Consider the following 224,089-nt stretch of genomic DNA (forward strand, 5'->3'; position numbering starts at 1 on the left):
GTAACCTATTATAAAAAATGTCTAAGTCATGGTTCATTATTAAAATCAAAATCATAGTTTATTATTATAAATCTTTATTAACAATGTCGGTGTAACAAACGTTTGCTTATCTAATAATAGGTATAAGGTACTAATGGGTAATAATAGGTAATACGTAGGTACTTAATATGTAATAAAAATTAAATTAAATGTCTAATAAATAATAATAGGTATCTACGTAAATACAACTTTGATAACAAATAAAACCAAACATTAAAATAAAGCAACAATAACATGCAAAATCACAGATACGAAATTAAAAATTACAGTTTAAAATTAGGATTATTTTTATAGAATACTTATTTAGTAAGTTTGTCTACGTAGGTATTTGGTTCCGAAACACTTTTTTCATCGTCTGTATCTAGTAAAAAATATTTTTATTTCGGCGAAATCAACTATAATAACTTAATTTAAAATCGGGGGCTTCCACCACGGGGGCAAAACACACCGGGGGCGTAACCCACGGACCCTCGTAGGTATTCCAAACTAATTTGATTTGTGCAGTGCTTAATGAGTAGATAGTCAGTAGTCACTATTGGAATAAATAATAATGATTTTTAATAGGTAGTTGTTCCCATACATAATGTGCATGCATTAGAGGTAGGTATGCATTACTAATGTCCAATTTTGGACATTACATCCGTTTATCTTTTTTTTTAATAATAAATGTATACCTACTAACGAATTAGTCGGAGAATAATATTTCGCCAACAGATTCAGCTATTAGTATTCCAGATAATATTTGATTCAGTAGTATTCCAGGGAATACCAGATACCTCTTATCTGATATCCCCTTGCCTTCTCAAATGATACGCGAAACCAAGACAGACAAAACCAATATATATTAAATACAACGACAAACCATACCAAAAACGATTTCTAAGCGAGAGGCCAAAGTGCCAAACTATGTTATAACACACCGAATACCTTCTTTTCTTTCAGTTAAATTGCGTAATAATACATCTTTTTGCGTAAATTAGGGACAGACAGAAAGGGACATTGAAAAGCTAAGGTTTATTTTTTATGAAGAGACTATAAACGACAATTATTATTCATTGAATCTTATCATAAAATAATTATTTTTGAAGTAACGAAAATTTGAAACAAATGAATTGGCGACGTCTCTGGTAGAAGCTAATGCCACAGGAACAGACAGTACAGTTAAATTAATAAATAATTAACGGAGCAATCGAGATTTCAGTCTCTGCACCGGAATAAAATCTAAGATCTAAATTAAGTATCAGGATTTAATACGGTTGTTGAGTTCCAAGAATTTCAAAGTTAAATTAGGTACCTTACATTAATCAAAGATCAAACCCACCACTTCCAATCTTCAAAACGACGGAGGAAATTCTAAATACCTCTAGAAATCGTAATAACATTTTTTTTACAAGTTATTATTTTTGTTAATTAACGACACAAACGCTGAAATACTAATATTAACATTTCAGTATAATGAGTACTCGAAGTTTTGAAGAAACTAAAAGCGTTTAAAATGGTAATGAATACAATTATTTCAGCTACGTACCCTATTAATTTCTTCCTCAGAAATCATATTGGAGCTATGAGCGTCTCTATTATCCATCGCTAATTTTCAGTACCCGCCGTCACGAAAACTTAATGTGCCTTAATTAAGTTACATGACAAGATTGTTCACAAAACCAATTATATTAAGTGATCGAACGAAAGCGAAAAATAAGTCAGCCGATGTTATGCGGTGGTAAAAAACAACTGGTACACATTACGTGAACTTTTCAAAGGTTTATTAAAAAGAAAGTAAAGGCAAATTAGAGTAATATGGTTTATTAATGTTAAAAGTAATTTTGTTAGGATGCTCCGTCTCCTGGCGTGCGGGCACGCTCGCGGCCTGGCACGGCCCGGTACAGCCCCCGAGATATTATGCAAACTTATTTTAAATACCACCCTGTCCCCACATTTACTGCCCTATTTTACAGCAAATTGTGCTTGTGAACTTGAGTTTTACCTAACAACGATTTTAGTAGTCAAGTAAACACAGATTCATTCGTTTTGATTACGAAAGGGGAGTATACTTTAAATAAAACACATTCATTTCAATTATATTTTATTGACTATAGACAAAAACACATGAGTATAATATTTCATACTTACATTTATGCTATTAGATGCTGAGATAAAATACTATTTTATGTATATTAAATTCAACGGAATGATAAAATATGTAAAACATAAATTGGTACATAAGATAACTATTTAAATATTTCATAAAATAAAAAAGTAAAAAGGATCAGAAATACTTAATTTGCGGGTATAAAAAAAACTACACTAAATATATGGGAACCCAGAACGCGAATCGGCTTAAAATACATCACATTCGAATCTTTTGACAAAATAATACTACACAATATATTGACAATAAAAAATACATAATAGTTATATTGGTAAGTATACTTTACATTGGTACTTACATACATTTTTTTTTCAGAAAATTTTATAATATTTACACTAGTCGTAATAATAATATGAATTGACTCTAGAAATTGTACGAAGTCTTTTTTTAAATTGACCGGATAGTTAAATCTTAAGTCATTATCTTATATAGGTACTTTATATAATATGATAGCAAACTTTCCGAATAATAATTCGGAAAGTTTGCTATATACTTATTACCTAAAAGTTCACTAATACCTGCGAATATGTATTTTTAATATTATAATTAACTTCCCTAAAGGACATTTAGTTATCATTACAGTACCTATTTCTATGTTTATTATTCATACGATATTTTCTATGGTTCATACATAAACATATTATTATAAATTGACATTATTTAATTCCTGCAAGTTTTTATTTTAAACTTATCGTTATACGTGCTCAAATTTTGAACTTCGGAGGTCTGACAAAACGGAGTTAAAAATATCAAAATTCAGAAACATAATAATATTTCACATTAATTACAATAGCAGAAAAATAATCTTTAAATACACATTTTACCTGCAATAAGTGTTCAAAGTATGTATTCTATAATTAGGTAAATTTTATGCAAAAAAAACTTATTTTTTACGGAACCTACTACGTATTGTTTTATTTTTCTTATTTTTCTTTTTATTTTGAGTATGGTGAAGTAAATATAATCATGGTTTCTTGACCTCAATTACCTATAGGTTAATTAAGATCACAATGATAATAATTTTGGTGGTTGTGTTAATTTTTCTTTGGTTTATATATATTTTAATTAAACAATTTTAAACTATTTAGTCAACTTTTTAATAAAAATAAATATGCGTTTATATTGCTCCGTTATCTCTTTCTTAATAATGACTATAGAGATAAATTGGAGAGATTTTAGCGGTTTGAGTGGTATTAGTTGTTTCACTAAAATGTCAATGTTATGTTCGCAGTAACCAAACTTTTTTTTATTGTATTTGCGAATTGCGAAGGTGACTAGCCTTTAATTTATTAGAAACCATGATCACATATTACTTCATGTATCTCAATTTTTATAAATTTATATTTCTAATCTTACCGAGCCTACCATACACCTTACATACCTTACAGTATACGAATTATTAATATTACGAATTTTGTGTCATAAAAATAAACAGCGGATTGATTTTGATTTGACAAATAAAAATGATTTGATAATTGCGATCTACAGAAATTCATTTTGGCAAAAAAATGTCGGTAGTACTCAGAAAAAAATATATAAAATGTTCAACGTTAAAGTCCATTTGTGATCATATTGTGTATAGAACGGTTAATATTATTTACTGTTACTAATCTATACATACATATCATAATAATTATTAATTCTATTACATATTTTAAAGGTATTTTATTATCTAACGTACATTAAATTGACATAATGTTCTGGGAGTAGAAGACAGCGCATGACTGGTTATTATACTATTTTAATTTAACGAGAACACAGACAATAAAAAGAACCAAGTGTAATTTAAACTTAATGAAATTTTAATAAAATGTGTACTGACTCGATTTTCAGTATATTCAAATGATTTTTATAGAATTAAAAAAATAGGACTTATTACAACTGAAACGCTAAAATGTATATAATCATATACAGACTTCGTTTAGAAATGAAAATTCGTCAAAATAGTGAAAAATAATAACCTCAACAATCAGTAAATTCCGCCGTAGTGAGATAAAATCCATATTATTATTCAATATTTAGAAGTTAAATTTTTATTGAATTAAAAACAACAACAAAAATGTTAATGTTGGAAAGAATAACAGGGTTTTTACAGTCATGGCTGTCTATAAATTGTTGTCTTATTTAAAAGGCACGCTTGTGAGTGACCCTTAGATAAGTAACTATCATGTACTCTTAGTATACTACAATCTAATTTAATGTAATTAAATATAATTGTGCACCAAAAATGTAAAAAAAATCATAAACATTATACAGGGTGTCCCACTACCGGTATACTAAGCGCGAAGCGACTTGAAGTTTTGCATACACTGATCACGTAAAAAATACTTAAACAAAAAAATTAGATTAAAAATTTTTTGCTAAATTTTTCCTTAAAATCTGTTTCTTCTAAAATCGGTTTCTTCTTAAACTTCGCGCAGCCGGCATATACCGCTTCGCTAATGTGAGCATTTTGTCTATGAAAACATAATCTATAAAGAAAGCTCACGTGCGGGTGGCAAAGTTGGGCGGGATACTTGTTATGGTTGTACACATAGAGTTTTAAGAATTCATCTATTTGAAAAAAGAAATGCGTCTGGAATTTTATAAGTATTTTTTACGTACTCAGCGTATGCAAAACTATAACCATGCCTTCTTTGAGCTTAGTATACCAACGGTGGGACACCCGCTATAATATGAAAAATAATAGGGAACAAATAATAAAAATGTAAACTTTCTCTGTGGATAATAATTAGTTTTTAGTACTGATATTATTGAAATTGATAAAATAATACATATATAATATATAATATAACCTTGTGTACAGTTATAACTCTTAAATAAATTATAATAAACAGGCATATATTATTACGTTATATTTATACATGACATATAATTACACAGCAAATAAATAAAAAAACTATTCAATATATAGAATATACAAATCTACAGAATAATACATACTAAACCTACTGTTTAACTATGGTAATAAACTTCTCACATATCAACTTTTCAAAAGTAACAAATCATATAAAATATTATATATTTCATTTAGTATGCAACATAAATAAAAAAAAATGTGCTTGGCTTCAAAGATAATTAATATTTTATTTGGAGATACGATCACAGGAATGTTAGATTTGTGCTATGTTGAACCATCACAGATTTGGTTTTAATTTTTATATATTTATATTTTATATGAAAAACAAATATTACTCTCGGTAAAACAATATTTCATTCATAAATTCAGCTGTTTAATCTTGCTATAAGTAAATTACAAAGCAAAATGATCCCTTTCATATTTTACAAATAAGTACCTAACATAAGAACACAATATTTGTGATATGAAGTGATCTTTATAATCATTTAAAGAAGGTGCAAAGGAATACTAAAAAATACTTAAACTGATTAGGAAATCATGAAAACATATACCTATGTATAGTTACTTATATGTCTAAACAATATATGTATAATAATATTGTTATTAGTCTTACCTCAGTTATTTGTATTAAGAATAGTATTTTATGAGAAATTGCCTGTAAATATTTTTAACCGATTCCTCCAGATTTTTCCGTATTACGATAGATATAGTAGAACCGTAAAAACTTTTAATTCGAACCTTAATACAAAGAGAAAATAGAAATTCTTTTTTGATTGTTAAAAAAGAGTATGACGATTCCGATACGCAAAGAACATAAAGGAAAAGTCCAGCACAATGACTTATACTTTATAGATACACATATTATATTATATAGTGGTGTACAATTAATTGTTAATTATCATAATATAATTATCTAAACAAGTGTCATACAAGCCACATCACATCGAGTCGAAACAGAGTGCAGTTCGCTCCTTAAGTATCACCCACAAGAATCACTTTTATTTTAAACTAACAAAAATAATTTCGAGACTTCACAAATAAAATGGCAAGTTTTTAGCGCAAGTAGGATTAAGGACAAAGAATTGCAATTTTCTCAACTACATTTTTTTTTATACAAGTACATATTTCAACTACAATTTTCTACAAGTATTACAGAACAAATTCGATATTTTTGAATAATTTATATTATAGTACCTTTTAAGGTTATGTGATAACAAGCCTAGGTGTGGGCAGAATGCTAGAATGTTCCCCGAACATTAGGGCGGCCATCCATTTCAGTTGATCTTCATTGACCGCCCCTGCGATAGTACATCCAAACCATGGACGATCTTTACTTCTGTAAATATATAATTATTAAAAAAAACCTTCAATTTAGACCAAATTATAGTCGAATCAGGAAGCCTGTTAATTAAAAAAAGGATTATCTAAATATGTTCACTCAGTCAAAAGTTCTGCATTAAAACCAACCCAAAGAAACAGACAAATTAACAACCTACTCCTTTTGAATAACTCAGCCCCCGGAATCACAGACACAATAGAAAATCTATTCGATCGGGCCGCTCGGGGCTCAATGGGTTAAAGTCGGTAAACAAATTTTCAATTACAAAATTGATAAGTCCTGTTTTTTGAATTGATAGAATCTTTTTTGACAATATACTTGTGAAATATATTTTATAGACAACCTGATTCAAATATCATGTGTGTAGGTGCATGAGAACACACTTTACTATAATTTTAACGTCATTATAATTATTATAATTTTTTTTGGCTTTTAGCATAGCCTATCATTAAACATGTTTTGAATTTGTTATACTAGCTTTCCACCCGCGGCATCGCCCGCGCAGAAGATAGAAAAACCCGCATAGTTCCCGTTCCCGTAGGATTTCTGGGATAAAACCTATCCTATGTCCCGGAGTAAAAAGTAGCCTATGTCATTTCTCGGGTATCAAAATATGTATCTCTATACCAAATTTCATGCAAATTGGTGCAGTAGTTAAGGCGTGATTGAGTAACAGACAGACAGACAGAGTAACTTTCGCATTTATAATATTAGTATGGATTTAAATAGTACATATTGATATATTTCTGTTTTTATATAAGTTTATTGGTAATCCCACCTCTTTTGTTTATTGTTCTTTGGTATGAATGTGATCGCCCATCGCGACTGCGGGTTCCGTTTCAGCTCGTGCCCGTTGTACCACAGAATGTCCTTTATATTCCATTCTTCTAGCTTATGTGATCCCTGTATTATGGGTAAAATTAGTACATACTTTTCATTTAATATTGTTTAAAAAAATTGAATATATATTATTTTATAGCAAAAAGTTTTTGGTGAAGTGTAATGGACATGTGAAAACATTGGGATTTAGTAATGATATTGTAAATTAAACAAATAATGAGAACAATAACATTGATCATTATTATTATTATGCAAGAAAACACCTAAAAATGAAACCAAATTTCATGAAATAATATGGTTCGTGATACTTGATATTTATGTCTATATAATTAGACATAAATATCATCAATTACTCACTTGTTTATCCTTAAAATAGCACAACTTAGATTTACCGCACTCGAACATGTGCGTCTTGAAGGTTTTCGTCGTTTCGTTAGCGACTCGCAGTTCGCCGCACACCGACGCCGAAGAATTTTTTAGATTCTCTATATCGTGCAGAGTTTTATTATCTTTAATTATTAGATAATTATCCTTCCTGTCCTCTTCGTCCCAGTATCCCCAGCGAAGCACAACGTCTAGCACTATTTCGTCCTTGTGAACGATTCGACGCATAGACTCGTTGCAAATGACTTCTTCTATCATCATCAAATGCGACTCCATTTTGGCTTTCTCGGCGAGTTCTATGCATATATCGGCGCTTGTTTTGCTTGGTGTCAACTGTAAGGAGATATAAGAGATATAGAGATAAGACAAAAAATAAAAAGCAGGTTTTCATTGCTTTTAAATGAAAAGGACACTGGGCGCATAGCATTAAGGCGGAAAGAGAGGGTATTGTCCTGACCTGTGCGTTTACACAACTTGCTATGATTAAAGGTGCGCTCCGCTCGCTTACATCACGTCACGTTGAGGAACGTGGACAATCATCCGTACGGAGCTATCTGCATTACTCTAAAACGCTCCTCAGGGCCGGCGCTTATGCGTGCATGCGTGCGTGCACGCCACTTAGGGGAATATAACTCTTTATAGTTTAGCTTACCGCAACGTACCGGATGGTGGAACGGGGATATAATCCATCATCCCGCGGCGTGAGAAGTGTTCCACTCACGCCGCCCCCAAGGAAGGTAAACCTGGCGGCCTCCCGCCTAATTCGCGTTGGGCCTGGAGATAGGCTGCCGCTGACGGGTCTGCGGACGCGGTTCTAGCGAATACCCGCGGCCCCGTCAATAAAACGGCACGGCTGAACACAGTGGAGTTTAGTCGGTAGGTCCCTGCACTCAGCAGGGTGAGTCCGACATAACCCAGGGCTCTTTTCCCGAGTGCCTTGGGTATGCCTAAATGCATTCTCCACTATAAAAAAAAAACGACGTGTGGCACTCGGGGACTGCCGCGGTAAAGCTATATTGCATGCTATGCCTTCAAGCCACATCTCCGCCCGTCGGGGTGTGGAGCGTAAGGTTTTTTCGATATGGAATTTCTCGATTCGGTTCCCGCGCGGCCTTGATCGCGGGGACCTATGCAATAGCTTAAAAAAATGCTATGCAATAGGTTAAAAAAATGCTATGCAATAGCTTAAAAAAAAGCTTACCGCGACGTGGTGGCAGTCGGAGCGGTCGCGCACGTAGAGCCAGGCGCGCAGGTCGCCGGCGGCGCGCGGCGCGGGCGGCGCAGCGCGGCCCAGCACGGCCGCCAGCACGCGCCGCACGGCCGCCTCGCGCCGCACCTCCGCCTCCGTCGGCTGCCACACCGCCGTGTACCGCGCTATCAGGTCGCGCACCACTTGCTGCTCCTTCGCCGACCACGCGGTTTGCAGCGTGTGGCTCGTCTGTTGAAATGACTTTAGTTAACCCACGGTGAGGACAAAATCTACTATTCACTATATTCCCTTATATTTTGTTCCCAATTCAGGCCTCTCATAGGAAGCCGAGTTCCCACAGTTCAGACCAAATTACACCACGCTAGCCGAGTGCAGGTTATATTTCGATAATTTGTAATACTTACATAATATGATGTTTGACCCAAGAAGTTCTGAGTTATACAGTAGTGACCATCTCACACATATCTGTCTTTTTAAAAGAGTTAAGAACTGCTTAATTATGGCTATTGACCATAAAATTATCAAAGCCAACACAATTTTTGACAAAAAATCCTCACCAAAGCCGTGGGCATGACAGTGGGAGCCCACACGGAGGCCAAGTTCTCCGCGTTCATCTTGTTCGCGTGCGCCATCGTGTGCAAAAAGTGCAGGTGCGCGAACAGCTTGCGCGCCGTGTTACGTGCGACCAGCGGCAGCGACAGCATCACCTCCTTGTACGCTGCGTTGCGTTGCTGGTCGTCTTTTATGTCTAATAAATATAATAAGTAATTATATTTAATTTAATATTATAAATTATAAAAATAAATATAAATTTATATATAAATATAATATAAATTATATAAATATAATTATAAAAAATTTAATATTATAATCTAAATATAATTAGTAATTATAAGTTTTTTTTTTAATAATCTTAAATTATAGGTTCCTAATTTAAATTACTTCATTAAAGTAAAGTACCTCCCATATGCAAAGAAACATAAGAAAAATACATCCCAATTATCTTTGAAACTACTCATCCTATTTAACTTATAATATGGTGTCTTTTTTTTAACATACATTTTTAACGGTATAAAAAAAACACGGCGAAACATATAAGACGAAACTATTGAAATAATAAATACATATAAATGTCTATAAATTAGACAGGAAATGTATTAATAGAACGATTCAAGAGCAAACGTAAGAAAATTGGCACTGGAGATTAGAAGACGATGTCTATTATTGAATTAAGAGAAACCATTCTTAAATAACGAGTAAATAAATTGCCTTCGTTGAATACTTTACAATGCGATATTGTACCACTCTGTTATATGTACTTATATGTAGGTATTCAATAAGAAGCCGCTAGTTATGTTATCAATATCAATACCGATGTATTGTTTTGTTTTTACGAGTAGAAGTAAATTTATTACAGGAGTTCATATATTTTGTAAATTGTTACTTCAAGATATCCCCCAGATTAGGTATTATTTATATACTATCGAAGACATATTTCAATTCGTTTTTAATTGCCTGTTATATAACAAAAAAAAACGGCAATTAAAAAGTAATTTTAACACTTTGCCTTCAGTTGCCCTCTTTGTTAATTAACTCTGCTATACAAACCGAGTCTTGGCTTCCGACACGATTTTAGGTGATGAATGGATTTTATGTAGGTATAATATGATTAAAACTTTATATTATGTACTCGTCCCAAAATTTATCTCATGATTCAACGACAATTACAGTTTCATATAATACCAGCATTTTAGTAAGAAACGAGACGTCATTTCAGCAATTCGCGTACTTCAAAGGCACTTTTTTTGTTAAATGTTATTCATGTTTTCAGGTGTTTTATTGATTTTACTTACAATTACAGTTTCATATAATACCAGCATTTTAGTAAGAAACGAGACGTCATTTCAGCAATTCGCGTACTTCAAAGGCACTTTTTTTGTTAAATGTTATTCATGTTTTCAGGTGTTTTATTGATTTTACTTCATTTTACTCAGTTTATCTATATAAATGTCTCCATTTTACATACCCAAAGCGGCAGTCAGCGCCTGATGTTTGTCCTGCGGTACCAGGGCCTCAGGAAGGTCGCGGAAGAATCTCTTCAGCACTCCAGCCACATCGTGCTCCGAGTGCTGCGCGGGACTGAGCACCACTGACCACGCATCTCGTCTGAACCGGCCCAGTAGTTCAGACAGTACTAGACTACTGCCCGCTCTACGGTATATACCCTCGGAGAGGCTGCCTGAAATATCATTATTAAGTATTGTACCATTTTATGGGAATAAGTGTCTTTCTATTCTGTTCTAGATTTCTGTAGTATAGAAGTACAACCAGAAAGTATAATTTTACGATTTTCGATAGACTAATTCTCTTTTTGCCGCCCGAGTAGACAAATAAAACCATATGCCATTCAAAAATAAAGTAGTGTAGGTGTGAGGCTAAAGTGGTGAAATAAATTTGAAATGACAAGCAAATTTGCAAACAATACAATACAAGAGATGAAATGAGTTTACATTTTCTCCCAAGGTTATCCTATCTATACAATATTACAATTGAATGCAGTCAATGGTAAAAAATATCTAACAATACAACAATAAATGAGGGGTACAGAATCAAAGGCAGCTATATCCACCTAGGCATTTTTTTCATAAAGCAGAAAAAACGTCTTATTTTATTTTTACTGTAGAAATACGTGTAAAAAAAGCCTTAAAAAAAGTATTAGGAATGTTGGTACCACTGAACAACACACACCCATAAACCAATCCAAATTAAAACTTTTACGCGATAATTTTAAAATCACTTAGCTGTATTTGATACCAACAAAAGGATTTAGCTGTCTTTGAATCTGATTGTAATGGATATAGCTGTTTTTGATACCAATTCTTTGGTGATGACGTCACAGGAATAGTGATGTGCAGTTAAACTTTATCTAAGGATTTTCTATCCAAAATGAAATGAAAATATGCATTCGTTATTATCACGTCGATTGCTTAAAAATTGATACCGAATTATAATCCTACTAATATTATAAAGGCAAAAGTTTGTGGATGGATGGATGTTTGTTACTCTTTCACGCGAAAACTACTGAACAGATTACGATGAAATTTGGTATGTAGGTAGCTGAAGACCCAGAATAATACATAGGGGGTAAGGTAGGTGTAGGGCAGGTATAGGGCAGGTATAGGGTAGGTGTAGCGTAGGTGTTGGATTGATTACTGGACAAGACGACGTCTGCCGGGTCAGCTAGTTGAGTAAATAAAAGAACATTTTTATAAAATCATTTTTATTATGAATTAAATTTTATATACTTAAATTCTCTCCTTCTTCTTGAACTTCACATAGATCTTCTACAGTATCGTTCTCTTCAACTCCCCTTTCTTCTAATAGCCGCAGCTCATCTTCGTCTAAATGATTCAATACGGCGTGAAAATATCTTAAATGTGCCAGGTTTTTCCAAGAGTCACCGTAGTGTTTTTGAAGCAAGTTTCTGACATCTCGCAACTTTAATGGATTCACTTGTATGCCGCTAGGAATTATTGTTGGTCGTATATCCTCAGCTTTTTTGCCTGGTTTACACAAACTTTTGGGGTTTCCCGTGTCAGAATTGTAATATAATTCACCACGTACCAACACACTTCCTTGTTTTTTGGATCTTCGAAGAATAAATCTTTTGCACTGAGAAATCTTGAAGTGAATTTGAGCCGGTGTTTTAACAATACTATTTATTGAACTTTTCCAGTCAAGCACGGGTATATCACGTAGTTGCGTGACTGTAGAGTGTTCACTGATTACAGCGATGTACTCTTCTGGCGATGTGATTACCTCAAGTTTTCGGATTTGTTTTTCAATATTCCCGAAAACTCTATCAGGAGGCATGAAAGAATGGCCTGTGATGGGAAACACTAGTTCCATTTTTTTTACATGACGGTTTTCTAAAAGATATCGCATGCACATGGAAATCATTATATAATTTTTATTTTGGCCAGCACATCCATCTGCCACTAAACGGACGTGGGTTACATCAGTTAGGTCAGTTTTGTTGAGCCTATCATATACAGCAGAAGCAATTTGGTTTGAACCTTTAGCATATTCATTTTCTGTCCAGATGTATGCATATGTAGTGTTTTTATTTAAAGGATCTTTCGATGATCCTTGGACTATTGTAAAATTATACAAATACAGCTGCCTGCTGTAATAACAGCTCTGGTCGGGCACTTTCGGAAGTACTAAATTCTTTTGGCAATCGAATGAGAATGTAATCATTTGCCCTTCTTTTTCCCTTAGTAGTTTAAAAAATGCTTGTGCTCTTAATTTGTGTATCCTTTTCTCTATCATCAGTAGGTTTTTCTTTGATGTATCATTTTCGTTTTTCAATTTTTCTTGAAGTTCAAGGCATTTCGAGCACACATCCGTCCTTGGACTCCCAAAACCAAGATTAAAATCCTGATTAAAGATAGATCTAAAGTAAGATGATTTGACTGGGCTGTTTGGATGTGCTTGTTTAAAAAGTTTATATATTTTTTTAATATTGAGCTCACTAGGTAGGTATTTACGTTGCTGCGATGATCCTCTGCAATAATGTGCTTCAACGCAATTCAAAGACTTTAAAAAACTATGAACTGATTGTCTTTGTGCTGCAAACTTTTGTGTCTTACGGTCACCGCCTCTTTTCTCTGTAGGAACCCGACCAGATTCAAAGAAGTTTTGCATGACGAACTGAACACGATACTTCGTTATCCCAAGTGTATTTAGAAATACTTTCTGGCAAACTGGAATGGCTTTCTTAAGTGATTTTGCGTAAATTGCATATTTTATCGAAAAAGCTCTGCTTTTTCTTACGTTTTTTACAGGCCGTTTTCTGGCTGTTTTTTTTTACCGAACAGCACTTCAATATTAACGCATCTTGATGTTGTTTGTTGGGTTTTGAGTAAAACGATCTGTGAAAATGCACTAGATCTAGTATTTTCAATTGTTTACACGCAAATGATTTTGTGTTATGATTGCAGGTTATGTTTTCAGGCAAAGATGGCGACGAGTACCTGTGAAACAAAACAAACGTAACCATTACTGTTTTAGCCTATTCAATTTTCATTAAGATGAAATACTTGCAAAACAAATAGCGACGCCTATATCTCTTACGGTGTGGGCAGAGCGTCACCGATCTCATAGATAGTTTATACGACGTCTGACAAAGTTTTGAAGGTAGGAAGGTGGAAGTTTATTGCTTAAAGTATATTCGTTCAGAACGTGTCGCGGCGACGGCTTCCTTTGACAAGCGCCGGCACGCGCCTAGGCAGCAGGTACAAAGAGCGATCGCTTCAGGCTGAACGTACTTTAATTATAGGTTGTCAGCTTATCGCCTAAATTCCAATACACTATAATCCCCGGGACCCTTAATGGAATGGACCCATCTATTGATAGAAATCGAACTGAACAACATTAAACTTATAGGTAATGTTAAACCTAGAATATATACCTCTTCCATCTATTCTTTAAAAAATTGTATCTTTTGTTAAAAATTCTATCGAACTCCATCGGATTAAGTACATCACTAGACTAGGCTTACCTGTCAATTTTCGCTTTGTTCGCCTTCCATTTCTCCGGCTGTCTTTTGCGCTTTCTTCCTTTCCCTGGCAATGCTTCTATTACAGGCACTTCCATTACACGTTTAACTAGTCGTATAACACGTTTTTAGTAAGAAAACTATGCAAAATCCTATTTAATTTCGATAAAAATCACACCCACGCAAACACGGTTCAGTATGAAATCCGCCATCTTGTCATTACGAAAATGGATGCCTGTGATTGGCCGAGCTCAATTCTAGCTGTGTTCGTTTCCAAACCCTGTGGATTTAGCTGACTTTGATTCTAAACCGATTCTTTAAACGGGAATTTGGCTGGGATTTAGCTGTTTTAGGTACCAAACAATTTTGTGAACTTATGTGGAATAGTATGAAGAATAAGATGGCATTCACAGTTTAAAAAATGACTTGTTGTGGATATAGCTGCCTTTGATTCTATACCCCTCAAATCTTCTTTGATACTTATATTTTAAAAACTAAATTTTAGTGAGAATAAAATATTACCTTCCTTTTTATTTTCCCTTATTTTTAACGCTAAAGGAATTTTAAAAGATAAATTTTAAATTGTCGTGAAATATTCTCGCAAAAATTGAAAAAAATACTGATATACAAATCTACATAACTTTTCCAGAATTTCATCGAGTAAAGTAGAACTCGATACAATACTGGAATTAATGTATATTAAAAAAAAAACTCAATACATACCATGCGCATAAATAAAACTAATACATTTGTCGACGATGGCGGGAACATCGTCTTTAGTTAGCTGCTGGTGGTGCAAATATGCCCCATTGTTATGTGCTGCTAATTTTAGCATATACTTCCAGCCCTAAAACAGAAGCAGAAAGTTACTTTGCAAATTTTACAAATTTAAATTAATTCAAATAAATATCAAAAACAATTGAATAGATAACAACACAAGAAACCAAGAACACCTTTTGATGTTAGTCATATTTGACAAACAAAAAAAACATTTTTTATTACCTTGAGTTCCTTTTCATGTTGAAAGTGTAAATATAGAGTGGCGTGTGGACAGTCGAGTAGCAAGTTCGGGCTGCCGTCAGAAGGGCATTTCTGTTTCGTCTCTTCATCCGCATCTTGAGTGACTGAAAAATAGATTTTTTATCACCAAAGTGCACTGGCTGAATCTGTCAAATCTTCATACAAACCACATTTGAACCTAACCTAAAGAACACCTTAGGTTTCAAGTTTTAAAAATGCAGTCTTCATTAACTCCTCTTTATAATATATTTATATTTTGGATTATATTAGTAGCATTGTTACTACGACTTCAAATTTTTTTTTGTACATTACATACAATGCTAACTTTTATCCTTTTCCATATCAAGTGAAATAAGTGTTCATTGATGATTTTTGTTTGTTTGAAATAATTAATTTTGGAATAACTAATTGAATAAACAATATGAAAGGTGAAATTTAGTGTCTACCGCCACCATTATCATCTGTTATAACATTTCTTATTATTTGATTACATTTGCAATTGCATCGTTCACAACGTTGCATTATAATCGTCACTGTACTCATTCTGTGTATGTGTATTTAGCAATAGCGATTGCCATTCACCTATAGTCTATACCGTTGTCCGTTATGGTTACACAGTAAACACAAGTCCCATTCTTGATAACAATGTTTCATTGTTGGACAAGAGCTGCTCTAAATAAATAAAATGCTGACAGGCGAATACGATACGCAGGATGAATCAACGGAGTACCGACATTTTCTGAGAAATCCTGCGTGACACAGCTTCCTATGTTTGTTTCCTATTAAGTCGCTAGTAATGTAAGCACGTATCGCATTGTTCCGTAGTCGACAATCATGTAACTCGATTCTTTGTTCTTAAAAATTATAATTATGCTCATTACTTCAATTTGCTTATAAACAACACTTATTCATCGTTATTTCAACTCAACGATTATTTAAATTATCAATTTAAATTAAAAATTATCCGAGATTTTTTAATGATTTATCAAAATCTCTTATCATTGAAATCATACAAAAATTATTATTATTTAGATTATATGTGATGATTGTAAAATAAGCCCTTAAAGCATCAATATAAAAGTAAATTCGAGAAAAATTTTCGAATTTATCAAAATTAGCATGCCCCGCACCCACGATATTATGCGTTTCCGTGTAATAAAATTATCATTTCAATGCAAGGTCACGCATGGACAAAAATTTACCGTGATCGTATTTAACATGTAACAAAGGAATTTTGGTCGCTAATAAAATATACTTTGTAGTAAACGAAATATATATCTATTTAGCCTGATAATAATTATAGATGGGACTATTTATTAAGCACATCATGTACGCTGGTTTCATGATGGGCCATTCAAGGATCATACACTAAAGAATTTAGCTGAGCATATGTAATTTATGAATGATATCAACCAAAAAGATGAAAAAAAGGAATCATAATACATATTTCCTTATTATATTCTTATCTTAATAAGGATTTTCTATACACTATAATAGTGATATACATGCAAATTGCGATACCTGTTGTTATACTAAAATAAACACCACACTATTAAATTGTTCAATACATACCAACACATCTAGTCTTCCTCAGGTCTACGATACACAAGGTGTCAGGCGCCGTGCAATACACGAGGACTCGTCTCACCAACATCAACCAAGCGCTACGCCACTCGCCTGTCACACCTTCCTATTGGCCAATGATTTACAATTACATTGATTGTAACAAGATAATTCAAAAATTCGGACTTATTTGTACCTAATTCTAAAATTCTCGGGTTGTTTTACAAAGGTAATATAGAAAGATAATGTTACATAGGTCGAAACTTTCGAAAAGTATACAGAACAAAGCTACATAATATATAATTTTGCAGTATTTTCAAGAAAATATGTCATTAATGTATTTTAAAATAGAAAAATATGAAAAACTTTTACCATATAAGAGGTACAGGTAGCACAACCACAAGCACAACATTAATATTATTATGTATTCAAACGCCGGAAAGAGTAATTGCGCTAGTTTAGTGCTATAATGTCAGGTGATGCATGACAGTTTGCATCATCATCATGAAGTCAATATAAACTGATTTTCAAATCATTAATTTTTGTATAAAAGTTAATAAACTCATATTTTTATTAAAAACATTTTTCGGAATTAAAGATATTTAGATTATATTTCATTCGCATTTCTTTATTATATATTCGCAAACGCAAAGTGTTTATTGCACTGACAAGTATTTTATAAGTCTAAGCATTATTTCTCCCAATAAATTCAAACAAAATCTTTAAATTGTTTAGGTAAATCTGATAGAGGTTCCTTCCTGAATAAAATATCAAAATTAACTTCAAATATCTGTCATCACTCAATCAGCTGTAGATCAAACAGACAATTAATCATCACTTCTTTGTACATATATAAATAGGAACATAATAACAAATATTTCATTCATTCGCATCAGCAAATAATAATATGATAAGTATGAATAAAATATGTACATATTTTACAAAGACTAGCTTGTCAGCAAGTTCAACATTAGATCTTGTATAGAATCTAAGTTGTATAGTTAGTGAAGTATTATTCTGTTAGAATGCTGTGCTAATTGAGAAGAATTTACAGTTATTGACACAGATTTTAATTCGCATTTTAAATAATAAAAGAAAACAGTTGCATGGCAATACATAGATTATAAGATTAGCCATAAATATTAAGGGCAGCATTTATGGTTTCATTTTCAAAAATTCAATGTTATGTATGTATTCAAATTAAATGACTGATTGTAATAAATTTCTATATTGTAAAATGTTATAAGAACATTTTTGACATTTATATTGGCCCTTTCCTTCCTTTCTAATTACATATTAATTGAATAATTGCAAAGTTAAAACTAATAACCAGTAAATGATAAAGCACATAATTTTATTACAATAAAAATAAATGATAAGTGAAACAGTAAAGTAAAATCAATACTATAATATCAGATACAAGATAAGACCTTATACAAATAAATGATAAAGATAGCATTATAACTGCTTATAAGATATTTCACTGTGTTATTAGAACAAATCTAATTAAATGTTTTAAATAACAGTAAAATAATAATTACCTTCATGTAACACCAGCCACATCTAGTAAACTCAGACATGTATTTGGTTGGGAATCCATTTGTCAAATGTTCAACAATCTTTTGTCCCCAATTTCTCCTTTCTGAAGCACTACCGCAACCAAATAATACCTTTCTTGGAGTACTTTTTATTCCCATTGATATTGAGAGTTCAAAACAGTAATTATTATTTGTAGAGCTGAAAAACATTATTGAATATTAAGCCTGTATATTTTTATTATAAACTCATTTATGTAATCATGTATGCAATGCTAAATAAATAAAATGAAAATAAAATATAATCATACTAACCTAGATGAGAGAGGTAAAACTATTTGTACAGAGTTAATACTATCCAAAGTATATAATTCTTTTACAATAGAGTTGGTTGGGTCCGTGTAGCACATTAGTTTCTGATCGGACAAAACACAGTATCGTGACTGTGAATTTTTAAAGAAATCCTCAACCCCTCCTAACACTTCTTTATTTAATGTTCCACTGAAATAAGACACTGGTAATTTATTGATTGGGGGTCTCTCTACTGTTTCAACCTTAGTAACAGTTTGTTTCGATGATTTATTAAGAACATTGTCCAGTTTCAACATATGTGAAAACCGTTGCATAACGGAATTGTTTGTTTTGACTTCATCTACAGTTTCAACAACAGAAGTGCTGTCAACTCCAACATACCAGTTTGAATTATTATCTTTGTCATTGTTTGGGGCAGGTTGCTTAACTGAAGTTTCACCAGTAACCAGGCTATCAAAACGTTCAGGGGGTGTTGGTGGGTTAAAATAATCACTTTCCACAAAATCAAATGTTTCATCGTTGGCAATATCATTAGATACAATTGTTCCATAAGTATCTCCTATAAGAAATGATTCAAGCAATAACAACTCATTACTAACTCCGTCATACTTCATTGTGGTTGGAGTTGCAGAAAAATTTAAGGGATCAAATTCATATATTGTACTTTTGCTGGGTCGTTCAATTGGTTCTGGACTTGCAGGTACAGGTTTAGAGGGTGGATGAGGCAGAGTCCAGTTTTCATAAAGTGAGTTTTGTCTCATAAATTCAGCCTGACTAGCACGTTTTTTTCTTCTACCTGGTACTTCTGGAGCTGACCGTACACTTATAAAACTGTTTGCTCGTGATGGTTTTGGTGTATCATATGTTTCCAAATCAAAGTTGGAAATTGACTCATTTTGATCAAACTCTGTACCATCCTGAGAGATGTTACTTACACTATCATCTATAGAATCTGAATTGTTTGAGAGTAATGATTGGTTATCTAAAGGATTATGCTGGGATGTTGGATTGTCCTTTGTAGATGGCCCTTCATCAGCTTGTAGTCTCTTCTGTTCCAAAAGGGGAGAATGAAATTGAATATTATCAAACAAACTTACGTCAACCGCCGGCATAGAGACACATCTTTGCGGATCTTCGTCTTGAGCATTGTCAAATTTTTTCGAACGTCTAATTTTTAAGCCAGCTGTCTTGGTGCCTTCAATAACTGATTTGGTAACTGATGCTCTAACAGCTTTCGATGTATTTATCGTTTTCTCTAAAGTATCCTTGGCGAACTTCGATCCATCCATTATAGATTTTTCGATCTTTTCATTCGCTGTTTTAGCAGAACTGGTGACTTTATGTGCAACATCTTCGGTAATCTGTTTTGAAACGGAACCAATAGACTTTAATAGTTCAGAAGCTGTAACTCTTTCATTATTTGGCACCTTTGTTCGCGGCAACGGTATCGGTCGCTTCAATGGGTCAGTTTGGGGATATGCTGTAGAACGTGGTTTTGGGACTGGTGGTGAATCCATAACTCCTAGACGAAATAATTGTATTATTTTACATGAAACCAACACATTGTTATGGCCCAAACACAAAATAAAAATAAACAAAACACTACCAACAGGGCAGTACGTGAGTCACACCATACATTTACAATTATTATTTGTTCTACTTAATCTAACATTAAAATATGATAGTGTTAAGTAATCATAATCAATTATTAAATAAATAAACAAAAGAAAATCATAGGGAAACTAAAAAAAACTAAAAAAAAACGAAGATCGAAGAACACAGTAAAACACAAACTAATCAAACCATAGAGCAAAGCAAATTGCAAAGCCAAAACCAACACACTACTAAAGTAGCCTACTCACGATTCAATTTCAGTAAAGGCCCTACTCACGGTTCAACACAACCCACAATCTGCTGACACAATTTGTTGAAGTCGCGATTGAGCGTTCTCTACTCACGATTCATCCAACCCTCAATCTGCTGATACAATTTCATTCCGCGATTGCTTGCCACAACGTGTGCACGTCACGTTGATGCCTGGCCTGATGCTAAACCTCAACGCAATAATACGCATTATTAATGGATATACTAATTTATGAAATATAAGATAATTATCTTTGTAAAGCTTGTATTTTTTCCAATTTTATTGATAGATTTCAAGGGCTATAAAGTATAAACGGCTATAAAATATAAACATCTTCCTCAAATATGTAAAAATGTCTTTCCCGCGTTTATCTCAAAACCGCCATTTTGCGATTAACGCGGCAGCGCGATTGAGCCGAGATTGGAGCAATCACAATACTCACGTTTCAACACGCACACAATCTGCTGAGACAATTTGTCGGGTTGCTTCCGCGCCGATCCAATTCGCAACATGTTGGGTTACGCCCCCAACGTGCCCTCAACTATACTATTCACGACACAATCTGTCAGCTCACTGCAGATTGTGTCAACAGATTGTTACTGAAATTGAATCGTGAGTAGGCTACTTAACAATCTGTTGACACAATCTGCAGTGAGCTGACAGATTGTGTCGTGAATAGTATAGTTGAGGGCACGTTGGGGGCGTAACCCAACATGTTGCGAATTGGATCGGCGCGGAAGCAACCCGACAAATTGTCTCAGCAGATTGTGAGTATAGATAGTATATCCATTAAGTAGCCTACTCACGATTCAATTTCAGTAACAATCTGCTGACACAATCTGCAGTGAGCTGACAGATTGTGTCGTGAATAGTATAGTTGAGGGCACGTTGGGGGCGTAACCCAACATGTTGTGTATTGGATCGGCGCGGAAGCAACCCGACAAATTGTCTCAGCAGATTGTATGCGTGTTGAAACGTGAGTATTGTGATTGCTCCAATCTCGGCTCAATCGCGCTGCGCAGTAATCGCAAAATGGCGGTTTTGAGATAAACGCGGGAAAGACATTTTTACATATTTGAGGAAGATGTTTATATTTTATAGCCGTTTATACTTTATAGCCCTTGAAATCTATCAATAAAATTGGAAAAAATACAAGCTTTACAAAGATAATTATCTTATATTTCATAAATTAGTATATCCATTAATAATGCGTATTATTGCGTTGAGGTTTAGCATCAGGCCAGGCATCAACGTGACGTGCACACGTTGTGGCAAGCAATCGCGGAATGAAATTGTATCATCAGATTGAGGGTTGGATGAATCGTGAGTAGAGAACGCTCAATCGCGACTGCAACAAATTGTATCAGCAGATTGTTGGTTGTGTTGAACCGTGAGTAGGGCCTTAAAGGCCCTACTCACGGTTAATGGTTATTAATGGTTAAACTAATTTATGAAATATAAGATAATTATCTTTGTAAAGCTTGTATTTTTTCCAATTTTATTGATAGATTTCAAGGGCTATAAAGTATAAACGGCTATAAAATATAAACATCTTCCTCAAATATGTAAAAATGTCTTTCCCGCGTTTATCTCAAAACCGCCATTTTGCGATTAACGCGGCAGCGCGATTGAGCCGAGATTGGAGCAATCACAATACTCACGTTTCAACACGCACACAATCTGCTGAGACAATTTGTCGGGTTGCTTCCGCGCCGATCCAATTCGCAACATGTTGGGTTACGCCCCCAACGTGCCCTCAACTATACTATTCACGACACAATCTGTCAGCTCACTGCAGATTGTGTCAACAGATTGTTACTGAAATTGAATCGTGAGTAGGCTACTGCAATATGGCGCCGGCCACACTTTTTTTGTAGGTAGGTATGTCACTTCCATGTGATTCCTTTTATTAAAGGCCCTACTTAAGTAGCCTACTCACGATTCAATTTCAGTAACAATCTGTTGACACAATCTGCAGTGAGCTGACAGATTGTGTCGTGAATAGTATAGTTGAGGGCACGTTGGGGGCGTAACCCAACATGTTGCGAATTGGATCGGCGCGGAAGCAACCCGACAAATTGTCTCAGCAGATTGTGTGCGTGTTGAAACGTGAGTATTGTGATTGCTCCAATCTCGGCTCAATCGCGCTGCGCAGTAATCGCAAAATGGCGGTTTTGAGATAAACGCGGGAAAGACATTTTTACATATTTGAGGAAGATGTTTATATTTTATAGCCGTTTATACTTTATAGCCCTTGAAATCTATCAATAAAATTGGAAAAAATACAAGCTTACAAAGATAATTATCTTATATATTTTCATAAATTAGTATATCCATTAATAATGCGTATTATTGCGTTGAGGTTTAGCATCAGGCCAGGCATCAACGTGACGTGCACACGTTGTGGCAAGCAATCGCGGAATGAAATTGTATCAGCAGATTGAGGGTTGGATGAATCGTGAGTAGAGAACGCTCAATCGCGACTGCAACAAATTGTTTCAGCAGATTGTTGGTTGTGTTGAACCGTGAGTAGGGCCTTTTAGTCATTGAACGAAAGCGAAAATAGATATTTGGGCGATGACAGATAAATAATTATCAATTAATTATTATTGTTCGGTGATTGTTCGATACTGTAGTATTGCCACTGTTATTACGAAGTTTTCCCAAGGCTACTATGTTGGCCAATTTAAGTCGCAAATGAATACTTTAAATATTCACATTCACAAAATGACGCAAAATTTCTTTGTAAATCCATCACTCGAAATGGATAATGAAAATGACTATTAAAAAGTCGAACAATTATTGAATTCTAGTGAGGAGGATTTTCAGGAAAATGCCACAATAGATAACCCGAGGTGATAAATTTAAACTAAGTATTGCAATAGCATACTTAAATTACCGCACATTGAAATACCGGAATTGATTTCACGCTTTCTTATAGATACTGGTAGCAATAGGTCGTTTATTATCCTGGAAAAGGCTAAACAATACTAAAACTAGAATAAAAATTCTCAGCACAAGTTTTATGAACCTTTTACGGTCATAAGTACGCACGCGCAAAGTGTACATTACGAAGTAATAAAAATAAATTTACCTGAATCATTTAAAAGTGCATGTTCACATAAATTTTACATTATATGTACATTGTTATAGTTTTCCCACCAAAAAACATAAATGTAAAAATTGGAGCCGAGTTCAATCGTTGACTTAATTTGCCAAAAAAAGAAATGAGATCTAAATGTGTGCCAAGTCCTGTGCAGACAGTCCAGAAATTTATTTACAAAGATATGTATTAATCTTAGGTTGACTGAAAACTCAATTTTTTCTTAGAGAACAATGTTTATTCCAAAGTTTTTTTTAACTTTATTGGATATTGTTTAGTTATACCTTTAGTTTAATGTTAGTTTAACGTAACCAATGTTAGAAAAAAGATTACAATGCATACATAATGAAGTTATTTATAAATTAAAAAAACACTTTTTTGCACCAGTGTTGGACAGTTAAAATCTAATGATGGACACCCAGTTTTGGACAACATCCAGTTATGAACACCCATTTATGGACTGTACCTAATGTTGTTTCTCCAGTTATTTACACTTGGAGAAGACTTATAGTTATCAATAGAATCTTGAAAATGATGATTGGAATACAATAAATCTGGGATGTATTTATAAAAAATTATATTTATTAATTATTTTGCATACTTAGAATATTTTAATTTCCATTTTCTAGCAAAAATTGAATAAATGCATCGTTAAATACGAGTTGTGACCGTTAAGAAAAAACAATAGTGGTTATTTTCGTCATGGCTGAGAAATATAAGTAAAAAAAGTACTGCCACACATAATGCCACCATTTTGGGACCTCTCCTTCTTCGTCGTATTACTCTAGACAGAGCAAACGTGGTCAACATGAGGTTTGGGGGGTAGATGTTACCCGCTTCACGATGTTCCGCCATATCTCTCTGTTTCCTGGCATTCTGCTACATTCGTGAAGTGAATTGCCTATCTGAATCTGCCAGCAGCCTTAATCTGATCGGTCCATCGATATGGATAAATGGATTCTGAATCTCCCAGCAGCCTTAATCTGATCGGTCCATCGATATGGATAAATTGATTCCAAATTGTAGCACAAGGCAAAAAGCTTCTTATAAACTGTTGTCAAGATGGTGTGGATGAAATTTAAGCGTGTGTGCTGTATGGTGGTGGAATTTAGCAGCAGACAGCGATCCAAACAGTTCATCAGAGAACTCTCTATGATAGATGCGTTTTATCACGCATAAATATGCGACTTCTCTACGCAGAGATAGAGAATGAAGCCGAGAACGAGTCGCACAGCACATAATGACCCATTGTTCTAAAATATATTTGTGGAGAAGGGAAGGTGGAATTCCTCCATCGAAAAAGAGAGGATTCTCGACCAGTCTACTGGACTGGCCGGCCGTTAAGACCCCTATGAATGATGTTAGAAAGTTGCATATATGCTCTGTAGCGAAAACATTTCGCTTGCGGGATTCAGAGCGAGGTGTCGCTACATATTCTTCATGTTTAGATCTAGATATTATGTTCTTGCCCCCATTGAGCAGACCTGAGGACTTTTAACTGATAGTTTATTGTGCAAAATTATTCTTGGCGCTTCACATCCTTCTGCGGCTTTTGTTACTTTATCCCCATTATTAAGGGAATTGATTGCAATATTGCATTACTAATTAGCCGGGGAGTGTAATTTTAACAAAAAATATCAATGTCCAGTCATGGACAATTGTTGTACAATATTGGAACCCTATGTTTGAAATGGTCGTCATAGGTATATTATTAATCAGAGAGAAAAGAAAATACAGAAAAGCGCATGTAATTAATATCTTTAAAAAATGTTTATTTTCGACATATGTCCATAAATGGATGGTATGTTGGTATGGTATGTTTAAAGAATTTTATTTAAACAACATAACCTATCTTGATACTAAATCATGTAATATTTCGTACACTTAACTACTATAAATAAAAGTAATTTCAAATTTTGCTAAGATTTATACAAAAATTCTTATAAACAAAATTGTGTCCTCACTTCCTTAAGGATTTCCTTAGTAAAAACGGATTTCTTAGAAACGAGTCGCAGCAACTAAACATAAAGTTATGCCATCTTCAAACATTTTGGCCGAATAAGATGAAGTTTCGTATTTTAATAGCTTATGAACCAAACTTTTATTCTAAGTATTGCCAATTTACATAACGTTAATTTTGGTCTTATTATTTAAATTTAATATTTATTTGGTCCATTACTGGATGCTTGTCCACCACTGGTGCCGTTACCTTAATGAAGTAATAATTTATAAATTAAAAAAAAAACTTTTTTCACCAGTGTTGGACAGTTAGGCTGCAGTTAGACGACACGCGCGGTGGCCGCATACTAACTGTTCAGTTATAGCAAATTTATGTTTTATTAACTACGACGTAAAGTTGAAATTAATTTTGAGTAACTAACTGCGCGGTGGCCGGGGTGGCGCGGCGGCCGCTACTCGATCGCGTGGCGGCCGCGCAGCCACCGTGCAGTTAGTTCTCAAAATTAATTTCAACTTTACGTTCAACTGGAAATGGTCCGGGTTCGCAGTGGCGTGAATGACCGCGCGGCGGCCGCGCGGCCGACTCGCTCTAACATTCCTTGTCATATAAACGCGCCCTTAAAATCTAATGATGGACACCCAGTTTTGGACAACATCCAGTTTTGAAAACCTATTTATGGACTGTACCTAATGTTGTTTCTCCAGTCATTTACATTTGGAGAAGACTTATAGTTATCAATATAATCTTGAAAGTGATGATTGGAAAACAATAAATCTGGGATGTAGGTATTTATAAAAAATAGTATTTATTAACACGTTCACTGCGGTACCTAAAATGCCAAACTTACCGTTGTTGCGGCATGTCTTCCATACTTCACATCGGCAAGTTCACCACTGTGCGTCATGAGCCATTTTTATCACATCGCACCTACTGACTTTGAAGGTTAATAATTTCATGAAATTTCAAGATATTTCAAATTTTTTTTTTTCGGATAATAGTATATATTATAGTCTTGTATATACCGCATAAATAGCTTTTAGTTTGACCCAATAGTTTAAAAGATATGAGGGAAAATGTAAACCCCTGATTTTGTGAAAAATTATTTGCCATCCCGCACTGCGTTGATACGGCATGCGTTTACAGTAATAGCGATGGGAAACACTGTAAAATAAAACATCGATATCGATATAAATCAATTTTGTATATTTCAGTCTGTTTGTTAACAGATAACGAGATCGTCGATACAAAAAAAAACACATATAAAACAAGGTACTTGATAGAGTACTATCAGGAAATTGATCAGTAACTTTTGTTTTAATTTGTTAAGTAACTTTTGTTTTAATGTTTTATATTATTTTCACAACTGTCATCACATTTTTGCATTTATGCTACGAAATAAAAGAAAGTAAAAAAACTAAAGCCTCTAAGGTATCATTGTCATTTAAAAATTTGATAACGACGCGTGCGGTCCTGGTATCGCGACTGTAAAGGCCCTACTCACGGTTCAACACAACCCACACTCTGCTGACACAATTTGTTGCAGTCGCGATTGAGCGTTCTCTACTAACGATTCATCCAACCCTCAATCTGATGACACAATTTCATTCCGCGATTGCTTGCCACAACGTGTGCACGTCACGTCACTTTTTTAATTCTCTGTAAAAAGAGGTTCTCTTATTGGATATAAGATTTTTGAGAACTTCAACTGTAGCATCCTTGTCGAGATCTTTGTATATTTCCAAAATAATTCTGAATGAGTCATTTCTCATCTCTTTGTTCATATAATTTTTGTTTTTTTTTTGTCCCATAAATGAGGCATGTCCTTATAGATTTCGAAAATCTGGGTCCACACAGTTTTTTCGACCCGGAGGCGCAAGAAACGTACAATCCGCCACAACGCTTGATCGCGATTGAGCCAAGATTGGAGCAATCACAATAGGTACTCACGTTTCAACACGCACACAATCTGCTGAGACAATTTGTCTGGTTGCTTCCGCGCCGATGCAATTCGCAACATGTTGGGTTACACCCCCAACGTGCCCTCAACTATACTATTGACGACACAATCTGTCAACTGCAGATTGTGTCAACAGATTGTTGCTGAAATTGAATCGTGAGTAGCTAGCTAAAAATTGTGTCAGCAGATTGTGGGTTGTGTTGAACCGTGAGTAGGGCCTTTAACATATAAAAAACCTCGCCGCACCACGGTGAAAACTGCGATTTTGGGCGCCGCACTGTGGTGTAGTCGCTGATGGCCCAATACTGGACATGCCGCAGTGAACGTGTTAATTACTAGCTGCTCCGCGCGGTTTCACCCCCGTGGCTCCACTCCTGTTGATCGTAGGGTGCGTGCTGTCGAACCTATAAGCCTTCCTCGATAAATGAGCTATCTAACACCGAAAGAATTTTTCAAATCGGACCAGTAGGTAGTTTCCGAGATTAGCGCGTTCAAACAAACAAACAAACAAACTCTTCAGCTTTATAATATTAGTATAGATTTCGCATACTTATAATATTTTAAACAGTCTTAATTTCCATTTTATAGGCAAAACTTGGACAAATGCATCGTTAAATACGAGTTGTGACCGTTAAGATAAAAAAAATATGGGATTTTTTATTTTTAATAAATCAGGGATGAAAAATATTACTCAAAAAAGGACTGCCACACATCCATCCATTTTGGGACCTCTTCTTCTTCGTCGTATTACCTACTCTAGTCAGAGGCACTCAGAGCGAACGTGGTCAACATGAGGTTTGGGGGGTAGATGTTACCCGCTTCACGATGTTCCGCCATTTCTCTGTTTCCTGGCATTCTGCTACACTCGTGAAGTGTCACAATCGCCTATCTGAATCTGCCAGCAGCCTTAATCTGATCTGTCCATCGATATGGATAAATGGATTCCAAATTGTAGCACGAGGCAAAAAGCTTCTTTTAAACTGTTGTCAAGATGGTGTGGATTAAATTTAAGCGTGTGTGCTGTACCTATGGTGGTGGAATTTAGCAGCGGACAGCGATCTAAACAGTTCATCAGAGAACTCTCTATGATAGATGCGTTACAACACGTATAAGTATGCGACTTCTCTACGCAGAGATAGAGAATGAAGCCGAGAACGAGTCGCACAGCACATAATGACCCATTGTTCTAAAATATATTCTTCATGTTTAGATCTAGATATTATGTTGTTGCACCCATTGAGCAGACCTGACGACTTTTAACTGATAGTTTATTGTGCAAAATTATTCTTGGCGCACCAAATCCTTCAGCGGCTTTTGTTACTTTATCGAATTGATTGCAATACTAATTTGCCGGGGAGTGTAATTCTAAGAAAAAAAATTCAATGTCCATTATAGGAACCAAAGAAAATCCAGTCATGGACAATTGTTGTACAATATTAGAACCCTATGTTAGAAATTGTGGTCATAGGTATATTATTAATCAGAAAGAAAAGAAAATACAGAAAAGCGCATGTAATTAATATCTTTAATATCCTTAATCATAGAATTAGATCCCGTAAAGGACACTGAAGAATTTTATTTAAACAACATATAACCTATCATGATACTAAAGCGTCTAATATTTCGTACATTAAACTAAGTAGGTAGATACTATAAATAAAAGTAATATCAAATGCTAAGATTTATACAAAATTTCTTATAAACAAAATTGTATCCTCACTTGTTAAGTATTATATTTCATTAAAAAAGTCTCTGGTTATCAGATGGGTGAAGATCGATCTTAATTCGGATCTCGTGTAACACCGCGATCCGGCTCATTCTAAGAGTGCTTTTCCACAAATAATGTGCGAGGATTGGAAGGAGTAGCGAGGAATACACCTATTAGTAAATATCTAATAGTATCGCTTCAAACGCTTTCAGGCTTCAAACTAAATTAAGCAATATTATTATATGTATAGTTCTTTAAGTAACACATTCCTCGTTACACATCTACAAGCCACTTAGGATCAGATGCTTCTTTATTCGGAAAGCCATTTTTTACTTACTCTTCATCTTTAAGGTAGTAAGTATTTCTACTATTATTTAGATTGAAAATGAATTAAAACAATTGTTAAAGAGCAAGTTTATTTATTCATGTTCCAGAAAATAATCACAATTGTAAAGCGGATACAAAGTCCTAACAGGCCATTTTGGCGACGTCGTACAAACTCTGATACATAAGTAATGTCAATTTTCTAAAATATTTTTATAACAAGTTATTGCCGAAAAGTTACAATTTTGTGCGCACATTATTTGTATCACTTAGATCACATATGACAATTATTATTTTAAAAATTTACAATACCATTATAAGTGATTGGTTGCGTTGATTAAACTTTGTTCTGACAAACACTTTACAATGACTATTATTATGACATATAGATTGGTTAAATTTCACTGCCGGACCTCGTACCTACAAATTATGCATAATAATAATAAGTTACGAAATAGGATTATGAATAAGACATTTGTTCATTAAACATTAATTTGAGTTATTATTATTAACTACTTGTATACTTACATTGTAAGATGACTATGTTTAAAATAATTATACGATAAAACATTCCTTTATAGTGATGAAATCAAGCGATTGTAAATAAAAGTTCTAAATCCTTTACATGTAATAAAATTCTAACACAACTCCGGTGACTCCTATCAAAACAACATATTATGCTAAACAGAACCATTCAACGTAAAAATAAATAACAAAATTATATGTACAATTTAGCAATAAATAATGACATTAAATAAAATATGATTATAAAGAAATATCGGTAAATAATTAATTAAATTTAATAATTCAATGATCTATAAAATGAATATTTAAGAATTATCTGCTATTCAAAACATACTGGAATGGAATACAGATAACAAATAAAAATTAAGCTATCCTTACACTACGCTACATTTATTCACGTACAATTGTGAAAATTGCGTATTTTCTACTTGCGAATCAATAATATTATGTTTATTGTTCGAAGTGATTCATAACAGCTAAGTAGAGTCATAGTGTGTTTTTATATTAGTATTTTTTTGTCTGAATATCACATATATTAAACGTGTAGAAAAAAATCTATATTGCAAGCAAGCTTATAAAATAAAAAGCTAAAAAAACGCTGCGTAAATTAACTTCAACACTAAGATTCCACTACAACCATTAGTACCTAAAAAATGGATGTATAAAATCCACATGAGCTATAATGGAAACTTGGCACAAGTTATGATTAAAAATAAATGTAAATGTATAAGTAAAAACTGCTAAAGCTTTATGTAGACTACGACAAAGTTACCTTAAATAGAACTTCAAGTTTACTGATATTTATTATTTACATTCACAGTGATGCACATTGCACAGGTAATTATTTTTGAGTAAGGTAGGATTTTCAACAGTCGATGCTTATTCCAATTCCTAGGTGGCAAGTCGTAGTCTACTGGGCTCCAAGTGTCGAACCATTGGTTTGAATTGAGCTCAGTTCTTTATTAAAGGCCATTGTACTTTTTGCGCGGACCGTGAACCCTATCAGTCAAGTTTATTGTCTAAGATACATAACGCAAACGTGAAATAAATCAAGACATTAAATGCAATATATTATGTTTACACAATACTCACTAACGCTATTATATTTATCGGTAGTAATACATTTATATACGAACTAACATTAAAAATTACTTGTTTCACAATAATCACAACAATATAATTGTGTACAATAGAACGATACAAGCTGTATGCATGCTCAAAGACAATTACGATAATAATTTATATACGTCCCTACTTAAAATGCTAATAGAAGATAATTCAACATCATTTTACATGAAGAGCGATAGACGCCACTAAATTGGGATTTATGTGCTAACAATTGTCTATTTTGTGTTAATTTACTTCTTATTCGACATTAGTGAAATCCGGCACACACCGTGACACAAGATATTTATTGAAGTGATCTTAAATTAATATTAAACAAAGTATTCAGACTTTAATCAGTCTTGTGTCGATATCAGACAAACCACCTACTCTTACAGCTCGAGTAGTTTCTTTAATGACACCTAGAAACATTACAAAAAAATGGATTCTGTTTCTAGACATGACTGATAATCGATATTTAAAAGTGATAATATTATGTTTCGCTTCAAAGAATAATGTGCAGTAATTTTAAATTACGTAATCCAACAACACTCATTACAGATACATTAGAAAAGTCTTAAGGGATAAGATAATAAAGCTAAACACTGATTTTATATCGGCGGTATATTTATGCTTGACACTAATAATAACCGATGGGACACCGTATGTAGGTACAGTGTTGATGTGATCGAATCTTTGATTAAAGTATGGCGTGGTGGCGCAAGGAGATACACAAACAGTGACACATTGCTCGGACAACCACAGACGATTGTGCGATCACTTTTTTGGTTTACGTTTGACTGTGTCGGACCGTTTGCGTATTCCGTGCTTGGGTGAATATTACATGTTGTATGCGATATAAATGGCGTCTATTTGGTCCGAAAGGAAGCCGTCTCGGAGGTGCATGCGTTGTTTCTCGCCGCGAGAGTTGATCGGCACGACTCCGGGGTCGACTACGACCACGACGCCGACTATGAGGTGATGTTCTTCGAGCACCGTGTTGGTGACTAACGGTACCAGATTGAGAGCTTCGCTATCGTTACCGTCTAGTTCTACCACGACTACTAGTAGATTGGTCCATGTGAAAACGGCACTGGAAATAAGATAATAAATCATTACTTTGAGTAACTACTAACTAAATAAATATGAAATGGTCTTTAATTGTTAAGTTGAGAAATAAAACTAAAATATATACCATTCAGCTATTTTCTTGTGGCATCGCATCACAGAATTCTCTATATCGATAGGATGGTAGCGCATCCCGCGCAGCATAATCGTTTCGTCGAGCGCTCCGACCACAAACACAGCATCGTGAGTGTCGTGCGTGTCGGACATCAAGCCTCCCATACTGCCACACGCGGAGGCCAGTGACTCAGTATCACTATCGCGTGATATGAGGGAAGTGTCATCGCCAGTTCCAGTGGTACTAATCTCAGTTCTCCTCAAAAAGCCCAAATAACCCGTTCTCGCGTACACCTCTCCCGTGTTGCCGGTCACCAGCTGCGCGCTGAAGTGGTCCGCGTAGTCGCTCTCGTCGCCGTAAATAGTGAAGTACCCGCTCGCGTTGTGTGGCGATTGCACCCAGATCTCGCCCAAATGGGAATCCCCGCATTGACCCTTAGTCTCGGGATTGGCTGTGATCACTTTTACACCGGGTAATAGTTTTCCAGATTCCATAAGACAGAGGGAATGTGGGCTACCGCGCTCGACCAACGAAACGCGATCGTTTCGCAAAGCTCGCAGGTCTACGTAGACAGTTGATGGCTCAGGACTAGAAGCGCCTTGTAGACATATAGCAATATTCACGCGGCATCCGAAAGACGTCGACACGGCTCTCGGACTCAAGCCGAGAGCTGAGAAGAGTTTCGAGAAGGAGTTCGTTAAGTTTATTCGAGGTCGTTCTTCAGCGACGACCACGCATGTTCTGACACAGGCTAGATTGATGCCTTTAGCTTTTAATTGATTCACTGAACTGCCCAGGCCTTTGGTGCACAATTCCATCACTCCATAAGAGCAGAAAGTGTCACGCACTTTGTATTGAGAGACAGCACTGAGCCATAATGCAGGGTTAATTTCGACCTCAGAGGGGGGTATGAGAATAGAATGATGACCAGAATAAATGCTACTGAGACACCAGAGAGCGAAGCCGAGGCCACAGTATGGATCGAGACAAAGCGCTATATGACGCGAAGGATAGAGCTCGCAAGCTATTTTCATTGAACGACATAGAGATGTGACTGCTGCGTGCGACATTTTGATACCAGCCAGCATTCCCGTGGTAGATACGCTAAAGTCCAGGTAAGCTAACATTTCAGCCGTTGGTGCTCTGTATAAGATAGGTAATTTCTTTTTAGGCATATCATCAGTGTCCAGGGTTATGGGCCACGCCTTGCTATCGATTACGTTACTGGCTTCTTTTGAGCGTAGTAACTTTATCACAGATTGATTAGAGAGGACTAGTGTGGCTTTGCTGACGTCCACGATCATTCGTACAGTTGGCAATGTCGTGTGGAGGTTTTGTGGGTGCGGCGGGCGAATTGTCACCGGAACTGCGCCGACGTAGAGACAGCCGTAGAATGCGCAAATGAGATCAAGTCCCGGGGGAAATATTAAAGCGACATGATCGCCAGTATTGACACGCCCCTTTTCTAACAAAAGATTCCCAATTCTCTCAGCCTTTTTGTGCAATTCAGCGCATGTGAGAACTTTAGTAGCTGCTCCTTTGGAATTCAGCAACGTGAATATAACGTGGTCCGATGTGCTCTGCGCGCGCCATCTTAGGATTTGAGATATGAATTGATACTGAAACAAATAGAATTAAAATTGTAAGAATTAAGCTCAAATTAATATTATTGAGTTTTATTAAAAAAAGAAATATACCTTGCGAGCTGCATCCGAATCATCAGAATATCCCATATCGCGGCCTTGCGCAGATGCAAGGCGGTTGCCTTGAACAAGGTTGCCAACAATGACGGATGCGGGACCGACATCTACAAAATGAATACCTTTTAAACACATCACATTTATCCAAGAGCAAATTAAAAAGAAACTATTTATTTCAACACGCACCAATAAAATTATAACCAAATAAATAACGAGTTAGTTGATTAATGGCATACCCGAGTGTATTTCCCTTGGTTTTGGAAGATTAGTGACGCACGTGTGTGGACACATCAACACATTGGCTGGGTGTAGAGTGCCCTCAAGGAACCTTCGCTTGCACTCGCTGAGATGTATACCACCGAGAGGTGTTTTGGGCAGATAGTTGGGCTGAACCAACGCCAGGCAATATATCCCCACTTGGTGAATCGAGTCCACCGCTTGCAAGACGCGTGACATCCATTGGAATGACTGAAAAAAAAAAACAAGTTATTATCTTGAGACTGGAATCCGTAACAAATAAATCGTTTTAAGCAGCTTCTGCTGAATTCAATTTATTTATTTAAATAAATTGAATTCAGTAATAGTTCAATTCAATTTATTTATTTAAATAAATTGAATTCAGTAGAAGCTGAATTCAATTACTGATACGCAAATTAAGAAAAACATTTTTCAATGTTGGTAACTACGTATAAATATAGGTACACAAAGAGAGTAATATAATTCTAGGTATTATGAGATTTTATGTAATTTTAGCACTCACTCCTCTACAGATAATACTCAAATCACACAACATTTTGATCAAAATCGTCCAACAATTACAAAAATCACCCGTCACAATCCATCTCACCTCCTCCTCCCCACAGTCCGGGCGCTGTTCAGCCACTATACAAATCCGTTCATCCCGCAGCACCCTCACAGAGAACACCGCTATACGCCCCCGGTATATGAACTTCATCGGCTCCACTGCCAGCACGGTCGCTATGATGTCGTCCATGTTGTGCTTGCGGCCGGTTACCGTCATCAGCCCGTCGCGGGAACCGCAAACGAACACGAGACCTGGTGAAATTGTTTTTTGTGGAATATTTATTTTAAAATTACGTTTAAAATTACAGAATTTGGATTATATCTCTGTAACAAAATTTCTATAATATTTTGTGATAAAATTTCTAAAATTTTTAAAACTATGCTTTTATATTTCTATAAACAATATAGAAATATAAAAGCATAGTCTAGTTTGCCTATGAAGACTTACGCCGTTAGTACACCGACGCATTCGCGTGCGGCAGCGAAACAACGAAAAATCTGTCAGTAGTATGGCAGGTTCTCGCATAAGATATGTCTCACTCTAGCACATAGATAGATGAAATAGTTGCGTCCTTGTCAGTTTTGTTTCGCAAGGAACTGCGAAATGGCCATTACACAGACGCATTGCGAAAAAGTTGCGAAAACATTGCTGTTTACTAACGTTCCGCAGATATTTCGCTACGCAGTAGTTTCGCAGAGATTCGCTGCCGCATACGAACGCGTAGGTGTACTAACGACGTTTGATTCAAAAAAAATTATTTGACGTTTTGCAACATGTCAATACGTACACATAAAATAATACAAGTTATTGAAAGAAACAATATTAACAATAGAACATAATATCATATTACTATTTTAAAGTATATTACAGTCTTAACGTCGGACATAATTGTCAATGCCTTTATAGGGTTATGGGTTATCGCTGTATTAACCTATTGATTGACTTCTTAGGCAAAGCTTTCACTCCATGAGAAATTTACTGTATGGCACAATGAGCGTTTAAAATAATTGTTTCTTAGAATTAGAATACACATAAGTGAAATTCTCCTATATGTTTAAACATTCTTCAACATTCATCTTTGTATCAGATAGAATTGATAAATAATACGTATTAGAAAGAACAAAGAGGGGAAAGCTATAAATATATTATATAATTGCCTGAAGCATCGATATTACAAAGGTTATCAATATTCATAAGGATTATGTTACGCATAAATGACGGAATAAGTGTCAAAATGTATACAGGTAATTTAAAATGTCGTCTGTTTCTCGGGTGGGAACGTCAACGACCTTTATGTAAAAATACTATTTATTTAGAACATCATTTTTTGAGATATAAATTATTGCAGCCTTGTGCTTCCGGACCCGGTTGCCCCTCACAACACGCAAATCTTATCCTCTTCATCCGTTCTGTAAAGATAAAAAATGTTTCTCACCTCCGGGCCCCAAGAATCCCAGCAGACCGCTCCTCACATAGTGCTCCTCGCCAATTGCTTCACCATCTGCATCCAGCGGTCGAACCCGGAACACAGTGTTGGTGAGCCCGGGCAGCCCCCAGTACCCGGACCCGGTTGCCCCGGACAACACGCAGATCTCGCCCACTTCGTCCGTCTTGCAGAGATATGCTGGACCCTCCATTTTTACCACAACGATAACGCCTGTTGAGGTTAACTCGAGTATATTTTTTGAAAATACTGTTTTATTTTTAAAATGTGAAATTAAATTGCTTTTTCTTTTATAAATTTAGTACTATGTAAAGTACGTTTCAATATCATAATGTGTTTTAATTAAGTGAAATAAATGCAATCTCCTGAAGGCATTGTTATCTGCATGAAAAAACCGTATTCCTATTTTAAGATTTCAATACACCCTAGTATCACTCGCACGAGCGTAATCACAAAACCTCTCGAGCTCAAATCCATTAAGCCATTTAGTCGATAGAGCGTGCTATTAAGTGACTCGAAGCTCTACAGCTTAAACGTCTAAACCTACGTAATACATAATACACATACACATTATAGCAATTATATACACATTTAAACAATGATTGTATAAAACGAGTTGTTTATAATTTTTCAATGAAAGCTATATCTATAAATCACTATGTTACTTTTATCCTTATAGACCTTTAAAACCCTCCTCACAATGGGCAGCTTTGGGCAAGTAGAGGCAATCACGATAGTGTAGAGGACCTAAATGTCTATGATCGGCCGTCATTGTGGATTTACATAATAATGCTTTAGTCGGCAAACACTAACCATCATTTGTTGGGTCAACGTTGCCCATTGTAAATCGAGTCTATACAAAACAATTAATTCAAAAAGGAACACAATTTACACCACTACAATCATTCAAGTATCATACTCACACGACGGCATAACCTGGCCGCAGTCCTGCAGCGTGAGCGACGTGAGCGAGTTCTCCGCGTCGACACGCACGACGCCGTACGACAGGCCCGACATGGACAGCACGCCGCGGCCCGCCGACGAGCCGCCGCGGCCCGCGCGCCGCACGCACACCGACATCGACTCGCTGCTGCACGCGCACGGGCATATCGCGTCGCCGCGCACACCTGATTTGTAAATCGTGTCAATGAAAAAGAGCGTGTGTTGAGCGCACGTGTCAGAAAAGAAACTTTTTTGGCAATATTCAAAGATACCAACATCGTGGCTAAATTACCAAAACAATATAATATATAGATATCTTCATGATTTGACTGTATTGTAGTGACGCGGCCTTGAAAGTTTACTCTCAACGCGCCTAAAGAAATTGCACTTCAATAGAACTTTGCTTTTTGCTCGTTTCATCATCATCATCAAACCATATATTATTTTCTCAATGCTGGGACATGAGCCTATAAGGGTTCAGGCCACAATCCACCACGCTAGCCAAGTGCGGGTTGGCGAATGTCACATGTCGTCTAACACCTGAACGCTTGGATTGTTTTCGATAATTCTTATTTTGATGTGTTCGTTATTTTCAGGAAAAGGAAAATTAAAGAAATAGCTAAATTAAATAAACGAGTTTGACAATTTGCACGAAGATAGGACGATGTTGATTGAGTCAGCTAGTTTATCATGGATGTATGAAAATAAATAAAATGTCCGGGGGTTAAAACATTGGACATATAACTGAGAATATTGCGGCGACGGAGGAAATTTCAAAAATATTTAGTTCCAAGAACGTTGTCTACATGTCATACGTACATGACAATCCCAATGCGCATTTGAATATACCTTGTTATATTTTATTCAGCATAAAATGTTTAAGTTTGCATTTGAGAACGTTGCACCTATGAATTTTTAAAAACGTTCCGTGCTAAGAGACTATATATAGAAGCTGCAAAAAATGGAAATATTTTATTTTATATAACAAATAAACTGCAAGGATCTTTGTTTCAGAGTGAAATCAAATATTTTTCAAAGTATTTTATAAAAAAAGTTGATCAAATAACTTAAAGTCGAAACAACTTGTTGTGAAAAATGAACTAAAAAATAAACTTTTCTATTTTATATTTTACAGTTATGCTACATTTTACTCAATTCTAGCTCGAAACCTAAAAATATAAAAATACATACGGGGTAAAATGTTTTCTGTTTCTATTTCAATAACAAAAATAGAAGTGTAACTCATCTAATTCCTAAAAGAATTCATATACTTATTTGTATATTTAACTACACGGCGTTGCTTTTTCGTTCCTGAATGATAAATAAGCAATGATTAATTTGCTACTAAATATACCTACATTAACCTTCATAGTAAGTATTCCAGAATTGAAATGTATTCTTATTTAAGGATCCGTATGTAAAAGCTTATGCGAATATAGTATTTCATGAGATCATAATAAAGGAGTAAAACAAATTTTCTTCATAAGGGAACAGTTTTAATTTCCATGAGAAGCCGACTGAAAATTCAATTTCACATATTATCGTCGTTTCTTTTTTATTTTTAATAAAAAATTAGAATCTCGACGCTCCTTCGCTAAATATTCGCATCTCACTAGCTGAGCGCTTCTCTGAAAATTTATTGGAAATTTAATCTCTAACATGCTGCATATTGAAGAAATCGCTGATATGGCTAGATTAAAAGGGGTTTTAGTTTATTTTTAGTATTTAGATTGCTTTTCAGAATATGCTCGATATTCATTTTAAACTCGATAAAGTAGGATTAATAAACAGTTTTATCATATTTTTGTGGTTGTTAAATGCAATAAAGACGTTAAAAAATTAGTCTTCATTCTATTGAAAGTAAAAAGTCGAAAATTCACAAGTCAATTCAAAAAAAAACTTAATATTCCTAACGGGGTTTTTCAAATAAACGTTATTTAAAGTTGATAGTATATTGTAGTTACCTGCATGTTTATTCATGAAGTTGATAGCAACAACGTTCATCACAATTAACGCCATGAACAGGCAATGAATAGATAATGACATCATTACATGCAAATTATTTTTTCGCTTCTATTCCGCTGTTAAGCGTTTACCATTAAAACTTTAATAAAATTTCAAAAAACAACGTAATAATTAAGTAGAACTAAAAATATATACAAATTATTCTAATTGCTCGAAAATTTTTGTTGAGTATTTAGTATTTCAATCCGTAATTGATGTCGTTATTAAAGAACATCTTGATAAAATTTTGTTTCGATTTTACTTAGATTTGCAAGACGGAGAACCTAAATAAGAATATTAAGATTTCACTTAAATGCTTGTACGTTAATTTTATTGAAGTTAAAAACCATTTAGAAAATTATTTTATAAATTGAAAGGTACATTATTCGCCCGACTTTTTCGTGTTCAAATGATAAGTTTGTAACAAGTACCTAAATCTATTCAAATCTTAAAAGTTAAAATTCTATTACTCCAGTCAGTCAAGACAATCAATTCACAATAATTCCAAAAGTTTTCAAATTTCGGTCAAGTGAAATAGTACATTGGGACGACAGTAAATCTCATTTTGCATTGCAATTAAATTATTTTTTGCTGTATGGCCGTGAAAAAAATTCCAAAAGTTCTGCAAACTTGGGGAAGTTTTCGATATAATATTTCATATCAAGTATTAAATTTGCAACCAATCTTACGTACGGAACATCTTTTGATATTGCAAAATGAGATTTATTGTCGTCCCAATGAACCATTCACTTGACCGAAGTTTGAAAACTTTTGGAAATATTGTTAAATTTGCGATTTCGAATGTCGATACTGACTGATGTAATGTTGCGGAAAACAAGATACATAATGATTATAACTGTATACAGGGTGTTACGGATTATGTACGGATGTACAGATTAGTGTATTGATCTTAGGATTACGTTTCATTACAAAACTTTTAAAATTGTCTGTAATAGCGGAGAGGTATATATGTCGATCGCGCGGATCTATTAATAGAAAAAGAGCGTTAGCACACGTGTCAGAAGTGAAATTTCTTTGGCAAGATTCAAGATACCAAAATCGTCCTTAGTCCATGACGTGACGGTATTGCCATGACGCTACCATAAAATTTTACTCTCGCCGCGCCTAATTAAGTTTAACTTCAAATTTACAATCATACACCAACCTTTGCTCTGGAACACGGAGAGGAACTGGTCGCACGATGACAGCGACCACGGGTTGGCGCCGTCCGCCACGAGCAGCATGCGCAGCGAGCTGAGCGATATCTCCTTGTGGTCGCGCGTCGCTAGCAGGCCCCAGTGCAGATCGCGCGACTTCACTATCGCCACCGATGCCCTAACAACCATCGTGAAACAATTACGTAATGCTTTTACTCCAACCTGTATGTCATGGGCCCTCCACATAATCAATGAGCAGCATTGGGCAAGCAAGTAGAGGCAAAATTTTAATGACGGTATCATTAAAATTTTGCCTCTTCTTGATAAATTTTAATGATGCCGTCATTGTAGATGTTTATTCATAATAGCAGTATTGGCGGCAAACACCGACTATCATTGGTTAGGCCAACACTGCCCATTGTGTGGAGGGCCCATAACGTACTGTGCGTAAATAGTCCGTTCGAAGAAAAATTTCGCTTTTCTTTTAAGAAAATATGTCTTCTTAAGATATTTTTTTTTACAATATTTGAGTAGAACAGTGATCGAACCGAGATCTTCAAGTTTCACAGATCACGGCATATTAGCCTAGTTCTGTATATTGTAATTTGTAACTTATATGGAAAATTAAATTGCAAATTCTATACAACATTAAACCACTATCGAGACTAAATATTATAAAGTGTGATTAATTACAATTTGAAATGCTTTGCATACATTTCAAAGCCGCTAAATGTGGTTTGTCAATTGTCGGGCTTAGTATGAGATATTCTACAAATTTAAGCACTTCATAGTTCATACACTATCAAGATTCAAGTGCTTCCCGCAACATTCATTTATGTGAATTTCATCGAAATACATTCAATGGGTTGATATTTTAACCAAATCAATCATTTAGCGGCAATATTTCCTCGTGAAAATGTATCATCAATATTTGGTAAAACAAATAGCAATAATAATAGACATTTCAGATTTTGCCGCAACTGTCCTTTGTATTTTATACATAATAAATGAATTGCAATATTGACACATCAATCATGTTATTATTCGTTGATGGGATGATGGGAGCTCAACTATCAAATGTTCATAAAATTATTAGGGAAGTTTAATTGTTGAGAAAATAAAAATGCTCCTATTAAATAACAAATTGTTATAATTAATTATATTTTTCAATATGACTTCATCACCTCGAGACCTCGCGTGACGTCATCAAACTAGACTGCACTTCAACTTTTATTAACTGCGCTTAGTAATTGTTGTATAAAACATATTGCATGCAACCTTCGCAAAATATTTCCCGTAAAAACTTTTCATTAGTGTGCTTTCCAGTTAATAACGTAATAACATTCAATTAACACTTCGATTGTGTTTCAGCGGAAAAATACGAAACATTTTATCATTTTCTCTGTACTTTCAATTACGAATATTAATTTTGCATGTAAAATGTTCGTTATATTTAATTTTAATTATGCCATGATTGCACAATTTCCAACAATTATCTTCATACAATTTGAAAATGTTTTATAAAACGTTAATGGATGATTCGAGTTCCCGATACTTGTTTACAAAATTGTACGATAAACATCTGAATTTGTTTAATGTTATGCATTTTCAACGAGAAATGTTCAAATATTTGTAACAGTTTGCCTCCTCCATTGCACCTCACCCCACACATTTCACAAGCTTAGTAGCATGTGAATACTGAAATTCATACGTGGTAAATACCTTCCCCGGCGGCTGAAGCATGTTCCACGACTCTGCACAGATCTATCTATACAAGTATTTTTGGTTCGATGGATTCTTATCTTGCTTATTACTATAACCCATTGAGCCCCAAGCGGCCCGATCGGTCCACGACACAATAGATTTTCTATTGTGTCTGTGATTCCGGGGCCTGAGTTAATAAAAGCTGTAAATTATTTTTTACAAGTCGAACAGAACAGAAGTCGAAGAACGTACCTGTACTTGGTGATCATGTGCATCCAGGACGCGGGGCTGACCTTCATGAGCGCGTACGGTATGAATATCACGTGCATGCCGTTGAGCACGCTCGCCAGCACGGCGTGCCACAGCCCCGTCTCGCGCTTGAAGTCGAGCACGCACACCATGTGCTCGCCCTCCGTGTAGTTGCACGCCACGGACAGCATCCGACAGTGGGCCAGCATTGACGCCCTATAGTGGATATGTTCATGTACACCATTGTGTTGTAAAGGCAAGATAAAAATTTAAGAAGAAGAGTAAGAATATAAACAAACCAATGGGCCCTCTTTACAAAGGTAAAGGATTGTGTTAAGCGAGTAGACGCAATCACGATAGTGAAGAGAGCTTTAAAGTCTATGATCGACCGTAATAATGTAAATTAATGTCAATACGAAATGTCCCTAACATATTTACCTGTACCACAGTACGACAGGTCGACTCGTCGCGACGGGCGACTTTGACAGGAATATTGCATACAGAAAAAGCTGACAGAAAAATCAGTCACTTTAGCAGTGTTACTTGGTAATAGAAAGACATTTTTTTATCTCGTCTCGTTGGGTTCACGATAAACGAAATACGAAAATGTCTGCTCATTACCAAGTTTGATGAATATTACTTCTGAAAGTCACTTTAGGAGTACATGTAGTGATTCCCAAATGATCTTTCAATATGACGTCCAACATGATCTTTCGAATTACATGATTAATTAGAGAAATACTTCTGATAAATTCATGGATTTAATAAAATTAGAACATGAATTTCAAATTAATAACCTAAATAATAAAAATAACCACAAAGGGTTTTACGTTGAATAACTAATAACTGCAATTATAATTGTGCATATAATTTGGATTGCATAGCCTTCCGACATTTGATATACCTAATATGCTTTAAGTTCGCAATACGATTGATCTTATCTTGTATCTAGGAAGTGAATACTATATTAAATATTAATGTAACACACTATAATACATTATTAAATGTATTCACATTACAATTAAGAAATAATAAATGTTTAAATGTAATTAATATGATCACAATTAACTATTTTAATTACACAATAGTTTAAAAATAATCACAATAAAATAACAAAATAAAAATATTCTTTGAGTTATGCCTCTGGTCGTTAATTAACGAAGCTAATGCTTTAAATCTTTATGATAAAAATATCGTTGAAGATTTAAGTATAAAAAAAATATTAAATTCTAGTTGCCATAACTGGGTTAATTATACCCAAACATTTACATTACAATTTTATAAATAGAGTAACCTCGGGAGTTAATTGAAAGAAATAAAAATTTTAACGTTCTAAAGTCAATTGCAATGTTATATTCATTTCAATGGATATTTGCGATGAGTGCGAATCTATTAGTATAAAGTAAAGCGGCATCGATTGCGACAAATAGTCTTTTTAATGTCCAAACGACCCGGACAGTCCGCAATCTCCGCTATCCGACAATAAATTGCATGTTAATTTTTCACCCCCGTGACTGTACTCACATTTCCAATTAAAATGCAATTATGAAACGACCCTATTTTTCCAACGTTTGTTTTTAAAGCGAAACGGTTAAACTTCAAACATCTAGCAAGATTAAAATAGCAGCATAAAAATAATGTTATAAAAAGTTAAATTGAAAGTTTAAGTTGTCGCCATCGCAACGCTACCGCTTTATTAATTTACGACTTTCATAAAGGGTTCTAGATGCACTCGAAACGTTTTATTTTTTAGCATTTCATCTAATGAGTTATATCCGAACTCTTTTTTTAGAACTGTATTTCTGTAATGAAACTGCTATAGCTTCGGTAACAACAAAACGCTTACAATGCTCGTATTTGAGTTAAGTCTGCGACAATTGTACAACCGACTCCGGTATTATTAATCACAGGGCACAGACTCATTAACTGTTTAGAGCAATAATTACACCGAACGAGAAAGTATTTAAGACAATGTTTTCCTCTTAGAGTAAACGAATTAAAAGAAGTTTAGAGGGTAAAAAGTGTTTATAGTTCTCTGCTCTGGTTCACTTTGCAACTACCTATTTTTTTGAGTTCGGTTAAGCGAATAAGCACGTCATACATGATGGTAAATTATAATTTAATTAGTGATACATTGATGTATTTCTCAAAGTTAAATTAACATTATAAAAAACTCTTGCTTCCAATAACAGCAAAATTGATAGTTATTTTTAATACAGTAAATTATGGTATACAGATGACTGATGAGGACTAATTTTTAACCAGATCAGCGTGTGCTGCTTAGACTATTTATTCTATTTCTTGAATTCGTTAGCATAAAGCCTGTGCTTTTGTGCCCAACGCCACAAATTATTTGCGTAGCAATAACTAAAGTAGTTCAGTAAATTATTTTCGTCTCCATTTGTTTTATTTAAAGACATCAGTCTCATTTTATTGAAGCAACGTGACTTTACAGCGAGTTGGCTTCGTAATAAATGTTCAGGTCGGTTTCAGAATTTTACAATTGCATAGTTAACGACGAGTCAAACTTCATTAAATCAGCTTTAGCGCTTATTGTCCACTGCCAACTATGTTGTTGCAACACTTCATGTTATTGTTGGATGAATGCAACATTTAATAACGGAATATTATTTATACTCTCAAAAAGTGGTTGTTGGTATCAATATATACTAATATTATAAAGCTGAAGAGTTTGTTTGTTTGTTTGAACGCTTTAATCTCGGGAACTACGGGTTCGATTCTAAAAATTCTTTCGGTGTTAGATATCCCATTTATCGTGGAAGGTTATAGGCTATATATCATCACGCTACGACCAACAGGGGTTCAGCCACGGGGGTGAAACCGCGCGAAGCAGCTAGTCGTAAATGAAAATAGAAGTGTGGCGTTAAACATTTTGTGAAACTTCCAAATATGTTTTGCTGTCTGAATACTACATTTGATGCGCTCGAAAAAGATTTGCCATTATGAAATCCATTTCCAGTTTATACATTTTAAATAATATGGAACGTGATTAGAAAAGGTAAAAAAAAACTAATGTAGAACTTTAATTTGGTCCGGCGACGAATTTTATTCAATATTCTCTGGCATCAAATATTATTTCGAACCCACGTAACACAATCCACTTCCATTTTAAAACCATGCAGATTTTTTAGAATCCACTAAGGCTAAGCGCGCACCACGACTTTATGCAGCGTGATTATTTTATCGCAGAAATACAACGTATGAGTTACTATGAGAATGCGCGCACATACGTTTAAATAATCGCAGCGATTTTAAAATTGTGATTTGTCACATTTTGCTGCGACTGCTCGCGACGCGATTGTCGCCAAAATGAAATGCAGAATATGAAATTGTATGGTACCGCGCGCACTGCGATAATAAAATCGCACACTCGGGCCCGGCTGGCACTTCACTTGTGTTTCGTCTGTCCAACAGTAAACATCGTAGTGGTATAGGTAGGTACTGTTTGGTAAACATAAACTCAGTAATCATTTATTTATTTAACACTTTATTGTACAAGAAACAAAATATACATAAAGGTTACAATAATAAAAAAAATAAAAAAGCACAAAGGGCGGCCTTTTGGCGGAATTTTCATTCTATAATAGCCAAAGAATTTTTTGGGATACATCCGAAGTTCATTGTATTTCTGACCCGCGGCATCGCCCGCGCAGTCAAAGAAAAACCCGCATAGTTCCCGTTCCCGTGGGATTTCCGGGATAAAACCGATCCTATGTCCTTTCTCGGGTATCAAAATATCTCTATACCAAATTTACAGACAGACAGAGTTACTTTCGCATTTATAATATTAGTATGGATAAAAGAAACCTTTGACAATTCTATCTGCTGTAAAATAATGAGTCTAATATAGACGAATTTTCTTGTTTTTTTCTTCTTATCCTCCGAAGTAGTAAATAAAGACAAGCAACTTGTACGAAATCCACGATGAAAGTGAGTAAGGATCACTATTAAATTATCGCTGTGCGCGCACCGTACTCTCTGCGATTTTCTACAGCGCGTTTTTGAAATCGTGTCGCAAAAATTAAAATCGTGGTGCGCGCTTAGGCTTACGTGAGTCTATAACTATCAAGTTTCATTTACATTCCAATTTCAAAGATCTCCAATGTTTTTGCGAAATTCCATTTAATTTAAAATAGCACTCGTTAAAAAGGAAAACTAGACTAGCTAGACTAAAAACTCTAGAATATTTCATCCATGATACAAGAGGATGTATTCCAAACAGTTATCCAATGAAGAACTCCAATAAAGCCGCTTCAGAAAACAATGTTGCAAACAGTTTATGAATCGGCTTAATGAGCAATTGTTCCGTGAACTTTGGCAAAATAGTCCGCATCGTTCAAAAAAAGATCAAATATGGAGTTAACATCTATCGGTTTTGCTATTTCAGTACTTTTAGCTAGACGATTGGAAATGTAAATTACGATTTGCTCCTTGCTGCAAAAACTGTTTGTTAACATTGAATAATAATCGAACGATAAATCCGACTGCGCCTCGGACGTAAATATGTGTGAATAGGACATAAGAATCAGGCTTCACTGTATCGATATAGAATAGAAATGCACATTTTCGAGAATCCCACGCTTTATTGGAATAAAGATATTACATATATAGAATTATGACATCTCTCACGGTATGGTCGTAACTTAGAAAATTTATAGGTCCATCTACTTTATGCAACCAGGGTAATGACTTTTTTAAGCAAAATTAAATAGAAATATTTCACAGTTCAATTTTAAATCGATAGAAACGTAACATATTGTGTTGTTTATTATTTTATTCTAATTTTTGCAAAAATATGAACAAAACTTGACACGGGCATAATCTGTCCTCCGTTTGATTTGCATTTGCATTTCGTACTTTCTATTCAAAAAGATCACTTTTCATTTCAAAACCAGAAAAGGATGGAAATAAATACAATTTTTAATTTATATGGTCTCTCCAAGTATCAAGATCATAATTTCTTTTACAAAATTCACCTTTTTTTCTTTTTTTTAAGATTTTTTTTCTCCTACATCACTCACCTCGTAACAATAACGCCCATGGCCGACCCGTCCGCGGCGGACGTGTGCTCAATGTGCGCCGGCGTGTCCTCCGCGGGGCGCGGCGGCGGGATCCAGTCGCGCGGCGGCCGCGGCAACTTCTCAGTCGACACCCAGTGGAGGGACGGCCAGCCGCGGAACGAGACCACGTCACCGGAAGATGTTTTCGGCAGCCCTGTGCCGGTTACACACAAGAAATAAGAGGATGGTTTACGCTATCGTGTCCCGTTCGGGGCTTTTCAAGACGAACGTCAATCATTGGTACTGCCTGTAAATCAGCGCTGTTTTTTTTTTTCAGCATTTTGCTGAGGCTGTGTCTATTTGCCTCATTAAATTTTAAGATAAATTTTGTATATAGTGTGTTTTTGGCAAAAAAAAGTATTTTCTTTCCTTCTTTTTGAGTTGTCTCTCGGTGTTAGCCAGAAGGTCTAATACATCTCAACGCGGACGTGTAGGTGAACGGAAGGTTCGAGATGGTAGCGACATGCGCAAGGGCGTCCCCATGAAGGGGATCACGACCTCGGCATGAGCTGTCGCTTTCCGTCCGGGACGTGATCAAACATTATTATATATACTTTTTGTATGAAGTTATTCATGCCCGTCCCGATACAGTGTAGCGGGAATCATGCTAAAAGCAGTTAGAAAGGAAAGAATTCCTTATTTGTTTTAGAACGCAAGTCGCCCTACCTCTCAACATTTAATTCCACTAGAAGCAAGATAGCCAATGCGTACTCGCATCACCTATATGTAAGCTCTTGATACTAAAGCAAACGCTGTGCTGAAGGGCACTCACCCAAAAGTAATTTATTTTCAAATATGAACGCGCCCTCCCCTGCTCTAACCTAACCGCTTTTATCTGTTCTGTAAAACTGGTCCGTTAAAACTTGACAATTTGTAAATACCCTAACATAAACATGTTTTATTATCTCATATATTATATCTTATATAAAAAACGACGCGTGGCACTCGGGGACTGCCGCGGTAAAGCTATTGCAATTTGCATGCTATGCCTTCAAGCCACAACTCCGCCCGTCGGAGTGGGGAGCGTGAGGTTTTTTCGTTACGGAATTTCTCGATTCGGTCCCCGCGCTCAAGGCCCGCGATTGAAGCTATGCAATAGCTTAAAATATTATGATGATAGAAAGTTTCAGTAATAAAGCTCATACAAGTTTATTTCATTTTTACCAACCCTACTATTTAGTACTCACCTATTTAGGTGAGGTAAATTTTCGGTTTTTAAAAAAACCTTGGTAGTATTCTAACTTATGAATATTGAACTAATATTAAAGTACCGATGTGAATCAATCAGTAAATAATTATATTTAACGAGATCTCAGTCTTCTGCCCAGTAGACGACAGGATGTATAAGAAAAAACATCCGTTTCTATTAAAGCATCATTAAAATTATTTGATTTCTTAATAATTATTTATTATTTACTAATTAATTATTGTTTATTTCGGTCATGTAGTGGGTGGTGAGTTCCAATATCCTGCCACCCCCGACCGACTCAATGAATTCAGACGTATTGTACTTATTAATGTAGGACTGATTGTCACAGCGTGGAGCTAGTTATTTTTCTCCACAAGACACTTGTGAGAAACAAGAATCTTTATTGGTTGTAACTACTGGAATTCACCCCTGTTAAGTTTTTATTTCTAAAGATACGATACATATCGATAAAAAAATTGTACATTATTAATATAAAACTAGCAGCTTCTCATAAGTGCATATTATGATACCTAGTCGTAACGTACATGATATAACAAAACAATATTTAACAAGATTTATGTACTCTTCATTGGGTTCAATCTTCAACAAGAACGGTACAATTTCATTAGTACCGTAGACAAATATGTAATAGGTAATTAAATTTTTGAAAAATTTGGCGTCTGTAACGAGATTGTGCACAAGACATGTTACAGTACACTGCAAATACAAGTGTACTCCCTATTCAATCAATTTGATGGACGAATATGATTTAATACTGCTATTATATTTCCTTCGTCCAATCATTCAATTGGAAAATATATATTAATTTCATCGTTTGGGGAAACATAATCTTTTTCATAGGGCTTCCAAAACTAATTTCAATTTACCGCTATCAATGAAGCAATTAATTAAGATTCATTCGAAAACCAATCTGTGGAATACATAAAATAAAATATTAATATTCGACTCAATAAATATGAAAATGTTATCAATAATAACGTAAATAAAAATTTGGTTCGAAACATATACAAGTTTCAAACCGAATTATTAACACGCAAATTGAGTAAACCATTTCAATTTCAGAACGATTGGTTTAGGCGAACGGTGAAAATGTTACCTGACGCATATTGAAAACGCAATCCAATAACGGCAAACGACTGGTTTCAGTATCAACACGGTTTTACGTGAATTTCGCGGAATATGGCCAAAGCTTAAATGAAAATTCTGACAACATTTCACAGCAAAGACTGATTGCATTCACAAGAAATCCAGTTTCACAAACGATACTTCGGAGCTTCAAAACTTATTAAATTTTATTTCACTTCAATACGTAGCCGACATCCGCTTAGTTAGTGTAGATGAAAGAATTTTTTTATTTCTACAATAAGATCAAATGAAAACTTTATTGCATCGCTCTTTCAGTTGTTCCAATAAAAACAATTATGAAAATGTTTACAGTTGTTGTTATGACGAGTTTATAGCTATTTGTTTTTACCGAAGTAACAGTCACGCCTTCATGTACACAATTGATACAAGTTGACAAAAATTAAACTCTTTACCGATCACACACACAAACTGATTATATTTATATATAAAAAAAAAACTAAGAAACAAAAATCAAAACAATTATTACATTTTTTTGTCCAATTTTTTATTTTTTCTCGCTCTGATGAAATCTTAAATAACGAAATATCTGAAATACGCTCCAAACACCAACTCTCTCACAACTCAAAGCACCAACTATTTTCAATGTAAGAACTCACCTTTCAAACACGCATCCGAAGTCAACGCGTACTGGATCCCACAGGATCCGAGCAGGAATCCCACTTGCTGGAGCCCCGCATCCCGCCTGGTCAACGGCACCTCTATAGGCACCGGCACCACCCCTGCTTGAAGGCACCCATAGAACGCGCACATGAAGTTTATCGGGTCATTATTAGGGTACACTAGCGCCACTCTGTCCCCTGGCTTCAGGGTACTGTCCCCTGTTATGGGCCCCCCGCTGCTGGACTTCGATGTAAAAGCTTTGTTGAGCAACGCGTACGCGATCTTCAGTGAGCGGCTGAGTAGCTTTCCTGTTGGACGATATTATGTCAAGACTGTTTATAAATGACTGCCTTATTATAAGCCAAGTTCCTGTCAAAACTTTAGAACTACTAGTTTGAGAAACGTAAACTTCGACTAATTAAGAAACTTATTATCAAACAGTTTTCCTCTTTAAAATAATTAAGTAATAAGAGAGGTACAGCAAAAATGTAAACAACGTTATAGCAAACTATGAATATACACACTGATTTAGACTTAAGCTATTCCTTCTTACACGTTAAATAAGATACACAGAGAAATTCAAATTGTACGAATAATTGAAAGTGCGCTCACCATACGTCAAAGAGTTGCTGAGCTTCCCGTTCGGATCGAGTACGGTGGCGACATTCGCTTTAAATGAAGCCGTGCCGTATCTTTGTAGTGCTGCTTCTAAATTCCTCGGCAACCCGGCCGGTACCACCAGCTGTTCACCGACTGCTGGAGTCATAGTTCCTCCTTCTGGTTTAGGGGCGTTAGGATCTTTTGGATTTGCCGCGATTTCTAACTCAATATCGTCATCTTCATAAAATTCCGGCAGCGGCCTCCGTTTCGGCCGTTTGAGCGTATTTAGAAGTTGTTGTATCTTGGCTGACACCTATTAAAAAAGTGATGAATTTATTTAGTGTCGCTAATGATTGCACATTAGAATAGAAACACTAAAAAGCAATGATAAATACTGAAAACTTTTATACGCTATACTCAATATTAATTAAATTTTCAAAAGTCGCGTTCTGTGAAACGTTGTTTACTTCGTAACTGTTCTACGTTGCATCGATTTTATCTTGTTTCGTGTAAATAAAACTTTAATTTCCCATGCTGCGTACAACACGACATACTTTGTGCAGACACGAGGGATACCTACGTATAGGAATATTTTAAACCGATGCAGAGTCTTATGATATCCAGAAAAGGAAATTTATGTGAAATATGTTATTAGGTCCCCGAAGGCTTAAGTCATTTTGTAACCGTTTTGATTTCCCAGAGGTGAGCACACACTCATGATTATGCCAACGTCTACAGCTCGCCTCGAGGTATGATTGCCAGCAACAGTCATAAATCGAATTTATACTTGAGCATAGCTCGTCCCGTCGTATTGTAAAATCTGCAGCTTTTAAATGACCACAGAGTACGAAACAATATGTGACGAAAATATGTGGTTGTCATTGTCATTGTTGTCATTCGTCCGAATATTTAAGCCCAAATAGCAAATTATACAAGAATAAAATAATAAATTACAAACGTAATAATTAATTTTCTATTGAGCCCTTCTAAAATTTTAATTTGTAATCAAATCCATTTACTATCTAAATTTCCTCAAAGTTCTATAAAAAAAGTACCTCCAAATGAAAACTTCCGACCTTCCCCCAGTGCCCCACAATTAACAAATCAAACACGTATTATTACCTTCCACCTGCCGGTGCCAGTGCCGGTGTCCTCCGGCTGCGAGTAGCACTGCACCCGGTCAGCGACGAGCGCTCCCCCGCGACGGGCTCCCGCGGACGTGTGCGTCACATCAGGTTGGATATCTAGCAAATATTACCACTTTTACTGTAACATGTTTTTACAAAGACAACACGCTGAATGCCAATACGAAAGTCAGCTAATTGCCCAACTCATACAGGCGAATGAGCCAGATATAGGAATTTTGTTTTAAATATTTATTTTTAAAACACACTATAAACTTTTGACATCATTACGAGAAATTAAGGATATCGATTCGGCTGATTGATTCATTTCGATCATGTTGAATGGGGTTTAAACTATTTTTAATCGTCGATCCCAAATTACTTCCGTTTCAGGGACGTTAGGTCAAAAATAAAAAATAAAATTACTGTTCAATATAAAACACCGTGTCATCAACACGTATTATTTTATATTTTAAAGTGACAGGAAAGGGGTTTTGGTTACGACACTATTCCCTAAAAAGCTTCTTCTAAGTCTATTCAATCCCCCGATTACATAGCTATCTTAGTATTACAACTTCTGTTTCACACCCAACAATTTTCAGTTAGAAGCACTTTGTTGAATCAAGCTTTACATCACGTCCAGGCGAAGCTGCAATATATTATCGTGTATAAACAGCTCATGCAGAGAGATTAAGTTTTGAGAAATGGGTGTTAGCGTCAATCTAAAGTTCTCCGTTCAGCGAAGTTGGCCGTGCGGTCGACGAGCAGTTTTTCCATCGTTATCTGATTCAAACTTTCCCTGTACATTCGTTAAATGCGTGAAACCAGCGAGAACATTTTTATCACTACCCTTTCATGTTTCTTCGTCGCTTTACACTATTCTGTGGAAAATTCAATTTACAACTTTCCAGGTATCGGCGATTTATTTATCAACTTGCTGTTTGTCCTCTCTGTTTGCACGTGACGTTTGGCACGTTCATTATTGCTTCAAGTGCGTAGGAGGACTATTTAATTTGCAAGGACGGGAAGAGGAAATGATCGTTGCTAAATGAATATTTGATCTGTAAAACATTAAATTGCGTAGTTCGCTGGAGGAGAGTATTTCACACACAGGTCGTAGTTCAAGAGTTTCAGGATTCAATCAGCAACTACTAGGAATATCGAAACTTTCTGAGTGTAGTCTGCAGGGGAATGATATTGACATCTACAAGTGGATCATGGGACCACTACATTTATGCAATGTGAACCACATTCGATTATTCAAATCGTAGTTTTACTAAGAAAAACATTGAAAATAAGAAAATAAGACAGATATACTGAAAATAATGCAACAATAATATCTGAATGGTCTAACAGGTGTACGCTGAAAAAGCACCAACAATCACGACTCACAAGTGGGCAGGTGCGTGATGTCCGACAGGTCTATGTCCGTCTTCTCCCTGGGCGCGTGCTTCTTGTCGCGCGGGTGGTGCGCCTGCGGCAGCGGGTGCGGGTGCGCGCGGGGGTGCGGCGCGGCCGGCCGACGGGAGGGGGGCGAGCCCAGCTCCGGCGGCGGGGGCAGCTCCGAGTCACCCGCGCACGAGTCTTCGTCCGAGCTTGATGCTGGACAATTTTATAGCGCATCATGAAGATGTCAAGGAAATGTCCACTTTAACCGAGTTATAAGAAGATACGTAGGTATTTTTAACGTCCCACGTAATTAATAGGTTCGTTGTCGGCATGCAAGATTTAAAAAAATCATAATTAATTAATGAAGGGCCTGTAGAAGCTTAAAATACTTACCGTTTGTTTAAAATACAAAAATACCTGCTTAAATTAAAGTATCAGTCTTGCAGTTCTACATAAAATTCTCACATTGAAAAGTCTGCACTTTTCAAGTAAATAAAAGTCTTCAACATAACCGCAATAGTAAAAATAAATTTTAACTCACAGAGATCATGTCTTTCCCTATCAGGGCTCTTCGCCATCATGGAGGTGCGTTTGGATGGCATCGGCAGCGAGGGCTTCGGTCTGTTCTGCATCTCCGCGAGCGCCTGCTGCACCGCCTCCTGTCTTACCTCTGTAAAACCAATCTCAATTAAAACATCTTCCACCCAAAGCTACTCAAAACGCATGCAATTCACACAATACCATATTTTATAAAAATAACACTGCAATAGGCATGCGTATATACCGTTAAACAACTTTTAAACATAATAATATTATAAACATGCGCATAAAACTGGTAAGTTGATAAATAATTTAATTATGAGCAGTACTAACTATTATATGATAATTGGTTTAAAAAGCTTATTGAATATGTGGATACTCACAAACACCTACGCCATGATATGAGATGGAATTAACATATTGAATTTAAGTGTACTTAATAGAACGTATTGTTATCCGACAATTCATGAATATTGAATAGTTATGGTATATGAAATTGCGTATGTGTAACGCGAAGGAAACTTCTTGAACATATTATGCAAATGAAGCGAGTGTAAGTTTGAAGTTCATATAACATTCGTAGGGAACAATTTCCATTTACAACAGGTGTTTACTTGTTCAGTTCTTTGCGGTTGACGAGCATCTTGCGGTCTACAGGATAACAGATATTGTGATAGTATAAAATATAATACTCAACGTATATTATTATTAAGTATACATAAGTTTAACTTGTTTGCTGTGTGCATTAAATATAAAGCTTCCAGCCGCAATAAAGTTATAAAGACAATATCTATCTATACTTTATATTTATATAATGATTTATGTATCTACATATAAAATATTACATCAGTATTCAAATTTCAAAGGTTACATTAATTTATTAAACGTTTGTTTATTATTTCAAGCAGAAATTTCACGAACCGCAAATACCGCACTATCAAAGCGAATACAGGTTCGCAAACAATTCAAAATAAATATCCTGTGTATTGGTTATTTACTAAAAGGTCCGTTAATGCAACAATATTGAATATTGATCACTAATGACTATCCAGCTATACTGCTGTTGTTTGTTGAATACCAAATGGCCGCCCAATATTGTCGCGTAAAGTGCTCTATGTTAATTAAGCACTAGCATCAATTAACCATTCGCTTTTAACTAAAAATGCTACCGATAATGTAGTTAGTGTCCACCTTTGACGTCAAAAGCGACTAATTGAAAGCACAAAAGATAAAATACATCCATAGTCCATCGTTTTATTACCTATTACAGACTCAATTTTAAACTTCCCTTTTTGAATGTTTTGAAATTAAATTAAAATATACTTCATACAGGTAACGTTACCAGTGAGCCAGAAACACCCAAATAGGGTTATGTCTAATGTATTAGCTAATAAAAGAATATTAAAAAGCAACATAAAGCCCAATCGGACATCAACAGGTAATTACACAAAAGCTTGTTAAGAAAATATTATGTTAAATGTGTCGTCCCCTCAAATATTTAAACAGTTAAGGCCGTTTACGCGGTCCGTGCGTTGTTTGGCTCAAATATGTGATTTTTCAAACCAGATTGTCCATCAACCACTTATCTTACAAACATATGAATTACTAATAATTTTAGGAAATTTTATTGTCTATATAGTTAGTTAAGAGTTTTTTTCAATTAATACAGTATTTGTGAATACCATCAAGATAACTGAGCCGATGATTACTTGATTTAACTTTTAGTGTCAATTTCGAAGCTAAAAATATCTGAAATTGCTGACAGATCTAACACACAATTTTTTTTAACTAACTGCAAAAATCCTTATTAAAATAGTTAGTTAAAAGATTTTTTTATTTTGGACTCCTAACTTACGAAATTAAAATCCGAACAATGTGAATTTTTTTAGAAATTATAGTCGACAAAATGATTATTTTCACCAAGATATTTGACTTAGTTGAATATAATTTATACATATTGCAATAAAAGAACGTCTTACTTATAAGATAAAATTTAAAAAATCAACTAAGGTACCTCTATTATTTTTCTACAATTTTTTTTAAAGTACTATAAAACACTGCGCGCGACCCGATTAAAATCAGTCGGCAGCGAGCCTTTCCAGAGAGAGGACATGTTGCTCGGCGCTCTCCTGTGGACCTATGCTGTTCATAGTAAAAGGTTAGCGCAAGCCGCGATCTATCGTAATAGATCGCGGAGATTTTGACTTGCGTTAAATTGAATAAGCCCTCTTAAACACCCTATCAAATCTAAGAACCGGTTTGGTAACACCGCAGTAAGGTTCCCATCTGTTGTCACATTTCAATTTGAACAGCAAGAAATTTCATCAGTGGATTACTACATTCGTGTGTTCCTGCGAATCGGAATACGTACTGATAGTTTGATATGAGACGAGTACTAAAGCACTATACAGTGCCTGTTAAATCATGGCAATCCATATCCAGTGTAATTAAAATAGCTGTGCTAGAAATCTCCCACAGAGATCGAGGTTAAGCGCTAAATCCATGCAATATCAGCAATCAAAGCATACACAAATTTACTTTCGATAATAGTCCACATGGAGCTTACAAATTCATACTCATAAACAGTTATTATGTATTTATAAACAATGTTCAGTAAAATTTTATACGCGAATTGCCGCCCTCTTGAGTAATTAACATGAAGGATTCATATGGAAGCTGCGAAAATTTTATTATTATAGTGATTACGAAAATGCCTTAATCATAGTTTATAGGCCTATTATGCACAACCTAAAATTTTGGTCTCGTTAAGAAATTATGCAATGTTCAAACAAGTCAATAAATCTAATTTACTGTTTAAATTAACATTCCCTTTCAATGCACAACGAAATGCATAGATAAACTTCGAAAGTTGCCTTGCCTCGCCACAGTGTATGAACAATTTAATATTTATTATTACCTACAACTAAATAATTATGATATTACTCATAGAATATCTGTAATCATACTCATTAGTGGTTCGTTAACCAAAAATGACAACGTTGTTGAAGTGGACAATAATGAACGGGGTAAAACAGTTTTTGGCAAAACCGCTGCATGTTCAGGTGAGAGATTAAACGTCATAGTCAGGGCGGATAATAAATGGACTATTAACATTGTCGGAAGTGAAGGCGTCAATTTCGAACAGTTCCTATTGGAAACGTTTCACAAAATGTTCAAAGCTATTTCGTCCTGTGGTTGACGCGTCGATACCACGATAGATTAAAGCACTATGCTGATTACTATTTTCCTTTGTTGTTCGGGATTATAAAGCAGTAATTAGGATGTTAAGAGTTCTACAACTCATTGTTATTTTATTTTTATAATATGGACTTTATATAATGTAACGGGAACGTTTTAAAAAAGCTATAAAAATAAATTAATTCAACAAGGCAATCCTTTTCTCCTGTCTATTAAATTGTTTACTTATTCAGGTTAGCTATACGTACAGGTCCTGTTGCGACCGCATTACTTATGGACATTACTAGGGTATCTACTTAGATAATGAACTTAACGCCTAAACCTGAATCGTATATATCTAAATATAACATTTTATATCATTCATTTATTATAAATAAACCTATTAGCCGATAATAACCACTGATAAAAGATCTTATGACAAAAAATACATTAGCTAATAATAATTGTTATATTTGTTATAAAGGATAAAAAGTCAACAATAGCCTATTGTCACACCGGTATATAATATATATTATTATTATAGCCATATAGTATATTCATTGTTAGCCTTTGTGAGTTAACAATTAGTATTAAAATTCATTTATACGTAGGTAGCCATTAGGACTATCGCTTCAATATCCAATACTTAAAATTAGATTATTGTAACGTTGGTAAACGTTACAATAACAACGTTGGTAAAATAATAATAATCGCTTTAACTTGTATGAAAGTGTGTAAGCTGTTTTAAATATACTAAAACACAGGAAGGCCTAGTGTTAAAATATACTACTGAATCCGCCGGTCGGTATTTTGATATTCGTTATGTACTTACTTTTTATCAATTAAGTATGGGTAATATAAGATTTCCCTAATTAATTTCAAATTACATTGAAGGTGTACTAAATATTTCATAAGCGCGATATGAGCCAGAACTGATGACAAAAACTGTGTTGCAAATAAAAAGAAACGCAAAACTATGAAACGCGATGCGAATATGTGATTCCTGGAAGTTGATATAACGGATAATCCTGTGCTCGAAGCGACTTATTGTCTGCTTTTCGTCGTATTGGCATAAAGGAAGAATGCTGCGGGTTGCTAAATAGAAAACCTGAGCCCGCCACCTACACGATTCACCGACGAGAAAATGTATTTTCGTAAATGGTAAATAACTACAGATTCTTTCAGATCTCATTGGGTTTTGAATTGCATGAATGTTGTATTTTTATTAAACCGCAAACTTATTGGCAACTTATTGGTTACATTGCATAGCAATTTTAAACATTTCTAGGCTACATTTGAATACAGAAATCCTTTTATGATAAGAAATGTTAATATGATAACTAAATAAAGTTGGTAAAAGAACGAACATTTATCAGCACAAAACAATCCAACTTAAAAAAAAGAGTGTGTATACTTATGTACACGCGTTAGAAGTTTTAGGTGCTTCTTTGGCGTATAGAAAAAATACTAGAATATACAACTTGAACTTAGTTATCAATTTTCATACCACCTAGAACTAACTTCATGCTGTTAAATTTAGGTGTCGGTGTGCGCGCGCATCGTAAAAATTCACTCTCATCATTTTTCTCCATCGCGCTAAAAGAAGTATAACTTCAAAATTAAATCTCAATTTCTTCACAGGATAATTATCTTTAAAATTAAGCATCTTATCTTCTATATCTGTTCCGGGAAATCGCAACACCTACATTATTTTGACACAAATTAATTGTCGGTATAAATTTGGGATTGAGGTCGCGCCGATACAACTTGCAGAAAACAGGCTTTGCAATTCTACTGTCACGATATCCAATAGCATAGCACCATAATACAAACATCACATCACTTTTTTTTTATTCTGACCGCTTTCTTAAGTTTGTTGAACTGACTTATTGATTATTTCAACAAGTCATCTTTTATACTAATAGCCATGATTATAATTTTTTGATTTATTGAGTATATTATATACAATGTATTTAATAAATCTGCACCATGGATAAGAAACATAGCAGAGCATAAGTTTAAACAATAAATAATAACAATGTGGCATTCCGGCCAGTAATGGTTCTTGTACCCGCCTCAGTGTTCCGATAGCGAAATATTAACACGCACAAATTTATTCTAAATTAATTCCGCTCGTACTTCGTTCTGTAACGATAACTTGAGGCTGGTGTATAATACATTTGCAAGTTTCGTTTACGATACGGATTTGTGAGTCATTTTCTTGAAACTTGTCATGCCGGTTCTTATTTATTGTAGAGTATACGATAGGGCAGTGTTATATAACTTGTACGCCGTACAGCGGCCCCAATGTGTATAGCTTTATGAGCAGTAGAGGCAATCCTCTCATTAGGCAATTCTTAGCTTTTGCTTCAGTAAGAATACTCATATTTTGAATGGGGAGTCCAATCAGTGAATTAATACTGATGGTTCTACTTATTTCTCTTTCATAATACTCGAATATATTATATAGCGTACTGGTGTATAATTGGCAATATTTCTTAACAGTATTCTCCTTTATAAAGATGGCAATTACCAATATCAAAGTTCTTGCAAGCGTGTAACGCTTCCGTGTTCTTAGCAATGAGGTCGCTAACCTGCTACCGGAAAATAGTAGAATTACACATTCCACAGTAGTAAACATTTATGGTCCGAAAACAATTTTTGTTTTGTTTTAAGCAAGTTTTTTTTTCGGTTGTCCATAGTAAATCTTAATTAGTAAGTACAGAGTGATTTCCGCAGAAGTCAGCTTATAAAACGAATGATATGATAAATTACGTCGTATGTGTTAGCTAATAAATATTATAATATATTTTTTATAAAGATATAACCAACCTGAATGTTTTAAACCAGCTTTCATCGCTATTTTTATAAGAACGACACGAAATGTAATACTATTTTCTAAATTTCTATATAAGAATAAAACTCAGTTTTGTGATAGAAGGGTATATTAAATACCTTAATGAAAAGAAAAATATAATAATAAATACTAATCATAATATGAGTTGTTAGCTAAAGAAGACGGAAATTATGAAGAACGTAATTTATTATCAAAGCCTTTGAGGGCTCTTTGTGAGAGTTTTTCTATACTTATATGTAATTTTCCTAACAAGTAAAAATATGGTCTATTTTAATATTTCCGTAAAAGCTTAAAAAGAATAATCTTTTCGTTGAACAAACATGTTCACAAAAGCCTAACCAGACCATTACATAAAATGGAAGCACTTACGTTTATCGTTATTAATATCATGGTTTATGCATTAGATACATAGGTATATAATATATTTTGGCAGAGATTCAGTAAACCAAAAAGGAAGTATAGATCAAGATAGGCAAGTGTCATCTGCAGATTGACCCGACACAAAAAGGAACCCAAGAATGACATCACACGTACATAACCAATGTAATACGTCTATGGAGAGCGATAGTTTCTTTATAGTATGACTCACCAGAATGGTAGCGGCTCTCGTTCCGCGTAAGTCGCCTGTTGGTCCTTCCAGGCGGCGAGCGGAGTGCCGCGGCCGATCTCACTGCGTCGCCATAAACAAACCACCGTACATGTTTACACACACGCGCGTCATGCAGACACCACAAAAAAAGAAACGAATTTCGAATTTGGAATCGTGTCAACTGGCGCCAAAAATTATATATAATCTGTACAATGTACATCTCCTGCTTTCATGAATAATTTTGAAAATTTGTGTGATTCCCAATTTATTCACAAGTTTAATCACCCGATTTGAAGGCAAACATTATTAGCTTCAATAGTTTTGTTAAGGATTGATCGTGAAATAAACACATCGAGTGTTTAAACTTGTAATTTTTTATATTCGGCTCCCGAAGTATGAAGAAACACACAAAAATCGTCATGTTAAATATTCTTATGAAACGAGACATAATTAACCTACCTACAACCACACTCTATCAATATATGATATACCTAGCAAAAACAATATTTCGAAGGACCATTTAAATGGCCACAACTCTTGGATGACGTAATACTCAAAATACGATAAACAAACTGTTTATTTGTAATAAAAGTGTTTAATAAAATAGAATTGCAACGCGATAGGCTAAAAACGTATGCGGATAAAAATACGAAGAGCCGTGGTGTGCATATCAATATGTGAATCATTACAATAATAAATAATAGTTTGGAAAATCCAAAAGTGCACGCCTCATAATCTCATCCTTTACAATAAAATTGATTATTTATAAAGAGTACACTATAAATATAAAAAAGAAATGAAATAAAACAGTTGGAAAAGTAAAGAAAGCGGTACCGTAATAATTGAGCTATTTTTCTTGTGGCCCCACCTAGATGTGAAACTGCGCAGGTTTAAGGGACTGACTACCGACTTATTTTTTTAAACCTTGGCTTATAGTATAAAGAATCGAGTTTATAATGGTGAATTTTGAGTACACTATAAATATAAAAAAATAAAAATAAAATAAAGAATATACATATATAGATATACTAAAATTATGGAGAACAGTCGATATTTTTTTTTGTTTATTTAATAACAATTAAACCACATCGAATCAGACCCTGAAAAATGAAAGGGTTCTATCCCTGAGCATACTCAAGCGTAAGAGAAAAAAAAAGACTCGATTAGTAAAGTATTTCGGTCGCTATCGTGTTAACAAGAAAATCCTCCGCACATACAGACACACGGACGTCCAAGACAGAACTTTTTAAACTGTTTTTTAACTAGTTTAAATAACAAAAATGACATCAAAAATATCATGAATGTTAAAAATAGTGTTTTTTCTTAATATTTGTGTGTATGTATTATCTTACAAGTGCAATGTATGATACATAAAGACATTTTAAGTTTGAAAAATCAGATGTTTTGCGCGAAGTGACAGTAGTACCCACCTCAACGCTTCGCTTATGAGGCGTGCAAAAAGTAAATATTAAAAAATAAACTAAAATATCCCGTGCGCGTGAATTGTAAATGTTTTTTTTTAAATAAAGCCAAAAAAGATTCTGAAGAAAAAAAGTTTTAGAATTGGTTTGGCGCCAAAAAGAGCCATTTTTTTTTAATTTACATCTTATCGCTTTCACGACTAAGATAAATTTAACAAAACTGTTTATGCCGGTTTGCAACTTGCAATGGGCGTTTTTCCATTACCCGGCCCGGCTCCGGCACGGCAACGGCATGGTCGGGGACCGGTACCGGCACCGGATACATAGTTTGTAAAAAAATGTTATAAGGACCTTTTATTTTTTTTCTATGAAACTTTTTAGGTGGCCAACCTCTTTGTTTAACATCTTGACACATTCGAAAAAAAAAACGATATTTTTTTATTTGTCATTCCTAATACATTTTTGTGTTGGCATTATACAATTGCTATATTTTAAAGTTTCAATATGAGTACAGCCCTAAACGTGGCAAATATAGAAGTAGACGTAGAGCATTTGGATTCTGATATGATTGATGAACATCTTCGGGCATCGACAGCTGTATTGCACGACATGTTGTATGGTGATAACAGATGCTTAAACGAAGACGGTCACTCTTGTACTCAATGTGGTAAATCGTACAAAACAAAGAGCACTCTGCAAGCGCACTACTTGCTTAAACATCCTAAGGATCAAGTCGAGGTCTGGTGCACAACATGTGACAAGAAATACTCATCGTTGATGAGTTTACAGAAACACGTACGCTATATGCATCGCTATGATCATAGATGCAAAGCATGTTATCGAACGTTTGCAACAAAAGATATCCTAGATAGCCATGAAGTCGAATGCGTTAAAAGCGACGCATCTTGTATGGAATGTGGAAAAGTCTTTCCGACGCAAATAGCTCTCCGTAATCATTACAAATACAAGCATCCAGAGAGTACGAATTTCGTTTGTGAATTGTGTCACCGTACATTCAAAAGTAAGCGTAATCTTTCCAATCATATGAGCGCAATACATCCGCCAGGGGCAACAGTGTGCAACTGGTGTCAACGGTCATTCAATTCGCTGCCAGCTCTACAGAGCCACGTCTTGTATAAGCATACGGACAACGGGCTGCGTTGTTTGCAGTGCCATAAAATATTCACATCAAAAAAGAACCTGAGCCGTCATTTATTGAAAATTCATTTTTACAAAGGACCCAACTATAACTGCGGCGTGTGCAAGGCAGATTTCCACACTTCCAACGCTTTAGTTCGTCATGTCATGACATCGCATACCAGCAACTGATATGGACCTTTGTCTATATCTATACAATGAATATAATTTTAACTTTCTATGTCCTCTCACGAATAAAATAATAATAAATACCGTTAATCTCATTAATACAATGTGTTTTATTGAATAGTGCTTAGAACAAACGTAGTAAAATATATTTATGGAGTTATTGCACGTTCTAGGCGCGGTTGAAGCGAAGGCCATCTAACTAAAATATTAATATCTATTGCGGATGCGTTAGGCGATGCCGTTAGTTCTGCATCCAGTGGGCTAATGTGATCTTATCGCACTACAGATTATGTTGAGAGATATATTCATATAGTAAATACGAAAGTTGTACAATATAAAACGAACTTATGCTTAATATTTCAGTTTTATATGAACTCTAACCTTTCTTTCTGAAACTTTTAAAGGAAAGTAATATTTGCATTACCATACATTTGTGCATACATTATATTTACATACTATAATAACGTATGAAATATGAATATACAGAAATACTATTATGCTGTAATATATGAAAATCATTTATTTTTATTTTATAAGTATCTAATTTCTGTGTATTATGTATAATCATAATATCCCGTGTTTTCTGTTTAAAATAAGATGAAAAAAAAACTTATTATACGTTCAATAACGATATGTATGTATATCGTCGGACTAATTAAACAAATTTTCAATCAGAGTTCCAAAAAAAGGAAAGACGTTCTCAATTCAAACGTACGTATTAATTTTATGTACCAAAATGTTCCCTTTGATAACTGTATTTTGGTCACTGGTTACCAATACATGCATAATCTACAGCAGTGACAACCCTGTTTGAGCTAATAAGGCTTATCTGGAGTGGACTCACGACAGTAGTGTCGGCGCCAGATATTGAACTTGCGCATCCCAAATCCAGACTCATCTAAACCGGGGAATAATAACTCAGCCATCTGATTCTGATACCCAATAATACAGTTTCACGATTAATTTGATATACTATTTAGTAAATTTTAACAATTAACGTTGTTGCAAAAAGCGTTCCAGTATAATTTAAGTCAATAAAAGGGAGGCCATTAGTATATGAAGTATTATGAAAGTAGAGGCGAGGCCAACTCGTTACCTGCGACAACGGATGAGCGTTATCACATTACATCGCATGTTCCCTGGGGTCTGGGCAAATAACGTAAAAAAGTGTGGCCATCGCTGGAAATAGTGAGGATATTCATTTATATATGCTTCATCGCAAACGACTCGGTGATACGTGAGTTTTAAATGAGGGATTTCGATAAAACCTCACCAATATTCGGAAAAATATATTCACAAAACTGACTTGGTGTCAGGTTGTTCATTTTAAAATGTGTGTGCTTTTCTAACTTATATCTAGATGACCGAGTTTAGCTTGGTATTGAATATTGTGAAGTGAATCCTGGCTAGATCGATTTTATCTCCCGCGAAACACCTTGTATGCTATGTCATTAAAATCGTTCGAGTCATTTCTGGCATTAAATTATACATACCTTTAAAAATTAAAAGAATTGTCGATATTTAGATTTTCGAGAATGAATATTATAAAATATAGAGTTAATTAGATTGATAGATTAAAAAGTACTAAGGTAAATAGAGTAATTAAATTTTTCACAGCACTTGCGTCGGACAAATTCATAACCTAGCTTTATACATTATCATTACATTTTGTTCTTAGCATTTTGTAGTACATTTTACAGAAAACCTTAGTAGACTTTTCCTAAATGCAGTTTTATTTGTATCGATTGATTCTTCAACATTCTATATAAGCCGATTGTACAAGCTTAAATATTGCTGATGTAGGTACATTTAATTTAATATGCCTTTATATACAACGATAATTTGATAAATTGAGCACAATAAATTCAATGAGCATTATAAAAACATGATTTAGCTAAACTATAAGTATAGTTTAGCTACTATTACCTACTGACTAATGAAGAACTTTTAACATGCTATTACATTTATTTGAACCTGAAGTATGATAAAAGTACGGTGAATACGAATACGAACATCTTTCGGCTTGTTGTAAATATAAAACAATCGATATTGTATGAACTAACTTTAGTCTAGCACAAAGTTTATTCACCTAGAGCGTTAAATAAAACTTCGATTTATCAAATAGAAGAGTCACCATTCGATATAATTATAGAAATAATTAAGATGGGTTGATTATGCCTGCATTGCATTCGTTCTTTTTAAGCAGCGTTTCATATTAATTTTTTTTATTTAAATTTAGTAATGTATTAAAAATTGTACTTATTTAAAACACAATAATTATAAATGTTAACTTAAAAGCTTCTTTTATATTTACTTATGGATTAATTAATATAGAATATGTAGTAGGTAGTAGAATCTATTTTAATATATTAAAAAGAAAATGATACTTAAAGTTCAGTTTACTTATAAGATTTGGTGGATCGTTAAGCTAGATTTAACATTCGTGTTAACAGAAAACTTGTATTGATGAATCCACAATTATGATTAAAGAAAAACAAAACAATAAACGGAAACAATACACTAATAATAAAGGTAATAAATAGAACACTTGAACGATTCAAAGTTAAAAACGTGTCTATAAGGGCAAAGAGTAAAAGTCAATGACATTAGAGTTTCAGCTAAAGATGTTTTAGACGCCGGGTGTCTTACAGAGCGGGCATTGAACAGACAGTAGAACTATCATAAAATACCGACGTTTAATTTCTACATATATTCTGTTCGACTGGACTGAGTCTCGAAAAAGGGTTCTGTAACTTTTTGAGAAGGCGCTGTACCATTTATATGGGTTCCTTCAATCGGTTAAAGTATCTTTGTGGCGTGTCAATTTCTTTACAAGGCAATTTTGTGTCGACAAACAATACAATATACAATTTTGGGTAATAATAAAATTTTCTATATAGTTAAAGATGTAGAGAGAGTTATAGAGAATAGTAAACGCCATTATCCCTTAGGATTTCCTACTACTACATCGTTACGAGCCGCGTGCTTCAGTAAATCAAAGCATCAAGGTACAATGCCTAAAGTTTTAGTGAAAAATAATGACTTGTATGATCCATACAGGACGAAAACTTAACGCAAGAATAAACATGGCTGCGTTGTTAAAACCTATATATACATAACCTCACGTCGTCACCTGACATGCCACCAAATTATAACGCCAATGTAAAGATTTCAGTTGTAAAATCTATGGATATATTAATATTGGATACTGTGTACCGCTTTCAATGCTTTCTTGTATATATTATGTATAGTTATCCTATACTTTGAACTGTATCCTTGTTTAAATGAAATTTTTATAACTAATTTTAATTAATTAGTTAATTAATTCGCGGAAATTATTAATTCATCACTCAGATTTGCCTTCGTTTCTAATTATTATTAATAATATCCTTTTGGATATGGTAGACTAAATGCACAATGCATTTAATCGTTTCCTTTGTGAAAGAGTTCGTCCGTAATCACTTCGTAGAATTTTCATTGCTAGAATTTTATACAAAAGTGAGGTAGGTAAAATATTACTAAATTTATTAAAAGATATTTTTTTTTATGAAATTTATTTATTTTCCTGCAATCTACATTTTATGATAAACTAGCGGTCCGCCCCGGCTTCGCCCGTGGTACATATTTACGTTTTCTCTACATAAGAACCATCCTCGTACTTCAAGGAATATAATAAAAAAAGAATTATCGAAATCGGTTCAGCCGTTCTGGAGTTATGGAATTACAACGAAAAGTGGCATTGATTTTTATATATTAGATTATGTTTTAGTATTTTCTGAAAAATATTCATATTGACGAAGAACAACTCTCGGTGCTTTTAGTACCTATAATCGTATTCTAGGTAACTATTCGTCATTGCGCTGAATATTGTCGTCAGACGTCAGTCATCACTTTACCTAAATTAATACGAATAGGAGCCGTTGTCAGGATTGACGTTTGTTATTGATTGTAGGCACGACAACTAACATTACCACCAAACTGCATTTCCGTGAAACAATTGTAGTTAATTTGTTTTTACGGTTCTAATAGAATGCTAAATTATTTACTAGAATTAATTATGACTGATTCAATTATTTAAAAGATTTATTTTTTATGTAGAAGGTTCACTAAAACATACTTACTCTACGAATTTGCTTACTCTACTGCTTTATTGAAAAACTTTCAGTATCGGAAATTATATTACTTATTTATAGTTTATACATTTTTAATTAACTGAAAAGCCATTGGTCCTTGCATTGGTTCCAAATATGTATCTATTGCTCACGTGTTTAAATATAATAAGGCTACTTTAGACATAACAGTACCTAGTTCATTGTTTGCAGCAATTGCGACAATTATTGCGCTGACTCATACATGAGGGCTATTTAAAAGACTCCTTTATTAAGTCGAAGACAAATAAATCAATGTTATCTACACCGTACAGAGAAATGCTCGAATTATATTGCTATTCAGTTATAACCTTATTGAATAACGAATGGTACGCATTTTAGAAATATGGTATACTCGCTTCTTTATTCCTTTGTGATACAGCCCCACTAGTAAAGTTGCTATTCAAACACTCGCTCGGAGAGTTAGTTCTACGGTTATTTATTTTTAAATTTATAGACTAGCCTTGGAAATATTTGAACGTGTAAACCGTAAGCATGCTCAATACCCGGAATATGAATAAAAACATGAATGTTTTTCACTTATTGCAAGGAAACATGTTTTATTTACGTAACATGTGATTCACAAATAGGAAAATTTGGAAGTCACGATTCACTATTCATATGAAAAGAATAATATTAAACTTCGTTACTACCCGCGATACATTAGGCCATAATATGGTAACTGAATTATCTTTATATTTTACATCTTCGGATGTTGAATTTCAATTTTCATAAGAGCATATTTGATAAAATACAAACGAATTCCAGTAAGAGGATTACAATGTGGAACATAATGTGACATCTAAAATAGAATTCCCTAGAATCAAGGTATTACAGTTCGTATGAAATACTTTTGCATTGTTAAAAAAATATCTATACCTACTATAATATTACAAGCATCTTATAAAATAGCATTAAGCATTTAAAATACCATTAATGAATAAAATAGTAATCCATCTAAATACAAACCAAAGCGGTAGCGTAAAAGTCTAATCTATGGAATATTAAAAAATACTACAAGCGTGTGGTCTAATCTACATTAGCTACTAATAATTATAATTAATAACAAAAGCTTAATAAAAACTACGTCACTAGAAAGTAGCTCAAACAAATCATAATTGTTGGATCAGCAATAGATTTGCTGAATTGTTAACCCAGACTATCTGTTGTTATGTAATCTAAAACCATTGTTTATATTTGTCCAGAAAGAGCGCCATGTGCTTATTTAGCGTTAGCTATTATTTTACATCAACCATCATATTTTCAAAATACCATTCTTGTATCTCGAATATCGATATAAACGAATTAGAAGCGTTCAGGTACATCATATAACCTGATGTATCAATTGATTGATACTAATTCGCGTGGGTTAAACTCAAAACCAGTGCGAAATATTACCCAACATATGTTTGCGCCTTTACACGTAAAACGAAATTATCAATGAATCGTTTCTTCGCCCCTTCTGGACAAGGTCTGTAAGTGAAATCTCTACGTCGCCCTACACTCAAGAATAGTCATGCTAGAGCGATTAAATATAACAAAAGCAGAAAAAATTCAATGTCTGAAATGTTTTAAATGAAATAACAGCCCAGCACGACTACGTGATTGAATCGCATACAAGGTTGGAGAGAACCGTCGGATTGGAAGTAGCCACCACTTTTGTGTTTGCGAGTGTCGGAATAATTAATCGAGTGAATTTTTCTGTACTTTAAACTCTCCACCACGAAATCCCAACATTTTGATTCACCAATATAATCGAAAATAGTGGAATGAATGGTGGATTAATTAAAATATATGTTTAGCTCTTTCTATTAAAGTCGGGTGTAATAATATATAATATCTGTCCTACAAAGAACGTGGATTATGTTTACTATAGTGTAGACTGTAGACTGTAGTGAGTATTTGAAAAGAAATTTGACCTATGAGAGCATAATATTTTCAATTAGAATAATAATGATTTAAATGTGCGAGAAAATATTTTGTGTTAATTTTCTGTCTGTTCTTATTATGTATGTTTTTATTTAAACAGGTTTTTGTAGATATATTTGGGGTATTTTGTGCTTAATGTATACTTACTGTCATTTCAACACTTTCGATTCGATTTCGATTAAAGTTTAAAACAATTTTGGATAATTAAGGAAACGGTAAAAGTGTGTTTCAACTTCTTGTTTTAATATATGATTTGGGCTGTGTTTAATAATATTTGTTTCACTTAAAATATTTAAGGCACAGGTGTCCCGCGCACACGTCGCATTAGGCAACTTCCGCATTTTTATACGTAACTCCATAAAGGTGGCAGCCGGCTTTCGGCCCAGCGCCGTACAAATAGCGTCCGAGCAACTGTTGCATTTTTCAAACAGGAATCGTTATTTTTAGCCCACAATAATTTCGCGTGCTGCAATTCGCTCCATTTCTCACCATCACAATTCTAACATAAATATGTACATTGTACACTATCAATCTCACGTGCCTACCCCGATGTAAAATTACAGCGAACAACTACCGTAATGAGATTCGGCGTGATTCCGTGCAGGCACTCCAATAGACGCATGAAGATATTAATCAGTTGCAATTACCGGCCCATGCGTATGCACTCGTATTCATCGATGTACATACACCATGTTTACATCTATTTGCCCACATGATGTAATTACGCTTTGCATTATCATTAAACACGAGGTAATAGAGAATAATTTTCCCATTGTTATATCGATTTCGACAAATAATCTCCCCGGTTATAACCTTTTCTCATTTAATTTCAGTCTTAAATATCAATTAGTGTTCCAACAATAGATACTTGCGAAATGTTACAGGTCCGAGGATCCGAATAGCTTTAGCGGGAAGGGAAGGTCAAAAGGGAATGGCGGCTAAACGACCGGTTGAATTTTAAATGCAACGTTTAAAAGCAAATTGTTGTTAGTAAAGCCCGCATCGCTTTATCCGTGAAACCGCTGCCAATGTGCGTTGATGGAAAACCGTCGCTAACATTATAATAACCGCAGATAACTTGTACTTATGCTAATAACTTCATTTAAAATGGCCTACAATATTCGAATTTAATAATTATTGTTATTTTTCTAATAGTCCATTGAAAAGTTACATTTGGGGTTGCATTTCTTAGAGGACGCAATTTTATTTTTTGGATGTGTAGGGGGGTTCAATGTGAAGCTAAAGCCAAGTTTGTGGGGTCGCCACCCTTGTCCCACGGCCGCCATCTTGAAAATAGTGGTTGAAATGGTTTTTACGATATATCTCTTAAACTAATCTGATAAAAAAAAATTGTTAACATTATTTGTTTCAAATTAAATTCTCTACAATTTTGGTCCAGTTACTTTTTGTCGTAGAACTATACATATAAAAGTTATAAGCGAAAATGTTCAGATAATAGAGATATTTATATTTTTCAATAAAACTTTTTTTTAAGTATCATTTTACGAAGAAATGATATCAGAACATTTTTGTAGATTTTTTTTCGAGGAACAACTTTTACATACAACATTTTTTCATAAAGTCAATAGCTAAGGTTTTAAAGCGCTCCGAAATTAGTACTATTTTTCAATACTCAACAACAACAAATAATTATTAGTACACACATATATTATGTGTGTACTAATAATTATTTGTCATCAGTAATTGTTTTTTTTGTTATTATAATATTTTTATAATTAATTTTGCAATATTATTAATTATTGACTCTTTTCCCCACCACCCAGGAGGTAGAGTCTGGAAGCACTTTTTTTTTACGTCGAAAAGCAGGGCTGAAATGTTCTGTTCTTGCAGTGCTGCATGGGTAAAGAGCCAATAGCCAATATATGTATAGTTAAGAGTACTGAAAAATAATACTCACTTCAGAGCGCTGTAAAACGTTAGCTATTGAAGTAATGAAAAAATGTTGTATGTAAAAGTTGTTCCTCGAAAAACAATCTACAAAAATGGTCTGATATCATTTATTCCAAAAATGATAAAAAACAATATTATCGAAACATTTAAATAGCTCTAATTTCTGAACATTTTTGCTTATAAATTTTTTATTTATAGTTCTACAACAAAAAGTTACTGCACCAAAGTTGTAGAGAATTTAATTTGCAACAAATAATGTTAACAAATTTTTTTTATCAGATAAATAGTTTAAGAGATATATCGTAAAAACCATTTCAACCACTATTTTCAAGATGGCGGCTGTGGGACAAGGGTGGCGACCCCTCAAACTTGGTTTTAGCTTCACATTGAACCCCCCTACACATCCAAAAAATAAAATTGCGTCCTCTAAAAAACGCAAGGTTAGGCCAAAAAAATGTAACATTTCAATGAACTATAATCGAAATGGTTAAAAATATCTATTTTTGAAAATTATATAAGTAGGTTCTTTAATTCAGAAAAAATTTAGTTTTTATCAATGTATAAGGTAAATATAAAGAGAAATCCTTTAACCTTGTGTCAAGTGTAACTACAGCATCAATTGAAACCTTTACCCCGATTTCTTTAAAGTTGGGTAACACCCATCCGCACCAATTGTTGTGAAGTGTCTTGTGGGTATTGATTTACGAAACGTGCACACAACGAACAATCCCACTAGCGAGATTATAAATATTTTATGTAAATTACAAGCGAGCGAGACAACAAAGATAAACATTACTGCCGTTAATAAATTTTAATAACTTATCGAATAAAATGTAGTCCGTTAATTGTTGTTATATAGACACCATAAATCAAAATTTGTGCGACAAAAAATTTAACTAAATACGCTTGAGTTTTATTTCGTAACGTTTTTTTGGAGTACGTTATTTGCTCTTTTTATTGACCAGCCCAATAAAATGATTGTTAGGTAATCTCATAAAAAAGAGAAATTCAAGTGTGAAATTTTCAACGAAATGCCAGAATCCATTGTGACTTTGTTTTCCTTACGTTAAACTTTACGTCAGCAATTGTTGTCAGGTGTTTTGTACCACGGCCTACTGACATACATAAGTGGTGGACAAAAACTATAGGAGTGATGAGCTTGTAATATGAGTAGAAGCGGTCGACCCCGTCATTTATTTGTCTCGTCCATTAGCTACGATCAATTACAATATTATTGGAGAAATCGCGCACACTATATTTTCAGAACAACTAACAGCCGTTTGTTTCTTTCTTTATTAATAGATAAGAACTAGTATTTTTTACAACGTTATTGAATTATCTTTATATATGTACCTACATGTTTACTTATTATCGTAGCTAATATACCGTCATGGAATACGCACAAATTACATATAATTGAGCCAAGGGTAAAATGAAACGAAACTATTAAAACTCATACGTCATTGTATAATTAAGTAAAAAAAAGGTAAACAATGGCGCTCCAGTTCAGGTTCGTTGAGGAGTGCTATCTATTGCATTGTTCGCGGTATGCGATAAAACCAGCTCTAAGGTCTAGTTTCAATTTAACAAAGCATGTATGACTGCGTGAGGTCAACACACGCTACTGAATACTTCATTTGTGATTCTGCACTTACATATTTGTAGTAGGCGCGATTTTATGAGTCAATCTTTAATTCTATTGTATCAATTTTGAAGTTAAGATATTGTTCGTCGAAGATATGTTTATAATATGAAATGTGATACTAATAAAATCGATAATTTTAACGACTGGGTGTATACGCGACTCCCGAAATGGTATCTCAGAACGATCGCAATTGTTACGAAACAATGTCTACGAAGTACGAACACATTACGATGTACTCTTTTAGATCGACGCATGACCTATATTCGTTTAGCTGCAACAAGTTATCAAATACGACACACAATTTCAATTCATATTTAAATTTTACACATTTCACTTTACGCAGGAAAAAATAATGTTTGTAATTTGTATATTAGGTATCGTCTCTCTAAATATTGTACAAGTTGCACGGAATTTCTATGTGAAAGTAATTAATTTTTTATGGGCAGCAATTTAAAACATGGAGCACTAGCTTTTAATTCTTGTTTTGATGTAGTTATGTGTTTCTTTTTATAGAAGTGCTGACCGCTTGAGGCGAGCGCGTGGAGCAAATATTTTTAAACACACCGAGCTTTAATATCACACGATGAATTTGCCAGCCCTTATGCTTACTTTTTAGACACATGCGAATTTAACAATCGAAGACAATGTTGGAACTTAGGTTTGGAAAACACTAAATTGCTTTATGGTGCTAATTTTAGTAAAAACATGTAAACGGCAGGTACATTGTACATATTTTGCGTTTTAAATATTTAAACTACTCTCATGAATGTTTATAGCACATGAGTCTACTCATGTGGTTTATAGAGTTAGATAAATATTGACTGTTTATTAAATGCGATGTTTATTGAAGTGAAAACTTCTTTAGCGGCGTTGTTTGCTTAAACCCGAGTATATATGTGTGTGTTTATACAGGGTGTCCCAAAAAGTAGTGATGAACGGAAGCTGGGAGGTAGAGGACCTAGAGGGCTATCCAAATCACCCCCATGTATGTTATGCGATTTTTCGTATTTTCGGAGTTATTGACGTTTTTTTCTGTGATTTTATTTTTTTATGGGCCCTTGAAGTGGTGAACATACTGGATAATTTTATCTTTCTTGGCATTACATTATTTTTTTTCTTCGATTCGAAGATCTAACGATAGTGAATGTTACCATACTGAATTGGCCTATCTTTCAGCTTAGCACACAAAAAAATCAAGCATCTAGCGCAATAATTCACGTCACCATAAATAAAAATCTCATCCTACTCGGCGATAGATGAAAAATTGAAAAAAAATGTATAACTCCGAAAATACGAAAAATCGCATCGGATAGCCCACTAGGTCCTCTACCTCTCAGCTTCCGTACATCACTACTTTTTGGGACACCCTGTATATTATAATAGGTACATTCAAGTCGTCGTCAAGCGACTAGTTCTTTGCCACCCGTGTGGACCGACTAACATATTAACACAGTTGACAGATATATACTACTTACATACAGTTAGGAAACTAAGCCCCTGCGATGAAATTATGACGTATAGCTATAGGGCTGTTACCTTTTTGATATTTAACCGACTTCAAAAATGGAGGAGGTTATCAATTCGGCCTGTATATTTCTGTTTGCTTTTTTTCACAGTTGACTTTGTGGTAATTTTGAGATTAAAACCCGTTAAAATTAAAAAATGGTGTAGCCTAAATATGAATTTACAAGAAGAAACAATCTCAATAAAATATATATGTACCTTGTAAAAGTAAATAGGTACGTTTTTTCCAGTGCTATATTTCGAAATCTTGTCTTTTTTGGACGCCGAAGGCTATTTTAATGTAGGTACCTACCTAAATTATTTATAATGCTTGATATTTGTATGATACATATAAGTATTCAATAATTATTTTAAACCAGAATCAACAATACTTGTATGTAGGTATACCTACTAAATTATTTTTAAAACGATAAATTAAATTAAATTAAAAAACACAAAATATGCAAAAATAAATTAAAATTATTATTATACGAACATAGAACCTCCTTTTATATAACCTTTTTGTTTTAGGATGAAAAAGAAAATAGTTTGACAGGCTTAGTGCTTGACAAAGTGGTAAAGTCACGATCCGATAAAAATACAATAATTATTATAATATCTATCTTTTTCTTCCCTAATATATACGTAATTATGCACATAAATTTAAACAAGATTTTTTAAGGTTTCCATTTTTTTAGATTTTCGTGCTCTTCTAGATTGCGTAAAAAATAGATGCGGTCTTTAAACAGACTGGACTCCTAATAGGTACTATTTGTAGCTATCATTTTGGTAGAAAATATGTCAACATAATTTAAAACTCATACTGCCATATCCTTAGATTACAAAATAAAGTACAGATGGAGCATGACAACCGCCCGTCGCCCTTGTCAAAGAAAATACGAAATCAAAAACAAATACGTCGCTGCACCAGTGCTATAGCGCATATAGTGTCATGCAATACGTCAAAAAGGGTTTGCAATTTTAGTAAAAAAATGCCGTCTTGTGATAATAAAACGCTGTAAAATTTGTTCCCGAAAACAAAAAAAAAGATAAAACATCGTTTCACAGGTTTTCTGTAGATTATTTGGCTGATTTATTTCTTTAATACGAATAATAATTTTACAGATATGAAGGATTACAAAACTTCAACGTATGTTGCCAGTATTTTGAAAATGAATTTGCCATTTTTATTGGTAAAACGGTAAAATGGTTAAAAGATCTTCAGGGTAATGCTGTTGGATTTTTCGATCGTGAATGTGATTATTTGTATAGTGCACTAAAGGTTCATGATAATTATAAGATTATTTTAATAAGCATAATACATTATTTTGTTACTTTTATAAAAGCTTAAAAACGTCATAGTCGTTTTCGCTAGCGATTTAATTTATGTGAACTCCATGATGGATATGATGAAAATAAAATGTCCCGTATCCTCGACTAAAAACTACCGCTATTCGTATTCATATATTATGAAAAATAAAAAATAATATAATTATTATAGTTAATATTGAAACTTTTTTTATGTAATTTATTTAATAAAAAATTGAATACAATTATTTTGTCCATATATAACTTTAGTAGGCAGGTACTTTATGTAATAAAAGAATTTAAATAAAAATTAAAACTTGACTTCTCATTTATGTACGCCTACGTCACTACCGCCACTAACATAATAATTCAGATCATTGCAATGAAACCTCACAACTCAAAATCGGTCCAACGGTTTATACTGCAGGGCGTGTCAAAGAATTAATATTATACATACATCCATAAACTCGAAAAACATAACCCTCTTTTTTCCGTAGTCGGGGAAAAATTTGGGAAATTTTTCAATATCTGGCAACATTACACGCACACAGAAGCACCGTGTACGTACAGTTAAGCGGCGAAATGACAGCACACATAGCTTTATTGGAAATGACGATAAATTATTCGGTTTAGTTCGGCAACGCTCCATCTGTCTTTTATTTTGTAATCTAAGGCCATATCTATAGAAATTAAAAAATAGTCTCTTTTTAACTTGTAGTCAGATACGATACAGATATATATTTATTGAAAGGGCTACAAACTGAAACAATCGATATTTATTTAATGTGAAATGACATCACTTTAAACTTTTTTCCATACTATATTCAAAATCTGTGGATGTGTCACCCGCTACTATCGATCCCCCTCAATACCTTCGAAAACACGCTTTATGGGGGGGGAGCCATTTCGAACATTTTGTATGAAGTTTCCTTACTGTATGTATCTGTATATTGTGATATTAATTAAGGGGATCTAACAAATTGTTATCTATGTCAGGAAATAATAACTACGACGAGATTAAAATCGAACATGTTTAAAATTCAGTTAGCTTATATTTAATCCCCAATAATTACTGTTGTACATTGTTAAGCGACGTCATTGCTTTTTCATTAATAGTGAGTGTATTTAATTTCAACTATTGATTTGGAGTTAATAAAACCGTGCATATGTGCGTGTGTAGTGTGTAGCAGTGAGCGTTGCATGTATTGTGGTAGTGTGGTGGCTACTTCCTAGTGAACAGCTCCCGTGGATACCTGAATGGTATCTCTTCTCATTGTGCGTCACTCGGCGGTGAGTTCGGCGGTTCCTTGTGTGCTGCCGACTGCTGCCGCCGTCGCCTCTCGGCCCGCGAGGCGGATGCCCTCCTGCTGTGTAATATATGTAACACCTTATAAACCTAACTGCCGACCAATCATTGTTGCGCCTCCTTATTCGCTATTAGGAACTTTCCAAGGGTCAAATGTCGATATGTCGTTCAAATAATAGTGGCTTAAAATAATAAAGCAAAACATTAAAAACCAAACTGATTAGCCTTAGTTGGTACAGCGTAAAAAAAACATAGAAATAAAAAGAATTCATAGGCTGTAATGAAAATACAAGTTTCATTACCCCAATTGCACACCTCCAATTTAGTTAGAAGAGTTCGTTGAACTCGCGTCTGATAAGGGCCGAGGTGAGGACGGTTATCAGGTGACGCAATGCAGGCCCAAAAATATTCGGCAAAGCCCTACCGTTTTCGAGAGCTAAGCGATCAATACCAGCCGTGAATAGCATGCCGGTGTTTCCCTTATCCACAGAATATATATTGGAAAAAGGACCTTACACACCGCTGCACGTCTTTCTTTTAACTTAGGACCAATTATTATCTGATTGCTAATGAATAATGAGACTTTTAGTAGAAAATAATGTCTACATTATTTTTATCAATATTTTTTCAATTTCACGCCTTAAGTTTCTGAATATTGCTTTCAGAGTCATTTTAGAACATTATTCGTGTCTATAGGGACTGTATTGCTATTAAAACTTGGGGCTTCCTGTCTTTATATTTATTTCCTTTTTTATTTTTGATTTCATCCATTAATTTTCTGTCTTTGCTTTGCTTTTATCTTTCACTTCATACAGATATTTACGCTGCAATTATATTTGTGAATTTAATATTAATATAATTTTGAATGAAATATCATTCTCTTAAGAGTACTAACTTCATTGTTTGCGCTTTAAGATCTGTTCGTCTGCTCAGTGTACTGGAAGCAGCACTTCAAGGTTGCCGCATTCAAATAGATTTCATTGTAATTTGGATAGCTTATACATTTTAGATCATTATGTAGTTCTACAATGGGAAGTACAAAAACCCAGATAAGAGTCTCGATTGTTCAATTTTCAGAGTGTTTGAATTTAATTAATTAGTTTAACAAGCCTATGTATATATTGTATATGTATATTGTATAGACATAGCTAATAGACAAATAAATACACGGAGTTATAAATACTTTATACCCGTAACATCTCTACTCCTTCTTCGAATGTTAATAAATAATGTTCACGGCAATAGAACGAGCTCTATACGATAGCTGCGGGTATGTCGTATGAGGTCCAGACAAATTGGAAACTGGATTAAAATACATACATGTACCTACTCTACTATACGTATATTAGTCATTGAAATATCAATATGTTATGAAAATCTTATAGTATAATCAAGAATCTATTGTAGTGTAAAATTGTGTTGCATCATACATAATATCCGTCTTTTAATACGCTTTTTTGTGCTATCAATGCTATAACGATCAATTATTTTTTAAATAGTAAACAGTATTATGTTTAAATTGTTATAAACATCATGCAATGTTGCGATTGTACAGTGCGTAATGATAGACAATATTAAAAAATCTGACGAGCGTATCGTTCCGAAACGATGAGCAAGTGAGTGATCCAAAGGTACCTCACAGCTACTGGTAGCGGTAACAAACATAATATTTCATTGTTAACCGCAAGTTCGCTCCACGACTTGTTTAAATGTTTAATGAATCACAATAAAAATATTACGTTAATCACTTCACGCGAACAAATTAATTTTTTATTTTTTCAGGCTTTTAAATAACAATGATCGATTAGCTGCTTATAACGGTTGTGAAACAGTAAATAGTTATTGCTAATTAACTGTAGAAAATCCACCCAAGTTATCGCAACTTCCATCAAGAGTAAGCGATCTCAATCGAGAGTTTAAGCGGACCGGCATTCTTCATTTATTGTTCGTTACAGGATACGTCTAGCTATTTCTAATACCTATACTTTACGCTTAGAGGAGTATCGATTTCCTTTTTTATTTCTATTTCATCGCCTGGTTCATAGAGTAAATATAAGAGAATTCGTGACTTACCAGCTAACAGCAATCAAACATTGTAAGCGTTCGTATGTACAGTTTTAATATTAGTCACTTATTAAAACTGATCACGAACGAATATTTTACTTTTTACATTTGATGCTTGGAATTATTACCTTCCGTAACTCAATTATACTCTGAATAATAATTCAACATAATATAATTGACTTTGTTTTCTACTACTTTTTTAACATAATTTTGTTTTTATATAATAATGAATAAGCAATTACATGTTTCGTTTCAAAGATATTATGATTGTTGTAAAATATTTATACAGCCAAAACCATATTTGACTCGTGTTGTATGTCTGTGATTGATCGATATAATCATGCATTTAGAGCTAAATGGGGATGACTACATCAGGCGTTGGGCATGCCTATACGGTCGCTATAATCAACACCTTATCACGATTCATCTCGGGCCAAGGTTACTTTTTACATTAACTGTTTGTTTACAACGTTGCACCGCAAGCAAAAGCTGGTTTCGTTCGTGCCAAGTATTTAGTGTAGTTATTATTACGTGCTATTACGTCGTTATGATACCATGGTGATAAAGTGTGGTTGAGGTGCGTGTTGTGTCACCAGCTAACTAAACCATTACACATAACAAAAATAACTAAAAGGGTTGACAGGGGGGGGGACACGAAAAAACAATAAATAATAACATTCGATAGACGCTGGACAAGGTTATTATATTAAATTTGCCGGATTGTTTAGACCGCGCATGAACTGGAGGTCAATCTCATTAAAATAATTTTAGGTAACGGAGCGATTCAAATTCACTAACCATTACTTTAAAAGTATACGAAGTATTTCAAAAGTGATAAATTTAACGATAGTTCGATGTACTCGCGTTCTATATTCAAACAATCTAGAATCAGATTCACGATGGCCCCTCCGTTTGACCCTTGTTTGAAAATCGGGCCAAGCAAAGAGTGTGAGTGTCTCGATAGTTTCGCGAGTGTCCAGCATCCATCGACGTCGACCAATTGACACTTGACCCCAGCGACGTTTTCGTCGCAACCTTGGACTCGTAAGTACTGGGGACCTTACGCCTGACACCTGACGTCATTATGTTCCTATTCATCGAATTTGGAAGCGAAGCCAGTACTCGCGGGTCATTAAAGGTAAAATAGATTAGTTCAGGCAAAATGGTTAGCGGCGCATAAATTTGGCAATATTGTGAAGTGATTGTTTGCATTCCTTACCTTGAGACTGTTGTTGAGCAATGTAGGGTGCCAGAAGACGTGTTCGCTTCTTCTCATATCCCTTTTGTGTGATGTCCCCTGCGAACAAGGCGCACGTTACAAAAGGGAATTATTGATACATGCTATGGTTTATAACATGGATTCCGTATTTTGTATTCGTACAAAACTCATTAATATTTATAATTATGATTGTATTTCCTACTAACATAGTAACATACGAAAAAATTGTCAAAGATAAAATATTATATTCACTATATAACAATATGTTATATGAACCGAACACAAAATTATATATTTCAAATATTATAATCCAATAATCTTTATTTATACACTCACTTCCCACTATTCACACATTCCCGCGATCATAATATTAACATTGAATATAAACACTGATAATAATAAAACGAGTTTTAGCGACCTTGTTTTAATTACAGTAGCAAAAAGCCACGAAAATAAAAAGGATATATTGAAGAGTTTTGTACTGAATACGAATTGAATTGAATTTACGGAGAAATAATGTATCCAGACGTAAAGTAGGTTTTTGTAACGAACCGATACTAGTTCGCGCGACGTCCAATTAGTCATTAGAGGAAATCTATAAGGTGGCTAAACAGTTGGCCCGTATTGAGCACACGATATCGCTCTTATTATAGAAATAATAATTAATAGAGAGTATTGAAAAGCATGCATTTTGAATAACAATTTAAATTGATTTACTTACGGTATCAAATTTTTTACGTATCCTACTTACTTAAACAATGAAATTTATGTTATAAGAAAATATTATTTGTACATTTTATTTTCAAACTTTGATGACTTGTTTTAATGAGTATGGTGTATGCTAATATCTAAATACTTTCAACATCAGTTGCATTGGTGAATAAAACCATGAATGCCAAATCCATTGTAGGGTTTGAGTAATGACAATATAAATACTTAAATACTAATTTTTTCAGCTTCCTTTTTTTATTTTACTTTGTTATAGATATTTCCTTTATCCATTATCATAATAAAAGTTAAAATCGCCGAGTATTCGCATGCAGAAAACGTTACACACTTGAAATTAACATTATAAAGGTAGACGACAACACAAGCTTACAGAGAGCCCCGCAACGTCTTTGAAGATCGTTTATGACAGAATCCTAAGGTCGACGATCAAAATTCGCTGGTGTTCGAAACGCTGGTAAAGTACCAAGAATATTAAGTCTTTAATCGACATTTAAATTTCTTACGCAGTAAAATTAATAATTATAAAATATAGGTATAGTTATGAAGCCAAATTAAGGTCAAGATCAAAATTCCATAAAAAAATTGCTAACGTATAATATCAATTAAAACAAAATGTAATCATTATTTTTATAATAATTTACACTCTTGTTGACAGTAAATAAATAAATATCCACTTTTTAACCGACTTCAAAAAAAAGGAGGAGGTTATCAATTCGGCCGGTATATATATATATATATATTTTTTTATGTATGTACACCGATTACTCCGAGGTTTCTGAACCGATTTACGTGATTCTTTTTTTGTTCGATGCGGGATGGTGTCGAATTGGTCCCATAAAAATTTTATTCGGATAGGCCCAGTAGTTTTTATTTTATGAGCATTTTTGTCTGTAGGTATTTGTGAATTTTGCAAGTGCAAGTTTGAAGTCGGTTGTTTTTAACGCAGTTATCACTTGTATTAACTATGTTCAACAATTGTGATGATGATTATGTGATGATTATGCATTATTATAAATGACAACCTATTGTTGCATAGATTATACAGTGAACGTACTAGAGCAGTCGTGTCAATATGTGATGCACGGCACATCGAGCTAGTGTCAACAGCACTGTCTACCAAGAATACAAACATGCGTAATAATGGTGCATTCATGGGATAATAGTCTCTATGAACCTAAACTTTATGTCGCTTTTATAGAGACACAGAAAACGTTGATAACTACGTGCACAATTGTTTTGTTTTGATTGGCCTGAATTTTAAAACGACTGCCGAATTTGGAAGCTGATTAGTTTAATTTTGGTTTAATCATGAAATGTTACATCAGAGCTATACGATTATAAATAATTAACAATATTTCTAACAACGATAAGATGTAATCAACTTATACAATTTGTTAAAACAATACAGGACTTGTATTCAATCGAATAAAACTAAAACTTTGACATAGTTCGGATGAAATATTGCTTTTTCTGTCATAGGTCTGGTACGGACGTGCATGCAAGCGTGTAAAAACTAAAAGCAAAGTCTCTTAAAATAACAGTTCGTCGTATGGAACCTCCACTCTCCGGTGTCACCGAAGATAATTAAATTTTGGATCAACGCAACCTCGCTCAGAGAGGACTAGGCTTCTACCTGACATTTTACGGATAAACTAAATATCCAACCCAAACAGTGAATATATGTATAGGGATCGATAGTAGACAGACAGTTTAGGGATCGGCAAGTTAACGCGTGGCTTTAATTAAACAGGAATGTGAAAAGGAGTATAAGAGCATCTATAATACCTTAATGCCTGATATTATAAGAGAATTAGTTTTCCTAGTTAATGATGTGATTTAACTAATTGGTTGTATTATTGACCCCATTAAAATAGAAGTATGAAATAACATAAATATGTGTGAAATTAAATGACACAAAAATTTATTAAAGGAATCCGAATTGAAATGCAGACTACGTTTGATATGCTACCGAACTGAGCTTGACTATCGAAAAATAATTAATAATATTGCATCAGATAGGAATCGATCTAGAAATTAAAGACTTTTTAACGGATTTTAAACGCGATTTAATCATTATATTATTTTCCCGACGTTTCGAACACTTTACAGCGAGCGTGGTCACGGGGAGACGGTCTCCCAGGTCGGGAGACCGTCTCCCCGTGACCACGCTCGCTGTAAAGTGTTCGAAACGTCGTCGGGAAAATAATATAATGATTAAATCGCGTTTAAAATCCGTTAAAAAGTCTTTAATTTCTAAATGTATAATACTCGCGTAAAATCAAACCCTAGAAAATACTAGGAATCGATCTAGCAACGTGATTTTTTTATGAAATAACGTTTTTTACATTTCATTATTATTGAACGACTTTATTGATCCCGTCGACTCTTTCTATACCTTGTCAGTTATATTGAGCTTAAATTCCCTGTGTTGTGTTTATAATTCAACGCATACGTATTCATTCATGGCTTTAGCTAGAAATTGCAAATTTGGTTAACAATGCAACAATTTCCCCAGGTTTAGCTGCAGGTGTGTCGCACCGTCGCACCCTCCGTGTCCTCACAGAGAATTATATTATGCAGCTTCCGACACTGTTGCTCTATACATACAAGATACAATAGCGACTAAATTGTTTGTTTCATGTGTACACAAATTCATCTCAAACATTATTTTAGAAATTACCTCTTCTTGTATTTTATAATCCTAACTGATTCGTATAATGTATAAATAAGCATAACGAGTTAAAAAAATTAAACAATCGTTAGAATTCTTTATATCGTTGATAAGATGCAGATAATTGCGTATTGCTGATATAGATATGACATCATTTCTTTGCATATAGATATAGATATGTTTGGTGCAATGGAAAATATGAATTTATATTTTACGAAAGTCACACTGCACACATTAGAAAACATTATTGTTAAGTATATAAAATCTATATTTTAATTTAAAATTTACACGAACTTATTAAACTTGTATGAACTGCACTTGATCAGAAGCTCAAAAGAGAATGTTGTAAAACGATGATAAAAGAATATAGGATGCACTTAATTAACTGTCTCATATGTCTGGATTCTCACAAAGCTACTCCACACGTGTCAAAGACCGTTATATATATGATACGAATACGACAAGTAATAGTGGAACTAAATGGCTAACTGAGTATATATGAATTCAAACACATGTATATTATTCATAATTAAAAGTGTCCAAGTGTGTAAAATAAATGGTCACAAAATTTAATAAAACGTTTAATGCTAAAACTTCAACGACAAATCACAAAATATGTACGTGTTATAAGCATAACATTTTTATTTTAATCTTAACAGCCAAGTCTAGTGAAACAAAACAGCGATGCCTTCGCGGGCGGACCCGAAGACGGAAAGCAAGTTCGTTACAACGTTTATTATACTCAAATCGAAGTTGCGTTCGAAATCCATTTAGAACTATGATAAAGTAGGTTGATATACGTCACTTGACAGCAATCGTTTCACTGCTTTAACTTCGTCCTAGCTTTATAGAACAGTGAGCTATAAAAATCGTCTCGGCACGCAACAGTAGTGCACTTGTTGTCGATGTCGACCAACCTAATTGAACATTAACCCATTGACGTAATAGTAAAAGGGGTCCGCAGAGATCACGTAGGATGCATTTATCTTATATAGCGCTAAGTATATTAGATACTTTATATAATATCATCTAAGTGACATGGGAACATAAATAAAAACAGATTAATTTTTTACTAGTAACATCCGTGCATATTCAAAATTCAAACTAATATATATGAATATGCAGGTATATTTAAATTTAAGTCCAAGTGGAGTAGTAACGTTTCGATTTGAAAACTGTAAATCCATTTTCGCAAACATATGGGACGCTAATTGCTTTTCTTTGTAACGAACGAAAAACTCAAAGGTCACTGACATGCGCTAAAATTTCTTTTTCCCGAATACGACTCGGGCACGACATCTCATTTCGTCTCCGTACGCTTTATTTCGTCATTACAGAACAAAAGCCAGGCTTTTAAAGTTTGTATTGTCATATGTAATGAGTAAGTATATGTACAGTAATCCAAAATTAATAATGCACATGCAAATCTTCGCTAATTGTCGTATTTCCGAAGACACTCGAATCATTCAATCGTAAGAGCCCTAAACAACGAACTTGCATTTTACACCTTGTTCAAAAGAAATAGAAGTCAATTCACGGTCATACACAATCAAAAACAAATCGGGCGGTAGGTGACGGTAGCCTGTCAGTCAAAAAACTCAAAAATCCGTCAGTTGTCTTTAAATATTGGTGGTGACTGCACGTGTTCTCTCTGTGTGGAATTATATAGAGCTGCTATTACGTACCCTTCTTGGTATTGTTTTTAAAGGTGAATTGAATTAATCGATGAAATGATTTACACAGGTGATGGCAGTAGGGAAAGTGAAAATGAAGAAGAGTTCCGATGTATCTAAAATGTCAGAAATAAAGATAATCCCTGATTTTGATTCTTTTTATTTTTTTTGTAATTGTCATAATATTGAAGAATGATCAGTACTGTAAATACTTTTGAACTGAGATTTCAATGATAAGATTTACATATATGGTTTAAATATAAACCTGTGTTTGAAAACCATACTTTATACAATATAAATTTTGTGTTATTTTAACCTTCTTTTCTTCCATCATTACACCAGCTTCAGTAAGACACTTAAAAAGTAATATAAAATTTTCCAAGTAAATCAATCCAACAAAGATAATATATTCGCAATCGTGGGGTTATACTCGCTATTTACTTACAATACAAGGAATTATCGAAACAAAATCGTTACTTACCTACAAATACATATTAATCTCTTTTAGCACAAAACATATAATTTGACTAAATTATGCATGAAGAAAATGCATTTAACCGCTCTATATAGATATCATCTTCGGACGCTCCGAGAATATGACAGTTGCCGAACAGTGACGAAGATTTCTATGCGCATTATTACTTTTGGATTACTGTAAATGGTCTAGGTTTTCATCATCTAAAGTCAAAACCTATATAGAATTTTGTGTATCCTACTATAATACTTACCATAGATTACAAAATATACTTACCAAGTAATTTATTTGAATAAACTCCAAAGATATAATTTCTAAATGATGTCTATTTTAAATGTATTCTATACCGATGTTTATTTTTTTCATGACTATCGTATTTTTCTGTAAAGAGGACATTGTTTATTATTTACAAGTTAATTAGTAAGAAAAGCTTGTTTAAAAGGCAATTTTATTTTATCTTAAAAAGACATTTCCAAGCTCCAATTAATTATTTTCTGACAATATTATTTGAGAGAAAAATATGTAACTGACACCCACTTTGAAATTGTTCTTCACTCGGTTGCATCAATCGATTCTAATTAAATAATTAAAGTGATTACATTAATAAATTTATGGCTACAGCCATCTTAGGAGACGATATGCAGCCATCACTCATCATGAACCAAGAACGTATCGTAGCTATAACAATGCCGCACTTAATTTATGTTTTCAATGTAACGATTGCAGGATTAGATTTCAAACTATCTTGAGGACCATTCAACCACACGTTAATATTATTATCAACACACTCAAAACTTTAGACGAATTTAATATTTTAATCGAGTCAGAAAAAGAAGATTCTCAATGCGTTCGGTATTCTTTTTCAATATTATACACCGATTTCGCCGACGTTTCTGAATCGATTTACGTGATTGTATTTATGTTTTATGCGAACATATTTTATAAATAACAGCTCCAATCAATACGAAGTATAATGAAAAAATAATTACGAAAATTTATTCAACCGAATTCCCCGACAAAATGGTCATATGATTATGGCCAGTATGTATATGGACTTCTTAACTAAGTGCTTAGTGCTGACAACTAATACTAAACATTGGGACTGTGGAAACAGAGAGATATGTGCTTATTACTGTATTAGTGTTGAAGAAATATATAGAAATAAAAAGATCATTCTTTACTATTTTTTAATTTTTAGTGTTTGCAGTCGTTTTTTATTTATTTTAATTGATTTCTCAGTAAGTGGTAACGATTAAAGTTCAAATACAACGTAGTCTTTTCTTTTGTACAAACAAGTAAGTTAGAAATTTAGAAACAGTTTATAAAATCCCCAATGTTCATTAATATTTTGCGATACTATGTTTTCTACTGTTCATTATTATTCCTATTGGAGATTTTGCAAGTCATTTATATGGAGTAGCCGCGATAAAACATTTCAGTATAATTACTACACTGGCTCTAAGCACATAGCTGCGAGCCAATGATATCCCTTCACTCTGTATATATATAGAACATAGGTATTATCTCACAAGTCTTGTTCTAGGAAACCACTCCGAAGCTTAACAACCTCATCTCACTTGTTAATAATTGTCTGACATTTTTATTAACCTGTGACTCAGTCACAATCAATACTATTGTGGACACCTATGTTAGCAATTTCGTTGTATGTATTACTATTTTCAAAGTAAGAAAAATTGATTTAATTGAAATACAGTGTTTGTGATTTTTTTCCCACACGTCACATATTTAATGTTTGTCGACAACCAACACGCAAGGAAACTAAAAAAACACGTTTAAAAGCTAAGTAAGGATACAAAAGTTAAGGCCTCTATGTATCGCACATTATTTTATGGGCTCGTATTGTTTTGACGCGATATCTATAATTACGTCTTTATCAGAGCGATATACGCGGCCATGTAGGTGGTAAGTGCATAACATAAATATAATTGTGATGAATGTATGTGCTAAAATCAATATTATATTTTCAGCTTCGATGCTATAAGCTTTTAGATTGTAAAATAATCTCAATGCTTAATTATCTAAATAAATTGTACAAATTTCAATTTAAGCATAGGTTTCCCCATAATTGTTTCATATATGTATATTTTAGAATGGAGACAGCTTACGACTTTTAAAATTTTATAACACTTTGAAGGAATGTTATCAAAAAACGCGCAGTAATAAAAAGTTAAAAAATATTATAGTACCTATTGAAATAATAGATGATTGGGTTAAAGTTTTACCCGTTTCTGAGCTACATAACATAAGTAATTTAAAATGGCACAATATAATCTACGATATTTAAAGATCACAGATTTCAACCACGTTATAGTCTAGGTCAAGAGTAAATTCAACTCGGAACCTTATACTACTGAAACCTACTACATTACACTTCACCTTTGACATTAAAGATATTTCTTTTTATCTTAACATTTTTATCTGGAAATTGTGAAATAACTATATAATATGAATGAATTTGCATTTAACTCGTAATATTTTATTTTAAGCAATAGGTAATTTAACATGACAAAAGATAAGAGAAGACATAAAATGAGGGTGGTGGGTCTGGACATTAAATGTACCTATTAGGAATATAAAAAATGAAATTCGTGGAATTATATCTGGTCATCTATGACCTGATACCGTCCTAGGGATTTCATATTCATCCTAACGTCTCGACGTGTGGAAACAAAGAATAATATTCCTTTTTTTGCTGAATAAAAATTAATATTTTCACAATAAAAAATATTTAACAGTTGAAAATCACTAAGCGGTTGTAATATCATAGTCGGCGCAAGCGCACTTAACGTAAAATCTATTTATTCTCTTTTGGCTGGGGTTATATTTTTCGAGTGTGTTTTTGTTTTATAAGTATTTATGTGTGTTTGTGTGTGTTTATATATTTGGCAGTAATCGTATGATAGATTTTATCTTGAAAAATATGCAGCAGGTACATATATACCAAAATTTAATGTATCAATACAACGCACGCAATGGAAGCGCCGATCCTTCTGGACTTTCCTATATTTTCAATTCTTGCTTGGTTTAAATTTTTTAACAAATAACAAAGTGCAATAGCAACAATTACAAACGCTTCCAAAACAGCACAACGCTACATCTGCATCGCGAGCTTAGTCAGATCGTGTCACGATGCGAACGGGTTTGAGTCGGTGCGTCATGCTTTCCCGACAAAATGGCTCAAATGCACGGGCGATGGAGTAATAACGTATTCAGGCAACGAAGGCGAGGATCTAAAAGCGATGTGCACGGTTCATCGAACGTCCGTCAAGGCCTTCGCGGGCGTTTGTTCGCGTGCAACTTCCATGTATTAGAAACAAAGTGGCGTGGACTGCACGTCTACAACTCATCGTAAATATTCATTGCAGAACCGTCTCCTGCTCGTACAAAGTTAGTGCGGGCAGCTTTTGAAACACACTAATGAGTACAGGAGATTTCTATAACATCGTTTTGGTAAAGAGGATTTGGTTGGATTATTAATAGAAATATAAGAAGCTAAACATAAATGCAACATAAAACAAACAAACAATAAATAATGAATCACAATTGTTCTCATAAAATAATGACAATGGAAAGAAGTTTTTTTTATATCATTTGTTACAGTCAAGTTACAGTCAACCACACATTTTAATAAAGTTTTTATTAATTTTTCTTTTTTTGCTTATACTTCAAATTTTATTATTATAATGAATATCAAAGAAGAGCAAATTTCCACATAAACACTCCTTGTACATATTTAAACAAGTAAGCATTGAATATTATTAATCTTTTTCCATGACACTTGAACAAACAGATAAAATAGACACAAATACAGTATTGAGTATTTGTAGATAATTTGAAGGGTGATGTTGTAAATAAACTCATTTTATATTATTAAAGGTTTAATGTTTCGAATATTAGAACATACATAACAATATATGTATAACATTTCATGTTGCTTGGAAGAAATTGCTTGAAGCACTAAAGCCGCCCTTTGCATCAAATGTCCTGTCTGTGTTTGAAATTTGTATTTTATGTTTTGTATGCAATAAAGATTATAAATAAATAAATAAACATATTAATAAATGACAGACTATATTAAAAAAAAATGGCATTAGTAATTACTACTTTTATCACTAGTCCATTGAAAGTTACATTTGGGGTTGCATTTCTTAGAGGACGCAATTTTATTTTTTTGATGTGTAGAGGGGGTTAGTGTGAAGCTATCACCAGAAGAGCTAGAGTACTGAAAAATAGTACTCACTTCAGAGCGCTGTAAAACCTTACCTAGATGTAATGAAAAATGTTGTATGTAAAAGTTGTTCCTTGAAAAACAATCTACAAAAATGGTCTGATATCATTTCTTCGTAAAATGATAAAAAACAATTTTATCGAAACATTTAAATAGCTCTAATTTCTGAACATTTTCACTTATAAATTTTTTATTTATAGTTCTACGACAAAAAGTTACTGGACCAAAGTTGTAGAGAATTTAATTTGCAACAAATAATGTTAACAAATTTTTTTTATCAGATAAATAGTTTAAGAGATCTATCGTAAAAAGCATTTCAACCTCTATTTTCAAGATGGCGGCCGTGGGACAAGGGTGGCGACCCCACAAACTTGGTTTTAGCTTCACATTGAACCCCCCTAATGAAACAAAAAACACATCCAAAAAATAAAATTGCGTATTCTAAAAAACGCAAGGTTAGGCCAAAAAAATGTAACATTTCAATGGACTACACAGGCATTAATGAATTGACATATGATTGTATGAATCAATGAATAGATATGAATTAAATTTAATTAGATTACCAATTATTCAAATGTATTTACATCAAAATAAATTATTTACTGAGGATTTAATAGTTCAGGTTTTTTTTTTTTTTACTTTTTAATAAATTACGTGGTACTTTCTTTCCATTTGTCAATATTTTAGCAGAATCTTTGCAAGGAAACCTTACATTAAAAAAAAAACACTTTTGCAATGTCATAAAAATGGAATTCGCTTAGGCAATTCAATATACTTAATTTTAAAGAATTTTAATTACATATTGTATAAACTTCACTCTCAAACTCTCAACTTCATATTTCGCAATGCTTTATACACAGATTATGAGCTAAGCTTAAGTATTTAAAATATTTATTTTTAATTTTAGTAAAATTAGAATAATTTGAACATTATTAAATAAAACTTAGGTATATATACAATTTTATAGTATGCATCTAAAGCTGTATGAAGTATTATTTTCAAACCTCAATATTCAATACATTTGAAATATGAACTTATCTAATTTTTAGGTTGTAAGTTTTTGATTGTGTAATAGGTATATTGTTTTAGTTTTTAAGTTTGTTTTTTTTTTTCACCATGTTTTTGTTCTTACTTTTTTTTCTGTTTCTGTGCGGCTTGTATACTTTGTTGTCAATAAATGTTTCATTCATTCATTCATTCATTCATTCATTCAAATACTATAAGAGTATGTGTCCATTCTTATAATATGTATAAGTTTAAAGTTCATCAAAATCTGATCAGAGCCTTCTAAAAAGTTACATAAACAAAACATCAGAATAAGTTTAAGGTTCATTTAGTTATTTTAAATGGTAAAATCATTTTCGGATAATTTTCGCCAATAAGAAATTTATTGGATTTGTGTTTGATATGAGTTTCCTTAAATATGTAGGTATATAAATGATCACACAAAATTTACAAAAAAAATCCTACATGGTGCAAAGAATATGGATTCCTTGACTGATGATGTGTAACAAAGCATGTAACGAATCATGCATGATAATTTGATCAGATATCATATCAGAATAACATGAAATATTTCTCATCACTGCAACCAGTATTTACCGAAAACATCACATCAGCTGTCATTAGTCACGTCAGTAATTATTTATTATAGACCTGTATAAATCCTTATAATTTTTTTATATAAATTAAACAAATAAACTAAAGTTTACAATTGAAAGTATAGTCAGAAAAGTAATACTTCTTCGTTTGAAGTAATTATAATTTATCGATTTAGAATAAAGCGCAGAGCTAATGCACGCTTACCTTCAGATAATTCCAAGTCCAATTCTGCTAATTTGTCTCTGATATCATCCGGAAGGTTTGATATGTCAAGACTCTGGTATATTATGTCAGCCATTATGAAACACAATATATTTTTCACACAAAATAAATAAAGTTCAACGACAACACTCTAGGACACCATCATGACACCTGGCCATCTTGAATTTTGAATACTTTCTGTCTGAAGTCTGAACTTCGAGTCCAGTTTTTGCTAATGACGTATGAGGCAGACAGAGGTCGCTGCTACCTTATCTGACAAGTTAAGCGTCTTATTCACGGTCCATCTTGACGTACGTCCCGCCAAGGTCATACACGATGCACGACGCATATTCACGGTCCATCCCCGCTGTACGTCAGCTCAAGGCTGCCAGTGTTGCCACCGAAGTATCAAGCTACCCACCAGAAGAGACCTCTGAAACCACCAGAAATCCACTGTGCTGGATGTATAAAGAGTAAATAAATATTTTTAAAAATGTGTTTTTTTGTACTTTTTGCAGTACCTAAGAATTTTTCATTATTTTTAAATGAATTATATGAATCCAAACATTCCAAATCTAAATTTATTTCAAGAGCTCATTTTTAATTAATTTTTAATGAAGCTCGGTTTCTCTCTTCCCGCCACTTCACATTCATGACCGAAAAGACTCTTTCAGTAAATGCTGAAGTGGCGGGAACAGAGAGTATAATATAGCTAATCATTTTTTTTAAACAAACAAATTCGTTAGGACATTTTTTTAAAATAAATTGCCATTTTTCTGCAGTGGACTTTTGCATAAAATCTTTGTTATTCAACAATTCGCCTTGGAGTTCTTTTAAAATAATAACTTCTGAATATAAACTGTCCATGTGTACTAGGTTGATCCAAAAGTAATGATAATTGGGTATTTCCTGTGTACATAAAAATATAAAATAACTGTTTCTTGCTTGCTCATGTACTCACTACGTTATCACAAAACTAAACTAACTACTAAGTTATCACAAAAAAATCATATCAATAGGCCACGTTTCCAAGTATTTACATTAATTTCTGTTGGCAACACTGATCTGCTGTACAGCAAGCCTATTCACGATCAAGCATGCACGATGCACGATGCGCTTGCACGACGTTCGCGGTGGTGGGGATGCTCGCTGGACGAAAAATTCGTCGTGCACATCCAGCAACGTAATAATAATAATTATTGACGTACGTCAAGACTATTCACGGTCGTTTTGCGTCGTGCATCGTGTATGACCTTGGCGGGACGTACGTCAAGATGGACCGTGAATACGACGTTTTAGTTTTCTATGCCACTGAAATTAACTATTTAAGACTAGGGTACACTATAAAAAAACATGAACATGAAAATGAAATTAAATATAATAAATAAGTATGGTATAACATGGATATATTTTTTATTCAGTCATTTTGTAGTATTGAACGAATTGAGATATTTAAATATTAAATACCATTTAGCAATAAACTTGTCGTCTCAATGTTGCCAACAAATTTTATTTACATCTTAGATCATAATATTTACATGATCCTTGTACGGAACCATAATAGCAAACATCCAATCAAACTTTCGCATTTATAATATTAGTATAAATGCGATTATGCGAAAGTAACTTTGTCAGTCTGTCTGTTACTCAATCACGCTAAAAACTACTAAACCCATTTTCATGAAATTTGCTATGGAGATATTTTGATAATCGAGAAAGGACATAGGCTACTTTTTATCCCGGGAAAATGACGTAATCCCGGAAATCCCCCAGGAACGGGAATTACGCGTTTTAACGGGTTTTTCTTTGACTGCGCGGGCGAAGCCGCGGGCGGAAGCCTAGTTATATATAATTTATCAATTTGTAGATAAGTTTTTTTTTTCCTTTACATAATATTTGCATAATATTGTGAATTGATGAAACTTTTATTTTGTGTCCACAGATAGTAGAGAAGAGTATGTTTTCTATTGTTAATGTTACCAAAGGGATCCATAGAGAAAAAAAAATTGCAGAAATAATTGACCGATGGCAACATCTCTCGCTAAACGCTCGTCCACCAGGTGACGCTAGGCGCTTTCTTCTTACCGTCATTCTCAGCCTAGTTTTTCTTTTTATGTTCGTTTAGTGAGTAGTATAGTTGGCTGTTAAATTTATTCTTGTAATGGCTGCCACGCTAAAAGTGTAGTCTATTGGTTATGTCATGTTAAAACAGTCCGTACACAAGTGTGATAGACGAAAAAATCAACAAGTGTTCTGAACAATGATTGCTTGAAAGGTGTTTTACACTTACCTCCCTGGAACGTTTCTTCTTTCATGTTTCCTTTTTTAGGCATTTTAGTTATGGACTCCGAGTTTGTGTACTCTAAATAACTAAAACATAATCTATGCTTCGTCAAAAGTGTTTATTTGGACCATATTGAGTGAAAAGTGTACCGTCCAGAAACGAAATTATGGATCCGAGATCGTCATCTGCCCTGTTCAAAAGGGCCGAACAGTTGAAAAGATGGGAGGAATCTGACACCAACAAGCAGTCGGCAATCCCAAAACGCGCCTCAAGAATACAATTCTCCTCTGGTATCGTGTTTTTAGCAGCGTGCACGGCTGGTGATAAGGATGAAGTGCAGCGGTTATTGAAATTGGGCGCTGACATAAACACCGCCAATGTTGACGGCCTCACAGCACTTCATCAGGTTAGTGTGAAATTTGTTAGTTATTATTTACATTATTATCATTTATACATTATTGTTACTAGGGCTGCCAATTAACCTCGTTAATGAGCCATGGTAATATGCTAACTTCTAATTTCATAGAAACTAGAGAATGAAAAGCATAAGGAAAGTACCTATGCCCAATTTAACAGTAGTTTAGTTTAACTATTAATAGGTACCTATACTTACTTTTTTACTTATTTGAATTTCTCAATTCTATTGATATTTTTCATACCTACTTTATTCTATTTCCTGTTTGTACAGCAAAATCAAATTTTGTAAGTTATACCATAAGTATCATAGATATTCTAATTGTAACCTTTAAAGTGAATTAAATATATTATACTCTCAGCTTATTAGACACATGTTTACTTTGGCTAACCACAATGAATGTTTACCTACTCTTCAAGGTAAAACTATGGTTTGGCATTGTCACTGACAACTTACATTCAATGTGAATTGAGACGGTACAGTAAGTTATCCACAATAGAGATCAAATAAATAAATAAATATTTCGGGACAATTTTCACACACAGCACGATCTGATCCCATGCTAAGCTTCCGCTTGTGTTATGGAAACCAGATGGCTGATAATCATACATATATAATTTTAAATAAATACTTATATAGATTATTAACACCCAGACACAGAGCAAACATCTATGTTCATCACACAAATATTTGCCCCGGGTGGGAATTGAACCCACGATCAGTGGCCTGAAAGGCAGGGTCACTACCAACCAAGCCAACCGGTCAGTCAAATACTACTATTAATATAATTTGGTGGTAAATAGTTAATATATTTTACGATCACAAGTATTTTTCATTATTAGTAACCATAAAAATTCATGAATAAATTTTAATGTCTACAATTATATTTTTTAATGTTCACACAGAGCAAAAAGCATATAAATATAGATAAAAATAAACAATAAACATGGTTCAAGGTTAGAATCATCAATTGACTAAATTGTCTCACTTGCTCTTATTCATGGTATACATATATTTAATCCTGATTGGGTATCAGTATAATAAAACAAACTCGTGTACAAAATAAATGTACCAAGTTGGAATTAAATTGGCTGTTTTAAAGTGAGTAAAAATGTAATGTCAAAATCGATTGGAGTTGCTTATACACAAACATACAAACTTATAAATATATATAAGTAAAATAATAATTGTGTTCAAAATAACAACATATTTTCATGAGAAAAAATTTAGTAAAAGATGGCAAATTGATATTCCACCCTTGTGAGGTTACGTTCCTGGCCACTGCACCAATTGGTTTGTCAAACAGAGACAAATTAACATGAAATTATTACATGATACATGCCATGTACGGCATTAATGAGAATCCAACAATTTTGCTGAAATATTTTGTCACAGAAATCCAATTTTAAATTATATACAGAACGATAGATAGTGAAATTAGAATTTTACTAAAATACAATAATTTCTACAAAACAGATGAGTTACAGATGTTTTAGGATCTTACGGGAATAGAATGTCTGTGATCTATACTAATATTATAAAGCTGAAGAGTTTGTTTGTTTTTTTGATTGCACTAATCTCGGGAACTATTGTCCGATTTGAAAAAGTCTTTCGGTGTTAGATAGCCCATTTATCGAGGAAGGCTATATATCATCACGCTAAGACTAACAGGAGCCGAGCCACGCAGGTGAAACCACGGTGTGCAGCTAGTATAATATAAAATATTGCCTCAGTCAATTAAAGTACATAGCCACCTAGAGGCCTAACATATGAACTACGCTTTCATAGACATCAAATTAGCGATTAACTATTAGCCAGCTAGTTATACTTTTTCTCTAAACAGGTAATCCACATTCAACTGATGCTGTAAATGCAATTTTAAAACAGACCATTGATAAAATTAGAACATATTTCACCATTTCAACTACAGTTATTTTGTTCATATCTTAGGAGGCGTCTATTAATTATTTCGAATTTTTTTATATTTTTTCAATATTTTTTTTTTTAATTTCAACCCAAACCCGGGAAGGGTTTCATTGATCTATGTGCCTTGACTGCCTTATGTAAGTAATGGATACCCACTTTCTGTACACCTTGCAATTTTGTAGTACTCAATGAAGAGGGCGAGGAATAAATTGTATTTATATTTTCGATAGTACTATATTAATATTGCCATAAATAAATAATTTAAAGGAGAATGCCCATTTTTGGTACTGGTTTTTCTCATGCATCAAGACAACAATATATTAAAAAAAATCTCGGCAATTTAGAGGCCTTCTTACCATCGGAAAATATATTTTGAACAGGGAATGTTTTGTAAAATCTAATAAGACATGTAATTGTTTAGATCCGTTATTATAGATTTAGTGTCCATTACCGTTTACATTTTTGGTACAGGTTTTTTCTCATGCATCAAGATAAAAATACTATTTAAAAAAATCTCGGCAATTTAGAGGCCTTCTTACCATCGGAAAATATATTTTGACCAGGGAATGTTTTGTAAAATCTAATAAGACATGTAATTGTTTAGATCCGTTACCATAGATTTAGTATCCATTACTGGTTACCACGGTAACCAAGCGGTAACTATTATGACATTTACTATGGTAAATAGCTAATATTGTTTTCCTTGTTTTCATTGAATTACAAAAAAATCAATTAACATAAAATCACTCTGTAAGGTATTGTTTATACACTGTAGGTTGTTTTAACATATAATATAGTGAAGTAAAATAATATAAATACATATATATAAAAAATATTATTATGACATAGCTTGTAAGATAGCTTGGAAGGTAACCAGTTATTTCTTATTTGTTTCTTTCTTCGAATATGTAGTGAAAAAATGATCAAACAACAACAACAATAAGTATGTAAGCCGAATAAAAACTCTATTGGCATTTTTTAAATATATATTTAGGTTTTCTTGAAATCCGTCCCGGAAGATTTCTGGTGCCTACCTAGACTAGCCGATGAACAGATAGACTTTGTCTGAAAGCATAAGCTCTACGCATAGATTAAATATTATGTTAAACGAAAAATAGCCTTCTAACGTTAAAATACTACCTAAATCACACATAAACCTAACTAAATCGGGTTTATTTAAGTTTTGAGGTTAATTCACATTTTTCTCAATATCTTGAAAACCCCTGTTTTTATCACAAAAAAATGTATTGGTAAAAATCTTTTGAATATCGAAGAACCCTCCAAAACCACTCTGGCATCGACGCAACACTATACTGTGGTCCATACTTTCATGGGCATTCTCCTTTACTTCCGTGAATACATGTCTAGCATCGTTGAGAATGCGGCACTGCATGTCACGTGCGTTAGGTTTAGCACTCGGAATAACTTTCGATTGTTTCGGCCGACCACTAAACGCCACTGGTCCAGATTTAGAATCTGACAGCGTCCATACTACTGTCCGAATGTATGGAAAACATTAGGATGTAACGCGTTAGATTTAAACTGTATAAATTCAGTCAGAACGCACGTTGCCACAGTTCCGATGTTTTGTATTGAGCGTACCCACACAGTCGCAGTTAATTCCACGATATTATAATTCGAAATTAGCTACTTTAAAAAAATTATATGCTTTATTGGTGCGAAACATTTGCAAGTAAAATCCACATGTGATGTCGCTGTGCCAAATAACTGTCTTGAAAATATTTTAAGGCATTATTTACTGACTTTCTTTGAGTTATGTTTTATGTACGAAATTTGAAATGAATATTTCAATAGAATGTAAAAAAAACATCTTAAACTAATCGTAAAACTTATGGCTGCCTTGTTATCGGTCGATATTATTAATATTGTTAATTATTGCTCGTAGTTATACTTACTTACAGTTCTGCATTCGGTGATCGGTCTATTAAGTACTTTCATTTCACAAGTACCCGCGTTCAATCTTATTTAATATTTGCCATAATAAGAGCTGCATTTTTCTTCATCATAATCTATGTTTAACATACGTGAAATGTATTGCTTCCTTGCATTAGAAAAAATAAATTTATTGTAGTTTATATATAAAGGTTGCTCCTACTAGTTTACTTTATTAAACTTAAGCTCATTATAATTTTTGCATCTTTTGTTGTAAATTATATATAACTTCCATTGCTCACATCGTGTGACGCATTGCAATACGATAACTGAGTTGCATAACCAATACCATGCCGCAGCTCAGAAAGTTACACTTATCTCTCATATACATTAAGCTAGTAGGTATAATGCATTAGCTAAATATATTGTAAGATCTTCAACGTAAACTTTCCAACAATACCTAAACATATGAATGCGTCATTGAATTCGTAACGCCTTGCGTTGAAATATGTATTCAAAAATCCAGTTTCTTTCAATAATTATGAACAAAGATAAGAAACTGCCACACCTGTTATAATTAATTTGAAGTAACTACCGCCTTTTTATCCCACATAGATAGGGAGGCGAAGAGGGGAATTTTCTGCAATACTCGAGCGTGGCAGTTTAAGATATGAGAGATACCTTAGACCTAATAGAACAACCTTGTTAACTATTTAGCTCTTTAAGTAGTGACGCGCGCCCAGCATAGACGATCAGATTAGTAAAAAAAAATCGATAGTCTGAAATACTCGAGCGCGTCAGATTAAGATATTGGGGGTTGATTTTAGTGTTTTAAGACTAAATTTAACTAATCTGACGATAAGTCCTTGACGCCGCCAAGTTATAGGGTCGCGAACTTGTAAAAAAAAAACGTTAATCCGGCATTCTCGAGCGCGATTGTTTTTATTTTTATTTTGAAGAATATAATCTAAAACTTACTAAAAATACAAAATCTGCCGGTTTCCGCGTGACCGGAAGTCTGGAGGAGCCATTTCGTCTTCTGAAAAACGCGTTGCAGTATATAAGTCGCGAACGATACATTTTACAAAAAAAAAAGTTTGAATAAACAAAAAAGGTAATTTTATTTTACACAAAAAAGGTCTCTTTACATTTTTGTCCAAAGTTAAAACTTTTTGACTTGAAGCATCATAAAAACTCAAACTCCCGGTTTTTTGAGTATATCTCGAAAACTGAGGGTGTTAAGAAAAATTGATATGAAATAACGATGATTAAAAAAAAGAAACTCTCAAACCTTTTTCGGTCAGATTAAGAGAACCCACCAACATTTTTGTCAGATTAAGAAAATATGCTTTCAGGAGACCGAGATAAACCTCCCCTATGAAAATCTGACGCGCTCGAGTATTTCAAAAGGACTTTTTTTTTCTGCATTTTCAAAAATTCATCGTCACTTATCGTCACGCCGAAATCGTCAGTTTTTTTAAGGGGAGCTTCCTTGGGGCCTACTTAACACCCCTTCCGAAAATCTGACGCGCTCGAGTAAATTTTTTTTTTGTGCATTTTTGACGAATTAATATGCCTAGCCCCACCACGCAAACCGGCAGATTAGTATACCGTTGTTATCAGAGGCACTTGGGGCATACGTAGTATGAATATCTGACGCGCTCGAGAATGCCCAAGTAACTATTTTTTTTACATTTTTGAAAATCCGTACACGCCAAACCCACCGCTAAAATGGTTTTTACCATAGAAGCTTTTCTTTTCGAAATTATTTTATCTATCGATTTTGATAAGTCTCGACGGCGCCGTTTAATTACGCCATTTAGCTACCTCGCCTCCCTATCTAACAGCGAAAATTTTTTTGCGGCGAACAGTCATGTGGTGACACGAACTTTTTGTAGGTATTTACGTTTAATTATTTACGAATTAAATCCAGAAAGCCCGAGTTTCCAAATACCCTTTCTAAGATATATATTATGTATTTTAGTTACCTATGTAGATAATGAGTTTTAATTTTACGTCATAGTGTAGTCAAATTAGACCAAATAATATAAGTGAAGTTAATAAAAATAACTGCGTTAAAAACAACCGACTTCAAAAACGGAAAAGTATAAAATAAAAAAGATTTGATATTATTAATTACTTACTACTAGATGTGCTATTTACTAAATAGGTTTGAAGTCGGTGCCAAACACTAAGCACTTAGTATTAAGCCCGTGCATATCAAATCTTTTTTAACCGACTTCAAAAAAAAGGAGGAGGTTATCAATTCGGCCGGTATATTTTTTTTTTTTTTTTTTATGTATGTACACCGATTACTCCGAGGTTTCTGAACCGATTTACGTGATTCTTTTTTTGTTCGATGCGGGATGGTGTCGAATTGGTCCCATAAAAATTTTATTCGGCTAGGCCTAGTAGTTTTTATTTTATGAGCATTTTTGTCTGTACTCGATGACTTAATTTCAATGTAGCAAGTAACTTTGATTCACTTCCCGGTAACCGATTGAGCTGAAATTTTGTGTACGAATGTAAATTGGATAGCGATGAAACATTATCATGACATGGAGCTGATCTGATGATGGAATCGGAAGGTGGCCATAGGAACTCAGTAATATATTGACTCAACTTTATCGAGTTTGGGCTCGTTTGATTCGTGTTGAAAAATACACTAAAAAGTATTAAATAAAAATTACTGCGTTAAAAACAACCGACTTCGATAACGGAAAAGTAAGAAATAAAAAAAATTTGATATTATTAATTACTACATATTATTTTTATGTGCTATTTACTAAAAAGGTTTGAAGTCGGTGCCAAACACTAAGCACTTAGTATTAAGCCCATGCACCGACATCAAACCTTTTTAGTAAATAGCACATAAAAATAATATGTAGTAATTAATAATATCAAATCTTTTTTATTTCTTACTTTTCCGTTTTTGAAGTCGGTTGTTTTTAACGCAGTTATTTTTATTATTTTATACTTTTCCGTTATCGAAGTCGGTTGTTTTTAACGCAGTAATTTTTATTTAATACTTTTTAGTGTATTTTTCAACACGAATTAAACGAGTCCAAACTCGATAAAGTTGAGTCAATATAATTATTAGATACTGAGTTCCTATGGCCACCTTCCGATTCCATCACCAAATCAGCTTTAGTTATATCATTATAATGTTTCTGACTCTCAGTGGAGTTTCGTTTGCAAAAATAGCGGACCTAAATCTGACTTCTGATATATATTGTATAGATCCCAGACATCCTATAGACAGATGTTGCCAACCAGTTTTGTGGTCCCCCTCTCCCCACCCCGGGAATTAAATATGGCATAAGTACAAAGAAAAAAATAAAAATTTCCAAAACATGCCGTGTATCAAATGAAAGAGCTTATTGAGTAGATCACGAATATATAGCATACTATAACATTTCTTACACTTTCTCTAAGATTTTTTAGAAAATTTACGAAAATGCTCCATATTTGAGTTAACTTTAAACCACTAGTTATAGATTGAAAACTCATGAATATATTTTTTAAATTATTATTTTAAATAATTAACAATAGTCCATTGTTTACGATTCAATAGTTCGTACAGTGAAATAGTTGCATGGGGGAGTGGGGGGAGCATTCAAAGATGGCGAGTATATTTTCAAGTTTTTGCCAGAAATAAAGGCCTATTATAAAAATATCGGTGTCAGGGCTTAGAATAATTATTTCTGCACTGTCGTTGTGTTTGACAGAATGAAAAATATGTGTGATTAGATTTCAAATCGGTAACTTCAGTGAAAGTTGCGCCTTGCAATTTAAAACATTTTGTGGGGTCATCAAATCCACCACATACATATAGCTCACTTATATTATATTACGAATGCTGAATGGGATTTTTTTCTACTATTGAATGTCGAGATTAACTCGACTCGATATGTTAAACATATTGCAAACCGACTAGGTATTTGACTAACCTTTAAACATGGGTGAAAAGAAAAATTTGGATATATAAAGGAAAACTGTAACGACAAAATGCTCTTTAAATATTTATGATGGTTCTCACTCGTAAATCGGTAAGATTTGTAATACTTTTTGTCTGTAATGTTTTTGGCAATCATTCGGGCGCGGTCGACGATCACGACCATGGGCTTTATACCTACTACATTTAATAGTAGAGATGCACCGAATATTCGGTTCCTATCCGGTATCCGGCTTATCCGGCCCTTTTTTACTATCCGGCCGGATACCGGATGGTAATGTACCATCAGGCCGGATACCGGATAGTAAAATTGGTAGATTTTATAAATAGAATCGAAATAAAGACAGTTGTAATTGAAGCTTTTTATTATTTTTAACGAAATTTTTTTTCACTGACACGATAAAAGTGTCTCTACCAAGAACTGTGACCGCGCGAACGTTCACTACGAAGCAAGTCAAAACCTGCACTGCACAGGCGGCGTGCCGGTGCGCAACACGCACCTACGAATCTCAAAATGCCGTCGGCCGAATATTCGGCGGCCGGATACCGAACATTCGGCTGGTGGTCAGGCCGAACATCCGGTATCCGGTATCCGGCCAAACAACTATTCGTTGCATCTCTATTTAATAGTGTTCATTTTCAAGGTACAGTACCTACTGTAATTATATTTAAACGAAAAAAACATATGTTTATTATTCACGCTAAGATATACAGGGTGTAATCGTTAAGTGTGCACAGGCGATTATTCCGTAACTATTACAGATATCAAAAAACTTTAAACTGATATCGAAAGTATTTAACCTAATGAGTAAAATGGCCATGATAAATTTTTAAAAATAAAACGAGAAATATCTAAAAAATTAACTTGAAACCCTCCCATACATTTAGTATGAGATACGAATATCCCATGTACTGGGTTGATCCAAAAGTAATGATAATCAATATTAAACAAGGTCATTACAGTTATAATAATTATGTAGTTCTCTAGATAGTCTTTTAACTAGAAAATATAATCCATATATTTTTCTTTCCTAAACTTAAAAAAAAAATTGACTTCACCCACAAAAACCCCTCCACGCGGCCATCACTTCGCTGTCGTCTTAAAATAATTTATTGCTAAGAAAGTGTTTCTTGTGCCGAGGAAAGAGATAAAAGTAAATAGGAGCTAGATCTAAAAAATAGGGTAGGTGTTCAAGCATTTGGAATGCCGATTTTTGAATGGCAGCCATCGCAACTGACGCTTTGTGATCTCGTGCGTTGTTTTGGTGAAACAGCGTTCAGGTGCGCAGTTTGCCATGTCTCTTTTCCTTACTAACCTACCGCAATCTTTTAATTTGGTCTGTTTAGTAAGAGCCCAATAAAGTGGCTACCTTTTTAAAATATTCCAGCATAATTATTCCTTCAGCGTCCCAAAAAACTACCGCTTTAATCTAACCTACTGATTTTCACTTTGAATTTCTTCATCGTCACTTTGGAAGCTCGCGTCCAGGACATTGATTGTTTTTTGGTTTCAGTATAAACATGGTGAACTCGGGTAACGTCCATGATCACAAAACGTGAAAAAAAATTATCCTGATATCATGAAAAATTTAGAAATTTACCCTCTACATGTCGAATCGTTGTTTCTTCTTTTCGTCGGGAAACATTCTGGCACGCACGGTTCACATTCAAATTAATGTAAATAATTGGAAACGTGGCCTGTTGATATGATTTTTTTGTGATTACTTAGTGAATACATGAGCAAGCAAAAAACATTTATTTTATATTTTTATGTGCACAGGAAATACCCAATTATCATTACTTTTGGATCAACCTAGTACATTTAATATGAAAGATTTTAGCTTTTTCTTTCTTTTTTTGGTTTTCTGCTTTAATTACTTCGCAAATTTGAAGGGAAGTTCATTTAGAAACTGTAAATAGAGCTCCTCATTGTATTGCACAATGAGGACATCACTTCGAAAATCTGCTATGAATACAAAATGTATGGGAAATAAAATGTATGGGAGCGTTTAATGTAACATTTTTGGATATTTCTTGTTTTATTTTTAAAAATTTATTATGGACATTTTACTCATTAGGTTAAGTACTTTCGATATCAGTTTAAAGTTTTTTGGTATCTGCAATAGTTACGGAATAATCGCTTGTGAACACTTAACGATTACACCCTGTATAAGATTTTCACACGTGAAAACTAGAGGTCCCGGTGAACTTCGTCTCACTCTTTACATTATATGTTTTCCACCGTTAAAACTTTCCCTGGACTTCGTCAAAAATTTCAAAACCAAATTCAGCTAAATTAGCTTAGCCGTTCTTCGAGTTGCAGCAAAACTAACGAACGACAATTGATTTTATAAATATGTACAATAATGATTATTTATTGTCCGAATAATGAAGGGTCTTCGGACGTATTCATATTTCCATAAAGTTATTTTATTAGGTTTCTATCGAAGCACATTTAACATGCACGCACACATTAGGAGCTACATTGATAAACGTTTAAAAATATACTATTGTTATTCACATTCTATTTTTAATTTTTACACAGCTAAGAATAAAATATTTGGTCTATTACCACAGATAGGTACCTACTTTTATAATATTTACGATATCTGACGTTTACAGCATCTGGTTGTTGTCCTATATTCTAAAGCCATATATAATTTATTATTTTTATACCTTACATATTGAAATGTTTATATATTTTTTAACTACAGTACTTTATTGGAACGATGCGTTCTTTTCCTTACAGCAATTTTATTTAAATATTTCTAAATAGGTGAGAGGTATATCGACGTTAGTGTTACAGTGAGCATCAAATAATTGGTCCATGTAATGACGTTAACCCAAAACTTTAGTAGCACAGAGTAAAGCCGGTATAGTGTGTCAATTACCTATTGCGTCATCAGATTTAAAATTATGGTTGGATGCCGCTCGGGTTAACGCAGTCTGGCATGGAGGAACAAATGGCTAGAGGGCGTGTCTTAAGCCAATCTTCTGCTAAGAACTAAATAACACATAAAATAATGTCATAATATTCGTAATGTTAAAGTTGGGAAATTATTATTAATATTAAATATGACTTCTCTTTGTTATACTTTACAGATTTTTGCATTCTGGACGCTTGACCCAAATCTTACAATATTCACTGTTGGAACTGAATACTTTTGAGATAATATTTATTAAAAGATTTTTTAATATTTTAAAGAGTATGATGATGAGAATAGAGTATTCTATTTTTGTTCCAATTGCTGTGTAACTTGCATGATTTCATTACCATAAAATATTTATACTCACATTTGAAAAAGTTTTTATTTAATTAGCATTTGGTTGTTTTGTCCGTTTAAAATTATATAATTATTTATTATTATTGTAAACAGTTGGATATCTGTTTTTGCGATCACAATTTGAGTTATTATTTTGGCAGCGTTTGATCACGGATGCGTTTTGTGTTCGTTGTGCGGCGCGTGTTGTTTTATAATAGTATTTATAGTGTGCGATACTCATCTCATTAGATAGATACCGAAAATTAGGTCGATGACTCCGTGAACTTTTTATTTCATACATTGTTTCCAGTTTTCATAATATGTGATAATTTTCTTCAAATTACTGAGTAAATCGATGTGAGGTAACTAACAAATTTCTAATAACCGTCTCAGTCTCTTGTCTTTGATTCTGACTGCTCGTTTGTGTAACAAATTAGAATTCAGATTTTCTGTACAAAATTTAGTTTTTCTTGACGAACGTCTTGACGAGCTGACGACAGCAGCTAGCTAAATATGTGTACGCCCCAATTTTATTGACCTGATACCTAAATGCACTGACTCGTACCAAAAATTTGATGCTGTCGTTGACCGACCTAAATATTTTGTGAAAAAATGGTGTGTTGTTGAATGATATAGCGCCATACAAATTTAGAATAGTTAGGAGATTTTTTCGAGGTCACGCTTGAGACAGCGGAGAGAGATCCGTTGATATTAGTTACGTCATAGGCTGCACACGCGCCTTGAATGTTTTATTTTAGTGTTAATTGTAGACGTAGGCACGGAGCTGACTGACGATTCCGGCTGTTACTTGGCAAGGGACTGTGTGTCTAATGAACACATACATATATTTTAGAACGTTATTCGTCAATTCAATACGAAATTGAACCGATCCATCGATTTTATTCAATTCGTATGAGAATAGTAGGTAGTTACAGTATGTTTCTTTTATTATAGAATCAAATGAATAATTATTATTGAGATGGACTAGGTAATATAGAATGCTATTATCTGCGAAAACCCACACTAGTAATATATAATCATACCTTATATTCTTTTGTCAATGCTTTTATTTAGGTATTGAATTTATCGGTTTTATTTGCCTTTTAAAATACATAAATATAAAATATATAGTACTTAATACTTATGCTATGACTTATTGTTTGAACTAAAATAATGAATTATTTTTAAAATTTGTCTACTTCGGCTTTGTTAGTTGTAGGTAATTGGCAGTCCTTTATTGTTTATGATTAAGCCCTAATAACATAGGTGCACATATGAACCGCTTAAATAGCTTTGAAATCATATGTTGTCAATAAAGTAAAATTATATCGTCATAACTGTATTTTTTATTGGAGCAATCACAACATCCGGACTTTTGATAAATATCTCATAGTTAACTTGCAACATAATGAGTAATGCATTCAAATAACTATCCATTATAGTATTTACAAATGTTTGCTTCGCTGCTTTTTATCAAAAAATAAGCATTGATTATTATTATTGCACCTTTTCGATAATAATCTTTTATTTTCCTAGCTATGTTCAGTTAGGGTGAAACATAGGATCTTTAGATTCACTATAAGTTGACCACACACAGCGATATTTTTTTTGCAATGCGATTTTATTTAATTTTTATTATATATTATCTACTTTTAAATAAATTTATGTACACTCTATAGTTGTATTAATTTTATTGTATTTGTGGCTTTGTCAACGTTAAGACGAGCAGTAACTATTGACATCTCACTCTGGGTACTTGCCAATGCTTATGTGCCCTTGAAAACATTGGCTCTACTTCTGGAACACAGTTGTCTTGTTAGTTATTATTAATGTTGTCTAAATTATTAATATGTAATTAGGCTTATAAACTTAAGTAAGTTAGTCAAATCATCAATAAATTACATAATGGAAAATCATTTAAGATGTAACTTAACAACTCAGTATACCTACATGCAGACACGTGAACGAAGAAGTATGTCACTGATAAATCTATTCGCCAATCTCACACGGAAGAGCTTCTGTGATAGCAGTTCTGATAATAAATGAGAAATGTAATGATTGTTGAGGATGTGCGTTTATGTATATTTATGCAGTACAAACAATTTTACCGCAAACACCTCAGTTACATTGGCTAGAGCTCGCCTCTAGAGCCGCGACATGCGCCAGCGAACGTGGCACTGACCCTGCCAGGGTTCCGTACTGTTGCACAATACGTTCATGCACCATTGAAATGCATAAGTGCTATGCAAAGTTTTTACGATTATCTTGTGTCCAATAAGAAATAGAACACCGTATATGGTATGCACAGCTATAATCTATGCATCAATATCGATCCTGAGTATTTGAACTTTAAAATTGCTGCCAAATATGGAATAACCTTGCCAAAGCGAATTGATTTTTTATAAATTTGATTACATCAGCTTTCTCTTTACTTTTTTAGTTGTATTTTTTATTTTGTGACTGCTATCGCTACAGTGCCGCAGTGAGTAAGCGCCAAGAGAACACTATATTTAAAAAAAAATCAAGGCAGATTAGTTATTTGAATATATCTGCAATCTGCATTGATTTTTTCTATAACATTATTTCTCGAAAGGTCAGGAAATGTATGACGACCACCTAAAACAAATTATTGTGATCGCTGTTCGGGTATTTTTCATAAGCAAATGTTTGTATAGATACTTCCACGATTTGATGGCATCTAAACTATAAAATTGCTCTGCGCACTTGCAATCGTATTTTTCTGTATACCATGTGCTTAGTGAATTATTTTTCCAAATAACTAGTGCTTCAGCGATTGTGAAATATAAATGATATCTGTGCAGTGTGCTGTGTTGGATGGCAATTAAGTTCCGATATCGTATGTGTTGTGATCCTTATTCACTTAATTATTGCCGTCGACATTCTATTAATCGTTCATCCGAGACTTGCACGAGACTGTTGCATGAATTATCTTAATTGAAGATGATTTTCACTTCCGATTATTAGGTCTCTCTTGTAATAAGGTGCAGTCAACCGATAAAAATCTGAATTTTATTGAGAGATAATAGAGAGTCAAACCTGATTCCAATTAATATTAATGAATTCCTCGTCACCATTTTTGTGTTGTTATTAATATCTGATGTGCTCAGTGCAGTATTTTTAGAGAATTAGCATTTGTATTTTTATATATCTATGAAAATATTCTTCAAATATTAGTAGAGATATACTTTTTTATGTATATCGATTTCTCTTCGCGTTTCGTGTATCTTTTTACAATGCCACGATTTTTGTATATTTATAGATACATTAGGTCATGAGTGAAACACGCTTACGTAGGGCATATCGGCCCACTAGCGGTGCTGCTGTGAGATAAATCATCGAAATGACTTTTTGCAGTGATGCGAACCATTGAATATTTACCTACTAATTAATATATGTTGCAGGCTTGCATCGATGACAACTTTGATATGGTGCAGTTCTTGGTAGAAAACGGCGCAGATGTGAATCGCGGTGATAATGAAGGCTGGACCCCATTGCACGCTACTGCCTCCTGCGGCTTTCTAAGCATTGCTAGGTAACACTTTCTTTTTGTTATTGTTGCGTTTAAAATGTACATACTTATGTAAAAAGATTGTTAATATCTAGATTTAGTTAATTGTTTTTTTTATTTATTTTAAATACTTTTTACTTTAATGAGGTTAAGAAATGTGTAAAAGAAAACTTCCTTAAATTCCTTCCATTTATGTTTAAGTTCAATTAAGGAAGATATTCATGAATCAATAATGTATTGAAAGAAACAGAAGTTGCAAAATTCTATGAAACTAACATGACACGTGTTTGGATGTTGCTCAAGTTATTACTTCTAATATAATGGTATTCCAGTATGGGTAATTTGTCATAGTAAACAACGCTGACTCAGTTGACCCTTATTAATCCTAATCATGTCTTGGTTTATTAAATACCGCCGTATTAAGTTACTTTAAATACCACATTTTAGGCGTTTTACAGATTTCTTTAAACTTCAGCACGAGAATAACATTTTATAGTCTTGTTTTTGAAAGCATTCAGCCAAGTTTTTGTGTGTTTTTTTATATAAATAAACGAATTTATTTGGCTTCATACAATAACTCGTTGACGCGGGACTTGACCCGTAATCTTTTTGTAAATATATGGCAGTGAAAAGTTAATGAAAGAAGATTCGTGACATTTCAGAATTCAGAATATAAAGGGTTCCTTAACAACATCACATTAAACAGCAAAGAACGTCTACAATGCAAATCTTAAAAAAATATTGTATCTTTTGCTTAGCGATATTACAGTTTCATCATTTCCACGGGTCTCAACACAAGTACTTATTGATTTATTTTGTTATTTATTATGTCTATTCCAAATACATACTATTAATATCAATACGAAAATAAATCTTAATTAGAGAGAAATCTTCTTGTTTGTAGCTAGCTATCGGGCGATTATTTTTCTTCTCATAGCAACAAATAATTGTGTGTTGTCTAATGGTTTCTTGAAATATCTATATTTAGTTTGATGTTACACACATTTTTGTAGATGGAATGTTTAGATATCGTCAATTATATTTAAGTGTGTAATATAATTAACAATCAATATGGACAGAACAGCGAGGTGGAATTAAATTGAAGTCACTCATAAAACTAATAAATTATATTACAGTAAAGTATGTATTACAGTCTATAAAGAAAGTAGAAACGTTAAATTGCGAAATATTTTGATATACTAGTGCTACGTAATAATAGTAACATACACGCATACGCGTTTTGCGTATCTACGATAGGGTCGTGCGTTTACTTGAGCCCTCTTTTTCCTCAACGCGATATAAGTAGGATGACGTTAAGGATGTAGCGGAAGTTTTGAAGAGCAGTTGTCTCTAATGAGAGCGGATGTACTTTGTTAAAGACTCCAAGAACATTGTTTATAGTGTACTAAAAATCAGCTTTCAAAAGAGCTTATTCGCCAGCTTAGCTCTTTCTCAACACTTATCAGCCCTTAGTTTCAACCCACACAATTTGATCGATATAATCGAAGTCGACGTCTGGGTCGTCTAGGTAAGCTAGGTAATATAATACAAAATTAAAGGATACTTTATCTGTTTATGACTTTGTTAAATAACAAAAGTTTTATATACCAACAACATGATATATTATATTAATAATAATAAATCTTTATTTCAGACACCAATATCCATACGTATATTAATGTTTAAAATGTTGTATAGACTATAGATCAAACGTAGTCTTTTTGGATAGAATCGATCTATTGTTAGTTTCGAAAAGTTTTAATTTAATACTTTTTTAGTTTTTTATTTAAATATTATTATGATAATTTCAGATATCTCCTGGAAAACGGCGCGGATGTAGCAGCTGTGAACTATGACGGTGAGCTGGCTGTCGACATCGTGGATAGCGATGAAATGGAAGAACTTCTACAAAAGGCGATCGATGAGAAAGGTAAAGAAAGGTGTTTGCCTTAAAATATCTATCTGATGAACATATACAACTGAAAACTTTAGATGTCAAGTTAAACCTCGATAATAAACATGAGTGCATCTGTTGTGGAATTCACAAGGATTTAATAGAGATTTTCCTCTCGTATGTAAATGCGTGTAATAACTTGAGTATTATCATTGCTTTTAGGCATAGACTGTGAAAAGTCTCGCAGTGCTGAAGTAACGACCCTCAGGAATGATGCAAAGAACTGGGCAGCGAATGGATATGTTGAAGTTCGGGATCCCAAGACGGGCGGCACACCGCTGCACGTGGCGGCCGCTAAGGGTTATGTTGATGTAAGATTTTATATGTTTACAATAAACTATATCATATTATGTATGACCATTATCAAAAAATCCCGTCTAGTGATAACATTTTTTCACGTTTTTCTATTATTTATAATATTACAAATATTTGTAAGCATAATATGAAACTAAAGATAAAGTGATGTAGTGGTTAAATACTCCTTACACACTTCTATGCTTGAAACGTTTTAACTCAATTAGATATCTATATGTTCTATATAGAACTAAAGTAGAAAAGTGCATTTATATCATTATAAATGGAAGAACATTTCCTTACAAATTGAAAATCAATACGCAGACAAATTATCAAGAAATTGTAAAACATCCAATTCCTTGGCTAAATTGCTTGTTGCAATGAATTTTAAATTCAGTAACGAGTTTGAAGTTGTTTGTGGAAAAGTTTAAAAAGACCCAACAGTATCTAATGACTGTAATTTATTGGTTATTTATAAATGTAGATGGGGACAAACGTTTGTTTATAGACATTGTAATGGGGTGCATATTATAATATATCCATTTGTGTAGTTAGCAATTAGGATCGGTTAGACATGTACATTCTGTAACATGTTAAGTTTAGATCGTGTGTTAGCTTAAATAAATTAAAAAGGTATTATCGGAAATAACTTAATTATGAAGTTTATAAATAAATTTTACGCGGTCGGTCGCGTGAAAGCAAACTTTATTGGCGTTGTTTTATTACCAATTAAAGTTTTTGTTGATTTATTTTTAATCCACTTTTTATATTTTTAAACATGCAATGAAAGTACAAAAGTCTTATAAATAATCAAGCAATTTTTGTTTAAATACTTTTTTAACGATTTTTATACATTGATTGGTGTAAATGACCCATTAAAAGTAATAAAACGTGTACATGTGAAACTTACCATCTGTCTAATTAGGAACATTCGTAAATTATAAAACATGTCGTGGTTCATAAAATTTTATTATATTTGACATTTCATACATAACCGTATTATTTATTTGTTTTGTGGTAAAGGACATTCTACTAGGGAAGTGCGTACCGTCAGGCGAGAGACTGTGGTCAAGATGTATAGACAAAAAAAACTGAATTGTATAAGTATATCTTTTAAGGCTCTGTAGTAAAAGTTCCGTAGAAATTGCAAATTATTTTCATGTATTTTTGTATCAATTGTTGGCAGTTGGAAAATAGATTTTACTATTAATTTTCTCTGGGTTCATTTCTTAGAATATTTACAACCAATTTCATAAACAAATATTTTTTTTTTAATCAGTGTTACATTCTGTTGAATTAAGGTGGCAAAAACACTGCTAGAAGATTGTAATGCTGAACCGGATTCAGTCGATTACGAAGGCTGGACACCGTTACATGCAGCCGCGTTGTGGGGACAGAAAGAAGCCGCCGCGATACTGTTGAAGTTTGGCGCTGATCCTAATGTGAAGAACTATTCGGTAAGAGATTGAAAATATGGATTAAATATGTGCAATTTGTAAGCTATATGTGGAATGGGTCAGAGCTTGACATTGACATTTTTTAACTGTTGTTGTTGCTATTGCACACCATTTATTAAACATGAAAGATAATACAGATTATTAACGTCCAAATGCTAGTGATGTTGAAGATGTGTTATTAAATTGTGAGCTGAATGTTGTGTCAACACTCATTAGCCGCGCTATAGTCAGTATTACCAATTGTTATATTGTTTTTTAATTATGTATTACATTCATTGTTATCTAAACACGGCAAAGAAATTATAATCAAATACCTATTATTTTAGGGCCAAACTTGCATGGACCTCGTCGATCCCGGTATATCGGCGTGGCTCGCGGAAGCCTCGGTCAAGGCAGCCACGCGTCGCAACAACAACAACAATAACAACAACAACAAACGCAAACGAAGTCCGCCCAAGCACGACGTCAAGCGGGTCGAGCTGCAGATCACCGGCCAGCCGGACACCATCGTCAACGGTCAGTACCCATACATTTCGCACGTTGTCAATAACCAACCCCATCCACGCCCATCATAACCTCGCAATCGCCCAGTTCTACTAATCGACGCCGGTTCCGTAAAGTTACGGTGCGTAGTGAACGCAACGGCTATACGGCCGGTGGATATGTTGATATAATTAGTGAAATTGGGCTCGTTCATGACTCATGTGCCATCATATATCGTGGGAACGCAGAGAAGCCGCCGGCGCCGGAGATAATAACAAAGGTGTCGGAGGGCAAACCGCCGAAGGTGCGCGCGCCGTCGCCGGAGAGCGCGGCGGGCGACGCGGCCGCGGACGACGACGCGCCGTCCTGGCGCCGCTCCGCCTCCTTCCGCAACCGCCTGCAGGACAAAGCGCGTAAGTGAGCCCCCCACCCCCACCGTGTGTACCCGCTATACACGCTCCCTCACTGATACAGTACAAACTTAATGCCGGCTCGCAACATCGTACGATCCGATGCGCAACTATTTTAGATATCAGTGGGACTCGCAGTGCACTCGCAGCTAACTTCCGAACCGCCATTAAGTTTGATTCGAACTGTACACTGCTACAGTCGACATCCACCTAGATACTCTTCCCTCCCACTGATTTGGTACTGCGGTGGAAACGCTCACATTCCTTGTTGATCGAGAACTTATAGTAGACATCTTCCTGCCCCATTGAGGTAATATTACAGTAGACACAATCTTGTCTATATTCTTTGCTCCCAATGATGTAGTAGAGTGGTAACACTATTATTTACATTAAACTGCCCTGTAAATTTCTAGATATGATCACCCTGTTCCATCCATCTACAATTTAATAAGTTTTCACCCAACTGATAAAAATTTCGATAAACTGATACGGTGGAGACTTTTCCAGCTTTAATATCCCACCCTATTGAGTTATTATTACAATAGATACCAGTTTCATATATTGCTACATATACGCACGCGTATTTACTACATTAGCATAATGTTTTTTAAATGAATGTTTTACTCACTATCACAATCAGGATCAAAGAAGCCTACATCAACTTATTATGTTTGTGTTTTCATGAGCTGTATGTGTTGTTGTTGTGTAAACAACATCGGCTGACTTCTTTTGACCCACTCTATATTATAACATAATTTAAATCTTAGTTATTGAAATTGGGCTCGTTCATGACTCATGCACGACTCATTCATGACGACACACACCTTATATCTCACATTTTCCCCAACTATAATATATGACTTCTACACACAAATCCATAAACGTTTTGCTACATAGAAGATTGCTTATTTTTTTCATATCACTCGTAATTTAATCAAGTAGTTTAAGCTATATCTATTATACGATTATCTCTGTAGTAAGCTGGCTAGCATAATATCACATTGCAAAGTGTTTGGCTAGAAGTTAATATGGATGGTTTTCATATTATAATAATAAAATAATAATTCTTTCCAGGTGAAAATAAGCCGACGAACAATAACGTGGATAACGATACAATACTGCGAAGAACGCACAGCTTCGAAAATGATAAGACGTGAGTGGGATTCAGTGTTTACACGATTTTGGTATTTTTTATTTGCTAAATACGTGTATAGATAGCACATATTCTTTCGGCATGCATTTGTATCTTGATCGATGTTCAGAATCATTAAATTGTAAATATGGTGGTCTGTACTGATATTTTAGTAAACAAACTAATACAGATTGGCTTAATTTTAAAATCCTAATTATATAATTGCAATAACAATGATTAATAATAAAACAGCAAAATATCAGTACAGTTGATTATAATTCATATTAAATTTTTAACGAGCATTCATAATTAAGCTATAATTAATTACGTAATAATTAATTAATTTCTTTTTTAACTTTTTGAGAACGCATAGGATTTTTGGAAGCAATTGTTATTTTTTATATTATTGCCTTAAATTATTAGTAAAAAAGTATTTGTCGTCGAAGTATTGATATGAAATGCATATAAACCGATAGTTTAACAGTACACAAAAGTAAATGTACCTTTTATTGGACAGCTTGCATATCCTTTAGCAAAATATAGATACATAGAAAACATGAATAATATTTAAAGAGTAAAACTTATTTCTTGTACAGCATTTGTCAAAATATACAAGCTGTAAACAAGTAATACAGTCAAAAAAAGCCATCAATGCATTTTAAATAATTTTTACGATGGATACAAAAAAAATTGTTATTTTACACCACATGTTAAACAATCTTACTTAGTGTAAATACTTTCATACCGCCCATCGAATCGCCCCACATATAAAACTCGCATGGCGTGTCTGTGTGAACAGTTTCTACCAGCGGTACCGGGACGTGACGGCGCGTATAAAGGCCTCGTCGTGCCCGTCGATACCGCCGCTGCCTCAGACCACGCTCGCGGCGCTCGAACTGAGGAAAAAGGGCCAGGAGACTAACAATACGGCTGAGACTAACGACGACGTTCACACAAGGTGCCGCGGCTTCACAAATGCTTTTGACCGCTAATTTTGATGTGTTCTCTAGTCACCATGATGGCTTAAAGCAGTATTAAATACAGTGTGGGAAAGAGATGGCGCTAGATGATCTATCGGTTATCTCTATCTTGTTCCACACTGTAATTGATATTGTTTTAAGATAGAAAGCTCGGTAAGCCCGTAATATTGGTTAACGCGGTGTTCTATTTTTAGAATAGAGATCGCTTGCTTAAAATTTCGATTGGTTGATTCGGTGATCGGTTTTTAAGAGAACGAATGTAGAACGCATCTTTATTCGTTCGTTTGCTTGCAAAGCCGTTGTAATTTGGAAAAGTTCAAATATTTTAAAGGTACAATTATAATGTCAAAATTTGTGGTCAAAATTAAAAACAGGGTTCGCATATGGTAAACTTTACATAATAAGTAAAGTTTTGGAGGAAAGATTAAAATACATATACACAAACTTTTTGGTGAAATAGAATAAAGTTTACCATATGTACGGATCCTTAGATTTACATAACATTTAATTTTATTAACGTGCCGTATTCACTCTCTACTACGAATTCATATTCTAATGTCACATTTAATTTTGTTCTATTCAAGCTTTTTCTTGTTCTGTTTTGTGTTGTATTGATTGTGAATGTGTTTATAAGGAAAATTTAATATATTGATCAAGTAATTATATATTATTTATATATTTTGTGTGTATAGGGTAACTGCGAATGAAAGAAGGGAAAGGGAAGCAAACACATGGAGTGCGCCGGCAAGTACGAGCTCAAATGCGACTACTACCACTACAACCACGACCCAGACCACTGTTAGAAGGTATACACAATTCTCTACATACAATATTAATTATAGATACTATATTTGTAAATATATCTCATATATTTAGTGAACTAAGTATATGAGTAGTAGTGTAGGCGTACGGTGATAGTTACGTATGACTTATTATAAGTAGATTTGTATTGCCGTTATATTCAAACAATTAGGACAATATTTTACACTTTGAACAATTATTTTTTACTATTATGTACTTCACAGAAAAAATAATCTCATATCTAGTATCGCAGTATTGAAAATATTATTTGGATCAGAAATTATTTATTGATACAGTATTGTAAAAAGTATTTATCATGTTATTTAAAAAAATTGTATAAGTATCAAAATTCATATTATTTATGTAACAAAATCAATATGTTCAGTCTATAAAGTGTACAACATAAAGAAATAATTAAATATTGTTCTCGTTAATGTTATCTTTCTATCATCAATCAGAATAATATATAAGTATACAATAGATTTCTATACTATAATATAAAGATAAGTTTAATGGAGTATATTTATGTATATGGCAGCGGTTCGGAAAGCGTAGAGTCGAACAGTAGCAATTCAACACCAAGCTCGGCGACGCCCACCAAACTGTCGCCTGGGAACATTTTCAGGAATTTCTTCAAGTACTCAAGCCCTTGTAGTATTGTGGTTGCTTGAACACAAGATAGTTTCATGTTTGCACTCGTTGTTTATACTTACAATATATAGCTGTGTTTATATTATTATAGATTGTTTGGATGCTATGTGTATTAGACGGGTCTATTACGATGCTTCCATTATGCAAATGACCTTTCAGAGAATTTAATATGCTGTTGTTTTAGTATTATAAAACGTCTAATTTTTCTCTATAATATAATTTTCATATGGTACAGTAAAATAATCAGATAGTTCGGTTTAAATATGAATTATTCTTCGTGTGCATTTCAATTATTATTGATTTGATAACAATGTGGCAAATTCTTATCATATTTTGTGAATTTGACGTCTTTTGTTCAAGCAACACATAATTTTGTGTGAAGTTTATTTATTTCGAACTTATAGAGCTTCAACTGTTTTGTGCTCAGACATTTTTTTTTTTTGCTGCGTAGAAAATTATTATTGTTATTGTTTATTATAAGTTATATGATTAACAATATTTGCATGTTTAGAGTAGTCGTAGATCTAGTATAATTCATTCTGCATGTTTCCTAATTAGTTATAATTTTTTTATTTATAATATAGCTTATTATTTTATGTTTTCCTCGAGTTTTATGCGTCCACAATATTATAATGCAATATGCATGAATATGGTATTTTGTTTTTTATTATAAATAACTTAAGATGCTATTTTTATACTTTATTAGTATTATTTCAAATATACTAAAGATATATTCAGTAATGCAACATCTTATACTGTAATTTTTCAGCTAAAAATCTATTTGTTGTCTAAAAATTGCTATATCGTGATTGTAGTTGCCTAAGAATTGATGTTTAATTATTTTGCATTTCACTATACGTGTCACAGCCGGTAAATTATTGTAATGATACGAAATATTGTGAACATGTACTAATAAATATGCACAAATAGGTCGTTCGTGCCGCCCGTACGCGACGAAGAGAGCGAAACGCAAAGGAAAGCGCACGCAAAACGCGTGCGTGAGACCAGGAGGTCGACCCAGGGCGTCACACTCGATGAGATCAAATCCGCCGAACAGCTGGTCAAGAAGAAAACGAATAATGGAACGACGGAAACATCATCCGCCAGCCTGAAGAAAACCGACGATAGCCCAGTAGAAAATAGCACAGTGCGTATAGATTATTTTCTTAATTGTTGTACTGTAAATAAAGCGATCCCGACGCATCTAGCTTACATACTCCGCTTGATATATGATATAGGATTAGACTAGTATTATACCAATATTTTTATTATGTTCATTCAAGTAGTTTTCAACCGTTATGGGTTAGCAATATGTAGGAATTCTATTTGCGAAAATTATACGGTATATTGGTATGTAATATAGGAGCTGAGTATTTAAGTTTTTATCCACATATAATTAGTATTTGGTACTGCTGTGCTCTTAATACAGTTTTGATAAGATTTTTGTGTAAAAATAATTATTAGTCAAAGAGAGTAACATTAGTTTTCTCCTATTTACAGACCCCGTCGAACAACCACTTGTTTTTATTACCTATTTGTTTTCATATACTTACATGTACATAAATACAAGATGTTTGTAACAATTGTGGTAATATGTCGCATTACATAACAATTCATTTTTTTGTGTAAAATTATAGCAATTTTTTTCCAGACAGACCGATTGATTGGGCTAAGATATACATTGATAAAGGGACTGTTAATAAATATTAATTAGTTATAGATTTTCATTAATACTAGAACGCCAAAATATTGAAAAAAAAAAAAAAACGTCTTTGGGCAGTGGTGTGTAGAAGAATATTACGCGTTCCAATACCAATCCTTCATATAAAAAATCCAGATGCAGTGTAAGATGGCTTATACGATTTTATGTAAAAAGTATTTAAGAAAGAATGAAATATATTATCTAAAATTGTTTTGGACGTTACCCTTTCTCCTCTTATAAAAGAAAACAGTTGCCACAAACATGTCGTTTAAAACTTCATTGTGATTGTCAACTTTGGGGTTGGGTGTGTAACAGTGAAACAAATAAGAGCAAAGAGAAACATACGAGACTGGAAACTCACAACAATTGTCTAAAAGCACTTTGGGGTTGCATAGGCGCGCGCGTTATCGTCCGGCGGCGGTGAGGCGGCGGTCTCGCTGGCGCTGGCGTGCGTGACCGCGACCGCAACCGCGACGATCGCCGCGAACAGTGAGCGCCGCCCCTCGTGGCGGCTGCGGCTCGATCCCGCTAACAAGGTGGACACGCCGCTACTGGACGCGACCATTTATTGTGCTTTCTGCGTTCTGAATATCTGTGGACACGTGGGTGATTTGTTGTAAGCGATGTGGGTGCTGGGGGATGTGCTGTCGGTTTGTTGTGAGTTGTGGAGGTGATGTCGGTATGATACCTGTCGTGTGGGTGTTGTGGGTATGTTGTCTGTGGTGTGTGCGGGTAGATGTGATGTGGACATGTTGTAAAGGTAACGTGTTCTGGGTTTGTTGAAATTGATGTGGTGTTTGCGCGCCGTGCGGATGAGAAATGTTTTTTGGATATTTTGAAATGTGTGTGGGTATGTTGTCTGTGGTGTGGGTCGTGTGGATAGGAAATGTGTTGTGGGTTTGTTGAAAGTGATATTGGTGATGGTGGAAATGTGTTGTCGGTATGCTGTCTGTGATGTTTCTGCGCGCGCCGTGTGGGTAGAAATTTTGTTGGATATGTTGTACGTGGGTACGGGTAGGTTCTTTGTGAACAGTGTGGGTGCAGAGCAGGTCTAGTGTGTTCATATACTGTATATGTAATATTCTGAAATAGATTACCACAAGGTTGACGTTTGTGGTATGGGATGAGTTACCTGTATGTAGTAGGGAGCGGGGGAAGATGATGATTGGGGATGACTTTAAATATTATCTATGGTATTGTGCTGGTATGCCTGTTTATTGTCTATGGCATTGGTGTAAAATTGGTATTAATTGAGTGATCTTTATATGAAACAGTAGGTCGATGAAGCGACCAGTCGCAAAATGTGGACGATGGACTTATAAATCATAATAAAGTCCATTTTAATCTATACCTTTATACAGAGAAATGCATGTGGTAATCATGAATGGTGAAAGGGATAGTTAGCAATTTAGTTTTAAATGTATTTTTTTTTTAATTTCGCGCTCTATAATTTTTATACTAAATAAATTGTATCAAGTAACAATGAATGGTCGTGTAAACGCGTATTGTCGTGGTATTGAAAATCTCTCCGGCACTCGGCATGGTGTGAAAATTGTGGGGCTTTCAATTCTGTTCGTGGTATTCAGCAATCAATGTTGTGATATTGGAAATTTATATATATTAATATTACTATGTCACACAAGTATTGTTTGTTTAGAAACATTAACATAAATTATTTCGCGTATTACTGTTTTATTTCCAAATTTTTGCGCTATTCTGTATATTCTATTCTGCACAGGTTTATGTTATATTGTTATCATTCATTGACACTTAACTGTTCACTGCAAGAACTTCATTGCATGTTAGTTCGTATTTATGTCCTCATTTGTGTATGTATTTGCATGTGCGTGAATTACGTTAATTTAAGTGCATGTAAATTTGTGTACGTGCAGTTATATGTCGCATACGTGTTGCTAGAATAGTTTAAGCGTTGATTCCCTTCAGAATTTGAACAGACACCAAACGTCTCGCCAAAATAGAAATGTGATTAACCAAACATATTGCGCAATTAATATTTTCTCCACTTATCCGCATTGTGGTAAATATGTCTTGCGCCCATGTGTTTGCCTCTATTTTAAATCATGTAGAAAATGTACACAATCCGCAGAAACTACGCAAACTTGTCTCTTTGCCAATATTAATTATGGCTAAATTAGCTTTTGGTGTTGTTTTGAAATTGATATTACATTTATTGTTTGTAGCAATGTGAATTGTTGGTTGGTGTTATAGTTCAAGTATGTAGTAGATGTGCAACACGTTCAACATGCCATTAATTGTGATTTATGTATTAATAAACGATCTTAATGTATAGTTTGAGTTGGAGGATGCGGCTACAAGCCCGCGGACGGAGACGGAGGCGACAGTGACGTTGCCGATCCGACGCCCGCCGACCGGCGCCAACCAGATCGCAACCAACAACTCGGGTACAACCACGCCTACCAAGGAGAACCGTACCAGTTAGTTACCAATTTATTAATATCATGTAGGCTTGGAGAAATGTCTGAAACTGACTCTTTTTGACTTGATAATATTGGTATTCCTGCAAAGTGTTTGTCATAAATGCACGCACGCCCGTGGCCCTTAAAAAGTATTCTAAATCGTATATTAATCCATGGTTAAAACTAAAGTTCGTTGTTTCCGATTCCATTCATTATTGCAATAACACGAATCGTTTATGTATTACTTTTACAGTCGCCTTAGGACTTCAAAATTTGTCCACTTAACAAAAAATAGAAAGCGGACGAAGCCGCGGGCGGTAAGCTAGAATATAATAGAATAGAAAACACTTTATTGTACAATGCACACAAAAACAAAATTTACAGAAACGATATGTAACTTAAAATAAATGTACAATTTGGCGGCCTTATCGCTTAAAAGCGATTTCTTCCAGGCAAACTTGGGGTATAGGAAAAATAAATCAGTAAAAAGGTAGATAGTGCATAAATACATACATATACAAGAAACTGTAATTATACATGGATAGATAACTTAAGAATCAAATAATATTATACAAAAACAAAACAAGTATACTAATATGGTACAACATGTACAGGTAACTCAGTGGTAGCGTCCACCGAGGAGGAGAAGGACCGCGAGAGCAGCGCTGAGAACAAGTCGCCGAGCAACTCGTCGCCGAGCACGCAGGCGGCGCTCAACGTGATACAGCGCCGCCGCCGGCCCAAGCGCCGCTCCACGGGCGTCGGCCATGTGGACATGGACGTGAGTGCGCACGCTGCCTGTACTAGCACTGTATAGATTAAAAAAATTGGTTGTCTGTAAAGTCGGTTTACTGACGATAGTTGAACGTAACAACGTCTTAACCCATTGACCACCGAGCGGCCCGATGAGACCGCGACTCAATAGATTTTCTATTGTGTCTGTGATTCGGGGGCTGAGGCATTGGCCGATTGTGCTTCTTTGTCGCTCGTTCCGCGCTCTCGCTCGCACTTCAAGCCTTACATGGAACGCCTCAGAGCGAGGTAACGCCGCATGAGTCATGTTTTTTCGTGCGTGCTGCCGGCTCTATCGAATTATAGGACGTTGTCACGTCAAAAAACCGGCCAAGTACGAGTCGGACTCGCGCACGAAGGGTTCCGTACTATGGGGACCATCAATATATATTTTTTAATTTTTAGTATTTGTTGTTTAATAGCGGCTACGGAAATATATCATTTTGTGAAAATTTCAGTTATACAGCTATCACGGTTTATGAGAGACAGACAGACAACAAAGTCTCAGTATTATGATCCCGTTTTACCGATTCGGTGCGGAACCCTAAAAAAAAGCGAGTGTACTGAGCATACGTGTCAGAAGTGAAACTTCTTTGGCAAGATTCAAAGATACCAAAATCGTCTTACTCCATTTTGACGGTATTGCCATGACGCGACCTTGAAATTTTACTCTCAAAGCGCCTCAAGGAGTTTCACTTCAACGGAGTCGCCTTCTCTGTCCCTATATCCTGTATCTTAAGTTATATGCTTGTATCTTAAGTACACATCGGAATTGATGCAGTTTTTTAAATAGACGAAACTTTTCAAAGAAGGTCTATATATAATTTATTGTTGTCCTAAGAATAGTAACATCTATTTTACCTTTAAGTTAGGATACTCAAATATCAGAAAATTTGTAATATAATGTAATTTTAGACCTGACGAGAGGACACCGGCTTTACTTATAAAAGCTCATTTTGTAAAATAACTATTTAAAAATAGGAACTCTTAAAACTGAATGCTTTAAAAAAATACGTACAATAACAGCTGTATCAACTGAAATCCGTATCGTTTACGCGAATGTTCAAATTAGATAGTACTAAAACTTAATATCTAGTTCTTATACGTCATTAAAACGAGATGTAGAGGCAAAAAGAATGGGTTGGTTTCGTGACAGCATATAACTTTAGAATGTAGGTGTAATAAACAATAATTATCTTTTGGTCTTGATCGTCAATACAGTCGGCCGCGCTCTAGTTGTACACAAAACTAATTATAATTTTCGATTTGTCTGTAAAACCAATGTTGTAAATATATAAGAATTATGAAATATCCATCTTTGATTATATTATACTAGCTTTCCGCCCGCGGCTTCGCCCGCGTTTTCAAAGAAAACATCTATAGTTAAAAACATACTATATAGTTCCCGTTCCCGTGGGATTTCCGGGATAAAACTTATCCTTGTGTTAATCCAAGTTAACCTCTATATGTGTGCTAAATTTCATTGTAATCGGTTCAGTAATATTTTCATGAAAGAGTAACAAACACACACATACACATCCTCACAAACTTTCGCATTTATAATATTAGTACGATGATAAAACAATGGTTTACTAACGCAAAAATATTTTCATGTTAAAATTTGTTTAAGGAGTGATCCCCTTTAATTATCTACTCTTACATATACAAAAACAAATTAATGATAAAATTATATTTTATTTTTGAATGACGCCTTAGTAGAACAGAAAAATCTTCAACCCGTATAAAGAAGGCAACATTTATCCAAATAATATATTTAAAGACGGTCGTGAACAACACTAATAAATTAACGTAACACATTGGTCGCGACGTGTGATTGTTTTATTACACAAAAGATTTGACGAATGCATCGCGTATTGACCTTCTGGGCTAAAATTAAATATTACCAAAGTGTGTACAGTGTTGTGGGAAACACGTGAGATTCTAATGCGGCCGGTGTATTTTGGATATCATGTGTTTTGGATATAACCAGATCGGTTTATAGTGAACTGTGAATCATAAAGATGATTCAAACATGGGCGGAGAATTTTACGTGTTTTTTGAGTTAACAGTCATACCAAGATGTTAACATCGTTTATATATTAGGTATATACTTAGAATGTGGTGCAAGAGTTTATGTTAGGGTAAACTATAAACTTTCTAATCTGTTGGTATTTTGACTGACTTTGCCGACTAATGATATAATGAAATTTGAATACACATTGTTTTGTTCTCCTAGAAAGCATTCGCACTTAAAATGATATAATAGAATTTGTTAAGACATTTATATTTTGGTAACTGGTGTAAAATAGCTTTGAAAGCTTTCTTATTAAATACATATTGTGTAAAGTAAGCTTCCATAAATAGTGGACGTATTATATCTAACGGTTATGACATAAATATTAAAGGGAAATCCGTTTTGTTTAGGACATCGTTAACGACCGCGGAGGAGGCGGCGAAGGCGATGTCGACGCAGACGTACAAGTAAGTTTATATTTTATATTTGTACACAATTTGTTCATGTTTTTTAAATCATTTTTTTACACACAAAATCGTACCAATATAAAACATTAGTTAGCATGAACAGGTAAAATGAAAATGTCTTAAATAAATATAAAAATATTACAGTCAAATCAAAAACAATAAAGTGTCGAATTCTGCATAGCAAGAAATAATGTGAGAACAGAAATACTGAAACCATATGCTATTGGAAGTATTTCAAAATCTTCAACTATTCCAATGAATTTTCAGTGTCGTATAAAATAGTAACCTATACCCGTAGAATTATTTTGGCTAGAGCCATTTATACATATAGTAACATTCTTACATACAAGTTTTGATTTTGTATAATAATAATTTATATATTATACTAAGAAAGTCTATTTTAAAGATTAAATATAACAAATCTAAAGGTGTTAATAAAATAAGACGTGATATTTATACCGCTTATAACTCTTTCTCTCTTCATGTAACTACTAACAACTATACCCGGCGCGGCCTAAGATGATCCCTATGACAGTTCGTCTTAGTGATTGCTCGTATGATGGATCGTGTCGATACTTTACTATTTTATAGGCAAAGGCGTGGTTTGCATTCAGCCACGTCGGTAAACATGTTTTTTACAAATATTATAAAATGAATTTTTAACGTCTATTATGTAAACGAAACGGTAAGTAAAACGAAAGTTTTCCAAAACATAAAAATGCACCTTATCATTTTCTCGTAATTTTTAACCCGTTTAACACAGTGTATATTATTTTATCATGAAAATGGAATCCCCCATTTAATTTTTCTATAACTTATATTATCATAGGTAAGTAAATTAACGCGAACGGAAATTAATTAATTAATTATGCTGCGATCTTCTGTTCCATTCAATAGTGAATGAACTATAGCTTAAGCATGGAAAAAATGTGAACTCGTTTCCATTATCGAAATTTGTTTATCGATACTTTCCGCACTAGTCGATAAATGCCAACGATGTAAGTTTTGAAGGACGTAAACGTAAAGTCAGATTGATATAATTTCTCGTAAATGTTAAGAATTGTTATAATGCCAACGGAATATCATTGTAATAGCATAAAGCTACGTAAAAATTAATAAATGCCATTTTTAGACGCCTCCAATACGTTTCTAATTTAATGGTGACGCCATTACAAGTTTGTCTCTTGAGAATAACTGTCAGTGTCATAGGGATCATCTTAGGCCGCGCCGGGTATAGTATATGTATAATATACTTTGTACTTCGCTCTTAATGACCTTACAGTGTATTTTGGTGTATAAATGTAATATATTTTGCAAAACATTGACGTGTCGACCCGTGTGAAGTATAAATGGGGGACTTAATTAAATTTGTTTATTTATGTCGCAGAATGCTTTGAATTCGCAATTCTACAATACAGTGTATTTAAATGTCTGTATGATTTTAAAATCACAAAGACGATTAAAGAATATTGTGTTAACGAATATTTAAGTTTTCTCTATAAACAGTTTTGACGAATGGTTTTCGAATTACGGAAAAATTTATCTAATTTTTTTTCCAATAAAAAAAGCTAGGTACATTTTTTACTTTTTTTTCAAAGTACGTACAAGCCATTTAGAATTAAACCAACAATATTCTTACATTGTATTGTATGTTTATGTTCCGGAATGAGTGTTTGTCTTAAGAGAAGTTCCTGCCTACAATAGTTTGTTACGACATAACGAAAAAAACAGAAGATAGTAAAACCGTTTTAAAATAAAATATTAGAAATATATGTATATACCTAATATCACGTTTAGGGAGGCTAACACTTGCAGTACTGGACATTCACTTTTTTCAGTGGTGCCAGAAAAGGTCAGTTTTTTGATTTTACATAAATTGGAAAATTTTATTTGCACATATTTATTTTAGCCATTGATCCCGTAATTACATCATAAATTATTTCAATTTTTTGATAAAGCTTTCGATACAAATTGATGCAGCAAGTTTGTTTTGATATTCACTGTACCTACACACAATAATTGATCTTTCTTCCACTCCTTGCCAAGTGTTCTAGCAATGAGTGAATGCTAATAAAACAGCTCGTTAATAATAATAATTACAGGCAATGTAAGGAAGCCCTTATAGTTTTTAGAATTGTATTGTATAAGGGCCCCGACACGAAGCCTTATTTGATCAGTATCTTATTTTGATACGTATATAATTACAAAGGGTTGAACCTTATACAATTACCCTTTCGCAATTTATAATTTCACTAACTAACGGTGATGTTCCCAAAATATGTTTTGAAATAGTAAATTTATAAAAGCTTCTTAGTTTGAAAATCTATCAGGTTATTATAAGATTTGTGCATTAGTAAATAAGATAATGTGAAGGATTAGTGCAATATAGTATTATTAGTGTCTCGCTGCGGTTTCTATAGACGCTTAGTAGTATTACCTAGTACTTTTGTAGTTTTTCTTGTATTAAAGTATTTCTTTAAAAAAATCTATTTTGTTTTTGTGATTATCGTAGTAGAAGTTGGAATGTATCCTTCATCCAGGGAAAAAAATCCATCACATAAAGAAAAAAGTATTTATTTTCCGGTTTTATAATAAATTAGCTTTCCACCCGCAGCTTTGCCCGCGCAGTCAAAGAAAAACCCGCACAGTTCCGGTTCCCGAGGGATTTCCGGGATAAAACCTATCCTATTTCCCGGGGTAAAAAGTAGCCTATGTCCTTCTCGGGTATCAAAATATCTCTATACCAAATTTCATGCAAATTTCATACCAAAGTTCAGTAGTAAAGGCGTGATTGAGTTACAGACAGACAGACAGAGTTACTTTCCCATTTATAATATTAAATGTTATAGTATGGATTCATTATATTTAGAATATTTATTTATTATAATAATTTTATTTACACGTCAGTGATAAAAGCCATGTGATATAAGCGATGGTTTTGTGAGAAAACTTGTTGAAATACGATTCATCATATTTATAAATAAACCAATCATTTTGACGGATAATACACGAACACATATATTTTCTTGAATCTAAATTGTGGTTCAGACGATCAGTAATTGTAATGTGACAGATTGGCTGAGATCCAGTTGTTGTATAGTTTTATAAACGACGAATAAATTACACAATCTCATACTATATTTTGTGTAGATTAGTTATTATATATACAGGGTTACTTGTAAAACACCAGCAACCTCGCAGGACAAGATAGCTAACATCATAAGTAACAACATTAATTTGTTCTACGACTATTGGCATAACGCAATTAATTATTTTTAAATGATTTTTTAAGCCTTTATTGTACTCTCCTAACATTTGTAAGTCTATGTTCTATTCATTATCGAAAGGACGACGCGACGCCCCCTTCCCCCTCTCGTTCGCAAGGATGAGCGTAGAGTTTATAATATTCAAACGGAAAATTAAATGAATATTTATTTTTGTATGAAAATAAAATCTAACAAATCAACAAAAGTCGTAGAACAAATCTTGTTACTTATGATGTTAGCTATCTTTTCCTGCGAGGTTGCTGGTGTTTTACAAGTAACTCTGTATAATAGCAAAAGTATCGAGCTGAAGTAATTGAAAGTTAGCGACACTTTCTTTATTATTGCAGAAATGTTATTTTGTTCTTAGTTCACCTTAAACTCGGTGCAATAGATAATGCTTTTAAGATTTCACATTGCAAAGATAGATTGCTGAAATAATTGAACAGTTCAAAGCGAATTGTATACAATTTTGTGACTAGACAAATATGTGGATTGAGAGCTATTAAATAATTACGAAATAGACCTTTCGGTTATGGTTATACGATGTGAAGAATGTTCTATATTACAAATTGTAAAAATTAACGTAAATGCGATTATATATACTTCTCATAAGTATTATAATATTTGTCTCTCCTCAACGCGTGTACAGATCATGTACGTCTTTTAGACATCTTACGTTTAATAATTAATTTGCAAATAGTGATTTGCGCATTACATTATTTCATTAATTTTGCTCGAAAATACATTAGGAGATAAATTGATGGTTCTGAATAGTTTCAAGACTTTCAACGCGTAGGTTCCTTCAAATGACGTCAAATGTATTTATATCGACCTTTCTGTTTGAGTTTTGTTCAGCAACCCTTGACCGGCTTTAAACTGCAATCTTAAGAGTGGTTTTTAAATAATATGCTTATAAATTAATTTTGAAACGAGATCAAATACGCCAGTAAAATGTAACGACTCAAACCACTTCATTATTTTGAATACATTTTTCAATAATACATACATTTAGATTTTCAGTCTTACAAAAGTATATGGGAGATAGCTATTACAACTTTTTTAAGCGACTTTACAGAAAGAAAGAAAAAAACGATCAATAGTACTTGATTGGTATTATATTTAAAAGGACTTGAGTGATCGCTGAGGATGACGCTAATTTATACGTACCTTTAAATATTTGTTCATAAAAGTTGAGAATAAAAATGCTCAAACATTTTTATGTTTTTATTATTATATTAATAAAATGTTTATGAGTTGCGTCAGTCAGTCAGTATAAAAGTAAGAATTGTGTAACACGTTTCGAAACTATTTGTGAGGGTGTAGAAAGTATCACACGAATTCCAGTCTACTTCACTAGAGCGCTCCAAAATCAGTATTTGGGTCAGCGGACTTCTGAAATGAACACGCGTAAACTTGAAAATAGAATATATTTATAGCGAGCAACAAAAGACAAAATTCTAGCCCGTATGAATAAGCGAACGCGTTATTATAAAGCAATAATAATAATCATGACGACATGATTATTAATTATTATGATTTTAGATTACTTACACATTTATTGAGTGTAAAAGTAATCGATATCACTAAATATGAAGCATATACAGTACGTATATTATGTGTACATTATGTTTGACTGACGTTTTATTTATGTTCGGTATAATTTACGACAATCGGTTTGGGAGGCGAAGAAATTATTTTTAGCGCGTGTGTACCTGTACAAGCGAGGCGGGTAACGCATTAACGACAAGGCGATACGGCCTTCGAAATCGTTTCTAATATTAGGTGAAGTATCACCAATTGACGAGATGCTGTCGATATGAATAGTGTTGTGACCAGTAAATCTGTTATTTCGTCCTTGAGGGCATTCGGGGCGCGTTTGCCACATGCGACCACACAAACGGTTTTGTTATATTTACAGGTGATGATTTCTTCGCGTGTTCGTTTAGATGTTGCCGTTTCATCAGATCGCTTCAGTGCGTCACGCGTCTCGCTCGCACGTACCTATCTATGAACCACTGTTTGGTGTGTCTGTCGACAATATTTTCTCACTGTCATTATTAGTCTCGGAAAGCAGTCAGTATGTTTTCACAACGCGGAGAGCTCGCCCGCCACATTGCTAATATTTGAACGCGTCTTAGAGTGACACATGTATAAAAATGAGTCGAAAACAGGATAGATATTCCTCGCGGCCTCGGAGTCTCACCTCTCACTATGGCTCCACGCCTAGTATGCTAGGTTCGATGCTCGGCAGCCAGTACAATTCATATTCAAATAGTTACTCGAATTCATACAGTCCGAGCTCATACAGAAACTACAACCCTTACACTGTGGGCCTAGGCAGGCCGTCAAATTTGGGGATTTACGGGGGGACCAGTTCCGGTTACGGTGGTGTATATTTAAGTAGTGCGACGTTGGGATCTTTAAATTTAATGACTCCAGTATTGAAAAAGTTAGATAAAAAAATATTAGCGAGTCAAAAGAACTTCAAACCGAAGCCGGTGCCCCCGCTGAAAGTGGCCGAGGTGCCCGCGGAGGCTCCCGCGCCTGTGGAGGCGCCTCCCGTGCGGCCCGAGAGGAAGTCGCGCTCCGCCAGCAGGAGTAGCGGGCTCGACAAGGAGCGCTCCAGGTCGCTCACGTCCCTAGACAGTGTCAACGCGCTCAATGCACGCTCCCTCAGTCTCAACTCCCTGGCTTCCGATGGCTATTGTGTATGTTTCAATTCGTAAGCTACCATTTAAAGATAAATAAGCTTAGAAAGCTTTGAAAGCTTCTTATCTTTAAATTTGTTACACGAACGAAATCGTCATTGCAGGAAGTTAAAAGAATTCTTAAAAATGGAAATATCTTGATTTAATTAATCACATTATAAACATAAATGTTATGCGTTATTTACAAACATGCGCGGCAAAATAGTAAGTAATAGTAATGCATGAATACAAATACATGATGCTACAATGTAAAAATGTATGCATCGGAATTATTAATGCGTAGTTACAGGTGATTAATTGATTAAGAAATTTTTATTTATTGTTACTATGTTATCTACGTATTTTAGTTTAGGTTATATTATAATATATATAATTTTTTTTTTCACATTATACTAGTCGTCGTCTGACGATCCTGATAAAATTTATATCCATGTTCAAGTTTAGTTTTTGTGGTAATTTTTGCGCCAATGAAGTCGTGCAAGGTCCTTTCTCATCCATATTTAGAAATTAATCCTAAACTTTCTACTTTCGTTCGCGAGATAACGTAGTAGACAAGACAAACAGCTTTACTTTGGAATTTGTTATATTTGTCTGTATTACGTATTTCCTTCATATTTTTTATGACGCATTATTTATTTCAATGGCTGGGTGGTATTTAACATTAACAAGTTTATGTTGAAATTTTCATCACTCTTACTCTTGATTCGTTTCATAGCGCTTCATAATCTATACATATAATAAAATCGTAGGAAAGTCAAAACTGTACATTGAATATTTTTTTAAAAGAATACCTGGGCCGTGATCTATAATCGATATAGAAGCCAAAAACATAGTTTTTAGAATTTTTGTCTGTTTGTCTGTTTGTCTGTTTGTCTGTTTGTCTGTATGTTTGTCCGAGCTAATCTCGAAAAGTACTGCATAGATTGACTTCAAATTTTGCATGAATATTACTAACAGGTCGGGTGAGGCTATAGGCTACATATTGTCAAGCTATCATCTACGGGGGAGGAGCTGTGAACCTTTATTTTTCTTACGTATTCCGTGTATTACGACAGCTTACAATCTAAAGACTCATGTTTAAATGTTGGTTTCAAGTAAGCCATGCTATTATCTAGCTTTACAAAATAAAAACTATGTCATTTACGTAATTTGGGCAGAGAAACAGTTTAATGAATTTAGTAGTATAAAGACAAATTAGAAACAGCGCCATCTATTAAATATTAATTTACACGTTAACTATTGGAAATTAATAATCAAATGACGCATATATAAATGTTGTTTGACAATATCTAGATTGACACTATAAAAATTATGCCATTTAAGTAACTTGGGAAGAGAAACATAGCTTAAAGAATGTAAGTATAATGTTAATTTTGTAACAGCGCCATCTATGAGATTTCGTAAAAATCAAATCAATTTACATGTTAACACTACTGAACACAATGTTAAAAATTAATAATTTAAATATAATTATGTTATTTATTTATTTAACTCTTTAACCCATATCTTCCGTTCCCTATAAGATATATTTCGTGTAAATAATAAACTACATTTTTTTTTAAAGTGAGGGTACCTACTTAGATGTTTATTATTTTAAGTAAAAATAGACACCATTATCTACAGTTAATCTAACGATTGTGTTCCAAAGAGTATAATAATATATTGTTGTGTTCATTAGTTACAATTTTTAAAATCTTCGTGTTTTATAAATTTACTAGCTTACCGCCCGCGGCTTCGTCCGCTTTGTCTAAAACCTAATAAATTATGTACTAAAACCTTCCTCTTGAATCAGTCTATCTTTTAAAAAAACCGCATCAAAATCTGTTGCGAAGTTTTAAAGATTTAAGCATACAAAGGGACATAGGGACACAGAAAGCGACTTTTTTTATACTATGTAGTGATATTTATAAAGCAATTGAATGCCATAAAACCATCAAAAACAAATATCAAATGAAATCTTCGTGTTTTGTGAATTTTCACCATCATGCGTTCCCACAAAAGGTAAGTTGTTACTTACAGGTATTTATTGAAATGAAATGAAATGAATGATTCTTTTATTATTTTGAGGTGCATTGGGAACAGAAGTTTTTGATAAAATTTTATTTGTAAGTAGCTTTTTTTATAGATTTACAGTTAACTTTTGATTTTTTTATTCAATGCTAATAAAATTATATCGCCTTTGGAAGACGATTTCTGCTGATATTTTTACTACACCACTTGAAAATTGATGATTTGATGATAAAGACAGTAGCAGCGAGGAAATTAGTAATCATCCGCTTCGTCAATTTTTGACTGAAGTTAATGTCCAACGTCCAATGGTTCAATCATTGGAAGTATCTCGGGAAATTTTGGAGGATATTTTTCAGGAAGGAGAGGAGGGGCAGCCAACCACATATCAAACTACTACGTTTTAGTACCGAAAAAAATGTTATTGCCAAATGAAACGTAAATTTTGCACTCACAACTTTACAAGTAATGTTTTTATTTTGACTTTGCGGTTATCTGATTATAATATTTATCGTTATGGCTATCGACGTACCGACCGTACTGGGATCAGAGTAGGTACATGATATACAGTTCATCATCCCGGATTGCTTAGAGCATTTTCACACTGAAAAAGATGTTTTCTTTGAATCGTAGTTGCTTCATTTATTTATTTTTAATCATTTTAAATAATATGTTTTATATTTTATAAATATATCATTTTCATTATTTAAGTAGATAAAATAAATTATGTAACGGTTTTATAAGAAAACACATTATATTTGTTAGGCGACGGTGATTTCTTCCAGGCAAAAGAAATCATCTTCAGGATGGAATCATCCTGGATCATCTTCAGAATCATCTTCTGAATCATCTTCAGAATCATCTTCAGAATCATCTTCAGGATGGAATCATCATCATGGATCCAGATGGGGGTCAAGTGACGCGGGCCACGTACCTACCACAAACATGCTTAGTTTGTGGTATCGAGCGCGAAAGATAGTCATCGTGTTTTTAGTAAAGTTACTATGTAAACTTACGTAATTTAATACTTAGGTACATATTCTATAATGGTGTGCTCAAACTGTTAATCTACATTTAATTTAGATTATTATTTGATACTAAGTAATGTAGAATTTAAACCACATTCATGTTTTCTTCAGATTTTAAGATTTTATTATCAGAGTGTTCAATTTTAATGTAGTTAAATTTTATAAGAGACAATAATTAAGAAAATTTTAAAATAAAGTGTCACGTATTTTTTTTAAACAACGAATGACGAAAAACGACCTAATCGCGGACGAAGTCGCGGGCAACAGCTAGTTGTAAAATATATTTATGAACTTTCAAAATTTACGTGCGATGTTTGTATTCATTTACGTCATAGACCTTGATGTTAGCTATAAACTTACAGTCAATGTCGTTCTTTAGTTTCAATCTTTTCTGCGGTTTTTATACGATGCAGAAATACGATTTCTATGGGCAGACATCCTGTTTCTATTTTAATATTAACATGACATCATACTTAACTAAACTGACGGTCAAGATTATGAGCCATCGATTCGATTTATTGTAAAACAATAGAATTTATGCATGGATGAGACATTACAATGCATTTGGATACTGTTCAATGTATTTTACATACTGCATTCAAAAGAAATAATAAGTGAATTGGAAGCTTTCGGTGCATGGATAACAATACAATCAAGTTATCGTATATTCATTGTTATAGCACTATTTTACATTACATGCTCGATTACAGATCTTTTACGATCTTGCGAACTCAAGAATATATATTACAAGACACGATAAACCAACAGATGTTTCTAAATATCACTTGACTTCTATAGCAATCAATTCAATTTACTGATCAATGACTCTGTTTTGATTGTAATATTATGTAATTGTTAAACACGAGACTATTTTATTATCAGCTCAGCTCAGCTCATTCTAACTCTACTATGTCCAATTTATTTTAATGTAAACAGACGTAGAGCATTCTTTCGTTGTTCTTAGAACGTTTGAAATGTTCTAACACTGAATATTGAATACGAGTTTACACTAAAAGATTACGAAGGCCCTTGCTCTAACTCTGTGTTAGTTTGATGCAAATGCACCGTTATATGTACACTATATAAGGAATCTAAAAGTGTTGTATAACATTTCAGTCGGGCACGGAGCGGACGGACGAAGGCGAGGAGAAGGACTACAAGGCTCTGTACGAAGCATCGCAGAGCGAGGTCCTCAAGCTGCGCGCGCTGCTGTCCACCTCCGAGCTGCAGCTGCACGAAGCTCGCACCACCATCACTAGACTCACACAAGTGGTATGCCATTGTGTAGATACCCGCAAATTGCCCTAATATACCTTCTTTGTAGTAGCGTGCATGGCTCGTCGAAATGGATGTCTTTATGTCTATAGTTGTCTGTGTACAGTTTAACGAACTCATTAAAGCAGTTTTGCTAACGTTTCAGCACCGTTTTTGTAGTGCTAGAAACTAATGACCATTCTTAGAAATGGTAGAAATGATAAATACACACACTTTGACAGCCAAGTAAATTAGCCATTATCCAATCAGTAACAACATTTTTGCTTTTATATTCTCATACAATGTAATTATATAGATGCAAAGCGAATCCTGTACATTTTTGCTCTCACCTGTACATTTCTAAGTCAGCATTTGCATGCAAAGCGAAATTAGTTTCTCATTTTTATCATGTAGCATAGAGAATCGTGTATTTTTAATTCTCACCGATCGAATAGTTCAAGAAACTATAATCTCATAGAGCACATTAAACTACAATTTACTTGTAGTAACCGAGTTGCCCGTGACATTATGCGTCATTAGAATTTGCGTGCCCCCATTTAAAATGTTTGACTAATCCCCGCCCACCGGTTAACACTAATTATGTCCACAGATGCTCGCTGACAGATTGGCTCGTGTTTTGGCTATCTGTACTCGTTCATCACTGAATGTTCACTAGTCATACGTGTTTTGAAGCTAATGGTCGTTGAAGGACATTTATGCACACACGTTTCACTGTTATGATACATTATATTACTTATTAATTGCTAGCGATTTAATCTTACAAGCGAGCGACTGAACATGTATGAACACTTTGCTACACCTTACAACATAAAGCTACATTGTGTGCATTTGTTCCACAGAATCAAAATTCACTATCTGAGATAGAGAAACGCGAGAAGCGAGCCATGGAAAGAAAACTGTCCGAAATGGAAGAGGAATTGAAGGTAAATAGCGTTTTTACACGTCCGCTGACCCTACACAGCACACACATACAAATGAATATTTACAAAGAACAAATTGCATCTTAAATAACCGTACGATGAGCTTTTACTTTGTTACGCTATGGCGGACATCAAGATGGCGCTAATGTTGCCGCCGAAATGAGAACGACTTGTAATGTTCGTGTTCGTTTTGTAGCAATTGCAAAAGTTAAAAGCCGAGAACGAAAGGCTGAGGGCCGAGAACCGTGCGCTAACGCGGGTCGTCAGCAAATTGACCAACTCCGCCGCCAAATAGGTAACTGTGTTGGAATGGGCGTTTGCTCAGTGGCGACTTGGTGCGGCGTTGTCGGCTAATACGTAACACCTGTTTCTCTCGCTCACTCACTCACACTCGCTTCCACTCGCACCGGAGCGTGAGAGATGGAAACATGCGTTTGACTGCGCCACTTTTCGTGTTCCCGCCGCGTTCCCACCAAACACTTAAAGCCTCGTATGTACTAGGAGATTGAAGCTATGGGAAGGATGTTATGATGCCGTTATGTGATCTGTTCAGAATTTCAATACTGTGCTAATCCTCAGTTTTATTTTTAATGGAATATTTCATTGTTATCCAGGTTCAGATGTATGTCAGCTGTGCACAAAAAAGCGATTGTAATTGTATTTGTGCGATAGTTCTTTTTTGTAACATCCCTCTATAACTGCGTTTTTATAGGTCGTTTTCTTTGGTGAAATCAAATGTCAGTTTTTTTATATGTTAGATAGTACATGACTATTTTATTATATATCTCAAAAAGTGTAAAGCGTAGTGTAGAATCTGAAGTAGATAAGATAAAAACTGTTATTTGATGGGTTATATTATACCATGAATAATATTTAAACGGTTAAATAATAGCTCAGAGTGTTACTATTTTATGATTATTTTTATTATTATTTACATTTATATTTAAATGTTCAATTCGGAACAACTACATCCCATACAATTCTCCCCTAGGATTTACGAGTCTTTATTAATTAACTGTGTGCTATGCAAGCATGCTTTTATGTTCCTAACATTCGATGAATCAAAAATCTTTCATAGATAAATACATTTATAATGGAATAGATTCAATGTGAAAAAAACCGGTCCAAAATGTTTTAGTAACGTTTAGAGAATTTTTATATGAATACAGCATATTTAAAGTTATACCTGAAAAATCGTAAAATGCATGATCTTTTACTGCTTACTCTGTTATTATCAATAACAAAAATACATTCAAAAGCTTTTGGATTTTAAGTCAGACCTTAATCAAGAATCATGTGATATAATCTTGTTTCTATAACGAACACTTATACAAATATTTTCTACACATATACAAAAGAGCAATGATCATTTAATTTGCGTATTAACGTGTTATGTCAATTGTATCCTATTGAATGATATTCCCGAATAACTATAGATATTTAACTATTCATATCGTTAAAGAGCGATCATTTTATGTCCCTTTTTGAAAGTTAATTTGAAAAAAATCAACTTTAAATTAAAATATATTCATAAAACATTGTCGAATAATTAAATCAGCTTATGGTTCATAAATGTTCCATATAAAAAGGTTATTTTTCAATAAATAATGTCAAAATGTTAGTCAAAATATCTAGTTTAGCTATCGATTCATCATTGTAGTTTTTTTTTGTACAATGTGGGATACTCGGAATATTAAGAGATTGTTGAGATAACAACTAAAATGATAGTGAGTAGCCTTTGTGCAACAGAATACATCATTTTCAGCAATAATAGATTTAACTATGTGATGTCCCAAGTACTTTGAGTCTGCACTTTAACACTTTCATAACTTGTAGATATACATCGTGTAGTCTCTCACCCTTCTGTTCGACCAAGTTTTTATAGTTTTCTGTAACTTATGAATATTTTATGACTATCATCTCGGTGATATAAATTGTAGTTATGATAAACAACTCACACTATATAAATATATCAAAAATATGACGAAAACGCTCCTTGGTATATTTTATATCAGTCCTTATTTAAAAATCTGGTCGAATAGTTAGTTCCATTGCATCATTCAACATGTGTGTGATTTTGAGGGTACTTCTATATCGTTGAATATTGTCGATTTTGTAGCACTCAAATACATCTGATCATTTCGTATGCGTTTTAGTAATCGATGTATAATTAATTTCAGTACCACCAAGCGCTTCAAGCGGAGAACCAACGGCTGAAAGACGAGAACGGAGCACTCATCCGTGTTATCAGTAAATTGTCCAAGTGAGAGATACAAGGGTTTCCTATTATATGTTCCCTTTCGGCCTAACGAATCGAGGTCAGCGATGGGACTACATTGTTATTTTATAGAAGGACATGTAATATAATACATTTTTTTTTATTTAATGTGTGCTTTGTGACGTGGATTATTAGCCAAATATTTTTTTTTTTTACAAAATATACTGTTGCGATTTTTTATACGCTAACCAACGAGGCAAGAAAATAAAAAAATAATTCTTTGCGTGAAAATTATATTCCCCTCATTGCCTGGCTGAGGTTCTAGTCAAATTAACAATAGTGTAGTTATATACATATAGAATGCCTAAACCACGACTTTGTGTTACGTTATTGTGTAACGATGTACAAAGTCACGACACCACGTGGTAAATAAAATAAACTATTTATTTTTTTATGTCGGATCATTTACATATTATAAGATATCTTGTTTCGTTGGTCAACATCGGTTTTGGTCCAGGTATTAGAAAACATGATTAGGTTAATTTTATATTATTATTTTTGGTTTGATTATTTTATTTGAATAAACAAATGTATTTTAAATATCAATTGAATTTTCATGATTTTATTTTTATTTATAAACCTTTGTCCAGTTTTTTTACGCCATGATTCAAAAAATAAATAAATAACGTAAATGTTATTTATTTCATATCTGCGGCAAACTTGTTAATTTATTACAAAAACATTGTTTAAAGTTCCTTTAAACTTTCTTTCAATTGAACTTATGATTTTAATGAAATGACATAATATTTTATTATGCAAATATTTTTTATCACAATTAATTAATATGGATGACAATATTTTTAAAAGTTTAGAGCACCAATATTATAATAGTATAATAGATAATTTTTTTAAATAATTTATGTAGTTCCCGAGATGTCCTTTGTGTTGATATTTTAATATATTCCTGATGTTATATAAATGTAATATAGATTAGTATTTAATGAAATGTTTTCGGCGTTCACGCTTTTATGAAACCGAAAACGTGTTATGTGTAATGATAGGTATTAGTTAATAATCGTCATATTACTAATGCGTTTATAAACTGTATGTAATATAGATTTTATTAAACAATAGTCACGAAATGATTGGAAATGTGATATATCGATTTACTAAAGTTTTGATCATGTGGATTTAGGTCTTTATTAGGTGTTGTACTTTGTAGTGTTTTACACAATATGGAGTAAATCAGTTAGGTGTGCATTTTACAGTTTTATATTCGTGTTCCTTATCACAAGCGTGTTATTAATTATTTGCATACATTTAAGTATTTATATTATGTTCTACTCACGAATGAATCACAATCCGAACAACAGATCCCTCTATGATACATTTGTTTGTGTGCATTTAGTTAATGGTGACAGAAAATATTGAAACACACACACGCACGGTCAGACACACAAATTGGTTTACTCGATATCGGTATGGCAATTTATACTTAACGTATATATAATGTGTTAAGTAGAAACATAACTTCGTAATAATCAGATGTTTGCGCCATAGGACCTTTTGTTGAATGTGATGTGAACGTATTGTTATATATAATGTGATGCTGACACTAACGCTTCATGAATTTTATTTTGTAGATAAATTAATGTTTCGAAATGTTACGGCAGACATCTTAGTAGTGTAACTTTTATTTAATGTGGAAAATGGGATGAAGATTTTTAATGTATTTTATATGCCATAGCCCTTAAAAAGGGTACTAACGTTTAAATTGTAATTATCATTAATTGTTATGTGCGGAGGCAAGCGTTTATTGTTGATATTTGTAATTATTATTATGATTCACTTACAGATATTGAATATTTTTATTTTTTGTCTTTTTGTAAAAGACAAGTAATTTATGCGATTTTATGTAATTTATTTCACCCGCCACTCTATATATTATTATTTTATAGAGCGGACGATATGTATTGTAAGGATTGCAAATAATGTAAAACAGAGCAAAGTAAAATATCACCAATTAACATTGCCTTCGTGCCCATATAATATTTATAGAAACGAAACTTAAACATAATGTTTCTGATGGCCTATAGAGAAACTTGGAAAATATTCCCGCGCATAATATTGGCTAGAAGGTTTTGGGAACATGTCAATAAGTTTTATTTCTATTACCATTCACTGTACATGTATATAATTATATGTAATTAGATACTGATTTAATTTATTTAAAAATTTGACATTATATATTTTCAAATGTTGGTCAGTGTTTTAACGATTAATACTTGAAATTATAAATTTAGCTTCAAAATTACAGTTGAAAGGGTTATGTTTCGTATTATTGTTGCTGTATAACGAAGGTTTTATTCATGAAATGTTGCGTATTTTTGCTTTGTCGTTCTCGAGTGTTACAGTAATAAAATTAATGAATTTTGTCGTAGATGTATGTCCTTGATGTATCCCCTCGAGTGGGATGTGTTAAACTCATCTAACATTTATTATTTAAATAACTACAACGTTTTTATTGTTGTGCATACTCTTGTTAAGATTATGGATCCCGCACCGAACTATCTAAACAATAACAATCGCAATACAAAATAATATTAAGAAAAAGTAAAATGTGAAAGTGGGGTCTAGCCTTCATGATCTTTATATTGTATCCCTATTTAATGTAAGCGGTCATTTTTGTTTATTAAAGTTTTATTTATTTCGAGAGTAAGAGTTAAACAAAATAAATATATCAATTAATTTTTGTTTATTTATTTTCCTTTCTTTTTATTATTAGTTAGTATTTATTTTAGATGAAGTTTTTAAATATGAATTTAGGAATGAAGTTCCGTCACATAATTATTACCCACTTTATAGTGTGTTGTGTTTGTTATTAACGAATATAAGTATATATAACTGCAGAATTATTAGTGTATTGTGTGCAATAATTATTTATTTCCTTGTGCCTGGGATTTGATAGATAGTATACAGGGAAAGGAACTTCATTCTAAATACGCTACTTAGACAATATGTATTTTTTGCTTTAGTAATAAATATAGATCAGTTTGATCAGGCATTGCTGTGCCTTACATTTGTATTATTTATGCAAATACAGTAGATAATCACATAAGTTCTATAACATACCAGATTGTTGAGTGAGGTTATAGAAGACTTCACACTAAGTTTTAACTGCCATTTTAGAGGTGGAATTTTTTACCGCAGTCGTAGGTATATCTAAAGAAGTATAGAGAGATAATAATTTGACTTGGGAGTAACGATAATTTATGTAGATTGCCTTATATGGAACTAAATACTGCCATTTTATAACTTCCTTAACCGATACGTAGGTACTTATCTCGTTAATTATACAGCTAGTCCACTTGTTTGTGCCGGTGCAGGTACAGTAGGTGAAATTACTATAGAAGTAAATCGACCTACATATTGTGCTAGGCATATTTTGAATTGGGTAGTCTTTTGAAAAAATCTTTCATATTTTATAAATAGCAATTTTGTGTGTGTTTATTGCTTTGGCCAGCTTTGCTATTTGATATACATTTTTATATATCCAAGAATGTAAGTAACCTAATAAATAAAATAGTGCGTATTATTTTATACAAATAGCAATTTAAAATCATTTAGAGCATGATTAGTTAATGTTATGGTGCCGTTTTTACCTTATACTCATTTGAAACAAGTGGGAAAGCTAATATTTAAGTCATAATATATATGTCGTGGCCATATCGTAGATTTGCTCATTTCATGAAATGGCCAACATAGTTTGATCAGATCGTTAAATCGTCAACGTTTCAAGATTTGGTCATCGACATTTGGCCAGATCGTATAAAATATAGGTTAGGTTAGGTTAGACTTTAATAAACAACGCCAGAAGCGAATCTAGTTCAGGATACATCGCCCATTTTTGCAAGTGACTACTATCAAGCTAATTTTCCGTTTGTAGCTTTATTTTGATGAGACGCCCAATAATTTCGTGTACGAAAGTCTCGATTGTGGTAGCTAACAGAGATAACAAGGATAAAAAATTTTGATTTGATGGTTCTCAAATATTTATTACTAACATTACTAATTTTTTTTGTTCAATCTCAAGATAATTACCTAAATTATTCGAAAAAATATTTGTCCTACAAAATCTATGGTTGGTTCAAAGAGTGCCCCTTTCCAAAGTGTAACGATAACGAGGTCATCATAAATGATTACTATCAAGCTGATTTTTTTGTTTTCACTTAGTTAATGTTTATATAATTCAACAGACATATTGTCCTACAAATTGCGTAATAAATATTTGAGAACCATCAAATCAAAAAATTTTATCCTTGTTATCTCTGTTAGCTACCACAATCGAGAGTTTCGTACACGAAATTATTCGGTGTCTCATCAAAATAAAGCTACAAACGGAAAATCAGCTTGATAGTAGTCACTTGCAAAAATGGGCGATGTATCCTGAACTAACCGCTTTAAAAAAAAAAACAAAAACGGTCGTATTTCGTGAAATGACCAAATCGTGAAACGTTGACGATTTAACGATCTGGCCAAACTAAATTGGCCATTTCATGAAATGAGTAAATCTACGATATGGCCACGACATATACAATATACATTCTACTCAATTCGGTAGACGAAACATCAAGTACATTATGCATTTTGTTATATTGTTATTTATATTAATATTTTATATGTATGTAGCTTGGTATGTAGTATATAATATTGATAACAATTCTATTATTAACATATTATAAGATGTATAATAAGTATCACTGTAAAAATGGTCTACCAGAATCTGATGGCATATTTATATTTAAGAAATTAAAGATTTTCATGTGGCAACTTATTTGACAACTGTCAAATTGGTTGTCAAATTATTTGTCTTTTTTGCAGTTGATGAATATTAGGATTTTGCCTAAAAATTCTTCGAAAATGTCGAAAAAGCCGCTGCGATCACAAGCAAGAGGTGTTGTTTATAATGTGTATAGAAAAACATTCGATGAAGAAGGGTCAAACACATCACAATTTTCAATTTTGAAGATTTTATTGGTAAATTGGACTTACCCGTTTTGATACTTTAAATTAAAAAAGATTATAGTATTTAGGTAACTATAATATTGTTTGTTGATTAGAATATAATTTTATGAAAACTTATTAAAGGAGTTTCCAATACGGCTATTCGTCAAGTCCAAGCTGTCCAAGTCAATAATTAATACTTACGAAAATAAACATAGTTTTATTTTATTTTATAAAAAATTATAAGCAGTTTTGATCTACATTAACATTATATCGATATTTTCACATGGTATACTGGTAATGAATATACAAATATAGGTACCTATGTGTAAATAATAATATGTATTACCTGTATAAAAGTAATATGTATAATTGTATATTATACATGTAAGTATGTATAATATTAAGTGGATATCTCATTATTAAGTACAGTATTGTCCACATATGTAATGTGACTAATGATATTGAGAACAAAATAAAAAATAAGCAGTATCAAGATCGTTCAGTCCATTTTCCCCAGGGTTGCACACTCAAAATTTTGATTTCCCTAATTGCCATCAGATTCTGGTTTACCTATATCTTTCAATTTCAAACTAATAACATTTATCATTTATCATCTTGTTTTCGGGTCAACTTTACAATTTATTGTAAAGAAGGAATATGCATCGATTTCCTATGTGTGTAGAAAGTTCTAGATTTTCATTATTGCATATTATTAACTCATTCATCATATTAGGTTCTATGAATATATTCAAAACTAGATTGTATACCTATATTTCATGTATAATTCTGAAGAACCAATAAAATATATAAAATGATGCGATTAAAATTAAACTAGTCCAAACTCTACCAAATCTTATGTTAGGCATACGACATACTTCCTTAAATGAACGAATTATTATAATATTTAATCTACTTACACCGTCTTTTATTTATTTACTATCAAATTCGAGTTTGCACCCTTTTGAGAAAATACAAAAAAAAATTTGGTCAATCTTTAATTTCGGGTTGACAACTTGAAACTACAGCAGCTGATGATCAACATACTAAATGATATACTTACCTTAAACACTGTATTAGTTATTAGCACGAGTCACGGAAGAAACTTGCCAGCAAATCTGTTGCTAGATCGGTTACCATAATGACATATAGGTACTAACTACATAAATTAAGTTTTGTATTGCACAAAATCTAGACGTAATATCTAAAAAATAATTAAAGGGCACCATGTACACTCTACCTCATTAATATGTATGATGCCCTAGATGTATGTACTACATGAACATTAATAGGGTTAGTGGTTAAGGTGCCAACAATTCAATTTGAGACACCATTCATTAATTCACCGCGAAGACAGTCTGGCACCGCGAGGATTTCTGTTGCCTAGTGCCTACATCATCATGTCATCCTCTTAAAATATAGAGTTGATCTGTCCTATTATTAAATTTGTACTTAGGAAGAATTTGCTATAATAACTTACTAATGAAGAAAATATTAAAGAATGTTTTTCGCAATTATGGGAAGATTTTTTACAATATAAAAACCTCGTATAGGTAGTAGGTATTTAACAGACTCCTTGCAGAGTATTTTGCTACATGGTTTTTCTGAATAGACTGCTTTACATTAACAAATGCAATGCATTTAGTGTGCCGTGTAAAAGCGTAGTTTCATTCTGGGCTGGAAAGTTCAGGCAATTCAGAACCGTTTAAGATTCAAGGCTGTTTAAATGAATTAATTGTATGGATATTTTTTTATTGTCTTTTAATGCAAAAATAACAACACGTACATCATAAATTGAGCCTATAATTACAAATTATTATAAAAATCACATTACCACATTACAGTGTTGAATTTTATAATTATTTTAGAAATGAAACGATTTGTTGACATTAGACCGGACTGTCAGTGGAGTTTCGTTTGCAAAAATAGCGGACTTAAATTTGACTTCTGATATATATTGTATAGATCCCAGACATCCTATAGACAGATGTTGCCAACCAGTTTTGTGGTCCCCCTCTCCCCACCCCGGGAATAATGGACTATTGTTAATTATTTAAAATAATAATTTAAAAAATATACTCACGAGTTTTCAATCTATAGTGGTTTACAGTTAACTCAAAAATGGAGCATTTTCGTAAATTTTCTAAAAAATCTTAGAGAAAGTGTAAGAAATGTTATAGTATGCTATATATTCGCGATCTACTCAATAAGCTCTTTCATTTGATACCCCACACGGCATGTTTTGGAAATTTTTATTTTTTTCTTTGTATGCCATATTTAATTACCGGGGTGAGGGGGAGGGGGACCACAAAACTGGTTGGCAACATCTGTCTATAGGATGTCTGAGATCTATACAATATATATCAGAAGTCAGATTTAGGTCCGCTATTTTTGCAAACGAACATCTCCTTGGAGCCTGCTCTACATGTATCACAGTATAAACAAAAATTACAGTGATCTGGTTAATAGCGTATATAGAGCAACCGTTTAGAGAGATTACAGCAACGTGGTTAATAGCGTATATAGAGCAACCATCTGTTTTAATACAGGTACTTACATATTACAATTTAAGAATTATGCACAACGATACCTTTCGGCCGTATCTCAATTCAAAATAATGTTACCAATTACCATTAATGTTTGCTTCGTCGGTTAAAAGACTATATGGATTGATAAACTGTGTGTGAAAACGCAGTTTATTATTAATAATAGGCAGGCGAAGTCAGGCTTGTTCTTAACTACTTAATAACTTTGCGTTAGTTAGGTGATACAAGTGATAAAATCATACATACAAATAAATCCCGGTAAATGCTGGTCAAAATTTATATTTTTTAATAAAATGTTTCTTTTACAAAATATAACAAAGGAACAAACAAATAGCTCACATTTTCATTACAAACCGTTAAAAGAGGAATAAGCAGTGAAAAATTATTTTGGCATCAAATTAATATATCTAACGTCACCTACGAATATTCACAAATAAATATACATATATAAAACTTATTAGACTAATTTTAAAACTATTCAATAAAATTAATGTTCCTACTAAACTAATAATAAACCTAACATGAAAATGTTTCCATAAATGAGACATGTAGACAGAACGTGAACAGGGCAGTGAAATAATGACTAAATAAAATATTTTAACTGAGATGTACCAAGGAAGAAAGTTGAATAATTGGAACGTTAAAGGGTAGGTAAAGCCAATATTTATAGAATAATGTAAGGAATAATGAAACATATTCACAGACAAAGGCGTTTTGCCATGAGAATATATTATCATTAATTTTAAAAGCTCATATAGCTAACATAAGCTCGTCATAAATTTGTAAATATCTTAATTTCTTAATTGATAAAATATAAACACGTATTTCATACAATTTCCAACTCTTTTTACATCTTTGGTTGTTTACCTAGTAACGGTTGGTGATTAGAATACATTAGTAACAATTCATATTTCCGATAGATCACTAAAGCAGGTAATAGATTCAAATTTCAACAATTGTTTCGTCTTCCGATGAAGAATTAATTCATGAAGATAAAACTTTTACACTTATTATGGTAACCATTTTGATTTTCCCAACAGCAAATAGTTATATAACTCCAATTAACTACAACCACTCGACGTTTGGACTAAACGAGTGACTATGACACAAGTCACTGTTTATAAATAGGTAGGTGTATCGTCTCGTATACTTTTTCTTAACACTTGGTTACCGTTTCAGTAAATAGTACAATCATTTATAGCACTCTTTTAGACACTAGACTAAATAGGGATCAACGGACAGCGACTCCATTGATAGTGACCACGGCATTGGGGCCTGTCGGTTCGGGTTCGTACGCGCTGTCGGTGTCGCTCCTTCGACCGTAGGCAGAATTTTCTGCCAAGCTTTCACTGTAGGGTGAATCGTAGAGATTGTCAGTCACGTGATCATATATATGTCTTCCGTTAGTATCGTGTAGTGTGGCATAACTCATAACGGCAGCATTTTGGTCCTCCTTTCTTTCAGCGCCTTCTATATTTTCTGTGTTTTTGACGGGAGTAGCTTTTCGGCTGTATGAAAAATGTAAATTAGTTTTTTAGATATTTTTTATGGAGTAAAAAACGAACAACTTGTGATTATGCAATCTACAAAGAAGTAGAAGACAGTGTAATATTACTTACGCTTGTAACATAAGCATGGTAAATAAAAATATAATAAGTGAAATACTTACAGTCGTAAATAGACAACTCCTAAAAGCATAAGTAGGAACAGCACAATGCCACACCCCACGCCCACACTCAGTGGTAACGTGCCGCTTTCGGCCGCTTCGTTCTTTGCCAACTCACATCGCGGCTCTTCTCCTGACCATTTCCCATCATCTAAACATTTGCGCAGAAAAAGTCCAACTCGGTGATATTGTGGGAGGCAGTGATATTCTATCGAGCTTCCGAACAATGTAGAGCTGTTGGATACTATGATGCGGCCGTTCTCCATATTCCCAGGTGATTTACAATCGATAGCTGCAAGGATTAATCTTATTTGAATATATATTGACCCTCAAAACAGGATAAATTACAATATAGCGCATGAGGTTCAATGCATGAGATTTTAATATGATTAATATGTATTATAGTTGTTTTCACGGGATATTCGTGTTATGTTTTAGCTCGCTTTTCATTATGTTTATTCAATATTGGTAATTTTATTGTACAGTATAACTAATTAAGGATTTGAGTTATATTTTAAAACTTACGTATGCAAACAGGAGGAGCTCCACCCCATTGTCCTTTCGGCATACAAGTTCTCGTCTGGTTTCCCTTCAAACTGTAACCTCTTTCGCAGCGGTAATGCGCCTCACCACCGACACTCAAAGTGGAAGTTACGACAAGCAATCCCGTGCTTCCCTTTATTTGGATTGATGGATCGTTGCAGGTGATTTCTGAAATTATTACAGGTACTTTAATAAGGGAAACGGTATTGTTTATTATTTTTAATTAAAGCATGCACGCCAAGGACTTGTCAGGTGGTTGATTCTTTTGAAAATGCAAATGGGAATTAATTATTATTGAATTTACGTTAAATTAAAGATATGTTATAAATATGTAGGTAGCACTATTATCACAGTTTACCTTTACATACGGGAGCTTCAGAGCTCCACGTGCCGTTGTCCTGGCACAGTCTCCTGGAGACTCCATCGAGCTGCCAGTGCTCTTCGCATTCGTATAGCGCAGCTGCGCCATAGTATGTAGCATTTGTCGCGAGAGTGACCTTGCCGTTCTGAAGCCGCCCGGGATTGCCGCAATCCACGTCTATATAAAATATAAAGTCTAAATATCGAATATTCTAAATAAGAAAATTTAGATCAAACTTGCATTATGACCTCAATCCTTGTTCCTTATTAGAGACACCATCAAATGGTGTAGGTATGTATGGGTACGATTCGTTAGGAATTTTAATAAAAAATGTAATGATGAGGTTTTTTCTTTTCATCAAAATAGGCCTTGTGATTGGTTTTATCGTTTTACGATATTCTTCATAATTCCAGATTTTGCATACGAGTAACAAGTTTCGAGAACCAATAGAAAAATTCATCCTGGCTACGATACTATATATCGTATCTCTTTGACGTTCCTATTTATTTGATTAATTCAAATGTGTGAATTAAATTTTGAAAGATAAAGCTGAAGAATTTAGGATTATCGAGCACTTACATTGGCACTTTGGCGTGACGCCGCTCCACTGGCCGTTGTCCTCGCACGTGGACAGGCTCTCGCCCACCACTTTGTAACCCCGTTCGCACCGGTACTTCACCAAAGCCCCAATGCGATACGTCTGTCCATTATTCGTGCTGACTGATGTGCGAATTAACGTACGACCGTGCATTCGGTCGTTACCCGTCACTGAGACTATACTGTTTTCGGTTACAATTGGTTCTGGGCATCGGATTTCTGTCAAAGGAGAGTAATCTTGATTAATTATTTGCTCCATCATAGCAGGTTGGAATGATTTATGACTACGTTGGTGATAATGTTTGGTGGTAATGATAACGTTATAGTTGGTACGGTACCCGGTACTATGTTCAAGTAATACCTACTAGGCTAAAATTCACAGTAACTATGAAGTATACTACAATTCTGTTTTTGTATTTTAAAATGTTTGCAACTCAATCACACCGAAACGACTGAATTCATTTGGATGAGTCATAACTCAAAACGTTCCTATAGTTTTAAAGCCTTGGTTACCTGTCTGAGCAAATGAGATTAATATTTTACACGTGCTAAATCGAGACGTACTACGACTATCCTTATACATAATTATTTTTCACGACTTTGTAGCTTTAATGCTTTTAGAGAGAATTCAATTATATACAGCACAACTACGTGTAATAAATCGATTATTAATTGCAGACGACCCATAGATAATAATTCTTGTAGAAAGAGACAAATAACTACATTAGACTTTGTTATCCCAAGGTTATCCCATTATCCATACTAATATTATAATTGCGAAAGTCTGTCTGTCTGTCTGTCTGTTACTCAATCACGCCTTAACTACTGAACCAATTTGTATATGAAATTTGGTATAGAGATGTTTTGATACCCGAGAAAGGACATAGGATAGGTTTAATCCCGGAAATTCCAAGGGCGCGCGCGGGCGATGCCGCGGGTGGAAAGCTAGTTTATTATATCTACATAATATTAATGCAGAAACTACAAATCATAACATTAATTTCCTAATATATTCTACCATTTAATTATTTTGACATAGCCACCCGGTGCCAAAAATGTTTAACTTGCCTTCACACCGTGGCGACGAATCACTCCACTGGTAAGTGTCCGTGCAGACTCGCCTCACCGGACCCACAAGTCTATAGTTAGTGGTGCAGGAGTATTGAATGACGCTTCCTAAGTGCGTGGTGCCGTTGAGAAGTTCAGCCGATCCGTATGGCATAGGTGGTAGCTTGCCACAGTCCACGTCTGTAGAATAATATGAAGATTTAGTATTTGTCCAATATACTGTTGGGTAGTTTCGAAAGTTCAGGAACATGATAATCATAAATTTATACGATTTATATAGACGGTATAAAAATGTTCATTAACGGGTGCGCGTTTTTAGTTCGTAGAGAATTTCCCGATGATTTAAATTCGACCTTCACATTCTTATGACCTTTGCCTGTGTACTTGAACCGCGATAAAACATCCATCCGATGATCCTGCTTTTTATTATAAAGAAATACGAATATATATGAAGATCATCAAAATAAATGGAGGGAGCAGCCTGAAATACATAGTAGATAATACGTTAGCCCACTGTATCACCAATACTCAACCAGAAAACTGCATGTAAACTCAAAATGTAACCTTTGAAGTTTGACCTAACGTGAAGTATTGGTAAACTTACATTCACACTTTGGTGATTCACCGGACCACTCTCCGTCTTGTTGACAAATCAAACTTTGCTCCCCGACTAACTTGTGACCTTTCTCGCAGTGGAAATCGATAGTCGAATGCACATTATAATCGTAAGCTTCCATGTACCCTCCTGCTGGTACTTCTGGATCGGCACAGGTGATTACTGTAAAAATATTGTCATCAATAAATATCTATTCTCAGGTATGTATTCAGTAGGTCTACGAATAGGCTAAAAAAACAAAGATCGATCGTTATTTTATTATTTGTAATAATGTAATCAACTAATCAAGCAGGCGTTTGAACAAAGTTCCACCTAGGTAACGACCGTTGTATTGTTAGTAGGTTAGGTATGTGACTAAGGTTAATAAACATAAGTTATTTCCAAAAGTGCAAGAATCCTATAATGAAATCGTATTCGTAATCGCTCTAAAGAGAATGATTTCTAAAATGAATATAACGTTATCTATTGAAATGTAACAATCGATCTGCGGAACAAAAGATATTGAAACTTCCGCATAAATTGCGTACGTACGTTCACAAGAAGGTATATCATGCGACCATTTTCCATCCCGATTGCATGTCAATATCTCTGCTCCAGCCAACCAATAATCAGGCTCGCAGTTGAATTGTGCCAGAGAACCATACGTAGTTGTCCCATTTAGTAGGCTAAAGGATCCTTTGTAAATCTGAGCTGGTGTTCCACAATCCACGTATTTACATGAAGGTGCAGTTCCCGTCCAAATACCCCCTAGGTTACAGGTTACGCTCTATAAGAAATATAGTGGTCAATTATTTAGTGTATTCTTTTATAAAAAATATACGAACATAGAATGTGAATAAAAATGAGATTATTAATTTATTTTACATTGTAAAATGTACATCTTTATTTATAAATATGTAGTAGGTAGGTAAGTATACATTACAATCTGAATTAATTATTATTTTTTTGGTTATAAAATCGAATCTAGATAATCTAGATCCATTTAGACAGATTTCATATCTAAAACGTTCATTAAAACGCCGCATATTATCCAGTGAAGCGGCATACTCCGCAGACTTAGGCAACTAGTGGACTGGATTTTTTTCAATATTAGTATGATTTTTAACGATTTGATCTTCAGGGTGTCTTCTTTAAATCTTTTGGTAGTTCAATTAATTTATGGACATATAAAATGTATCATACCGGTTGTCCGAACAGAATGAATCCATTCTGGCAAGAGTACGTCGCTAGCGAACCAGCTTTGTGGCCATTGACAGTGACGACGGCTCCAGTTACAGGCGGTGGCTCGGGACACCAATCAAAGAGACACTTCGGGGCTTCTCCGTCCCATATGCCTTCATCCCCACAATGTCTCTCAGGCTCGCCAACAAGGGTGTAATTTTCTCGGCAAGAGTACACAGCTTTGGCACCGTGCGTCGTCCTACCATCGACTAATGTGACGTCACCATCTTGAATCGGGGTCAAGCCGCCGCAATTCACATCTAAATGTAAAGTGATCAATAAATGAATTTTGACATACGCAAAGTTGCGAGAATTTATATTTATTCGTATTATTTCCTGTTTATCTCCGGCAAAACAAATTCCATAAAGTACACTCTACGGCACATCAAATCACATCGTGCAGTCGGCGGTTATAAGTAAGTTTGTGTTAGCAAACTAGTGATGGCTGGAAATAGTTACAGCCTCCGGCTGCGTGTTGTGATTCGATTGCCGTAGGTGATTTTCAAGGGCTGCAGTTTTGCACCGAGCTTTTTTAAAGGAAAAATTTTTAGTTTCAAAATTGGATTATTGAAGATTATTAATGGAAACTTGATATTACAGTACATACGCAGTAGAAATGATTTTCAGTATCTATTTAATTTTTTTTTTAATATAATATTATGTTCAAATATGTTTTGGATTTACTTTGTTATTAAATCCAACACAATATGTATTTTTGTACTGCATGAAGACAGTGACAAAAAGTACCAAAACACAACAAGAAAAATATTGAATCGTTTTGTTACACATTTATTTGCTTGTAATCTTTTATATTATATTCAATTCTCATGTTGTTTATACAAACTTGAAAACTTCTACGGAATTGCTATTATATTAAAAATAAAATTTTCTACTTTAGCGTACATAATACCATATAATGATACGAACGTACAACGTACATTTATTTCCGAGAAGTGCTTGAATGTATAGAAGAATAGTCTTGCATGAAAAGATTGTTCCAATTGATAGCAATTAAAATGGCTTTAAGATTGAAGAAAATATATTACTGATATTACCCTGAGAGTATACGATACACGTGTACTTACAGTTTTAATGCGTTCGTAAATACCTACATAACCTACTTCGTTAATATCACTTCATAAGCCGCACAATTAACAAAATATCAATACCTGTGCGCTAAATTAAATACTCATCTCTTCAATCAAATACGCAATAATAATAGACTTAAAAGTGTTAAACTTAATAACGCGATACTCACATTTACAACTAGGAGCTGTGCCTGACCAGAATCCGTCCTTTTTACATTCACGTGTTTTGTCCCCGAGTAACATATGACCTTCGGGGCACTTGTAGGCTATAACTGCCCCAACCTTATAACTATTCCCTTCGATGGTGGTGTTCAAAAGTTTATCCGGGCTTCCACATGATGGCGGTACTGTTTTCAAACAAAATATTATTCTAAATACGTTACGACCAAGCATTGGCGCTACAAACCAACTTTTCGCATATGCACGTTAAATAAAAAAAAACAGTTTCAAGATGTAGTGCATCTGCTGACACCTTTTTACAACAATAAACAATGCCAATGGTTACCTTATTGTTTCAAACTAAACAACACACAAGAATTATTTTTATACAATATTTCTTCATACATGTGAAGGAATGAGAAGTTGTATTTTACTTTCGCTTTGCTTGCTGTGCGAACAATATGACATTCTCACAATCTTGAGTTTTTTCCTTCCGAGATTGGTATATGAGATTTCTAGTGGATACCTACGTATAGTAGTGTAGTTTCACTTTTTCTCTGAATTTTATAGTGGTATTTAACATTGGTATTTATGTCTTTTGTAATAAGTAATTATAAAACGCAAGCTAGTGCATGTTTTGGAAAAAAAATTGATTAGGATTTACGAACCATAATATTCGCTTCATAACACCAAGTTACACAAAAAAAAATTGTAAAATTTAATTTCACATAGTTGGGCAACATTTCGGCTGAGCAGAATTTCGCACTTGCGTATTTGAACAAAATTCTAGATATGTACCTATGAAGGTGACACTCACGGTACTGGCATATCCAGTGAAGATAGTCCAGGTTGCAGCCCACGTCATTCCACAGCCACGCACGACCGCCGTCCAGGACAGCGCAATTTTGTTCCCCGTTGTAATTGTTTGGCTGGTCTTTGCCCCACGTCGGTTTTGACACTATTTCGCCTGAACAAAGAATTTTAATAAAAAATACATTACAGGAAATATCTCTCAGAAGTTCCTACTTACTACGTTACACGTTACGTTACTACGTGCTTCCTAGCACTAACGCATTGATCTAAAAGTCAAGTATTTTTTATATTAATACCATCGGTCCGCACCGGCTTCGCCCGTGGTACATTTTTACGTTTTCTCTCCATAAGAACCATCCTCGTACTTCAAGAAATGTAATAAAAAAAGAATTAACGGAATCGGTTCAGTTGTTCTCGAGTTATGCGCTTACTAACACATTTTGCGATTCATTTTTATATTATAGAAGATTTATTTGAGACATGCGATAATATTACATCATGTTTAGTTGACATAGCAGGTATTACTGGATCGAAAGAATTTTCTTGAGAGAAATACTTAATTATAATACGATATTACGGATATTCAATATGAGAGTGACCGTAGAGGGTCAAGTTATACCTAGATGCTGTAGGCGAAACTAGTTACGTTGGTTTGCAATATGTATTTGATAGGAAATACTTTAGGGACATTTTATTTCTAAGTAAGTACTAATAGTCCACAAGGTAATTTCAATAAATTTTATAAAATGACTTAACTAATGACTTCTATGGGAAATGCACAGTTGAGCCAAGGTTTAGCGTTGGCGACACGAAGTAAAAGTAGTTATAATTTTAAAAATTCAGAAGAACTGGTGCGATTGTAACACGAAGTTGTACGTTACTAAACACTTAATTGGCTAGAAAATAGAAAAAATAAAGTGCATTTAAATATAAATTAATTGAAAATCGATTTTTATGCGATGTAGGTTCTAGGCTGTAAGGCGATTCTTTTAATATTTTAGGTCTTTCTAGAAGTATTCGGACTAAATGTATGTTTAGCTTACCATCGACCCATCTCCAAGTCCGTGACGTGAGACCGGGTTCCTTTTGTGCTCCTATCCATACAAGCTGTGTTTTCAGTTGCGACTTGCGCCGTTCCAGCTCTTGAATCAGATAACTTGACGTGGCTCCCTATTTAAAAAAAAATATTTTTTTTAGTAACATATTTTTATATTTTTATATGTGTCCTAAAATATGATGGCGTTATTATCTATCGTGAATTGATAAAAGATATGTTATAGTATAAAATCAAGAATGATGGTCAAATCTACGCTACGTTGTATAGGCAGCTAATATTTATGCACCTAATACCTATATCTAAGTGTTATTCTATGAGTGACTATATGTTAATGCTGCCAATTAAAAAATTAAAAGCAGATTACATTCATGAAAGGTACATTTCAAACACATTTCAAAAGTGATGGATTCATGAAAATAATTATTCCGTAAAATGAAATTATAATCCTCTTTCACACATCAGAGCAAAATAAGTGCTCTCAATAACTGACCTGAAAGCCGTTAATTAAATCACCTCCATGCGACTGGCACTGTTTCCTGGCGTCATCGAATGAAGCTCCTTTGGCGACATTAAATTCATAGCAATTTCTGGAAAAAGCCGCTAATTCGATATCCGCGGATGCTCCGGCGGGGGCGCAACGGTCGTTGGAGAACTCTGTTTAAATATAGATTTAAAATTAAATTTTAGTTTTAAAAACATTAGCAACTACAGCTGTTTATTTACTTTTTAATCAGATGTTAATTAACATTTTTTAATAAACGTTGAATTATTGAAATATTTGATTAGCGAGCATTGTAATATATTCCGACCTTCTGTAGTGAAGACCTCGACTTCGCATAATGACAGGGATCCTTCGACTCCAACAAGCTGCAGGAACACATGTTGGCCTATGAGAGGTCGAGCGCATGTGAAAGTCTTTGTTATGCCTTCATCTGCGAAACAAAATACAAAACAATAAAAATGTTGAAGTATTGATGCACTGTATGAAATCTTATTTTCCCATAATTTATAAAATAAATATTTCAAAACGATCCACGTAAATAAATAACAGAGATATTATGTAGTGGATGTATCTTTACTTGAATTTATCGTATCAAGGAGTATAGGTAATCATCTTATATTAATCCCTAGGTGGTATTGAAGACACGATCTCTCACAGTGAATATTAGATTATTTAATGCGAGTGATCATATCTATATTGATCTCAAATGAGAAATAGCTTCTTAGTTTTTTATTTGCTTTAAAATCTAGATACATTTTTTGAATCCTTATTAGCCTGTGACCCAGTGAAGTTATATTTATGTTGGAAACAAAAACCTTTGCTAGGAATGTTGTGTATTTACATAAATCGAAGATAACTGTATTGCCACAGGTATACAGGTATGAGGCAATTAGAATATCATGATTCAGTTTGATTAGTTATACTGTTATGTGAGAGCTTGCTAGCGGGAGATGAAAGTGGAACTTTGTGCTACAAGTCGATATTAATTGAAAACTGTATTCAATCACAAAAAGTCATTGAATTAAGTTTAGATAACAAACAGTTTATAAATAGCGTCGAGATAATAAGTCAGTTATAAAGCAGCGTGTTTAGGGACATTCACTCGTTCAGCTTAAGCCAAGGTCAATTTACAATAGGCATGCCACTTCCTTACAGACAATTAACGATGATGGTTATTGCAGATTATGTCTTCGCATAGTTTTAAATGTTATGCGCAAAGACTTGCTGACAAATTGTTAAAGCGTTCAAAATTGTGTTTGTGTTTAATGCATAATAAAAAATTTAATGTTTAGGTATCCTTTATATCCGTCATACATTATAGTATTATTATAATATTAGAATTCATGGTTTCCGTGATTTCCGTTATATGACATTACTATATTGGCTTGTTTTGCTTTATATATGCTAACTATTTCATATCTTTGATTTGTATATTTTATTTTATGAAACTTTATTGAGTAGATACCTAGTAACTTTACTCGTGAGAATAATTATATTTAATCGTAAACAAACTAATTTTCATGGTTATAGGTTCTAAAAAATTATAGTTGACCCGTACTATTCGCGCCCCATGACGTATTTCGCAGGCAACTTCGCATACAACTAGCAATTACGGTCTACCTGCTTCAATGCTGTCTTGCATTACACATCGGTGTCAACATTTAAGGAGCCCCTAGTGTTCGTGCCGCCATTACAAATGAGTGTTATATTAATTATTGTGAGAATCGTTTAAAACATCAACTGTAATAAGCGGGGTCGCGGCACTATCGTCTAGAAAGCGCAAGTTTATTTTTACTTTCACACAGATTTTATACACCTATTTATTAAAGTTTTCTTTTATATCACTAATATTTCTCGACGATTTCTGTCCATAAATCTTTATGGTATGACCTGGGCATTTAAATTTAATATGAATAATTTTAACCGGAATATATTTTAATGATAAATTGAAATTCAAATTTAAGTGTCGTTTATTTCGCAAGACCTTTGCGGTTTATCGCATATCGTTAGCAAATTACGGCAGTAAAATATTAGTATAGAGGATGTTGCATTTTTTTATTATCGTTGATAATCTTCACGTTTAATTGTCTATTTTGACTTCAGGCATTCCCAAGAGTTCTTGGACTAATTAGCCAGTCTTTGTAACGAGTTAGATATTCGGTTACGCAAAGTTGTTTTGTTTATAATTATATAATTGACGTGTGAGCGGTCGGCTGCGCGTCGTTTTTATTCATGGTGGTGTTACATATTATTATGAGATTTAGAGATATTTTGGTAAAGTTCTAATAAGGTTTGGTAAACAGTTTAGTATTAATTGTATATATTAAGAAGCATTGTGCCTGCATGATTGAACCTATAATAATATAATACTGCTCGAATAATGCAACTAGAATAATTAATATCCCTATGATTAATATTCTCAATTACTAATCGATTCTAATTGCAATTATATTATGCTCTTGTGTGCCTATTACAACATAAATTAATATTACGTGATTATAAACTATAATTACGACATAGCAAGAGCAAAAAATAAATTTGAATTTGATAAACAACATTTCATTACCACGCCCTGCTTGCAAACATCCGTCTAGTGTAACATTGAGTATGAATGCAAAATATTATAATTGTATCGAATGAAACGTGATTAGCTGAGACAATCTTGTGTTAATATTAGGTGTGCTGATTATAAAGCGCAGTGACAATATCAAAATGCACTAGGCAAATCATTAACCCGCTTCCACACCGGTTTCCAAGGCGCTTGAGAGAGCCTGTGAATATTACAGCGCGATTTCAACTTTCTTCTCATTGATGGATGCTATCTACTAGTGACTTCATTCAAGGGAACCAGAAGTTAGTCTGCTATGTGCTATTTTTACTATTACTTTATACTTCTATACTAATACATATTATAAAGCTGTTATGAGCTTGTTTGTTTCTTTCTTTGATTGAACGCGCTAATCTCAGGAAGTACTGGTCCGATTTTAAAAATTCTTTCGGTGTTAGATAGCCCATTAATCAAGTTGCACAAGTGCACAACTAGTCTAATATGTATTTACAGTACTGTCTTTTGAAATCGGGTTATTTAAAAAATTTAATATGAAGTTGGGACGACAAATAAGTACATAGAATTTATATCCTTTGGAGAATCGCCAAGTAACCTACATCACTATGCGTATAAATCCACGGACTTATATGTAATTGAGTGGGTCGCAATTGTTTTATTTTAAAAACAAAAAAAAACAATACAATGCGAAGACATGGGTTTGGAATATAAATAAAAAAATTGTAAGATAATAGACTCTTATTTAGATAATGAAAAATTGTGTCAATATCATTAAAGAAAATATATTATTATTACAAGTACTCAAGTAATAGCTATCTATACCTACCATATTAAAATAATTCTTGTTTTTTTTTCCTGATAATAATAAAATTAAAGTAGTACATAATTGAAAAGAAGGTGTTATACCTAGGTGACCTAATTACTTAAAAATAACTTAAAGTAAATGAAAAGAAATTGACCGTGCAGTGAAACCCGCGTCGATTTTAGAAAATAGGCACCTACGTGGGCTACAAGTAGGAAATAGTTTTTAGAGTAAAACGGATAACACTATGTGACACTATTCAACAATGTTTGCTATATACGTATATATTATTTTTTCAGTTTATATTAATACATGAATAATGTCTAAAATATTCCATTATAATATGTGATTACATCGCAAGGGAAACAACTGCTTATAATTATTATTCATAAAAGATTCATTATAAAAATCATAATAGTCTGTATACGGCAAAAAAATGTGAGTAAAAACGCAACGCGTTGGTCACATGATTTCTACAACTTTTATGAAACAGAACTTTAAGTGTGGGTAAATATCGAGCTCATTTCATCTTTATTTCGTCAGTGCTCCGGTTCCAGAACAAAATTAGAAACAATTGAGCCATATAAACAAACGTGGCGATTGTTTACGGCACATCATCTATGTCTTGAGAAACCTTTCACATTGAAACATTGATGTATTCATTTTTGAGCTATTAACACCAGGGCGTATATTGGGTCAAAATATAGTACAAATATTGTTTGATATAAATAATGTTTCTGACCGCATTCTTTATGTGGAGAATTTTATCGCTGCAATCGAGCGTAGGTATTAGCGAAAACTATTATGTTGTTGTGGTTTATTATTTAAGTATGACATCGTCATCAACTGTATAGAGCAAGTATAGAGATATTGATCGGCACGTAAAGTACCTCAAATTTAAGGTTAGTAAGTTGAAGGATAAGTTGTCATGTTTATTTCAAGAAAAAGGAAAAAACGTTTAGATGCCATTTTTAAATATAAAGTTTTATTTCCCGGCACGAGACACCTTTTGTTCTACATAATACCGGGTAGATTTTTTCCCTTTTTGTTTTTAGTCTCTCTACCAGAGATTAAGCTCAGATAATGATGCGCTATCCACTAGACCATGGAAGCGGTATTTTAACAATTGAATTTTTATCTACAATCTACATACCTATGTACTGTTTAGAGTAAATGAATTTCGTAGGTTATGTTGCATTTCTTTATTAACTACACTCCATTGTACCTATCATTGTTTACTTCATAATATTTATTTTTATATAGTTTATAACTTAGGTTTATAACTAGTTGACAACAATCCTAGAGATAACAAAGATCTACAGGATAGACATCTAAAGAGAAAAGCTAATTGATTAAAATTTTAAAACATCCACTTACCTATAGTTCCGGGAAACCAAGCGCACAATGGATTTCGCTGGAGGTCTGTACTGCTGTTTCCAACTCTGATTTCAAGGTCCTGCAGAGGTTGGTGACCTGCAAATGTACAATTTTGTTAAAATTTACTTTAAAAACCTTGGACACGAGATGTGTAATGATGACTCTTGTCTTCAATGGTTGAGTTGCTATTTACAAAATACAAAAATTAAGCGACCGATGTGATGCGAATTTAAAATGACAAGACGTTAATTGTGTCTGCGATGGTAAGTACAGCAGGCATTCTGTTACATACATCATGTGATATATCCTAAATTCAATCAAGAGTTTGTAGTACGACTACGAGATCCCATTCATAGTTTTTTTTGCTAAAACCAAAATGTTATGTATATTTATAATAACGAGAATATTTTATATCGACTAGGTTGCCAGTCAAAATTTGGCCGCAAGCATTTTTAATTAAATTTTTTCTAATCGATTTTTCGGAAATCATTTCGTTTACTTGTTAAAATTTTGGTTTTACGAAAAAAAAAACTATGAACGCACTAATCCTGTTGTGGGATCTTAGACTACTATATATTCTAATATATATAAATCTCGTGTCACAATGTTTGTCCTCAATGGACTCCTAAACCACTTAACCGATTATAATAAAATTCGCACACCATGTCCAGTTCGATCCAACTTGAGAGATAGGATAGTTTAAACATGTAGGTACCACGGGCGAAGCCGGGGCGAACCACTAGTATATATTATATATGTATTTCGAATGTTTTAAGCATTATTTAGATCGCTTGAAAAGTATGCGGCGGCCGCGCATGTCATATCGTGTCGCATGGTCACTCACTGCGTTCGCTGTTGCGACACAATTCCGTGGACTGTAACGAATTACGAATACACTCAAGACACGAGAAACCAAGTGTAATTATGTGCCAAAGAAATGCTGTAACATGTAAATTGCTCATTTAACTTGTTGCAACCAATTATACGTACATTCGACAAAATAATTTTTGTGCACTAAAATGTTTAAATTAAAATATTACTGTATGGATACTTTTGCGTTCTACCAACTAAATAAGCATTGTGTTCACTTCTTAGTGGTTCTAATGTAAGATAAGTAAACTGCAGGCCGTATATAACAAGATTAGAAAGTCCATTCCGATTGCGGAAAGCACTTAGTTAACAGCTGACCTTGTCAGTTGTCACAATTCTCTCTTTGAATGCCGATTTTCAATTACCATGGTAATAAGAGTTAAATTTAAATTTATAAATGTTTGATTTAATACGAATAAATAATAACAAAAAAAGCTTTCATTATTAAATAGATTACATGCAATTTTATGATTGAATTAAGTGAATTAACGCTTTTAGCTCATAATTACATTTGTGAATTATAGCTTTCTGTGAAGCCGGTAATATAATAAATATAATTTTAGTGACGTTGCATCTATGGAAATTTGCAGTGAATTAAATTTTTAAAGCTCATGATTTAATATTCTCTCAGTGGCACTTACTGTTTCACTTAAAGCCTACCTATTTATTATTCAATATAAGTAACAATTTATTTAAATTATCAAAAGTTTGAAGTATTCATATTTCGTAGGTACAAGATTAACGCAATCACAATATGTTCCTGTTATCATAAGCAATCATGCATTGGATCGCTCCCTCCAATGAAGACATAAATTTTCGCCTAGCTTGATTGTGCTTTTGAATTCATTCGGTAGGTAAGCTGGAAACCACGAGGTTCCCTTTCAATAGAACTCTTTTATAACTTTCACATAAATTAAAATAAATCAAAACTTTAGTAACACAATTTGCTACGGGCGTAAAAATATTTTATTTATACCTATATTTACAACATCCTACCGAATTCACCGAACTCTCTTTTCAAAGAATTAAAGAAATTTGTTTAACATAAAATAATGAGTACCGAGGACTGCTTTAATTCTGATAAACTGCAACAAAATACAAGCTGTTATAAGATATTCACCCGCTTGAATATCTTTTAACAGCATACAATCTATAAATCGTACTTATAATAAATAAGTTTCACGCTATAATTGAAAAGCAAAATCGTTTTTAATCCGTGAAGAGCGATTTATTCAATCCGATATCTAATTGAAAGCAAAAGCATAGTTATGCATTCGCAATTCTACTAATTGCCGATGGCAGCTCTTGAGAGCAATCGAAGAAAGGGTTGGAATTACATGTAAGACGGATAATGATGCTTTTAACATCAAGTATCAACAAACATTCATTGTATTGAATTCAAAGCTGGATTACGTTTCAATGTAAAGGATTTTATCGTTTTATTTTATCCGTATTTATTTTGATAGCAGTTTAATAGTTAAATATTTTTAATTGGCTCTGAAATTGAGTAAATGTTAGCATAGGCGGTTTTCAAAAATTCATTAATAAATATTTGTAAAAAATTTCGTGAATAAATGATGTATGTATAATTGTATAGTCTTAGTTTACATAACCGTTGGAATTTAATCAAAATATTTTGATTAAATTCCATTAAAATATGTGTATTTTTTATGTGGAGCTGGTAGGTGATGGTAACTCTACCTCACACTATGCATATTTACAGATACGTAAGATTTGCAAAGCTTACGACAGTCCTTAACGACTGTAAAAGCGGGGATCTTTATGCGTGAGTATATTATCATAGATTAATTACCACAGCATCCTCTGGTGGTCACTCTGACGACTTTAACAGCATAATGACGAAGCAGATCCACCTGCCACCACGGAGAGGCTTCCCTCTGCGTCTCCGTGCACCGCTTGCCGTCGTGTTCTGTGGTCTTCTCACCATCGTTGCCATTGCTGGCGTGGCCACCTCGAACTGTGGTTGATTGATTAGCAGGCTTCCTGAACGCAACGTTTGTGCCTGTAAAAAATAAGCTTATCACTCAAAAATACTAATATATTTAAAAAAGTCAAGCCGATCGATAAAATAAATTAAGCATTCATAGGGAATGTCATGGTGAATACTAATCTTGTATTAAAATTAAAAATTTGATTACCTACTTGGGATGCGTGGAAGAAATAGCTTATAAGCTATAATGCTGCCCGTTGCATTATTACTGTTTGTGATGCTAAATAAAACTATTTATTAAAAGTTATTAGATATAAAGTCGAATTCTTTTCATTTGAGTTAATTTAACTAAGCATGTCGGTGATGCCAACCCTTTATATTTTTCCCTACCAAAAAAGCGCTCAAGGCGGAAATAAAGCTTTATTTTACGCATAATACGCATAATGTACACGTTATATTAAATATCACGCTGAAATTGAAACAAAATTAAAAAAAAATAAACAGTAAAAAAGTAAGATAAAAGTATAGGGGTTGAAATGTAGTACACAAACAAGAAGATATTACATACATGATAGCAATATCTTGCCACTTTTAAAAAGTAAATATGATTGTATGATCCTTAGGGACGTTATTGCATTTATTTATTTCTTCTGTTACTAGATAGATTTTCCACCGCTCTTGATCTTATAGAGGTTCTGTTTATGATTTGCAATTTGTAACTTAATATCAGAAGGAAATCACTTGGGACTTGTATGAAATGTTTATTCCACACGTGTAACCTATAATTTTCTATACGCTCAAAGGCAGGAAATAAAAATAACATTATTCACTAATTAAGAAAAACTCCTTATTATTGTACCTTATCGGAGAATTATTCTAAGAGTCTTTGATAGCAATCCACGTCGTATGAAAAGGATTAAAGCCCCATAGGAAGCTATTTTTCATAGAATACATACCACAAAAAGGAGATTCCGCCGTCCAGTCCCCTCGTAACGAACACTCTCGTTGACGGGACCCGAAGAGTTCGTAGCCATCGTCACATTCATACGTAGCCACTGTTCCTGGCACTATGTCACCATCGGTGGACAGAGACACCCTTGCGTTTGGCGGTACAGCAGGGTGCCCACAGCGTCTGTCGCCTGCAGGACAAATATAGTATATATAAGCATAAGATAATAACTTTATAACCTACTAATATGATACATGCGAAAGTTTGTGAGGATGGATGTATGGATGTTTGTTACTCTATCACGATAATACTACTCAACCGATTACAATGAAATGTAGGTAGCTGTAGATCCAGAATAAGACAGGCATTTTATCACAAAAATCCCACAGGAACGGGCACTATTTTTCTTTGAAAAAGCAGACGAAACCGCGGGCGCAAATCTAGTACAATAAACAAACCGTAACATTCAACATTTAAAAGTTGATTAAAGATTCGTTAAAGTTCACTCGTGTATCAATCTCAGATCAAGGCTAGTTATTTTTCAATATTTCAATTTGGAGTTTCAGTGGAGGAGGCACTCCTATTGAAGAGTCTGTAATATGCGAGATATTTATGGAACCTATTATTATATTTTCCTTTATGCATTAGCAATATTTTCTGTCGGATTAAAATAGATATGTATTATAAATACAATATATTGGCAGTGTTTTATATTCTCTGAAGACGCTTAGATACTTTTTTTAGTAGGTTAACAAGTTACGAGGACTCCCAGGTACGTTTCAAGAATCACGTTCTATAAATTCGATAATATATTTATATTAATTGCTTTTTTATTAACAAGACTCAAAATCTCTAACAACAATCTAACTCTCATTATTTAAGAGTATTGTAGAAACAATCGAGGGAGAAATCTACAACTGAATCATAGGGCTTTGTTTATATTAAAGATGAAATGCTATTGTACCATGTGTTTACTTAACACGTGCAATAGTTACGTGTGATGGAAACGTTTATATAAACAGTAAACAATCACTATTTAACAAGAGCATTCAGGAGTAAATAGAAATTTAATCGAATTTTTTTATTTGCACAACACGTTATAACTAAAATACGAGGAAGCTTGTAAAAACAAGCTTTTGCGAATTTTAATTAACGTTTAAAACTATGTTAAAAGATAATTACAATTAAGATTTTTCGTATTTAATATAGAGTATAGAGTAAGCAACATTAAAATATGTGGAATTTAATATTTATTTTCTGTGAGATATTGCTGCCATCATTTTTTTTTTCATTAATATTATGAATTAAGATTGAGGATAATATGAATTCATTTTTACTTATTTATAAATTATTAACTGATTATTTCAGAATGTATTTAACGTATTGTAACTATGGTTGTAACGTATTTTTAAAGTGCATGCAGTGCTCATTTTTTATTGGTTGTCCATCATGTTCTATATTTTTTGTGTATTTTTATGTAATTTCATCGATGTACAGCTGCTAATGAGCCTTAATAAATAAATAAAAAATGTGTGCTTGTACTAGTGTACACACGTAAGAAGTGAAACTTCTTTATTACCTTATTTTTCAAAAAAATACTTTATGCAACTTTACAGATATACGTCGAATCACGCGTGATAGGGATAAGAAAAAGATGGCGCGTAAGGGAAAAATGTCACGCGTAAAGAAAAAATGTTACACTAATTTTTTTTCCAACCTCGATATAGAAGTTTCACTTCAATAAATAAAAAAGAAGTGCTAGTGGATTTTAATTATTATACGTTAGCTCAACACACAAAGACTGATTAATAGGACTATCATGTGCCTCTTTAAGTACAATTACCAATACACATAATTAATTCGAAAAACAAAAGTCTAAATTATTTTTAGTGAGTGTTAGATAACAATCTTTGATTTTCTTTTTGTTTCCTCACCGTATGCGGCCAACATTTTAATGAACACTATACAGTGACAATAGTTTATCCACGTGTCTTGCGGAACAATGACGTAATTATTGCATATACAATCAGTAACGACGACGTGATCTGCCTATACTAGTGCAGTGTTGCCAAATACTTGATGATGTATGCAAAAGCATTAATTTAAAGTCCATACATATTTACTTGAAGTTAAATCATAAACACGGTACATTTTGCTTTTCTTCAGTATCAAGAAAAATTAACAAAGAATTATATCTTCATAACATGTGACCTTGATCATATAACCCCTTTTACTGTGGACAAAGAAAATGACACAATAGAAGTCTATTCAGAGCTTTTAAGTAACGCTTGCAGATAGACGAAGGTATGACTGCGGCATAAAAGATATAATGTAATAACCTTGCAGTATTTGTGTTGCATCGTTGTTTACTCTACATAATAATATAGAAATGTAAGGACTAAGGATTTATTATAAACGTTCATGAGTCTAAACGAAATGAGCTTTTCGACACTCGCTGACCGCCGTAAAAGCAAATGGACGTGCGTTATACCTTTCCCTGATCTTGTTTACGATGCTTTAAAAGGTTTATTCAACCATGCAGTGTTTTGCAGAATTTAGCTCTAAATCACGAAAATGCCTTTATTGTTTTAGTCGCTGGCGTATTTTTTAAGTGATAATAATAAAACATATTGCACATTACTTTGCAATTTAGGATACCTATACTATACCTACCACAATGTCGATATGATAGCTAAGTTATAATAATTTATATTTGCAAATCCAAAAACACGATGACTTTTATATACACTCTTCACTACAGGTTTAAAATGTGGCGTACCTAGGTATCATTTGACGATTCCAAAATATAATATAGAAGTAGATATCTGGTATACATTCATGAAAGTTGCAAGAATGTTTGCGTTTGAGTTCGTATCCTGTCTATAATTTCATATTATCATGTATTACTAATACAGGGAATAATCTAAGAAACTTAAATATATGATCGCTGCATCTCGCAGCTTGAACCAACCTTGCACAAACGGGGTCAATCGGCTCACGTCTCTGTTTCGGACTCACAGAACTATCTGGTACGGATTTGAAATCAACCGCAATTCAGTTTAAAAGAACATAGAGGCAGCCACCTGTAGGGCCAAAACTATGCTCCAGATATTCTGTATCTAGAAGCTTTATAGAAGATTTTCCGAATTATGCAATTTATTTAATATTTAAGTTATAAAGATAATTAATGTAGGTGGTCGCCAATTGAAACGATTTTAATAATGCTTAACAATAGAAAGCTACTACTTACCCCATTATAGGTTATAGGCTATTTTTTTATCCCGGGTTAACTTGGGCGGAGCCGTGATGAGCTACTGCCGGCACTGTTTAAACTATCAACTAATCATCTTAGCTATCCGCCGTAATGATCAAAAACAATTTAAGCGTAGTTACAAAAATATGTACTCTCAATACAAATCGTTTTACCAAGCTGAGTAATCAATAATTTTTTAGAGGCGTTAAATATAAGACACAATGTGTAGTTCCCGATACATTTGATTATTTTTGTATAAACAAATCTCGATGCTCCCTCGACCAATGCAAGTGGATTATATAATCCGCGATGGCATGATTGCTATCACGCATTTTAATCGCTCAGGGATTAGTCTGTACTGCGTAGAATCGCAAAATAAAGTTACATGACAACTCAGGTGGCTATAGTATTTGCACCAATATCCTAATGGATATCCTGCATATTATTTTGTATCCGACATAATTGGTTCAGATAGTTAACGTAGGTATATTTTTTTATAAAAAATAATATTTAATTTGATAAAGGTTTCTTGTGAAATTCTTTTACACTTGTTTCAAGGTGGCCGTCCAAGTGGGCGTTTCAACATTTCGAGACATTTCTTGTGAGCTTTTGGATAAGTTTCAATTTACAATTTTCACATCACCACGTGTACCTACAATATTTTAAATATTTATATAATATTTTTCAATTATGTACTTGTATGCAGGATGATGTATGATACTTATTTAAGATTAAAAAAGAAAATTGGTAATATCGGGACCTGGTATAAAAAAGATTTGGTTTGGATTAAAATTAACATAAATATATCTAATTTTGACCTGAACAACACATTGAAGTGTCACTAAGTTTAGAAACTACAAAATTTACTTATCAGTTTAGCAAAAAGTATAATTAACACTTAACTAAGGGCGCCTTTTCTTATTAATTAATATTATAAATCAGAAATACATTCCGAGTTCAATTGCACCAATACGAAGTGAATGTTACGATCAAGGTGAACGCTATCCGGCAAATTATTATTTGGGTAAATTTTATACGAGTCGCTTTCATAATATCCTTAAGGCAAAACGTCCTCGATTTAATATTCGATGAGAACCAGTTTTTTGTTCAATGACTTTAAATTATATAAGACACGCATTTCAATTTACATTTATAAGTTTAAAGCTCTTAGATTTTCATTTTATTCATTAGCTTTGAAACCTGAACCTTTATAAAAATCATCTCAAGTTATAAACTTTAGAAAACAAATAAATAGTTTTATAATTAAATAACTATCTACTCCATTAACATTTTTTGTAAGTTAAACAGAAGTCCGGGGCATAGAAACGAAAAGTTTAAAATAAAATAAGGTAAAAGTTATATACATCGCTTTAACTTAGAAATTGTCTATGTCGCTTTGAGAAGTTACTTTTTAACACACGCAATGAACTAAAATTCAAATAAAATACCTACTTTAATATTGACATTTAAAAATTTCTCATGCAAAAAGCGTACTGTTCCAGGTTCCTTTGAACAAGTGTAATTAATGTAACAAATTAATATGAAAGAGAGAACGAGAAGTTCCCGGATCGCTTAAACAAGCCGAAGGTAATTCTAACAAAAAGTGGGTTGTCCATGATTCCAAGTAGGCATTAGGTTACGAGTGTGTGGTATTCAGCGCAGTTGACGAGGTCGAGCGATTCCTCGTGCGTCCGAGATGCCGCCGGCTAACGGTCAGCGATTGTTCTAAAGACAAAAACCCATAGTACGTGTGCGCCCTACATGCATGCATCATAGTGGATCATATGTGACGGGAATCTATGCAGTATGCTTCATACGTGTGACGTGTCAATTCAGGAACAGCTCGAAGGTTTATGAGCGAATTGTTATTGTAATTATTTACACTTAATATGTACTTAGATAATTTTCGTAAGTTGATGTGTTCCGAAACTAATAGAGAACGCTTACGAAGCGGATAACAGATCAAAATTACAAAACAAAACGATTGCTGTACACAACTTTAGCGTATTTATAAAATCTTAGTAATAGATCACGTATTGAGGTCACTTATTGTGAAATGGAATAGAACGTTTGCTAGCAGGCGATCAAAAGTAACTGAATTCTCTTGGTAAAGAGCGATTCTTAACCTTTACGTTATTATGCATTTCAAGTAAATACATTGTATATTTTCGAAACATGACTAATAACAAATTAAAAAATTGTTGAGACATTGCTGTTTATGGAAATACGTTCGAATTAAAATGTTTTTTTTTTATTATAAATAAATGACCGAGGAGTTTTTTTTAGTTGTCGCCGTCGTTAAGAAACTGTGCGGCTGTCTTGGTACACGATTTGATCGGAGTTCGGATGCTGAAGCTAATAAGTATTTATCGATATGGCTGCGTAAAATACAAATCAAAATCAGTTAAATCAAAGTAAGAGGTAAGTACCTAATTATTGATTTGTACTTAACTGCAGATACATTATTAAGCGCAAATGTATAACATTAAAAACTAATTTGTTAATGGCAAAAAGCAATACCTGTTTTGCCACCACAATGAAATTATTTAATATTCAATAATTTCATATTACAGTGTGCGGTGACAAAATAATGTTGATGAAATAATGTAACGTTTGATCCAATATAATTTTATTGAGGTTTGATAGTGAAGCGTAGGTATAAATATTACGCTTGAGTTATTGTTGTATCAATGTATTGAGAGGACAATATCTAGTTATTTTATGACTTATGAGAAAAATTTGAGGCTGATACTCTTTTATATTTATACATTCAAAAATTGTAATAATTTTCTTATCTTAACAATGTAGGTATAGCCAGATATTATAATTAAGCCTTGATAAGATCATCAAATGTGTTACCATCATTATATTTCATTTAGCGTATAACAATGAAAATAGGATCTGAGTATGTTATTTGTGTCTAATCGGTACGAGAATTAATTGTGGGAATAGAATCACAATGAACGAACTTACGCAATTGTCGGTCAGCCTTGATACCTCGAACTAAACTTAGAGAATAAACTTTTTGTAGCCATATTATATGAAACTAGTTTCTATCCGCGGCTGCTGTTATGATGTACACGGCGACTATTTGCTATTTAAGACTTTGAGAAGACATTAGTAAATCTATCAGCCTGAATCTGTCACTCTGGAATAGATCCCTCAAGTTCTCTTATAATTGATTTCAAATAAAACCAATTGTTTCTAAAGTACTATTAGTGGACTTAATAATAATATTTTAGTATTCTAAAATATGGCCGTGATTTTACACGAACAGCACACCTAATATGATTTCTTCCAGGAATTCTGCAATTGCGAGCTCTTTCACCATCACATATTAATTTTTATGCAGACTAGGAATCAAATATCATCGGCATATTTGAGAAAATAAAATAGACGATATTAGAGACTTTATGAGTTCAGCGATGCGTGTAATTGATCTAGATCAGATCACGGAGATTTCAAATATTGCGATAAAATATTGCTTATCTAAGTACGTAGTTAATAAAATGCGTCAAATAGGTGACGGCACATTGAAATGTATTTAAACATGATTTAAACCTTTACAAGAAGACAGGACACAATATCTTGAAACTGAATAGGTACAAGAAACTTTTATACAGAATTTTCTTTAACATTTACACACGTGTATGTTTTCATTGTTGAACTTAAGTATACCTCGACGTTACTTCTACAGAGTATTTACAAGATATTTATCAGTAAGTATATTGAAATACTTTGAATAAAATTTTCACTGTAAAACGGAAAAAATAAACGTTGTTAAAATTGTGGCATTACATATTTTAAAGCGAAGTTTTGTGTTAGATTTTATCTTAAATCGCGAGGAAACAAATCTGTTATTATTAAATACAACATTTATTTAATCCTTTAATGTAGCACTCGACTTTCATGCTTTTAGGATTATTTTATACGTAAGCAAAGCGATCAGCAGTTTTTTTTACCTTTCTTGCTAAGTAAATGGATGTACGTTTATTATTAAAAAGTTGAAACTCGGTATCTATAATGCATACGTTTTTATCACGATTTTTAATTAATTTTGCCAGTTTTTTTATTATACAGCTGGATATTAATCAGGCGGTTTGTACAACGACGGCGTTAAATAAAAAACTAAATTATAATAATATATACTAGGACATAATTGGACGTCTGATTATGCTAGTTGGTTGCTATATTTACAACCTAAGTAAGCTTCTTACTAACATCCATTTATCCTAACATCTAAATAGCTTCTACATATAGAACAATCGTAACAGAAATAGGTCGAGATGCTGTAAATAACACAACTAATCTATTTAAAGCTAAAACAATTTGTCATTGAAGATTTGGTCCTGTACCCTGATGTCATAGCCATATAAAGGCAGTTAAATTTAGCCGCCTTCATTATAAAATAAACATGGCCTACATAGTTGATAATTAAAATGAACTTACTTAAGGACTTTATCTGTATGTAAAATTCGTTTATCGTATGTAATAATCCATATGAAATACAGAATACTTCTGACTGTACAGGTATTTAACCTTTTGAGAGCTTATTTAAACAATTTAAGTATATTGTATATTTAGTGATTTTCTTTAATATTACTAACATCAGTATAAATTCATTAAAATAATCTTCTCGTTACCATCATTGCATCGTCGAACAATAGCGACGTAAAAAATGTACCTTTGTACGTGTCTTCTCTATCGCGTAGTCTCAAAGCTCCGATGTTTCTAGTTTATTCAAAGTTATTAACCAGGGTGCCAGTACAACGTTTAATTATTTATTTATAATTACAAGATTATATATGGTATAATTGTAATTTATAATACTTGTTCAATATTCAATGATACTACATATTATGTACATACAATACTTAGAGAGAAAAATACCTTATTTAGTCCATGCACAACGCAACCTATGACGAAGACTGTATAAGAAAACATGAGTTGCCTTCTTATAATATAATGTATGTTTTAAAATTATTAAATAAACATTATTAGCTAAATATTTTGAATTTAATATATCTAATATATAAAAATCAATGCCACTTTTCGTTGTAATTCCATAACTCGAGAACGGCTGAACCGATTTCGATAATTCTTTTTTTATTATATTCCTTGAAGTACGAGGATGGTTCTTATGTAGAGAAAACGTTAATATGTACCACGGGCGAAGCCGGGGCGGACCGCTAGTCTAATATATAAAAATCAATGCCACTTTTCGTTGTAATTCCATAACTCGAGAACGGCTGAACCGATTTCGATAATTCTTTTTTTATTATATTCCTTGAAGTACGAGGATGGTTCTGGTTCTTATGTAGAGAAAACGTTAATATGTACCACGGGCGAAGCCGGGGCGGACCGCTAGTTTATAATAAAAATCAATGCCACTTTTCGTTGTAATTCCATAACTCGAGAACGGCTGAACCGATTTCGATAATTCTTTTTTTATTATATTCCTTGAAGTACGAGGATGGTTCTTATGTAGAGAAAACGTAAACATGTACCACGGGCGAAGCCGGGGCGGACCGCTAGTATATTTATAATTATAAAGTTCCTCTTACATAATAACTAAAAGATACGAGCTAGGTAAATAAATTGCATTTCTCATTATCTAAGCTTGACCGTTGGGTAACATACATATTATTATTATTTAATATTGCAACTCTTAATAATATTTCGTGGAACTTATATATAACTTGAAAAGCTGCGTTGTAAAATATAATCAAAACGTAATATGATGAAAATCTAGCTGAAATGAAATTTAAATTCCAAGAACCTCTACGACAATTTATTTAATGTCCATACGGAGCGATGTGGGCAAATCTCGCTGAAATGTCAATAGTTCAATATTATATGGAACCTATTTCGACGTGACATTTTGATGTTTGAGCATAAACAGATTACAGCGAAAACAGAATTTACACTTCACCGCTCGCTGGGCGGGGGTGGGCAGATCACCTTGTTCCCTGAACATAAACATGTCACATGTAATTATCGTTGATAAATTTATGCTAAAAAGTATCCCACCAAAAACATTTTCATGTAAAATGTTGCCAAGACGAGCCCATTTGACTCGCACCGTCAAAAAGTTATCAGATCTCATGTAGAGCCAAGCTTCTAACACTACACGCCCTAACTCTACAAGGCCTAACTTCACAAACTCTACACCTTAGTCAAAATATGTGGCTTGGCCATTTCGCTACATTCACATTGGCGTAATGTGAAAAATTAATTCTTGTAGTAACGAACGGCCAAGCCACATATTTTGACTAAGGTGTAGAGTTTGTGAAGTTAGGCCTTGTAGAGTTAGGGCGTGTAGTGTTAGAAGCTTGGCTCTACATGAGATCTGATAACTTTTTGACGGTGCGAGTCAAATGGGCTCGTCTTGGCAACATTTTACATGAAAATGTTTTTGGTGGGATTTCATTTCTTTTTGTAAGTTGTTTGTAACAAAATTTCATATGTCGATTAAATTTAATTTTTTTTTAACAAGGATTACATATATATATCTAGGGGAAGCAAGTTTTAGATTATTAGATTAGACCTGTAGCGTCATCAAAATTTATATTAAAATTACAGGTCTCATACAAACTCCCATCCCCTAGTTTAAGGGGTTGGGGGATGAAAGTTACAAGTTTTATAATTTTTTTGTTGTTTGTGTGCTAATACTAGCTTACATACAAAATTTCAGCTTTCTAGGACATTAGGAAATACCTTAAGAATTTTGATGATCATCAGTGAGTCAGTGACGAAATTAGCGTTTTTTAGATATAAATAAAATCTGAAGTATAAAAGTTAATGTAATTAAAACTTAATATATTCAATAAGTCCGCTATTGACAATATATCCCGAAAATTTTGTTGATCTAGCATAATCCAAACCCAAGTTATGAGGGTTCAAAAAAACGTCGAAGCGCTTCGAGAAAAGGTAGGTAGTGCCCGTGCGGTTCGCTTGGCTCGTCTTGGCGGGGGCACTACCGTGCCCCCAGATCTCTAAAATAAATTTTAATACGGTAAGAGTAAGCTAAAAAGATACCGAGTATGTGGATTCCAGCGCATAGCACCAGTCTACGCTCGTTGTTAACACACAAATACTTCATCGATCTAATACGGATCGAGGTTTTAGCGTGTTTATTAAAGAATTAAAATGTACGATGATTTTTTGAAACAAATTGAAAACTGTTTTTATACGTGGATGATAACATTGTTTTCATACTTTATGTAAATTTCTTTGTGTAAATTTTTAAGCGGCTTATATTGGAGGAAATATTAAAACGCAAAATAGTACCTACCTAATAGCATTTTAACGTTTTCAGACGTAATAGGATACTTTAGTTACGTTTTCATTTAAGGATACCGTTATACTTTGAATTAGTACTAGAAGGCGTCCATAATATATGGTCAGTTTTCAACACTAAATCAACTCTTATTTCTGACCATCGTCGATACTGTTATGGTAAGGCCGTCTGTTCGACCACTTAATTATATTCATATGCCCTTGATGTACTTAAAACGTGAAACCGTAGGCGTGAGGACTAGAACACATATCATATTTTATTTTATTGCTTAATATAATCTGAGATTTTATACAAAAATGATCTTTAGAAACACCTATGTATATCTGCATACTAATCTTGTACTAAAACTTTAATGTGTTTTTTTCGTGCGCCGAAAAGAGCGCAAACAAAAACGGGTCCAACCACTTTTGAAATAATTATTTGGATGGTGATTTTTATATGCAGATATAATATAAATACCTTTTTTACTATTATCACTTATTATGTAGTAGTAAGTAGCAAGCCATGACACGTGCGCATTACAATAGCGACTTAACTGGGAACGATAAATACCGTATACTTATTCCAGGATCGTGAATGCGAAGGATTTTGTAAACGTGTATCGGTCACTCTTCACATGATCTGGAATGTTTCGGATAAGCTACAGACCTACAGATGTCGTCAAAGTAACCATAGCGACGCCGATCGACTGATTTATTGCCCACTTGTAGCATGTGCATGAAGGTTTTTGTGGAGTTTTTTTACGACAGGAAGGATTCAGGGCTTCAAGGAATAATACAGTTTGTGTGGTCAGATTTACATTATTCGGTAATGGACGATGAATACAAAATTAACGATAGTGAAACGTATATCACTACTACACTACAGTTTATCCGATGCAATGGAATTTTCGTTGCATATCAATGGGTGAACAAGGGGTGAACAATGAGAATCAATGTAAAATTAATCTATTATGATCTGATTCGGAGAATTTGAACAGTACTGCAATTATGGGGTTAATTATTGTGTTTAAGCCAATGCTAGATATACCAAACAGGAATTTATCAGTAATAGCTTGTGTGTTGTTGAATATAACCAGTAATATTATTATGTGGTTTGTGCAAATTGATGAACATAAAGCATGCAACGAGATATTTTAGTTTCGCGTAAATGTTATAATATATACGCTAGGATAATTTCACTTTTTATAATTCAGTCTGAAGAAGCATGTTTAAAAATTCTCTAGAAAGAGTTGTAACAGTTATCACTTGAATATAACGATAATGGATTCCCTGAATCTGGATGAGTACACCTCATAGTCAATTATACTATAGTCAATATTTTGTTGTAGACTGCATCTCGAAGGTATTATTACAGTGCCAAGTAGTTCGCAACACGTGGAAATTTCTAAGAATGATTTATAAATTCTATATACACAACAAGTACTCAACAATACGTCCTCATAATTTCTGCAGTGTTTTCTTGTTAATAGCTTAGGTTTCGATCACACAATTCCCGTGAAAAAGAATTGTTCCTTCATTGGGTATTGGGTATTCGCTTTAATTGGAAAAAAGTATTAGCGAACATTGTATAATGGAAATAAATTGTTCGGTACATCCAGTTTAGTTAAATTAAAGACACAAAGTCACAATTAATAAATTAATGTCCGCCCTGGCCTAAACCGAGTTCGTCGAACTCTTACAAGGTGGTTCCAGAAGTAAAAATTGTTTTTGCAACCTAAACACACGACTCAGTCTTATACCTAACATATGCTTGTACATTCATGTAGAAAGATTTATTCCTTAACTGATAAAGTTATGAATATCAGAAAAATGTAATTAAGTTATAATCCCCATATTCCTGCAGTCTAGATGCAGTGACAGCTGACATAAACTAATTAACAATTTGCCTCACAATTTGCGGATTTACTGGTACAAAAGGCATCTTGTTTTTTACCCCTGAGCATTGTTCTGTTTGTGAAAAATTTTCGCAACGTTATATTAATTGCAAGTTTAATATCTATTGTGTTTATTAGTTCCCTCTTTTAATTTAAATTCTTAGTTAATTGCAGAGAGAGCACAATTTTATAATGTAATGCAGGATTTGAGTGCAGCGATTTTATAATTAATAATTAGTATTTTAGTTATTTGTATGATTTTAATATTGAGTGAGGAAATGCCTACCTGTACATTAATCATGAAATTTTATTTGAAACCAATGTGTTGCGTGTATGATTTGTAATAAGTCAGAAATAATGTACATATCTCTTTCAATTTCTCTTTGAACAATAAATTTTCTAAAGACATCATGTAACTTATTGACATCAAACTTTGTTTAATTTTAATACTCGGCGTGCAGCCTTTGTAGTCAACGTCAAAGCAGAAAATAAACTATCAAATTATTGCTTTAAATTTCCTGCCCTTAAAATAATATTTTAAATATTTGTTGTTGTTTCAGAAATGTCGACAAATTTAATGAAACGCAAACTGTTATCGCAAATATTGAACACTGAAATATTTTTATAACTTGTCCAAACGGTGTTTTGGAATTCGATGCATGAATTCTTCATTCCTACGCAAAAAAATTTAATATATTGGAATAGCTCTCTATTGATCATATAAATTCTATTCGGCTGTGTATTCTAGATACTAGATAATCGCGTTGAATAGAACACTATTAACAATGGAAGTTAATTACAGGAATTGCTGGTTGTTTGATGTCAGCCCTACTTTGTTTGGCGTCAAGTTGATATTTACAGTTTAAGCTCTTAGTCGGAGCTTACTCATTACAATCCCGGTCTTCTGGTACGTAGACTCTCAAGGTTGAGAGTCAATACCATTGATCTGTATCAAAGTAATAGTGACGTATGTGAAAACGTGTAAAGCTCTTTGAGCGAGGCTTCATGATGCATCTCTGATTGTACGTGTGCACACTTTATTAGGATTTTAAGTAGAAATAAAAAGGGCCGGTTGGTAGGAAAAACTTTAGTTGTATCTAGCTTCGAGTTTACTATTAGATACCTACATATGCCTCCAGGCTTAGCATGAGGGTGACCTTACCGGTATGATTCGTGCCGGAGCACGGCCAGCTACCGCAAGCGTTGTTTGTTTATTGAAACACGAGTTGAATTTATATTAGAGTAAATAATTACATATAATTAAACCAGTTATCCATAATTTATTATTGCTATATATTTTTCTCAGACATAAAAATATCAGGTAGCCAGTTACAGCGAGCGCTGTGAGTTGCAACTGAAAGAGAATGTCATCGAAAGGACAGTGACAATTTTATATTATGAATAGTTTACGTATATAGCAAGGTATATATCAACAAAATGCAAAGCTTGCCTTTAAATTGCTATCCATTTAGTGACCTTTTCATGTTTGGTTACTAAATTAGCATGCACGTTAAAGTGCTGCTATTTTATGGTTTCTATTATATGTAATCAAATAATGTTAACACTCCACCTATTAAGTGTAAGTAGTAAGTATAGTTTATTAAGGCACAATGCAATTTTATAGAGACATTACTATATTATATTTAGTTTTTAATAACAATATGATATTCTATGTCGTCGGTTAATCTTATGCGATCATCTCGTTCACGCCCAAAAGTATTATAATAATGGCAGTTAATTCCTTTGAGGTCTCAATGCAATGATAGCAAACAGCTATCTAATTTAATTAGCATCTATTTATATTATACTTTCCAATAACCGGTCCATGCCCACGTTCATTTGATTGATAGGCATTCGATATCGAAGATTGAAATTGCGTTCCACTATTTGCTTCCACGAATTATTTGTAAATTCAAATATGCCAAATATAGCAAATAAAGCAGATGTGAAAAATATTTCATTTAAAATTTTATGAAATACTAGTGGTCCGCCCCGGCTGCGCCCGTGGTACATATTTCGCAATAAAAGGTAGCCTATGTCCTTTCTCGGGTATCAAAATATCTCCATACCAAATTTTATGCAAATTGGTTCCGTAGTTTAGGCGTGATTGAGTAACAGACAGACAGACAGAGTTACTTTCGCATTTATAATATTAGTATGGATGTGCTGTAATGTTGTTGTGATTTCGTCAAGTATGGGGAACTTGCAAATATGTACGAATGTGGGCGTCATCGAACATTGCCCTCTCACAGTCTTCAACAAAATATCGTCATTAATCCTTGACTTTTGTCTATGATTATGTTGAGTATTCTGGGCTTATGATTTGTGAATAATACAAGGTTCTTAATATTGTAAGGGGTTCCGGATTACGGATACGAAAAATGTCGGCTGATTAGTTATCCTAACAAATGATGAAGGTTTTTTGTGTCTATGATATTATAATGGTTTTAATAACAAAAGCTACCCCAAATGCTTGGTATTTACCTATATAATCTTAGTATATAATATATATTATTTGCCTTTAGAAATTGATGTCACAACAGTTATTGTTTTCAAGATCATGTTTTGTTTATCATATTAATTATATTCATATGTGCCACATAGATTATTACGTTTCAGTAAATAATTATGGAATAACAATCTCGTTGAACATATTCAAGGTTTTACCTGCGTGTTTATTTAAATTGATAATAGATATTTTACTGGGAAAGCCTTTCATAATTGTTGGATTAAAAATCCAGCCTTCTATTAAAGTAAGGATTGAAATTGAGAAGTGTTAATGAGATTTTTGAATAATAAATTATACACTTCTCAATTTCAATTATACGGATGAAATATTTCACGACAACGTCAATATAAGTCGCACAGAATATACCCCGTACTTATTCCAAGTGATTTCTGTGAAAATCGGGTTTTATTTTACGTGCTAGTAGAACGTGGATGCGAGAGTGAGAGTGGGCACGTTGACCCAGTGCCCTTAACCGCTCCATTCTTAATTCACCTAACCTTTACCTATTTTCTTCGTGGAACATAACTAGTACTGTGTTCTTATTTTACGTATTGAGGAGAGAAGAGGCTTATCAATTAAATGATCATTTTATTTGATGTTTAATAATTAGAATCTATATATTTGGAATCAAAATCGATTTTTAACTATCATGTGTCTGTAGCAGTATCTGTATTAAGCATCGGATTATTTGTTCGGAAATAAAATCAATCTTTATATAGGTACCTATAGATAATATTATATCAATACGTCTGTATTAAGCAGTACCAGTATTAAGCATCGAATTATTGAAGTACGACACTCGAAACTATTTTATCGTTCGAACATATTGCAATATACAGCGTTGAACCGTAACAACTTGGTAAATACTATCCTCTCAGATCACGAGGGTTTCCACGTAGGAGCCAATCATCTTGATACCGAAACTTTTCGCTATTGCATCTTGATTGTCTGTGAAATTTTCAATATTTCAACGGTAGATCTAAATTCTGTTACACAATTAAATAATTAATTTAACCTATTTAAATTTCCAAGTTTGTTTACCAAGGATCCGTTTGATCTATGCTGCTCATTAATTATTGGAGCTTTTTAATGAGGAGTTTTACCTAGTGCCGATTGATTAAAATTTTCTATTGTTCTCACATTTTTTTCTTAAGTTAATGAGGAGATCTTTTTATTTTCGTAAGAACGTATGAATCATTAATTTGCGATAATTAATATTTAATGCAGTATGCACACCGTAAATAGTTATCTTAGTTATATTTGTAAATGGGAGGATAATTTGTAAACACTGCTCCAAAAAAGCTCCCTGAAAAATGATTGGAACGTTTTTCTTTAAAACATGAAAGGAATTAATTATTATAAAGCGGATTAAAGTCTGAAAACATGTTTGTTTCATACGTGGACTGTAATAAAAACATATAGAACGCATTATCGGAAAGTTAAAAACCTTCTTTTTTGGATGCTGGTAACTGACGGGGTGCCGAGAAATAGCGAGAAATGGACACTACTTATCGATAACTACGCTCTTCCATGATTACATTAACAATGATATTATTTAACAAGAACTCCTTCTGTGGCATAGTGATACCAAAAATATTCGTGATTTTTTTAAATATTTAAAAAATAACATTATCGTCTTTCGGTTACGAATTTTTGTTTTCAGTTTCATTTATTTGCGTCCTTTCTTTATAAATTGGAATGCTAGACGCTTATGCGTTTTGTTTTGTGTGCCACACCTGATATTTTATTATTTTATTTATTTGATGTTCACATCCATGAATATTTTTTCAGGATGCCCTTTCCGAAACAGTACTTTCATTAAGGTTAATATGCACGTGTAAATTTAATCCTGAATAAGGTACAGTAATTTCCCGATAATATTTGCTTGTCTCCTGTATACGTGTATATGTCTACCTTTGAACTATCCATAATATGTACTCACGTTAAGCTCACAGAGAACCGAGCTATATGCTTTGACATTATTATCACAGAATTTCAGCATTGATTTGTTAATAGTAGTAGTGACGTTTCACTGAATCGATAGCGCTTCAGATCATTTATGTGATCCGATTTGCTTTGGGTATAATCAGTTTTGACGTTGGGAATTAAATTTTTGTTTTACATTCAATAATTCCAAACCGCATACATACTAATTCATTACATAGGAGTTAATTAGTACATACTTTCTTTTAAAATGTTACATTATAATATTTTAAGTTATAATCATGTTTTTAAAAGAAACAATAAAAATCAGATGTTTTGCGCGAAGTGACAGTAGTACCCACCTCAACGCTTCGCTTATGAGGCGTGCAATAGTTTTAATTGCCACGTACTTAACAATTGTGTTATCTTTATTAACTCGAAGAAGATCTAGGTATTTGGTACAATGGAATTGTCAAGTTCAAGATGAAGGACGAAGTTAATTAAAATTGAACCTTAGTTTTTACCACCTAAGGTAGAATTTAACCTTATCCATTCGAATCCACTAATATGTAATTTAATGTGTAGGTTGTGTTGATGTTTGATGCCACATAATTAATCATTATAACATTCTTGCTGGTTATAGGCATATAGTAACGCTTTTAAACTTTATTTTAAAATATACTAACCACTATTATTTTGTATGTGTGATTTTTTTTATTTAAAATCAAGTAAGTACTGTATTTAGTTATTTTGGCTGCATTGAATGAAAATGTTGAAGAACTATTTTTACTTTTTACTTGTACAACCATAAACTGCGATCGAAATATATTATAATAATTTAATAATTGTACCTACTTATAAATTGCAGTAAATGTTCCGATCCTTGAAACCTTACAAGCTTCTTAGAAATGCAAAAATCTGTTTATAACGTGCTCTCTTTGTAGTTAAGATGTTGTTATTTTCTGTAATATTAAAAGATTTCAGTTTCAGAAGATTAACACTACAGGGTTAAGGGATAAAAGTACTAAGGGAAAAAAAATCTAGTTAATTATAAATTTGCAAGAAGGATTTATTTCACAATATTTGCAGAGGTAGCGTACATGTTTTGCGTTGCACAGTGAAGATACTCATTATAAGTTGCTTAATAGTCTCAAAATCAATACCTCGTCTTCTTTCATAATCGTAAATGAAGCGTACTATTAATTTGGTAAGACTGAAATAGAGCTGTATCCGTGATGAATTAATCTATTAATCTAAATTCTAAATGGTCAGTAACCAATCACGCGGCAAGCCAAAGGCGATCTGCTGAACTAAACACGCCGCGGCGTGCTGAACGCAATACCTTTGGAAACAACATTGTAAAGGATGCCCGAAATAGAACCTGGGCTGATAGCTGCTACCTATATTAAGTTTTGCTAAGTATACGTTACAATTGCATCCCAAAGCATACGGCTAAAAGGCTTCGCTTTGTTTCAGTTTGTGTAACAAAGGGTCGGAATCATTGCATGTCCTAAATAAAAGGCTGGAACGCGCCTGCGATCCCAATACGCGGAATAAAATATCGAACACATTTTTATAATCTTTCAACGAAACGCTTGTTATTGAGAAGGCATCTTAAACTGGTATAAGTATAACTTCGCGTTATTGGCATTTATTATTCTTATTAACTGAATTACTATCATGATAATTGTTATGCAATTTTTATTATCAACAGTATAAAGTTATTTATATTTATAATGCTTATAAATTCTTCCGTGAAGTTTTTGAAGAGCCTAAATATGTTTTCATATTTTTATAAATTATTTAAACTGCCTCTGCGCAGACTCATTAGTGAAGTATTAAAGAACCCAAAATTTATTTGGAGATTCACTCAAATTAATTTTATGAATACTTATTTGTTAATTTCGTATGCGCATTAAACGAACAATGGGATATTAAAAATAGGTAATTAACACGAATTTAAGCTACGATAACATCTTCTACTTATCTATTGCTATACCTACGTATAGAGATGTTGTTTTCCAAATGTCTGTCGACCAAAGTCCGTGTGCAAATATTCAAGCTCAGTTTTAACTACGTGTGCCTATATTTTTTTTACACGACACAAAGATTTAAAAAATCATGACATTTTTAGATTTTGTACAATATTATGTTATTTGAGTAGCTAATTTTACTTGAATGCATTTCTATTACGTTTACATGGCACCATACGAGAAGGCCGCTACGTAGTCTATTGAAATGAAAGCGACGAAATGCTAGACATTTATTTAAAGGCGTCAAGATGTCGCCAACTCTTTGCTGTTATATTAACTTTGTTTATTCATGGCCTAAATAAGTCAAAGGATATATTATGTAGACTGTAATGAATATTACACATTTTATTTTAAGGATTATATAACAAAAATATTTTTATACAAGGAAATCAACTGCATTGATACTAGATGGGCATAGCATTTTGAAGAGAGATTTACATAATATTATTTCCGTTCTATACGTAATAAATTTTTAAAATGTATAAAGTTTATGTAATTGAATAATGTTTATACAAAGCTTTGTAACGTAATAAAAACTATTGTCAGTTTCGACACGACCATTGTGTAATCGTCACTGCGAATGATCGTGAGCAAAATGAACATAATTGGCGATGGAATATTGTAGACTAATCTGATAATGTTTTGCTTGTTTCAATTATTTAGATTATCTAATCATATTCATGTAAAATGAACTTGAATTTATTCATGCAATGGATAGAATATAAATGTATGATAAAAATATACGATTACCTTTTTTGGTTCATGTATAAAAATAAAAATGAAAGTTACGGCATTGAAATAATTTGTCTAGACTAAGAGTCGATTAAGCGTTATTCTCAGTTATTTATGTAAAAAGGTAGAAATTGTTTCTCTTCCTTATTAGCGGAAGGCCACTTACGTCAATAAACAGACTGAATATTGAATGGTATTCACAAACCTTCATTTTCTAATAATAATTTCGTATAGATCGTTACGGGTAAACATTTTTTCAATGGACCCTATTGTTTCACTGCACTCAGCTGTGTACCCAATTCACAGCGGTGCAAAATCTTGGGGTCACACTTGTCCAACATATGTTGCGGAAAGCGGCAACTAGTCGGCCTTCGCTCATTCGCCACGGTCGACAGGACGGGGCGCAATTTTTATAAGCCATGCACATAAATGTGGCTCGTATCACATTTGATTTAAAAGTGTTATAGGTATTATAAGCTATGACGGAAACGATGGGTTCAATACCGGTTTGGTGAATTGATTAGTTATAATTATACTAGGTGTGTATGAATTTATGTTATAAGAATGGAAGTACCTACAAAGAAAAATAGTATGTCTCTCTGCGCTCGCGGCACTTTTTAGTGGTTAGGACTTAGGACGTGAAAGTCAGGAAGTGCCAGAGGCTATCTTCGGAACTCACAAAAAGCCTGTTTCAAATGGCTGACCATCTATCGATCCGTAAAGTAATAGCGTTCTGAAAATGTATATACCTAACACTAATTTGTTTTATGATTAGATAATATGTTATACTTAAATCTAAAAATAAATATTCTGTGGTAGGTAACTTGGCTCGTGCGGTATTCAGAAAATAAAACTCAGTATAAAATTTTTCAACTCTATTAGATTCAATGTAAGAAAGTAGAATTTCAAGAAATAAAAGGTCTTTCTCGGCCTTATCCTGCGTCAATCTTAGTAAATTTACTCGGAACTCTGCTAAGAGCTTAGAGGGCAAACAACGCCCTTATAGAATTTAATTTATGTTATGGACGCATATTTATTATTTTCTTGATATGCGCATATTTCTTTCAAGTGTCATTTCTTGTTTGTTGAACTTTTTTTTATTTTCTTATTACTTAGGTCTGATACTGAAAATTTGAAAAATACATTATCTAGTATGCAATTATTTATATTTGCAAAGTATTTCGCTATCTATAGTAGTTTATCTAAATAAATGAATTATGGAAAATAATATTATATAGGAACTTACATGTTTCATTTTACAATTAAATAATTACGTATGTATATTTTATATAATTTGCAAATGATTTATCGTAGGCGTTGTACCTAAATCTTACAGCTTTGGTTTGGTCGAATGAAGCGGTCAGGTAATAAATAATAAAAATACATATAGAAGGTTTTATAAATACATCTGTCTGTTTGTAGCTATATTATCGCCGTATACGATCTGCCGATTTTCGCGGCGATCGAGGAAAATCAATGTAGGTACGAAGACATTAATTATATCCTGAATTTTTTACTTGTAAATCTTTTATTTTTTAAATGATAAACCTTTACGTGTACATGTAAAAGGAATAAATATTATAATAATAATAATTAATTTTGTGAAAGGTAGCTCAATATTCCAGGAACAATTAACGAGCAATAAATTATAGGTACCATGCATGTTATCGCAGACAAAGGTCCGTTTATAGGAAAAATAGTTATTTTAATACATATTGTAAAATAATCATTTTTCAGTTGAAAGAATGTGTTGGCTTAATTAATAAAGGATATTGTTGGGAGACTAATTAAAATAATTATGCACTAATGCGTTTCTCGTCATAATTTAATTTTCTCCTTCAATACTTCCCCGTTTCCAGTTTCCAGCTTCGTCTGCATAGATGTATCTCAAACCACAATGCGAATGAATAATATGTTTCTATTTCTTCTCCTAGTGATCATTATTTCTTAAGACATTAACAAGTTACAATATTTTCGTCAAAAATATTGTAACTTATTATTAAAACGACCTTCGAAATTAACACACCTCGTCGTCAGTAGGTAACAAAATATTATATCATTCTTATGAATAATATTGAATTAGATGATACTAATTTTATTCCAATTATGCATAATGCTAAATTATAATATTAAGCAACACTCGCTAACAATTATTACTTAAAAATGTAATACATTATGGCCGTCGTACCGTAACTGTTTAGTATTCTCGGCATAACGGTGCGGCTCTATTTTGCGATGTTAACACCTGTACGGTCCAATAGAGGCGAAGAGAAAATGCTAACCTTGATTGTAAGAGCCACGAAAAGTTAGCCGGACATCGAGGTCGTTCTCGACTCTTGTGTACACGATGTAACCTACTTCTTAATTGTTGTCGTTTTTATTATACCGCCGCAAGTGTTGATTAAAGTTTGTTACGAGATATACAGACACTCTCTTATATCATTTATAATAGACCTCAATGTGGGCTGAGACACAAAAATGTTTATACAAATAAGCTGACCGTGTGAATTTTTTAAAGTTTATTATCAAAGGAAGTTAGATAACCGCCATTTTAAGCATTCAAAAATTGAGCAATTGTTGAATGCAACACGAAATAATGAGATATACTTTTATATGTTTTGGCCGATATAAAATTTTAATTTGTATGAAAACGTTATGTATAGTGAATAGCATGAATCACACAACTAATTATCCGCCATTACCTAATAACATAACATTTAGCTACAAGCTTGTGAACGCTAAATGTTAGTTATTTACCAAACCTGTGGTTTGCTGCGCCGCGGCCGAGCCATGATACGGATGTATTACGGATAAATTGAATATCCTCGATGGACGTTTTGAATTTTGTTTGTGGGGCATAAACGGACCTCAAAGACACTTAATGTGGTTGAGATACATCCGGAGATTTCTTCTCATGTGCACCTGTTGAATTTACCCTTTCAACGTAACTTCGCATACATCCCGGAGTCGACCTAAATTTGATAAATTATCATCTTTCTCTCATTTCTCAATTCTCTTTTTGAGCACATAAAATATTAAAACTCTACATAATTCAAAAAAAAATAGTTTTGTATGTAATATTAATAGTTATAAAAGTTATCGTCTCAGAAACAACCTTTTGACTTGATTCATGCGATTGTTAATAAAAGGAAATGTCAGACGGAGTTCAAGCTCTATTGAATTTGGCGAAGCTTTGGTTGTAACGGCTGTAACAAGGCTGTAACATAGAGAGAACAATTACGTTATGTTCCGATCGATATTGTATTACAATAATTGGATATTAATTTCGTTCACTAGACATGCTATGCAACTGTCATTTAACTGACGTACGTACAAATATGGGTAAATTGATATGGCGGAAGGATTATATTAGTTATCGACAAGTTATCGAAGGTGCTCACTGCTTAGGTTACATTCACTGTCGATAATGTCATTAACTGATGGACTTCAATACTAATTCGGAAATGCTTTTATATTATTTTGTACAAGCACGCTAGTTGTAAGTATTATAAGTAGAATGGAAAAGAGGTAGCTTATTATGGAATCATCACCATGGTATGTAGAATAAAAGTGATTCAGTGAACTCTGAGCTTATGGAGCAAACTGGAATAAACTCATGGGGTATAATCAACCTAGCTGAGATAATAATCATGTTAAAACTAATAAGGATACGTAGTTCCTTCATACTATTTTGATACATCATACTTCATACTTTTTTTATTTTTAAAGAAATATGAAAAAAAATATTCCGAAGTAAATAGGTACTAAACTTTTAAATTTATCAGATCATAATACCTTATAATAATATTGCTTGAATATTATTTTTAATTCCATGACGTAAAGCAAATCTTATTCTTAAGGTCGTTAACTGACATTTAGTTAATTTAATCTCTGTATACATTGGTATTTAACAAGAGTATTTAATCAAACTATTCTGGCTTATATTGCATACACATTTTATTATAAACAGAGTGCAATATTGAATATTAGTTAATAACTTTTATACTTACTTGTTCTTAATCGCTACTTATTGATTTGGGTAATTATAAAACATTTTCTTTATTATTAGACTGGATTGGTCACGATCTATTTGGTAGCTTATTACCCATACCATATTTAATGAAAAATATAGGAACAAGCAAAGTTCCGATTATAAATATACCTAAGTAGGTAATAAATGTTAATGTATAAATTAGCATTTAACGAGTTATGTAAACTGCATAATGTGAGTAGCCACAAATGAGTTCTTAACAAATAGACATATTTGTGGGTTTTGTTGTTTGTATGTCAAATTGCAGCGTTGGACTTGACAAACTGGTTCAGGTGGTGATGACGTCACGATGTAGGTTGGCAGTCTGACCGCTACCGAAGCACGCGACATGCCAGTACATTAGCGAAACTACCTATACATATCTATCATAGCTTTCATGGTTTGATTTTCACACTTTTATGCAACACTAAGCCCGTTCAGTGGACACCCTTTCCCTTTCAGTCTACACGAATTTGTTATCGGATTGGGGTTTCTGCAAATCCATTTCAATGGATTCGAAGAGCTCCAATAACGGCTATTTAGTTCGAGAATAGATTTATAAAAATGGATGAGCGAAACAACGAATAGGTTTTCAGCATCCAATACTAGAGGTATTTGATTGATAATTTAGATAACATGCTAACTAATAAAGTATATTAGCATAATGTTAATTGTAACCACAATTAATACTTGAAATGTAATTTACTAAATAAACACAGTTATCCGTAGTGAAACTCAGTGTATTGATTTGAGCTGCGGATTTATTTAGTGTGTATGTTCTATGTAACAAATGTTTAATAAGTTAGCCGTTAGGATACCTAAGAATTACTAAAAAGTATTGGCAGCTCATCGCCACTACTTTTACGAACAACCCGTATTTTGCGAGACCTTTAGAGCTAGAGCTTTTATCATCTCATTTGAATAAAATTTAAATACCTATTCGTTTACTATAGATTATAGAATATAGATAAACTGACATTTTAATTTTTTAAGTTTTGTGTATGTTATTTACCTAACTGCATAGATTTCAGTTATATATTTTTTCCACATAATTTGATTTAAGAGGAAAATAAAAGCGATCCATCTAATCATCAGCTATAATGCAATTCCTTTACATATTGTCATGGCAATAAGCGGTCATCGCGCACTTTCTCCTGCCCCTTGTAGGTAATGACGACAACATAAATGTGACTCATTACAAGACACATCCGTGACTATATTTGATAACAGGTTTTATGAACAAACTTCTTTTTATTCAGCCTTCGTGTGATATGTTTCTATAAAGTCTTAAAGTAATTATGAAATAATAAGTCGATCACGCGTCGTATTTAAGAATTAGTAGCGAAAGCTCCGGGATGATAAACAGGGTTATCGCTGTTATAATGAGATATTTTGTTATTTTATTGTAGCTCAGGTCCAATAAGGTATTAAAATATTATTCTGAGAAGTAATTGTAATATCTGCTATAATTATACTTTCTAACATTATTAAACGTTCACGATTGCATATAGCGTGCAACTATTTACGATATATTATTAATTAATTAAACTTTGTTATTGGCTCCAAGTGTACAAGATAACAGTTCAAAAATGCTGTATTGTGTATTGAGTTTTATGAATACCAAATTTAGCTACGGTAATTATTTTCTCGTATCCCAACGGTTGCTTAATTGGACACAAAAGTACCTACGGTATTCAATTGAAGTTTCTAAAAATTGCTTGATACACTATGAACTATGAAGTAATTTGCCTTCACCGTACACGGCGAATGAACGTAGTGATCGATGTAAAATAACTATGGACAATTATTATTCATGCTAGACTGTCGAAACATGGCTACAGGTCTCAAATATCACGGACCACTTTGCAAACTACGGTTTAGGAATAGAGAAATTTTGATTTACTTATTCTATCTAGGATGTGGAGATTTTGCATCGCTTTAGATTTCACATATTAAACTTAATTATGTTAATATTATTTATCGAGGATAATTTTCTTCTCTAATCGACTATTCCATTGATCGGGTCTACAGTAATCTGTGTATCGTGCCCATTCCAAGACGATGTCGTTCAGTAGCACACACCGACCGGTTCTAGCTCGCAAACTACGGTAAGATATATATGAATATATATCGATGAGTGAAAGCGACGCCGCGCCGGCACAAACAATACGCATACTTCATATTGATATCGATTAATCTGTAATGAAAGTGAACTTACTAATGCGTATGCATTTATGTACATAATTTAATAAGGTAACGAGCGAGCGGAGGTAAAACTTTGTTGACACGTTAGGTACTTTGATATGCTTTGATGTAGAAAAAAAGCAATGTCAACTGCAACGTGACGGACTCGCTCTGAGGGATTTTTTTTTTGTAATTTTTTGTTATTTTGTGTGATATTGACATAAATGTTATTAAAGTTACTGTAGCAGTGGAGTTCACTGAACACTGCTTTGATTAACGATTACTTATAAAAGTTTTCTTAATTTAAAATATTGTATGGATATGGGACATAGAACCGTATGAAAACATAATTAATTTTCATTAATATTATTATTTCCTCCAGTCCCAGCTCCTAGGTATAGAAACTGCAAGCTTTGAAAGACCGTTTGTAATTAATAAATACATAAGTAGATTAATGTTTAATTAAGAGAATGCGTCAGGAACGTACACATATAAATTACATTGGCAAAGCAGTGTTTCGAATGCGTTTGATATTTTCAATTTCAATTAAATATTATGCATGTGTTAACCAAAGTAGTACACACTTTAACATACCTGGCTCATTAACGAAGAAAATCGTTGAAAGTTACTCTTTATATACCAATGGGGCGGGAGCTTAAACGATATATAAAAAACCTTGCGCCAATAGAAATAGTTCCTACTTGGAATGTTTCATAAAATATGGATAGAGAGAACTCAAGCTTGTGAACTTTTAAGGCTTTTGGTATCGATTCCACAGCTTTTAACTTCGTTTGTGCCAGCCGCATCAAAGAGATTTTTGATCGGCCGCTGTTGAAACAATGGAGAGAGGTGGCATTGGCTTCCACACGCTCCGAATATTATTTTAACATGAAAAATCCGTATTGGGATACTTTTTGAGCTTTATTGTCGGTTAGATCAATAATTTTGAATGTAAACTTTGGCTATTGTAATGTTTATGCTCTAAGAAGTACAGGGTTTTACTTGATATAAACATCATCAATCTATGATTTCCAATCGACACTGGTGGTCGATTATTCGACTTTGAGGCCCTTAATCTAAAGCCATATGTTGCCACATTATAAATAGCAAATTTAATGAAAATAAGTATCGCAAATGGCTATAGAGTGAAACAGGTTTTATTTTTTTTTGTCTTTTTGGATTAAACATGTTAAAGTACCAAAATATCACATGAATACCAATATTGTATGCACTGCCTAGTGAAGTTTGAAATAAGGGTAGTAAAGGGATTTATCGTAATTTGTACTGCACATTCCTTAATTTATATTTGTGGCGCGATCTCGACGATACAAACTTGTAAAATATAATTTATCAACTTATCAATATAAGTAACTGTAACGCTTTCACTTATTATCTTCAACAACCATTTTAAAATATAGTTTATTGGGGCAAATATCTTTATGCATTTTATCGATTTCAGATTTGATTATTTTCGTCAAGATTGTCTTGCAAAAGACGTTCGTTCAAAAGTTTTTATGTGAGTAGTGGCCTTACAGATTGCGTGTGGCGTTTCTGATTTGTTCTATAATTGTTGTCTTTATTATTCGCATTCATATCGCTAATGTTATGAATGACCACGCAACGGAATATTCGAGTCCATTTCAATGTTGCATTCACTCTGTGTAGATATGCAACGTCTACGCAATGTAGCGTTTTGGGAAGTTTTTAGTTTACTAAAGACTAGGTAGTTAGGTATACAATATATTGCACAAGAATATATGACAATATTATTTTCAATTTTTCGCTTGAGACACACCTAATTATAGGTACAACGACTAATTATTATCAAAGATAGAGCTTCCTCTTTATGAAATATTTAATAAAGGTGTATCTACATACAAAGCTCTACAAAATTAAAAAGTGCTTTTTACATTATTTTTGTGCAGCGTTTAATATTACTTTATAATTTCACTATGAAGTGAAAATATATTTTGTAAAATTTTCATCACGTAGGTAGCTGTAACTACTAACTAGGTAGTTAGATAAATGAAAAACGTGTGTTTAATAAATATCTATTTTAAACGAGCAATAACTACTTAATAATATAACGGTGTATTATTTAAATTCAAATTGAGTAACATTTTAATGAAATGAATCCACCCATATCCTGAATAACTAATGTAAATACAAAATAGGTACTTAATCAAAATGAATATTTTATTTGGTTTCATTTAAAAATCCATTTAACGTTTTTAATTGAGTATGTATTTTATTGTCAAAGCAAAACTTATAGAGCGATATTGTTTTGTAAAGCTCGAGTGAGTCCGAGTTGGGGTTGTTACGTGTATCGCGATCGTGGTTTTCGCACAATAGAGGAAGGAGTTGCTCGATCATTGTTCAACTCACCTTGGGCTTGAGTCGGCACGAAGGCAGCGCTCCAAATAACAAGGCATAAACAGAGATACATATTGCAATTGTCTCCTTCGAACATAATAAAATATATTTTGTAAACTGTCACTGTAGCATGGTACAAACAAGGAACACAGACACGTGCACACACATCCAAATGTACGGTGAAGTTTTTAAAGTTCCGTGCGAAAGTAAAAGTTTCCCATTAGACGTTTCGAAGGGAAGGCTGCGCGCGAATTCCGGCTCGTTGGTCGTGTGAAGCATGCGCTCGCGGCGGTGGAGGCGGACTGGCACGCTCGCCGCGCCTGGCTCGCCCCCACCAGGCGGACACCTTTCACCGTTATAATTCGTAACCCGAAAGACTGTTGAGCAAGGCTATAATATGACGATTGACATTCAACAAAAACGGCACGCTTACCATACGGAAATAGCCTGTTTACACGACCATTACTATTATAATAGAAATGGCCGAACATTGTTTAAAAACAAATAAAAACAATAACCAATAATACACATTGAAAAATCAAGTCTGCCAATAAAGTATTAGTATCACTGTACTACATCCTCTTAGAAGGCTTCATCCGAATCGAGTCATGGCCAAGAGCCATGAAAATGGAGTTTCAGTAACTTGGCTCGTGAAAATAGCGATGTAAAATGGATAGAATTTAATCTCGACATGCTCGTACTAGACGTGTACTGCACAAAAGCTCTACTAGCTGTAAATTAAAAAGTCCCAGCGTCTCTAACAATCATTCAAATTGCACAATTATCATTTATCTACATGACGAAAAGGTTTTTATCTTTCAAATGCCATATCCTGATATATTTTAAAATACTTTTGAATGGTACGTAGAAACAATTTTATTATTAATCGTTTAAAAATATATTTCTAATCCATACTAAAATGCATGCATCCATAATAAAATGGGGATGATTGAATCTTTACTATGTCTTACGGTATTCAAGATTTTTGTAAGTTCCTTTGTTGCTAATAAAATATTTCTCGTATGTCACAAGTTAATCAGTAGGTACACAATGTTAGTATTCACGAGAAAACTCGCTACTTAAAGAGCTTAGTTTCCTTCAGAATTATTTGTCAATATGAAGGAAGACGAAACGATTTATTTAGAAAAATGTTCTTTGATTTTAAAATGCTGCTTTTATATTAGATATTGTTATCATTAAAGCTTCCTACTTATCAATTTTTCTTTATTCCAATTTATCTTGAAACAGAAGTCGGAACTCTATCTTACCGAATGCATGCAGATAATATTACAAAAATTGTGAGGCCTTATTTATGACAGTGCAATATTATTACTTAGAAACGAAATATGAGAACTTAACTAGAAGAGTAAAAAATGAACACAGAAGTAACAAAACGCGCAGTACGAAAAGCTCTTATTGGACCTAGTTATTATACTTGGCAAGCTCTCGCCACCTGTAGCATGCGAGGGTTGGTTCGAACCGGCAACTCACCTGAGAAAATCAACGCTAGAATTAGGTACCTACATAGTAATACTAAAGTCTAAAATATCAGAGATTGATAAATAAATATTTGGTTCGATTGATGCCTAAATAGTTTTGATATTTGACCTATAGTATGGAAAAAGTGAAGTTTTTTTTTCTATTCTCTTCGTAATTTTCACGATTTTCTCTCCACAAGAACCTTCCTTGTGCCTTACCAAAATTGTAAAATGATGCAATTTTTTCCAATTCTGCACTCGGTGCATTTGGCAATGCATTTTCTTTAAATAGATTGCTTTGTTTCGAACATATGAAAATGTAGTGAAAAACTAAAAAGCGCCCAAGAATATTTGAGTTTGCGTATGTCACGCTGTATTAATTATTTAGCGTTCGTAATCTCCGATCTAGCCTCAAGCAAGCTATTTAAAATTTTTCCCGATACACCCGGAGGCGTTGGCAATGTAATTTCTTTTTTCACAATATCCAATCCGTTGATAAGATATCGTCCACAATTGTTACGAGCGTACTGATGCGAAGATAATCGATTATTATATATCCCACCAAAAACATAAATGTAAAAATTGGAGCCGAGTTCAATCGTTGACTTAATTTGCCAAAAAAGAAATGAGATCTAAATGTGTGCCAAGTTCTGCAGACAGTCCAGAAATTTATTTACAAAGATGTATTAAGTTCTTAGGTTGACTGAAAACTCAATTGTTTTATTTTCCCTTAGATAACAATGTTTATTCCAAAATATAACTTTTTTAATTTGAATAATATAATTATTTTCACAAAGCAAACAACTAATGACCTATTGAACCCCATAATTTGATGAGGCTAGTTTTTAGAACCTCACAAAATATAAACAGTATGTAAAACTAGCTAACAGTAGTAAAAAAGTTATATTTTGGAATAAACATTGTTCTCTAAGGGAAAATAAAACAATTGAGTTTTCAGTCAACCTAAGAACTTAATACATCTTTGTAAATAAACTTCTGGACTGTCTGCAGAACTTGGCACACATTTAGATCTCATTTCTTTTTTTGGCAAATTAAGTCAACGATTGAACTCGGCTCCAATTTTTACATTTATGTTTTTGGTGGGATATCATTACTTTTTGTACAGAAAATTACTCTGCAAATTTGATTTACTTTATAAATATAATACTTTTTATATACGATTTTTTTCTTGCGGTTTCTCTGGATGGTTTGTATAGTATTTCTATATTTTCTTGTATGTTATGAATGTCAGCGCACATTGCCCCGTCATTATCTGCAATTTCTCGAAAAAACTCGTTTTCTGTTTAAAAGATTACATGATTTTCTAAACATCCAGCGTGAATTTGTACACACACTATTACCAAGATGCAAAGATCGTTGTAGAAGAATCGTCGCCTTACTCCATGACGTTACGGTATTGCCATGACGCGATCTTGAAATTTTACTCTAAACGCGCCTAAAGATGTTTCATTCATATTAATATTACGCAAATTAAATCATTTCGACCTTCGACGAAGCCTTCTTCCATTACACCATTTATTGGCTAAACATGTTTGTGCTTTATTAATATAATTGTATCACCATTGAATACCATGTTTAAAGCAAAATAAAGATTTTATTTATTTATTTACACTGAAATTAAAACTAAACTAAACAGTAAACACTCATAAATAAAGAATAAATAAATGTGAATATGTAAAATTATATATTATTTTTAACTGTATGAGCAATAAAGGCAATATTTTTATTACAATTTTCTTTTATTTTACGTTTAACCCTTAATTCACTACCTGAGTCCATTGGACTCACATCGAACTTTCAAACTATTATAATTTTTTCCCCTAGTGACTTATTTCCTCCACCGTCTCAGTACCTTCCTGCAGTGACGCGGGCACTGCGGTAGCGAGAGGACGTGCGCCTGCGCTGCGTAATTGGTAAGTTATTACGTCGAGTGAGTCCCATGGACTCATTAGTGAATTAAGTAATATTTTATTTATTTGTTACGATTCTTAAATGTTGCTTATTTGTCGTATTAATGATATAAAAATATGTATTTTAATTTTTGTTGTTGTTGTAGGTTTGTAAAATGGATCTAAAACAACATAAAGTTGTAAATATGAATGAAGATCAGGCGGATTCTGTTTTGGAATCATGGATCACACAAATTATGAATGATGAAGATGCGAGCCACTCTGAAACCGAAGACAAGTTACCTAGGACAGAAAGAAAGTATTGTTTTCTATGTAATTACAAAAAGAGAACAAAGACTGCACATTTATGCACTAGATGTCTGAAGTCTGTATGTTTGAGTTGCTCAAAAAAGGTATGCCGTCGTTGCCTGTAATCGGTGGTAATACCCCATTGCACGTTTTTTTTTTGTATAGAAGCGTACATTTTTGTTGTTTATTTTCGGTTTTTTACTCCTTTAGAAGTCTTATAAAATTAAAAAGAATTAATAATTAAAAATATTTGTTATTATTGTAGGGCTTTGAAAATAGCTCTGTTTTTTAAGACTGTTAGAATAAGTTTTTTTTATTTTTAAGAGTATTTCAGAAGTTTATCCAGCTTTGTTATTTTTTTGTAGTGCCTTAATAAACATTTAAAAATAATAATAAAAAAACTTAATAAAAAAAAGAGTTTTATTTGAAAAAAACACGCTAAGAAAATATATGAGTCCAGTGGACTCATGGAAGCTGTTTATGTTAGCAAATTTCACCTAGTGAATTGAGGGTTAATAACAGTTTTGAATAAAGAAATCATGCAATCGAAGTAATCCGCCCTAGCGATACTAGCGCGAGTGAGTGTGATGTCAGAGGCGCTTCGAATCTACCGATGTTTCGTCCTAAAATATGTAAACTTCAATAATCTATATCTCAGTCATTTATTGATGGATTTCAAAATTTTTTTCGGCCACTGATTAGTTTTGATCTATTTTTTAAGACTAGTAAGGTGAATATACTATTTTCTTTTTTTTTAAACTTTTCCATTTTTCCATACAAACAAAATTTATGTCATTGAAAAAAAAATTAAATACAAATAAATTCAGTATTTTCTGATTTTTTCCTTTGTACACTTACTATTACCTAGTTGATTACAAAATTTGAACTTTCTAGGTCATCTGGAAGTGGGTTAGGTTTTGTATATATCTATAAGTCAGTCAGTCTTAAAAATTGCGATTTTTGGATATTAATATCTACGCAACTGTTTAATCTGTATTTATGAAATTTAAAGTTCTTGTTTATCTTGAGGTCCTCTTGATATGTACCAAATTTGGTTTATATAACTTAAATAGTTTTCGAGTTATAAGGGGGTGAAAAGTGGCTCGAAATGGTTCGTGTAAATATACACACGGCTGCTGCTCGCCAGTTCTCTTCGCTTGAACTCGGCTTGACACGCTGCCGCGTGTCTAGATATTAATTTTCGAACACGTCGGCTCCTTCATTTTTGAGTAAATTTGAAACGATGCAGTGTGTATGGTCTAGATCCAAAATGAATGTGATTTTTTTAGAAATAGATCTTTCTTATAAATCTGTGTCGTATGAATAAGGTAAGGAAATAAAAATGGATTAAATTCTCATATCTTTTATTGAATTAGATTTAGTTATATGTATACAGTAAGTATATGTATCTATATTTCATTTATCAATTTCAATTTTGTATAAAGTAGTAAGACAAGAAGTAAGACACAGTCATTTTCTTCAAAATCTATCGGTCGAAGATGCTCATTCGCACGTAAAATGTCACTTGTCTAGGCTGTATTTCGTTATTTTCATGAATTGAATTGGTTTAAAAAAAACAACGTCTCGGACACCAAAAATATTTATTTGAATATTTGAATAAGATACATTTAGTTACATCATAACAATACAACATTCAATGTAATATTATTCAGGTATAGGGGTTATAATACGGTATTTAATTAGCTTGTTAATCAAAAATGTACTTATTATTTTATTACAATGCTGCGCATGTTATGCCGCAAATAACAGAAGCTTTAATAAACTCGGACGCCGTAGAACAGTTTTATATCAATATTCAATACAATTGAATAACCTACTAAGATTTTCCTTACATAACTTCAAATTACCATCTATTATAAAGGTAAGTATGAATGTAGTTCAAGCACAAAAAGTCAATAACCTGCAATAATCAAGAGTTTAAAGTAAATTCTATTTATAGTCGTAAAAATTCGGCATTAAGATTTTCAAACAGTTTTTAATTCGTTTGACCATAGATAGAGCCTAGAGGTAACCAACTATTTATGTCGGTCGATGTTAGACCGAAAAGCAATGTAAAGACAATTACCCAATAAATTCATTTACACAGTCCAAATATTTAAACATCTGTACTTGACAATACTTTTTCTCAAAAATACTCCTAACACTAAGAATAAATAAGTACATAATTTACATATTATGTAAATATACATACGTTCCTGTAAATATAAAAAAATAGGTAGCGAACAGGATAGTTATAAATTCGTTAAAGTTTTAATACGCGAGATGAATCTCGTATATAATACCATCTTAATAATTATTATTAACTCTACACACATTATTTTCCATATTTATAGGTTGAAGGAAACAGGACAGTACATGAAAAGTTGGCTCCAGATGTAAACACGATAGATTGAATAAAGCATTAAAAATTTTATTTGTTTCAACTTTGGCACCAATTATTTGGTAAAAGCTTTAAAAAGCTCAGTTCATATAGCGTTCAGCTTATAAAAAAAAGTAGGAAAGGCAGCCTGCAATAACAAGATTGAATTTCAAGAACCAATACCTTATCCTGTAGTAAGATCTACTTAAAAATAAAGACAGTAAATATAATTATAGTTCCATTTTGATATTGCAAAGCCGGGACAATATTATGTTTTTCTCCAATGGAAAATTTTAAAAAAGAAAGATAAGAATACTCGTATTGAGTAGAAATTAATAAATACCTAGAAAGTTCCAGACTGACTGAATCGGAGGGATTGTAAATAGGTTATTACATAGATTTTATATACCTACAATAAATGAAGGTCGATGACGGAGGGATTAGTAAAGCATCGCTTTTAAATAGCTATATTTATACTACAAATTAGGTACAGAAGGGACTACAACAGAACATTCTATATCCATCAACGTTCATTTAGTGTTTAACAAATTAACTAAGAAGTGCAATAAACTTTAAATATCTGTACAATAAATGACTAAAATTAAATAAAATATACGAATATAAATCTTTTATTTTTATACAGAATATATTAGAGAAATAAATATTCACAAAAATATTATGATATTGATGCTAACCACAATGACAGATCCATTTGCTCCCTCATATTCTCTATTTATTGAAAGATTAAGGCAATTCTTATTAAGACCACTCGCTATATTATCATAAAAGGCAACTTAATAACAATTTTATATAAGAACAATTTCATATAAATTTATATAAGAGCAAGTTTTCCGTGTTGTAGGTACGTGTCGAAAATTATCATAAGTCTATTATCGGTAAATGCAGAGACGTGGAGAGTTTATCGCGTGTTATGTTAGAAATTAAGAATCTTCGCAAACTGATATTATTTTAAGTATGGAACGAAGTTAGGCAAGCTTTTATCTAACAGAAGCATTCATCGACGAATCTGCATCAAAACGTGTAATATACGCTGATAAGTATTGAAAAGCCCTTGTAGTAGTGGAGTTATTCACACGTATATTGTCCTACTCGAAGCTGCCACGGACAGTTCACAAAACAGCGAAGTTCATCTTGCACTTAACAAGCTTGATCTGAAAGCGGTGCCCACTTATACCTACCAATTATATCTCTGATGAGTAAGTGTTATGCAGACAAGAAGCTCTGTCGCTCAATAAACAATATTGGATCTGGGCGAGCAGGTATCGCAAACACGATTCACAATATGCGCAATAGCTAGTTCGGTACGTGTAGCAAAATTATGTTAGGGTTCAATTGATTATCAAACATGTTCGTTCTCTATGTACACAAACGGGAACTATCGAAAAATAGTGTCTTATGAGACCGCACCAAAATATGTTGATCCAAACGTAGGTACCGAACTTGTCGGAATTATAAATATTAAATAGCCATTTGTATGGGATGTTCATAGTAATGAAATCGGACATTGAATTCGCCACCGGCGCGAATCGATATTACTTGTACTATAAATCCAAACCAGAGATTTAGTTTTGTGCAAAATAGTTGTTATAACCAGTTGACGGAGAAACCAAGATATTTTTGTATTAATAATTGTAAAGGAAGAAACATATAAAAGTTGCTTGGGAAAGATAGAAGAGAATAGTAAAAATAAACATGTTAAAGAGAAATGAACATTGAATGTCCTATATTCGTGGCGTATTGTATCGTAAATCGGAATATTCCCGTATAGTCTCCATTCGTGGAATTGCTTTGCGGAATTCAGTCCTGGATCAATCCAGGTATCCTGAATCGTCTCTCGTAAGACGATTACCGCTAATTAGACGCAAGACGTTCTCTCTGTTATCTCATTAGTACCTACAACAATCCTATCATAATAAATTAATCAATACTTTTTTATTAATTGCATAATATCTGAAATATAAATCATCTTTAGACTAATTAAATACTTGTCAAAGAAACCGGTATATTATTACAAATATTTCAACACGACTGTTGCACAGTCCATTTATATACAAAAATATTGAACTATATGTACAAAAATACATTTTACCTCTTGTCATTGTGGTTAGATCAACTCCGTATATTTTACTTACGATTATTATTTGTTATATTATACAATGGATATTAAATACATCTTTTTTGCATAGTTAATGATTTGTTATAATTTTCAAATTAAAGTATTTTTATAAAAATATTTTTCAAGCATTAGCTACAAAAATAAAAGCGTTATTTGCGCTTATTAAAAATAATTACTGGTTTTCGATATTATTTTAATTAGAATTTATTTTAAGTAAATTACATTCTTATTAAAATAATATCGAAAACCAGTAATATCTAATTCTGAACGTATGGACAAAACATCCTATCCTTCTGTAAAATGCCATAGCTTAAAGTAAATAGTTTTTTGTGCTTAACATCAAATTAGGCGAAAATATATTATATACACTAAAATATAGTAGGTACTTTAATTTGCTACAATTTATTTTGTTATCCTTCTCCATTATTAGCAAATGGAAAAAAATGCATATTTATTTATGGTTTAGTAAGTACATACTTGATTTTTAGGTAGGTTTAAATAATATGTTTTTTTTGTTTGCTTTTGTTTTGTATTTATTTAATGTTTTTGGAGAATCTATAGCTGTAATCTTAAATAGTCACATCACACATTAATACATTTTATCAAAATATTTTAAAGCATCGGCTACAAAAATATAAAGCAAATATTTTTTGCATGTCTATATAAAATATTTTTTTTGCATCAGTTATAACTTAAGTATATTATAAATTACCGGAAGGAAGTTAGCGCGGAAAGTTTTTTTTTTTTAATTATTAATATCTCAAAAAATTGCTCCTTAAATGCTCCATCAGAATCAGTAATTGCTCCACTTCTATAATTATTAGTTTATTTATAATTAATTTAAAAAAAAATCCAAATACTGAAAACTTGATTTCCCTATAGAATGAAAAATATTCACTTATCATAAAAAAATTTTTTGCAAAAAAATTGCTCCTTAAATGCTCCATCAGAATCAGTAATTGCTCCACTTCTATAATTATTAGTTTATTTATAATTAATTTTTAAAAAAATCCAAATACTGAAAATTTGATTTCCCTATAGAATGAAAAATATTCGCTTTTCATAAAAAATTTTTTTGCAAAAAAATTGCTCCTTAAATGCTCCATCAGAATCAGTAATTGCTCCACTTCTATAATTATTAGTTTATTTATAATTAATTTTTAAAAAAATCCAAATACTGGAAACTTGATTTCCCTATAGAATGAAAAATATTCACTTTTCATAAAAAAAATTTGCTCCCGATTTGCTCTATCAATTACAAAAAAAATTATTTAATTTTGATAATTTTTACAATAATTAACTGAAAAACTATGTTTGCATAGTAAACTACTGCGGCTGTGACGTCATCAATTATTGTCGTTGCGACGCATAAGGGCCATATTTACATGTATCAGCACTGCAGCGATATGTATAGACCTTAATGTTTATGTTTTCTTATTTATATTATTCACTAGATTTCCGCCCGCGGCTTCGCCCGCGTTTTCAAAGGAAAACCCGCATAGGTAGTTCCCGCTAACGCAAACGATAGCAACTTGACACCGAAAGATGAAACAAACGACTGAAACACAAATTAATTGATAATTACTTGAAGTTTTAATAATACGAATAAACGTACGAGTTTAGGGATGGGTAGGGAAATGTTTATAAAAATACCTATAATAAGAATGATTTAAATAGGTACAGAATAATATCTGTTCCTTGAAATTTTGCTAGATGAAAACTCAATAATTAAAATATGGCGCCTAGACATTCTTAGAGTATAATTAATAGCAACATAAGGTAAGTACTAAGTATTAAATAATAATATTATTATTCCCAGCATAAAACTTATTAATGTCATTTTAAGATAATTAATCATATTAAATAGTTGCTCTTTTAAAATCATGTCAATATTACATAATCTGTAACTTATATCTAACTTCTATATCATTTTCATCTTCCATATATTCCTTAATGCTATAATAGGCTCTCTGAAGTAATATATTTTTTACATGAGTTTTACCTGAATTTAGCACTACCAAACTCTTTAATACAATGTGGAATTCTGTTGTAAAAGCGTATACCTAGACCCATAAATGAATTTTTAACTTTGGCTAACCGGTAAAATGGCATTTCAATTTTATTTCTGTTCCTTGTGCCATAACAGTGTTTATCTCCTACTCTTGTGTGTAAGTCGGCGTTTTTGTGTACATGCAAAATATTATTAAATATATACTGTGATGGTACAGTAAGGATACCAGTATTCTTAAAGAGATCTCTTAGCGAGTCCCGAGCACGTAAATATATACGTAAATATATCTATATATAATAGAGCGAATGGCTCTTTTCTGTAAGATAAATATAGTTTCTATATCTGCTGCCCTGCCCCATAGTAGAATTCCATAGGACATAATACTTTTTATACACCATTACAATTAATCTAATATTGATTGTGTTCATTGGTTACATTTTTAAAATCTTCGTGTTTTATAAATTTATAAAGAATAGAAAAAATTCGATCACGAGGCGGGACTCGAACCCGCATAATTTCGTGATCGAATGTTTATATTCTTTATATTTATAAATTTATATTTATAAAGCCAAAAATATCAAATTCAATCTTCGTGTTTTGTGAATTATTTAATAAATCATTTACGTGATTCTTTTCTTGTTCGATGCGGGATGGTGTCGAATTGGTCCCATAAAAATTTTATTAGGATAGGCCCAGTATTTTATTTTATGAGCATTTTTGTCTGTATTTGTAAATGTTGCAAGTGCAAGTTTGAAGTCGGTTGTTTTTAACGCAGTTATGTCTTGTATGTAAAACCTTTTGTCAAAAATAAAATTCTTTATAATTAGCACATATTTTATTATTTATACTCTAGTGAAAAATTTTCAGGTGATTATATAAAAGTAGGGCTCAATTTTTTCGCGAACCCTACTTCTAAATAATTACCACTCTTCAATAATTTAAAACTCCTTGACTGAATCCCTTCACACCCTAAAATAAAAAGTGCCTATTAATTTTTCTTATAGTAAACAGAAATTCAAATTCAATTATAAAAATACTTATTACCGATTTAATACTTTGATGATAATTGATAGTAGAAATATTTATTACTAACCTTGATATTGTTGTGGACATGATGAAATGTCTCCATATTATTATGTTATATGTAATATATACGATGGTATACAAAAATTATTATCATTCGAACCTGCAATCCTAACTTGAAGACTCAATAAAACAAAAATTATAATTATTTCTAATTATTCTTATCATCAGAACCCTTTAGTTTCTGTGATCTGTGATCAGAACCAAATAATTACATGATAGTAATTAATAACCTTTTAAGTAATACCATCCTACTAATCTATACTTCTATACTAATATTATAAAGAGGAAAGGTTTGTATGTATGTATGTATGGTTTTCACGCATAAACTACTATACCGATTTTGATGAAATTTGGCACAGACAATCTTTAGACCCTGAGAAAGAACATAGGCTACCTTTTATTGCGAAATATGTACCACGGGCGAAGCCGGGGCGGACCGCTAGTAATATAATAAATGCGAAAGTTTGTGAGGATGTGTGTGTGTTTGTTACTCATTCACGCAAATACTACTGAACCGATTACAATGAAATTTAGCACACATATAGACCGTAACTTGGATTAACACATAGGATAGGTTTTATCCCGGTAATCCCACGGGAACGGGAACTATGCGGGTTTTCCTATGAAAACGCGGGCGAAGCCGCGGGCGGAAATCTAGTGAATAATATAAATAAGAAAACATAAACATTAAGGTCTATACATATCGCTGCAGTGCTGATACATGTAAATATGGCCCTTATGCGTCGCAACGACAATAATTGATGACGTCACAGCCGCAGTAGTTTACTACGCAAACATAGTTTTTCAGTTAATTATTGTAAAAATTATCAAAATTAAATAATTTTTTTTGTAATTGATAGAGCAAATCGGGAGCAATTTTTTTGGAAAAAATTTTTTTATGAAAAGTGAATATTTTTCATTCTATAGGGAAATCAAGTTTTCAGTATTTGGATTTTTTTTTAAATTAATTATAAATAAACTAATAATTATAGAAGTGGAGCAATTACAGATTCTGATGGAGCATTTAAGGAGCAATTTTTTGAGATATTAATAATAATAATAAAAAAACTTTCCGCGCTAACTTCCTTCCGGTTTATAAATTACTTCGAAATTTTCTTAACCTTTAAAATTACTGTACAAAGTATTATGTCCAAAATTGCAAAGCAAATAATCTTTAAAAAATTTAATACAAATATCGAAATATACCATTTTATTTACTAGGAAAGGCGGCGAGATGAAAAATATACATAGAAATATATAACCCTCCATAGATTTATATCATGCTGCCTTTTTAGAAAAAATATAGTTTAGATTGGATAAGCACGTTTCATTTATTTCATAGCATAGGTATTTTGATTTACTAGATAGGTAATAAGATAACATCGTAGGTACTTAAACTTGTTTAAAAGTTTTGCAGAACCTCGAGATACGCGGACGGAAACAGTGGGATACTTGCAATGGATTCAGATTCTCTTTTTACTTTTGAAAGCGAAAATAAGAAAGAGTTCCAGTTGATAAAAGTAATTATTAAGCACGTAGGTACGAGCTAAACATCTATATGGTTTATATAGTTATATTTAGGTTTTTAACACCAATTCTGTATTTTTAGTGATGAAATATTTTGTAAGCTTTTAATTTATGCACATATATAAGTAATGTAATCGACTGGATATTAGTTTACAACTCTTGAGTTTCGCGGATGGAAGTAATGGCTCGCTGAGGGGAGCTGGTGCTAACCGCCTGGTGCATGATGTGCACCCTTACATCACTGGTCCCTTGTCTATACTCCCTTCGGTGGCGGCTCGCGAGCGGTCCTGACAGTGTGCTCTTACAGCAGCAATAGTTAAATAGGTGAGCGAAGGCGCGGCGGAAGTTTCGGTTCAGGATACCGTACATAAAGCTCGTAAACACCGAACGACCGACGCCAACCCAAACACTATTGTAGTACTTAGCGTCGCTCACGACCCGTAAATCGATGGAAGCGATCAAATACGGCATCCAGGCCGAGAAAAATAGCATGTATGCAATAATATTTAACATAGCGATAGAGCTGTCACGTCCGTAAGCAAGGGAGCGCTTGTAACTTATTTGTTGCCTAGCGCGACGGCGGACTCCGAAGTACGATGAGATCAGACAGTATATGGTGCAAACGGATGGTAGAACGTGAAATAGCCCGGTTGAAAAGACTCTGAAGTAGCTGTTGCCGAGGTGGACGCGCTTACAATAGTCGTAGTCGAGATCCAAGTACACGCCAATGGCACCGAGTGTGAAGCTCAAGAGAAAGATAAACACCGTGATGAAAGCGGTGTTGCAGGCAACCAGCTTATCGTACGCGGCCTGGGAGCAGCACAGCCTCAGATAGTCTTCAACTGCCACGCACTGCAAAATGACAAAATTACTGAAAACACCCCACCTTTGAGAAGACTTCCACTCGCACTGTGGGCTATTTGCATCGTCCTCTGCAGTACAGACTGTAGAGTGTAGTGTATTAAAATAGACTTACCAAAAAGAATAGGCTGTAGCAGTATGTTGCAGAAACTGTAATGAACTGTTGTGCGTTGCAAACATACTGGTTGTCCCACTCTCCCGATAGAAGTACCACGGACGATATCGGCATCACGCAAGCAGTAATACACAAATCTGCCATGCCGACGCAAGCGAGAAAGACGAAGCCTACGACAAATAATTCAATATAATATGCTAATAACTTATTGCGATTAATAGGGCGAGTTGCTACTGGCCTGGTCCGAGGCAATTCTTAAAGATTTACACAAATATACCTATATTACCAATTTAAAAATGTTACATTTCCGGATTCCTGTTTTTTTTTATTTTATTTGAATAGGTAATTCTTTTTTGCTCACGTCCTGCTATCCTGGCAGTGCAAATATAAAGTTATGTCAAAGGATGCAGATTTTATAATTACAATTTTAGATGTCCAACTGTTTCTATTTATTTATTCAGAATTATAAATAATATGTAATATATGTTGAAAAACATGTAAGTCCCAAATAAAAATGGAAATAATAGTTCTACTTATTTACGCATTATTTCCTAAACTGATATACTAAGGCTCAAGTTCGCGTGTTGTAAATAGCAATGCAATTGCGACATAAAAACAAAAAAAAAGCTACTTCAGAGTCTTTTCAACCGGGCTATTTCACGTTCTACCATCCGTTTGCAACATTGATTATTATGATTTAAGTAAATTTTAAAGTATATATTTTAATTCGCAAAATTGCAACGCAAACTGTGCTGCAGCCTTTATAGGTAATTTAAACAAAAATATGTTAAAAAAATATTGAAATGATAAATGATATTTAGTAATTTAGTAATGAAATATAAATAAACATTTTATGTACCTATTTCATTACAAAATATTATAACGTTCAATTAATTATATCCTAAATTAATCATAACAAGATTTCCCTTCGCCAAATTTCGAAAACCATCGCTAGTACAGAAATAAAGGAGCTTAGATAATAATAATAAAATAAATATAGTTAAAAAAAGAACTAAAAAACACGTTTTAATAAGATAAACTTATCAAATTGTATTGTCACCCGTCCTTGATAAGTTGAAATTGTTGAATAAAATCTAATCTAAAGGAGTGGAAGAGTCGAGTCGGTTACATACAAACGTATAGGCATACAAACATACCTAGGTGAAACAAATAAAAGCGTGTTACAGATAACAAAACGATTTACATACCGACTCTTCTGAGACTGTACTCGACGAAGAAGGAAGCCACGAAGAAGCCATTGAGGATGGTCCCGATGGTAGACAGCAACACCATGAATATCAGTCGGCCCACCTTGGGCCATTCCCCGCTGAGGGTCACCGGAGAGTATTCGGTGACCGCTGAAATTGATGTTCTATTGAGCATGCCCACCCCATGCATGGGGCGAATCTTACCTGTTAAAAAATATCAATAGGTATATATCCCAAAGAAACATACTTTCAAGGCCGCGTCATAGCCCCCCCCCCCCCTCTTTTCCCCTCTCTTCACCCTTCCCCCGCACCATGGACAAACGTATGTCACTTTGTCTAACACAACATTTTTTTAACACGTTTCTCACGAATTTATTATTTTTTAAACACCGCGGAAGCAATTAAACTAACATTACTTTTCAATAATAACGTAAGTAAATACGTATATGATTGAATATTAAATATAATAAATCACAATACAAGATTTAGAAAAAAACAATCACTTTAACAATAAACGATTTAAGCTTAGAGAAAAGTTTTTCGCGAAACGCCTTAAAAAAATCTCGCGTTGTTTGATCCGAAAATTCACAAATACGACACTAAAAATCGAGAAATTGATGATCACTCTACTTACATATTATGTGGGTACTTTTTTCAACTACTTGCGGACAGATTGACGCCCCCATGGCTCGAGTACGTGCGATCCTAGTGATGCGTTTTTGAAAATGAACGGAGCCTAGTCGGAGCCGTACGCAGGGGCTGCATCTCCCGCTGCCCGTATTGTGTATAAACATTGCAATTCAAGGTCGCGCAGGTCTACCTCAGGAAACTATCGGTCCTGTGTAAATTATTTTACGACATAACTCCGTCGAACGCGGACATATCGAGCCAATATTTTCGTAAATCGTGAAAAGCGCGAGTTGATAAGAAAAACAGCGCATCCCATCGCAATTGTGTCTTCGTTGAGTGAAATATAGGTAAGTGCTTAGTTAGTACATATTAATATGATAATTATTTATGTTTGTTACATAGTTAGGTGGTTGATATTTGCGTCATGGCGCCCCGATCAATTGATTTTTCCACTTCATTTCCTTTTGATTTACAAAGACGGTACAATAGATTGTGTGAAAACATTATAATAACACATAAAACAAATAACACGCTTTAAGGCACGGGTAAAAATATTTGTAAATGGAAAATTGTCTGTTTAAAAAGAGTTCACTAAATCTTCCATTAGCAAAATATTTATAAATAGAGCACCCCACGCTGTTCCAATCAAATTATTCGGATAAAAAAGGATAAAAATTATGTTTTTTTCAAGTCCAAAAATATAAATAGAGAATAAAAATGTATCTTTTAATTTTTATAAAACTTTAGGTTTTAGGCTTGAAATATCATACAACTTGAACACAAATAATATATAATATAGGTACTATAGGTACCAGTCAGTAGTTACAGTTAATTATTATTTTAACATAAAAAAAATGTTTAATTCTTTTAGTTTAGCCGACAGGTTCAAAATGGTGAAAAAAAAGAAATTGGTAACTCATGAATGACAAGTAGAAGAATGTTTTTAAGCATTATTTCCACATAAAAAACGTTTCAAAAAAAACAGATGTTTCGTATTTCACTCATATCTCAAAAAATATTCATATTTAAGAAATCTAAGAAAAAAAATCAAAGAGGAGGATATTTTTGATGGAATACCCAAACACCGGAATTCCAGGTCTTAACCTCAGTTTGTGGGGTGTCGCCGTGTCGGGACCTCGCAGTTCGTGGGGTTTGCCAGTATAATCATATTAATATATCAAGTACATTGTGCATGATATATAAATTGTAATTGTAATTTTATGTATGTATGTTTAATAATAAATAAATTTGAAATTCGAAATTTTTATATTAATATGATTATAGTTAAGGTGTTAATTTTAATTTAATAACTTGACAATAATTGCTTGATAATTTTAAGCTATTTATACTAATAATAATAAATATAATATTATGTAGGCTAAAACACCACTAACGTTTGAATTAAATCTGTGCGTTTAACTTTAATATTGGTGAAAATCGAGTCGAAAGCAATCATTCTAACCATAGAGATCTATTCTGTGATCTGTGATTCTAACTTACCTACAGATACAAGTAAAGCTTAATAACAAAGAGATGAAGCTTAATAAAAAGAGGATAGATTTGCTATAAGTATATTAAGAAGAGCTGGAACGTCAACACATTTACACATTGCACATGTTAGGCCGGGAGATACTGACACAAAATTTCGGGTCATTTGTAACAGGATGGCGGTCTAGAGGGGTCTTACTTATCCGACGAGTGTGACTTACGCCCACGCGACTAGTCCGCCGGTACCAGCGTTCTGACCATCATTTTTCTTTTTGTCATTGCGTAATAAGACCTCTGTAGAACCGCCATTCTGTTACAAATGACCCGAAATTTTGTGTCAGTATCTCCCGGCCTATGTATGTGTCATATTTTGCAATTGTTTATAAATACAGGGTGATGTAATTGGTGTAGTACGAATATCTAAAAATCTATGAAGAATTTTGTGATACAGTAAATGGAAGAATTATATACTATTTTACAGTATTTAATAAAATCATTTAATTTTTTGTTCATTTTCATTAGAAATGTCAATTTTTCTCACCAAGGTGGAAATTTGGATGATAAGGATCTTATTAGAAAAATATAAATTTTGACTAAAATCGGCATTTTTTTTTCAAAAATCAAATTACTAATTAATAATCAGAGTTATCACCATTTACATTAATTTACAAACGATATCGGTTGTTCTTACTTAAAATTGAATACCAATGTCTTATTGCGGTATGTGTTCTTTGGAAGTGTTCGTAAAGTTGTTGATCCGTAATTAAATTTTGCGGAAAATCTTTTAGAGCGCTTAGTTGTGACATATCCTAAGCATATTCAATAGAATTAAAAGACGAGCGAATATGCAAGCCAGTCTAAAACTTGAATATTTTCTAAAATGAAACTAGAGTCGCATTTATTTTTGAACATACTGTAAGTGAAATTGCATAAGTGTGAGTACTGTGAACATGCCAGCTTTGCTTAATTGACCGATAAACGAAGTGATTAGTTCGTTCTTTATTTAAATAATTAAAAAGGAGTCAGTAGGTTTTTGTTTTGACATTGTGTTAGGGCGGCCGTACACGGACCGAGCAGACGGCAGACACGGCTGAGCGACGAACACGGACGGCTCGAGCGGTCGGCGTCAACTGCTCGAGCCGTCGGTTGTTGACCGCTCGAGCCGTCGCTACCAACCGCTCGAGCCTTTGATTTTTTGACTAGTCGCGTCATTAATTTTCAGGGGGGAGGGAGTTGTCGATGGCTCTATCGCAGTCAACGGCTCGAGCAGTCGGTGTATGCCTCACGAGTCACGACCGCTCGCGAGCCGTCAACGGCACGGTGGAATTTCGTCATGCAGTTGACGGCTTGAAGCGGTCGCGACGGCTCGAGCCGTCACGTGTACGGCGGTGAATGAATGTCTATAGTTCACCGCGCCGCGCCGTCGCCGCTTCAAGCGGTCAGTCTCAACCGCTTGAAGCGGTCCGTGTACGGCCGCCCTTAGGATCATAGGCTATATTATATCAGAGCTAGCGCGCACGAGCAACTTTGTCTCCGCAACTATTTTGTCTCCGCAACTATTTTGTCTCTCCAGCCATGGGCTAGTATGAAAGTGCGCGTACGTAGCGACGCAACTCCCAATACAAATTGATGGGAGAGACAAAATAGTTGCGGAGACAAAGTTGCTCGTGCGCGCTGGCTCTTAAAAAAATGTTTTTTTCCTACCGAAATTGATGTAACGTTCGAACCAATACCAATCAATGGAAGCAATATTTGCCGATAAGTCATTATTTAGCTTGCGCTGTAAAAACCATTAACCAAGATATATTAAAACTCGTTATTCGCCCGCGGCTTCTCTCGCGTGGGGCTTGGACTACAAAATTTTGTAGTCCAGTCATGGATTTTGAAGAAAAGTATGAAATTTTTATGAAGCGTATAAAATCTTCTCAAACATTTATTTTAGCAAATACCGATATGGAAATCTCTATTTCTTATTTAGGGTTCCGTACCGAATGGGTAAAACGGGACTAGTAGGATATTAGGTAATCATAATCCGCTCAAAAAGGTGGATTAACTGCGTTTTAATTCCTCTTTTAAATATTCGAGTCGGACTTGTCGTTTAGAAATTATGATTGGTATGATAAAAATTAAAAACATCTGAGTTAGAAAAAACATTTTGAAATGAAATACGTTTATTATGGATATGTTACCGGAAATGTGTGAAATCAAGGAATTGTATACAAATCCTAGGAAATGTGTACAATTTCGGTACTATTTAGGAAATGTATAAAATATTGTTTAAAAAACTATTTAAAATGCATATCTCCTAGGAAATGTATAATTTTCCTCGGAATTGTATATAATTCCAATATCGTATTAGGAAATGTATAATTTATAAAGTAAAATATGCTTTCTGTAATAAAACACGTTGTTAATTTTTTTTTAATGATAAGTAGCACTTATTGAGACAATCGGGTAACAGTCATATCGTAAAACAATAATAATATGTTGATCAACTACCTATTAACTTGTAACGTACAAATTTTTATTTGCAGGTAATCAGTCTGATAATTAAGTAATTATAAATGTCACATTATAAAAGTAAAGTAAGTGTCACAGTATAAAATAACCCGTCCGACTAGGGCCCTTCCGGCCTCCTCCACTCAAGCGACAGCCCAAGCCGCGGTTCGAGATCCCCGTCAAGGGGGGACGCCCTTGCGCATGTCGCTACCAGGGTGAACCTTCAGTTCACCCACGTGTCCGCATTAAAATGTAGTAGCCCTTCTGGCTAACATTGAGAATCACCACACAAAAAAAAAGTTTGAAATATGTCACATTATATTATAATACTTTGTCAGTCCATATAGCTATTTATTTTTGCAGGGTAAGCTCGAATGGCATTTGAAAGTGCATTATAATTTATTTTTAAAGCACAGACATCTTGCTGTAGCAATACACCTCGTCCCGTTGTCCCCGCGTACCTTCCAATATCTTAAATGTTTTACATTTCCGTGCGATTTTAGGAATTATATACATTTCCTAGGAATTGTATACAATGACGGATTACATACATTTCCGTTAACAGATACATAAAAAAGATACAATGAAAAAGAAACAAGTACCTAGGTAGTTACTTATATAATATATTATATGCCACAATTTATAGGCCTGACACTCAATGTATTACACTGATTTTCAGTGGTTTTAAAGAAACTTCTACGTTTACTCTTACCACTAAAACGGTTTAAATGAAATCTTGATAAAGATGAAGAAAGAGCCAGAAAAAATATAGTGTTTTACTGAAAATTCCCTCGGGTACTATGCGAATGAAGTCATGATGACTGATAAACCTTCTCAGAGAAAATTTTAGTCTTTACAAATACTAATTTACGTAAGTACCTACGATGAATAATAATAGTAGATACCTACTGTCCGGGCACAGATAGAGCAAGTAGTACCTATGTATGTTTGGAAGATGTAAGTCCATGGAATGTCGCCTAGAGATTTTTTGGCCTGATTTATATATGTTATAGGAAATATCTGTTCTTGTTCTACTGGAAGGAAATCTAAAGACTTGGGAAGGGAAGATGATCAAATCTCTAAATAAAGAGAGCTCGAAAGTGGGTTTAAAGATGAACATTACAAAAACGAAACTGCAGATGACCAACTCAGTAATGGATCCCATCGTAATCGAAGATCAACAAATAGAATATGTCGATGAATATTGCTACTTGGGTCAGATAATCTCCGCTAGAGACCAAACAACCAAGAAACTAAATAAAAGGATTGCCAATGGATGGAAAAGATTTTGGTCTCTAAAGGAAATTGTAAAATTAAAATATCACAGCATGGCAATAAAACGGAAAGTTTTCAACATCTGTATCCTTCTATGCATCACCTACGGCTGCGATACATGGTCCCTTACTAAATACCATTGGGATAAATTAGCAAAGTGCCAGAGAAGCATGGAACGGCATGACAAGAACCAAAAGGCAAGATCGAATAAGTAACCTGCAATTTAGAGCGAAAAAAAAAATTACCGATATCCTGGAAAGTATAGACCTCCAAAAATGGAGCCATAATATGTTGACAAGAAAAATGGAGCCAAATTGTCACCAACTGGTATCCAAGGGACGGCAAGAGAAGTCGAGGAAGACAACATATGCGCTGGGAAGACGAGCTTAAACTTACCGCGGGACCCAAATGGAGGAGAGTAGCCAAAGACCGGAAGCAATGGAAATTACTGGAGGAGGCCTTTGCCAGAAGGCACACTGAGTTGAGAGATATACTTTAGCGATGAAAACAACACAGCCAAAAAATAATAAAAAAACCATTCTCACCCAGTCAAAAAGGCTAAGTAAATAAATAAATAATAGGAAATATATTAAAATTATCCATCACTTCCTGGGATATGTACGTATTAAATAATAATTAAACAATATTTTATACATTGCTTTTAAATAGATGCTTCGGAATTAGGTATACAGGATGTCCCACTCTTGGTAACTAAGCACGAAGGAACTTGTAGTTTTGCATACACTGATCACGTAAAAAATACATAAACAACAAAATTACGTCAAAAACTTTTAAAGTGAAACTTTTATTACATCGTCTCAAACTTTTTGGTCTGTGTAGCGCATGTCGCGTGACGCACGATACGTACGATAATTATCGTACAAATACGATAATTTTTAGTTAAATGTCTATAGTGTGAAAAAAAGTTTCACTTTTACCGTGGTTTCATAAAACCACACAACTTTTTTGCTAAATATTTCCTGAAAATCCAAGTTTTCTTCTCTAGCTTCGCGCAGCCGGTATATACCGCTTCTCTAATGTGATCGTTTTATCTATGAAAACATAATCTTGAACGATAGCTCACGTGCTGGTGGCAAAGTTGGGCGGGTTGCTTGTTATGGGTGTACACATAGAGTTTTAAGAATGGATCTATTTGAAAAAAACCGGCCAAGTGCGAGTCGGGCTCGCGCACAAAGGGTTCCGTAGCAGCAAATATAATAAATTACAGTTAAATCAACCTATCTCAAAAACTATAAGAGATACTTTGATCAAACCAAAAATCGTTGAAAGAGTTAATTAGCATGCATCACCTCTATTTTTTTTAGAATTTTATACCCCGTAGTTATAAAAATAGAGGGGGGGGACATACTTTTTACGACTTTGAGAGCTGATATCTCAAAAACCGTTCACTTTAAGAAAAATGTTTTTTAGAAAACTTTATATCATTTTAAAAGACCTTTCCATTGATACCCCACACGGGTATGTACATCGAAAAAAAAAATTTCATCCCTCAGTTACATGTATGGGGGGCCCCACCCCCAATTCTTTTTTTTACTATTTAGTGTCATATTTTTGTAGCGGTTCATACAACACATATTCCCATCAAATTTCATCACTGTAGTACTTATAGTTTCCGAGTAAATCGGCTGTGACAGACGGACAGACGGACAGACGGACAGACGGACATGACGAAACTATAAGGGTTCCGTTTTTGCCATTTTGGCTACGGAACCCTAAAAAAAATGCGTCTGGAATTTTATAAGTATTTTTACGTACTCAGCGTATGCAAAACTATAACCTCCTTTGAGCTTAGTATACCAACAGTGGGACACGCTGTATATATATACATTTCCTAACTTTAAAAGTAATTTTAACTGTATCGATTTGATTGAGTTGTGTTAAGATTTAAGTTGTTTAATTTTCTTATCGATCCCTAATCCCTATATTTTTCCCTATATTTTGTAGCATCGATTTATTATTGAGTTGTTGTACCTCTATAATTATTGAGATATTCATTAGGTATACGTAGTTTAAAACAATGCTTATAATAAAACAGTAGCAAGACTCTCTATTGAAGTTATATTATCTTTTTCATTTAGTTTGAGTGTCTAACTTGAGCACACTGAAACCATGGATTATTATAGGCAATTTGTAGAACACATTTTATCTCCAAACTCAGTATGAATTGGCTACATATTTAATATTTATACTTCCATATTTTTTCCTAGAAATATATTTTACATAAATTATCCCGTAAAATTTTAAGGCGCACAGCTTTTTTTACAACAGTTTTATTATTAAAGTTCAACAGTATCAGTGTGAAATCCATATAAATTGAAACACGAAAGCCTGTCCCTTTGAGCGTACGTCTCATTTTAATCTGGCCTACGTACAGCGATGACATGAAGGTAACTCTTTGTGTCAGTTTGTATAATGTATGTAACATTGTTTCTTTCTATCGATTTAAGTAAATGTAATACTTATGTAATTATGGTTTAATATTTTAATTATGTGCTAAAAAGAAACCAAAGGTAAAATTGTTCAAAACGCGTCGTGGTCACAGTAAAATATTTACATAGGTAGCGAAATTCATTTTGTGGCCCTAATGTAAACACTGGGCACTGTGGGTTTAAAAAAAATATATTGTAATATTTACCACCAGTTCAGGAAGTGGCATTAGGAACACTACAGACAATTTTAGTCATACTGAACTCTTTAATACAATGAGGAAGTTTATTAAAAAAGCGTATACTTACCTTGATACCGGAAAACAGGCATTTAAATTTTTTGTTGTTTGACAATTTATATTTTTATCAAGTTCAGAACGCGTCATGAAGTTTCTTCATTGCTACAAAGCGCCTTGGTCGAATAGCCGTGAGCGTTTTCATAAGAGCCCTTACACAAATTTCGTGATGGGTAACTTTTACTGTAACCGCTACTATACGCCTTGTGAGCTAATTTTACCTTCAACAATAAAACATGCCTGTTTCAATATAAATTTAAACTTCCGAATACGAAATTAAAATCATAACTGCTACATTTCGCTGCACATTTCGCTAAATGAACTCTATTACATCCGTTCGCTATGTTTTTCGTAGGCCAATATCCGGCCAATATGTTCTAACTTCTAACTTCTAACTGAATGTAAAGTACATTTGCTTTTGGATTTTATTTCATTGCACATTATCGTCAAACTATATTTAGAATGCTATTACGTTATGAATAACTGGAAAACTTGTTAAATGTTGAATAAATGAAAACATGAATTTAATAGAAATTTGTATTTTGTTTGTATATTCCCTTACACGGAATAATTTGAATATGTTATACCTACGTATACTTCAATTTTAATTAATTTTACGTAATTAAATTTTAAAATAATAGTTGCTAAGAGTGGGTGACCAAATCGTTGAGGCTTTTGAGTAACTATTTAAACTACGTATTTATTTGAAGTTGGAGGTTCTCGGCTACGCAAGAATGCATTTTTTAAACTCAAACTCAAACATTTATTTATTCAATTAAGTAGACTTATTTTAGAAGCACTTCCGAATCGTCATTACATATACTTTTAACATTTACATACACTACATACTTTAACTACATAAAAGCTTGACTAAAAGTTACTTGAGTTAGGTAAACTAATGCTATTAAAAAAATCTTGTCATACATAAGACTAGTAGAAATGTTCAAGTTTTGTTACCCATTTATAATAAGGATAGGGTAAGATTAGCGATACAGAAGCTTACCGTGCCTATCGCCTTCCTTACCAAGCAAAACATTTATAATATAAATATTAAACTTACAATGCTATCTTTAAATTAATTCTATATTCTTCAAAAACTTTGCAACCTTTGGTTTTGCGACTTATAAAATTTTTAACTTTAAACAAACATCATATCGATCGGGAAGACAGAGCTAAGAGGATTTGCTTGCATTAGGAACAAGGGGAGAATAAATAAATACGCTACAAGTAGATGTCAAAAATATGAGCTTAATAACAAAAGATGAAACTTCTCTCGAAACATGGCATTAAATGTTCTAATAAGTAACATGTTTATGGGATGTATTCTTTATCCAAGTAGTTCAAAAGAACGGAACTTATTACCTTGAGTATACCCAAGGCGTCACGTAAGGAATAAATTTCGTCCATTCACAATTTTGTGCACCGTGACACGTAGATGCAATTTCTTGTGACACTTTACATGTAGAGAACTGTTAAATAACAACTAAATTGCAACAAGTAAATGCTAGTAAATGCACATATTGAATACATGTCACTCTATATATATTATATAACATGTAGGTAAGTATAGGTGCACCTAATAATCTTTTTGATTTGCAAAAATAATATAACCTTAACTAAGATAAACGTGGAAATGAATATAATACGGCCAAGGAAACCTACTAAAGTATTAATAATAAAGCAGAACTGCTTCTACTTGAATTGCAATGAAATTAAATCCGCTGGTTTTATCATTCTAATTCTCCAGAACGAAAAACTAAGTTTACAATACCCGGGAAATAGTTATCGGTAACCCGTAGAAATGAATATAAAGAGGAATATCATATTACTTTCGATTTATGCGTAATTTTTATATAGGTAGCCATTAAATGGATCACCAATTTCTCAACATACAAAAAGTTTAGAACTAAAACTAAAAAGCGATTATTTTTAAAATATAATATTACTTACCGTATGCTCCACAATGATGAAATTTTATTTCAAAGTAAACCTTGTGCGGTACGTTGCTTTCAAGCAATATCTTCGTATCCTAATTAAAGCACCTATGGGAAGAAAAACACAATTAAAATCTTACAGTCAGTAGGTTATTTTGTCTCTGCTGTTGGGTTTGTCAGTGCAACTCAATTAAGTTTAGATCTTTTTGAAACAACATGATTTTTCAAGGGAATACATAGAAACCTCCAGTTTTTATCTAGTTAATATAATCTATTTACACTATCCAAGGATACCTAAAAAAATGACGCTCGTTATAAGTCACGTGTAGGTTGTGATAAACAGCGTTGGATTCTAATGTGTGAAGCGATTGTTTCCGAACCGCAGTAAAATGAACTAAACTGCATTAACAAGCCCTAACTTCACTTGCCGTTGATTTCATCGACCGCTTTTAGGTAAAACCCACGGGTAGTGGTATAATGGATATCCCACCAAAAACATAAATGTAAAAAATTGAACCGATTTTAATCGTTGACTTAATTTGCCAAAAAAATAAATGAGATCTAAATGTGTGCCAAGTTCTGTAGACAGTTGGGAAACTTATTTACAAAGATGTATTAAGTTCTTAGGTGAACTGAAAACTCAATTGTTTTATTTTCCTAAGAGAACAACGTATATTGCAAAATATGACTTTTTAATTTGAATAATATAATTATTTTCACAAAGCAAACAACTAATGACCTATTGAACCTCATAATTTGACTTGGCTAGTTTTTAGAACCTCACAAAATATAAACAGTATGTAACGTCACGCAAATTAAATCATTTCGAACTTTGACAAAGCCTTCTTCCATTACACTAAAATTAAAGCTAAACTAAACACTCATAAATAAAGAATAAATAAATGTGAATATGTAAAATTATATATTATTTTTAACTGTATGAGCAATATTTTTATTACTTACAATTTTCTTTTATTTTACGTTTAATAACAGTTTTGAATAAAGAAATCATACAATCGAAGTAATCTGCCCTAGTGCTACTAGCGCAGCGCCAGTGAGTGTGATGACTCGAGGCGCATCGAATCCACAAATGTTTCGTGCAAAAATATGTAAACTTCAATAATCTATATCTCAGTCATTTATGGATGGAAATGAAATTCAGATAACTGATTTTTTCCTTTGTACACACACTATTACCTAGTTGATTACAAATTTTGAACTTTCTAGGTCATCTGCAAGTGGGTTAGGTTTTGTATATATATCTATACTGAAAGTAGTAGGAAAAAAAATTGAGAGCCGAATAAATGCCATGAATATAGTCACCCTACTTTTATCTTTGGTTTTTAATTATTAATGCATAATTTCGGTTACATAGAAATTCAGTTCAATTAACAGCAGTCAATACCTACGTGTATGATAAAAAACAATTTCATGAAAATTTAATCAAAATATTACGTAGGTGTCCATTTTAAATAAATTGTCTTTCGGTAAAATATGTGAGAATTTGTTCAGACGATTCAAAATACATACGACGCATTGTTTATCGGTACGGGTTTCGTCTGAAAGGATTGCGATTTGATTAAATCCTTTTTTACGTACCCGATAGGTATTTCTTTGTTCATTATTTTTCAATCGAACGTGTACAACTGAATTTTCTTTTTTTCATACCTGTAACCTGTAAAAGGGACCATTCCAATCCAGGAACATTTTATTACTAGAGAACCTTTGACAATTCGTGTTCTGTATTGAATCAACTTTGATTTCTAACTCTGTTTTCTAACTTCTATTTTTTTATTATGCTGTATAATATTTGACATGTGTATTGTGTAACGTGAATTATTTTTCTTATGAGTACCTAATACCTATATATAATAATACAAATATAGGTACTTATCCTAACTACGTAGCCGCCTAAGTAATAAGAACATTTTTCAATTAATATTATCTATGTTCAGGAAAATAAAACAGATAGCTACCTACCTATATTGAATATTACTAATTCTTTCTATTGCATCTACATTTTATACAAAATATTACGTTGAAAGTGATTGTTACCAGAGTATTAATTAAATATAATTTTAAAAATATCCTCTCTGTAAAATTATGTTATTGTAAGTATAATATTATGTAGGTAGGTATTTTTGGACAAAAATATTGATGCTATGTTTAATAAAGTTACATTTTTAGGGTTAAAATATACGTATTAACTGTATTATTAGTTTTTACTTCTTACCTATTATTTTCGTCAATCAAGTAGGAACTTTTATTCCTTATAGAAGTTTATATACCAGTAGGTAATTACTAATTAGCGACAATTATTGCTTAACTTAGTAATTCAAACAATTCATTGTAAATTGCAAAACATGTTTCCCAATATATTTTACTTATATATAGCACTGTTACCCCGTACCCGATGTATACTGTTTAGACGAACATTTTAGCTTGCAACTCATAAATTACTCATAGACACATCGCCGATGAATGATCATTATTTTACTAAATACACAGGCATACGGTTCAAATTTGTTAAGACGCTCAAAAAATAGAAGTTTTATTTTTGTTCCTTCCTTTATTGTCTTGTTTATGAGACTTGACGCATACAGTTTTAACAGCATGTTGTTCCATGTTTGCACAATAAAATTTGTATCTATAAAATCAATTTGATTTATCAATAATGTTTGTAATCCTGAATAGTTATACAACAGATCAACAGCTGTGATTTCCATGAAAAAACTAAGCGCCATTAGCCATAAGATTTTTCTCTTTATAGTTTATAACCTACCTATATGCTTTAGAATGAAGTAAATGCATATACCTAACCATAATATTATGTAGATACCTACTTATATTAATACCTACTCTCGGTTCATATATGACAATTTAATGATGATATAAAAATGTTATTTTGTAAGTTGTGATAGGTAATTCTCTAGGTATGTTTTATTTGTTAATTTATCTAATAATTATTGATTTGATAATTTTTAAAATTACAAATTACAATATCGTAACATTAGCTTAATATGAATTCACTAAGTAGGTACTTAGTTATTAACTAATCTTTTTTTGTCTGAAAAATTGAATTTACAATTTCGATCATGAAATGGTGCATTCGACGAAATTGTGTAGGCTGTCACTAATTTTTTTTTATACTCTCAACGTGGCATTTTATATGTATCAGAAAATAATTGTTTTTATGTAGTGACCTTTCACCGGTATTACGAAAATGCTTTAAAGGATTAAAATTTTTAATAGGTATAAAAGTTACCACCAGTTTTTGATATAGTTCTGTATTGAGTTCAGGAGTAAGGCACGTCCATACCAAATTTTCTGTGCATCTTTACCGGCTCTGTCAAAAATTGGATAAATAATTATTGTAGACCTGAGTTCGGTTGCACCTCCTAGGTATATAGGTATCTATATAATAATTAATACTACAGGACTCGAATATTCCTTATAATGTAATTTGAATAATACTTACGAACACGAGTTGATATTTGTTGAACAATTTGATTGATTAGACGTGGCAGGTTTACGTGTGCCTATTTCTTGAATAAATTTAAATATTATGATTATAGGAATATGATGAGCAATTGACTCATTTTATAACAGCTAGAGTGATTTCGTAAGTTTCTGATTTTAATTAGAAAAACGTTCTTTAATTTTTATTTCATTTTAAATTTAAATGTAAATTTGAGACACTATATGACTCTTCAGAATAATATGCCCGTGCCCATGTTTTCTTTTTCAAATATTTAAAAAAATCAAATTCATAAATATAACTATTTGTACCGAAATGAACTTAGGTATACTTTTATTGCTACAAATCCGTTTTTTTTTTATAAAATTTATTAATACGTATTTTTTCCTAATGCCTAATATGTACTGGATTATCTATGTTGTTTTTTTATTATTTTAGTGAAAGCTTTTTTTACAAAAATATTAGCAATTAAAATCATTAATTTCATAATATAAAACTTACGAAATCACTCTAGTTATAAAATGAGTCAATTGCTCATCATATTCCTATAATCCTATTTAAATTTATTCAATAAATAGGAACACGTAAACCTGCCACTTCTAATCAATCAAATTGTTCAACAAATATCAACTCACGTTCGTAAGTATTATTCAAATTACATTATAACGAATATTCGAGTCCTGTACTATTAATTATTATTTATATACCTATATAGGAGGTGCAACCGAACTCAGACTTCAGAGCAGTAATGCAAGGGGTGGAAGTGGGAGTGGGTGGCTGCAGTAAACTATAAATCGTACGGTACAGACTTGAGCGGCAATGATCATACGAATTAAATTATTATTCTCTTATCTATTAGCTTTTGGTGAGTTGAAACATTGATTTTGTTTAATTTAAACATTATTTATATGTTTTAGGTAAAAACTACCGACGACTTTACGTTTTTAAACTGATAATAATGTATTAAACATAAATTATACTTTATCTATGTATTAACGCAAACTTCGGTAATATTTATTTTTACCGATATATTTTCGGTAATATTTTATTGCTTAAGTATATAAAAAAATATTAAAAACCACTTACCTCGATTGCAATTTTTCACTAAATTCATGCGGAGATAATACACAAACCGCGATGACATAAATCCAATCAATTCGTATAAAAATATATTAATTATAAAATCACTAAACGTCCAATAAGACACCACTAAAATATTTATCATGCAATATAATATTAAATGTTATCAAAAATTTGTGCGTTAACATTGGAGCCTGCATTGATAATAATTATACTTCTACCGACTTCTAAAAATGTAAATAGGCATAATTTATGAAGTTTTGCGTGATTGTTAGCGCCTACTGTATTTGTGAAGGTTAAGTCTGTACTGAGAAACGTTGTCACTTTCATGGGGTATCAGATCGAAATAAGAGGGACACAGACAAAAGACTTGTTAGGCAAAACATAAAAACCAACTTTTTTTAGAGTAGCTGTTTATTGTTAGGGCGTGGTGGGTGAGTGTATGGTGTGGGTATGAAGCTGCGCCCCTGTCTTGGAAAAATTTCTGCGCAGCGATTAAGACGATCTTCACGGCGGGTTTGGCGACAGTCAGCCGGCCAAATGACGTTATCAAGTTAATAATGACAACTACATACTTATTTACATTTATGAACTTTCTATATAATAATTTTAAATCACGATTCTCTTAACACTTGCATCCAGTCGCAATCTATGAAATGAAAAATATTATAAATTAAAAATAGCTTTGTATATTTTATTGTAAGGACTTATTCTTCACCAATCATGAATGTCACAAATATGTAACGGTATCAGAAAGGTATTAGAGGAACATTATTAATTATGCATGTATCGCCTTAACGTATCGGCGCGCTATTACCATAATATATCTATAAAGTATAAACACTCATATACCAATATTATGTAGGTATCATTCAGTTTCAAAATAAATAATATTTTGCTTTAGTTTTACGACTGTAGTAGGTACTTATTGTAGTGGCATAAATGTTATAATTACCCTTGTTTACCTTTAAAGTATATTTGTACCAAATTTCATCCTAATCGGTCGAGTGGTTTAGGCGAGCAGAAGAGATAGTCGGACAGAGTAAATTGCTCAATACTATATAGTAAGGATTTTATTTGCGTTGAAAATATTTCTTATAATTGTGAAAAAATTTAATATCACATCGTAGTTGATACAAAGAGTAGGGGGTATACTGTATAGGGTGGTTCTCTGATTACACTGACCGGTATACTTGATACATTTGTAGATTTTGTGCTTTGAAAATTATGAATGCGATACGTGGAAATCCGATTTCAATTTTACAAAGCAATGCTGCATAGGTAATGTATAGACATGTTATATTATGTGCATTTATATAAGAGCTTTGTTAATAATATAATAATATAAACTTAGAGTAGATAAATGATTTAGCCTGAAACTTTGTAGGTATTAACAATTTTATTCATATTAATTTATACTTGATTAATACATATAGGACGTCAGTCAATACTCAATTACGAAGAGTCTCTGA

At 33.3% G+C, this 224,089-nt stretch overlaps 5 protein-coding genes across 15 annotated transcripts; 1 reads left to right on the plus strand and 4 right to left on the minus strand.

Moving 5' to 3' along the window:
- Positions 1–5,600: 5,600 nt before the first annotated feature.
- Positions 5,601–20,608, minus strand: LOC123705126 (arf-GAP with Rho-GAP domain, ANK repeat and PH domain-containing protein 2). Of its 3 annotated transcripts, none has more exons than XM_045653763.1 (12): positions 20,422–20,608; positions 18,815–20,333; positions 18,506–18,701; positions 16,974–17,091; positions 15,384–15,505; positions 15,105–15,228; positions 10,848–11,060; positions 9,379–9,569; positions 8,813–9,049; positions 7,585–7,944; positions 7,166–7,290; positions 5,601–6,384 (listed from the first exon to the last, which is right to left on the minus strand). In XM_045653763.1, the coding sequence occupies exons 2-12, from the start codon at positions 20,326–20,328 to the stop codon at positions 6,252–6,254; spliced, it is 3,333 nt and encodes a 1,110-aa protein (XP_045509719.1). In that variant the 5' UTR covers positions 20,329–20,333; positions 20,422–20,608; the 3' UTR covers positions 5,601–6,251. The 3 variants fall into 3 exon arrangements, with proteins under 3 accessions (XP_045509719.1, XP_045509718.1, XP_045509717.1); XM_045653762.1 differs by having other exon boundaries at positions 20,418–20,608; XM_045653761.1 differs by having other exon boundaries at positions 18,815–20,608.
- Positions 20,609–29,805: 9,197 nt separating this feature from the next.
- Positions 29,806–92,430, minus strand: LOC123705069 (disco-interacting protein 2). 3 transcript variants are annotated; one of them, XM_045653648.1, is made up of 18 exons: positions 92,241–92,430; positions 80,638–80,715; positions 60,858–60,938; positions 54,236–54,364; positions 53,698–53,907; positions 52,304–52,425; positions 51,194–51,494; positions 50,578–50,889; positions 47,587–47,779; positions 42,548–42,760; positions 40,600–40,769; positions 37,412–37,615; positions 36,480–36,701; positions 35,087–35,295; positions 34,476–34,707; positions 34,237–34,346; positions 32,552–34,158; positions 29,806–32,449 (listed from the first exon to the last, which is right to left on the minus strand). In XM_045653648.1, the coding sequence occupies exons 1-18, from the start codon at positions 92,332–92,334 to the stop codon at positions 32,197–32,199; spliced, it is 4,740 nt and encodes a 1,579-aa protein (XP_045509604.1). In that variant the 5' UTR covers positions 92,335–92,430; the 3' UTR covers positions 29,806–32,196. The 3 variants fall into 3 exon arrangements, with proteins under 3 accessions (XP_045509604.1, XP_045509603.1, XP_045509605.1); XM_045653647.1 differs by lacking the exon at positions 60,858–60,938 and adding an exon at positions 77,302–77,415; XM_045653649.1 differs by lacking the exon at positions 60,858–60,938.
- A 1,861-nt stretch (positions 92,431–94,291) lies between these two features.
- Positions 94,292–141,248, plus strand: LOC123705071 (protein phosphatase 1 regulatory subunit 12A). 7 transcript variants are annotated; one of them, XM_045653653.1, is made up of 20 exons: positions 94,292–94,927; positions 109,396–109,526; positions 111,314–111,432; positions 111,619–111,767; positions 113,052–113,207; positions 113,534–113,723; positions 113,939–114,103; positions 115,175–115,253; positions 116,032–116,190; positions 116,905–117,018; positions 117,552–117,650; positions 118,595–118,811; positions 119,762–119,902; positions 121,678–121,822; positions 122,419–122,585; positions 125,021–125,077; positions 135,203–135,358; positions 136,201–136,284; positions 136,478–136,576; positions 138,462–141,248. In XM_045653653.1, the coding sequence occupies exons 1-19, from the start codon at positions 94,688–94,690 to the stop codon at positions 136,574–136,576; spliced, it is 2,667 nt and encodes an 888-aa protein (XP_045509609.1). In that variant the 5' UTR covers positions 94,292–94,687; the 3' UTR covers positions 138,462–141,248. The 7 variants fall into 7 exon arrangements, with proteins under 7 accessions (XP_045509609.1, XP_045509610.1, XP_045509612.1 ...); XM_045653654.1 differs by lacking the exon at positions 136,478–136,576; XM_045653656.1 differs by lacking the exon at positions 119,762–119,902.
- A 5,064-nt stretch (positions 141,249–146,312) lies between these two features.
- LOC123705239 (sushi, von Willebrand factor type A, EGF and pentraxin domain-containing protein 1) lies at positions 146,313–192,760 on the minus strand. The gene is made up of 18 exons (XM_045653936.1): positions 192,481–192,760; positions 164,263–164,445; positions 163,169–163,378; positions 160,486–160,581; positions 156,048–156,170; positions 155,729–155,892; positions 155,225–155,351; positions 154,186–154,335; positions 153,380–153,556; positions 152,083–152,381; positions 151,432–151,666; positions 150,889–151,062; positions 150,285–150,464; positions 149,199–149,435; positions 148,617–148,796; positions 148,241–148,426; positions 147,719–148,007; positions 146,313–147,557 (listed from the first exon to the last, which is right to left on the minus strand). The coding sequence occupies exons 1-18, from the start codon at positions 192,563–192,565 to the stop codon at positions 147,281–147,283; spliced, it is 3,372 nt and encodes a 1,123-aa protein (XP_045509892.1). The 5' UTR covers positions 192,566–192,760; the 3' UTR covers positions 146,313–147,280.
- Positions 192,761–204,996: 12,236 nt separating this feature from the next.
- On the minus strand, positions 204,997–222,802 carry LOC123705244 (melatonin receptor type 1B-B-like). Its single transcript, XM_045653943.1, has 5 exons — positions 222,624–222,802; positions 218,076–218,167; positions 207,491–207,694; positions 206,283–206,452; positions 204,997–206,158 (listed from the first exon to the last, which is right to left on the minus strand). The coding sequence occupies exons 3-5, from the start codon at positions 207,678–207,680 to the stop codon at positions 205,457–205,459; spliced, it is 1,062 nt and encodes a 353-aa protein (XP_045509899.1). The 5' UTR covers positions 207,681–207,694; positions 218,076–218,167; positions 222,624–222,802; the 3' UTR covers positions 204,997–205,456.
- Between the last annotated feature and the right edge of the window lie 1,287 nt (positions 222,803–224,089).

The sequence above is a fragment of the Colias croceus genome, chromosome Z, assembly GCF_905220415.1.
Source record: "Colias croceus chromosome Z, ilColCroc2.1".
NCBI classification, from domain to species: domain Eukaryota; kingdom Metazoa; phylum Arthropoda; class Insecta; order Lepidoptera; family Pieridae; genus Colias; species Colias croceus.

Excerpts from the sequence above, each read along its gene's own strand:
- LOC123705126 (XM_045653763.1), bottom strand. The coding sequence starts at position 20,328 with ATGGATTCACCACCAGTCCCAAAACCACGTTCTACAGCATATCCCCAA. Across the intron at positions 17,092-18,505 it reads GTGGCTGGTGTTACATGAAG|GAAGGTGTGACAGGCGAGTG; the intron begins GTAATTATTATT and ends ATTGGCCAATAG. Across the intron at positions 15,229-15,383 it reads AACATGAAAAGGAACTCAAG|GGCTGGAAGTATATGCTAAA; the intron begins GTAATAAAAAAT and ends CTTCTGTTTTAG.
- LOC123705069 (XM_045653647.1), bottom strand. The coding sequence starts at position 92,334 with ATGGCTGACATAATATACCAGAGTCTTGACATATCAAACCTTCCGGAT. Across the intron at positions 80,716-92,240 it reads GGACTTGGAATTATCTGAAG|GGGACATCACACAAAAGGGA; the intron begins GTAAGCGTGCAT and ends CCTTGTTCGCAG. Across the intron at positions 34,159-34,236 it reads ATTCGGATGCAGCTCGCAAG|TATCAATTCATATCTCAAAT; the intron begins GTATATTTCTTT and ends TATTTGTTTCAG.
- LOC123705071 (XM_045653653.1), top strand. The coding sequence starts at position 94,688 with ATGGATCCGAGATCGTCATCTGCCCTGTTCAAAAGGGCCGAACAGTTG. Across the intron at positions 114,104-115,174 it reads CCGCCTGCAGGACAAAGCGC|GTGAAAATAAGCCGACGAAC; the intron begins GTAAGTGAGCCC and ends AATTCTTTCCAG. Across the intron at positions 116,191-116,904 it reads AACGACGACGTTCACACAAG|GGTAACTGCGAATGAAAGAA; the intron begins GTGCCGCGGCTT and ends TTGTGTGTATAG.
- LOC123705239 (XM_045653936.1), bottom strand. The coding sequence starts at position 192,565 with ATGTTCGAAGGAGACAATTGCAATATGTATCTCTGTTTATGCCTTGTT. Across the intron at positions 164,446-192,480 it reads CGTGCCGACTCAAGCCCAAG|GCGACAGACGCTGTGGGCAC; the intron begins GTGAGTTGAACA and ends TTTGTCCTGCAG. Across the intron at positions 147,558-147,718 it reads GGAGTTGTCTATTTACGACT|CCGAAAAGCTACTCCCGTCA; the intron begins GTAAGTATTTCA and ends TTTTTCATACAG.
- LOC123705244 (XM_045653943.1), bottom strand. The coding sequence starts at position 207,680 with ATGCATGGGGTGGGCATGCTCAATAGAACATCAATTTCAGCGGTCACC. Across the intron at positions 206,453-207,490 it reads GTACAGTCTCAGAAGAGTCG|GCTTCGTCTTTCTCGCTTGC; the intron begins GTATGTAAATCG and ends TATTTGTCGTAG. Across the intron at positions 206,159-206,282 it reads GCTACAGCCTATTCTTTTTG|TGCGTGGCAGTTGAAGACTA; the intron begins GTAAGTCTATTT and ends GTCATTTTGCAG.